This window comes from the organism of the source record quoted next, unplaced genomic scaffold (genome assembly GCF_019419815.1).
Source record: "Pyrus x bretschneideri cultivar Hongxiangsu unplaced genomic scaffold, Pyrus_bretschneideri_v1 Contig35, whole genome shotgun sequence".
Taxonomy (NCBI): domain Eukaryota; kingdom Viridiplantae; phylum Streptophyta; class Magnoliopsida; order Rosales; family Rosaceae; genus Pyrus; species Pyrus x bretschneideri.
In genome coordinates, this window is record NW_025999668.1 from 4506078 (window position 1) to 4767315 (window position 261238).

At 36.6% G+C, this 261238-nt stretch overlaps 18 protein-coding genes, 3 long non-coding RNA genes and 3 pseudogenes across 53 annotated transcripts; 13 read left to right on the forward strand and 11 right to left on the reverse strand.

Moving 5' to 3' along the window:
• Positions 1-4529: 4529 nt before the first annotated feature.
• LOC103938374 (UPF0548 protein At2g17695) lies at positions 4530-6923 on the forward strand. The gene is made up of 5 exons (XM_009348381.3): positions 4530-4844; positions 5923-5983; positions 6081-6257; positions 6344-6542; positions 6681-6923. Exons 2-5 carry the CDS (start codon positions 5925-5927, stop codon positions 6867-6869), a joined length of 624 nt encoding a protein of 207 aa, XP_009346656.2. The 5' UTR covers positions 4530-4844; positions 5923-5924; the 3' UTR covers positions 6870-6923.
• Positions 6924-8491: 1568 nt separating this feature from the next.
• Positions 8492-13100, forward strand: LOC103937855 (protein ROOT PRIMORDIUM DEFECTIVE 1-like). 5 transcript variants are annotated; one of them, XM_048591783.1, is made up of 4 exons: positions 8492-8653; positions 8935-10695; positions 11655-11710; positions 12347-12584. In XM_048591783.1, exon 2 carries the CDS (start codon positions 9251-9253, stop codon positions 10511-10513), a length of 1263 nt encoding a protein of 420 aa, XP_048447740.1. In that variant the 5' UTR covers positions 8492-8653; positions 8935-9250; the 3' UTR covers positions 10514-10695; positions 11655-11710; positions 12347-12584. The 5 variants fall into 5 exon arrangements, with proteins under 5 accessions (XP_048447740.1, XP_048447743.1, XP_048447742.1 ...); XM_048591786.1 differs by lacking the exon at positions 11655-11710 and having other exon boundaries at positions 8935-9063; positions 9161-10695; XM_048591785.1 differs by lacking the exons at positions 11655-11710; positions 12347-12584 and adding an exon at positions 12874-13100.
• On the reverse strand, positions 12581-14897 carry LOC103938373 (probable CoA ligase CCL5). The gene is made up of 3 exons (XM_048591787.1): positions 13180-14897; positions 12972-13077; positions 12581-12881 (listed from the first exon to the last, which is right to left on the reverse strand). The coding sequence occupies exons 1-3, from the start codon at positions 14655-14657 to the stop codon at positions 12753-12755; spliced, it is 1713 nt and encodes a 570-aa protein (XP_048447744.1). The 5' UTR covers positions 14658-14897; the 3' UTR covers positions 12581-12752.
• A 7270-nt stretch (positions 14898-22167) lies between these two features.
• Positions 22168-26821, forward strand: LOC103937854 (malate dehydrogenase [NADP], chloroplastic). Its single transcript, XM_009347825.3, has 14 exons — positions 22168-22444; positions 22543-22639; positions 23140-23226; positions 23769-23853; positions 24494-24675; positions 24780-24850; positions 24953-25043; positions 25148-25222; positions 25306-25407; positions 25494-25616; positions 26000-26068; positions 26152-26220; positions 26342-26395; positions 26485-26821. Exons 1-14 carry the CDS (start codon positions 22281-22283, stop codon positions 26536-26538), a joined length of 1323 nt encoding a protein of 440 aa, XP_009346100.1. The 5' UTR covers positions 22168-22280; the 3' UTR covers positions 26539-26821.
• Positions 26822-26982: 161 nt separating this feature from the next.
• Positions 26983-31707, reverse strand: LOC103938370 (NAC domain-containing protein 78). 3 transcript variants are annotated; one of them, XM_009348377.3, is made up of 6 exons: positions 31296-31707; positions 30871-31148; positions 30553-30777; positions 27999-28586; positions 27764-27917; positions 26983-27624 (listed from the first exon to the last, which is right to left on the reverse strand). In XM_009348377.3, the coding sequence occupies exons 1-6, from the start codon at positions 31459-31461 to the stop codon at positions 27212-27214; spliced, it is 1824 nt and encodes a 607-aa protein (XP_009346652.2). In that variant the 5' UTR covers positions 31462-31707; the 3' UTR covers positions 26983-27211. The 3 variants fall into 3 exon arrangements, with proteins under 3 accessions (XP_009346652.2, XP_009346651.2, XP_009346650.2); XM_009348376.3 differs by having other exon boundaries at positions 27764-27914; positions 30553-30780; positions 31296-31706; XM_009348375.3 differs by having other exon boundaries at positions 30553-30780; positions 31296-31706.
• A 4394-nt stretch (positions 31708-36101) lies between these two features.
• Positions 36102-39176, forward strand: LOC103948748 (zinc finger MYM-type protein 1-like). The gene is made up of 3 exons (XM_048591725.1): positions 36102-36459; positions 36512-37855; positions 39058-39176. Exons 1-3 carry the CDS (start codon positions 36102-36104, stop codon positions 39174-39176), a joined length of 1821 nt encoding a protein of 606 aa, XP_048447682.1.
• Positions 39008-45375, reverse strand: LOC103938368 (NAC domain containing protein 50). Its single transcript, XM_009348370.3, has 4 exons — positions 44885-45375; positions 44345-44628; positions 43041-43991; positions 39008-39901 (listed from the first exon to the last, which is right to left on the reverse strand). Exons 1-4 carry the CDS (start codon positions 45129-45131, stop codon positions 39260-39262), a joined length of 2124 nt encoding a protein of 707 aa, XP_009346645.2. The 5' UTR covers positions 45132-45375; the 3' UTR covers positions 39008-39259.
• A 7863-nt stretch (positions 45376-53238) lies between these two features.
• Positions 53239-62373, reverse strand: LOC103938366 (pyruvate kinase 1, cytosolic-like). The gene is made up of 16 exons (XM_048591657.1): positions 62041-62373; positions 61438-61534; positions 61088-61185; positions 60690-60845; positions 59702-59779; positions 58932-59063; positions 58419-58499; positions 58087-58158; positions 57753-57842; positions 57151-57295; positions 56824-56912; positions 55473-55568; positions 55242-55309; positions 54855-54954; positions 54148-54207; positions 53239-53635 (listed from the first exon to the last, which is right to left on the reverse strand). The coding sequence occupies exons 1-16, from the start codon at positions 62107-62109 to the stop codon at positions 53483-53485; spliced, it is 1584 nt and encodes a 527-aa protein (XP_048447614.1). The 5' UTR covers positions 62110-62373; the 3' UTR covers positions 53239-53482.
• A 7822-nt stretch (positions 62374-70195) lies between these two features.
• Positions 70196-72633, forward strand: LOC125480726. Its single transcript, XM_048591797.1, has 2 exons — positions 70196-70641; positions 72313-72633. Exons 1-2 carry the CDS (start codon positions 70354-70356, stop codon positions 72424-72426), a joined length of 402 nt encoding a protein of 133 aa, XP_048447754.1. The 5' UTR covers positions 70196-70353; the 3' UTR covers positions 72427-72633.
• Positions 72634-76292: 3659 nt separating this feature from the next.
• On the forward strand, positions 76293-87447 carry LOC125480727 (probable peptide/nitrate transporter At3g43790). 17 transcript variants are annotated; one of them, XR_007261001.1, is made up of 15 exons: positions 76293-76647; positions 76751-76799; positions 78803-79392; positions 79514-79618; positions 79848-79888; positions 80009-80643; positions 81669-81735; positions 81878-81946; positions 82085-82145; positions 82295-82409; positions 82524-82639; positions 83158-83203; positions 83989-84120; positions 85640-85685; positions 87378-87447. XR_007261001.1 is itself a non-coding variant. In XM_048591799.1 (7 exons), exons 2-6 carry the CDS (start codon positions 79389-79391, stop codon positions 85683-85685), a joined length of 291 nt encoding a protein of 96 aa, XP_048447756.1. In that variant the 5' UTR covers positions 76293-76647; positions 79183-79388; the 3' UTR covers positions 87378-87447. The 17 variants fall into 17 exon arrangements, 5 of the variants coding, with proteins under 5 accessions (XP_048447756.1, XP_048447755.1, XP_048447758.1 ...); XR_007260999.1 differs by having other exon boundaries at positions 84052-84120; XR_007260998.1 differs by having other exon boundaries at positions 82524-82629.
• Positions 87448-88174: 727 nt separating this feature from the next.
• LOC125480747 lies at positions 88175-89355 on the forward strand. The gene is made up of 2 exons (XR_007261016.1): positions 88175-88239; positions 88915-89355. It is a non-coding gene; the product is annotated as an uncharacterized LOC125480747 (long non-coding RNA).
• Positions 89356-90329: 974 nt separating this feature from the next.
• On the forward strand, positions 90330-103176 carry LOC125480721 (replication factor C subunit 1-like). Of its 5 annotated transcripts, none has more exons than XM_048591767.1 (22): positions 90330-90604; positions 90721-90825; positions 91100-91573; positions 91663-91730; positions 91917-91992; positions 92061-92122; positions 92206-92354; positions 93431-93597; positions 93704-93892; positions 94040-94155; positions 94972-95179; positions 95832-95885; positions 96356-96525; positions 97214-97304; positions 98681-98862; positions 98958-98997; positions 99473-99597; positions 100296-100368; positions 100481-100573; positions 100654-100900; positions 102417-102473; positions 102595-103176. In XM_048591767.1, exons 1-22 carry the CDS (start codon positions 90602-90604, stop codon positions 102738-102740), a joined length of 2895 nt encoding a protein of 964 aa, XP_048447724.1. In that variant the 5' UTR covers positions 90330-90601; the 3' UTR covers positions 102741-103176. The 5 variants fall into 5 exon arrangements, with proteins under 5 accessions (XP_048447724.1, XP_048447727.1, XP_048447728.1 ...); XM_048591768.1 differs by having other exon boundaries at positions 90331-90604; positions 102420-102473; XM_048591770.1 differs by lacking the exons at positions 102417-102473; positions 102595-103176 and adding an exon at positions 101202-102108.
• Positions 103177-105843: 2667 nt separating this feature from the next.
• LOC125480758 lies at positions 105844-109368 on the forward strand. Of its 2 annotated transcripts, none has more exons than XM_048591870.1 (7): positions 105844-106754; positions 107153-107285; positions 107377-107430; positions 107540-107631; positions 108165-108424; positions 108563-108733; positions 108818-109368. In XM_048591870.1, exons 1-7 carry the CDS (start codon positions 106057-106059, stop codon positions 108913-108915), a joined length of 1506 nt encoding a protein of 501 aa, XP_048447827.1. In that variant the 5' UTR covers positions 105844-106056; the 3' UTR covers positions 108916-109368. The 2 variants fall into 2 exon arrangements, with proteins under 2 accessions (XP_048447827.1, XP_048447828.1); XM_048591871.1 differs by having other exon boundaries at positions 105846-106754; positions 108165-108400.
• Positions 109369-109924: 556 nt separating this feature from the next.
• On the reverse strand, positions 109925-120951 carry LOC125480659 (phosphatidylinositol-3-phosphatase myotubularin-1-like). 3 transcript variants are annotated; one of them, XM_048591664.1, is made up of 19 exons: positions 120685-120951; positions 120468-120548; positions 120156-120230; positions 119445-119516; positions 118485-118554; positions 117834-117883; positions 116770-117059; positions 116576-116649; positions 116434-116497; positions 116136-116201; positions 115782-115881; positions 115568-115681; positions 114810-114979; positions 114601-114685; positions 113721-113924; positions 112454-112513; positions 112226-112290; positions 111789-112068; positions 109925-111036 (listed from the first exon to the last, which is right to left on the reverse strand). In XM_048591664.1, exons 1-19 carry the CDS (start codon positions 120793-120795, stop codon positions 110518-110520), a joined length of 2550 nt encoding a protein of 849 aa, XP_048447621.1. In that variant the 5' UTR covers positions 120796-120951; the 3' UTR covers positions 109925-110517. The 3 variants fall into 3 exon arrangements, with proteins under 3 accessions (XP_048447621.1, XP_048447623.1, XP_048447622.1); XM_048591666.1 differs by lacking the exons at positions 120156-120230; positions 120468-120548; positions 120685-120951 and having other exon boundaries at positions 118492-118554; positions 119445-119461; XM_048591665.1 differs by lacking the exons at positions 119445-119516; positions 120156-120230; positions 120468-120548; positions 120685-120951 and adding an exon at positions 118159-118247 and having other exon boundaries at positions 118485-118532.
• A 5862-nt stretch (positions 120952-126813) lies between these two features.
• LOC103941993 (protein PSK SIMULATOR 1-like) lies at positions 126814-130143 on the reverse strand. 3 transcript variants are annotated; one of them, XM_048591744.1, is made up of 3 exons: positions 129961-130143; positions 129256-129328; positions 126814-129153 (listed from the first exon to the last, which is right to left on the reverse strand). In XM_048591744.1, exon 3 carries the CDS (start codon positions 129084-129086, stop codon positions 127269-127271), a length of 1818 nt encoding a protein of 605 aa, XP_048447701.1. In that variant the 5' UTR covers positions 129087-129153; positions 129256-129328; positions 129961-130143; the 3' UTR covers positions 126814-127268. The 3 variants fall into 3 exon arrangements, with proteins under 3 accessions (XP_048447701.1, XP_009350464.1, XP_009350463.1); XM_009352189.3 differs by lacking the exon at positions 129256-129328 and having other exon boundaries at positions 129965-130143; XM_009352188.3 differs by lacking the exon at positions 129256-129328 and having other exon boundaries at positions 129961-130142.
• An 11344-nt stretch (positions 130144-141487) lies between these two features.
• Positions 141488-147246, reverse strand: LOC103941995 (GABA transporter 1). 2 transcript variants are annotated; one of them, XM_009352191.3, is made up of 7 exons: positions 147058-147245; positions 143595-143825; positions 143242-143339; positions 142886-143072; positions 142618-142748; positions 142231-142464; positions 141488-141967 (listed from the first exon to the last, which is right to left on the reverse strand). In XM_009352191.3, the coding sequence occupies exons 1-7, from the start codon at positions 147179-147181 to the stop codon at positions 141587-141589; spliced, it is 1386 nt and encodes a 461-aa protein (XP_009350466.2). In that variant the 5' UTR covers positions 147182-147245; the 3' UTR covers positions 141488-141586. The 2 variants fall into 2 exon arrangements, with proteins under 2 accessions (XP_009350466.2, XP_048447613.1); XM_048591656.1 differs by lacking the exon at positions 143595-143825 and having other exon boundaries at positions 147058-147246.
• Positions 147247-156338: 9092 nt separating this feature from the next.
• LOC125480694 lies at positions 156339-163159 on the reverse strand (annotated as a pseudogene).
• A 1926-nt stretch (positions 163160-165085) lies between these two features.
• Positions 165086-166941, reverse strand: LOC125480651. The gene is made up of 2 exons (XR_007260980.1): positions 166559-166941; positions 165086-166379 (listed from the first exon to the last, which is right to left on the reverse strand). It is a non-coding gene; the product is annotated as an uncharacterized LOC125480651 (long non-coding RNA).
• Positions 166942-168385: 1444 nt separating this feature from the next.
• Positions 168386-173458, forward strand: LOC125480736 (ATP-dependent RNA helicase DBP3-like). Its single transcript, XM_048591837.1, has 7 exons — positions 168386-168722; positions 169273-169917; positions 170175-170263; positions 171027-171126; positions 171903-172154; positions 172761-172927; positions 173044-173458. Exons 1-7 carry the CDS (start codon positions 168561-168563, stop codon positions 173324-173326), a joined length of 1698 nt encoding a protein of 565 aa, XP_048447794.1. The 5' UTR covers positions 168386-168560; the 3' UTR covers positions 173327-173458.
• A 6011-nt stretch (positions 173459-179469) lies between these two features.
• On the forward strand, positions 179470-184033 carry LOC125480746 (glucomannan 4-beta-mannosyltransferase 9-like). Its single transcript, XM_048591854.1, has 9 exons — positions 179470-180234; positions 180468-180566; positions 181232-181484; positions 182040-182150; positions 182239-182375; positions 182695-182808; positions 182942-183141; positions 183264-183458; positions 183620-184033. Exons 1-9 carry the CDS (start codon positions 179953-179955, stop codon positions 183780-183782), a joined length of 1554 nt encoding a protein of 517 aa, XP_048447811.1. The 5' UTR covers positions 179470-179952; the 3' UTR covers positions 183783-184033.
• Positions 184034-186131: 2098 nt separating this feature from the next.
• Positions 186132-188785, reverse strand: LOC125480731. The gene is made up of 5 exons (XM_048591813.1): positions 188215-188785; positions 187670-187791; positions 187542-187582; positions 187307-187405; positions 186132-186694 (listed from the first exon to the last, which is right to left on the reverse strand). Exons 1-5 carry the CDS (start codon positions 188741-188743, stop codon positions 186514-186516), a joined length of 972 nt encoding a protein of 323 aa, XP_048447770.1. The 5' UTR covers positions 188744-188785; the 3' UTR covers positions 186132-186513.
• A 17319-nt stretch (positions 188786-206104) lies between these two features.
• On the forward strand, positions 206105-214945 carry LOC125480695 (annotated as a pseudogene).
• Positions 214946-215599: 654 nt separating this feature from the next.
• On the reverse strand, positions 215600-215719 carry LOC125480765 (annotated as a pseudogene).
• Positions 215720-216451: 732 nt separating this feature from the next.
• Positions 216452-217059, forward strand: LOC125480755. Its single transcript, XR_007261025.1, has 3 exons — positions 216452-216691; positions 216778-216885; positions 216991-217059. It is a non-coding gene; the product is annotated as an uncharacterized LOC125480755 (long non-coding RNA).
• The last annotated feature ends 44179 nt before the right edge of the window (positions 217060-261238 follow it).

The following is a 261238-nucleotide window of genomic DNA, read 5'->3' on the forward strand; positions in this document are numbered from 1 at the left end:
AGCATGTCATAGGTATAGTGGCGATGGGCACTAGGCGTGTACCTGTCGTACCCCAAAATATCTAGTGGATCTATATCAAGTCTCCCTCAAGGAGAAGGGTGGCGAGACTAATTTCCTCAACCAGGCTAGACCAATGGATATACCTGATCCAGTGTGCGACTTATCAGGACAGTTAAACACAACCCACCTAGATGTCTCGAACTTCATTGTGGAAAGGGGGAATGAAGTGTATCGGTCCAACTGAATCATTTATATTTGATGTAATTTTATTATCTGAACTTGTAGTTTTAAAACTCGCATTTCAATAAAAGAGGCATTTAAATTTCTAAGTTGTTTTTAACCGTGATCCCCTTACTCAGAAAGCATGGATAAAAGCTATGGTTATTGTCAAAACATAAGAAATGGCGAAGATATTTGTCTTGCAGACAGCGCAACCACACATACAATACTTTGTGATTTAAAGTATTTCTCAAGCTTGATGCTTACAAGAGTAAAGGTAACAACAATATCAGGTCAATCAGATGGAATTGAAGGCTCAGGGAAAGCCCATATTATGTTACCAAATAGAACAATATTGTCCATACAGAATGCATTGTATGCTACTCGATCTACTCGAAATTTGTTGAGTTTCAAATATATACATTTATATGGATACCACATTGAAACGAAAAGTGCAGAAAATGTGGAGTATCTATGCATTACCTCCAATGATACCCAGAAGTGTATATTGGAGAAGTTGCATGGTTTGTCGAGTGGATTGTATTATACATACATTAGGACAATTGAATCACTCTGTCATGAACCAAAAGTTCATTGATTCAAAAGATTACATGCTTTGGCATGACCATTTGGGTCATCCAGGATCCACCATGATGCATAGGATCATTACCAACTCTAATGGACATCCATTATTCAGTAAAGATATTGCTATCTCAAATGATAACCTTTGCAAGGCTTGTTCTCAAGGGAAGTTGGTAATTAGACCATCACAACTAAAGGTTGATGCTAAATCATCATCATTTTTGCAAAGAGTTCAAGGGGATATTTGTGGACCTATTCAACCATCATATGGACCATTTCGATATTTTATGGTTTTGATTAATACATCTACCCGATGATCACATATTTGTCTCTTATCTACTCAGAATGTAGTTTTTGCGAGACTTCTTACTCAAATAATCAAGTTGCAAGCACAATTCCCAGATTATCCTATTAAGTCAATTCGACTTGATAACGCTAGTGAATTTATGTCTCAAACCTTTGATGATTACTGCATGACATTGGGTATTGATGTTGAACATCCTATTCCTCATGTCTATACTCAAAATGGTTTAGCAGAAGTATTAATCAAGTGGCTTCAATTAATAGCTCGCACTCTGCTTATGAAAACAAAATTGTCAGTTTCTGCATAAGGACATGCCATCCTATATGTTGCATCATTGGTCAATTGAGACCTATAGCCAACCACTAATACTCCTCAGTCAAACATTTCACATTTACGAGTTTTTGGTTGTGCTGTTTATGTGCCTATTACACCGCCACAACGCACTAAAATGGGACCTCAGCGTAGATTGGGAATTTATATGGGTTTTGATTCACCATCTATCATTATATATTTGGAACCCCTGAAGGTGATATGTTTACAGCTCGTTTTGCTGATTGTCACTTTGATGAGACAGTCTTCCCATCATTAGGGGGAGAACAGATCGTTCCAGAATAACAGCAAGAGCTGACATGGGTTGTACCTATCTTGTCTCATTTTGATCCACGTAGCACTCAATGTGAAAATGAAGCGAAAATGATCGTTCATCTTCAAAGTATTGTCAATCAAATGCTATATGCATTTAATGATGTTATGAAAGTGACAAAATCACATATACCAGCTGCAAATGCACTAACAAGAATTGATGTCCTTGTTGGACAAAATAAAGTGGCAGCGAATGATTCATCTAGTGCACGCCTGAAGCGTGGTAGACCCCTAGGTTCAAAAGATTTAGTCCCTCAAAAAAGAAAGACAAGGGCACATCTGAATCCAAATAAAATCATTCAGGAAGAGAAAATGAATGAAAAATCCGCAATTCATGATTCTGTACTTCCACAAAAAAAAAATGTCCTTAATAAGACACATGTCCTTAAAGAGACAGCAGTACATGAAAGCAAAGAATTCTCTATAAATCATGCATATACAAATGAATTGTGGGATCGGAATAAAATAATCATCAATGATATGTTCACATTCGCAGTAGCCACTGAAATCATATTAAGTGATGATATTGAACCCCCGCTCTGTTGATGAATGTAAACAGAGACAAGATTGGCCTAAGTGGAAAGATGCAATTCAAGCAGAATTAAATTCCTTGGAAAGGCGAAGTGTTTTTGGACTAGTAGTCTAAACTCCGCCTGATGTAAATCCCGTGGGTGACAAATGGGTATTCACAAGAAAATGCAATGAGAAAAACGAGATTGCAAGATACAAAGCACGACTCGTTGCACAAGGCTTTTCACAAAGACCTGGAATTGATTATGAGGAGACATATTCTCCTGTAATGGACGCAATTACGTTCCGTTACTTAATAAGTTTAGTAGTTTCAGAATAGTTTGACATGCGACTTATGGATGTCATCACTGCGTATCTATATGGAGAATTAGATACTGACATATACATGAAGGTCTCAGAAGGACTTAAGTTGTCTGAAACAATTAACAAGCCACGACGTATGCTCTCAATCAAATTAAGACGATCATTGTATGGGCTGAAACAATCTGGAAAAATGTGGTATAATCGTCTCGGTGAATATTTGATCAAAGAAGGATATATTAACAATGTCATTTGCCTTGTGTGTTCATTAAGAAATCCAATTCTGGATTTGCTATAGTGGCAATATATGTTGATGATATGAACTTAGTTGGAACTCTTGAAGAGCTCAATAAAACTGCTGAATATCTAAAAAGCGAATTTGAAATGAAAGACCTCGGGAAAACAAAATATTGTCTTGGCCTGCAGATCGAGCATTGTGCTAATGGAATTTTGGTCCACCAATCAACTTACATTAAAAAAATCCTGAAGCAATTTAGCATGAATAAGGCTTATCCACTCAGCACGCTAATGGTCGTTCATTCTTTGGACATTAAGAAAGATCCATTTTGTCCAAAATAAGATGATGAAATGGTCCTTGGTCCAGAAGTACCATATCTGAGTGCAATAGGTGCTTCATTGTACTTAACACAATGTACTAGACCAGATATAGCTTTTTTAGTTAACTTGTTAGCAAGGTATAGCTCTGCTCCAACAATGCGTCATTGGAAAAGAGTCAAAGATGTTTTGCGATACCTTCGTGGGACAACAAACATGGGTCTCTTCTACTCAGGAAAATCTACAAATGACCAAATCCTTGCTGGATATGCAGATGCTGGTTTCCTCTCTGATCCGCATAAAGTCCATATGTGTTCACTAATTGAGATACAACAATCTCATGGCGCTTAACAAAGCAAACATTAGTTGCTACATCTTCAAATCACTCAGAAATACTTACTTTACATGAAACAAGTCGTGAATATTCCTGGTTAAGATCAATGATCCATCATATCCGGAATTCATGTGGTCTACCTTCAAAGACAGACAATCTAACCGTCATCCATGAAGATAATGCAGCCTGTGTTGTCCAAATTAAGGAATGATTCATTAAGGGCGATAAGACTAAACCATGTCGCCAAAGTTTTTCAGTGCACATGAGCTTGAGAAGGCTAAAGTTATTAAAGTCAAACAAATCAGTTCTAATGAAAATTTGGCAGACATGTTCACCAAGTCTCTACCAAAGTGCATGTTTCAGAAGTTAGTGCAGAGTATCGGATTACGTTGACTTACCAATCAGCTAAATTTGAAGAATGCAAAATTAGGGGGAGATAAATATCAAGGGAAGCATCCATGATACATGCTTGTTGTACTGTTTTTCCTTCGACTAGGATTTTTCCCACATAGTTTTTCCTATCAAGGTTTTAACGAGGCAACATAAGCATACTTAACACTATATCAACAATCCAGGTAAAGTTGTACTCTTTTTCCTTCACTATGATTTTTTCCCACTGAGCTTTTCTGAGTAAGGTTTTAATGAGGTAACTGATGTTGATATGTGGGTATCCAAGGGAAAATGTTATAGAATTAGTAGGTGAATGCCCACTCAAAAGAATGCTCAAAGACTTAGTAATAGTGAGTAATAGTGTTTGATACTTTCAAAAGTATCATCGTTGTATTTTGATGGTTGTAGTTACGAGAGTCTCTCTATAAATAGAGCATTTCGTCTGTTATCAAAAACACTGTAAACGAAAGCAAGAGAAATAATATCAGTATCTCTCTCTTTTTTTATCCGCCACCCTTTTTTGTGTTATAATTTCTAAAGTAATAATGTGATATTTTGCACATGCTTCACTCTTGTCCAGGTTGTATATTTATAACAATTATTATTATATAGGGCCTCGGTAACGCCACTGAGAATAAAGATTAGTTTCAAGACACGACCTCTCTTTATACTGCCAATTTTTATGGTGATAGTAAATTTGAGATTGAGCATATATTGGATTGGCCAACGGATCTAACCCGACCAACCCTAAACCGATGCCCATCCAGCCACCAAATTGATTGTGTTGAGATACTTGATCTCTATGCACCCAAACGCAGAGACCAGTGCCCTTCTCAGTTCAAACCCAACGCCATAAACCCCCACACCAGTCCGTCTCGGGCGACTTCAACGGCGTCGAAGCAGTTGCGACGGCGGTGCCACCATCTCTTCTCAATTCCACCTCAGATTTCGACTAATATTTCAGACTTGGACGCAACCGCAACCAAGGTCAGTTTCATCTCCTCCTCCTCATTTTTTATATAATTATTTGGTTATGTATTCAGGCTTCTGATTCAAAATCCTAGCTCCTCATGATTCGTGAACCCTGATTTGGATTACTTCATCTGCTCTTACCTTTGCGTTTCCAAGTTGAGATATGACATTTGGGCTTTTGCCGCCGTTGTCTGAATTGTTTGAAGAATTAAGGCCTGTTTGTTATCGTGAAAATTTTTATCATTTTTCAAAATATTTTTAAAGAACATTTCTTGAAAATAATTTTTTTTAATATTCAAAAACTTGATTAGTTTGCGGGTTAAAAATTTTAAATTTTACGACTTAAACTGAGCAAAGATGAGAGAGAAGAAAAGAAAGTAAGAGATAATTGAAAAAAAGAGAGAATCCAACAAAATAGAGAGAAAGAATAGTGAGAGAAAGAACTGAAAGAATGAAGAGAATGGAAGAGAAACGATAAAGGTAAAAAAAAAAAAAATGAGAGATAGATTTGGAGTGAGAGGGGACGAGGGAGAGAAAAAAAAAGTGAGTTTTAAGTTTAAAAATTCTAAAAGCTCATTTTTTATATTTTTAGAGAATAGATTAGATTTTTGAGCTAATTTTGAGTTCATTTTTTAAAAATAGTCCTACCAAACAAGTTTTTAAGGCCTAAAACTTGAAAATTGTTTTTGAGTTTAAAAAATTGGATTCAAGTAGAATACTAAACATGCCTTGAACTTTTTACAAACCTGAATTTTGGAAAATTAAAGCATTTATAGTTTTGGGTTTATTAGGTTAGCGATGAACATGTTTCCTGCGGTTAGGGGTTGATATGATTTTGGTGGGTGTTGTTCCTTGGAGAATGCTACTTCTATTTGTTGGCCAAGCTTGCTTTTTCTTTACTTCATTTTGCATTTTATATATTTATTTTGTCGAAATAACACAGGCCATTTGTATGTTGAAAACTCTATACGATTAGTTTGCATTCTTTAATTTTCGTTTGCTTGAATTTGATGGGGGGTTTGCTCAAACTCCATGAGCACAAACATTCTTCTGCTCAATGTGTCATTTTTAATACTACGGATGCGTTTGGCAGGCATGGTTTTCTTGAGCTGGGGCAGGCCAACTCCTCAGGAACAAAAAGCTTGCATTGACAGGTAAACAACATTGCTCTTAATATATATTCATTTCTGCTACCGACGAATTGGAAGTTGAAGCCTTATTTATGAATTTGTGCGTAATGCTTATAACCAGGTCAGGTAGCTTTAACTATGACCCTAAATTCAAGGGAGCTACTGCCAAGTCCCTGTCTTCCCTCCAAGAAGATAAAGGCCTCTCAAAAGATGGCTTCTTGTTAAACCATTCTCGCAATTTGGTTGGTTCGGGTCTGGACACTTATGAAAAGGGCAAGACGGCTCTTCAGGACTGGAGGTCAGCCAATGTCGTTTCTAGATTAAAGGAATCTCAGTTGAGAAAGGAAAACGTTATCTTATGACAGAATGTGTGTGGTTTTGCAGGCATTTTGGATTGAATTGGGCATTTGTTGATCCGAAGACGCCAGTTCAAAATGGAGTGAAGTTTTGTGTTTGCGTCAAGGAGTTTCTGCCATGGGTCATGATGCCTCTCCAGGTTGTATATGTGAATGAAAATAAAAGAAGTAAACAGGCCATGGCATCTTTCCGTTTTGGAGGTGGTACCCTTCAAGGTCACCTGCTGGTTAGTTCTTTTTCACTTGGTTCAGTCTTCGTGAATTTAAGATCAAGAGGTGTTTAACTTGGAAAGAGAAGATTATAAATCATAGAGTTATATGAAAATCCAAACTGATTTGTGGTCCACAAATTTTGTGGAACGTAGGCTGGGGAAGAACGCTTCTCAATTGAACTGGATGAGAACAACCAAGTGTGGTATGAAATACTTTCCTTCTCGAAACCAGCTCACCCGTTGTCATTCATTGGATACCCATATGTAATGCTTAGGCAGAAGTACTTTGCTCATCAATCTACGAATGCAATCATGAAACATCTGAATGCTTCAAAATCCTAGTGTATTTATATGCTAATGAAATTCCTTTTATAATAAAAGCCTTCATTGTCGGTCTCTTATCTTCTTCTTATAGTTTAATTGACGGATATCATTATGACTCATCGTATTGACTTTGGTGTATGTTTTTGTTAAATTGATTGATTTAACATGAATTTCACTTCTATTTTCTTGTTAAGCATCGTCTTTGGAACTTTTTTTGTTATTATTAGAGACATTAGATGCGGACTCATTTCAAAATAGTAGGTACCCCTCAATTATCACAGCCAAACCGGTTTTGAATGCTGTTTGGTTGTTACTGCTTTAGTATGCTAATAGAAACATTCTATTTGGTTGAGTTCCTTGGAGTTGGGAGTATTGTCTCCTTGCCTCTGTAACCAAGTTGCTCTACGTCTGTATGGAATGCAACCGTGAGAGATCAGTTTCCCGGAGTCAAAGCTCCTAACAGCATGTCCAGCTTCGGTTTGATCAAGAAGTGGGGGTGCCAAAGCGAGATTAGCACACCCTCGATAATGTATTTGGTAGTGGAAAGTGGAATAGGATCCTCTCCGGATCCTCTTTGTGGGAATCCGGAGAATCAATCAATCGTGTCCATTTATCGCAGTTGGAAATTATTTTAAAATTTTAATTTAAAATTGAATATAACTAGTACCTAACGAAAACTGACTGCACGATGTACGATGAACGGGCACAATTGATTGATCTCCGGATCCCCGCAAAGAGGATCTGGAGAGGATCCTTGCCCGTGGAAAGTCTTGAGCAGAAGCTGAGAAGCAGTAATCCTCACCCACAAACAATATTCGATCATTTGAAAACTTTAGATTGATTATATATGGAATAGCTAGCTGGATGTGATGCATTTGAGATGATTATATGCAAGGAATCGTTTTATTTTTCACTTCTTCTAAGCATACATGGATATTATGAGCATGTCTAGAAATGTTTTTAAAATTATGGAAAACGCTTTTGGTGAAAATGTTTTTGGATTCTAAAACCAGTTATATGCTTCTTTCAGAAAGCACTTCAAGTATTTTTCGAAGATACACTAGCACTTTTACTAAAAGTGCTTTTAATCCATTTTAAAAGCATTTTCAAACACACATGTGGCAACCAACTAAAAACATATATTATTAAATTTATACTATCTTTATTTCAAAAAAACACAAAATGACATGTAATTTAAATAAATTGAAAACTCTTGACGTGTTTACTGGTCAAAGTACTTTGATCAAATCTTAAAAAAGAACATATCTAAACTCTATAACTTGTAAAGAGAAGTGGACTTGGCTACAATGCGTTTATACATTTAGTACAATCACCAATTGACGGTCTTATATGATAAGATGACCTCTAACATAATATCTTACCGTCCGTGGATACTTAACCAGTCCTTAGAAAATCAATGCAGTTAACAAAAGGTAAAAGACAAATACACATGCACGTACTTTTTAATCTTATGTGTTGTGTTTATATAAATTCATATAATTAATCAATTCAACGTTAAAAAATTAAGAATGAACGTAATTAAAAAAAATAAAAATTGTTTGTGGAAATAATTGAAATGACCAAAACACCACGCGAGACGGCGAGAGTCAATTTATTAACCGTTCACAATAACAAGGAAATTTGGGGACGAAAATGAAAGCGGAGGAGAAGTTGGGGTCGAAATAAAAAGAAAACATTTAACCTCTTGTTGTATTTGCGCTGCTGAGGTTGCAGAGCTTCTCTGTAAATACACAAGCGTCGATCTTCCAAGCTCACCAGGACCATGAACGCTCCAATAACGGGTCAGCCTCTCTCTCTCTTGACAGCTCTCGTTGTCTCATAGAATAATACAGGTTTTAGCGACAAAGTGATTAATTAAGGGTGTACTTCTGACAAGTGATAGTGAAGTATTTGCAACATGGCTTATGAATTGCGTCGCCTTTGATTGCTTTAGTTACTTTTTTTTATTTTTATTTTTTTATTTTTTACTTTTCTTTTTGGTTTTGTTTTGTTTTTGTTTAATCTGCATTTCATCAACTTTGATACTCTCTGTCGCTTGTCGCTTGGCACCGATAAATCTCAGCCGATAAATTGCGGAATGGGGAGGTTTAAGGATATAGAAAGAGGAGAAGAAATGCAGCGGGTGCCATTGAAGCATGCTAACAAGTTTTGGGGGGTCATATTGAATCATTGATGCAGTTGAAGGTTTCAGGTTTAATTTGATCATCGGGCAATCGTTTAAGGGGGGATGGTGATTTATAAAATAGATGATGAAAGTTTTAGATTCGGTTGCATTTTGTGCCTTCGAGAATAGCAGGCAGGGGCAGATGTGCAAGCCAACCACAACCCTTGATGAGGGCCGTGTAAATAGGTCATCTTAACCCACCAAATCAGGACCCATGAGACTATTCGAAAGCTCCAAACTCAGCCTCTTCGCGTTCAAAGCTTCTGTATTATGCTCACAAGTGACCCCTTTTGGCCCCTTCAATTCCTTTGTACAAAAAAGATGGCTAAAGCCTGTAATTTCGGCCCGAACACGCTTAGAAGACCGAACAAGGGACTCGAAGCTAGACAAACTCACAACCCACCTCAAGAAGCTCGATATCATCCTAAAGCTCCATGACCTCATGTCCAGTCGGAAGCGCGGACCCTTTGTGTCCGTGCAACTGATGTCTCGATGGAGGAACCTTGTGGGGCTTAATGTAGGTATTGGCGCCTTCGTTCACAAATACCCACATGTTTTTGAGGTGTTTAAACATCCGGTACGACGCAGTTTGTGTTGCAGGATCAGTAAGAAAATGAGGGGTTTAATAGAGGAAGAGGCAATGGCTATGAAACAATGGGAACTCGAAGTTGTTCATCGTGTAAAAAAGTTGTTGATGATGTCTGTGAGTGGCACTCTGCGTGTCCATGCTTTGAGGTTGGTCAGGAGAGAATTTGGATTGCCCGAGGATTTCAGAGAATCTATCCTCGGTAAATATTCAAAGGATTTTAGGTTGATTGATTTAGAGGTTGTAGAACTGATTAGCAGAGATGAGAATTTGGATGTTGCTGAGATTGAGAAATGGCGAGAGAAGGAATTTAAAGAGAAGTGGTTGAGTGAGTTTGAGACAAAGTACGCCTTCCCTATAAATTTCCCAACAGGGTATGAGATCCAGGCAGGATTTAGAGATAAGTTGAAGAATTGGCAAAGGCTTCCTTACGTGAAGCCTTGTGACAGGAAAGAGGTTGTCCGCATTCGTACTTGTGGAGGGATAGAGAGGTATGAGAAACGGGCGGTTGGTATTCTTCACGAGTTCTTGAGTTTGACAGTAGAGAAGATGGTTGAGGTTGAAAGATTATCTCATTTTCGGAGAGATTTTTCTATGGTCGTTAATGTGCGGGAGCTTATCTTGAAGCACCCTGGAATATTTTACATATCAACCAGACGTAATAGTCAAACTGTTTTTCTTAGAGAGGCTTATAGTAAAGGGTGCCTGATTGAGTCCAATCTGATATATGATGTTCGGAGGAAAACTTTAGACCTTGTTTTCCTAGGGTGTCGAAATACTAGACAAATGCCAGCTCCAAAGGAAATTAAGGAGTTCAAAGTAGATGGGGATGGCAAAATGGATGGTGACTGGGTTATTCCAATGTTAGAGAACTTGGACAATGGAAGTTGAAATTGGTAATTCAAGGTTTCACAAATACAATGAGAGTCCTTGAAACTAGTGGAATGGATATGTTGATCATTTGGTGATGATCCATATTTTTAAACACATATCATCTGAAAAATAACTTGAGTTGGATGAAGAATGCTTGCCCTCACAACCCACTCGAGAAGACTGAAGCTGCTGACAATGTGGTAATGACGCTTCCCTCTTAAGAGATCTCTGTTGATATTTATTTTGTCTTAGGTTCATAAACATATATTATTTTTGTGGTCGAAAAAAGGATCTTATACTTGGTCTGATCAATTTTACTCTGTAGTTCCAACGCCGCATCATTGCACCTTCTGAGCTATTGAACAAAACTTGTTTATTCATATACTTAATTTTCTTCTAGTAATAGCTCGCTAACCACCAATATAGCTTTTGGAGGATTATTTATGCCACATTCACTATCCATCTCATAATTTATGTAGTGCTGAAACCAGGATATGTGTGAACATGAAAAATCTCAGATAGTCGTGAACTCTAAGAAAGTCTTAAATACTTGTACATGCCATATTAACCTTTATTTATTTATGCCCGCGAGTTGTATCTTCTTACTTGGGAAATACTGTCCTTTCATTTTACTTTTTGCGTAGATCCATGTGAAATTGTGGTCGTCCAAACTAAGACAGAGAGTGAGGAAAAAGAGGTTCAGTTTGGATTTGAAAGGTGTTATCGTTTTCAAATCTTCTATGGGGATGCACTGTTGCTTCTTCTTAATAGCTATTTTCCTTTTTAAGATCATCAATAACATTCGTAGAAAAAATATATTTCCACACAGGCAGATGTAACCCAAATGCTTAACATATATTCTTTAATAATTGTATTCACCAATTCTAATTATACAAGAGGGTGGTTTTCTGAAAAACTATTATTTTTTGTTACCAAACTAAAACATAACCCAATTGAAGATTGCTTTATCAAAGAGTTCTCTAGTATCTCTCTTATTTGGTGGTTTTCAAAAGAACTTGCAATGTAGTGGCATGGTGTTTACATGGAGCCATGGATGTCTCACTCTGGAGGGGTTTTATTGTTTCTTCTTCCTTCCTTCTAACATTTGGTGATTAACACCGTCCATCTGGTTAAATTGGTTGGAAAAACTGATTCTCAGATAGGTTGGAAAGAGATGATGCAAGAGGACCAAATTGTTATGGTTGATGCTTTTAGGTTTGTCTTGTAAACTCTCTTTGTACTCGTATGCCTTCATAGATGAATTGTTTTATATTAGAAGGTTCTCGTATATACCAAAACTGACTTCTTGCCTTGAACATGACAATGGTTATATCTTAATCTAATATAATTCAGTAAAGTATATGACAGTCAAAATGTTATGGTGCAGATCATACTAGGATGTAGTATTATAGGTCCGAAGTTATTTGGTGGTTATTCAGCTTCTTAGACCTTGAAACTATGCAAGCCTTTGTGTTTGTCATTTCAATTGGGACATTAAAGAGAGAGAACCTCCCTTTTAAATTAGAAGCTAAATGCAAAAATTGTAAGAAATAATAAAAAAGAGAGAATTATAATAATGTTCGATGCTAGGGGTAGGAGCCTAGGAGATAACATCTAATTGGTAGAATGACCTAACAGTCAACAGTGCCTTTGTATCCTTCATAAATGATGCAAGGTAAGTTGTGGTGCTGGAGCAAATGAATCCGGGGGGAAGGGAGTGGGTATTATAGGAGGGTGAGTTGATATTTTGTTATATCTTGTTGAAGTGAGTTTTAAGTACTTGGTGTTTCTTACTTAGTCTTTTTGCCCTGTCTGAATTGTTTACTGCCTTATCTGTCATCTGTTGTACAGGCATAACCCCAGTTTGCTATGATCTAAAAACAACATGACAAGAATGCCTAGTACTGTCGAAAAGATGTCTACTTCCCAAAATATCGGGGCTATAACATTGTGGAGCCAAGGTCTTGGCATTTTCCAAGTTGATATTATTTTGTAACAAAAAGTGCCAACAGATTCAGTGGCTCATTCAGGTCATTAATCTTCAGGAACTCTCATCGAATTGCTTTAGCTCCCATATTTGGGTTATATGGTGAGTGAGCAATGCATGCTAGAGAAACATGGATTGGTTCTTAGAATGGATAACATTGATCTTTATTGAATTTAAAAACCTCAAATGTATGATTCGAACGACAATAATCTATAACTCTTACTTTATACTTTGTAACTCGCTTATCCCGGAATGGCAGATAAAAAGGCATTACAATCTAGAGACTGTTTGCTGTTTGTTTTGTAAGATAACCAGTTCCTTCCTTAAGATTTTACTTGCTGGTGACCGCGGAATGGCAGAGATAAAGTCCACTCTTCTTACTTTTTTGTAGGGAGCCACCTGAAAATTTCGAGTACCAGAAGTTAGAAGACTGTTTCTCAAGATTAGTGGCTACTGAAAAAGGATGCAGAATGAATCTCAAAGACTGACCTGGCCGGCAACAAATTGGATGACTTGGTCTTCAGTGAGTCCATCTGGACTAGCTGCTCTCACCACATATGCCATTGGTATTTGTCCTGCTTCTTCGTCTTCAACACTGCATCATTTTTAGTTGTATTATACACACAGATAAATATAGATATGGATGCAGATATAAGGAGCTTGTTCGCATTTAGAAAGAGGGAGGTAAGCAACGCACGGTATAACGGCTGCATCAAGAATTTGAGGATGACTCAAAAGTATGGCCTCCAATTCCGCCGGAGCAACCTGATATCCATTATGCTTGATGAGCTCCTTTATCCGATCAACGATGAAAAGGAAGCCTTCCTCATTAAAATAGCAAAGATCACCAGTTTTCAGCCAGCCATTTGAGTCAATAGTTGCAAGTGTCGATTCCACATTCCCCAAATACTCTTTCATAATAGTAGGGCTCTTTAGCCACAGCTCTCCTTCCTTATATGGCGGCAAGGCCTCCCTGGTTTCGATATCCACTATCTTAGCAGAAAAACCCGGCAGCAGAACCCCACAAGAGGCGGAGTGAGCCTTTGCCTGCTTGTCTGAAATGAAAATAGTTGCTGCACCACAGCTTTCCGTTAGGCCATAGCCTGGCCTCATCTCAACCCAAGGAAACCGCTCTCTAAACTCATCAATCAATTCTTTGCTCAACGGTGCGGCCCCTGAGCTCACCCTCCTCAGAGACGACAAGTCGCAGGCAGCTTTGCTTGCGTACTTTACTAGTCCAAGAATCACCGGAGGCACGGCTGGTATGTTGCTCACTTTGTGAGTTTTTATAGCATCCAACATGGTGTTGAACTCAAACCTTTGCATCAAAACAGTGGTGGTTCCTGCGCAAAACAATCCAAGGCCGAAGAAAGCGAGCCCGTAGATGTGGAACATAGGAATGAAGCACAAAAACACATCGTCCTGTGCTGATGTTTCGTCCACCGTCCATCTGAGCATTGTGATAATGGCAATGAAATTTGCATGTGTTAGAACTACACCTTTACTTGTCCCAGTAGTCCCTGAGGAGTACAAAATAGCAGCAGTGTCTGACTGAGTCGGACGGGCTTGCATCAACTCGGTTGGAATGGGATCATAACCTTCAATCAACTGTTCAATGGTGAGTGAGTCATCACCACTCAACAGCCTTGATGTTAATATTGTAGGCACCCCAGTTGGGACCAATTTGTGAAGCTCCTCAGGAGATGAAATAGCAAGCTTGGCGCCCGAATCGCGAACTTGCTTGCCGATTTCTGACTCGGTGTTGATCGGATTTGCCGTGGTTAAAATTGCACCAATTGTCAACACTGCCAGGCATATGGTTGGGTACAAAAGTGAGTTAGGTGACAAGAGAAAAACCACATCCCCTTTTCTAACACCAAGTGCCTGGTACAAGCCTGAAGCAAGAGCATGAATTGAATGTCGAAGCTGTTCATAGGTGACTCGTTCGTTGGTGGCCGAGTCAATGAGTGCAACTCTCAACTCGGCCTCATATCGGGGCAGAAACTGCGACAAAACAAATGCGGCCGTGTCGAGGTTATGCTTGGCGGGGATTTTGTAACGGGGACCAAGGTTGAGAAGGGAGTGATATATTCCGGTTTTTGGGTCGAAACCATTTGTAGTACTTCCGGCAATGTGGACTCGATCATCCCCGCCGGAGAACCCTTGGAGAGACATTATGCTTTTGAAACTGATATGTGGCGAATGTGTTACGTTAAAGTTTGGTGCAATATAATGCAAATAAATAGGACTGTATTTAGAGTTATATTATTGTTGATTGAGTATGACATTCGAGGTTTAACATTGTTAAAAACGTCAATGAAAGTTAGATTATCGTTAATTGCTTCAAACATTCATATGTTCTCAGTGGCCGGCAGAACAATTCAACGGAATATTCACTGAATAAATCTATGTTTTGTTTTTTGCCTTTAAACATTCATAGTTTCCATATATCTGCCGTACAGAAAAAAAACATAAAACAAAAGAAATGTATTAAAAGGGTTGATGAATCATAATCCGTGTTGTAAACCCTGAACTACCGGAAGGGAGTTTTGAACTTGGGTGCAGTCGGGAAAGTAGACGCCTCTAGTCATTTTGAACTTGGCTGCGGCGAGAAGGGGAATACGTGGATGTAGCCAATTGAGCTAAGACTAAGTTTGCTCAACAAGATACTGATGATTTGAGTATTTCAAGATTGTGATGTCATTCAACAGCAACCTGGAATGAGGATCCTCTCCGGATCCTCTTTGTGAAGATGCAGGGTATCCTCTAATCGTATTTATTGTATATTATGCGGTCCATTTTTCAGGTAGTATTTATATTCAATTTTAAATTTAAAAAATGATATATGACCGTATGGTGTACGATAAACGGATACGATTGAAGAATTCCCAGAATCCTCACAAAGAGGATCCTAAGAGGATCGTCATTCAGCAGCTTGAATCCATAAGAAAGTTGTTTGAAAATCAAGCTGGCATTGGCATTGTGCAGAGGAATAAGTTTTAAGGTTGCAGCTGGCATTACAAAATTTAAGGAAGATGTTTGTACCATACTTGACCAATCTACCAAGTACCGGTCAACTTCATATCTTCAAGGATCCATTGAGGGGTTCATGTTGAGGTAGCCCTGCTGAGGCACAAGAGTTTCTCTCCAACCAGGAGGCCAATCATAGCATGACACATGTCAACGTCAGCATAAAGCTCATAGAGTCCCACATCAACCACAAACAAAAGTTGGACACCCTCCTCAACTATAAAAGAAGACCATTCCCCTACAATGAAAATCCCTAACGTTATTATTGTACTTAAACTAGTCATTAGAACTCACTAATGATGATTATGCTTGAACCTATGTATTTGTGTAAACCCTTCACTATTAATGAGAACTCCTCTACTCCGTGGACATAGCCAAACTTAAGTGAACCACGTACATCTTGTGTTTGCTTCCCTATATCTATCCCTTTACATATTTATCCCCAATAGTGACCGGAGCAACTGAGCGAAGGTTACAATTTTGATACTTTACATTGTTCCGAAGTCTTCATTGGTTTTTTGCATGATATTAAAAAGTCGTTAATTTTGCATAGTCAAATTATGAATATATGAGTTAAAAGTCAGAGACTTCATCCAATACGCAATCCACCACTCGTTTGTAAGAGTTAATTGACAAACAAAGCGATGGAGGTATGACATTGCAACAAATTCATAAGATAAGATATGACACTGAAATGTTTTAAAGATGAGGTATGAAACTATGGTTGGCCCAACAGTTGAGGTAGTTTTTTGTAATTTACCCAACAAAAAACATCATTAATTGAAAACTTTTTAAATGATATATATACACACCACAAATATAGATTAAGATCAAGATTCTAAAAGACGCTAGGCGCTAGTCAAGTGGCAGGTTGGGGCGTATCGCTTAGGCGGCTAGGCGGGGTCTAGGTAGGCGCCTAGGAGAACTAAGCGGATTTAAGTAAATCCATTATATTTCATTAAAAATAAGTGTCTGTTTATACTTCAAATATATATAATTTCATCATAAACTATAAAATAGAAAGACATATATATTATGAAGTATTGGAACATAATGAAAACATGGAGAACAAGCATATAATGTGTGTTCATTTAAGTATTCAACAAGTCTCTTATAATTGATTAAAAAAATAAAATACAAAATGAAAGTTATCTATTTTCTGTCTAAGTGAGTTGCATCCTAGGCGGGTGCCTAAGCGGTCTAGGCAGGCTCCTTAGCAGGTTTAGGCACCCTTTCTTAGTTTTCAAACACCTAGGCATTAATCGGGCAGTGGTCAGCCACTTTACACCGCCTAACGTCAAGGCGAGGCTTTTTAAAACAATGATTAAGGTTAGGGGACAGACAATTTGACAAAATTTGTGAGGCGTACTCTGTAACTTTTTTCAATGATTTAAATCATTTATACTTCAATTCATTATTCATAAATTATCATTACAAAAAATTGGACCAATGCAGTTTTGCAAAGAAACACTAAAGTGATTATGATTTAATTAAAAAGTCATATAATTTCGACTTTGAGTGAAATTTATAGACATGATCTTTTAGAAAATATTTAAAAGATAAATTGTTTAAATAATTAATACAAGGGTAAATTACATAAAACTAACTCAACTATTGGGTCAGTCACAGTTTCATATCCCATCTTTAAAAAATTTCAATGTCATACCTCTTCTACGAATTTTTTACAATTTCATAGATTCCGTCAGTTTTCTGTCAATTCTTCCGTTAAATAGTGACATGGCTTGAGACAAACTCACTCTCTATTAAAAAAATTAAAAAAAATTAATTAAATATTTAAAAAACTAAAAAAATCTTTTTTTTTTTTTTTGCATATGGGACCTATCCCTACAAACCCATCACCCTACCCCTTATCCCCATCAAAAATTTTCTACGCTCTCGTCTTCCCCCAACCCAAACCCAGATCCAACTCGCGCTAACATCCCCCGACCCTCTCCGGCCACTCATCCCACTCCCCCACTCTTCTCATCTCTCCCCAAAAACAAACAAATTTTGAAAAGGAAAAAAACCCCAGAATATTTTGATTATCGGCAAACCTAGCCAAATTTCTCAGCACACCCTCACTCGAAGCCTACGAGCCTATCTTGGAAAATGTCCAATAGTGAGGAAAAGAAGAGTTTGGGGGTTGAGGTGGGTCAGGATCGAGTCGGGGCTTTTGCTAGCTCTCCATAGAGAGAGAAAGTGAGGAGAGGGAGAGTTTTGGGGTTTGCTTTTTAGGGTTTACAGAGGAAAGAGATGAGAGAGAAAATGTCGGATCGGGTCAGGTTTGAGCCCGTGAGAGGTAGAGATCTGATGGAACGGAGGGATGGAAATGAACAGAGGGAGGGGAAGAGAGGAACGGAGGAAGGGGGAGTCGAAGAAGTGGCGGATGAGAGGTTGGGGTGACCAAAGATGGGTGAGTTGGATGTTTGGGTGAACTGGGAATAAGGGGTGGGTGATGGGTTTGTAAGGGATGGGTCCCACATGCAAAATAAATATTAAATGATTTTTTTTCTAGTTTTAATTAATTTTTTAATAGAATGGGCCTCATCTCAAGCCATGTCACTATTTAACAGAAGAATTGACAGAAAACTGACAGAAGGTATGAAATTGTAAAAATATCATAGATAAGGTATGCCATTGAAATTTTTTAAAGATGGGGTATGAAACTATGACTAACCTAATAGTTGAGGTAGTTTTATGTAATTTACCCTTAATACAAATAGAACCCAGATAGAATCTTATCTGATATATAATATATATGGTTAATCTTGTCCAACTACAAGCGATCGAGCGGATGTAACTTGACAGAGTGGTTCCAACTTTAGGAGGTTTGGAAGAAGGGTAGTCATGTCCGACTCCAGGCAAGGAGCGGGGACAGGCTGATGAAGCGTCTTCCCAATTCCGACAAGGATTGGAAAAAGTAGACATTCGAGGCCTCTAGAACTTGGGAGTTTCCTGCAGGGGAGGATCTCCCCTCTATTCCCAGTATCTTCAGTCCTCGTAAATATTTTTTTTTCCTTTATTTAACATCCAGGACTTCGACCAAAACCTAAAAGCCAATAAGGTCTCATTTAAAGAAAATTAGTAGCTAGGGGCCGAATACTAAAATTTATATAGTTTTTTAGATTATTTACATATCAACCATATGTGGATTCTTCCTATTACTATTATTATTAGCCTTTTGTGAAATGTGTGGAGCCTAAAATAATTCCAAAAATTCTAGAGGCGACACGTGAACGTTTGCTCAAGAAAGACAAGATTGCCCTTATTAAATGGGTAGGCTCCTCAGATACTCACACACACAGCTCAACACCTTTGAAGGTCCATGCAGCTGAATAGGACTGCCCATCTCACCTGCCCTTGGCAAGGAAAAGTCAAAGAGATAAGGATTAATTACCCAAATCCTATCTTTAATACATTACCAATTGAAGATTCACTCCATTCAAGTAAGTAATCCCTATTTAAATCAATTAAGGATTTTTACTCCATTATCTCTCTATATATTATTTCCTATTTAATATCTTGAAAATATTCTCTCTATACACATTGGCCAGCCAATAGGATGCCGCCATGTGTAGGGTAAAAACCCTACACCATGGCCAGCCCTCTCCCCCTATATATATCTCTAACTCTGCCAAATTTCGGTAAGCTTTTGCGACCCTAAAAAGTTCTAAACACTTACTCTTTTTAGATAAACTAACTTAGGCATCGGAGATCTATTGGCCTAACCCCCCATCTCGTGGGCGCGTGAGGCTTAGGTTTTTGATCAAAGATGTTGATTATTTGGCATGTGCATGTTCGTCAAAGAAAGAACGGCAGAGATTTGCATCAACAAAATGCATGGCTTTAGAACATCTAATTTAAAACTTTATGGTGATATCTTGTCTTCATGTAGCGTGGGATGTCGAAAACACAAGCTACACAAGTAGTGGTGGTACTAAAAGACAAACAGATAGAGAGAGACCCCTTTGGGTTTATGCACCCTTTCTCCTTTCTTTTGGGTCCAATTTCTCCGCTTTGTTTACATTCATGAAATTCTGACCACAGACTGAATTAACGATGCAATGCTACTGTAGGAGCCACGTTACGAGTTGATGCCAAAATCTTGGACTTTGGTTGTTGGAATGCTACTGCAAAATTGATGCTCTCTTTTGTGTCATTTTTACTGAATTCCAATTAGAAGGGTAAAACGAAAATTACTAAAGCAAATACTAGTATTCAACTTCTGATTTCCCAAAGAAGCTGAGGTTCTGTTTGTTAATATTTTACAAAGCAATTTTTCGTTTTCAACGATAGAAAAATGTGTTCGGCAGACTAATTTGTGAAATAAACTCAAAAATAAAAAACACAGAAAACAATATTTAGTCTAAGTTTTGTAGAACATCAAATTGATGTTTCCTCTATTTTTTCAAAATAAAAGAAAATAAAAGATATATTATAAAATGAAGTTAGACTTTTAATTAGAAATAAAAGCATATATGCCACCACTATTGTCACCAATGTCGCCACCGCCACCACCACCACCACCACCATATTCTCCATCATCTCACCATGATCGCCACTATAGCCACCATCTTTGACACCACCACCTCCCACCACCATATCCGCTACTGCCATCATCCTCGCCATCATGACCACCACCACCACCTCCATCATCTTACCATCGCCACAACCGACATTAACTCCACTGTCTCACCATGACTGATGCCGCCACCATCACTAAACCCACTAACACCACCAACATATTATCCACTATCATCACCTCTGCCACCATGGTCATCACCGCCTCCGTCGTCTCACTGTTGTGGCCACACCAATGCCACCATCACTACCATCTCGCACCACCATTGCCACCACCACCATCACAACATTCTCCATCCTTCTACCATCACCACGGCCACCACCTACTCCACCATCTTCGACATCATCATCCCTACCTCTCAACCACCATTTTCACAGTCATCCCTTATAACCAATGTTAACACGACCATTCTCTACCACCATCACATTAACCTCCACCAACACCACCTTTACTCCCTTCACCATTGCCCTCTGCCCCGCTATTGTCATCACCTATATCTCACCACTACTAAGTACTAACACATTTCTTGTCACCACTGTTATCACTACTCCAACCTACCAATACCACTCTCGTCTCAACCATTATCCTTACCACCACCGCTACCATTACTGCGAAACACAAATCTATTTTTGTATTTTTTGACATTTGATACTAAACGTTTTTTCAATGTTTTTACTCTAATATCATAATCGGACTAAACTACCAAATGCGTTCTCAAATCACAAAAATGCAAAATCGAATTTGTCGTTCATGTTTTACAAAATAGTTTCTCAAAAATCATTTTGTGAAACGTTTCCACACGAACCCTAGTGATCTGTAACATATTGGTTTCACGCAAAACATGGTGGGTATTAGCAACCTAAACCTCCAGATCATCAAACTTTTGATATCCTTCACCAGTGAAACAAGATGCTAAAGTGGTGGTTTATCTCCCTAGAAGTAGAGGTTGATTAAAGCATGAAAATGTTTGTAAGACCTTAGCGTTTAGCCCAAACTAATCCATATTTCAATCCCAGAACTTCTGCTTCAATCACAGAAGTAATAGCAAACGAAATGGCTCCAGCGATTTTTGCTATTCAATTTGAGTTGAATAATAATAATACCAGCTGCAGATTGTCCTAAGTTGTGAACACAACCATCAAAATTTCATGGAAGTAAGTACACGTGACTCTTTGGCTACATTCGGTATGCATGAAGAGAGTTGGTGAAGGGAGAGAGATTTTTAATTGTGATAAGAATATAACTCAGTATACCAAGTGTAATAATACAACTAGTTGAAAACGTAAAAAAAATTTCAATCAATTCGTATTATGATATTTAACATACTGGACCCTTATTCCCAAAACACTAAAATATTTCTGGTGAATAAAAGTGTTGTCTTTGACTCTTTAACATATTTGGCAAATCCAGGCTTGAGAACTGATTATTAGCATTAATTGACATCTTTTCATGACAAATATGGCAATTGAAAATGCCTACCATATCCCTAAACGCGATATTTCCGAACTACTTTCCCAATATTACCGAACACAAGAAAATTAACTGCATTTTCCTTCCCCTAAGAAAAGACATGAAAAATCATTAACTCATGATTCCTATCCGCATACTAAATGCAACCTTTAAAAAACGACTAGTGTACTTACAAGTATTTAGTACGAACACAATCTGAAGACCATTACAAATATCTAATCGTTAAATGAAAATAGTACTAAATACTTTCTAGTATCACTAACGAAACTCTTTATAGAATTTAAGAAAGGCTGTTTTTTTCGTTAGAAAAGTAAATCTTATCTTGGAGAAGAGACACCAACATATGGGATTCATTCGATTCATATTTTCATCTTGGAAAAAGTAAATCTATCTTTATAGAATTTGATTCTTCTTCTTCTTCTTCTTCTTCTCACATGACATGGCCGCCAAATTACAGAGATGCTCAATCTAAAGTGAAAAGGAACAGTGATTTTGTGTTATGGATGAGGTAGTATTGACAAGTGTCATTTGCATGGCCTTATACTGATATTTCAAAATCCAGCTTTTTCCAACCAACACTCTCTCTCTCTCTCCCTTCCTTCCTCTTCATCTCCCTCCCTCCAAACCAGTCTGTCTCTGTCTTCAAACACACCTTCTCTTTTGCAACTCCTTTTCCTATCTCTCTCTCTCTCTCTCTGTGCCACCACACCATCACCATGGCAGTAACTGAGCTATCAACACCTTCATACACCAAGACCCGCCTTTTTCAGTCTTCCCAGCTCTCATGCTTATCGACCCATCTCCACTCTCACCGCCGTCTCACTTTTAGGCCCCTCCCTCACACTCGAAATTCCAGAATCTGTTGCTCTGTTGCACCCAAGTGAGCTTTAATTTCTTTACATTACCATATCTCCAACATTTTCTTTTCTGTTTTTTGTTTTCTGGTAGTAGTAGTAGTCTTATTACTCGTAATTTCAGACAAGTTCAAGCTCCAGCTGCTCCAGAACAAACCCAAGACCCGAAGAGCAAGGCAGAGTGCTTCGGCGTGTTCTGCCTCACCTATGATCTCATAGCTGTAAGCTTTCTTCTTTTTGCTATCTGGGTGTATACAGATTTTGCTATAGACTTCTGGGGTTTGCACCTTGTCTTAGTAGGCATAACTCTGGAGCTTGAGTAAGTTCTCATATGGTGTCTGTCAATTTTTCTAGTCGAGTTAGTCGCTCTAGTATACTTGGGACCTTCTCTGCCAATTACCAATCAATAAAATTTTCTGTGTTTTGTTTTCTAGTTTTTACATAAGACTCATTTGTTATGCCTTGTAATCTATGTTTTACAATTTCTGTTGCATAAACAGTGAATCAGACAAAAACCGTCGATTTTGGTTTATGTTTTTCTGCTTCTTGTTAATGACTTTCTTCTGAAGATACATGCAGTTTTAAATGATCCAAACTCAATTTTGGTTTTGTAATATGTGTGTAAGAGAGAGAGAGAGAGAGAAAGCATATCTGATTATTGACCTCCAGTTTATCTAATAATTATTTAAGTAGTGTATCTAACAAGGTCCAAAATTCACAGGAAGAAGAGACAAAATCGTGGAAGAAATTAATTAATATTGCAGTCTCAGGTGCAGCTGGGATGATATCTAATCATCTACTCTTTAAAGTAAGTCTTTCTTGCATCCCAAACCTCTTGCACTTTTTCCTTTTCTTTAATGGTGGCTTTGCTTTTTGGAACTTATTGACTACCAATTACCTATTAAACTTGCATTTAATCCCTGTTAATACTTTCGAAACATTATATTTCTGTACCTGTAATTAGAAGTCATATTCCCGTTGGGTCTTGCAAACCATCCCTACATGTTATCTTAGTCTTAGACCACGATCTTTCCGATAACCTGTAATAATCTAAACCATATCAGGTTAAACTGGAAAATAGAGCTTGTAAAGAGTGTAAAACAAGCCCTAGCATGTAGTACTCTCAACTGACAAGAAACTGGATTGTGCTTTCATTTGCTAAGCAGTCCTTTGGTTGTATCTCAATTCCATTACCGACTAGCATGTAGCCTTTACTTGTTATGCTAGTGGGTGTGAGCATTGAAGAGAAAAAAAAGTTCTGTCCCCCTCTAGTTTTTAGAATATAATCGCTTTTTCACTATTGCAGTTAACTTATTTTCAATATTTTCAACATGCTTTCTTATTGTCCAGCTTGCGTCAGGCGAGGTTTTTGGGCCAGACCAACCTATTGCATTGAAACTATTGGGATCTGAAAGGTCCTTGCAAGCTCTTGAAGGTATCTTTCTGACATAGACACAGTAATAGATTTACATAAATGTGCAGTACAACCAGCATTTTTATATCGCCTACGCAAATAATAGTATTAGTAAACATAACTTTGCGACCCCTTGTTGATTTCTGCCCGTAGTAGTTGTTATTCACACAAATCAAGTAATCGCATTGTTGGCTTCCTAAGTATCTGATAAGTAGAAGGATTAAAGTTAAGTTGGTCCGCAAAATCTGAGATCTCCCTGTTTCTGAATACTTCTAAAGACTCTATGTTTAAAAGTGGAACTGAACAATGTCAATTGCGTCTTGTCTCACTTGAGGAAGAAGGTTCAGCATCCAGATATTGTCCTGTCTTTGGACTCAATACACTGCAGATTATATTTTATCACTGCCAGTGCCAGATACAAGGGTACCCCCTAGTTGAGGGGGTGCCAGTGTTTCTGCAGTGAGAAAGCTAATATCTACATTTAGCGATGTTAGAAAGGCAGTCAGCTAGAATTACAGTGGAAGAAAAGTTAATTAGTGAATGATGTATCTATTGGAGTTGCACAAGTTTTGAATTCAGTAAGTTAATGTGTTCACCAAAAGTGAACCCTTCTAAATTATGTATATATACGGCTATTGAAGAGGACAGTTTCTGCGTGCAGGAGTTGCTATGGAATTGGAGGATTCCCTATTTCCGTTGTTGCGGGAGGTGAGCATTGGCATTGATCCATATGAGGTTTTCCAAGATGCAGAATGGGCTCTTTTAATAGGAGCGAAGCCTCGAGGTCCTGGAATGGAAAGAGCAGGCTTGTTGGATCTGAATGGGCAGATTTTCGTCGAGCAGGTTCTGTTAGATTTTATATGATATCACACATGCCTCTTGTGCGTACACAGTAACACAAGTGGCTCAACAGTTTCTCATCATATATGTTTTGTTTCAAAAATCAGGGAAAAGCTCTTAATGCTGTTGCATCACGTAATGTCAAAGTGATAGTAGTTGGAAACCCTTGTAACACAAAGTAAGTAATAGTCTTCCTCGTCTTTTCAATTGTTTGGGATGGAAGGATGCACAGGTAGCGGAGATATGCCCGTCACTGTTACTTATATTCTTCCTGATGTAGTGCACTCATCTGTTTGAAAAATGCTCCAAACATACCTGCAAAGAATTTTCATGCTTTGACACGGCTCGATGAAAATAGAGCAAAATGTCAGGTACATATATACCTCTCAAACATTAGTAAAATAGTTGATAATCGATACTAGGACATGATCAAAAGGAATAATCATTTAACATAGTTGGCTTATGATTCATTCAGCTAGCCCTCAAAGCAGGCGTCTTCTATGATAAAGTGTCAAACATGACCATCTGGGGAAACCACTCAACCACCCAGGTCATTTAATCATTCTTTTGTAAAAGCATGGATGATTTGCGCTAGCTTCTCGTTTTGACAAAGAATTGCGTAATTCTTATCAGGTGCCAGACTTCTTAAATGCTAGAATTAATGGCTTGCCTGTCAAAGAGGTCATCAAGGATCACAAATGGTTAGAGGAAGAGTTTACCGAAAGTATCCAGAAGGTAAGACGGAACATATATATCTATAATTCGACAATGTCTCCAATACCATATCTGCTCCTCATTTTCAAATACTATCCAATTCGCAGAGAGGAGGGGTGCTTATAAAAAAATGGGGAAGATCGTCAGCTGCATCAACTGCCGTGTCAATTGCAGATGCCATGAAGTCTTTGGTTACTCCTACCCCTGAGGGCGATTGGTTTTCATCTGCAGTAAGTTCGTGTTTGTTTGATATGAATGCATGGTATGTAAGCCTGTATATACTGTCCGTCTCCTGTAAGAACCAGACCATCTTGAGAAGCCAAATGATCAGAACTCTACATACTTCATTTCTTTGGAGAAACAGATGACTTTGAAGCCCAAATCTCCGAGAAACAAAAGGAATTAAGTTGAATTTTCTTTCTGTTTCCTTCTATACTTTTGGTTGCCACAGAAAGTCTCTGCATATTATTGCACGCATATAAAATGCCCCAGATCGATGTTAAACTACCCTTGAACATCACAAATGTGAATTTTCAATTATTCTGCGTTGCTTCGATGGCACAAAAGTTCATGATGATTTGATCTTCGTGTCTTGTGTACCATCCCGTGGTAGGTTTACACAAATGGAAATCCCTACGGTATAGCGGAGGATTTAGTGTTCAGCATGCCATGCAGATCTAAAGTAAGTTTACACAAGAGATTTTCCTTTCCGAGTGTTTATGTTTGTGATATAGGCACTTCTAATAAGTTAGTCGCACTCTTCAGGGAGACGGCGACTATGAACTTGTGAAGGACATACAATTTGATGACTATCTTCGCAAGCGAATAACAAAGGTATGCATTGCTGACTGGATACGGAAATTAGTCGTGTACTGTAAATACAGTTGAATGAACTAGTGTCGAATTCATAGTAGATTTGGAGTAATTGTCTCGTTTGACGCCATTAATCTTTCAGAGCGAAGCTGAGTTACTAGCTGAGAAAAGATGCGTCGCTCACCTTACCGGGCAGGTACGTTTTTCATTTTTACACCATTTCTACCTTGTGTTGATACTTGATATCACCGGAGCATCTTAATCTCCATGTTCATTCCTTTCCAGGGTATCGCTGTGTGTGATTTACCGGAGGATACTATGCTTCCTGGAGAGATGTAATCCCCGGCAGACAAATTCCACGTCGCGAGAACTTTTACGAAGAATACCAGACGGAGCAGATGAGGCAAATAATGCAGCATTATTTATGTAGTAAGAGCATGAAGGGAGTAATGTATCAAGTCATTTGTTAAATTTTGAGGTTTTAATAACTTCACTGCCACCGCCTTGAAATCAATTGGCAGTAGAAGTTGTCCAACTACTCATAAACCACATACAAGGCCTCTTTAACTTTCCGACATGAGAACAATTCGCAGTCTCTCAATAAGAAAACATTTTCTCTTCACGATTTCAATGTTTCGAAGTTACAGGAACATGTCCGATATATCTGCTGAATTTTCAGATTGACAGTAAATTAAGCAAAACTGTTGTAAAATCAACCCTACATTATACTTTGTCAATGCTTCAACAAAAACGAAATAGTAACAGAAGAAAAAAATTACAATCAAATAAAAATTCAGTTTTACATTCATTCAGTATATAGTTATTCAAAAAAGAACACGCACGTTACGCAATCTTACGCAAACGGTTTGTATAAATAATTAGTTCAGCAGTCAGTGTACCAATTAACTAAAATATAGTCTGCAAGAGCATACTTCTTCCCCTAATCACAAAGGGAAGAAGCTCACTACAAGATCCTGAGATAGGCTCGAAGACCACCTTTAGTGTAGAAAAATCACCTGGTATAGATATAGCTCCCGATTTTTAAACTCATGGAAAGAAATAGGACCCAGAAAAACATAAACAAAAACCAGCCCCGCATCACCACACATCCCGTCTTTCCAGAGAGTGAGCCACCGACTGGCACCAGATTGCCAGAGTTTCGGTCATTCTGCGACAGCTGAACAGAAAAGACAAGGTTGACAACCCCATCCTTTCCAACAGACCAGTCCATCCTGTTGTCGCTTGAAGTTATGTCTCTAATTCTAATCATGCCAGCAGTGACATGAACCGAACTGGAAGATGCTGCACCAGAGTTTAACCTACGCATTGCCTCTTTACCAGGGAACTCCGAAGCAAATGCAGGTGGAGCAGGTATGCTGCCCAACATCATGTGACTTGCCTTTTTGATGAAGGGGTAGTTACCATCTGCACCACGAAAATCAAGCACAAACCAGAAGGTGAGAAAAAGACGACCAGTGACAGCAACAGAAAGTTACTAATCTAAAGGATAAATTACTAAATGGGGTATGATAACACCTTTGATAGCTGAAATAAGATACTATACCTGACTCAAACTTGAACTCCGCCATTTTCTTTGATGAAGATGCATCATCAGTATCCACTGGTTGTACAAGATGTTCACCTCCCATTGGCTGTGGCTCTGGTTGTACATGTTCGCCTCCCATTGGTTGTGGCTCAGTCTCACCATTCACAAGCTGCTATACAACAGTTTATCAAATGAAAGATGCTACTTAAAATCCAGAAATACAAAAGGAAAATGAAACTTGAGAAGCTTGTACCTTCTGGTCAGCTGGAGCTTCATCAGGAACATAGTTTTCAACCCCCATCATTCCACAAGAATCGAAATCAATATACTGAGAGATGTCATCATTGGCATCAAAGTATGTAAGGTACTCATCAAGCATGTCAAAACCTGCAGTTGACTCGACTGGATTTGAAAGATCATTAGCTTCAAGGAATAGCCCATCACCAATTGGCGTATTCTCCGTAGCATTCAAATACGGTTCATTAAGTGAGTAATTGACAACAGCTGGATTTGCATCATCGCTTGGTTCAAGAAAGCATTCATCCTTGACTGATTTTGCATCAGCCTCGTTGTGCTCTGGCAAGTCAACAAACTTTAGGTCCTCAGGACTTTGTGAGGTCATATATTCATTTTTTACTGGATTTCCAACCGTCTCATGATGCTCTGGGTAGTTAAAGAACATCTGGTCTCCACAGTATTCCGAAGTTTCCCCAGTGCCTATCACAGCCTTTGTATCATCTTCAACAAAGTCCCCAGAATGCTCAACGTAGTGGCTCGTCTCCCCATAATAGAAGTTCGATGGAGGAGGTGCACTTTCAGATGGAATTCCTGTGTCAAGATTCTGGGAAAGAAAGATTTTATAAATAAAAAGTATATATAACTGTACAATATCAAAGCATGACTTAGTAGATCATGTGAAATACTACAAAGGTGAATCAAGACTAAACTGACAGAAAATGGAGGCCCCTGCCATATAATATATTTATATACCTAATCAATCTATATGCTACTATTTATGAAAACCCTACTGTCAACCAAAGATGGTGAACGTCAATTAAACCCTCTTTAAATTAAATAGTTGAGTAATATGTGCATAAATATAGTAATTTAATATAAAAAATTAGATCATATGCAAAGAATGTGTAAAATAGAACGAATAAGATCAAGATGATGAAGATGCCCATGAACAGATGGAAAAAGGTAGCAGAAGTTTTCATTTCTACTTCGCCGTCATATAAAGGTTCAGAAGTAAAGATTAATCATCTTGATATTTTCTATCATGCGTAATGCATTATTCTAGAACACAAAGATCTTTTCAATCTCTCAGCTACAGCATCAACTCAGTTCCTTTAGTTCGAAGATGCTTTTCATGGCACCGACCGGGACCAAGAATACTTTGAAATTCATTACCTAATTCTACGAAGTGGTTCAAATTTCAATTTGTCCCTGTTGAGGATAAGATCTATGAACTAGTTAAGAGTATCAAGTGACAATAACAGACAAAAATTACAGCACGCGTTGAACTTACAATCAAGGGACATCTAATAGGTTGGAGGAGGTATCTTCAACAATTAACAAATATCCAGGTCAGATTGCAACAATACGGGGTTGAGGTAGAGTGACGGAGCATCAGGGAGAGAGGAAGAGGGAGGGATGGGGAGACAACACGTAAATTCCCAAAAAAATGTCCCTCTAAAACACACCATGTGGAACTCTTTGTCAACGAAGATCATCCAGATCCATTTTAAAAGGACACCAAGATTCTACCAACTTTTAGAAAATTGTAGTCCATAAAAAATTATAACACATCAAGGTATGGTGATTATTAAAGTAATATCAATGCAACATTAACTTGTAATACTGCATTTAAAGTTCATTCGATGGAATGTTCTGCCGTGAGTGAACATTCCATGTTTCAGTATTCTAGGTTAGACTGTTACACACATTGATGATGCTCTTTGAATGAATATATAAAATGCAATACATGATTTCACAACTACATAAGCCAAGTTCCACAGAGGAAAACTTTTTGTGACAGAAAAGGCAGGGTATTGCATTCCAGATAAATTTAAGAATGCAACTAAAATTTAAACAAAGTATGTAAGGCTGACAGCTACTGCAGATAGATAAACTCTCACCAAGTTTCAACCTTAATAAAGTTGAAAAAAGAAAAGATGACCAAAATTCTGATAAGAAAAAGAAGTTGGTGAGTGCTAATGACGTAGTTGCTCTGAAGCTTATCCAGAACAACAGAAGAGCAGCATCATAATCAACAATAAGAAAAAATCCTATTTGTGGAACTATAGCAGCCTTATTAGTTATTCTTCTGCATAAGGGGTGAAATCTAAATGTGATACGAACACATAATAAGATACTCTCATATTAGTAACATACTCCCATACTCTATACTGTTTCCTTTGATCTTAATATAATCATTTCTTTACCCAAAAAATTAAAATTAAAATTAATAAAATAAAAAAAAAACACCACTGAACACCTAAAGCAAAGGGGAATAACAACTTCATTTGCCAACATTGGGCTACCTATATATCCAAATCTACAACCAACGACCTTTCAACATAGTCATGTACAGCACAGCCAGATTCAAGTTAAATTCACCTGGCCTAAACTCCAATAACTGGACACAATCAACATATCTACTTTTGACTTATCAAACACATCGACAGGTTTCCCACAACTGCGACAGTTATCTTAATATTTAAGAAATTCTAGCGAAATCTACCCATCCCCATATCAGACAATTCGACTACAGGGCATGAAATGAAAAAACTGAATGAATTAAGAACCTGATCAAGGTCAAATGCTTCAACATAAGCCCCATCGTTGACACCAATTGCTTCAACATGTGGCTCCTCGCTAAGTACCACTACATTAGCAGCCGCCTCCTCACCAGGTACACCAGTCACGTCATCATCGTCCCATTCCTCCTCCATAACCGGTGCGCCATACTTCTCCCCATTCTTCGGTCCCGTGCCACTCTTCTGGAATATCCTACAAAGCACATACGGATCCTTCTGAACCCATCCGCCACAACAAACCCAACAATCAATCCCAATATCATAAAATGCCAACAGAACAATAGCAACGTCAACAAAAATCCAAACCTGTTGAATTCCAGCTTTCTCCAATTCCTCATTGGAAAGGCGATACTCATGCATAACCCAATTGGTTCTAGCACCGGTGGGGGCTCGCCCGCTATGAAAAACCAGCGTCTTCTTCATCCCAACATCCCGGGAATTATGTTTAACCGGACGGTCCTTACCCGTAGTCTTCCAGTACCCTTTTTCAGTAGCCCGATTCGTCCTGGACGAATTCCCATACTTCTTATCCAGAAAACTGAAAAAGTACCACTCCAAGTCCCTAGTCTTCAGCTTCGACTTGCCTAATAAACCGAAAACAATAACCCAACAAAAAAATTCACAAATATAGCTAGAGTCCACCAAATGATACACGTGTATATGTGCATATATATATATATATATATATATATATATATATTTAAAGCATAAAAGGGGTTAAGATTTTTAACCAGGGAGGTCCCAAGGCTCAATCTTGTAGATGTCGACGACCGAGATGGGGTCGAATCGGAAGTTCTTGCCGGAGACCTTGCGCTTCAGATAGTACCAGACTAGTTCTTCATCGGTTGGGTGGAATCGGAACCCAGGAGCGAGTGAATTCTCTTTGCCGCGAGCCATGGATTAATCAAATCCAGGAAGAAAAAGAACAAAAAAAAAAAAATGTTATGTTTTTGTTAGGGTTTCAAAACAGAATGGAATCGAAATAACTGAGAAACGGGAATCGGGAATTGGGAATTAGGGTTAGATTAGGGATTGGATTGAATCGAAATCGGAGAGTTGATCGTTGGGGACGAAGGAGGAGAGTAGAGGAGCCATTGGGTAGGTGTGGGAAAGTGCGACCCGGCGCGTCGTTTTGGTAGATATATAGCGTCGGTAGTCCCGCAGGGAAGTTTTCCGCGAATATATGGAGGTGATTTGTTTTGGGTCACAGGCCGGTCCTTTTATGTCTCTGTTACCGGCATCGCAAGGTAACTGATGTGGCAGGCTGCAGAGGTCCCACGTGGCGTGGGTGTTGATTCGACATGGGGCTGATGTAACTGCATCCGTCAACTTACTTGGGGAACACTGGAACCGGAAACGTCCATTATATAAGATAAATGTATAGGAAATTAAAAACCCCACGTACAAACATTTTTCTTCATTCCACCCTCTAAGACCATCTCCAATTATTAGATTAAACCTCAAATTTTTAGTTTAGAAATAGTTTTTTTACTCCAATTCTTCTGAATTAAAATTTTAACCCCAAATTATTATGAAACACATAAAAGAATTTTTTTTTTAATTACTTTAGCCGTTGGATTTAAATTTAGATCATTAAATTTTTTTTTTTCTACCATTGAATTCCATCAAATTAGATCTTAACCGTTGGACTCAATGAATTTATAAATATAAAACTAAAAAAATATATATGGTGGGCTAGCCCGACTAATCCAGGAGAAATTCTAAGCTAAATTTGATCCATAAATGAGTTTTGAGTCACAATCCAAATTTTTTTTTTTTTTTCCTTTCCAATGGTTGGAGTAGGTCTTAAGGGCTCAATTGTTGATTAAAGCCTAAATAAAATAGATAAATATGTAGAGAAGGTTAAGAGAGGTAAAATGGCTGACCGAAAAATTTGAGTAAAAAGTTCTTAAAAAAAATAAAAATAAAAAATTTGAGTAAAAAAATCGAAAAACTAGAGGGCATGGAAGACTTATAAGGTGCAAATAGAGTTGAAAGTACGATATCGACAGTAAATTATTAAAAACCTGACTAGCGGTGGAAAAGAAATACCCATGTCTTTGGAGGTAAATGGGAGAAATAATCTAGCTATTCAAAAGAAATTTTTTAACTACTTTAATATTCAGAAAGAATATTTCGAACTTTGATGTAAGATGATGGACACTCTGCTTTAGTCAATTTGGTTGCTAGCAAGTGGAGGATTGCCATAATGAATATGGTCTACCTCTTCACCTCTTCCCCTTTTTTCTTTTTCTCATTTAAAGTAATAATATCGTTTGTAAAAAAATAATTTCTCAATAGCATGTAATACATATACTAATTATAAAACAATCTTGAGGATAAATTTACAAATTTGGTATATACCAATTTTAAAATATATGTTGAGTTAGTTTTGTACAATTTTATACATGAGAAATTCATTCAATTAACTCATTTTATGTGTGACGCGTGGGATCAAATTTTCAAATGCATCACACATTATTTGTGATGTTCCACACCTATCGTGTGTGGTCGAGTTTCTATCAATACATATATATACCAGACTCAACCTCTACCTCCATCAGTAAACACAACAAACGCTTCATAAAATAATTAAGAGGATGGTAGGTTGAAGTTAAAATGGAAATTGAGTCCTCTTCGGATCTTAGTATTCAGAGCTTAAGGACTAAAAGATATGAGTCCTTAGTTTGTGTGAAGGACTAAAAGATACGATGTTTGCCGCGAATATATGGAGGAGATTTGTTTTGGGTCACAGACCAGTCACTTTATGTCTCTGTTACCGGCATGGCAAGGTAACTGATGTGGCAGGCTGCAGATGTCCCACGTGGCGTGGGTGTTGAATCGATATCGGGCTGATGTAACTGCATCCGTCAACTTACTTGGGGAACACTGGAACCGGTGACGTACATTATATAAGATAAATGTATAGGAAATTAAAAACCCCACGTATAAACATTTTTGCTTCATTCCACCCATAAAGATCATCTCCAACACTTCAATTAAAACTTAAAAATTTTTGTTCAGAAATAGTTTTTTTACTCCAACTCTTCTGAATTAAAATTTTAGCCACAAATTATTAAAAAATGAATTTAGGTTTTTTTTTTCTCTTAAAAGTAACTTTTTTAAAAGAAAAATTTTTTGTAGACTATCCTAATTTAATTTTATCAACATTTTAACTTAAAAATATTTAGATTCTGACAAATATTGAAAAATCATTAATCGATACCATGAAACTCGTGAAACACTATAAAAGAATATGAAACACATAAAAGATTGTTTGTTTTTAATTACTTTAGCCGTTAGATTTAAATTTGGATCCTTAGATTTTTTTTTTTTTTACCGGTGGATTCCATCAAATTATATTTTAACCGTTGAACTCAATGAATTTATAAATATAAAACTAAAAAAAATATACATATATGGTGGGTTAGCCCCACTAATCCAGAGGGAATTCTAAGTTAAATTTGACTCATAAATGAGTTTTGAGTTTTACTCCAAATATTTTTTTTTTTCCTTTCCAATGGTTGGAGTAGGTCTTAAAGGCTCAATTGTTGATTAAAGCCTAAATAAAATAGATAAATATGTAGAGAAGGTTGAGAGTGGTAAAATGGCTGACCGAAAAATTTGAGTAAAAAGTTCTTCAAAAAAAAAAATGAGTAAAAAAATGGAAAAACTAGAGGGCATGGAAGACTTATAAGGTGTAAATAGAGTTGAAAGTATGATATCGAAAGTAAATTATTAAAAATTTGACTAGGGGTGGAAAAGAAATGGAGGTGGATTGTCTACCCTCTCATTTCCATACTTTTCCCATACCCTCATATTTGTGTGATCACGGTTAAGTCACGTCAACATTTTATATTCATATTACTTTTTGTTTTATTATTTCTATAAAAAAATTAATATAAAATGTTGACGTGAATTAACCGTGACCACACATCACAGGAGGGCAAGCAACGGCGAAGCTACATAGGAGCGAAGGGGGGCGGCCACCCCTCCACTCATCGAAAAACAAAGGCAGGAGTGAAGCTTGAACCCCCCTGGTTCGGCCGGAAACTGGGTTGAAACCCCCTTGCTTTTGAACCAGAAACCTGCGCAGCTCCCTGCGCGCAGGGTTTTTTTTTTTTTAATTTTAAAATCCAGGCCAAAACGATGTCGTTTTGGGCCTGGCAAAAAAAAAAATTTGGTAAACGGCGTCGTTTTGCGGCTAATCAAATAAAATAAATAAAGAAAACAGGGGGACCAATGGTCCCCATCCCCATCCCAACCCCACCCCTGGTCCCCATCCCCATCCTCATCCTCATCCCAACCCCACCCGGTTTCAATTAAACCCCCACCCTTTTCCCATATGACAAATCTCGTCCCCCACATTTACTCCCCTTTTCCCCCACACGACAAAACCCTCCCTATCCTAGATTTCACTTTTCAAAATTGTCCCAAATCCCAAGAACACAAGAAAGCAGCCACCCCTCGTTCTGTTGGTTGGCCACCAAGACCATTGTCCAAAGTCCAGAAGCAACTCACCACGCACGCCACGCTAGACGCTCCAATTAAGGTAAAATTTTAATTTATTTCAAACCCTAATTGATGATTGAATACAAATTTTTGTTTAATTGATGTAGGATTATAGGGTTATACATTATATGGTTATTGATTATAGATTATTCTTATTCATATGATATGAATACTATGATTATTGAATTTTTTTTTTTTTTGAAGTACATAAAACAGGATTGATACATTATATATATAGGAACTTGAATCACACATGGTCTAGCAAGAAAAAAAAAAACAACTGAACATGGTGAAGACTTTTACATCATATTTACATTAACATAATAAACCCCAACTAACCAACTAAAACCCTCATTCAAATGCATTGTTGGTACTGTACATTCGTAGTCTACATACTCTACTCTAGGATAAAAATTGAATTCTTGATTATTCATATGATTGTTGGTACTGATAAATTATTCTTATACAGTTACGTAATGGAACGATACTATAAGAAACAGTGCTTAAATCCTTCTCCAAATATTCCGGATAGTCCTCCTCTTCCTTTAAATATTCCGAGTAGTCCTCCTCCACCTTCAAATATTCCGAGTAATCCTCCTTCGAGTATTTCGGGTAGTGCACAACAAAGTGAGGTTACTGAGTTGGATGAAATATTAGCTAATCTTCCTGCAAACCCTGGACTGAGACGTCAAATGCTTGATTATCCACTCAATTATCGCAAAGCAATTCGTAGATACTACCTCCAAAATGAACCTTGTCAACCTAAATCTCACATCATACCAAGGAAAGCTAGCAACAATCGATGTTTTATCACAGGTTTGTTTGATAATTTTAATTGGTTGGAGTATAGTATAGTAAAAGATGCTGCATTTTGTCATTATTGCTATCTTTTTAAATGTGATTTTGATAAAGCGGGTGGTAGTGGAAGTGATGCCTTCACTTGAAAAGGGTTTATAAATTGGAGGAAAGGACCAGAAAATTTTCGAGTCCATGAGGGAGGTTTTGGAAGTCTTCGTAATAAAGCTATGCAACAAGCTAAAGACTTGATGACACAAAAACAACACGTTGAAACATTTGTGATCAAGCAAACTGATGAAGCTCGCGTTAATTATCACACTTTACTGAGTGGAGCATTTGATTGCACAAGATGGTTGTTGCGACAGGGTTTGGCTTTTTGTGGGCACGATGAATCTTTGAAATCGAGCAATAGGGGTAATTATATAGAGCTTATGCAATTTCTTGCCGATCATAATGAGAAAGTTAGGAAGGTTATTCTTGAGAATGCTCCCAAGATTCTCAAGTATACTTCTTCCGATATTCAAAAGGATCTTGTTCATGTTTGTGCTATTGAAACTATTAATACAATCACTAAAGACATGGAAGGTACATTTTTTTTCTCTTTTGGTTGATGGATTACGTCACGCTTCCATTAAAGAGCAAATGGCGGTGGTATTGCGTTATGTGAACAAAAAAGGAGAAGCAATTGAAAAGTTTTTGGGTGTTCAACATGTCTCTTCTACAACTAATAGCTCACTTGAAGAGGCCATTGAGAGATTGTTTGCTACAACAAATTTGAGTATGTCTAAGTTACGAGAACAAGGCTATGATGGAGCTAGTAATATGACAGGTGAGTTAAATGGTCTTAAAACAAAGATTTGGAACAAATACTCTCAAGCATTTTATATTCATTGTTTTGCACACCAACTCCAACTAACTCTTGTATTCGTGGCAAAGGAAAATGAGGATGTTGCCAATTTCTTCATCAATGCTAGTAGTTTGGTGAATCTTATTGGATCTTCATGCAAGCGTCGTGATGCATTTAGAGAGAAACAACAAGAACAAATTCAGAAAGCTCTTGTTCTTGGTAATCTTGAAACGGGTAAAGGGTTAAATCAAGAAAGTAGTCTCATGTGTCCATGTGATACACTGTGGAACTCGCATTATGGTACTATAGTTAGTATTATTGTTATGTTTGAACCCGTGGTAGAGGTGGTTGAATGGATTAAAAGTGATCGCAACCAAGATACTCTCGGTGAAGCAACTAGGTTATTCAAAGACATAAAAACTTTTGATTTTGCATTTCACCTTTTCTTGATGAGACTTATATTGGGAATTACAAATGAGTTGTCACAAGCATTGCAAAAGAAAGATCAAGATATTGTAAATGCGATGACGTTAGTGGAAGTATGCAAACAAAGACTACAATCCTTGAGAGATGATGACTTTGGGGACTTATTTAATGATGTAGGAAGGTTTTGTGAGGATCATGATATTATCGTTCCTAACATGGAGGATTTGCATTTCGTACCTGGAAAATCAAGGCGTAAAGCTCCAAAAATCACAAACTTCCATTACTATCGTATGGATCTTTATTTTCAAGTCTTTGATATGCAACTAAAGGAATTGAATGATTGCTTCAATAAGGTAAACACCGAGTTGCTTCTTTGTATAGCATGTTTGAGTCCGGTGAATAATTTTGCATCTTTTAACAAAGCAAAAATTGTTCGTTTAGCCCAACTTTATCCTCAAGATTTTGATCGTATGGACCTCATGAATCTTCTAATTCAACTTGACAATTACATTCATGATATGAAAATGCATAGTGAGTTTTCATCATTGAGAGGAATTAATGATCTTGCAAAAGAGTTAGTGAAGACTGGGAGGTGTGAAAGCTATATGTTAGTGTATAAGCTTCTTACATTGGCTTTGGTGTTACCGGTTGCAACCGCTTCGGTGGAGAGAGCTTTTTCTGCTATGAAGATTGTGAAAGCACTATTGCGTAACAAAATGGGAGATCAATGGTTGAGTGATAGTATGCTTGTTTACATTGAGAGATATGTATTTGCTTTTATTGATAATGAGCCTATTATGCAACGTTTTCATGACATGAAACCTCGCCGACAACAATTGTAATTTTTTTGTATTAATTAATTATGAAAGACATTACTATATAAAAAGATTTAGTTGTTGCCATTTTTCTTTAACCTTGCACTCTTTTAAGTTCACCCCTCCCCCTGAGAAATCCTGGCTTCACCACTGAGGGCAAGGAAAGAGTACGGAAATAGGAGGGCAAACAATCCACCTCCAAAAGAAGTACCCATGTTTTTGGAGGTAAACGGGAGAAATAATCTAGCTCTACAAAAGAAATTTTTGAACTACTTTAATGTCCACAAAGAATAATTCAAACTTAGGTGCAGAATGATGGCGCTCTGCTTTAGTCAATTTGGTTGCTAGCAAGTGGAGGATTGCCATAACGAATATGGTCTACCTCTCCAACCCTCCCCCTCTCCCCTCTCCCCTCTTTTTTGTTTAAAGTAATAATATCGTTTGTAAAAAATAATTTCTCAATAGCAAGTAATACATATACTAATTGAAAAAAAAAATTATAAATATACCAAGATAAATTATAAAACAATCTTGAGGATAAATTTACAAATTTGGTACGTACCAATTTTAAAATATATGTTGAGTTAGTTTTGTACAATTTTATACATAATAATTTCTCAAATTCACTCAATTAACTCATTTTATGTGTGACGTTTGGGATCAAATTTTCAAATGCATCACACATTATTTGCGATGTTCCACACCTATCGTGTGTGGTCGAGTTTCTAACATTACATATATATACCAGCCTCAACCTCTACCTCCATCACTAAACACAACAAATGTTTCATAAAATAATTAAGAGGATGGTAGGTTGAAGTTAAAATGGAAATTGAGTTCTCTTCGAATCTTAGTGTTCAGAGCTTATGGACTAAAAAATCCGAATCCTTGGTTTGTGTAAAAGAGAGATCAGAGCCCTTGATTCCCAGTCGAAACCGAGGCAACAGCTCAGTAATCCTCCGGGAATTGTAGTTCCAACTTCCAGCATTCGACAAACCACTGTCTAGGGCTCTAAGCAATTAGCTTGGTTATCTAACAAAGGCAATAAGCTCGAAATTTATGATAATTAGGGTCTAAAACTGCCGATCCATACAGGATACAACATAGTTCAGCTTGCTACCGGTACAAGCAGCTTGCTACACGGGTACAACATCGTTCGATTAACAACAGAGACAGCTCCTCTTCGTCTAACAAAGAAAACATACTCACTGTAGATAGTCCGACAAGGCCCATACGGGGCCGATAACTCATACAACCAACACGGGGGAGTATGTACGACTACGAATCACTAGCCGACTCAGACCTTCCTCTTCAAATCCTCGTTCTCCTTGTTTAGGAGATCAATTCGGGCTTGAAGAATGTTGATCATGGCTTGGGCACTCATCATTTCAAACTTCAAGGTCTCCCTCTCGATTGAGATTTTGTGGATTTCAGTTTGCAGAGTCTCTATGTATTTCAAGCAGCTGGTAGGCACAGATGATTCCATCAAAGCAGCATTAAGTTCAGGAGGAGGTGCCGGGGTGGTATCTTTGGGTTCAAGGGATTCCAACAGCTGATACTCCACCAGTGCAGACAGAAAATTTCTGGTAGTCGTTGTCATCGATGCCTCAGTTGACGCTGTTGTTGTTGTAGACGAGCAAGGGTCATGTGTCATCCCACTTGAAATCTCAGAAGCATTTGAATGGTTAGAATTTGACTCGTTATGCCGCCTTCTTTTATACTGGCGTAGTTGCCCAGGTTGTCGATTAAACAAAGTTAGCAGGGGTTGTGCATCATCTGGACCTGGTGACGGATAGTCATCCAATCTCTCTTCTCTATTAACCACACATGTCATAGGATAATCATCCGTTCTCTCTGTCTTGCACGGTGGTAAAACAGTTTGATTCTCTGTTGGAAGTTCAGGAACAACAACAATAGCCTTGCTGATTGCCTGAGTATCCTGAAATGAGCAACCAAGAAGGGGAAGCAAATATTGGACGTAAGGAAAATTGAAAATACAAAGAAAAATGCAAAGAGCTACAACAGGCAATCTTACGTATCGAATATCATGAACAAAGAACAATACTAATGGGAATATCGCTAACAGGTCAGGTTGGTTGTACACCATATCATGGTATCAACTTTGATTGTTTATGGTAGCATGTCACTGTCTGCTTCTTTTAGTGTATAATAAACATAGCAACAATGATAATAGACATGCGGTTGATATTATGCATTCAAAACGTTGCAACAATGATAATAACCTGCAAATCTAAATCTAAATTTCACTTTGACAAAAAAAAAAAAAAAATCTAAATTTCACAACCATGGATAGTTTCAGCATATGTTTAGAATTAAAACCTAGAGTACGAAAATAAGAAATTGAGGTATTTATAATGATTCATGAGTCAAAGAAATACAGTTACAATCCCCAACACAAGACGATGCTGCAGCCTACGCTAATAAGAGAACAACTTTTTCAGCAATTATATGGTCAGGTAGTTTGGTACCATGAAAGGTGTATGCGTCCTTCATTTCAGTTTTCTTTTTAATCCATGGTTTTAGTATACAGCGAGGTCAAAAAGAAGGTGTCAGTGCCAGAAAGAAGCACTACGAACAAGTAGCTGTTTTAATTTCAAATTTATGTATCTTGGTTTCATTTTAGCTAGAGTTTAAAGAGTGACTGGATTATTCCAAGGATGGGATTTCTATGTATAGCAGATTACAAATATGTGGCAGGCCAACAGACTATGCAATAAACAAAACTCAAAGCACATTTAACCATCATGTGGTAAAGTCTACCTTTTAGTAATTTACTTTCTTTTTAAGCAGTTCTATCTATTAGCTTTATCTAACAACATAACTCTTGTATGTAACAACTATCAATTAATACTAGCAAAACAGCCATACCAATTCCCAAACATAAATTGTTCGTGGTGGATAATGGCGAAACTTTCATTAGAAGACTGAGAACCATGTCACTCGTTCAAATTACTATCTGGATTCTGGAGTTTAATCAAATCCTGATGTTCCTACTCATTAAAAGGGGCTAATACCAACCATTACAATCTGCTTTTAAACTCCAGAAGGATCTATAAATTAACCTGAACAAAGCCTATAGCTCTGCAAATCTCTGTAATTAAAAGAAAAGGAGAGCACAAAGAATGGAAACACTGAAACTTTAGTCATCATGACTTGCCCACTTCAGTTACATAACTTTTCTGTAGAGTTTTGGTATTATCCATATTCCAGGCTTTTATTCAGGTCTAGCCCACCACTAGTTTAACCATTTTTCTTATACACAACACAACCTCTTTACTTGGGGAAAACAGAAAAACATAGAATGGCAAGTCGCAAATATATATATATATATAAAGAGGGTGAGAAAGGGAGAGAGCCAGTTGAACTAGTATAACAGTGACCTAAATAATCATCTACTATTCATAAGTTGACTTTGGTATTAACTAGAATAATTGTTTGACATAACAAGAAAATCTAAGGGATTGCAAAACTTGAATGTTTACTGTTTAACCTTCTTAGGAATGAAGAACGTAAATTGTTGTGCAAAAGCCTCATAATCCCCCACTTTTGCTAAAAGGTCATTAACAAACATATCATGACAACCAACAAAATCCACTTTAGTCACATTTGAACCTAAATCATCGTTCACATTTGGATGCTTCAAGACTTCTCCTTCTCCACCTGGTCTTTCAAACAATTCCAACTTGCTACAGTCTATGTCACTATAATCGTTCCTTATCACCTTAAGCAAGAAATGTTGTCTACTTTCTTCTAAAACCTCATCTCAAACTTAAAAAATTGAACCTTCCAATTGTGCAGATGCTCCTCTACAGACCAAGCAACATCATTGCTCTATACCCCTAACTCTCATAAAATCCAACAAAATAAAAAGGTACTTAGCTTCTTTCTCAAGGTTCCTTATCATGGCTTATCAAAACCTTTGAGAAAAAAGGTACTCCATGTGGGGCTTTTTGTTGAGAATGAGTCCCACACTGATAGAAGGAGGGACCTTGCATGGTCTTATAAGAGGTTGGGCTACTCCCCATATTGCCAATTGGTTTTATGGTGGAACCTCAACTTTCTTCAGCCTTATCACGTGAGCCACTGATCTACTACAAACTTGAAAATGGAAAAAGGTTCTTTATCACATAAGCCATTGATATTGACTATTCCACCGTCTGATATCTATTTCTTGAGGTAATTTATGTATATATCATCCTATGTAACCTCAAGGGACCTCAAGGGACTCCACCACATTCTCTATGTATCCCAAGAGACACCAATTTTAGGCCACAGGCTTATAGAACAGAATAATTCACCATGTCACATCATCTCTGAAGCAGAACTCATTTATAGACGAGAGGAAAAATGTCAAGGTCAAACAGTTTAAAACAGTGCTGGATTATTAGACCGTCCAGTATAGAAAACCCCAAACAACATGGTCTAATGCAAAACCAAGGAAAAAGAAGACTCACCATCCTTCCGAAAGTACCTTGTCAGAATAATTATAATCTCATCCAGCAGTCAATCCAGACCTTCTTCCACGTAGGGAAGCCTCCTTAAAATGTCTTTTAAACATTGATTTCAACAATTATGTAATACTTTTAATTTATAAGCATACGATGATGACACTTATAATATGATAATGCACAGATGATAGAGATACAGAAAGCCATTATCCAAAATATATAAGTCACTATTTTGTGCAGACCTCTTCAAAGAACGAAAGAGTGAGAAAAAAAAAGGTTTGAATTAGAAAATCCCAACCCACCAGAAGATTGAAAAGTTATGTTGGTGATCAGTGAATTCAGCCCACAAAGAAAAACAATGAAACTCACATGTCCAAGAATACAGTATACATGCTTGCCATTGGTGCATATTTGGTACTGGATGTTATACAAGGAAACAATCCTTACTATATTATTTCTCAATATTATTTTCTGATATTAACTAATAACAAAGTGGGGAAAACCATTATTTACATTATGGATGAGCAAATTCAGCCTATACAATAATACAGAACAAAATTTTATGTGAATAGACTTGAGAATAAAGAGAAATAAACTGAAAGCACAAACCTGCTCAATATTATTTTCTGCAGTGGGCGCACTGTGACCATTTCCTGCAGTACCAGTTTCATGACAGTTACCTTCATTAGTAGTTCCATTGTCATCTACTACAATTATAGTGCCATGACCAATTCCTCCAACAACATTTCCTTTGACAGAAATGCCATGACCATTTCCTTTGACAGAAGTGACCTGACCATTTCCTTCGACAGAAGTGACGTGACCACTTCCTTCGGAAGTGACGTGACCACTTCCTTCGACAGAAGTGACGTGACCATATCTTTTGACAGATGTGCCGTGACCATTTCCTTCAGTACCGTGACCAGTTCCTTTGACAGAAGTTCCATGATCAATTCCTTCCATGGAAATTCCATGACCATTTCGTTCGACAGAAGTTCCATGACCATTTTCTCCATTATATGCAGCTTGGCCATTGCCTCCAATATATGCAGCATGCCCATTTCCTCCAATATATGCAGCATGCCCATTTCCTCCGATGTATCCAGCATGCCCATTTCCTCCGATGTATGTAGCATGTCCGTTTCCTTTAATGTATGCAGCATGTCCATTTTGTTCACCACGAGCAGCATGTACCTTTTGCTCGCTATGAGCAGCATAATCATTTTGTTCACTACGAGCAGCATGTACCTTTTGCTCACTACGAGCAGCATAATCATTTTGTTCACTACGAGCAGCATGTACCTTTTGCTCACTACGAGCAGCATGTACCTTTTGCTCACTACGAGCAGCATAATCATTTTGTTCACTACATGCGGCATGACCATTTCCTACCACAAATGCATCACGACTAACTACAGCTACACTCCGGGTCTCTTGTCCAGGAACCAAAGTTAACTTGTCATCATCGTCCCACTCCTCCTCAACAAAAGGCGCATACCGATGCCCGTTTGGTGGACCTATATTGCTTTTGTGAAATACTCGACATAGGACAAATGCATCCTTCAGCCCCCAGAGCAAAAGGGAAACAAAAAAAATACTAAATCAGTCTCCAGATGATTGCAATACCCAATGCTTAAAAAAAAAAAAAAAAAAATTACTAGTTCGATGCTTTAGTAAAATTTAGATAAGGATATCAGTATGTCACATTATCGTAACACACTATAACCAAGTTAAGCAGTTCATTAAAATCAACTATTCAGCTCAAATGCAAAAACTTTCCGCAATCATCAAACCAAAATATAGCATAAGTGCAAAACCAGCATTTCTCTCATTTCCGAGCGATTCAGCTCATTAAACCAAACAATTTCTTATAGCACATAAAAGCATTAACGAAAAACAGGCCAAAACCTCACCTGAATGGCACCGAGCCCAGCCTTCTCGAAAACTTCATCAACAAGTCTGTACTCATGCATAACCCAATTGGTCCTTTTCCCATCTGGAGCTCGGCCGCTATGGAACACCAAGGTTTTCTTCATCCCCACGTTGATATCGTTGTGCTTGACGGCCCGGTCATTTCCGGTGGCCTTCCAGTACCCTTGGTTGGTAGCCCTATTCATCCTTGCCCCATTTCCATACTTCCTATCCAATGCACTGAAAAAATAGTACTCCTGGTCTCTGCTCTTCAAGCTCGACTTGTCTAAAAAAAACCCATTTAAAATTAGACAAAATTACAGCCCCTAATCTAAAAGAAAAATAATCCCAAAAGGGCACAAAAGTATCCAGCGTTGTCTCAGCCGAAAAATCACGCACAAATATATTAAGGCGATTTACCTTATAAAACACGAACATTAAGAAAAAAGAACAATAAAAATACAAAATTTTTCACAAAAATTAAGAAACCCAGCCACGAAAAATGAAGAAAAATCAATAAAATCGGAGATGTGGGTATTTACCAGCGAGGTCCCAGGGTTCGCTCTTGTAGATGTCGACCTCCGAGATCGCGTTAAACTTAAAGGGTTTGCGACAGACCTTGCGCTTGAGGTAGTAAATGACGAGTTCTTCGTCAGTTGGGTGGAACCTGAAGCCGGGAGCGAGGGCAGTCGGCGCAGGTGCCGGCGTCGGCGGGTCTATGGGGGCGGCTACGGCGATGACGGCGGCGGCGGCTGATGGTATTATCTGAAGGTCAGCTTCGCGACCCATGAGTCCGAGAAGCTGAGAGATTGGAGAGATTGGGGGTTTTGATAGGGAGGCTTCTTCTGGAGATTTGGTGGAGGCAAAAGCAAGCGATAGGGGTTTGATTGGTGGTGAAGAAATGATGGGAATGCCTTAGTTTACAAGAAACTGTTTTGTTTTTGGATTTAATTTTTATTGTGATCTGCTGTTGTTGGTGTTGGAGTTGTTCCTTTTATTTGTGTCATGGCTTTTGGCTTTCGGTGGAGTGAGAAAACGAGAGAGAGAAAAATGAAGCCTACTTATACCACAAGTACCGCAGGTTGGAAATATCAAGTAAAATTAAATTTTTTTTTTTTAACAAACGATATTATTTACACACCGTATTAATAATGTGATTCAAATTCACTTTTAATGTTAATCGAATCTAAAACTTCTCATTTACAAATAAAAAGAAATACCACACTAAACTGTACCAAATGGTAAGAGTAAGGATAAGGATAATAGGTTACGGTTAGAATGATTCAATTTTCTCAAGAGTGTAATGAATCAATGATAACAAACAAATTCATATGAGTAGGAGGCTAGTGAGATTTGAAAGAAAAAGAAAGATATTATTGTTTAGAAATCAATGTAATAGTGGAAATTAGCATGTACCAGTATGCGTTATGTTACGTTAATAATAGAGTTTTATGTCATTACAATAAGATAATAATTACAAGTAGTCATTTTAAATTATCATGTGAGATAGTAATTATAGCTAATTTTCACGCATTTATTAGGCCGTATTCTCGAGTCTCCGATACACTGAAGAATTTCTCTGTAAATTCAGAGTCGCAACAAATTTAGCGATAATTCATTTTCATATCTATATGGATGTCTATATATGAAATTTATATGGATGCTAAATAAATATTTGTCTATATTTTTTTTGTCAAACGATAGATTTTGTTACATTAAATGTTAGAATTAACCACCAACGAGGTTCAAACCCATGTCGTCTTACAAGAACTTAACACATTTCCACCACTATGGTAAAATGTCACTCGCTTCTATATATGAAATTTGAATAATATAATTGATTTTAAAATTCTAATAGTAAAAGTTTAAAAAAAATTGCACTGTATTTTAAATTGACAATTTCTATGAGAGAGGATCCTTACCGGATTTTTTTTGTGAGAATTCCAGGGATCCTCTAATCACATATGTTCATCGTACATCGTGCGATCAGTTTTCTTCAGGTAGTTTTTATATTCAATTTTAAATAAAAAAATTTACAATAATTTTGACCGTACAATATACAATAAACGAATATAATTTGAAAATTTTCGGAATCTTCACAAAAAGAATACGATGAGGATCCTCTCTCAATTTCTACATTCACATTTTCCTATATTTTTTTTAAAGGAAGAACCCTATTTTTCTTTGCGGTGTAATTGGGGTCAAAAAGGCTGTGAAACCTTCATAGTAATCTGTGTCAGTTGCATAAAACCTTGTGCACATTTTCAAAATTAAAAAACCATTTTTAAATTTCAAACAATTGGTTCTTAACCATCCATGTAAAATAATTACTTTCCTTAAACGAAATAATTATTACCCAAATTAGGGTAAGGAATCTAAAACTTTAATCCTTATACGGAAATTAATCCAAACTTAGAAAAGGGACAAAAGTTGCTGGATATGCTCTCAAAGATGCATGTATGCTAATTAATTGTCAAATTAATTTACCTATTTCACCAAAAATAAAATTAATTTACATATCCTTTTTTCATATGAAAAATAAAATTATTAAATAGCAAAATCCAAACCACTATGGGGTGACCCAGTGGTTGGAGAAGAATTTCAGGCATGTCCTGGATTCGATTCCTGATGCTGGTGAATCGCACGATAGTGGTTAAGGCAAACTAAAATGTTTTTATAAGTCTTTCCGAACTTCAAAAAGTGTATTGCATTTTAAATTTAAAAAATAAATAAGTAAATAAATAAATAAATAACAGCTAGAAGGAACACCTTCTAATTTTGTCATCACGAATCGTGTAAGAAAAATTTATAGTTTTTTTATTTTTTTAGCGGAAAAAAGAAAGAAGAAAAATAGTTTTAGTAATTAAGTTTGCAAGTGGAGCAGAAAATTAAAAATTGGTACAGAGGAATTTAATTTATAGAAAAAGACAGAGTGAAGCGTACGTTTGTTATGATTTACTTTACCAACAAGGCAAGTAAAAGCTTCACCGACTCTAGTCAATGCAGCCGCACATAAATAGCAACCCTGATTGGGTTTTGGAAATTCCATGTTTTCAACAACAAATTTAAGCAATCAGATTTATTTTTTTATTTTTTTTATAAAAACACTTTCTTTTTCTTCCTTTGATTTTTTTTTTGTTTTTATTTTTAAGCTTTATTTGGGCCTTGGCCTTGCAAAACCACTATGATGCCTTTTATTTTTTTTTAACAAACGATATTATTCGTATTAAAAGAAATGAAAGGGGTTTGGTCTCCAAATGAATTAACAATAATGTGGTTCAAATTCGTCTTTGACGAGAATAGAACCTAAGACCTCTTACTTACAAGTAAAGAAGAATATTATTAGACCGTTGTACTAAGTGTCGATTTTGTTATTATTTATCAAAAAACAATTTCCTTTTTGGAAGGGTATTTTACATTCTTGCTATACCCTTATGAAGAGTATATGTTCGACTGTAGGAGATGACAACTTTACTAATTTGGACAAGCACTTAGGCCATTTCCAACCAACCTGGCCAAAGGGCCATATGGCTCAAAATAGCTCATAATGACACAAAAACCATTTCCAACCGAGGATTAAGCCAAAGGGCTTATGGGGCCCACCGGGCCAAAATACTCAAATCAGGCCAGCGGGCTGGCCATTTTCAACCTGCCCTCCAACATCAGAATGTCAAGCTTGACTTTGTGGCAAGTGCAACAATACCACGCTTTCTTTGTTATTGTGGCAAGTGGCACTTAGAATATGTCCGAAAACCTTATTTTAATATGGTAGTTTAATTTAATACCACGCTTTATTTGTTATTGTGGCAAGTGGCACTTAGAATATGTCCGAAAACCTTATTAAAATAATAAATTATTGAGGGGTTATGTTTGGCCTATGGCCCTTTGCCGCCCTCGGTTGGAGATAGGTTTTTTTGTCAAAGGACTATGTTTAGCCTATGACCATTTGGCCCCCTTGGTTTGAGATAATATAAAATATGGTATGACATTGTTCATTAAAATATAATTTGTTGAAGGGCTATAAGGCTAAACATTGCCCTTTGGCCCTCCTTCGGTTGAAGATGGCCTTAGCTTCTTGTCTTTATGATTAGGATCTTCGTAATGCTGATTGGTCTCTCATAAACTCACAATGCAAATGGCGGATTGTTCTGATATTTAGGGCCTTGAGGGATCGAAAGCTCGAGAAGTCCAATATCCTTGTCGGATAAGACTAGAGGTAGCAAATTAATTTATTGGGTTTTTGATGGGTACCCCCATTAAGGGGTATTTAGTTTGATTTCACCTTAAACCATCATCATCACAACTAACCTCGCATACACATTGTGGTAATATTAAATTAAACGGATCTTAACGGGGATCCATTAACAACTTAATGGGTTGATTTGCCACATCTACATAAGACCATGCTTTGGTTGATAGGCTACAACTGCTTTGTCAAAGAAGTTTCTAAATTTGGAGGTGGAGGGAGATTAGAAGATCTTTCTTAATGATGTTAACATTGCTATTTACAATCCTTAGCATTGTCACACCTTGGTGGACAATATTCAAGAGCTTGCTTGCATATTTAGAATATTTTTTTGTTGGTCATATATATCGGGAAGCCAACTTTGTAGAGAATGAGTTGGCAGGTGTGAGAGTGAGACACTTTTCTTTTAGTAAGCTTAGGTATCGTTTGGTATGCAGACGGGACGGGACGGGACAGGACGGAACGGAACGGAACGGAGCGGGAGCAAAGATGCTCTCGGATGGAAACAAGGAGGAAGAAGGAGACAGAGAGGTTATAATTTTGTGTTCCACGGATGTGGAACGAGTTGTTCCAGGGGATGAGGTGGAACGAAAATTCACCCAAAACTCGTCCCGTGGAACAGCTCGTTCCACCCGTTTTAGGCGCACCAAACGTGGGACGGAATGCCTTGTCCCACTCTGTTCCGTCCCGTCCCACGTACCAAACGGTACCTTAAGTGTTTGCCTACACACTTTATGTGTATAAACACATTTTTGTAGAAAATGAGAAGGAGAGAGGGAGAGAGAGAGAGTGTGTGTGTGTGTGGAGAGTGGGAGGTTTTTGTTTTTTTTTTTTTTAAAATATTGCAGGAATTTTAACATCACTTATATGTGAGGCTTCAATAAAAAACAGTAAAATTTAGACCTGTGAAATTACATTATTGTCCATCATTTTTTTTTTGTGTGTGATAGAAGACTAAGTAGTCTTTTCACCTCTTTTGGTTGACAAAGAGGGTTTCATTAATTAATAGAGATTTGAATGCATACCCTTTCTAATGAGGTTGGCTACCAAAGAGGATTCTCTTTGTAATTTATGTTTTTCTTTTTTTAAAAAAAAAAACTACAAAATAAAATTTGACAATTTGACATAAATGATAAATTCATAAATTTCAATTGTTGAACTGATCAAAATTTAAAGTTAATGAAAAATTGATCATATATGGACAACATATCGACCAAATAATGAAACTTGACCATTTCAGTAGTTGTGATGGTATGCATTTTTCTTTGTGCTTGTAATTTCATTTTTCACATAAAAAGATTTTTTTTTTTTGAACAAACAATATTATCTGGATGAGCTTAACCTCATAATAGACTAGTAATAATGCGATTCAAATTCATCTACATAAAAATATTATAAATACATCATTTGGTGCTAATTTTTTTTAAATTTTTTTGTTCTTTGTTTTCGGGTATAGAAGCGAGGGGGTTTGGATTTGTCAATGTGTACATTGTGTGGGGTTTGCCCCAAACGCAAGTCATCTCTCACCATAATTGAAGGAATTAATATTTGACTTTATCTCTGCTTTTGTTTCGCTGCTTGCAGCTGTGTGTCTTCGGGGCGCTTATTGTTTTGCTATTTCCGCTCCCAGAGCCCTAATCTTTGGAAAAAAATTCCTGGTCCGTCGTCTTAACCGTTTATCGTATATTATACGGTTAATTTTCGTTAGATATTATTTAGATTTAATTTTAAATTTTTAAATGATTTCTAACTGTACGATGAACGGTCACGATCACGAAATGTCTAGGATCCCTAAGAAAATGGTCCAACGAGGATCATTTTCCTTAATCTTTTTGTCTTTAAATTTTTTTTTTTTTTTAAGAAAAACTAATGAAAAATATTTGAAAATTTTTAGTTTTAACAATAAAGACAACATAAAAGGTAAAGTGATTAATACAAGATTAACTTTTTAATATTAAAATATAATTTTTAATTTTAAAATATAATTTTTCGTTAAAATAAAAGGTAATGAGATATTTTTGTTAAAATTTTATTTATTTATTTATTGGAAAGTAATCTATGTCAGTGAGTCAGTCAACGACTTTGACATGTGAAGATAAAAAGCTCATTGTCTTTTTTTATTTTTTTTTTCGAAAAAAGCTCATTGTCTTTGGACTTTGTTAAAAGACAACGTCGTGGGCCCCACCCTCAACTTCATCTGGTCCACATGCAGGCGAGCGTTGGCCGACGTGAACTAAAATCTCACACGCCTTCCGTTTTAGGAAAGGGATGCTTTGTGGACCCCTTCTACCAAGCCTCTTGCACTCCAAACATATAAAAAAGGGTAAATTACATTTTACCCTTCAGGTTTGGATCGATTTCAATTCTTTACATTCTTAAAACATTTCAATTTTATACTTCAAGTACTATTTTCAATATAATACATCTTTTACATTTTTCATCTATTAGTCTGTTAAGAGCTGACGTAGTTGCCACATTTGTGCTACATGGCTAAACATTTAATAAAATATTAAAATAATTATTTAAAGAAAAGTTAAAAAAAAAAAAATTAAAAAAAAAACCCCATATCTCCTTCCCTAGAATCCCCACCCTCCCACCCCGCATCACTCACCCCTTCCCCCATCCCCCATCACCTGCAACCATTTCCCTCCCCATTGCGCCTCCAAAAACATTCCCCGTCCAAACCACCATTGCCCCCTCCCCCGCACGGCTGCCGTGTGGTTTTCTACCATCTTTCCCCACCCTAAATCCAAATTTTTAAAGCCCAACAAGCAAAACCCTTTTGCCTTGGCTTTGGCAGCTGCTGTATCTTCTTTCACTTTTTCTTTTTGCAAACTCAGAGGCATATATGGACTCCTCAAAGCTTTCTGTCCATCCTTACCAGAAAGAAAATGGGAGGGCGGCGGCGGTGTATGATGCCGAGTCCCTGCACTCTTCCTCCCGTCAGGCGCAAACCCACCATCCTCTGCCACAAAACCCAGAAGAGGAAGAGAGAATTGATTAAAAAAAAACCCAAAAGACGAAGAGAGAGAAGATTGAAATTTGAAGTGGGTTTTTGGTTTTTGAAATTGTGAGGTTCTACAATTCCTTGAAACTATTGGATTTTGGGGTGGGTTGGGAGAGGCTTTGGTTTTGGATTGAGATAAAATGGGTGGGTGGGTGGTTGCATCTGTTCGAGTGGTGAGGTGGGGGTGGCTCTTGTCTTTTGGGTTGATGAAATGAATAATGGCAGTGGCTTGGGTAAGATAGAAAGAGAGAAAGGTGGTGTGGTGAAAAATGGTGGTTTGGGGAGCTTGGGAGTGGATAATCGGGATGAGATTCTCGTAGCGGTTGAAGGTCGAGAATTGGGGATTTTGGATCTGGGGATTTTGAGGGGTTTGGGGTTCGAGAGAGAGAGTGGGGAAGACGAACTGGGTTTCGGTTTTTTTTTTTGTTTTTTTTAATTAATTATTTGAAATTTTTTACTAAGTGTTTAGTCACGTGGCATAAATATAGCAGCTGCGTCAGCATAAATATGAACATCTTATTTGCCACGTCATCACTTAAATGTTTATTTAACAGATTTTCTAACGGATGTATGAAATTGAAATAAAATAGTACTTGAGGTATGAAAGTGAAATATTTTAAAGATGTTGTAAGGAATTGAAATCGACCCCAAACCTGAGGGGGTAAAATGTAATTTACCCATAAAAATATAACATAAAATATAGTTGAAATGGGTACACAACAACATTTTGGAGTATCAATAACAATATCATTCTTCGCCTTTCATGATCATTCATTAAAACCGTTAAAACCGCATCAATTTATTCTTCATTCATGATAAATGATGTACTATAGTTTGGCCACTACTTAGCCCATAAAGTATGTAAAAGAAGAGATAAACTCTTGTCATGTAAAAGGGATCCTTCACCCTTACTTTAGAAAGAGTCAACCGTGCCACTTTACTCTTTCAAAGGCAACAAACCTCTTGTACAATATAACCTACATTTACATAGTGAAAACAGAAACTACACCATCCAGCATAGATGTAATGCCAACTCGAGCTGAACCACAATACATCCTTGTATTCTTATGTTTGTGTGATTTACAATCGAATCAAAATTGGTCCAAGATTAACCAAATTTTGTGCATGAACAATATCAAATCTAAGGGTACATGAACATACATTCCTTGGTCACCAAATGACCAAAACATTTCTGTGATGTGAAAATAATGACTTTTAGGAAAATTACAAATCATCTATAAAATAAAGTAATTTGGCGTTTGACAACTATTACAATTGATTTAGTCCCTTAATCAGTTTTATGTGTGAAAAAAATGTTGTGTGGGTGTGTATAGTGAAGGAAATGTTTTTTTCAGTCAACTATTATTCTCTATAAGAAAATACAACGAGATAGTTCTCTGTTTGTTTAGCTATTTTTAGATTACTTGATGGGTGCTCTTTCTTTTCGTCTTAGATGGAAAATTAAATTATTTTATCTGATATTTTTACTCAAATTTTAAATTCATAAAAAAGAGAAAGTAGGTTAAATTTTAACCGGTGGTGCTATTCATACATTAATTTTTACATCTCACATACCCTTGTCAATTTCTGTCATTTAAACTTCATTTTATTCGATCCGACAGCCAAAAATTAAGAAAAGTGTGTGAGAGATAAAAAGAAGTGTGTGAATAAGTTGTTACGACCAACAAAATTAAGACAGAGAGGAGCAAAAACTTACAATAAGGGAAATTATTCCCTTATTAAAAAGTTTAAGGTAATTTAACTACGAAGTTAGAAACTCAATCAAGGGTTTATTACGAGTACCACGTATCTTTTGCTTATTTTCGGGAAAGAGGGCATGGTATAGGCCATGGAGAACTTACAAGTAAAATAAGTTGGCAAATTTTATCAATCTTCAAGCTCGATGATCTTGATCACAGAAGCATCGCCAACTTTCTGGCAAATTACAACACGATCATGTGATTTTACGACACCAGCGACCCTGCCATGATCCAAAGCGATTTTAAGAATCGACTCATTTGTTGCACCTGTAGTTTCAGCCTGCAGGGGAGAAAGGGCAGGGAAGAAAAAGAAACGTCTCAGTCTCAGCCTGATCCGATGGGCAGTGAAGCATGCAAAAGAACATGCATCATGAGATGAACTGAAGTTAATCAACAACTATAACGGACTCATGTCCCTAAAAGCAGGCTAAGCAGCCTCCCCTCCTCTTTTCAAACCATTTTCAGAGAGAAAAAAAGGCATCTTATGTTAACCATTTCGACATCTCCTAGTTAGAATTTCGCTAATATTACTACTCAAGTCTTCTGTGCTGCAAGAACAATGGTATTCCGCTCCAGGTCTTTGAACTATATTCATTAGGGCAGCATAAGATGATAATAAGAAGTTCAGGGTGAACGAGAAACGCAAATCAATCAGTTTTAACGAAAGGAAAGATCTGGGAAACCATGTGATGATTATATGCATTAAGCATTGCTTTCTCCTATATATGCAATCAACAGGATACATCTTACGTACGTAGGACAAAATCAGAAATGACACAGAATAATACTTACTGGATGTCGAGGATCTGCTAGCATGGGAAAAAGGCCTCTAACAATGAGTGATTGCCTTGCCTGCCAAATATTCATCATAATAAAAAGATGGATATTGTGTGCATCAAATTCAGTTGGAGAATGTAAATCACAAAGAAGCAAAAATAAGTCAAATAATACGATTGTCTGCTAATCATTTTTCTCAATTTTAAATCTTCAGTTAGTAAGAGATACATGTTAAAAGTTATAACATCCAACCCAAAACCGATTGGCACTCGGCATAGACTGTAGAGGCTCAAGATATCAAAATGTGTTTTTGCGCGCGCGCGTGTGTTTTGTCATCAAGGCACAGAATTCCCGATGTGGGATTTCTATGAAATGAATGGAGTCAAACATGTGGATCAGTTAATATTTGGTAACGCGGAGCATGTATAGCCATTGGGCCTGACATGCAGATGAATTATATGCTCTGATACCATCATAAAATAGAGCATCCAACTCAAAACCCAGTGGCAACAGGTGGGGAGGCTGAAGATATAATCTACCGCCATGCATGCTTAAGTGGAGGGACAAAGGGAGAAAGACAACATTAAACAAAGTAACTACTCCAGGATTATGTCCCAACTGGATAAAACATTAGTGGGCGCATTCTATAGCATCTAGCAGAAACTTGAAAAAATAAACTTGGTAGTGCATAAAAACCAAAGGTAATCAGTTGGGCAACAAACCTCAAATGCACCAGAAAATCTCCATCGGAGTTGATTTGTCTGGACCCGAGGAATGACAACAGAAAGGACAGGCATTGTTGGTCTGTACTTGGCAATCAGCCTACACTAATGCCCAAGTATCAAAACCGGTATATGCACAAGAGTGAACATGACATTTAAAAAAGATTTGTATCTAACATCGTAAACTATCAAAGAAAAACTTCTATTATTTATATTTCACAATTAAAGTACATCTAACTGAACTTCAATCAGGAAACTAAAATTTTACACGAAACTGAATCCCATTAGCCTTACCCACTTCCTAATGAAATGGTAATCAAAAGGGCCCTAAGAATTTGAGTTTATATATACATATGAGGGTAGAAGAAGGAGATAAGAGAAATTCACCTTGCTGCTCTTCCAGATGAAGTGAAGCAAATAATGAGAGAGGCCTTCACCTTGATGGCTGCACGTACCTAGAAGAAGATAATTTTTTTAATAATTTTTTTCTTTTGTAGCGAAATATATTTTATCCGTCGTACATGCTTCTGTTAGCAACATCTCTTCCGGGAACAGGCAAATGGTACAATAAAAAGAAAGAGAAGAAAAAAAATGGAAAACACCAAAGCAGAAAACTACCGCAGAGGAAGCAATAGATTCCAAGTGAGTCATTGGTTCTCCAACATATTTGACAGTCCTCTTAAAATACAAATCTTGATTGAAAACTTTCTCCGCCTGCAGACAGTAATTTGATAAAAGAAATAAGTGAACTCAGAATTTTGTCTTGTCATTGTACTTTAATTTATAAGAATTTTTAATAAACCATCATACGAAACACGTATTTCTACACTCTACAGCCACTTCGAATGGTTGAAGATCAAATGAGAGGGAGACTACAGAATAGCCATGACCATTTTTAACTTACCAATATTAATTCCACCAAAAAATGTCGATGCAGAATCTTATGTCCTGTTTTATTTCATATTCTTCTTTTGTTTCTTTCCTGTTGCTATTCGGGTTGCGATTACATTCCTATTTGCAGTAGGGCTAGGTTATTACAAACTCGAACGATCGATTAAACAAATCTTTTCCCAAAGCAATCTTCTTCTAAATTCTCCTCGATATATCTCTTTTTCTATCTTATAAATATAAATTCTGGTATTGGTTTTACATCAAATGTACTCCTAGGCATTAGGAGTTGGTAGCATCTATGCTAGAAATCATCAAATTCTAGATCAGAAATGATAAAACCAGAGAACATAAACAATGCTCAGTGTGCTAATATGTCAGTTATGAATCACAGCTTCAGAGAACTGCGAAAACAAAGCTGAAAGAGAGGAGACTGAAAAAATTAAAAATAAAGCAATGACCCAATATAAGAAGACTGGGAGTTTCTTAAATGTACAACAACCTATGGCAAACTCACCCTCAGAAAGGAGAAAACTAATAGGATGAAAAAACCATGCTACTTCAACACTAGTTTTGAAACTACACTTCTGTAAAAGCCTCTACTGTTGTAGGACAATCATAAGAGAAATGAAGAAAAGAAATATATGGGTTCACTCCAGCCTTTGGCATTGCACCAAAGGTGTATTGGAATCACTCCAATAGAGGAATTAGAAAACTTTCGGCACCACAAGAAGGAGATTGCGAGAACTTCTTTAACCGTAAACTTTCAAAGCTCATAAATTAACTCATCCACAGAACCATCGGCACATGAATCATTGAAAAGACTCAAATTAAAACACTATATATTCATGATGCCCAATGCATTCATCATGTGATATGAGATTCCAAATCAAGGATCCTAAAATACATGTGCAAAATGCATTTATTGCATAATTGGAATAAATAATCTGAATCATGTGGTTCTTAGTAATTGAATGGGCTTATTTATTATATTTGAATTTGGTTCCGCCATCATCCCAAAAACACGGGGATGCTACAACTGGAAGATTTCTTTCTTTTTCAGGGAGAGAGAGAGAGTTACCTCAGAGCAAATCTTTCCAACAATGGAGATCGTCTCAACAGGGTACAAACCGCGCAGGGTCTCTGCACCTAGAACAATTGCATCAGTTCCTGCACAAACACAAATGAAAAGTGGGTAAATAAGTGCACATGTTGTACTTGTACATCCTATGATAACATTAACTTATTTAATAAAGCTGAAGCAACAGGAGTATTGCAATACTAATGATATTTACTAACACTAGCAGAGCAAATATTTAAGTGATGACATGAAAGAATAAATGAGATGGTGGAACCCTCCAAAAGTAACATAAAGGAGCATATTTCATGTCAAAAGACAGCAATTTACCGTCCAGTACAGCGTTGGCAACATCAGTTGCTTCAGCACGAGTAGGTCTTAGGTTGTCGGTCATACTGTCCACAACCCGAGTCACCACTGCTGGCTTTCCAGCCATGTTGCACTTGTAAACAGCAGCCTTTTGAAATAAAAATACCTGGAAGATCAATGTAGAGTGTATTACCAGAATATTCAAGCATCATTACAGAAAATATCCTCCAACTAAAAGTATAAAGATACACATCCATCGAAGAATGGAAACACACGCTCGCTAAAAGAATATGTGGTTCCCAATCCTCAGTACTGTAAGTACCCCCAGCATTCTGGTCACCATCAGAGGAAATAGACATTTGATAAGTAACTATTTAATTCTTCCTCCAGAATACTAGTCCACATATACTGGAATGCAAATACAATATGCCACATACAAGACATGGTTCTCAGGTAAGTCCTACAAGCACGGTATATCATGTAGACTGTTTGACAATGACTTTCTCATTACTTGTGTAGCCCTGTGCAGTTTATGTAAAGACATAAAGGAACATGACTACTAAAGTGTTCATAATATTAACAACTACCATAAGATTACTTAGTTCTCAGATGTGAAACATTACCTTCTCTGGTGGGAGATCTATGCCCAGATTTCCACGAGAGAGGATAATACCATCAGCTTCTTGCAAGATTTCATCAAAATGGTGTAATCCCTGCGAAAATAGAGAACACAAACTACTTCACATCCAAGCACAAGTATGATATTTGGAAATCTGGTCAGTCACACACGATCATTTTCCGCCAAGCATATTCCTTACCACCATTACGGCCTAAATACTGAGGGCTTTCCACAAATGTGGAACCCATGTGTCAAGTTCGTAACCATATCCATAACCCAAACCTGACGGTGACAATATTAGTAACTTTGTTTTTGCACTCCTTTTCAAAGAAACTCACCTCAACATTTTCAATTTTTGCAAAAATCTGAGTTTGCTTGAGGTCACCTAACTTTGAAAGAAACTCACGGGCCTGCATAATAGCAAGAACAGCTTATGTTAAAATCGAATAATAATACTTCCTTGAAAAGAAAAGAATAATAATGAAACGGTACTTAGTTTCTCCTCATATTATCAAAAGTAGAAGGAAACATAAATTACGCAGAGACTTAAGCCCTAAATACGAGTTAACCACATCATAAACTAAGGATGAACAGGGAGAAACAAATTTCCTTTATATCTTATTACACAAGACCATAACAGACAGGAAATCCTGTCATGAAGAATCCTTACATGGCGAACATCTTGAGCATGACGAGTATATGATAATGATAGGAAGTCGATGTTGTTACGAACACCCCAAGTGCTTATGACCTGAAAAATTAATAAAATGTTAAAACACATTAACTAAGCAATTCACGTAAGAATAGATCTCCTTTTATAGAAAGTAAAACGACTTTTTTTGTATATAGTTTCCTCAAAGTGATTTTAATGAATTAAAAGTTACCTCATCAACCTAGAAGCAATGTAATTTACAACCTATAGAGAACAAACTAATCTTATCCCAAAGAAGAAGAAGAAGAAAACTGATTGTTTCTTACCATCCAAACAATCCACAAACCCATCTAATAAACGGGTCCATAATTTCCTTCTGAATTTCAATGCTAAAATTAATGATAGCGTGAAAATTTGAAATCCACAAGTTAGTGAATCCATGCAGACAAGAAGCAGACAATTCAATTTTGAGGCTTGTAGGTGGATCTAATTATGTTAGCATCTAGTACTGTGATTTCAACAGAAACTAACCTCCTTATCTTTATCGGTAAGTGTAGGCAGATCAATATGAATCTGAGAGACATGCAAAGTATACAACGGCCCTGCCAAGGTAGCAGAATTCTTTATGAGACAAACCACATCTTCACCATTCACCTCGGTGACCTGCATCGTGAAAGCAAAACGTTACAATAACATGCAAATCATTTCTTTTTCCTGAGAATATTATGTAAAAAGAACGCAGATGGTATCTTCAAGAGACATCTGCCAACCGAACGGATGGAGGCTCATAGCAAATCCAATGGAAGCAATAGACAAAAGATAAGGCCCACGGGACCATACTGCAGGTAGCAAATATAGAGTTCCTAGAGGTTTTATATATATTAGAATTTCAGAACCCAGGTCAGTCATCAAATTGATAACTTCTGATGATCCCCTATAAATATCATATATGTAAACAGTTGTGGGCCTTGAGAGACTACAGGTTCCGCTGCCAAAGATTCTATCAAGTTTATAGCATTCATTTTTAGCTTTATTCTGCTACCAAAGCTTCACCTAATTACAAATGTATGTCTAACTTGTACTATAAATTTAAAAAAAATTTAAAGTTGAATATCAGCATTCCGTATCTCTCAGAATATCTGGTCCCTCTCTTCCTTATATAAACAGGATTTCATAGGAACAAGTAGAAAAGCAATGAATAAAGTGGCTACTTGTTTTAACTTCTAAATATGTGACAAGGAATGCATATCTAACTAGGCAAGTAGTTGAATTACTGAAACTCATCTCTGATATTTCCTTACCTCCAGCCACACAGAAGTAGTTTCACTTCCCGTAAAGAGGTATTGACCAATAAAAATTGTATCTCCCTTCTTCACTGCCTGCAAAGGCCAAATTTAACTCAACTCATTGCAGCAATGCCAATGTAATGTGAGACATGTTGTAAGATAAATATAAAGAACCAAACATGGTTCTACAAGCTTCCAAAAATCAGGATCAGGAAGTCAAAATCAATCTATATGAATTGGTTCCTCCAAGAAATCATTCCTGAAACTAGAAGATGAATTGGTTCCTCCAAACTCTTGTGACGTGATATGATATGATATGGATGGCCCGAACTTTATTTGTCTCTCTGTGTACAATAATTCTATACCAGAAGTAAAGCATCTAAAATACAGCAAAAATTCAAGACTGAAAGAAACAAAAGAATCAACACAAACTTTTTAACTGAATTCTCTCTCTGTCTCTCTCAATAATTCCATAGAATCCATACCAGAACTAAAGCATCTAAAATACAGCAAAATTTCATGAACTAAAAGAAACAAAAAAGTCAGCACAAAGTCCCATATGTTTGAAACGGTTTAGTCATTTCATTTTCGTCAAATACATAGATGCACAGTGTTTTGATAAACATAGAAATCATTGTTATAATCACAAATGGCTAATTTATTCCCTATTTGATTATTTTGCCGAATAATTATACTTAGAATGTGATGCTTGTGTGTGGGTGGGAGTGGGGCTTGGTTCAACTGAAAAACATGGATGCTCATTGGAAAAACAAACAATGCGTCATAAGCCCTGTCCCTCACTGATGTCAGAATAATAAGTCAGTCTCTTTCATGGATAGCTCAGTTTGGTAAGCGCAAAAACAGTTACATAGTCCATATTCACCCAAAGAAATAGATTGGCACAGCAAAGTTCATCGCTGTAGATCCAATAGAACCGAGGATTCTAATATAGCAAGATATATGTCTTTCATAGAGATAAGCCAGAAAATATTCAGAATGACACCTTTGCCAGGCCACTAAAATTTATGGGTAGTAGAATTGAGGTGGCCTCTTTGTCTTGATCAGGTGTCAGGACAACCAAGGTATCTTCCTGGAGAGATATGGGATGCTCACTTTTATTCACTACCTGCAACTCTGGACCCACTGTGTCTAGCATTACCTGGAAAAACAGATAAATACACCAACTTGTAAGCATACATATCCAAAGGTTCACATGAAGGTAACTCAGAAAGTAAGTAAATCGACATGAAGGCTTTGCAAGTTAAGGTGATTTAGTGAAAGGAACACAACAAATTAAATAATGCAGATACAAAAGCACAGTTAAAAGTTCAATTTTAGGATCATTATACAGTTAGATAATTTAGAGACGAAATGCAGAGGTCATAAGAATGGAAAGCTTACTGCACAAAGTTTATTTGTACTCTTGATTGCAACCTTCAGGTTTCCCAACGTCTCTTGGTGAAACTCAGCATCGCCCCATGAAAAATCAAAACGTGCCACTATGTATACATGGGGTGTGTGTGAAGGAAATTATACACTCCAATTAGTAAAATCAATGGTGTATCAAATTAAAAAAAAAGGAATTCAAATTGGAACGTATAAAAAAAACCGCCGAAAAGGACTTTGTCTCAACGGATCGTAATTGGAAGATACTAAAGTATTATAGATAGGGAGCTAGCAAAAACAAGAAGCTGGCAACTCATAATCAGACAGACGAATCATGAAAATCAAACATAGCAGGTGGATAATACCAGACATTCCTGCCTTCAAGCAACCAGAGATTGTCTCAACGGATCGTGAATTTGGACCAAGTGTTCCCACAATCCTTGTCATTGCAGGAAAGAAGGTCTGCAAGTTTAGCATTAATCAAAGGCAGTCGCACATTCAAAGTCCTTCACATCAACACTTCCACAAATTCACCAAATAACCCATAGAAATTCAGAGAAAATATCCTGGTTGGTTGGAAGTAAAGATTTCTCTAATAAGAAATATCACCATCCAGATTCTCACATTTTCTCGGCAACCAAACACATCACAAAATTTAAAATCCAAGAAGGAATGCAGATTCGAGCTACAACCCGCAAACACAGGGAGTTGAACTTAGTTTTAAGTAACAGCCAAACAGGTAATGCTGCAGAAATCCAGGCATTGTGTATTTTCTTTTCAATCCCTTCATTTTCTCGGGAAACAAGCACAATGCAACTTCGTCACTTGCTGAAGAAACAAAAGCAAGCCTCTCCCTCTCTCTCTCTCTCTCTCTCTCTCTCTTTCTCTCTCAATCAGTAACTGAAAATTAACTAACTAACAGCGACTTCAAACAGAAGCAAGAGATTAGAGTAATTGGAAAAACTTACAGAATTGGAAGGCTCGAGAATCGAAGCCATCCTGATTGGCTCTTCCGGAAACAAGTGACTCGAATGCATTTTCGCTGCCGACGAAGAAGAAGACGACGACGACGACGAGCAACAGCGTCTGCGACTGCAACTGCAAATGCTTTTTTGTGGTGTTTGAGTTGAGAAGGCGAGATTTTCTTAGTGGTGTTTCCTACTCTACTTGCTAGTTTATGAGCGAGCATGTGGTTGGTTGGTGATATCGGCAGTTAGACACGTGGACAGTGCGTTAGGGGAAAGATCCCCGGATGCATGTGTGGACCATGTGGTCCATTCGTCAATATGCTTGTACACTACAATGTCTTTGCCGGACTTCTATCGATGTTTATGTCGTGTTAGTTGTGAGACAACCAATTAGCGGAGTAGGAAACTCCCAATCATGATTCATCATAATCTACCGTTATGGATCACGGTGTTCGTTGAAATGAAAGGCGGTTATGAACTACATGCTTTCTATTGAGATTGAATTAAGTGTGAGATTACAAGTTTTTTTATTTTATTTTCTTTGTAGAATTGTTGCAGTGCTATTAGATTAGGAATGTAATTGTGTAAATTCTAGTGTATCTAGGGATATCTTGGAATATTCCTTAGGGTTAGATATTATCCTATTAGAGTTGTAATCTTATGAGGGTAAGAATTTAATCTTCCCTACTACTATAAATAAAGGCACAACGCCGCACCCGCTCTTTCTTTCTAGCCTCCATAATTGTTCAGTGAATTATGCCTACAACACATTATCAACATGCTCTTGACGCTGCGTTAAAGAGATTTTGATCTTCAATCAGGGGAGTATTACATTTTAATCATTCTTTTTATGATTAATTTATTATTTTATTGAATTGATATACATGCTATTGATTCAATTTAATTTTTCTTTGTTGAACGTGATACAATGCATTGGAGATGTAATTCCGGCTTTTCGAGAAGAATCTTCTACAAACTCAAAGGCTCAATTGTTTTATGTCAATCAGGTTCTTTTAAAATAAAGTAAGATATTTGAAACGACCACGAATCATGAAAACATTCTCCATGATGTATGAACCCCTACATTTACATTTACCTTCTGATGTATATATTGTATATGTTTTATATATTTGTCAATATATATATACACACGTTTCATGCATTACACAATTTTTGCTATGTGGAATTTGTGAGTCAAAGCATCGAAATAAATTAGTAGCAATTAGGGTTTTTCAAACCCTAGAGTCGGAAAAAAAAATGGGATTTTTTGCGACTCCATGCCTCGTTGCCACCACACGCTGAGCCACGTTGGCTGGCCTGCAGCCTAGCCCGTTGAGCAGCCGTGACTGGACGATGTCATTTTGATGTCTGGACCGACAATAACAGCCATTTGGGCTTGCTACGCATACACTGACAACCAGGCCCTTTGGTCTGGGTAGGGTTTCCACGGGCCTTATGCCCCTAGCCCATTCCACCAAGCCTGCAACCATGCTGGGCTTGTACTCACCTTGGCCCACTTCCAGAAAGCCTGATGCTTGTTGGGCCTTATCCATACACACATGACCCACCTACAGCAACCCATGTACTTATAGGCTAGCCCCTGTGTCTCGGCTCACTTGCCAGCAGCCTCTGAGCCGCTGGGCTTGCATCGCTCTGGCCCAAAACCAAAGCCAACTCACGCTGGGCTTTTTCCCGCATCAACCCAAGCCAATGCAAGCTGGGTTTGCGTCATTATGCATGTTTTTGGCCTAATTCCAGCACCTTTGAGCTACTGGGCTTATATCCCAACCCACGACCCAAAGGCTTGCAGCCTTTCCGTGGCCCCTAAAGGCCTGTAACTGTGCTGCAAGGCCCTGTCTATGCATTACATCCAGCCTAATTAAGCTGGGATGCATTGTTTTTTCGACCCTATGCCAATTTTTGGCATTCTCGCTTCATAACCATACCCATTTAATTTTTGGGACGTTTTGGTTAACGTTAATTAAGCTATAATTCACTTGTCACTTGACCCACCGCCAATTGAAGCTAATAAGACCCACATGTCATTAGTTTGCTTCCACGATCGACCCCGTATGATCCTGAGCTATTGAATTAATTAAAAATGACCAACAATCCATTAATCTGACAAGACATCCAAAATTATTGGCCTTTTGGACATTAACGAATCAATAATTTATTTTGCTTCTTTGAACCGTTGACATCCTTTTGTAGTCCTGAAGCTCTCACACTTGAGTTCCTGAAGCAACTCAAATCCACTGCACTTCAATCAGTACCTTGTATTATGTGTTCTTGTAGGAACCTCTCTTTTATGAACTAATCATTCATAAACTAAATTGAACCTGTAGTTTCAAATTTAGTGCCTTTAAAACCCAAAGTTTTCTTATAACAATACACCCATGAAAACCCGACGTTTTTCATGAAAATCATATCTTAGGACACGAATGTTCTAACTTTGATACTTATGGATATCTTATTTTCATAGCACCAATCACAATCTTGTACCCTTCATTCAGTGGATTGTTGAACCTTAGATTTCACTAATTTGGACGTTTCTTGACCGAAACCACTTCATATGGGTAAAAGACGTAAATCTTCACTTGACTATCAAGAAGTTGAGAAACCATTGTAGCCAACAATGGCATGGAAGAGCTAAATAAGCCTCCACCATGATCTTCGTTCGAAGACTTATGCCCAAAGCATTACAAATGGAAATACCTCACGGACGAGGATTCCATGGCACTTTGGCTCGCTCTTACAGATTGTCTAATCATGAAATATATTGCCTGAAGCACACCATGATTACGTCAATGAATGAGTACGATTCTGAAGTTCATAAATTCGATCAAATTTTGACTGGAGAATACTTTTCTCACCCTTATTTGTTTCTAACTCACTCTCGAAGTAGCACTGTAGAGAACAAAAGTTTACCAAAATTCTCGGATCCAATTACTACCATACTTGTGAGAGAAAGTTACCCCAACAATTCGTCTGGGAGGTATCGAATAATATAGACCCAGTTCGGCTGGAGTCTACCGAACGGTGAACCCAGTTTTCGACTAGTGATTGGGCAGTTTACTTGCTTTGGCATGACCATTTGGGACATTTATGTTGAACAATGATTCCACAATGCATCTCCTTACCCAAAGTAAAGATGTTGTGCTTACAAGCACATTTTGCCAAGCCTGCTCGTTGGGGGAATTGATTTTCTAAATCATTCATAGCAAAGATATGAAACGACCCTATTTTCACAGTGGATTCAAGGGCATATATGTGGACTAATCCAACCAAAATGTGGACCATATAAATACTTATGGTTTTAGTTGATAAATCGACAAACTAGTCACATGTTTGTCCACACACATTACTGCAAAACCTCCTGGCTGATTTTAAGGGTTCACCACCCTACTTATCCCATAAAGTCTAGAAGACTGGATAATGCCGAAGAGTTTATATCAAAGATGCTTCGATAAATATTGCATTTCTTTTGGGTTTATAATTGGACATCGAATTCCCATGTTCATTCTAAAAACAGCCTCGCAGAGTGATCATAAAACGCAATTTAATTGATCACCCGAACCTTGGTGAAAGCACCAAGCTTTTAGTTTCTGCCTAGGGCTTTGCAATCTTGTACGCATCTATATTGGTCTGCCTTAAGGCCTTTTGCCACCCAACCTATTCAACGTTATAGTTGGTTACTGGGTACGAACCTGACATTTCATACTTATGCATTTGGGTGTGCATTCCATGTGCCAAGTTGCGCCACTGTAACATACCAATATGGGTCCTCAAAAAAAAAAAGATGTGAATCTTTGTCGGTTATGATTCTCCTTCACATTAGCTCCTTAGAGCCCTTGCAAGCGATCTCTTCATCACTCATTTGCTGATTGCATTTCAATGAGACAATCTTTCTGCCGTTAAGGGGAGATAATAACGTCAACGTTCCTGTAGAACGACACAAATTTTCCTGGATGTTGCCCACTATGTCTCATCTTGATCCCCGTATTACACAAGTGTGATAAGCAAGTGCGATGTATTCTAGCTTTCAGAATGATGTTCCAGATGTATTCCTCTTATCTAACTAAAGTAACGAGATCATATACCAGCTGCAAACATGCCTGCAAGGATAGACGTACTTAACGGACGTCGAGTCAACATCCTTGAAAGGTGTGCCACCCCTAAAAGACGGTTTGGTCGCCCCTGTTGGATGACTTGGTACACCAACGGATAGCCAATCAATCTGTCTAGGCCTAAAGCACGATAGATCACTCGGTTCATAGGATTCATTTCTTTAGAAGAGGAAGAAGACGACACATAATAAATTCATACTCGATCGTTGTCTCAAATGATTTCCATCTCATGAGATCAATCTGGATTACTCCCGAGACTTGAAGTTCTTGGTATAGTATACTAGTTTGGATGAGATAATGGAATTGGAATGATATTATCATTGATGATGTTTTGCACTTATATGGTAGCTACCGACAAATAAAAAGTGCGATATTGAACCGTGTTTTGTTGATTAGTGACAACGTAGAACTGATTGGACAATCGAAATCACAATCTAGGTTTAAATTCCTTACCAAAGTGTGTTTGGACCTATCGTTCCTACAGTGCCCAAGATAACCTTGTTGTGTTACAAGTGGGAAATGAAGCGTAATGAGATGAATGAAATAGTGTGATATGATGCACGTCTTACCGTGCAAGGTTTCTCTCAAACGCCCTATGATTGATTGCAGCATTATGAAATGTGGTTAGTATTTCTCCATGGGGATATAGATACGAAGATTTTAAGTTCCCGAAGAACCATGAAACACCCTTTCAACTTGTTTGAGGCATTCACTTATGGATTGAAGCAATCCGGCGGATGTGGTATACCCATCTAAGTGATTATTTGACCAGTCAGGGATATGAAATACGCTGTCTAAGTGATTGTTTGAGGCATTCAACATGAATGCTTTCTAGAGGAGCTTTGCTTCTAGAATCATATTTGGCAAGAGGAAGACGATGAGCCTTGCCAAATTGACATCTTTTACAAATGACTTTGCTTGAAAAAAAATTGAAATATTAGGCAACCCATTTACAAGATTTTTTTGAAACATCACCTTCAATTTTTCCATATTAACATGCCCCAACCTAGCATGCCATAAGGAAGCATTTTCATTGCAACTAACTTTATCAATATATGATGAAGAGGCAGATAAAACAAATGTATCTTTTACCCTCTTATCAGTTTGAACAACATTCACTTTTAAAATTTCTATATTCCGGAGAAATTTCACATATGTTGGTCCAAACAAGACAAAATTACCAGCATCCACAACATTAGGAACTGAAAATAAAATTTTCTTCATCCCTGGAACATGAAAACATTTTTCAATGTGATAGAATCATTACTTCCATCATTGATGATCACATTACCTTCTTTTTCAACTTGGTGCATAGTGTTGTTGGTTGTTACCATTGCTTCATTTCCTTTATGCGGCTGTAAATGGACAAACTTTGACTCATCACCTGTCAAATGATGCCACAACCGGAGTCCACAATCCATTCATCTTTAAAGTTAATAGCCATGGCATCAATCGTTGAAGTTTCTGCTAGAAAACACTTCCCCCAATTTTTTTCATCTGCTAAAAATACGAGAGCTGCCATTTGTTTCAGCCACGTTGCCTTCGTTCATTTTAACTCTACAAATTTTTTGAATATGACCAGGTTTCCACATCGATGACACTTCAAAGGCCTTTTATCTCTTTGATTAAATGACACTTGAGAGGCCTTTAGGTGCAACATGAAATTTCTTGTAATCCCTTTTATCCAACTTAAAATTCTTCTTTTTTTTCGAGTAAAAAGAGCATCTCCGGAGTTTTTCGAAATAGACACTCCAGCCATTTGGCAAGTTAGAGACTCTTGAGAAGACAACAAATTCTCAAACTCTTCTAAGGTGGGTTGTCGATCCCATCCTTGAATTGAAGTCACAAAAGGAGTGTACTCATTTTTTAAGCCATGAATAATGTGCCTCCTTATTTAAGCTTCAAAGACGGGCTCATCCGGATCTAAAAAGGAAATTTCGGAACACAAGTTCTTAATCTTCAAGAAAAATTGAGAAATTGAAAGGTCACCTTGGCTTGAATTTGCCAATTCATTCTCCAGCATCTGTAGCCTCCCAATGTCTTTTTTGTTGAATGATAGTCAAGAATCTCCCAAATGTCATGGCAGACTTGCACTTGATGATATGTTCGAATAATCCATGAGAAACAGATCTTTTCAACACGAACTCGGCTTTCACATAAGTCATTATCCACCATTTCAAGTCATCGGCATCTACATCGTCTTTAGGTTTGGTTCTGTACACTCCTCCAACAACATCCCATAAATCTTCACCAACCAGATACGACTCCATACACGATCTCCATATCTTGTAATTTGATGGATCGAGCAGCTCTATGGCAAGCCCAGTAACCCGACTTGAAGATTCCATCTTATGGAGCAACACTAGCTGATCTTCTTCACCAAGGATTCAAGCAAACAACCAGTTACCACCTTTGTGGCTCTGGTACCATGTGAACAACAACAATAGTGCAATACAATACACTAGCCCAAGATCAACACACAAAGGTGTGAAGAAGAAGCTAGAAAGATGTATAAAAAAACTCCAACTTCTATTTTCTGCACACAAAAAAGATTTGGCACATGGAGGAGGAAAAGCACAACTAGTGTTTTTTCGTTTCTTTCTAAAGACTCCTCGTTTCTCTCTCTCTAAAAGACAATAAAGCCGAACCTAATAAACAATACCCAAAAGGATCATTCTAGACACTGCCAAAACAAAAGACAAAAAATACATGGCTAATTAGTTTCTCCAAAACAGCAAGTTTAATGTTTAACAAGGTTGTCATTTAATAATTTGTTAGCGTTTTAGTCAAATGTGGTGATTGTAATAACCATTGGAGTATAACTTTGCTAATGCACAAAGTTGACATACCATTGTTTGAAATCAAATAGAAAAATTTGTAAATTTTAATTAGCACTTGGTTAAAAATTAGTAAGACCTCATTTTCAATTCTTAGTAAAAATGCAAGGAAATCTTGAAAAAGCATTTAAAGTGCTTCCTGAAAGAAACACATAACTTGTGCTTCTTCCAAAAAGCACTTTAAGTGCTTTTGGACCAAAAAACATTTTTTTTTCTAAAAGCGCTTTCAATAATTTTAAAACCACATCCAAACGAGTCTTAAGTCACACATGTGATTAAAATATTATCTCTCACAAGCAAGTCAGCGCATCCGAAAAAATTATTAGTAATAATAATAATTTATTATGTCTAAAAAATAATAATAAATTTAGAGAGTTGTTATTGGTACTACAAAAATTTTATTTTGCACTTCAAACTTTCTATAATTAGTAAAATAATTGCACTTGTGACGAGTATAGAATGAAATTTTTGAAGTACTAATAATAATTTCCTAAATTTGTTGGCATGCGGGTAATTAATTTCTTTAATTATTGTTGGTATTTAACCATTTTAGGCTTAAATGTCAAAATGGTCCTTGTGTTTATCTTTATCGCCAACTTAGTCCATGTGTTTTCAATTTGGCCAAATTGGTCCCGGTGTTTATATCTGTTAGCTAATTTAAAACAATCTGTTAAAGGACCATTAAAATTGACATGTTCTAGGCACGTGAGTGGACAAAAATGTAATTTTATATACACCTACTAAACATATACAATGCATATCCTTAGAAGTTGTTGCTTCATTCAATTCACTTGAGTACTATGTAATTTAAGACATGTCAATTTTAATTGTTTTTAACGAATTGTTTGAAATTGGTTAACGAATGTAAACACAAAGACCAATTTGACCAAATTAAAAAGACAGAGACTAAATTAATTGAAAGAGTAAAACACAGAGACTATTTTGACATTTAAGCCTTAACATTTTAATTGTGTATATCAAAATTTAATTGTAAGTAGCGTTCCTTTTTCTTATTTATTTATTATATTTTTTGCCGAAACACCGCATTTGCTTTTTTTGGAGGAGGATTTTCTACCTTCTTAATCTCTCTACTCTTCTAAACGGTCATGATTAAGTCATGACAACTTCTTATGTTGATTTTTTTTTATAAAGATAATAAGATAAAAAAATAATGTATAGAAGTAGAGGATGTAAGGGGATGAAAATAAGATGATAAGAGAATCCTCCTCCTCTTTCTCAGCATCTAAAAGGCGGTGTTTTCAACGTCTCATGAACATCGCCACTCTGCTCGTTTCCTCCGCCGTTTACAATCCAAACCCACATTCAGAATCGCCCTTTCCGTCCCAAAAATGGCAGAAAACACAGAGATTGTAATCAAAGAAGACGGCCCAAAAGGACCCAAAAACTTGTTCTCACTCTTCCCCAAGTGCAAGCTTCAATTCCCCTTCCTGAAGCAGGAACCGGAAGGCGTCGTTGTTGCAGATGTGCCAAGGAAAGCAGACGAAGGAACTGAAAGCAACATTCAGAAGCCGGTGGTTGTAAGTTTCCCGAAAGAGAAAGTTGCGGCTCCTCCTCCCGTGGCGGTGGAGTACGAAGAGCCCGTAACGAAGACTTCCAATCCCATTATATTCTGGCAGGCATGCCTTTTTTCACTCTAGTTTATTTTATCTTCTTGATTTTTTACATGATTTTTTGTTATTTAGTTGTATTTGAAATTTGGGTTTTGAGTTATGATTGTATTTGTATGGGAGTTGGTTTCTTACATCCTCTTATCTGAGCATGAATTTTTTGTTGATCAAATTTGAATTTTTGAAGAAAATAATTTATAGGGTCCAAAAACTGACATATCATGTTGTGTGAATCAGTAAAAAATTTTGGATAATCATGATTCATGCTGTATGTTTGAATTTCTGAGTGCCACAAACCTAAATTGAATAGGAAGGGGCCGAGTATAAGAGTAAAACTACACAAAAGGGGTTTGCGATGCTCCCTACAATTCGGTTGTTTGTTTTTACTGTCTGTTTCAAAACAAAATTTTTTAGTAATTATTAACTTGATGATGGTCTGGCTAGTTCTGGTGACTGCAATTAGTTGTTGAGCTCAGTGAATGTATGACATTTTGAAGGAGGGGAACTATGGCAAGGCGAAGAGATCATTTTACAGTGGATTGATTCGAGCTTGTGGTCTTTATCTTGCAAGAGTCCCAAAAGGATTTCAAAAGATTAACGTGGATTTTCTTTTGAAGTTTGGTGATGACACGGCCATCTCCACGTGAACAATGATCATTTTAGAATAGTAGTCATAGCGTCTCAAGCTGATTCCTTTAGTATAGTTGAAAAAGATAAGTAGGGAAAGTTGTCATGGAGATTTAGGTGGGCTGCTGAATATGACGGATTAATTCAGGAGATGTGACATTACACAGATATAAGTTGACCAAATCTATGGCATGGCTAATAGGTGAGGTAACAATATCAGTCATAAACTCTATGGTACTGGATGGAGATATGTTAGCAAGATCTTGAATGATTTGTGTTGATTGTTGAACTAGAATGTTAAACCTAACATTCCAGTGTCTTGTCAAATGTAATTAAATTAGTTCCTGGCCGAATATTTTTCTCATGAGGAACGAATGGACTTGGAACATTAGTTTGTTAAAGATTTGATAATTGTGAGCATCCTCTGAATCTTTACATCTAAAATCTTCCACTAGTTATACTACCGTATCAAATAGAAGCTGTAAGTGCTAGTTTGGGGTTGCTGTGCTTATAGAAAATCCACTTCAAAATTTTGGACTGGGTTAAGTTAAGATGGATAGTTCATTGTTTTGATCAAGAAAGGCATTCATATTTTGTTTTACAAGGAAAGCGCAATTGTATGGTTCAGGATCCCTGCTTCTTCTCTCTCTCTCTCTCTCTCTCTCTCTCTCTCTCTCTCTATATATATATATATATATATCTCTGTGTGTGTATTAATGTATTTGTAATATATTATATATGTCATGAGCATACAATTTAAATGCTCGTCAGACTTGCTTATGGTGCATGGGTAATCTAAGGCAGTGTTGATTTTGTATGTTTAAACATATGACTCCAATCTTGATAGCATGTGAATCTCTGTCTTGAGTTGATGTAACAAAAATTATCCTGGTTGGCACACTAGTTGCAAATTTGTAGTTTACTTCAGATTTTTAATAATATGATTCTAAATAGTTAATTCATTTGGTACGAAGTTGTTGGCTTGCTGTTCATTATTTCTCATGGACCAGCCACACCTAGTTTTCTTAATGATTTTGCTTTGTCTACTCTCAGCTTTCCGCTCTTGGAGGGTATCTGGTTTTGAGGTGGATTTGGGCAAGATGGCAGGAAAGAAGGGATAAAAAGGACGGCTCTTCGGATGACGAACGATCTTCTGCTGATGAATAGGTTATTAATATGTTTACTGCCCTTGAAATATTGCACATCGAAACTGCAAGTTACTTTCTGGATTCCTTCCTACTGTAACAAAAGCAGTACATGGAAACTTGAGTGTGCTTGGTAAAGAAGGTGTTTTCCCCTTCACCTTCCATTCTTGATTTCGTTACTACTTGTAATATTCACGGTAAGTTAGTAAATCCGTTCATCGTTTCCGGATGCGGTTTTATGTTCACATAACTGCTGGATTGCCTTCTGAGTTGAGTTGGAGTGAAAGAACAATGAGAAAGAGACGATGAGCCGATTGAATGCATACAAGACTCCCTATCCTACTTAAAGCACAAGAATGCAAAAATTATAAAAACATTTAAACGTTTGGTAGTGCAAAACAAGTGGACATAGCAACAAAAATAGGAATTTCACGGCATTGGCACACCGCTACCGTGATGTTTCATGATACAAGGATGTAGCGTCACAAATTTTTGTTCACATGATGTACCATTAGAACATGACACTGTTGTGACAGTGAACCCGTATCATGTAAGTTGTTTTTCATAAGTCCCAATTTGGTGGTCCGGTTTTTATCTCTATCATCTGATTGAGTAGTCTGGCTCCTAAGTGTCGGAGGGATATGCCCTGATACAACTCCAAGTATTTTTGTACTACGCAACACCAGCGTTGTAAAGGGCTCTTCCTTTTGTGTCCGATTTCCACCCTTTGTGGTGTTAGCCAATTTTCAGAAATGGTGGACTGTGAAATAAATGAGGGAAAAAATTTGAAGAAAATAAGTGTAAAATTATGTGAATAGGTAGAGCATGTAGGATAGGTATTTATAGATTTTTTTGGTATTTCTACATCTTTTTTTTACAAAAATCTTATTTTGGTTGAAAATGAGAATTAAAAGCATATTTAACAGTTAGCTAACTTTAGCTAGCTGTTATATGCTGGTTTTTTTTTTTTTTTTTTTTTTTTGGTTCAATCTAACAACTTAGTATTATGGTCTAATGGTATTCTCCTTCGCTTGTAGCGTGATAAGTTTTCGTTCACATGATATACTATTGGAACATGACCATGTGATGACAGTGAACCCACATCATGTAAGTTGTTTTTCATAAGTCCCAATTTGGTGGTCCGGTTTTTAGGGTTAGGATATTTAAACTCTTCTTTTCTCATTGATATGGTCGATGTGGCACCCATATCGATCGCGCAGGGTCAAGGAGACCCACCCATCACGTGACAGTACAGTACGAGCCCGCTTTCTAACTTTGATACCATGTAGAATTATCAGAGAGATAGATTAAAGACCCAGTTCCAAAAACACCAATATTGTCTCTAACCTGGTAATTACCACATGCACAATCCGTCAGGTATGGAGTTTTATCACAAAAGGCATCGGCGTTAGTTGGAGTGAGATTAGGATATTTAAACTCTTTTTTTCTTATTAATACAGTCGATGTGAGACATTTTAACAGGAAAGATATGCCTTCATAGAACTCCAAGTATTTTGGTACTATGCAACACCAAAGAGTTTTCGATGACATGCTAGTCCCCTTGACGCTATCTTCGAAGCATTGATGGTCAGCGTTGCAAGGGGCTCTTCCTTTTGTGTCCGATTTCCACCCTTTGAAGTGTTAACCAATTTTCAGAAATGGTGGACTATGAAATGAATGAGGGAACAAATTTGAAGAAATATTTGAAGAAAATAAGTGTAAAATTATGTGAATAGTAGAGCATGTGGGATAGGTATTTATGGATTTTTTTGATATTTCTACATTTTGTTTTTACAAAAATCTTATTTTGGTTGAAAAAGAGAATTAAAAGTATATTTAACGATTAGCTAACTTCAGCTAGCCGTTATATGCATTTTTAGTTTTTTATTTTTTATTCTTAAACATGTTTTTTATTTTTTTATTTTTTATTTATTTTTATTTTTAATTTAACGACTTAGTACTATGGTCTAGTAATATTTCTCTTCACTTGTATGTGAGAGGTCTTAGGTTCGATTCTCGCTAAAGGCGAATTGCTAGCCCATTTTGAGGTTTAGTCCACTCCCCCCACCCTCATTAGTGTAGATAATATCGTTTATTAAAAGGAAAAAAAAAAAAAAACTAACGGCTACCTGACGTTAGCCTGCGTTTCAAACTTGAACCGTTGGATGTACTCCTGTGCCTGACCTCGTGGACAAAAAGATGCGGGTGTATGCTGGGCCCATGAACAGTTTTGGCTCGTTCTTATTTTGAGGCCAAATATGGCAAGCCCAATAGCAGTGGTAGATCCAAGATTTGTACTTATGAAAGTCCTAGTGTTAAATACAAGTTTTTTTTTTTAGATAGGAACAGAGTAAAGCGCAAAATAAAAAATAAAAAAAAAATCAATTTATTCACTTAGTGAACTTGTTGTGCACATGTCAACAGATATTGGAATATGCTGAAACTAATCAGCTTATTCACTTGGTGGGTTTGTTGAGATATGCCTAATATGCATTGCATTACACATTTAGTAGACACAAAAATGATCCATACCAAACATTCAACAGGTCCTCAAAAAGACCAAAATGTGTATGTTTTCTAGACTCGTCCTGGGATCACTTTAGTCCCTAGTTCCATCTGCCCTGCTAGTAAGATTTGCCTACTAGTTTTTATTTTTTATTTTTTTTTATTTATGATTCTATGTAACCCTCCATTGAAAGATGAATTTGAGAGCAAAAGGGGCTAAATTGGGCTATGTGGAGATGGCATAATTATGGGATTAAATGAGAATTTTGATTTAAATGCTCATCAAATTTGTTTATATTTGTTTACTTTTGTTTACCATTTAAATGGGAATAAAATGAGAATTTTGATTTAAATGCCACTCAGTATTACGGTTTGGTGGTATTCCTCTTCACTCGGAAGTGAGAGGTCTTAGGTTCGAATCTCGACGATTTCGATATCAATTAGGTTGCCCATTGTGTGGCTTAACCGAACTCCCTTCATTTTAGTGTAAAAATATCGATGTACTAAAAAAAACAAAAAAGAAAAAAAGATTAAGTATAAATCAAAATTGGAAAAAGAAAAACAAAGTCTGGAAAAAGAATACATAATTGTCCTAATAATGACTAGTTTATCTCCATGGGCTTGAGAAACCTTTCTTTATTCACAGACGCTACGCATCCTAAAAATATGTTATGGTAGTTGGTTTCTATTGTAATTTTTATGAAATATTTTTATTGAGGTATATGCGAGAGACTTAGGGGTGGGCAAGGTTTGATTTGATGTGATTTTGAGTGAAACCAAAATCGAAACTGCAATTTTTTGCGATTTGGTTCGATGCGGTTTTGAGGCTAAAACCGAAATGAAACCAAACCATTTGGTTTAGTTTGGCGTGGTTTCAAATGGTTTCGGTTCAATTTTCAAACCATTTACATACAAAATGATTTTTTTTTTATTTGGGTCCTCCCCTCTCTCACATAAAATATTAGAAAATGCCTAACCAAATCAGATAGAATTTGAGTAAATAACAATGAAACAAACTGATACACTTCTATTATTTATACCAAAATATTTTCAACCAAAAAAATCCATTTTTTGACAAATTCAGGTACCTTAGTCAATATCTTTTACCATTTCAGATTCATCACCCAAAAAAACCAAAATTGAAGCCTTCAATACCTTACCCAGAACCCACCATCGACACCTAAGTAAAGTAATAATTGCCCAAACACTACAATTGAGGACAAAAAACATACATATCTGAATCTGATTTATGAAAATGTTTTGCCACCAGTATTATGAAAAATGTTTTGTCCCCAATGCCAAATGAGATCAAGAGCAACATTGAGCAAGAAACAACTATTTAAATGTATGGAGTGTAACAAACACCTAATTAAAACATTACTTTAGTCTAAAGAAGCTGGCAAAATTGCACTGTAGAAATGAACAGTGTTTTGCACCACATTTCAGTTTATTTACAAGATTGCCATCGCCTCTTCAGTTTCAGATTGAAATTTTCAATTTATTTACGAAATTGCCACCCTTCAGCGTGTACGTGTCGACCATCGTAGAAAGGGTGGGGGATGGAAGCAAACCCGATGTTGTTCCAGAGATCTCTTCGATGACAAGCCCATTTTGCTCCAGAGCTCTTCAACGACAAAGTCGATTCAGCGCCTCACCGTCGCACACCTCGCCTTCCCCTCGCCTTCGCACACCTCGCCTTACCTCGCCGCCGCACTCCTTACCAGAACTCGAATCAATGGTAACGTGCCAATTGGATATATTTTTTGTCGATTTTTATCATTATTCTAGAAATTAGGGTTTGATCTAAATTTGATGTGGGAGGATTTGTGGACGGATTTCAGGGAGAGAGGCGTGGGATGGCAGGGAGGGGAAGGGAGAGGGAGGAGTGAGGTGATGCGAGAATTATACGCACACAAATTAAACCCTCTTTTTGACAATTGTAGTATAGATATAAGTAGGGATCGTTCTGGACCGGGGATTAGGAGGGATTGTTAACCACTTGGATTTGACTTCAAAAACGTAAAAACAAGTTTAAAACACTATACTAAACTCGAAGAATGCAAAACTAAAAGTAAGAAAGATTAAGACTAAAACTTAAACAAAATATGGGGGGGGGGGATTTAGGTTTGGACGAGATTAAACTAAAGTGGATAGATTGCAAAGAAAACAAATTGTAAATACGAAATTGACCGAAATGAATGGATGGGAAAGCTAGCTAAGGGGTTCATCTCCACATATGTTATACTTGCATACAAAACGATGTCTAATTGCTTTTCAATAAACCATGAATTCTCAACGCCCCGGGTTAATTAGGTCCGCTTAAATTAACCGTCAAGTTTTCCTTAAGTTAATGAATTGGATGATTGCATACGACAATCCAAAGCATTCCTCACAAGTTCCCTACATGAATTGCATAATAGAGATACAAGCAAGAATCATTAAGCATCATGAAAACTATAAGTGTTGACGAGGCATTCGTTACTATGATTGCATGAAACTTATGCCAAGAATATGTTTAACACGATTGTTTATAAGCAACCTCCACTACTTGTGAATATAAGTTCATAACTATTACGTGAAACTCACTTATATTCTAGCGTCAAATTCATGCATGAAAATTAAGCGTTCATTCTTAATAAACATACATAAATAGGTTATCAATCAAACAGTTAAACAAATTGAATTCACAACTTATGAAATGTAATTAAAAGTAATCAAATCATATTACAAACATAAACATAGTTTCGAATTACCCCCTAGCTAAAGGGGGTTTAGTTCCTCATAACTTTGAAATCAAAGAAACACCTAAACATTCCAACAACTCAAAACTTTGAATTGTATGAACGTTTAAGCACTCTTTTCTTCCATTTCTCATACGTACAAAACAAAGAGAATTAAAATGGAACTTTGAAATCAAAGAAACACCTAAACATTCCAACAACTCAAAACTTGAATTGTATGAACGTTTAGGCACTCTTCTCTTCCTCGTTGTTGTAGCACAAGGTTTAAGGATAGGTTGGTTGGGGGGATGGAAGTGTTGGGGAATTATGGAAATGGATGAGGATTGGTGGAAATGGAAGATGGTTTTTTTGATTCTAAGGGAGAAAGGAATGTGTTTGTGGTGTGTTGTTGTGTTGTGAATGAGATGATTTGAATGAATGGGAATGCAAGGGTATTTATAGGAGGAGTGGAGGGAACATATGGATGTTTGTTTAAGCATTTGTGTGAAGGAATGATGAAGAATTGCATGTGGAATTAAAGAATGAGTGGTGGTGTAATGATGAAGTGAATGCATGTGGAATTAAAGAGGGAGAATGTGGTGAAATGATGAAGTAGGAAGGTGGAAATGCATGTGAGATGTTGGAAAGGAAATGGGAATATGAGTGCATGTGGGTGAATGATTTGTGGTGCAATGATGAAGAGTGAATAAAGAATGCATGTAGGGTTAGCTAGGAAAGTGGGAATGTGGTTGAATGATTAAAGGGACATGCATGTGGCTTGTTTGATTGCTTGGTGAGATGATGCATGCTTGTAGTTTAGGGTGTTGAATATGGATTTGCATGGCATTTGAATTGATTGTGGGCTTTGGAATTGGAAGGAAATGCATGGCAAAGGGCTTGGTTTAAGAGAGAATGGGCTAGGCCCTTTGTTTTATGTCCAAAGTGAATACAAGGCCTTCAAATTCGTCCAACATTTTGGCTCCAATCATATGCCATCCATTCCAAGCCCAATTTTGCTCCAAAATGCTCCAAAATGCATCTTTTTTCTTCCTTAAGCCCTTAGAACCTGAAAACACACAAAAGAAGCATAAAGGACTAAAATAACTAGAGAAACATAACGTAAATGCACGAGAACAAGCCATTTAAGTCGCATGAATATGCTCCTATCATGAGGCTGCCAAAAAGGGGGTTAGGGTTGATTTTTTATCCCCAAATCAATTGTTGTTGTCGGTGATTGAACGAGCATTGGTTAGAGGGGAACTTTCATTTCCTTTGTTTCTGAACCGGAATGGGGTCGATGGGACCATGCTCTGTTGCACGTTCAGATGAGTGATTTGAGGGATTTGATTTCAGGGATTGGTAATCCCATCCCGTGTTTTCCCCTCATCTCTGTCACACTCAACCTCTCTCTAATCCTTTATGTTTCTCTCTCTTTTAGACTCTTCCTTTCTCTCAATTGTCCATCGCTCTCAACTTTAGTGCTAACCCTAATTTGTTCTTTCATTCCTTAATTTTCTCCATCCGAGCAATGAAAAATCGAACTGGGTTTTCAGATTATTGATGCTTCACGGACAGAAAATGGAGAGAGTTGATTAAGGGAGTTGGTGAGTATGGGCTTGCACATAGGGAAGAACGCAGAAAGAGAGAGAGAGAGAGGGAGAAGGAGGGAACGATTGCACAGAGACAAGGAGAAAGACAGAGAGAGATCGCAGAAAGAGGAGGATGACAAAAATTGAGGAGGAACCCGTGTCTGCAGAGAATGAGTAAGTTCTGAACCAAAGCCTATTTTCTCTAATTTTTGGCTATGCGACAACAAATTTCTGAAGTAGAAGAATCAAGGAACCTTGCATTTAGAATTTAATCCTAATTTTTTTCTCTTTGCAGGACAAAAAACTACCAAGGAAGGAGGAGACTGCCAGGAATGTAAAACCCAGGTAGGAGAAGACAAGCAATGGCGGAGGAACCAAGGCTGTAGATCTTTGATAAAAGGTATAAATCCTTTTCGTTTCTGGTAGTTTACCCTCGCCTAAAAATGTGAAATTTAATATGGTGTTGATGAGTGTGTTTGAAGGCGGAAGAGCTGATCCTGTAATTTGATTGCATTGTCATGCTCGAAATCATTTATCAATTTTATTAAGTAATGTTTATATCTGCACCATCTTCTAACTTTTTTATAAATGTTTTAACCTTGATCTATTGTTTGATGATCGTTTTGTAGCACTGACAATATCATCGCTCTTTCCATTCCTTTATTTTTTGGTGAGTGCTCACTTATTAATATTGTTGTTGCTTTTAGTTTTTAAATTTTATGAAAAATGCAACCTTCAAACCCTGTTGAAGTCGATTTTGTATCTCAAGATTCCAAATTATTGTTTGCAGATTAGGGATTTGCATATTGCTAAAAGAGAGGAAGACATTGGCTATTGTGCTGGATTTGTAGCTGAGTTGATGATTGTCGCTACTTACCTTTTGTATTCTTCACCGTTTTGTTCCTTAACAAGTGTCTTTTTTTGAAGGGGCTTCATAGATGCTTGGCAGAGTCCTGACATCAATTTTTTAGGGAATGGTGGCTGATATTGACTCAGATGAAGCCCCTATTTATATATCCTGATCATTTTTATGTTCTATCTTTTCTGACTTGGATGATATTGATCAAATGAATGAGTTAGAAACTGAAAGTTACATTTGTTCCATCAATATGTTGATCAAATGGATGAGTTAGAAGCTGAAAATTACATTTGTTTCTTGCTACTTTTTATACTGAACAGATTTTGTGTATGTATAGTGCTTTATTTTCAAGGTTATTTCTCTCAACACCATGTGAATGTACAAATAGTTCTTTCCCAATTCAACCAATTTAAAAATTGGGATTTTAATTGATGTTCGTCCATGGTTCCTTACTTTCCAGATATTGAAACATGCATAAATTCACCTGGAAATTATTCATGTCAATGTCCCAAAGGATACAAACATGAAGGCATGGATGAAAAGAGTTGTATCAAAGACAACAAATGGTCAAAAGCCATTCTCCTCATTATTTCATTAGGGATGCATGTTTTTTTTCTCATGTTAATATATTGCATATACAAGCCTAAATTTATTTTATTGGAGCCACTTTTGGATCCAACATTCTCATAAAGTATGTCATTGATGAAAGTTATATTCTGGTGTCTTTTAGTGATCTTCATGTTTTTCGTACAAAATAAGATTGTTAGCTTCTATGGTAAGTATTAACTATCAGGTATTTGTTTTCATATTGCATGAAATTTCCACTTTTTTCATCTTTGAATAGTCTCAAGCACGGTAATAATAGCACTAGAAACTGAGGAAATCCACTTTCTTTGGTCAGGTTGGATTCTCTACTATGACTACCATTTTTATCTCTAAACAAATTTTTAATGGTATGTATGATATAAAAGGGTAGATTTAACTATTTTGGTTTCTTTGTTCTCACACTTTGGTGCCTGGAGTTTTAATTTTTCATAGTTGTGTCTGAGTTGTTTTCCAGTTACAATTCGGGTGCCATTGGCAACTTCTAGAGGACCAAAATTGTTTTCAGGTCAAAATACAGGAACCAAATTGTAACTAGACTAGGAGATTACATTACCAAAGTAGGAAAGTTCGGTCTTGATTCATAGTTTGGCAACATAATATGTATGTGGGATGTTGTTTTGGAACCGCTTGGTAAGTGTTAAATACATCCTATAACATGACTGACTAACAAGCATGGTCGTTCAGATATACATGCAATTGAGATCACTGATTAAATCAGATTTCTTTTAAATGGAAGCAAATCTTGCCTATTAGGTGTTTGTGAAAATTCTCCAGAGAGTTAGAAACAAGGATATGATGCAAATCTGAATGTAGGTTGTTTTGGTATGTGTGTGTACGTATAGGGGTGTTATATTGATATGAAATGACATAGAAAAGGATACACATCATTTGAATATCTCTATGTTCCTAGGTTGTTTTTCCATTTCTTGGTTGCTTCTGTATTTTTGGGATGCACTTATAAATTTTATTTTTCATATGCATGTAGATCCAGCAAAAGCATACACATCAAACCCCTCATTCACACAACAGCCACCAAAGAGACCATTACTGAGGTATTTCTCAATCCATTTAAAAATTTTTTGTTAACTTTTGTTAACTTTTATACAAACTAATTTCTAATATAATTCTCCTTACTGTGTTTGGATACAAACTCTTTTTCCCTCTAATTTTTTGCCATGTCATGTATCCTTGCAGCTCAACCACCTGCAAGTTTTTGAGAAACAAAGAGCCTCATCCACAGGAATCTGTAATTCATAGCAGCAGGTATATCCTAAACCTTTCGTTATCATCTCCTTATTCATGAAAACTTTTTCCTTCTATTTTTTTGTTGATACAGTATATAGTGTCCATTTTCTAACTGGAAGAGAATCATTTCGTATTATTTGGATTTGAGAACACCAGCATACACATGTCCTGGTTTTTTGGCATGCAACTAAAAGTGTGAAACATCAATTTGAGAAGAGTAAGACTAATTTCCTGGCTTTATTTATTTATTTATTTTATTTTAAAACCAAGCCTACATTCTTTAAAGCCACTATTAGTATTTAACTATGATTTGAATTAATTGATCTGTGGGGTGTTTCAATTGATCATCTGCAAATAAATATACAGCTCTTTAGTGGTACCAAAGGGTTGACAGTGGGAGTTCTTAGTCATCCAAATCTATTTCAACGCTGGACGAAGAGTTCAAACATATGTTATTCTCTTATATATTTGTATTTGAATGGTAACAATGTTGTTCTTCTGCTGCAAAAATCATCCTTTTAATCCATTTCAACTTAGGCTCAACTTTACTTTCGTTTCAGCTTCATTTTCATGTTAATCATGTCCTTGGTTGCAGACAGAAGGTGACGATGGGTGCACAATTAGGGGGACAGAGAGAGTTGATTGGGTACAAGATTTGAGGGTAGGGTTGAGGGAATAAGTGTGTTGGCTGTAAAGAGATGGTGGGTTTGAGTTAGTATCTCCCTCTCTATTGCTTCTCTCTTCCTCCATATATGACATCTTCGTTTTGGGGTCAAAATATGTTTGCTTTTACATAGAAATTTGAGTGTTTTATTTATTTATTTGGGTTTTTGTAGCTGATACATATTATGTTTTGTGTTTCTGGGTTTTATCACGTTGCTGATGCATAAACCCATCAGTTCCTCTGTAATTTGTTCCGGTTTTCATTATTCTTTTTCGATTTCTTTTGTCAAAATTGAAATGGAATTTGTTGGCTTGATTTTGTATTAGGTTGCCAGAGGGTTCTGTTTTTAGGGTTCTCTCCGTCCCACTCACTCTCCCTCTCCCTCTCTGTTTCTCTTCTTCAATCAGTCTGACGTAGTTTTGCAATTTAGGGTTCAGTGCATTTACTGGAATATACATACATATAAATGTTTAAATTTGTTCAATTTTTCTATACACAGGCTGGGTTAATTTGATTCTTGACCAATGATTGGTTATTATATTACAATTGTGGGTTCTGTTTTTAGGGCTGGATGAAAAGAAACACCCGTCAGAGCTTTCAACAACTCGAAGGTCAGTGATTTCTTCCTTCTCTCTAATTCTGTTTCTGCTATTTCAATTTGTAGGATTTAATTTAGGGTTTTAAGTTGGAAAATTTAATTAAACATTTTCAGTTGGAGAGCTTGGTGTATTCAACAATTAGGGTTGTTAATTTTGATTGCTGGTCTACTAAATGTTTTAGAACATGTAAACAGGGAGTACATACTTTGTATGCCATGGATAGGGAATGGATACGTAATTAGATCAATTGATGGGTGCCGCTGTTTTGGATATCTACATCCATCAATACCTGGTATTCTGTGTTTTGTTGTAATGGATTGGAATTTCTACTCGAATCATTATTATTATTATTATTATTATTATTATATATTTAGGGGTTGGGTAAATTGATTTTGGAGATTTTGTATATGGTTTGGGTTCTTTGATTTTGTTTAGATAGATGGTGCTTAAGTTTTTTTAGTATATTCCCTGCACATTGGAAAATTTTGGTACTATTTGGGTGTTTTGGTGTTGAAAGCTTAGGGTTTAGGGTTTAGCGTTCAGCATTTAGGGGAATGCAAAGAAGGCATGTCTGCGTTTCTGAACTCTTATGCAAATCTAATTTGAAATCATGAAACACATTTCCTATGTTTCTCAAATCTCAGCAATAGGTTTTAGAATCCTGAAATCTAAGTAAAGTTACATCATTCCTGTTTTCGTATTTTTTTAATTCCTATCATCCTGGCCACGATTAAACGTGAATATGCAAGCCAACCTTGCATACTCAGTGATTAATTTCTGGATGAATTTTTCTTTAGAGGAGGGTTTGTAGATATGAATACTTGAGGGGCAGATGCTCACCATGTCATGTATCCTTGCAGCTCAACCACCTGCAAGTTTTTGAGAAACAAAGAGCCTTATCCACAGGAATCTGTAATTCATAGCAGCAGGTATATCCTAAACCTTTCGTTATCATCTCCTTATTCATGAAAACTTTTTCCTTCTATTTTTTTGTTGATACAGTATATAGTGTCCTTTTTCTAACTTGGAGAGAATCATTTTGTATTATTTGGATTTGAGAACACCAGCATACACATGTCCTGATTTTTTGGCATGCAACTAAAAGTGTGAAACATCAATTTGAGAAGAGTAAGACTAATTTCCTGGCTTTATTTATTTATTTATTTTATTTTAAAACCAAGCCTACATTCTTCAAAGCCACTATTAGTATTTAACTATGATTTGAATTAATTGATCTGTGGGGTGTTTCAATTGATCATCTGCAAATAAATATACAGTTCTTTAGTGGTACCAAAGGGTTGACAGTGGGAGTTCTTAGTCATCCAAATCTATTTCAACGCTGAACAAAGAGTTCAAACATATGTTATTCTCTTATATGTTTGTATTTGAATGGTAACAATGTTATTCTTCAGCTGCAAAAATCATCCTTTTAATCCATTTCAACTTAGGCTCAACTTTACTTTCGTTTCAGCTTCATTTTCATGTTAATCATGTCCTGTTTGTGTGTGTTTTCTGTTGGCATTGGAGGGTGGTGCTTAAACTGAAAGCTCTGGGTTTATTTATTTATTTATTTTATTTTAAAACCAAGCCTACATTCTTTAAAGCCACTATTAGTATTTAACTACGATTTGAATTAATTGATCTGTGAGAGGACTGATTCCAAAATACATCTTAACAGCTTTATCTGGCTGATAATTCAGAACATTATCAAGTCTAAATGATTGGTCGTCAGTTAAACCCTTCTAAGATATACCCTTTGTTTGTTGCACTCTCACAAATTTAATCCGTTCCACCATCACAGTTTTTTAGCTTTTACAGTTTTCCCACGGTTTCTGGAATGCTTTTTTGATCTTAATACTATCTGCTCTGTTGCTTGCTGTTATCAAATTTAAAAAATTGAAACAACGTTATAGTTCTAACCAAAATTTGTGAAGGCCAAGGATGTAACCATCTTTGGTTTCACATTGTTAATTTGAATTATGAAGTTATGAGTGAATAAATTGGGAGTCTGAAATGTGTGTCTGCCACATGGGTTGGGTTGGGTTGGGTTGTATTAGCGACTCTGTGTGAGTGTAGAGGTGGGTGTGGAGGTGGAGGTGGAGGTGGAGGTGGTGGGATGGTGGTTTTGTTTTGCGCCATCCCAAGACCAAGGAGAATGCATGTGAGAAAATGTGATGAGTTTTAAACTCATCACTCACTTATTAGTCAAGTCAACCATTTTTCACTCAACTCTGATCTGCCAATTTGCCAATTGGCATATGGTTTTAATTTGAATAGGTTTAAGGATTAGGTTTGGTTGGATTTCAACCATTACATTTCCTAGATTTGAAATCTGTTTACTATCTCCTTTAATTGTTGTATGTTACCCCATTTAACTCAAATTTAATGATATTTGCTCCTCCAATTTCTCGGATTTCCTAACGGATTTACTTTCTTTGGAAATTTCAGGAACCCTGATTCTGGGAGGAAGAATACACTGCATTGCCATCTTTAGGTATACAATTCTGCACACTGATTACATGTTCAAAAGCCTAATTAGTTATACACCATTTTTTTTTATTACCTTTGCAAAGCTTTTGTACTTAGATTTTAAATATGTGATTAGTTTGTAAAGAATAAACGAGACAACTAATCATGGGTACATACTTCTTTTTCGATTTTATCCTCTGCATTGTTTCTTGAATGAAATTGGATTCATAGATGTAGGGATACAGCAACAACTGAGGTGTGAATAAAAGGTCTAGCCGTAACGATTTTAGGGTTTAGAATTGATTCGAAAATATGAGAAAATGCTGCATTCTCTGTTTTTTTTTTAATTTTTTTTATTTTTTTATTTTGCTGTAGTGATTCCAACTTAGTATATACCCATTTTTATAGTACCATGAATAAAGAATATGCAATTGCTAGGATCTCAATTTGATAATCCGATTATAAATGGATCTATATAAATCAAGGCTAATTCAGTCCAACTTGATATAGTATGACTTAATATAACATATCCTTTGATCTTTATATTACTTATGGTTTTCTGTAGTGGTAGTTTAATTAAAATCGAAAAATATAATAAGAATGAGGTTACTCATTCATTATATTTTAATATTTTCTAGGTTTTAAATTAACTTTGATCTATCCAAATATGATGTTAATCGATTCTGAATCAATAAATAAGATTTGGTGATCCAAATAGGATTCAAAACTGTTAATTCGATTTCAAATATGATGTTACATGTACTGTAGATTGGTCACAGCCTAATAAGAAGACTAATTGGAAGTGATTTAGCCCTTCATTCTCATTTGTTTTGTTCAGTCCAGTGGCAAGAAAAAATAAGGGTGCCTGAAAATCATTTACCTAAGCATATATGTTTAACAGCTTCCTTCACTGTAGATTAATATCCAACGATTCTAACCTATAATATATCGTTCATATACTTTTGGAAGTATGTTATGCTCTATTTGATCCCGAATAAGAAATGACATAGGTTTGTGGCTTCCATTGTTATTAAGTTGTATCCTTTTCTACTTGGGTTCCAAGAAACCATTATAATGAATTAATCAATTTTTTTATTCTAAGGAAGTATGTATTCATCATTGTTTTTTTTTTTGAACAATTTCAATTAATATAACTATGACCATTTGTCTACTATTTTATATCTTCTGTTCTTTTTCCTTTTTGTAGACTCCCATTGCCATGTTGTTCTCTTGCTGCTAACTGATTTAGTTGGGGTATCTTAACAAGATTGTTGTCTTTACGAAGCCTTTTTTGTTTTTTGTTTTTTTTTTTTTTTGTGGTGTTACTTTTTACGGTGGGGATATTCCTTAATTTTTGCTTTAAAGTGAGGAAGATTTAACAACGCATTTTTTTGTTTGTATTGGTGGTGTTACTTTATGAATTTTTAGTTAGGAAGATTTAACAATGCCTTTTTTTGTTTGCTTTACTTTATTATGTCTTGATAAACGCAAGTTCAGCAACAGGTTGCTGAAATGATCACTTATATAGCCTCTACTGCAAAACAATTTCCTAAGAAATGTGTATTACTTTGTCTTCTGGGTGAGCGTTCTCTAATTTAGATTAGACATCGGGACTCGAAGCTTGGTTTGTTTTCTGTGTCTCCTTCACTGTATCTGTTCTGTGGATGAACAGGTAGATGTCAACTCTAGCATTTAATGGTGTTGTGCACTTTGACAGGTATATGTGAATGGCTCACAAAGTTTTTCTGAATCTGTAGATCCAGTGGGCCCTCTTGACACTGTTATATCCAAACCAAAGTTTGGCGAATTTGATATATGTTGGATACAATGGCAGTTCTGCTTCAGCTATCCATGTTACTAGAAGATCAAAAGATCATAAAAGGCAAAAAACAGAAAGAAATGTTAGCTGCTTCGTTTTTTGTCCTAAAAATGCAGAAAAATCCCCTCTTTTAAATTCATTCATAGGAAGGTATGGCTTTCCCCCTTCACTATACTCAACATAGTTATTGCTCCTGAAACTACCTAATTTTCTATTCTTTTTTCTTTTCAAACTGAGACAAAGCTCACCGTGTCTGCTATCCCTTTCCTGTTTGACTCTGGTCTATCTTCCATTTTAGAAAATATTTGTGGTGACTAGATTTAATCTTTCATTTTGCTTTGTTAATTTGTTGTTGCCAATTTTGACCTCAGGCCTTTCTTAAAGAGCGAGACTATACCTACTGGTGAACGTTATGCAGTGAATGTCATTAACCAGATTGGGGTGAGTACTATCATATATAACACTTTTTGCTTTGAGAAAGGTAATGGGTAAGGGAGGTATGGGTTTTTAGGGCCGGTTTCTAGGGAGGTGGTCTGGTGTCAGTGCCTTCACGGGGTGGGGGTGTGTGATATGGGGGAGAGAGGAGAGGGTGTTGGTTCTGAAAAAACAAAGCAACATGTGGATTTCTGTCTTTCTATATCATGCTTATGTTGAAATGTTGGATAGGTAAACGTTCTTTGTTGTTCTGGTTTTACGACTTCATTAATCGTTTAGAAGCGCATCCAACGATGTGAGAGCAGAAGGGGAGCAAGCATGTGAGGTAATTTTTTGTGTTGAATTAAGTGGTTCTGAATTCAGTCGAACATTTGTGTGCAAGTTTGGTTTCTATATCTATCGCAATTCATGCTTGCAGTGATATTATTGTAACATCAAATCCTAAAATGTATTGTGTCAAAAACCAATAAAAGGAATGTAATGTGTAAGTGAGTTTGATTATTCAATTGCAAAATTTTTAATTTTTAGAATGAGAGTTGCAATTAAAATTAACGGAGTGCTGAGCAGAAGTTTAATTAATTCAGTTTTGATAAATGATTGAAGGTTGCTCTATGATTCTTTTGCTGTTTTGATAACGAAAGGGATAGAACGAAAATGAAAGCTTAGAATCTGGTGAATAATATGTTGGCATGTGTGTGTGTTCTCTTCAGGAGGATCGGTTGATGTTTTTAATTGTATAATTTATTTTCATTGGTCTAAATGCACGTCCGATTACTTGCCTTCCCATAGATGGGTTAAGTTGGACATCCAGAAGAATTTGTTTGCATAGGAACTTTTTTGCTTCTTTTCGATGTGATCTGTTTTGTTAAAGGTGATGATAAAGATTTATCAACATTGTTTGTTCGGAGTTAGGTGGAAATTGGGAGGGAGTAAATTGTGATTCTAAACAGGACCATCGTGAGATATTCTTTTAAACTATGATTTATATTCTTTGCTATAGTGCAGAAGACTTAGCTGCTTGAACAAGAATGACTGTTGCAGGGCGTTCTACATGTTTTTGGCTTTCAACATTTTTGCTTCGAGACTTTGCTGCTTGAACAAGAACGAAACACCATCTTAACTGCAAGGCAAAATACGTGTGGACTGGATGTTACTTCCGTTTCTTACTGAAACAGGCGTCTTGCATGTTTTTTGCTTTGCACGTTTGTGCTTGAAAACTTTGATGCTAGAATAAGAACGAAACAGTTTTTATGTTGCCTAACCTATAGGATATATATTTTGCCACATTGACTATAGGGGCAAGATTTGTGTGAACTGTATGTTACTTCTGTTTATTAGGGAACCAAAACGTTCAGTTTCGTCCTGTTCATTATACAATGTCTTTTCATGTCAACTCAGTTGAATGTATATAAAAACGAAGCTGCATATCGTACTGACCTCATTCACTCATCTATCCCTTTTCTTCATTTATGATTGTGTTGAATTTATTAAAGTAAAATGTATCTTATTCATGTAGTTCAAGGTGATGCATTCAAGTCCCGCAGCAACGTGCGGGCACATTTTCAAGTAACATCTAATATGGTTATTCAATTAAAAATTCTTTCTATATTTGTGGTGCGGTTTTCAAAAGCCAAAATCAAAACTACGGTTCAGTTTCAAATCGTTTTCTTACATTGCGGTTTAGTTTCAAACTGAAACCGTTTCAAAACAGCAAAACTAAACCGTTAGGTGTGGTTCGATTTGGTTTGTGTTTTGATTTCAGTTTTCAATTCCAAAGTGCCCACCCCTACAGAGATTTTTTTTTATCATGCGCATATGGTTGTACATTTGGTATACAATTTTTGAAAGCTTGGAATTTTAAGAAATACAATTGTATCCACTGAGATGATTTTATTTTTGTTCAACAGTTCGTGAATAAAAAACCAAATTAAAAAAAAAAAATAATACTGGGGAGACTAAATTTTGTAAATTAAATAGTATGAAAGTTGATGATTTAATAAACATGTTTATTTTTTATTTATGACACATCATTTAGTCATTTTGTTAGCAAAATTTAGTGTACATGAGATTAACTAAAAAACACATTATAAATACTTATATAATTATAAAAAAAGGGTAAATTATATAAAACTACCTTAATTGAACCACAATTTCATACCTCATATTTTAAACATTGAAATGTCGTACCTTAACATATGAATTCGTTGTAATATCAGACCTCCGTTAAATTTTTGGTCAATTTTGACAGTTAAATGTAATACCTCATGAGGTAGTTTTGTGTAAAAAAAGGGGTAAATTTTCTGTCAGACCTCCATTGCTATATCATACCTTTAGTTTTGTGTAATTTACTTAAAAAAAGCAAAAAAAAAAAAAATCAAAGCCAAACATAATTTTGTTTCAATAAATATAGCTGGAAAAGAACAAAGAAGTGATTGAAATCCAGTTAACTTAATTTTCTCAGCAACCAAACAACAGCTTAAAAACCCCAAACACACCCTGAAAAACCCCAAGGCAAACACCTCAGTCGTATTTCTCCTGAAGAGAAGGGTACATACTTTTTCTCTTCAAGTTTTCTTGTGGGTTTGATTTCTGAGATAATTTTGGGTTGCAGAATCATATCGTGTAAGAGGCAGTGATAGTCAGTGTGTCATTGATACTGCATTGTAGCTTTAAGCAAAGCTTCAGACATGGTAACTTCTCAATACCAATTTTCTTATTTTCCATTTTCTAGGGTTTAAAGATTTAACTTCTCATACGCTGATGATTTGATGTCTTGCGTTTGTTTGTTTCATTTGGATGAATCAAGTCCCAGGCCGATATTAGGAAGTGGTTTATGAAGTCCCACGACAAGGGAAACACCAAGAAACCGGCGGCGGCTCCTTCTACACCTAAGATTGAGCTTAAAGAACCAGTAGGTTCATTGCATTTTCCGTTTGTTTCCATGTTCTTTTCTTTAACAACAAGAAAGTATGATCTTTCCACTGCTCCGTTCTGCTGAGAAAATTGTAAGAAAAGGAGGATTGTTTTCGTTATCATTTTATGTATTTTATTCTTGTACTAGGCAAGGAATCTGATCAGAATCTCGGACCAAAACTGAAATGCCACTGACCCCGAGTTGGGAAACTATATTAATCATAATAAGGTTTCCGTTTTGTTCTTTAATTCTGTTATCTGTGCTAAACCAGGTGCAAGGAGGTCAAGAAAGTTCTGGCAGGAGGAAAACTAGCAAGTATTTTCCCATAGATAAACCAAAGGATGAAAATGGAACAACTGAAGTTCCATCCAAAAGAAAGCCTCACAAGGATCCTGATGAATGTGTTAAACCCTCACCTGCAAAAAAAGCTCACAAAGCTGTTGATGACGACGACGACGATTTTGTCTCGCCTAATTCGAAGGAGAAATCAGTTGAACTTGATGCCACACCTAGTAAGAAACTGAAGAGCACATCTGGCATGGGAATCCCACTGCAGGTTACGGCTATTGATGAAGGTGGCAATGATGATAAAAAGAATGCCGAATCACCCCTCAAGCCGGCTGGTAGGGGTCGTGGTGGAAGAGGTGCTTCTGCAGGACCAGCTGGTGGAAGAGGAAGGGGCGCTGGACGAGGCGGATTTATGAATTATGGAGAAAGGAAAGATCCCCCACACAAAGGAGAAAAGGTTTAATGTTTTGGAATATATGGAATTGATTATTAAAATTATTGTATTTTCCTTGATGTTAACTATTAGTCCATGTTTGCATGTCTCAGGAAGTTCCTGAAGGTGCTCCAGATTGTTTAGCTGGCTTGACTTTTGTAATTAGTGGTACACTTGACAGGTATTTATTGTAATATATGTGTGACGTTCACATGCTTGTCAGGGTTGTGTTGGTATTATAGTTTCAAGTTTAATGTTTCTCTGGTAGCATGAAGTTCCTCTTCCTTTTTTTTTCTTGGGTAGATTTCAATAAATATTTGTTTTCCATTCATTCTAATATTGAAGTTTAAATTTTTACTACTTACAGTTTGGAAAGAGAAGAAGCAGAGGATTTGATTAAACGTCATGGCGGTCGTATTACTGGATCTGTCAGCAAGAAAACGGTATGCTCATGTTTCGATCTTGTAATCCCTTGGAGTGCTAGCATTTGATTAACATAGTCTATTTGCAGAACTATCTTTTATGCGATGAAGATATTGAGGGAAGGAAATCCTCTAAAGCCAAAGAACTTGGGTTTGCTGTCTTGAACTGAACTAGATTTTTCATATTTCCTATACTTGCTTTATTTTTATCTGAAAAGTAATTGTATTCTGTAGTACGGCTTTTCTTACCGAGGATGGATTGTTTGATATGATTCGGGCATCTGTCGGTGCTAAATTACCTGTACAACAAGCAAAGAAATCTGTGGATGATGCTGCAGCAGCATCTTTGCCCAATAAAAGCCCTAAGACAGTAACATTGAAGAGTATGTCCCAGTTCATTAAGTAATTTGAGTGTGTTGTTCTAATTGCAGATTTATAATTTGATTTTTGATTTGGCTGGGTTTTCTGTACAATCTAAATGTATGAAAAGGGTCGAGGGTGTCTTATTTCTCAATTATCTTGTCTCCATAGTGTTTGTACATACTCTTGCAGAGCTAGCATATAAGGGCAATAGGGTACTGTTCATTCTTCTGGTGAATAATTTAACCTTTTACTTTTGCACTCTCTTTCTTCTTCTGTTCACAATTTGGGAGCAGATGTGGTCCTTTAGTTTGGTTAATTTGGGTGATTTTGCGGCACTGTACTTCTTTGTTGTCTGAATGCTTTTTGCGAAGGAAAATGAAAAATAACTTTGGAACCTTGTGGCGGCGTGCGATTTTGCGTCCTTTTGGGTGGTTTGGGGAGGAATGACTAGATGAACTCCTGATGATAGAAAAAAAGTTGTACTACACTATTGGATTAATTCATTTATGGCTTCTCTTTGGGACTTTGGGAACTTTAATGATATCTTTGTTAGTTTGTTACAATTGATTGCCCTGCTGTTTTGGACTAATTTTTGTTGCTTTGTTTCGTGTAGTTTATCATGTATTTAACTGGTTTTTAATAATCTTCCTGATGGCTCCTGATCCATCTTGTTCTGTACCACTTTCATCTAGTTCTTCCATTTGAGTGGTTATTATCTGTTCTTTGTCAGACCATGTTCATCATAAGTTAGTAGGAAGTGTTCCAAACTACATATGGTATCAGTATGATTAACTTATATTCTGTTTCATTTTTTTATTGCTCACTGGGACCACGTGTCCAAAGTTTTTGTGTTCTCAGTTTTACTTAGGAATAAAACTTACATTCTTTTTCCCTTCTATTTGTCTCAACTTTCAAAAGTGTTTAAACTTTTGTGCACTCTTTATGACATGGAGGCTAAAAGTAATGTTTTTCTTGTTATATGGATTTTGGATACTTTTTTCTAGCAGGTTAATTAAGCAGTTGCATCTTATTTGAAAAACAAATGTAGTCATCATATTTGAAGTTCTCTTATAAAATTGGCATGTAACCGTTCCAGAAGATTGCACTGGAAGCTCGTTGGCATCAAGTGCATCTAGCAAACAGTTGCAGTCAGATGCCTCCCTTGCTAGGTGTAAGAAGCAAACTACCGAGCATTCTGCTTTTACTTGGACAGAAAAATATAGGCCAAAGGTTCCAAACGACATTATTGGGAATCAGTCACTGGTATGTTGGTCATTGTTTTGCCACCATTGCATCATTGTCTGCATATGCATCTATCTGGGAAGCAAAAGTAAGCTCTGATACAGTTGATGTAATGTCTAATCTGCAGGTAAAGCAGCTTCATGATTGGTTGGCACATTGGAATGAGCAATTTCTTGATACTGGAAATAAGGAAAAAGGAAAAAACCCAACCAATTCTGGTGCAAAAAAGGCTGTACTTTTAAGCGGAACACCTGGTATAGGGAAAACGACGTCTGCAAAGTTAGTCAGTCAAATGCTTGGTTTCCAGGCAATTGAGGTGTCATACTTTAACCAAGAAGCAGAACTATGAGATAATTTAAATATTGCTGAATTATGTTACTGAATGCTATATTCTGTTTTCTCTCATGCTAAATTTGAATTTTGCGGAACTATGAGATAATTTGAATATTGCTGAATTGATTAGGTAAATGCTAGTGACAGTCGTGGGAAAGCTGATTCAAAGATTGAAAGGGGAATTGGTGGAAGCAATGCAAACTTGATTAAAGAGCTTGTCAGCAACAAGGCCCTGAGCATGGATGGGTTGGTTTCTCGCTCTCTCTCTCTCAAAAATAGCTTAATCATGGTATTTCCTCCTAATTGCACTTCATAAAAAAATTGCGTAGCTGCTGATGTGGTACAAGTGGGATTCTTAAGGAGAGGAAAATTGGAAAAGTTAACGACGGAGAGGGTGGTTTGAGCAGAAGGGGTTGTGTGTGTGTGTGTGGGGGGGGGGGGGGGGGGGGGTGGGGGGTGGGCGTGGAGGGGGTTTTTGGGTTGTTGCTACTTGCTAGGAGGGGAGATCGGGGGTAGGGTTGTTTCTGGGAAAGGGAGATTAGGCCGCCGGGGGTGTGGGTGTGCCAGGGAGAAATGGGTGCGAGGAATAGGATTGGAAGTGAAAAATCTGTAGGAGTTCGGGGAAGGGTTGGATGGGGGTTTGGCAGAGAGGGGGGGGGGGTGTCCTGGCTGTGGGTTGGCGGTGGGATTAACCTTGTGTGTTTTTGGTTAAACTTTTTTGTTTTTAGATATGATTGCCATATTTAATTAAAATATTAAACGATAAACTTTTATGTTGCTCGTGTGGGGCTTACATATAAGAAAATCAATAGGTTCCTCACATGCCATGCCTTGGATGGAAAATTTGACAGACTTGATGAGGGGGTAAAGTGGGACCGAAAAGTGCATTTAGGGGGATTGGGTTAAAGCGACTTTCGGGGTTAAGTGGGATTAGAGACATCTTTCAAGGGTGGATACAATAAGTAAGCCTAATCTATATTATCCATTATTTGGGGTGCATTTACGCATAGGATGTGCCTGACAGCATTATTTTCTCTTGTTAATGCTGAGTTAAATTTGCAGATCAAAGCATCCCAAAACTGTGCTGATTATGGATGAGGTTGATGGGATGTCTGCTGGAGATCGGGGTGGAGTTGCTGATCTTATTGCTAGCATAAAGATTTCAAAAATTCCTATTATCTGCATTTGTAATGATCGTTATAGTCAGAAACTGAAAAGTCTTGTGAACTACTGTTTGCTTCTCAACTTTCGCAAACCTACCAAGCAGCAGGTCTCCTCCACCCTCACAAATTGTCTGTACTTCTGTATATTTGAGTATTTGGAAGAATGTTCATATTTTTTCTTCTAGTCACTTGCACATTTACTTATTGGTTCTTAATCATGCCTTCTTGTTGAAGGTTTTTTTTTTTTTTTTTTTTTTTTTTTTTCTTTTTGGCATACATTTGCCGCATTCAGGAATACAAACTGACACATGGGATGTAAATTTGTTTATGCTGCATAACTTAAGCAACATTTTTTTTTCAATAAAGTCGTTGACTAATGTTTTTCAAGAATTCTACAACATACTAAAATAATGTAATCTTATAATGTTTGTTGTGCTGTGATGAAGAATATTAACTGTGATCGTTAAACAAGTGGGTTGACATCATGACGTATTATTTTTATCGACTCCATTTGCAAGATTAAAATTAATTTTCAACTATAAAACTCTGCAATAGTGATTCCATTTGCAAGATTTTGTTTAGATTGTGTTTATACATTGCATGGATAAGGAAATTGCATTTGAGATTTTGTCAAGCGATTTTTATTTTTTTAGAAACTTCAGGCTTTTTGTCACTTATATTTGACATGCCTTCGAAGAATAATGTTTGAATAAGGTTGTTGCCACTTTGCTGTTATTAAATTTTGTTCATGGTTTGTAGATGGCAAAGAGGTTGATGCAAGTTGCAAATGCTGAAGGCCTTCAAGTTAATGAGGTAAGTACTTTATAACTCTGAGTGCATTTTTTCCCATGGTGATGGAAGTACACTATTTGGTGTTTTCATCTACTATAATGCTACAGAAGCTTGGATTCACTAAAATATCACGTGGGACACAACTTCTGCTGTTGTAATGCACTATACTGTAGAATCGTATCATTTTAGTTTTTTCTCTCCCCCCCCTTTCCTCTTTTAATTTGGCCGGTTCTTGATAGTGTAGTTGGTTCTCCATTTTCTCTTTTCTCCCTTATTTTTCTTGTAGTTGTTTTTCTTTTTCCTTGGGATGAGATGTTTTTGGGACCTAACTCAGTTTAGGTATTGATTCTTTTTTGTTTAGTGGTAACCTTCATAATCATTTTTCTACTATGGTTTTACATGTGATCAGGTATCTCGCTTCTCTGGTTTCTGACATGTACCTCAAGATTCTTCTCCCCCCTTGTTGATTAATTTTCTATTCATTGTCTCAGATTGCTCTTGAGGAACTTGCAGAAAAAGTTAATGGAGACATGCGAATGGCAGTTAACCAATTGCAATATATGAGCCTCTCAATGTCAATCATTAAATATGATGATGTACGGCAGCGCTTATCAAGCAGTTCAAAGGATGAAGATATTTCACCATTCACAGCTGTTGACAAGTATGGCAGCAAAGTTCTCTTTTTGACTCTGGTTCTCTGCATCTTGTTGTCTTTTGAATCTCTTATATGCCTGTCTCCTCTTTTTCATATGCATTTTGAATTTTCTAAACTTGGTTTCTTGATTGATATATGCATCACCATTTGAGTTGTTTGAACCATGTTTTGAGCTTCACTGCTTTGTTCTCAATTATATACATAAATATTTTTTCGTTTGCAATCACAAATCAGAACAACTTATTGCGCTGAACCCAATCACTTTTAAAAAAAATTAAACGTTATTTTATGAGAACTGAAGTTTTCCATCTACCATACAAAAAGAATGCAAACGCAATGCATAAGCTTAAATAAGTACAGCCGTCCAATCTGCAAAAATATGATATTTCTGTAAACACAGAAGAGAGCTGATAATGATTGTCCAAAACCTCAATTTATCCCACAAAACTGATACTGTCACCCAAAATCTTACATGATCATCCCACAAAACTCCACTGTCTCGATGCTCAAAACCTTACTTTATCCCATACAATCTTTGACATTTATTTTATGACCAGATACGGTATTTTTGTTTCTCTTATATCAAGAAATATAGGGGCTCTCAGAGTGCCATCCTTCACAAGTTCTGATTGATCCATTAGGGGCCATGAAAAGTAACCAGGTGCACGATGCTGACATGTCTTTTCTGTTGCAGGCTGTTTGGTTTTAATGCTGGAAAGTTGCGAATGGATGAGCGTGTTGACCTGAGCATGAGTGATCCTGACCTAGTCCTTCTTCTAATCCAGGTTCTTCCTTTGCTAGGACACTTGCTTTTTGGCTGGCATATACTGAATAAAAAATGCTATAACAAACAGTGCAAACTTTAGTATGTTTTGTTTCACTATTGAATACTAGGAGGAACAAAAGACTTGCAGTGTTTACTGTCAACATGATGCATAGGTTCATTCGAAAGCTATGACAATAACGTCAGGAATGGAGTTTTTATTGTAAAAATATGACTGCGTGACGCTTGACCTGGTAATGCTTTTCCGTTGGAGATGATATTAATTTTTTTTTTTTTTTTTTTTTGGGGGGGGGGGGGGGGGGGTGTGGTGGTGTGTGGGGAATTGGGAGGGGGGCAGAATTTCGAAGGTACACACTTATCTAGTAGGAGCATAATTTGTGGGAAACACTTTTTTGAAATTTCTTTGATGTTTTATTAATGTATTTCACAAATCTGAATGCAATTTCCGATACAAATAAAGAAATTAACTAAAAAAAAAGGAGATGAGTGATATACACTATACACCTTAAAAATGATTCCAAGACTCACATGCTGAACCGTCCTGACTGGGGGTGGGGGGGCGGGCAGGGTATGGGGAGGGGGACAGAATTTCGAAGGTACACTTACCTAGTAGGAGCATAATTTGTGGGAGACTTTTTTGAAATTTCTTTGATGTTTTATTAACTTATTTCACAAATCCGAACGCAATTTCCGATACAAATAAAGAAATTAACTAAAAAAAAGGAGATGAATGATATACACCATACATCTTAAAAATGATTCCAAGACTCACATGCTGAACTGTCCTGACTGTCTTTACAACCTTTCACATACTGAACTCTTACAAAATTGAACTTGCATCAATATGAAGAATTGTTTTTAACATTTGTATCTTGACTCTGACCAAAAATAGAAGATAAAAGAGAAAAAGGAATATCTGTATCATGAGATGTAATTTTGAATATTTCGTAATTTGGTACAATAACAATGACGTAGAAAGAAAAGATCAAAATTATCAGATTCTCGCACTCATCTCCCTCTATCTCTCTTCCCATGAGGCTTAGCGTGTTCTTACTTCACATCTTCTACAATTTTCAAATCTTGTTAGTTGATTTAAGATCTTAGTGCTGCTTGTTCCGATGCAAATGACAAGAATCAGAATGTTATTCTCCTTATCTTCTTTTATGTAATGATCAATAAATTCTGTTTAATTCTATGTCAGATTCTTGATGGACTTGGATGCAAAGTTGCATTCACTTGAACATTGAATCTACTTATGCTTCTGCACCCATCAAATTTTATAAACTGCACCCTTTAATTCTTTTTTTTTTTTCCTTCTCCAAATGATCAAAGTTTGAATATTCTAATATATTAGTTCTCTTTTTCAATTTCTGGCAGGAAAATTATATCAACTATAGGCCAAGTTCGGCTGTTAAAGATGATAGTGGGATAAAACGTATGAACTTGATTGCCCGTGCCGCTGAGTCTATTGGCAATGGAGATATTTTCAATGTACAGATTAGAAAATATCGGCACTGGCAGCTTTCCCAAAGTGCTTGTCTTTCATCCTCTATAATTCCGTATGTTTCTTCGCATCAGCTCCGGAAGTTGAGATAATTTCTTTGAGTTAATTCATAATTTCTGATTCGTGGTATTATTTTTTATTTATAACCAGTGCTGCATTGTTGCGGGGGCAGAGAGAGACACTTGAGCAGGTAATTTATTTCCTTTTCTTTGCAAGTTTATAAATTTAAAGAGTGTTAACTGGTCCTCTCTTTGGCCTTGAAAATGTGTACATTCTGTGTGCTCCAGCAGTGCACATATTGTTGCAGCCTTCATAAAAATGGTCTATAATGATTTTTTTTTTTTTTTTTGTTGATATTCACATTTTATTTGTACAGCTTTCCTATGATCCCATTACACCCAGAAAGCCACACAGAGGGGTGACATGATATTAGGGATCTTGTTTTATAGACTTGTGCTTGTGTATAGAACTGTTAAGAAGTTTTTATGTCATTGGACCACTGGTTCAACTTAAAATCGCATTGGTAAAAAGAAACTTAATTATCCCATTTCTTTACTTTATAAAATTTGTTTTTGGGTTATATATCTTCTAAGTGTTTTGAAATATTCATGTTATACATGCATCAACGTTTATGCTTACCTTCACAAGTTTACCTTATTGTGCAGGGAGAAAGGAATTTTAATAGATTTGGAGGGTGGCTGGGAAAGAACTCAACATTAGGAAAAAATCTTAGGCTCTTGGAAGATTTGCATGTCCATCTTCTTGCTTCTCGTGAATCTAGTTCGGGGAGGTAGTTTCTGTTCTATGTTTGAATTTTTGGTCACTAACCTAATGCATTTGAGTTTGGTGTCAAGGATTGGATTGGATGGGAGAAGTCACTTGATTCAACTTCGAAATTTTTTCCATGTTGAAGGTAGAAGATGGACTAGTCATGAAGGAAACTTATCCTTGTCAATCCTTCATAAATCCATCTTCTACCTAAACTTGGACAAACCTTGGAAGTTACATCCGTTTCTTCATTCAACAATCAACATACATTGAATCTAGTGACTTCTCCAATCCAATCCCAGACACAAACAAGGCCATAATGCCCAGCGTTATTGACTTATATAAGGACTATACTACCAATGGTGTTTATATGGAACCCTAGAACTTTAGATCCATCTGGAAAGTTGTAAACTTATATTTTCTTGTGCGTGCATGGCCATTGTTTCTTCTGTTTTCAGTCCTACTGACTTGAAAATTTTGGAAATTTCCAATTGTTGAATTATGTTTGATATATTGTATTGGATTCCTGAAATTTTATCATGTAGTTGTGACAAAAAAGAACTAAAAAGTTTGTCATGTCAAGGTTTTATAGTGAATGTGTCCTTTCAAGACCACTATCTCTCCCTCCCGTCCTCTCTCTCTACCACTCTGTTTTTATTTTATTTGTCTTATTTTGTGTCCCTTGGAAGCTTTTTAATTTCTCGTTTGTAAATTGTTTAGGGAAACACTGCGAATTGAATACCTTTCTCTTCTTCTGAAACGATTGACCGTGCCTCTCCGTGAACTGCCTAAGGTTGGAGATAGTCTATTTTAGTATATGAAGATTTATTTTAATTGCAAAGTATGTAAAACAGTTGGATTGATGATCAGTAATAAATCCATCTTGTGTGTTAAAAAAATATCAGGATGAAGCTGTGCAGGAAGTTGTGGAGTTCATGAATACTTACTCCATTAGTCAGGATGACTTTGATACTATTGTGGAGTTATCCAAATTTCAGGTAACCCTTGGTGCAGGCTTGGTTGTTGCTATACTGCTTCAAAATTTTACAGGTTTTCTCATCGATAAGCCATTTATCAGGGGCATCCAAATCCGCTAGATGGCATACTGCCTGCTGTAAAATCAGCTCTGACAAAAGCATACAAAGAAGGAAGCAAAACAAGGATGGTACGAGCTGCAGATTTTGTTACTATTCCTGGAATGAAAAAGGTCCCTAAGAAGAGGATTGCTGTGCTTTTAGAACCATCTGATGATGTCATTGGTGAGAACAATGATGATACTTTTGTTCAGAGTGATGATGAAAATTCGTCAGATACAGAGGACTTGGGTAAGTTTCTGTCATCATTATGCTGCTCCTCTTTAATAGATAATTCATTTTGCTGGACTACTTTAGTTTTAGGATTATTTTCACAACCATAAATGGCCATTTTGCTCTGCAGTGTATCTTGTGAAAAGGTGTTGCCTTAAGATGTTTCTGGAATAGAAAGCTCTATCACTATTAGGGTGTGTTTGTTTACCTTCATTAAGTTTCACTAGACTAGACTACACTAAAACTTAGTGAAATTTTGTGTTTGTTACCGGGAGGGATTAGGTTTAATGAGATTAGCTTTCACTCGCACGGACTAAAGGCCTCTCTAGCCGGCCTTAGTGAGTCTCCTCGAATCCTATGGGATTGCTAAGACCGTGCGCTCTCTCATCCTTATACGCTCAACTCCTCTCTCTCTTGCGTCGGCCGATCGACTCCTATCGCGTTCTCATCCTGCTCGACGACCTCGCCAGACCATCCCACCGACCACTGAAACTCAAGTCGCAGATAATTGTTGATGTTTATGAAATCATAGATTTTGTATTTCACAGATGTGAAAGTCCCCTATTTTTTGTTCTCTTGCCGCTTGATTTCGGTTTTTCTCTTTGGTACTTGCTCTAACTCTCACAAGATTTGCAATTTCTGCTAATGGTGATTGGAATTGTGCTGTTGTCTTGGAATTCGGTTTTTTTTTCTTTTTTAATCAATTTTTCTGTAAATTTGGTGTTATGATTTGTGTAAATTGCTGCTATAGTGTTGTAGGCGTTTAGCAATTTCTGCAATTTTTTTAGCAAAATGGGTATATTTCGGTTTCCAATTTCTGCAATTTCATTTACGATTACTGTTAGCTCGACATTTCTTCACATCATCCAGTTTGCTTCTGTTTTGTATCCAATTCATTATTCGAATATGTTTTTGAGACCAAAATTTGGTTTGCTGATTACCTTTTTGTTTTCCTTCATAATTTAGTCCAGGACATATAGTTTGCTGCTGCACCAAACACTTCACTATTTTTGTCCTGGTTAGTCCAAGCCAAGCCACTCCAGTTTAATCTCAGAAGTTAGTCCAGTCCTAGATAGTCTGTTGCAACAAACGTACCCTTATTCTGTAAAATAAGAATGGTGCATGCTAACATGTTGTACTCCATAAGAAATGGAGGGCATGTTCCATGCTATCTGGGATTCTGAAATCGCAGATTGGAAAGTAAATACAGGGAACGCTTCTAGAAATGTTCTTTCGTGACCTGTTGATATATTATGGCCTGTGAGTGTGCATCTCTGTGGAATATTGAAATATTGTTCTAGGATTTTGCTCTGTTTATTGTCAGGAAACTCGGACGCCACCAGAAATGGTTTGTTTTAGGATTACTGGAATTCTCTATTATATTGCCGGAAGAAACTTACTCGTGAAAAAGGTTAATTATGATATTAGGGTTGTAAATGGAACTAAAGATTATGCGAGCTAGTTTGCTTCTGGATACCATCTGACTTCTTGGTGCTCATTTAGTGATTGTTTTATTTTTTTCACAATTTGTCAGAAGGTTCTGCTGTTGGTGAAAAGCTGCAAAAGGAACTGCAAAGTTTGAACACCAAAGGTAACTGGTAGTATCCTACATGGATGCGACTAAATTCGAAAGCTCATAGGTTGATTTATGTGTTCATTTAGATGTATGTTATTCCAGAATGCATGATTTATGTGTTCCTCATACTATGCAGGAGTGCAAGTACAATTCGATTTGAAGGGTGCACCAAATTCAAGTGCAAAGAAGACACCGGCTGGCAGAGGTAGAGGTGGTTCTGCTGCTGCCAGCGTGAAAAATGGTGGCCGAGGTTCAGGAGCTGGTGCCAAGAGAAAGAGATGAAGGGAGATGAAAGAAGAGATGGAACTTTTCCTTTCTATGGCGTTGGCAGGTTTTATAGGCAGATGTAAATAGATATTTCCTCCGTACATACGTATTTTTGGTAGGTGAGGAATGGTAGGATCTCCGGTTTTAGTTTTAGTTTACAAGGTTGATAGTTGATGCTCGACTCCCGGATTTAGGGCCTCCTTTGACAAGTGTTTTTGAACACTTGAAAGCATTTTTAGATAAAATGTTTTTGGGAGGAAGCACTTCAAGTGTTTTGGGGGAACCCAAAAACATTATCTCTAAAACCGGTTTTAGTCATTTAAAAACACGTTGTCAAACGAGATCTTATAGTTTTGACTGGAGTAGCGTCTTTTAGAAATATGGTAAGACGCAGGCTAGTCAAGTTGACTAGAACAACATAATCCTCATCATGCAAGTTCGAATTGCTCTCTACGTAGTTTAATTTAGATTAGATCAAATTATAATATAGCTGATTGGACTGAGCGAGAGAGGGCCTGGGCAGCAACAATAACTACCCTCCTCGTACAACACGGTGGTTGAGGGCGGAGTGTGGTCATTGTGATGGTCGTCTGCCCTAAATGCTTGTAATACATTTACTGAAACAAATTAAGCAAGAAAACCACCAAAATTTAAGAACAAATTTAATATCACAGAGCCAACAACTTTTATACTTCGCCAGTCAACTGCATAAACACACCTCGTCATTAGGCAATGTACACCAGCAAACCCATATGCTAAGGAATTTTTTTGTTGCAGTTGTTTGAGAATCATAGGTTACACTTGCACCCCAGATAAATAAAACTTCTTTATTTTTTTGTTGTATTTAGGATAATAAATTATATGTTTATGCCATACTTGCACCCCAGGTAAATAAAACTTCTTTATCAATGGATTGTGCCAATGTTTGGTTCAAATTAGGTTATTTTTACTGTCTTGCATGTTAAGGCCCAGAAACTACTAAGATGAGGTTGGATATAAACTAATTATATTCAAACATACCAGTGTGGTCATTCACGAATAGAAAAGTAAAGACGGTATGTAAAAAAATTAAATTGATAAAATAGTACTGAATATCGCAAAACAAGTAAAATATATACAAAAATGAACTTAAAACATCGATAAAACTCTTATCGGATTCAATTCAAGGCCCTTATATTGGGTTTTAAAGATGCTTCCTTGTGAAGGGTACCAACCAAAAAGATCTAACTTATCTTAAGGTTCGTAAATCGATGCTACACCAAGTAGTGTAGTAGAGCAAACTCTAATTGGTCTTAGAGTCTAAAGGAGAGGTTCCTAAGGTCTAATTGGCAGTCGAGCTTGACATTCCAATTTTCATCCCTGACAACTTGTACGACATCTGGTTCGACTCTTTTAGATCTAAGAATCCGAAAACTTTGTTCGTGAGAATCGGCTTCATATGTTCAAACCTAGATGGCTTTTAAAAAAATAATAATAGGTAAAGAAAAAATAGAGAAATTCTAAGGAGTCTCTCTTAAATTGTGATTCTCTATGAACTTTCTGTCACCTTAAAGTCAAAATGACCACATAAGCAATAACGGTAAAAAAAGATAGCAGCAATGTTTTCCAACCGAGAAGCCAAATCTGATGTGGCATGATATGAAATGACATCTCTCTCCCTTGCTGCCAAATTTGACAACAACTTCAAATTTTTTTAATTAATTATTAAATAGCTTGAATGTTAAAATGGTCCCTATGTTTAAGTGAATGGGTCAATTTAGTCTATGTATTCAATTTGGCCAATTTGATCTTTGTCTTATCTCTGTTAGCCAATTAAGGACATTTCCATATAATCTCTGTAAAAAAAATATAAAATATTATAAACTTATATATAAAATTATAATTTATTTGATTTAAAATGAAATAAAATTAAAAAATAAAAGAAAAATTATTCTCCTCCCAACTCTCTAACCTCCTCCCTAACATTATCCCCTCTTTTTTTTTTTTTATATCACAACCTTAATCATTTTTCAGAATTGAAAGTTTTATTTCTTATACGAGTTATTTCTCGTTGATTTGCATTTTTCTGAAAAGAGAAAGAGTAATTATTTCTCATATGATTTTTCTTACAAATTTTTAAAAGAGATTGGAAATGTCATTAATTGGCTAACGAAGACAACCGGGAGGACTATGATAGCCAAATCGAAAACACAGGGACTAAATTGGTCATATGACTATAACACAGGGACAATTGTGACATTTAATCCTTATTAAATACTTTTTATTAATTTTTTATTGGTTTAAAGCCTTGCCCTTTAATTTCTTTTCATTACCAATGCAATGTATAAATATTTTTATACCTTTTAATTCACTTTCTTTTATTACCAATGCAAATAAAATAAATATGAAGTTTTATTTTATGTTAAAAGTTTGACATATTGAATAGAAACAGAATTTTAAAAGATATCAAAATGTCACATAAACTGTCAAATTTAAATTTTATATTTAAAATTTAACATCTTTTTTGAGAATGGTCTTAGTGTTTAATATTAATTTTCGTACCAACAATATAGGGAACTATTATTAACACTCCAAATATCTCATTCTACACTCCTCATAAGTGTAGTTTTCTTACTAATTATAGAAAGTTTGAAGTGCAAAATGAGATTTTTAGAGTGCCAATAACAATTCCCTGAGTATAAACATAGTGAAAAAAACATTAATGTTTGGGTGAAGAAATTTAAAATTATTAAGGAATTTAAAAATGACGAAAATTGAAATGACGAGATTTTATTTTCTAGAATTTGTAAATTTCCTTGTTTGGTTAACCTAAAAGAACAATGGAATTGAATACGGAATTTGTTATTTTTAAACTATCAATCATAGAAATTAAGAAATGACACCTATTTACATGGAATTTGAACTTGGGATTTGGAGGTCCCAAATTCCAAGTTTTTTTTTCCACGCGGAAATTCTAAATTTCTATGTTTATGAATCCAAATAAGAGAATTAGTGCCTGTCAATTTATAAATTCTAACTTTTACCAAAATTCTATATTTATTTCCTTCATCCAAACGTAGTGTAAGAGCTACAGGGTCGCACTTTTGACATTTCTCAACAAAATAAATGTGTAAGTGTAACCAGACGTTTGGCGGAGCTGACGGAACCATTACCAGACTGATTTTTATTTTTCTGTCAAAGAACCGTTACAGACTGATGACAATGCCACAATTTCCCAAGTGACCGAATCCCTAACCCTGTTAACCCTTCCGTTTCCATCTCCAACGTTCCGTCACTTAACCTCAAACGCCGTCGTCTCCGTCTCTCTCATCAATCTCAAACCCTAACGCTAATGGCTTCCTCCGACAACTTCCCGATGATCGACGCCTCCTCTCACCTCCCAGCTCCAACACGCCCCGGCGACGCCATCGACTCCGCCGCCGCTGCCAACAACCGCAATTTCTTCCCTCCACCCTTCCCCGACGACATTGATCGGAGTCCGAACCCGACCCGAAACTCCAACACTAAACGGAGCTCTTACTACAATAAAAGATTCAAATCTTCCTCCGCTAACCCTAACCCTAACCCTACCACCAGCACCACCGAAGCCGAGTCGTCCAGCGGGCCCGAAACGGCATCGCAGCGAGGTGAGTATCGGAAGGACCGCGAGGAGTGGAGCGACACTGCCATCGGGTGCCTTCTAGAAGCTTACACCGAGAAATTCAACCAGCTGAACAGGGGAAACCTGCGGGGGAGGGACTGGGAGGAGGTGGCGGAGATGCTCAGCGAGCGGTGTGGGACCGGCGGTGCCAATAAGTCGGCGTACAAGACGGTAGAGCAGTGTAAGAATAAGATTGACAATTTGAAGAAAAGGTACAAGGTGGAGCTGCAGAGGATTACTAGTAGTGGGATGGGTGCCAGTCACTGGCATTGGTTTAAGAAGCTTGAGGTCATTTTGGGGAGTTCCGTTGCTGCGAAAGGTGGCGGTGGTTCGGACGAGGAGCGCAGCGTGGGCAGAGCCGGTGGTAATGTGGCTAAGCAACTGAAGAGGTATTGTAAATTGTAGTAATAAATATGGTTCAAGTTTTTGGTTGAATCCAAGAAACTTTGCTCTGCTAGGTTTTTAATTTTGGATGAACCATGAGAACGTGAAATATACGAAACTGGTTGAACTTGTTTCTCTAGTTAGTGTTTGCTTCTGTTCATGTCATGAATCGGATATGCTTGTGCCATTGGACTTTTAAAAAGTGCGCCCGCCGGAATAAAGTTATTGGCATTGGTTCCATGTTTCGGTATTGTTACTGGTTGTATATGATGGTGGAACTACTTTATAGGGTTTCTTGCTCATATGAGTAAAAATGACATGTCGCGTGTGCTCGGTTAATGATTATTGGTTTTCTTTTCACAAACAAAACATCTCATGGAGCGGCAGATATTTCTGTTGGCAGATACACGCCAGGCAGCGCTGCTTTTGGAAACAACCTGAAAGCCAAGTCGATGCCAAATCTAAAATGGCGAAGAGTAATGCTTAAAATTAGTGGTGCTGCATTAGCTGGGGACTGCCAGAGTATCGACCCCAAGGTGCGAGTTTTAGCTAATACGCTACTGAGTTTTATAATGTTAGATTATTTGTGCTGAATAAATGAGCTGACCTGCTTCTCTCTGTAATTAGGTAGCAATGCAGATTGCTGGGGAAGTGGCAAGAGCTTGCCACCTTGGAGTGGAGGTATTTCCTGAACGTGTATTTCTTTTTTACCAATGGTTCTGCTTCCGGTACTTTGTAATGTATTGGTTTGTGTCATAACTTAGTGTTTTGTATTCTATCCTTTCTAAAGGTAGCGATTGTTGTCGGAGGCCGTAATGTCTTTTGTGGAGAGACATGGGTGTCTTCTACTGGATTGGATAGGTCTACAGCATACCATATTGGGTAATGTCCAAATTTTTTTTCTTTGTGTGGTCTACTTCTGTTCAATTATAATGCTTGAATATCATCTTCATTATGTTCCAATGGTCAATAAGCAACAACATCAAATTTCTAGTTTTGACAGTGTCGTAACGGTTTAGTTATTACTTTTATTTCCAAATTTTATTCTGTCAACTTGGTCAGTAGTCAAATACAATGTTACATAATCAAAACTAGGTTGGGGTACTTAAAGGGAGCTGCGCTTTTGATTCGAGCGTGTTGTTTAGTGGCCTCTGTGGATCTTTAGGCTTGGTTGTAAAATTGCTGGGTTTGCTAGGTTTCACATATGTGGCTGTCTGTGCAGAAGTTTTGCAGGGGTCGCTAATATCTGTTAGTCTGAATCCTCTGTCTACTTCAGTCCAGAAAAATAAAATCCCTTCTTTGCTTCCATCTTTGCAGTTATATCTCAACTTCTTTTACAAATAAATAAGTCAAAGTACTTATAAAATCTGAATTGGTAAATGCATGCTGTTTCTCTAACGTTGATTTCTCATCAGTATGATGGCAACAGTTATGAATTCTGTAATACTTCAATCAGCTTTAGAGAAGGTGGGTCTTCAGGCACGTGTTCAAACATCATTAACAATCCCAGAGGTTTCTGAGCCATATAACAGGCTTCGAGCCATACGACATCTTGAGAAAGGAAGAGTTGTTATATTTGGTGGTACTGGTGCCGGCACTGGAAATTATCTATTCACAACTGATACTGCAGCAGCCTTGCGAGCATCTGAGAGTAGGAGTCTACCCTGCCCCCTATGTATTTCTTTTGTATTCTACTTATTTTATTTTTCTCTATGCTTTTTTTCCTTTATTTTTCTATTTCATCTATCAACCTATATATATATATATATATATATTAATATAATATTATATAATTATTTTATTCTGGTGTCAGTTAATGCAGAGGCAGTCGTCAAGGGCACAAACTTGAATGGCATATATGACTCTCATCCTGGTAGCAACAGTGCTAGTGTTGATATAATTTGCTATAGGGAGGTTGTTCCTAGCAGTAATACCTCCATGGATGCCATGGCATTAACATATTGCGAAGAGAATCGAATTCCGGGTTGGTCTCATTCTTTCCTAATTGCACATGTTTTAGCAAATGTTAAACCGTCTTTTAACTAAAAATAATGTGCTTTCTCTGTAGTTGTGATTTTCAATCTGCTGGAACCTGGAAATATTTCAAGAGCTCTATGTGGAGAACAAGTTGGCACTTTGATTGATCAGACTGGAAGGATTATTTAATGCATATGGAGCCATTCCTTCCGGTGTTTGGGAAGTACAGTGTAATTTAATACGAAATACTGGTTGTCCACTCGATGGTCCGATAAGTATGTCAGAGTTCCTGTTTCTGTGGTTCCCCTTGTGTTTGCATCGACATGTAATTTCTCTCAGGAAACTTGAGAGTATGTCAGAGAAAGCGATGAAGCAGGTGAGGTATGGCTGTTGGTTTTGTTGTGAATGCAAAATCATGTAGTAAGGAAGCAAGCGGGGTAAGGCCGGTTTAATGTAGATGTGAACGGCTGTGAAGAAAACAAGGAAGCAGGCGTGTAACTGGTAAAGCATTTCTTTAGTTGTAAATGTAAACAGAGTGTATTAATAGCAAGTCTTTTCTAAAATGACTAATGGGATTACAAATGTGATCGCCTGTTTTCAAGCAGTTCTTGACAATCATCACGTGAGTTTACGTTTTGTGTATCTTACTGTTTCATTTTTGTTTGGTACACCAGAGCTGAAAGTTTGAGTAAATATCAGTGGATGGGTGTTGAGTATTGCAAGAGAGATAGGATACGCTTATGCCTCATAGTTCACATTGAATGGCGGAGTTTCGTGTTCTACAGATACCGATGACGTGCAACGCTCACCGGCCGTGCATCAACGATGGTAGGGGGTGTTCATGAGTTGGGGTTCTGATTTAGGATTGTGAAATCAAAATAATGTTAGTGGGTGGAAGATTAAAGGGCTAAAATCAAGGAGGTTTATTTCACTTTAAGAATGTTTAGGTGATCGTACCTCAGTTAAGAGAAGATTAATGCACAGGGTTCTTATCGAAATGCATTCTGCGAGTCGTTGATACAATGTAATCGCGATTTTAAGCGTCACCGGTTTGGCAAATCGCTACTTTCGCACACGAATCGATCGACATGGCACCCGTACACCACATTTACAATTCACACGGGTATGAATATTTGACAAAAAAAGGGGGCTCAATTGAAACAATTACAAAATCATTTAAGTCGGTCCGGATTTTCACTAAAAGTAAAATTTTATTGCATCCGAAGTCCTGGTATACATCATTACTGGCAAAAACAACGTTACAATACATAAATCGGCTCGAAAACTAACCTCATTTAGGAGATAAAATTGCCTCATTTACAATTAACCGTACAAGCACCAACCAAAAATGTAATGAGCCACTTAGTACTACAATGTAGTAGTGTTCATCTTCACTTGAGAGTCCTCACTCCTCAGCTAACTCTACATCCTCTGTACAATATATCTTGAGACCCATATTCATATTATCGGTCCGTCCTTCGTCGTTCCTCTCGTGTTCACTTTAGGGCATCCTACCAAAAATCTTGGAACTATCCTAAAAGAAACTTTGAACTCTATATGGGAATTTCCAACGTTGCAGGAGTAGTGAGGTTGGTCTGATACCTCCAAGAATGCTCCAAGAGAGATTATATTCACATACCCCAAATTACTTCTCTCACACATTTTTAATTTTTTAATATTTTCTACACACCACTAACACTTGATAAAAAATTATTAAAAAATTAAAAAGATATGGAAGAAGTAATTTGGGATGTGTGAATATAATCTCCCATGCTCCAAATTTAGATACTATTATTTCGGCTGGAAATAGCTATCGTAAATAGAAAGTTTATCAAAATCCTCGTAGTTAGCCTTTAGTCCGAGAAATTGGCTACCCAACTGAGCACAACCAGCGTCTGGCCACCGGCAGCCCCCACCTCGCATGCGTAACGGGCATAACGTTTCACATACTCGCCCGACTGGGTTGCTGGAAGCATCATCATCTGCCATAACTGTGATCGAAACAGAGAGGTCTGATTTCTCATCGCGCTGCACGGTGCCATCCGCTTCTCTTTTTAAATAGTAAGGTGACTTGTGCGAAGGTTCAATTTGGCTGCTCTCGATGTCAACGGTGCAATCTCCGCTGTTTGAAAAGTGGACCTTGCATCCCAGTGATTGTACAGCTCGCTTTATGGCCTCACTTTCCTTGGTTGCCCTCCTGGCCATCTGCTTAACTGAGCTGCTAACTTGCTTCTCATTTTGCAGTTCTGCGGTTAATGATTCCATCATGGTGGCGATTTCTTTAGCTTTCCTTTCTGCCATTTCTTTTTCCTGCAAGGAGTATTAGAGCCAGTGTAAAATCTTATTATTCAAGTCGCATAAGCAAAGGTAACATGCCATTTAAGTTTTGGGAAACAAACGATCAGAGATGTACGAAACATAAACCACCATCTTCCACAAACATATTAGGCTTGCCAATAAACAAAAATTTATCAACTATACCAATCTCTCGTTGGCCTTTAAAATGTTTAGATCAACATCATTGACCTGCTTGACACAAGTACTCATTATATTCAGGTTGATTTACCAAATAATTGACCTACAATCCAAGCAATAAAATAATCATGTCATATTGACATGAAGAATGGCAAAAATGCCGAAAAGCCACTCGGGCTCAATTTCACAAACAACAATCTACAGTAAAAAGTTTTGGCTGACATGATGATCAATGGCAACTGACAGATATTATGAATAAAAGATTTAACCACAAATATTTCAAATTGTTTTTGTTTTCATTTCCTAATCCAGATTGTATGCCTTCTTGCTGCAGTTTAGCTAGAATCTTGATCAGTTGGTTTTTCAGTTTTCCTAGAGACCAAAGAGAGCCTTATTCTTGAATTTCTATTACCCAAAAAAATGGGGCAACCTAAACACGACGTAATTATTAAATAGGCCAGATACAACATGGCGCAATTGCAAGCCCTACACAAGATCAAGAACGCTCCCTCTCTTAGAATAAGACTAGAGAAGGGGATTTAGAGGAAAAATTTTAGAAGCCAGAATCCAGAAGTAAGAATTATTACCTTTTGTAGTTCAGAGAACTTAACATCCATTTGCCTAAATTGAGCTTCAACCCCTCCAGTTTGAACCTCTGAGGGACAAGCCCAACGAAGATGGAATTGAGGCCAGAGAGTTGGTGCTAAAGCTGCTGCTGGAGGTAACAGTGGACCATCGTGTTTTAATGGATCATAAAAGTAGTTATAGTGCACATGAGAACTTCCCTGTGAAGCACGTAAATCAGCCAAATATGCCCACATGCATCCACAAGCTTCAGGTACACCACATAGCTGCCTCTCCCTTTCACTGAAATACATAAGCAATCGGGAAAAAGTACTTTTAGTACTTGAATAATAGTTTGCGTCAGAAGTCTCTGGGTCAACTATTCTATCAAATAACTTTTGCACGGTCAACTTGTTTTTCGAGAAGAGACGCAAAACATGCTTTATTTCAAACTTCTTACCTATTACAGAAGAAGTTTCCAAAGCGACACGATAGAACACAGTCCAATAGATCAACCAGAAATGCCTTGTAAAAAAAATAGTAGAAACTTTAATGAGATATTGTTCCCTGACCACAAAGGAAGATTATAAAAACAGATAAAGTTGTTCCATGACACATTCAACTGCATTCGTGAGCAGTTTCATCAACAAAAGAAAAATGAGTGCACTTATGAAAGAAGGATGCATACCGAAGAGAACTCAAAAGAAAAAGGATACATCCGCAGCAATTGTGAAACACAATCAACCCACTGCATCAGAAAAGCATAAGATTAGTGACTATACAGCAGAGAAAAGAAATAAAAAAAAAGTTCTGGTGCAACATGTTCGAAATCTCAGACCATTCCTCAAAATTAAGCACTTGGCGTTGTTTCAAGTGGAAAGGACAAACTTGACAGAAAAATGTAAGTTGACTGAGAGTGAACCGCTGCAGAAATTCAACAGAGAAGTAGTAACATTTCTTTGACAATTTTGGTAATACTTGATTGCTTATTGACAGTAACTCTTACATCTCTCAATTAATAAGCGTGGCTTCTCCTATTTACCCACAAGACAACATGAAATAACAAACAAACGATGCATTTCTAACTAGGAACCTCAAAAACATATAGAATTGCACAGGTTGTACTTTATTGTAACCAATGTTGCATGGGTACTCTGTTTTTTTGGGGTTATTGGGAGTATCAGACTCGGATACCCCTTGATTACGTAAAATCGACTATCTGTTGAATACGGATGTTGAGGACACGAGGTGGATACGGTCAAGGATATGATTGGGGTGTTTTGCAACTTCCTTTTAAAGAGGGGTCAGATTGGCTATTTTTGAAAAGGCCAAACGTCACAAATGATCCTTGTGGTTTATGGTAATTGTTACTTTAAGTGCCATGGTTCAAGTTTTGTCAATTTTTCCGTTATGATTTATTTAAGAAACCAACTTTGGTCAAGTGTTCAATTTTCTTCAATTCGTATAACTTGGCATCCACGTGGGCTTCACGTTCAAGAGCATTATCTTCCTCTATCCAATCTCACTTATAAGTTGGTATATGAAACAACTTTTGTGGGTGCATTAGAGAATTGAAACAAAGATTTTTTGGGTTTACTTGAGTGAAATTATCGTGATTCCAGATGATTGTGGGATTGGACATAAAAATACTAAAATGCCCATATACATGACACACGTGGTTGCCAAGTTACACAAAATGATGAAAATTGAACATTTAACTAAATTGATAATAGAAGTAAATCACATGAGAAAATTTTAGTACACCACAAGGACGATGAAGAAGAAGAAAGCCTGTATAAAACTTGAAGATGAATACTTGATTTTATTGTGTTCCATTTGTGTGAATCAATTGATATTTGGTAATATGATGAATGAGTTCTTTTTTGGCTTAGAAGTATAAGAATAGTGAGTTGAATTTTAATGCACTAATTATGTACCAATATAAAAAGGCACACCTGCAGAAATATGGGAGAATAGTTATTTGAATTCTGTGAATGAGAAGGCGCTTGAGATGCTGACTGGCGACTGGGTGATGATTGGAGATTCGGAGCAGAGTACTGCCTTGTTAATTCAGAAGGCATGTTGCCACTTCCTGCTGGCATGCCAACTCGATCTGCAAATGGGTGACCAAATGCTAGCCAATCTTTCTCAACGAGTGCCTGCATCAAAGCAAATAATTAAAATATTTTATAGTCACTTCAAAATCAAAAAGGAAAATTGTGAGTCAAAAGACAGACAACCGTAAACAACCACATGTTTAAACTAAAACACTTCAAGTCATACTTGTGTCTGACTGAAATCAAGTGATAAAAAAAATCTCTGGGTGTGGTCTGATTGCCTTCTACAAATGGGACCCCCACCTATTCCGTAAGGAATTAACAGAGGCCTAGACAATTAGACACAAGTGTTTTAATACTTTAGGTAGTAGTGTTAAAAAAATGGAAAGGTTGTGTCCATTTTTGAAGTGACCCCAAACCTCAGGGGTGTATTTTGTAATTAGCTCTAAAAAACAGTTGATGATTCGACTTAGAATTCACACTTTAATGTACCACTCTAAATCCCCCTAAACCTCACTAAATACAAAACCATTTGTTGATAAAATAAAAATTAGCAGCTGTTCATGCCTGCAGTGCAATTGACACTCCAGTGTCAAAAGTGCAGAAGGACTACCTCCAGAAGGCCCAGAACAGAAAAAGAAATGCACTCCTTTTAACATAAATGTGTTCCTCTTACAGGTTTTTCCATATTTTTCCAAAATAATGCATATACCCATGAAATCGAAGAAAAACTAGCATCACAAAACAGGGTATCTTTCCAAGTATGTCCAGCAGATACCTGAAACCCAGTTAAAGTACGATAGTATGGATCAAGCAACAAATTGGCAAGTGAAATCAGCTGAGTGGTCCTGTCCCATCCATCACTAAACAAAAGAATTGCAAATTTAGAGGTTAAAACACCAAAAATGGACAGATAAAAAAAGAAAAAAGAAAAATGGAAAAACTGAAACAGCCAGTTTGATAAAGTACAAATATAATAGACCTTACCTACAATGTACAAGCACTGATGCCGACTCCAAAGCAACACGAGCAGCAATCCAAGCAGAACCAGCCAAGACACTTTGAACGTGTATTAACCAACCACTGTCCCCCAAAGTTGACACTGAAGCAGACATACTGCTAAGGTTGCCTCCACCCCACGTCCATCCACCATTTCTCTGTCAATATTAACAAGTAAAAAACATAAATTATCTCCCACGTCAAATAACATTTTTTTATTTATTGATCAAGAAAAAGGCCATAACAAACTTGATCTTTCACCACTATAAATTTTATCTAATAAATTTTTTTCCTCTCAAAAGAAAAATATTCACATTCCCTGTTTCTTAGCAAGCCTTAGGACCCGTTGGAAAAGACACTTTGAGACACATGGGGCCACAGGTCCACAACCTCTGAGTTCTCCAAAAGTACTTCCATTTCACTTTCAGATATAATCCATCTACTTTTAGAATTGACGCCTTCTTTTATATTATAAATAACTCCCATTTGGTATCAACCATACTTATTGCGGAGTTTAAAAACCATAATTAAATAAAGTTTTACATGTAGACCTGATATGAGGTCAGCTCTCAAATCCTTACTCTACCCATCAATACAAGTAACTTTGATCTTTGACCAAAAAAAGAGTAGCTTTGATCAACAAATACAACATACTTCATAGCTATGCTATCAGAATATAAAAACTTAGAGAACCACAATTTAACACAAATAAAAAGCCCAGATATTCATAAGATATCAAAACTAACCAAGAAAGATGACATTCCATCCGAAGAAGCTGCACCATGAGTGTCTAAGTAGTCTCTGAGTCGGGCAAAGCTCTCTCTCATCGCATGTATGTTGTCTATCCCAAAAAAAACTATCTGATACGCCCCCAAAAAATAAATAGTATGTTAAAGTTATATAATTTTGATATTACACACCCACAGATGTATAAATAAAAAATCCATAACTTAGAGATACCTCAGATTGAAGATAATTTGAAGATGACTCAGAGCCACCTCCCATAGCACCATTAGCTAAAGCATTCTTTCGAGGTCTTGCATCAGCTATATATAATTTCCTGGAAGATGTAGAAAAAACCAAACATTTTTACTTAAATCACAAAATATAAACATTCTGAAATGAAACAACATAAAAGAGAATGTGCTCTTTTTTGTTATTATTATTGAAACACATTAATGTTTGTTGCTTTGCAACATTGACCCATTAGCAATAAAAGTCATTAATAAGTAGATGCAACAAGAATAACTGAACGTGAAAAAGTAACACTGAAAAAAGTTCGAGGCAACAAGTTGAAGAAAAATTATCACTTACCTCCGTTTACCTCTTGTACCAGCAAGCTTAGTGCAAAGTGCAGCAACAATCTTTTCATCTGTGTTGCTGCAGACAAGTTAATGCATGCGAATATGCGATCAACACCAATTTCATAAAAATCATGCACAATATAGGATAGTATATAGGTGCTCTAAATTCCAAGAATTAAAAGTAAACTATATATGTATAATATCATTCCTTTACCGGGTTGTCCTACTGACAGATGTCAACCATATCTACTCTCTGTGTGTGCAAAAGGTGATAGGAGATTTCATTTTCAAAAGATAGATAATATTACCTCCTCATATTCATCATGAGACCAACCAAGGGTTGGGATGAGCGTGCAAGAACTGCTCCAGTTTCTGTAAGTTGCCAAGAATGTAAGGACAAAAGGGATGAATAATACAACAAACAGAGCAACAAAAGGACTTTTTGCATACTTGGATCACACCATGTAACTACAGGCAAGCGACCTCTTGCTCGGAAGTTGGAAGCTTGGAGTACTTCTTCATCACTAGCATCGGCAACCATGAAAAAAATTATTAGTTGTGTAGTTCCAAGGAATGAAGTAAGCCTCATTAAACCTGGAAAAACTTAGGGCAGAAGTATGAAATGATGGATCTTAAACTCTTACGTTATGGATTTTGGAACTATCAAGGCAAATGGATAACTCTGGCACATTATATAGCTGGAATTTATACTACTTATTCTCCACAAATCATTAGAAAATGTGAATGAACCATCTTCAATCATATCCATCGATGGTTGTTGGAACCCTTTTCCAAGAAGCCGAAGATACTCATTTAGTAACCGCACCTTTGGGCTGGTGTTAAAAAATTTGGATGGTCCAGACACAAAAGCATAAAGATCCCACAGATTTGCTGGCTTTGTACACCTTACTAATGCATCAAATATTGCACGTCTCTGCAAGTTTTTTGTTTTTAAATACCCATGTTATACAACTGTTCACAACTTCAAATGCAATAAGCAACTAACAATTTACCATGATATTGAAAACCTTTACACACCAGTAAGATTCTTTCAAGGTTATGGGCATAAAGTATAGACACAAGAAAGGCAAGTACATAAATCGCTTAATCTCTCAAGTTTAATTGTTTATGTACTCTATAGATAATACTTTTTTTTCTACACATGTGGTCCAGACATCCAGAAGTGCTGCCCTGACAATGACGCTGCCAATAGCAGTAACCAATTTGGCTTCAGCTGTTACTGGTTGCAGCTTTAGCTGCATTTATTTCCATCACAATATGGGTGAGACTGCCCAACATATAACTCAAATTCTGTCATTTTTTGAAAATTTGAAGCTAAAGCCTCACTTTTCATGACATGCAAAGGACAGTCCATCCCCCCGTACCGACCATCAGTATTCACTTTCAACTGATATGTTAAACGTAGTTTCAGCTATAATAAACTGCAAGCGTTCTTTATTTATGACGACTACTATCAGTTAAACATTCAATCTAATGAAGAGCAGTCAAGGGATATTATGAAGTGCGATTTGACGTAAAAAAGAAAAGTTTGACTTAAATTGATGATATTAGTTTTTGAGAGTGATGTTCAGTTTTGTCACAACATTTGCAAAACCATAGATATAGAAGATACAAAACCTTTAACAGATATAGACTGGAATGGACCACAATGCAAAAGTATCGAGAAGTATTCACAAAAATAATTTACCTGCCTTGTTTTAGGACGAAACCCAAAGACAATGGTCCTCATGTCTTTACCTGCGAAGTATAAATGCATAAAACTATTAGTTCTCTCAAGCGCAGAAGACCTATCACTGGACTAACAAGCTATATTTACTGAAATATATGAGTATCAACGTAAAGGATGCCATGAGCAACTAGCCATACTTGGACCCACCACTCCAGTAGCGACTATGAAATTAAAAAGAGAATTTTTCTTGCACAAAGTATAGACAACTGCACAACTTAACCTTATTAAATAAAACATCTTAATCTCCCAAAAATCAATTAATGAAGAGTCATAATTAACTAACATAATCCCTTCTGTCAAGATGGCCATATGTGGGAAGGTGAATAAGAACTGTTTGAGAAAATCAAAGCAGACCAGGGGGAGAACTTTGGCCTGTATAAAACCGACAACATTTAGAGGCAGTGAGCCAAATAACAATGTCATTGCAACGAACACCAATACTATAGTGGTCTTGAGGATTTCTATATTGTTTAACAAACATATCTAACATAGAAACCACACCTCTTTTCATAACACAATCTTCAAATGATACTGAATCTCACATGATAACCAATTAAACAACAAAAGAATTAATAAAAATTTACATAAGTACTTCATATTAAATCGTACCAATGACCTGAAGAAGTCGTCTTGATGGACTCTTTTCAGATTGACGAGGGGTTGACTGATTCTTTACGACCTACAAAGTCAAAGAAATACAATGAACTGGCTATGTCCACATCCCAAAGAGAAACACTACACTACAGGTGAAAACTATATTGAAAAATAAATAATTGACAGAGTCTGATCACTGACAGACATGTATGAACTGTCTTAAAGCTCTGTCATCTCACAAAATACGGCAACAAGTGAATTTATTCTCTCAAAACAAAAATGTGACAAGGAGTGCAGAGATAGATGGTGCAAAAGAATGTCAAAATGGGCAGATCACTGGCGTATTGGTGGTAGATCACCTGAGAAGTGGAACAAAGAATTGGGAAAGCATGAAGGACAACACCTGATGGAGTTGGAAAGAACTTGGATGGGGAGAGCTTTGATATTAAAAATGTAATCAAATATTTCGTATTGACACATGGCATGTTTACTTACTTGGAATGGGGTAAGTCATGAATTGAAGAAGGGAAAGAAGGAATGTGTATGGGATTGACTAGTCCCCCTAGTTAATATTATTCCTGATTTTTCTGATATTTGATAACAGATTTTAATGAGGAACCCACACTTTTTTTTTATTCCATATGAGTTAGTAAACACAGGGAAGTCAGAAATTAGAATAATTCCAATACCCATGTTTTAGTAAACGCAAGAAAGTCAAGACCGGGAAAGATTTTCCATGTAAGTAAACATGCCCACGATTCTTTTTAATAAAAAAATATTAACACAGTTAAAAATATGTGACCAGGCATCTCATAAGCTTTCCTCAATTAATTTCATCTCTAAATCTTTCAAAGATGCAAGACTCTTAGAAAGGTTATAGATACAAATGTATTGGAGATTGGAGCACCACAGACAAGTTTATCACAAGACTTGTTTGTCTACAATAAAAATGTATAAATGGAGATTAGAACTTACAATTTTGGTGAACTTCTCAATTGTTGCCAAAGGTATCGTGCCAAGAGCAATAACATTTCTTGTTCCCTCACTCTAAAAACAAAAGTAAGAATATCAAATTAGCTATTTTGGGTATACATGGGAACAACATATACACCAACAACATCATTATATTGCAGACGATTATATATATATATATATATATATATATATTTATGTACTATATCTTTTACATTCCTCATAACTGCAAACAACTTATGCGCTAACAATTTCACTAGCAGTAACAGAAACAAGTACAAAACCTAACAAATGCAATGGCTACTACAAGACTTTTTTCTTTATCCTTTTATTAATAAATCTTGAAGGTTTCTGTCTCCCTTTTTTTGTTTTTCAATTTTTCCATCACCTTCTTCCTTCTCATCATATGCACCAATTGCACAGATACTCACTCAGGTGATTGGCCCAAGGGGTAAATTCCAGACCTTAAATATAACAGCATCTGCACGCACATATCTAATTTCTGCTCCCCCAATCTCATCTGTTTCAAACTAACTCTTCTAACAGAACTCACTCTAGATTGCCGCATTACTAACATGAACGTCATTGTTACCAAAATTACTCCTCTTGAAACATGAATTTCACTCGGGGCATGCATTAAACAAACAGAACGAAACTTCAGAATGAAATGCACTTGAAAATAGCACATATTCACATATCACATGAACCACTTACCAGGAATAAAAGACGAAAATTGGTCACTATCAAGGTCCCTGCCTCATCCGTATTAACAAGAACAACTCCATACCCCTAAAAGTAAATTTCGAATATCAGAAAACTTCACCGGCATCCCATTAATTAATAAAGAAAACACCAAATTACATCCATCTTTGTTGGTACTTGTAATTAATGACATAGGAATCCTCCACAGCTATACTTAATTAATCGAGAATTCGGAAATACAAGAAGAAAAGAATTATATTGTAATTAAACTATTAGTATAAGAAAATTCACTATTTCAGCTTATTATTCAATAATCCAATGTACCTCAACTTGGACTTGCTCGGCTTCAAGCAAGCACTCCAATTTTACATGCGAAACGGACTGCGAAATGGACCGCGAAACAGGCTGTAAAACAAAATTAGAAAACAAAATGTGGGAATTGAAGATTACGAACAAAATTCAAAGTGAAGGAGGAACAAAATTTGAATAAAAATTGAAAATTCATGGAGAAAGATCCCTAGAAGTGGAGAGAGAAGAGGACCTCAATGGTCCAGTCGAGGGCGTCCCAGAGGCCAGTGGCCTCCATTTTCTGGGACTCGGAAGAGTCCCTGAGAGGCGTTGATCGACCTGAACGGTGCTTCGGTGCTGCCATGCCGCGAAGGACGCCGTTTGTCCGACTTTCGACAAGATAATGGAAGAGAGAGAGAGAGAGAGAGAGAGAGAGACGTGAGGTTTCTCGTCGTTTTATTGGTTGTTTGTTGTTGGCGGTGAATGAATCGGCGGAGGGAGGGAGGGAGGGGAGAGGGCTTTACCACCAGCCTTTCAAAGAAGTAACGGTTCGCACGCGATGTATTTTTTCAAAATATTATTATTTTATTATTATTTGCGTGTACGAACCACCCTTCACACACTCTCGCCTTTTGGGTTGGTAAATGAATTTTAATTTTACTAAAACGGTAGAGCCCAAAAAAAGTAACAGAGCATACGAGGGGAGCAAATGAAGGCCTTGAAAACTTTATCGTTCAACAGCAAGGGATATTTTTAGGTGAGAAAAGTATTGGCAGGAGAGCAACTTTCATCAAACTGCTAAATTATGATAATGATGGTATTTTGTATCATGCAAGTCCTTTTTATAGATAAAGTTTGCAATAAAAGTTGCAAATCAACAAAAGTTTGCAACAAAACTTACTCTAACGTAAGACTCCTGAAATCATAATTAGGGCATGTAAAATTAAAGATTATTCGACAAATATGGTAAACACCACAGGTACTCTCCTAGGGTATCTAATTCGTAAGCTCTAATACCATTTTGTCACACCTCGACCTGCAAATAAGAACTATTCACGAGTTAGAGTGTGAGTCATAACTTAACTATAAAAATAAATTTTACAGCCAAGATATGGTGAAAAAATAAAATTAAATATCATATATCATATAACAAAATCTTACATTCAATTTATCGAATACGCAGCGGAATAACAATAGTGCACAAATTAATTCACAACAAAAACTACCAATTAAATAATAATTAAATCGTAACAATTCTTTCAAATGCATGAAATACATGCAAATAAGATGGATGAATGCACTCACTCCCTTCTAATCCCGCTAATACTAAGGCATCCAAGCTTGCACGTCTCATACCATGCTTATACCATTTGGCTTTGAATACCTTAGAATATGAGTTGACTCTCGTTCATTCCTTAAGATCAATTTTCAAAATTTATTTCTCCATTTCCACTTTATTTATATAGGCACTTTCCCCGATGCCCAATTGTATATTCAAACCCTTCCCCCTACGCTTGACATATACAAGATTTCATTATTATATGTTCAAGGCATTCTCAAAGTCCTTGAATATCTCCATAACTCAAACACTTTACACAACTCAACATCTCAACTCTTTTTCTTACTTTGCAATGCATATATATATGTGCACGTGTGCATGTGCGTGTGTCATGTTCACATAGATATTAATAATCACATTTTCTTTAACAAGCTTGCAAGCTTCAACATAAATTAAATTGAGTACTATAATCATAAATCAACAACAAAGTAATATCTTTAACAACAACATAAATGATAAACAATATGTTACCATTTCCTCCTTTTTTATTGTATCCAATTTCATTTCCTCCCCTCTTGTTCTCTTTCTTCCTTTGCCACTTCCCCTTGCTCTTCGGAGATGTTGGCCTTCACGTTGGACGAGAAGGCTAGCTCAACCGAACATCAACTGTTCGAACTAGCGTACAAGTCAGCACATATTTTGGATTCTTGTGGTCTTTGGATATGTCATAGAAGAGATGGTAAGGAACAACTGTTTTGAAGGAAGTGTCTCTGTTTGATCTAAGGAAGTTGGAGTTTTGAAGATCTAAACATAACTGCAGGGTTTTCTGCGGATTTTCAAGCCTGTGATAGCATTTCAAGGATCTGGAATGAATGGACTGTTGGATCTTTCTGGGATTTGGATATGTTATGGTAGAGAGGAATAGGAACAACTCTTATGAAGAAATATTTCGATCTGTGCTACGAAAATAGGGTTTTGGTACTCATAACATGACTGTCCAGTTTTTAGCAGAATTGGAGACTAGGTTGGTATTTGAAACATATGGGACAATCTCACCATTGCAATTTCATGAAATTTGGATATGTCATGATAGAGAGACAGACAAACAACTTTCATGAAGGAAGTACTTTGATATAAGATACAGATGATGGTTTTTTGATCTGTTAAATAGGTTGGACGAATTTCTAGTTTTCATATATCTTTCTTTTGATAGATGAAAATGATGGTGAGTTTTGGAGAGATTTGTTGGGTGAGCTCTCATGCATTTTTTGGGATTTGTCTCTCACTTATTGTACAACATTCTTAGGGAAAGTAAAGGGAGATTTTCGATGGGCGGTGTCTCTGGACTCCCAACTGGATTGGGCAAGTTTTGAGCTATGTCGTATGGTTTGGTGGGCTCTATAGGGGGCTCGTAACGACAAGCTCTGGAACTATAAATGCAACTGACCTGATTTGATTATCGTCAGAGCACTGAGTTGGTGGCAGGTTTTAGAGGAGGCTTCTACCACAACCCCAATTATCCGTGCACCACTCCCTACCTCAATGTGGAAACATCCCCCCTTTGGTTGCCTCAAAATCAACATTGATGGCGCTTAAAGGGAGGCCCATCGTAAGGGTGGAATCGAGGTAATCATCTAGGATGATACATGGGACTTTATAGCGGCTCTTTCCAGGACCTTCGAGTTTGTCTCTTCACCCATTCACATCGAAGCCTTTGCGGTTCGTGAAGGGCTCTTATTGGCTAAGCATAAGGGTTTCCAAAATTTTCTCCTTGAAACTGGTTCTCTCCAAATCTCCAAAGCTTTGAATTCGACTTCACCGGATATGTCTTTCAATGGACACATCATTGAGGAATCAAAAGCTCTGCTCGCTGAGGTCACTGGAGCTAGTGTTGCCCACGCTTGACGCCAACACAACGGGGTTGCTCACCGCCTTGCTCGCGACATTGTCTTCATCATATGATTGCTCTTGGTTCGAGGAACCTCCCGATATCATCATTGATGTCTTGTACTTCGAGAGTTGTAATTAGGGGCTACTGGTTTTCCTGCTTTTGGTTTGGCCTATGTTATTTTGCTTTGGTTTTCCTGGTCTCTGTAATGATCCCAAGGAGTTTTTCTCCTTTTGCAATATATATCGCGGCTTTCAAAAACAAAAAACAAAAATATGAAAGGGAGAATGACATTTTGTTGGAGTTGTTTCTTTTATTTCTTCTTCCTCTCTCTTCTCTCCATGTCCATTCCGTTGGTTCTAACTCCTTCCTTTATAGGGATTTAATGACATCTTCCATCGCATCTAGTTTTAGGAGAAAGCTCCCAAGTGTGCCATTAGAAAGAAACCAAGTATTGTGTGAATCATTACCATGAAATGTGTTCCAATAACAAGGCAACAAGTGTTGTCCTAATCATTAAGAATGATAAGTGTTCAAGTGACAAAGCAACATGTGTTGTTCTAATCATTAACAATGATATGTGCTTCAACGGAAAAGCAACAAGTGTTAAGTTAATCATGAACAAATGAATAACATGCAAGATGGATGCAAGCATCAAAGGCCACGTAAAAGTTTCTCTCAAGTTATGCTTGATAGACTTGCATTGGAGTGAGAATATTGCCCAAATGATTAAGATTCCTTTATATTGATGAGTAAGCACTTCTTATACCACAAAAAGTGCCTCATGCATGCTAATATACGCACGCACGTAGTCATAGACCTCCCACCTCTTCATTTTAGAGTGGTGAATAGTCACCAATCATTAACTCCTAATGATTACAAACTTGCCAAACTCACCCTTGTTTGGTAAAAATATCAAGCCAATCCCATATAATCACACTTCTCCAATTCAAACTAAAAACATCTCTTATTACATAAAAACATGAAATAATACTAGCTAGTTTTTGAAATAATTTTGTAGTAAAATGAACTTACGATGAGACTAGTTTACATATCGAAAGTACAGATTCTTGCACATACACATACACATTTATAATCTTTTTTTATTTTTAAATACGGGGTATTACATTTCTCTTATTTTCATATTTAAGAGGAGGTCAATCATCCATGTGACTAACCAAAACAAAATTTGATGATTGATTTTTGGCTAAACTCCCCTTCTTTTTAACCTCTGAATTCTTTTAAATTCATTACTAAAGAAAGTAATTTTCACTTGTAAAAATATATACAGTTAACAGTGACACACTCACTTTTCCATTCCCCCTTAACCAAAAATATATAAAATTATAAATAAACAAGCAAAATTACTTTCTTATGCACAACATTCCTCAACATTCCTCTTTGTAGAGACCTAATTAAACAGAAGAAAGAAAAAAAAATGCAGGTTTGGGGGAGCTACAAATTTCTTCTAAGACCATCTCCAACTCTTATGTTAAAACATAAAATTTGGGCAAATTTAACTCAGAATTTAGGTTTTAAACTAGCTCAATCATTTTTCAATGGTTGGGTCTAAAATAAGTTTTGGGTTAAAACCTAAAATTTGTGCAAATTTAAAATATTAAATACAAGAAATCCAATTGCTGAGATCAGATATGTTCAAATCTAACGGTAACAAAAAATATAATGCCCCAAAATTAAATGCAATGGCTTAACAATTAAAAAAAAATATTCAAATCAAAATTCACCCAAAAATTCTATAAATACATGTTTCATGTGGTCGGTTTAGTGAATATTCAACTCTTCTTGGAATCTAAATATTTTTAGGTTAAAATGTTTATAAAAATAAATTAGGATAATATACATAAATTTTATTTTGAAGAAAATTACCCAAAAAAAAAAACTTAGCTTAATTTATTCTTTAATAATTTCAGGCTAAAATTTAAACCAGAACCATTGTAGCAACAAAACTTTCCTGGGTTAAAACTTAAAATTTAAGTTTTAATGCAAAAGTTGGAGATGGTCTGCAACCCAGAAAACAACTAACAAAATCTTATTATGATACAACTTATACCCAATATAATACTGGGCATAATGATATCATATGATCATATATCACAATATTAATGTTACAAAAATTTCAGTGTAATAATGGAAAATGGCAAAGTGAAGAGAAAAATATTAATACATGAGAGGCGGGAGAGAAATTTTTCTGTTTGAATGATGGAATAAGGGCACTTTTGCTTATATAATTTATGATGTCAGGGTATACTTGATATTAAATACATATACTTTCTTTAAAAAAAAAAAGTGTGTATATAAATGTAGTCGTAGCTTAACAATGAATAACTTGAATCAGGGCATCAACCCCAGTGGGCCTTCGTCAGGTCGATCCCCGGGTAGGGTTCAGAACCGATCGCACGCAGTTAGGGTTTAGAACCAATCGCACAACAGCCCATCCTAACATGGAAGCCTAAATGGGGAGAATTTGGAACCAATCGCACAACAGCCCACCTTTAATTGGCATTAAAACCAGAACTAGTAGTTTGTTAGCTCTTTCTATTTCAAGGCTCACAGATGAATCCCGCGGCGGCCTCACCAATATCACGGTAAAGGCCGCACAATGCGCGGGAGGAAGAGCAGAGCAACCCACTGTTTGGTGTAGGGATTGCAGATGTAGTAGTTAGCTGGAAATTCCGTGTATTTGCAGCAACAAACTAAGTGATCAGACGTCCCTACCACATGCGGTCTAAGGTCACCGTCTTCAAAACAAGGGATGAGACTCAAAAGAAAAATCACTTTTCTCAAAGACTGGGTCACTGGACGTCGAATACACCCAGGTGGCTCTTGAAAAATTACGTTCAAGCTGGAAGATTTACTGATGGCCATGAGCTTTACGAGTCGAGCACACCAATGAAAAGACCACAATTGTCTCACTAGTTACAAGGCATGTTCTCTTTACAAGTCCATGTCTGCAGCCGGTAACTAAGCCTGCAAATCTTTTTGAAACCTAATTTGCAGACACACGCATAGCTGCTAGTAAGATTTAACACTAACCTTCCCAAACTGCCAGAACCCACTTGTAAAACATGATACATACTAAACCACTTGTCGAAACACCTTCAGAAATCTGACGGAAACAAGGTAAAGCTTACGGAAAACGTGAGGACCTGGTAACACACTAGGCTAATGGTCGAAAAAGGATTCGAGACAATCGATAAATCGAAGAGATACATAGTTTATATGCCCTTGACCTCACGATCACAATACATTCGCTAAAAAGGAACACAGAGAAAACCTTTTACACTAGATTTACAAACATTATTAAAAAAAAAAAAAACGTATAGCTGATAAATATGCACCGTACGCAGCTTAATTAAATAGGGCAAACCAGGCTGTGTGAAGAAAAGAATAGAGGAGCCATATTCCACTGGCCAGAAATCTCACCAAAAGAAAGAATGTTTGCAAGCCCGGGCTCTACCTTTTATCTTACCAAGGATGACTTCTAATACAATCTATATTGAAAGTAGCGGCTGTCTCTCCAGGACCAAGCAATGATCAATCTGTCCAACAGCATCTCGGAATCTCATTCACTAGCCATGTAAAAGCATTTGCTTAACGTGGTTAGTCGTGGAATCAAGATTTTGGTAGTTTCCACGATCTGAAAATTATACTACCCATCCACATCCAAAAATTCATCATACATTCTACTGCTTGCACTCTCTAATAGAGCTTTTGCATCGACTTCTCTGCCAAATCTCCAGACATAATTCAACCCGACAAGCAGCTCTGTAATTGTTGCTTCGATCTTTTGCTGATTTGCAAAGTAAAGGGTTTGTACCAGAAGCACATGTGTCCTGGAAACCAAGCTTTGCTGTTCAAAGCTCCTCTCGGATTGCCATCTAATCATATTGTGAGCAAGAGGCGCCAGCCACTCTAATATTCCTGCCATTGCCTCATTCCACTCTCCTGCAAGAACTGTATCATAAACTGATGAACTCAAGCTCTTACTGTAAGGCTTTAACCTGGCCCGCAATGTAGCTCTGACGTTTGCAGGCAACATATTGTACAGGTCATCTCTTGCATCAAGACCAATCAAGTGAGGAGATGCAACTAACTTCTCAATAACGATAATAACATTTGCATAGTGCAGTGCTAAGGCAGCAGCACCAAGGGTTTCGGGTGGAGCATCCAACAACCTGCCCTTGGAACTGAAGATTGATGGACCAGGATGAATTTTGTTGCCAGAGGATAGAACGTTGCCACTGGTATCTCTGGCAACATTGAGAATTGATGAACGAACACCATCTGAATTCAAGTAGCAATTGGCGACAGGTGAACTGTTTGCAGTTATCATACATCCTTTGAAAGGTCCAACTTGAGTCAACCTATTCGACTTTGTATGCGGTTTCTTCTCATGATTAGGGAGTGAATGATCATAAAACTTCCACAACTTCCTAACGGCTCGATTTGTTGCAGCAATTGGGCCTGATTTTGTTGTTGACCTCCCAAGAGGGCCCGAGTAAAAGTTGACATCTCTATTCTTTCCTGAAATAGGACCGGACTTTGCAATCGAGCCACCAAGTGGACCAGAAAAGAAATTGTTGGTTTTCTTTGTTTCCGGTGTTGGCCCTGATATATTACTAGACCTCCCAAGGGGCCCTGAAGCAAATCTTGGAAGACCATTCTCAGATGGACGCGCTGAAGATTGCATTAGTACAGAAACTGAATTGCTACGATTAATGTGATCAGAATTAATAATTCCAGAATCTTTGGTATCACCAGCGTCTGCCATTTGTTGAATTCCAAAGACATGCTTGATCCTACTGAACATCGTGAAGAGTGCTCTTGCCAAAAGGATGACTAGGTAATCATAAGTCCTGTTCCACAGAGAGACGTCTTTCAAATTCTTCACTTCCTGCCGCTTCCACACCACCTTCTTCTGAAACTCAAGTAAATTTAACCCATCTAAATCATCGGATCCTTTCATTCTCCTCAAAGTTTGTTCAAGCTCTGTAAGCACTTCCATTTCTTCATACAAATTTGCATTTGCTGAGATGAACTTCTCCATCTTCTTAGCTTTCCTTTCCATCCGCTTGAAAGAAAATTCCCATCCATAAGGGTCAACACCATGATTTATCCAATCAGTAAACGCATTCTCGAAACTCTTCAAAGCAGGATCGGTACAATTCTTCGCAAGCCTAGCCACAGATTTTGCCACATGGACCATATTCTCAATCAATTCAGCGCATATTAACCCTACAATGAAATCGTCATCCTCTGACACAAGCTTTTTTATGCCCACTGAATTTGTGATTTCTTCACTAAGCCTAGCAACCTGTTTATCGCTCAGAAACTGCCATAGATGGACCAGCTTAGACATCAAGCTTGCAACTTCAAAGGCCAAAACTCCAATCACTGCATTCTCAGAAGCAGCCTCATGCTTCTTTTTAGTCTTCCACAGAGTTCGAAACCATGATTCTGCAACCATTCTTCCACCCAGAAAACGATTTTGATATATGATCCCTAAGCCGAACCCAGAATCATGTTTCTTGACCCTGTATAAAATAACAAAACTACGATCAACTACATAAACTAATAAAATACATATACTGCACTTCATAACATAAACTTGAATAAACAACCGAACAACTTCCTACCAATTTTAATTTGCTTTTGCTCAAGGGTTTCAATTTTTCGAAAGCAACAAAACACTAGGATTTCAATAATTCCCTACATCCAAGATTCAGAACAAGTCAAATGAAAAAAAGAAAGGAGGAGATAAAACTACTCCACTCAGCAAAACCGGTTCGATCAGTATTCATTATATTAAAATCTGCTTAGCTGATGCATGAATGGCAAACCCAAAGACTCTCTCAACTACTAATCTCAGCATTATTCACATAAATTTCTACTAATCTCAGAATTATTCACATAAAAATTATATAAAAAACCAAAACAAAATAAATATTTTAGCAAAAAATTCAGAAGAATATACCCTAACACAACCTGCAAATCACAGAAAACCTAAAACCCAATACACCAATCAGTACAAAATTTCAAGATCCATTTATCAAAAACCCACAAAATTTCATTGCAATAATAACAAGATTATTATTACTATTTCTACTTGCATAAATATAAAATTCAAACTAAAAAATTAAAGCCAAATTTGCTGATTTATGTATAACAGTCTTTTATATAGTTCTGCAAATCCACACTCACTACAAAGTAAATTAAAACAATTGCGTCTTCCAAATTCTGTGCTCAAAATTTCAAATAAATTAAAACAAGAAAAACAAAAGTATGATCATATGCACCAAAATAAAATTAAACAAAATAAGTATACATGTAATAAAACTCACCGACCAAATGAAGACGAACGACTAACCAACGAATCTTTTAATCCAAAAATTAAAAATTACATCTGAGAGAGGATGAGAGGAAGTTGGAGAGAGAAAGAGAGGAAGTGGCAGGGAAGCTGCAGTGGGAAGAAGTTGAGCCACACCCCACATGGATGATGGAATGAAGAGAAGCAGAAAATGTAGGAAGACCCAAAACGAGTGATATTTAAGATACATTACTAATTTTCTACCTAATTTGCATTTCCTACCCCTCTATTCTCAATTGTTTAGACCTACCTACCCATAATTTCTCGTATCCCATTAAATTTGTCCCTTATCTTTTGTAAAATATACTTTGAGCCGAAAGTATTTCATAATTTATTCATTCTATTCTTTTCAATCTTTATTATAGGTCGTGTTTAGTTATCCTCGAATGCAAATGTGGAATTGACAAACCAATTCTCATTCCAGTGGAGATTATTTCTTCCTTGATTCCCAAGTATCAACAACAATAACAATGAAACTTTGTTCTACTAAGTAGAGTCGGCTATATGAATTCTATAACTATACTCAATTTTGCACCAAGTGGTCAGTTAGTTCCAAATACTCTATGTCATTTCTTAAAATCTCTTTCCAGTCTTCCTTGATCTTTTTCTACCCCTCTACCTTGAGCCTCTATCTCATGCGATTTCTCTAACCGGAGCCTCTGTAAGTATTCAGTTCATATGTTCAAATAGAGTGGCTCCAATTGAATATAAGATGAGAGAAAATCGATTAAAATGGTTTGGATATATGAATTAAAGACCTATAGATGCAATACTCGATGTCAATTATCTTGACTTTTCTAATTTATCCATGACATAATTTCAAACTTTCATCCAACGATCCTAATCGTTGTGAAGTTAAAAGGTGTTACAAAAATATTCTAGAGAGCAAAATTATGGAACTAATGTTATAGTTTTACTATATGGATATTTTCTCTCTAGCAGTATCTTGGTGAGATGACTTGAGAGTGAAGGCTTAGTGGTTGACGTACGACTGACTTTATGGGGTTCGATACTTTAAACTTCAAGAAGTGATGTTACACGTACCAATTAGATTGAGGTCACATAATATTAAGGGCTAGTCTAAGGGGTGTAGCATGGGAAATGATTAAGTTAGTGGCATGGGTAGTTGGCCATGGAACTCGTCATGTGAGGCCAGTCTATGAATTTTAAGTCAATTTCTTCAGAATACACGTGAAAATAGTTTTTATTTTTTATTTTTTTTTATTTTGTTTTATTAGCACACTCACATCACATATTATTGAATACGCCCACTTGCTTTTTGTTGTGAAGGTTGCACAGATTTGTGCCTTCACCATCTGTGATGGCTTGCAAATTTGCAAGCTTTGGAGATCCTTTCCTCAAATCCTCAAGGAGCAAAGGAGAAGCAAAGAAGCAAGCATCCAAGGAGAGAAGATTAAACATGAAGAAGCATCCAAGGAGCTTGGAGTGAACTTGAAGGCCCTCCATTTGAGTGATAACCTTGTAAACACAAGGACGAGCTTCAGGGGTTTGAAAGCTCAATCTCTCTTCTCTTTAATTGGTAAAGACTTTTGATTCACAACACTATGCCTTGAATATCATGGGAATAAGAATCATTTTTGAGTTCATGCCATCTTTAATAGTTAATTTTATACATGCTATGCTCAAATGTTCTTAGTTAGACATACTTTTTCCTCCATGACATGCATGTCCTATGTAATTCTTAAAAAACGAATGCTAAAACTCCCCTTTATAACAAAAAATGATTTGCAAGCCGTTGATTGTCCTAGAGATTAGGACCTTCCTACTAAGTTCAAGGTTATCTTTTCTCTCCTTATTATAGAATATCGTTTGTAAAAATGAAAGATTAAAATGGCGTATCAAAATGAATTTTTTTTGTTGAATATCAAAATTAAGAGAATTATTTTTTATTTATTAGTTTATGGGGTTATGCACTGAGCTAGGCAAGAAAGAACAATTTACCCCCAAAAGAAGAAGAAGAAAAAGGAAGCCAGTAAAACACAAACCATAAATACAAGGAAGACCAAGGACTGAAATGCAAAACCCTGAAAATGAGAGATCCACCACAATCATTAATGGCGACCACGCGGAAACAATTCATTTTACCTTCTTACCCCAAGCCTTTATGGCATATCTGGACCACAATGTTTGAAAGAATAAATATACATTTCTTAAATCTCTCTCAATTTTTTTTTCATTTCTTGTTTAAACGGTTACGACAAAACATGGTAATATTACATTTTGAAATTTTTATTTAAAAAAAAAAGACAAAATAAGTTTGAGAGGAAAAAAGAGAAAAAAAATAATAATAGGAGAAGAGAAAATCAAAGTCCATGTCGAAGGGGAGAGCTACATGCAAATCAAAGCAAAGTGCAAAGTCCAAATGCGTCAAAGACTCAAAAGTATACACATGGATGATCGATCCGAACAAGGGTGGTCCGGAATCAAGAAAGTCGACGTCATTGTGGAGCATAGCTCGAGGTTTTCTCAGCACACCAACTTTCACTAATCAGTAGTTCCCCTACCTGGTGTTATCTTCTTATCTAAAAGCCTAATTAACCTCCACCTTTCTTTTTTGTTTGTATTTTTTAACAAAAATGATTGTCAATTTTGGTCTTTATTTTATAGGAAAACTAATGAAAAATTTTTGAAAACTTCGAGTTTTAACGATAATGATAAAATAAAAGATAAAGTGAATAGCACCAGGATTGACTTTTTAGTGTAAAAATATGGTTTTTCGTTAAAGTGAACAGTACCGCGGGTTTTTCGTTAAAACTCCCTTTTTTATTAACAAAAATGTTATTTTCACCGTCTATTTGTACTATCTTTCTAATAGAAATGAGACTCACATGTGTTGGTGGGTCTTACCTTTATTAGAACAGCACTACTCTTTTTTTAATACATTCAATAATACCACTAAACTATAGTAAGCGGTATTCATGTTGGTCACCTTTGTTTGACTGTTAGTGTGTAAACACAAGTTAATTAGAGCAACTCCAGCGTTGGAGCCCTCCCCCCTGGCAATACACTATTCAATCCACCTAATGAACAGTAATTGCCCTTAATGAACAGTAAGTAGCCCTGGCAATAGATTTTGCATCTCCACCGTTACACTTCTATAGCCCTGGCAATAGGCAATAAAATATTAGTATTTTTTTTATTTATAAAATTAATACAAAATAATTTTAAATGTAATATCGGATAAGATTTTTAATCGTTGTCGGTGCGCCACGTGTCATTATCCTAAGTATTATTAAATAATACAAAATAAATAATTATAAATATGGATTTCTGATAAGATTATTAACCAATCACGTCGCGCCACGTGTCATAATCGGTTCACAATCTTTGAGGATAGATTTCCATCAGATTTTAAACGAATGACGGCATGCCACGTGTCATAATCTGTTAACAATCTTGGATGATAGATTTCCATCAGATTTTTAACGAATGACGGCATGCCACGTGGCATTATGCAGAACCTAATCCTTTCTGAATCCTCTATATAATCCACCTTCCATCTTCACAAATCTCACACCAAAATTCTCAAGATCTCTATCATTATTCATAATTTCTGCTTCCTTATTCACAAAAATCAGTTTCAATATTCATAGTTTCTGTTTCTTTCTTTCAATGTCTTCTTCTTCTTCGTCAAGGATGATGTGGGAATTGAATCAGGAAGAGGAAGACTTGTTTAACCAATCAGAATCAATGTTCAATCAGCAGCGGGTAAGAAATGAGAGGGAAGAAGATGAGGAGCGTCAAATGAGAGATGACGACGTAAGAAGGGGCAGAGCCTCACATTCCCGTCGAGTCATCCAAGCTGCGGCTCAGATCTGCAGGCCCAGGCGTTCCGGAAACATTGATAGAAGCAGGCAACGACGAGGTATGGAACTCTTGGATGATTATTTTGTTCCTAATAGTGCATTCCCTGATACGTACTTTAGACGTCGTTTTAGAATGGAACGACATTTGTTCAACAAAATCATGATTGCTGTTTGCAACCATGATTCTTATTTTGTGCAAAAAAAAGATGCTTTTGGTGCTATGGGTCTACTGCCGGAGCAAAAAATTACTGCTGCCTTGCGGATGCTTGCATATGGAGCATCTGCAGACCAAGTGGATGAGATAACGAGGATGGGGCAATCAACCATTCTTGAGTCCCTGATGAGGTTTTGCGGAGCAATCGAATCTATCTACACCGCTGAGTACCTCCGCAAACCCACACACATGGACTTGGAGCGGCTGTTGAAGAAGGCGGAGATGCGTGGCTTTCCTGGGATGATTGGAAGCATTGATTGTATGCACTGGACGTGGAAAAACTGTCCAAGTGCATGGCAAGGTGCTTACGGGGACAGAAAAGGGGCAAAAAGTATCATTCTGGAGGCGGTGGCATCTTTTGATACATGGATTTGGCACGCCTTTTTCGGGGTCCCGGGAGCTCAAAATGACATCAACGTCCTTGCCCAATCCCCAGTGTTCAACGATGTCCTGCAAGGAAAGGCACCAAAAGTTACATATGAGGTCAACGGACGTATGTACGACGGGCCATACTACCTAGCTGACGGCATCTACCCGCGCTGGTCAACATTTGTCAAAACAGTGCCACGTCCGCGGAGTGCGAAGGAAAAACACTTTGCAAGCTGTCAAGAGGGGTGCAGGAAGGATGTGGAGCGTTGTTTTGGTATCCTCCAAGCTCGCTGGGCGATCGTCAGGGGTGCGGCCAGATTGTTTGATGTAGAGTCGCTTCGATCCATCATGATGACGTGCATCATTCTTCACAACATGATTGTGGAAGATGAGTACGATTATGAAGCTGTTGATGAATATGAGCCAGACCCGATGAACAATTCAAGAACACGTATATATTGTGCTCATGACGCCACCGATGACCCCGTGCAACATGAGCCATTACAAAGGGATGGACGTTACAATGAAAGACTCATTCAACGATATACTGCATTTCAAATGCCAGACATGCACAATGCCCGACAAATTGACTTGATAGAGCACCAGTGGGAGGGGCGTTTCAAACGGGTCGAACCCGACGCTTGTTCAGGGAGGGGCGTTTCGGGCACTTCTTCTGCATCATCTTCATGAACATGATCGGGTGTAGAGTGTAGAGGGGTGCTGTTCATGTGCACTTCTGGACCAACTGGCACAACTCTAAATTTAGGACAATCTTTGACAATATTCCAACATTCCCACCGGTTGAATGATTTATTTTTGCCTTTGGTTTTGGCAGCATACCAAGCTTGTGCTTGAAGTTCCTACACAATAAAAATAAGTAACAAATAAATAATACAAATAAATAATTATAATGAAAATAAGTAACTAGCAAATATATACATATATATATATATAAGTAACAAAGATAATGAAAATAAGTAACAAAGCAAATAAGAAGGCTTCAAGTTTAGTAAATAATGAAAATAATTAACAAATATATATATATATATACATTAATTTTAATGAAAATAAGTAACAAATAAATAATAAAAACAACATAATTATAATGTAACAAATAAGTAACAATAACATAATTATAATGTAACAAACAACATAATTATAATGTAACAAATAAGTAACAATAAATAATAAATTTTGTACGTAACAAATAAAGAATACAAACAATAAATAATAATATCTTGTTACCATATCCGAGTAATTTTCCCCACTTCGAATATTATTACTAGCTTGTGCCAAAGCGTCTCTCCACGTACTAAACGATTGGCTAAGTAATTTCCAACGACTGGACATCGATTCTTTGGTTCTTTTCCCACCAATTTTCTCAAGATAATTGGTATGAATAAGACTCCACATTTCTCTTAACTGCATCTCATTACCCGTAAGCGAACTATGAGTAACTTCAACCCAGCTAGTACACAACGCAACATCTTCAATAAGCGACCAATTCGTACCTGCACCAGTGGTCATTTTGTTGAAAAAAAATTGATTCAAACTTTGAGACAAAGAAAGGAATGTGATTGAAAGTGGTTGAGAAAATATGAAATTGTTGTGAAGGTAGATGATAATGAGAAGGTATTTATAGAAAAGTAAAAACAATTTTTTTTACAATTTTTTTCAGATTTTTTTTTGAATTTTTTTGAATTTTTTACATTTTTTTTTGAATTTTTATTCAATTAATTAATCTCTGCCGTTGGATATAAAAAAATTTGAATTCCAACGCTCCAGATTGTGCCACGTGTCACAACGGTAACTTTTCAGATTTTTAAAACTATTTTTTCATTTATTTTTTAATTTTTAAAGCATTTTAATATCCACCGTTGATCTCAGATCGAACGGTGGATATTAAATCTGACAGTTTGAAAATTTTTTACCGTTGAGATCTAACGGTCCACATTAAGTGACCGTTACGATCTAACGTACCGTGGGAAGCCACGTGGCTTCCCAACGGTAACAGACAAACCTTTTTTTTTTTCTGATTAATGTGTCAGGACGCGCCCCCACGCGCGGGTGGGGTGCACGCGCCTGACACAAAAAAAATAAAATAATACGCTGACGCCACCCTGGCGTCAGCATGACGTCACTCCCACCCCGGGCTCAAGGCCTGTCGATTCCTCACGGGCCTGGCCCTCGGGCCTCCCCCGTCCCCCGGCCTGCGTCACGCTGGACGCCTTCCACCGGCCCTCGGGCCTTTGTTCTGGAGCCGGTCCCCCGAGCAAATTGCAACGGTGGGATAGCTCTTAGGGAAAGTTGTCCTTATGACTTTTTAATTGATTTGTGACTGGCCAATGTGTATTATATGCTAAACTAATGATGGTATCGTCTTAGTGTTTGTGCTAAGGGAACCCAAAGGAGACCAATGATAGGCATAGCCGAACGACTGTTTTGTTCAATTTGATAAATTAGGTCATATGTACTTATAATAATATATAGGTTAATGATTTCACACACTTTCGATTTCGGGAAATTTGCCACCTTCCCAATTTTTTTTTATAACTTTTTCATTTTTTAGGTGTGAAATGACTTAACTAATCGGATTGCATTCAAACTCTTTATCATTATAATTTGAATTGCTCAAGATCATTTGAAGAAGAACTCGAGCTCATCTCATTACACTATTGTAGAAACAGAATAACACTCAAAACAAGAGAGATGGCTCAGAATTACTAGAGATCAATTCAAGAAACCGTTGCACGAATAATATGGCAGAAACCCTCACCCTATGGAGGAGAATTTCTGAATTTGCTTTCCCCATTTTTCTTTCTACTATAAATCAAGGGAGGTAGGAAGAGAAAAATGAGAACAAAAATCCATTATTTAATTTAAATACTATATATTAATTATGTGATGTGGTGTATTTTTTGCGTGTTGCAGAAACAACAAGTTGTGGTGTATGTATTATTTTATTCCCTTAAAGGATCCTCACCGGATCCTCTTTGTGAGGATCCCGGAAATCCTCCAATCACATACATTCATTGTACATCGTGCGGTTAGTTTTTGTCAGGTATTGTTTATGTTCAATTTTAAATAAAAAAATATATACAATAATTTTTTACCACACGATTATAATGAACGGATGTGATTGAAGAATCCCTATGATTCTTACAAAGAGGATCTGGTGAGGATCCTCCTGGCTTGTTATTATCATCAGTTGTAATTATTTTTTTCACTATCAAAATTTCTCTTAGAAGGAAAGTGAGATAGGATAGAGAAAGACATAATCAAATGAGAAGAAGAAACAATAGAGAATAAAAGAGAAGAAAAGAGAACATTATTTGAACAAAAAAAAAAGGAAAGAGTGGAGAGAAGGCGAAGAGGACTAAGTCGAAAGCGAAGATAGACGCTCTTTGTGCCAAGAGCTTCATGTTAATTCGATGATGTGGGACCCACATGTGTTCACATCATTGGATTAACATACTTTTTAATTGAACTTAAGGATAAGGACCAATAGTATATGTTTTGTTAAATTCAAAGAACCGAAGGGTTCAGAGGGCCGAAAGGTCGAAAATAGCTTGAAAACTCACTGAGGGTTAGGCCAAAGGGCTCATGGACCCCATGGGACAAAAAAGGGCCAAAGGGCCAACCGGCTGGCCCAACTCAGCTAACCCTGGGTCGGGCCAAAAATTTAAATGCAACGGTTAGCTGACGTTAGTTAGTCGTTATATTTGATTTTTTTTTTCCTATAACTTCCTAAGCCAATAAACACATTAAATAACATTAAACAACATAAACAAAAACATTTAACAACATGAAACTTAAACAACATTTTTAAAAACATTTAACAACATAAAACTTGAACGCCTACTCTATGCTTCTTTTGGCCCAAAGATGTGCAACAAGATCCTGTTGTCGGTACTTGTTTGTGGCATGGGAACGTATCATCCTATAGTGCCTCATGTAGTCATTTAAAGATATATTACCAATTCTTGGATTCAAAGGCAAATTAGGCCCATCATATATTTTTGCACGAGCCCTTCTTGACCTATTTAGATCCTCTTGGTCATCATCAAACTCTCCATCAATATATTCATCTCGCTTATCCTTCACAATCATGCCAATATAACGCATCCTAAACCCTAAACCCTAAGGCCATCTCCAACCGAGGGCATGCGTTATATTCGCATGATTATGGAGGATGAGCAAGATGGGTATATTGATGGAGAGTTTGATGACAACCAAGAGGATCCAAATAGGTTAAGAAGGGCTTGTGAAAAAATATATGATGTGCTTAATTTGCCTTTGAATCCAAGAACTAGTAGTACCTCTATAAATGAGTACATGAGGTGCTATAGAATGATACGTTCCCATGCCGCAAACAAGTATCTACAATAGGATCTTGTTGCACATCTTTGGGCTAAAAGAAGCATGGAGTAGGTGTAACATGCCACATCGCCTAGGGGAGTGGATCCTGTAAGCCTTATATGTATATTCCCAACTCTACCTAGCACGAGACTTTTTGGGAGCTCACTAGTTTCGGGTGCCATAGGAACTTCGAAGTTAAGCGAGTTCGCGTGAGAGCAATCCCAGGATGGGTGACCCACTAGGAAGTTCTCGTGTGAGTTCCCAGAAACAAAACCATGAGGGTGTGGTAGGGGCCCAAAGCGGACAATATTGTGTTACGGTGGAGTTGAACCCGGGATATGGTGGGGTCCCGGGCCGAGATGTGACAGTAAACGTTTAAGTTTTATGTTGTTAAATGTTTTTAAAAATGTTGTTAAATATTTTTTTTTATGTTGGTTAATGTTATTTAATGTTGTTTCATGTTACTTAATTTAATTTGATTTTGTATAATAGCTTAGGAAGCTATAGGAAAAAAAATAGAATTAAAAAAAATAAATGAAACAAATTTTGTAAAATAGAAGTTATAGGAAAAAAAAAATATGAAACAAATTTTGTAAAATAGAAGCTATAGGATAAAAATGAAATTTTAAAAAAATATGAAACAAATTTTGTAAAATAGAAGTTACAGGAAAAAAATATAGAATTTAAAAAAAATATGAAACAAATTTTGTAAAATAGAAGTTATAGAAAAAAAAGAAGTTATTAGAAAAAAATTTTGTAAATAAAAAATAAAACTGTAAAAAAATAAAAAATAAAAAAATGACTAGCTGATGTCAGCTAGCCGTTGCATTTAAAAATTTGGCCTAGCATTCCTGTTGGATATAACCGACAGCAATGTTCACATTTTTGGCCAGCCCGGGGCTGACTGGATTGGGCCAACCTTTTGGCCCCTTGGCCCTTTCAGATTCCGTGTGGCTCACAAGCCCTCTGGCTTAGCCCTCGGTTGGAGATAGTTTTCAGGTCTTTTTCTATCTTTTGGACCATTCGGTTGGGCCAAAGGGCTCGTTTTAGCCCTCTGGCCCTCCAAGAAATTAATATTTTAATGAACAGTATAGGACCATATTTGCCTCCATCTCTAATTGAGGGCCAAAATGTCATAAGGCTCGTTTTAGTCATGTCACAAAAAACCGTCTCCAACCGATGGCCAAAGGGTCATAGGGCCAAACATAATTTATTATTTAAAAACTACAACTTAAATTCAAATCCAATGACTAAGTGACGTCAGGCGCTATAGAATGATACGTTCTCGTGTCACAACCTAGAACATGATCTTGTTGCACATCTTTGGGCTAAAAATAGCATGGAGTAGGCGTTTAAGTTTTATGTTGTATAATTTTTATGTTGGTTAATGTTATTTAATGTTGTTTCATATTGTTTAATGTTGTTTCATGTTACTTAATTTAATTTAATGTTGTATAATGGCTTATGAAGTTATAGGAAAAAAATAGAATTTAAAAAATATATGAAACAAATTTTGTAAAATAGAAGTTATAGGAAAAAAAAAATATAATTTAGAAAAAATATAAAACAAATTTTGTAAAATAGAAGTTATAGGAAAAAAAAATTGTGTAAAAAAAAAAAATAATAAAACTGTAAAATAAATAAAAAAATAAAAAATAATGGCTAGCTGACGTTAGCTAGCCTTTGCATTTGAAATTTGGCCTAGAATTCATGTCGGATATAACCGACAGGAATATATTTAAATATATATATATGTATTCTTGTCGGTTATATTCGATAGAAATGCTAGAATTTCTGGCCTAGCCTAGGGCTGGCTGGATTAGGCCAGCCAGTTGGCCCTTTGGCCCTTTTAAATTTTGTGGGGCCCATGAGCCCTCTAGCCTAGCCCTTGGTTGGAGACGGTTTTCGGGCTATTTTCGGCCCTTTGGCCCTATGGACCCTTCAGTTGGAGATGACCTAATATTTTAATGAATAGTACATGGCCATATTTGTCTTCATCTCCAACCGATGGCCAAAGGGTCATATGACTCATTTTAGCCTTGTCACAAAAAACCGTCTCCAACCGAGGGACAAAAAGTCATAGGATCAAACATAATTTATTATTTAAAAATTACAACTTAAATTCAAATCCAAGGGCATCATTTTTAAATTTCATAAATCAAGGCATAATTTAAAATTTTAAATGATGTAGGAATCGCTTAGGAAAAAAAAAGGAATTTTTAAATTTCATAAACAAAAATTTGGCCAAAAAAAAAACATTTGAATCGAATGGTAACTAGCCGTTGAATTTTAAATTTTGGCAACCTTTCTTGTAGGTTATATCCGACAGGATTAATCAAAATTTTGGCCCAGCCTAGGGCTGGCTGGATTGGGCCAGTCAGTTGGCCCATTGGCTTTTTCAGATTTGTGGGGCCCACTAGCCCTCTGGCGTAGCCCTCGGTTGGAGACGGTTTTTGGGTAATTTTTAGCCCTTTGGCCCTCTAGACCCTTTGATTGGAGATGGCCTTGCACTATTTATTAAAATATTAATTTCTTGGAGGGCCAAAGGGCTAAAACGAGCCTTCTGGTGCTTCTTCGGTTGGAGATGGCCTAAATTAACGGATTTTTAGTTTAGGAATGAAATTTAAACTAAGGTGGGAGTTTAGAGACCAAATCTATCTATATTTTACTCTTTTATTTTGTGTAATGCTTTGAAGACATAAAACCGACAGATTTGCTGAAACACTCACTAATACTGGTAATTAAGATCCCACAATAGTAATAGGACCCTACCATTTCTCCGAATTTACACTTAAAGATATTCAATACATATTGTTTTCTCCATAATAACGTTACATGTTAGCAAATAACCGATACGTTTTGGCATCAAGAACAATTTGCCTAACAGATGCTACAGCCCCTACCCCGACTAACAAGAAGGACACTCCTGCTATCGATGTGTTAACCCAAAATATAAGACTTTGTTTGGAAGGCTTGAAAGTTACATTGTAGAAAATCATTGGCAAAATGAAATCTAGAGGAATGCATCCAAATGCCCCAAACAATGCCATGATATCTCCAAAGAAAGGTAGCATTGCAGCAAATGTTGTTGCTACTATAACGGACAGTGACCGGAGAATCAATCTCGGCACAACGTTACGGACTGAGAATTGATCCTTTTTTGGGTCTGCAAATTTCTTCTCAAACACTTCATTTGTTGGTTGCAAGTAAACCTGTAGTTTAGTAGCGTCAACAAACAAAATTAAACAAAAGTGTGTTGAAAGAGAAAATGAGCGTGCATAAATCATTTTATTTTTGAATTTGTTTCAAGTGCGTGGATCAAATGCTTGGGTGCATTAAGAAGCCCTAAGTCTTTAGTCTCAAGATGCATATATGTTAGTGCCTTAAAAAGCCCTTTTGCAACGTTTTTCTGCTTCAAACGAAGGTTTGTAACTGTCGCCAATGATATCATTTTTTGTAATTTTATCCGTCTTACCACTGTGACAGCTGAGACTTGCAAGAGGGTGAAGACATTGGTCATTAGCAAGAACCAGGTAGGCAATAAAGGCTTGCCATCACCCATGAAATTTGAAAGAACTGTTCCCATGGCTTGATTTCCAAAAGCCCAGTACCCAGATATTGCCACACTGAAATATGTTGTCACTATAACACTATAGCAAACACATAGACCTTTAAACATCTTTCCTTTTACTGGAGGTGCTAAAGTTGCCTGCACATATAGACCATATCGTGTCAGTGGGTATTAAAAATTCGAGATACTGAAAGAACATTACTTACTAAATATAGGAGACCATTTATAAGCTTTCTTCGATCAAGAAACTAGATTATTTGATAAGAAAAAGCTGGAAAGTGGGTAAGATACCTGTATTTCAGGAATTATTCCACTTGCATATGTAGTAGCTATGATTGAAATGGCATTAAAGATACCAAAACTGCGGTCTTTTGCGCTTCCTTTCACGGTATACTCCCTTCTAGGAGCATTATCGGAATGTCCTAGAAAAAATTTGATATATGTGGGTTAGGCCAGGTTCGATACGGCAACGTATTCTCCCGCCTTGCTTTGAAATTCAAATCTCTCTCTCTCTCTCTCTCTCTCTTCTTGTTAGAGTAGTTTAAATTGTCTGTCTTACCAATGTATATGGAGCCAGCAGTGGCACAAGTGCTGAATGCCAGGCAAAGGATAAGAGAGACAAGATTAATATGCCTTAAGGAGTGGAAGGATGGCATTTGAGCTAAAACCAGTGGAACGGTTCCGAAAATAATTATAAATTGGTGTAGCTTCATTGTCCCATCTGGGTAGGAGAGCAAGTAAATGAACTGAAAAATTAACACAAGAAGACTGTATGAGGAAAGTAATCGATGCCTATTTAGTAGCAAATATATAGTGTGGTTAGCCTCGTATTAAGATAGTAATTGAAAAATGATCAGTTCAGATTATGGAAAATCTTGTGGAGCTGATCTAAACGAGTGTGTGGTTAGCGCTTACCTTAAGGCTCTGCCCTCCAAGTAAAGTGCAAGCAATAACTGCACCATAGCAAATCCAAAACTGCAAGGGACCAACAAAATATTTGCCCCATCCAGGACCTGCAAACTCATGCATGCATGATACATTTTAGTTTAAAGATTGAGTAGTAACGTGTAATCATATGAGACCCATAACGGATGACCTAGATATGCAATTTCTTATGAACAGTAAGCATTAATTTTCTAATAATTAATTATGATACGTTGATTCAATCGAGTGTCCGTCAAATCAATGATACGTTGATATTTACGATAAATTTAGCGAATTATGACCACTTTATTTGTAATACATGGGTAATGAGATTAACTACGGACCTAAAATGTCTCGGGCCATGTCTCGAAAGCGAAGCTGGCGATGTCCGAGCTTTTCTTGGTGCTCCAGAACCAAGGATAGAAGATTGTAGGAATAGAAAGTGACCAAAGCAGCCAAGGCGAGGCATATGAGTCCCCCAACCCAGCCTAGCAAGGCCAGCGCAAAGGGAAGAGTTAGAATCACTGGAGCTACTATCGACGTCGTCAAGTGGTACCCACAATGCAACCATGATCCTACCACAAACACAAAAAACATTTAGATAAATAGAAGCAATCCTACCACAAACACAAAGAACATTTAGATAAATAGAAGAAAATATATCTTGTAAATCTTAAACATTGAGATATATTTTGATAGCCTCTTTGACGCACTAAGGAGGACTAGCGTCCGGTTCGTTTCCTAGCACTAGTAAATCATATGATGGTAGTTAAAGGAGGTTGAAATGCGTCTTCTCAATCATAAAAAAGATGAACTTTCGCCACTAGCTGGTCTTTTTTTTTCTTCCTCTTTCTTAAAGTAGGATTAACGTTGAATCTTATTTGTAAGTAGTGTAGTATAGATGGCTTGACCAAATATCCCTACTCAAGTTTTTCTCATTAAACAACTGAGTTATAGTTAAGAGTTAGTTAAGGTTGATTGAATATTTGATCGAAACTTATCAAAACTTTCTAATTTTGGTATCATATAAGCAAATCTCCAAATTGAAGCCAATAAGTCGAAGTGTTTTATATTTTTGGCCCTTACAATTAGGGGTGGTTCGGTATCCCATACCGAACCGAAAACCATATACCAAATACCGAACTGAAAAAGTTCGGGATGGGATTTCAGTAACCAAAACCGATCCGAAATTTTGCCTTTCCTGAATTTCGGTATTCCCGAATGTTTTTCAGTTTTTCGGTACGGTTCGGGACGCAGCCAACACTAGCAATCTCCAGTGGCTTTTTCACAAGCCTCGTCCTGAGAGATCTTAATACCATTCTCCTCTGCTACCTCCACCATTCTTAGAAAGCAACGACCACGGCGGCGACTCCGAATCCACCTAGCTCCCAACCCCACACCCACTCCTCTCCACAATCACATCTTCTCATGCCATTTCTGCACAAATCCTTCAGAACCCACATGCAAAAATCCAATATTTTTCTTTGAGCATGGCAGCAGCTCCGAGTCCACCTCGCTCCCAACCCCACACGGCCACACCCACTCCTCTCCACAATCACATCTTCTTATGCCATTTCTTCACAAATCCTTTAGAACCCACATGCAAAAATTCAATCTTTTTCTCTCGAGCTTCAGTGATCATCAAATGGAATTATTTGTTGTGGGTTATGAATCGTGCCTGCGCAACGCTGATGATTCATAACCCAGAGACGAGAGAGCTTCAGAGAGGATAGAGAGACAAATGGGTTGAGGCTAGAGACGAGAGAGCTTCTTCCTATCTCTGCTCCCCAACACGAAGACTGCTTCTCTCTCTCTGCCTCAAGAATCAAGATTCAAAACCAAAACAAAAGCTTTGTGCTTTTAGTTTCCAAAAAAGCTTTGTGCTTTTCTCCCAAACCGACAAGGCATCACCATCACATGCCTTTTCCATATTATTTTATTTCTGTGCCTTTGCTAGTGGAACCGAAGGGCCTTGCTTTTTATTTTATTTTTTCATTGTTCTTTGCAGATGTAGCGCTGGAAAGTAGGAACCAAAAGCAAAAGAAGATTTCGGGACTTCAGGAATACCGAAAAAATGAAATCTGAAAACCAATCTCATGTCGAATATTTTGGTATTTTTTGATACGGGATTACTAAAATTCGGGATAGTTTCGGTTTGAGATTTTTGGGTTCAATTTGGGGTTTTTTCGGTATAGTTTGGGATTTTCGGGAATTTTTTCTAGTCTTACTTATAATTCATGATTCCTAGATAAAAATTCATCTACATATAAACGTCCAATAAAAGCCCAAATTTAAAATATACAGCCACATTGGAACACTATTGACTTACTAATACAATTTATTTACACCTATGCAACTTTTCCAAATCCCTAAATTTATGCCAAATTAAAAGTTGTAAAAAAAAGTGAAATAAAATATATAAACTGTTGTATTGTATTAATTGTATCCATATCATACCAAAAATGCACCTTTTTGTGATATACATATATACATATATATATATATATATTTTTTTTTTTTTTTGCATTAATTGGGAAGTAAATTAATTTGTTCCAATTATTAAAAAAAATTATACTAAATCCATATTATATATTTTGAATCAAATAACACTTCTCTAACTTGTAGGTAAATTATTTTTCATGCAATGTTACATATATTAGGCACGTTTTATTGTTGTATAAGTATAGGTATGGCATAATATTTTTCAATATAATACATAAAATTATATTTCTTCTTGTTATGGGTAAATTATTCTCCATGTATTAGTGAGAAAAAGATAATATATTACACATGGGGTATAATTTTTTGTAGGTAAATTGTTGGAAATTAATTTGTAGGTAGGTAAATTAATTTGTTCCAGAAAACCTAGATTATATATTTTGAATCAAATAACATTTTTGTATACATGGTAGGTAAATTATTTTTCATGTATTATACATATATTAGCCTATTAGGGATGTTTTTTTGGTAAAAATATATAAAGTAATATGTATATGATTGTTTGTAGGTAAAAAGATAAAATCAAAAGCATGATCCAATTCCTAAATTTATGCAATATTTTGTTGTTGGTATACAATATTTTGAATCATTGGAAATGAACATTTCAAATAGTAGGTAGGTAAATTAATATGGTCTAATTATATAAATACACACACACACACACACACACACACACACACATATATATATATATATATATATATATATATATTTATACACATTTTGAATCAAATAATATTTTTGTGCATGGTAGGTAAATTACTTTTTTTTAAATGTATTATTACATATAGTAGGTTTTTTTTTTTTTTTTTTTTTTTTTTGTGAAAAAATATATATGAACTCATAATGCAAGATACATAGAATTAAGCCAACAATTCTCATATTGATATTAATATGCAATGAATTTTTTTATCATTAATGTCTTATTTATTTTATTTTTCTTTTGCAAACTCATTAACTCTCCTTATAATGTGCATAGAATTAATTGTGCACATCAAATATGCAATAGGGGTATTTTAGGCATATTAAAAAATGTAAAATGTGTAAAGTAATATATAATTAATGAATTCACTTAAGTGGATCTTAGTCACTAGCTTTTTTAGTAAAAAAATTATATCGGGTTTTTTATGGAAAAAATTAAATTTGAGGGGTTAAAGTCATATTTTCAGAAAAAAAAAAAAGAAAAAAAAAAAAGAAAAGAAGAACCCCACAAAAATATCAAAAACTTGCAAGCAATCTAATTATTTTAAAGAAGGGCATGGAAACTTCTGACCTAAACCGAACATATACGTACTGAGTGCTTATTACCTTGAGATTTGAGGACGAAGAGAGCTCCAGCATCAAGCACTTTTGCCGGAGGGCTTCTGGCAGCACCGTTTTCGTTATCACGTCCGGCGGATACTTCCATCAAGTTTGGAGCCACAGTTCCCATCTCTCTCTTCCTTTCCTCCCTCTCTCTCTCTCTGGAGTCTGTATGCAGTGAGATAGTAGAATATGTGGTAATAAGAAGAGCGAAGACTAACTATTTATAGTAGTATAATGCCAATTAACAATCATACTCAGCGCTCCGTTCCGCGGGTTTAGTTGAAAACTGTTTTGGACTACTCAAGAGAACGGTCTACCAACGGCACCAGGCCGGCAGGTTTATTAGGCCCATTAATTTTTGACATGATTCAATAATCCGATACGATACAAAATTAATAGGTGTTTAGGTTGACATGATAACGAATCGGGTAACCTGATAAACACCTATTAAGATAACGGGTTGGTTCTGTTAGGAATTTAATAATTTAAATTTTAGTATTATTAATATTTAAAATATTAAATATTCAAGTGAATGAAAATTAAAATAAAATACAAAATGGTCATGGAAAGGTTTGACCGGTAGATTTTCAAGGATTGTGTATGTCCTTTTAATTTTATTTTATTATGAAAATGGTCTTGAAAAGTTTTGACCTGCAGATTTTCTCAACAGGTTATGTATGTTTAGGAAAAGTAGATGCAACTTTTGGAACTTTTGGAAACAAATGCACCTTTGCTCAAAGGTTGCATCTTTTTCTTTGGAAAAGCAGACAAATTGTTTCGGTGGCAGATTTCCAAAGGTTGCATCCCTTCTGCCTTGGAAACAGACGCATCTTTTGTGCAGACGGAGCCATTGTCCTTTGGGAGTAGACGCATCCTTCGAAAATGGGGCATGTCAATGCCTATAAATAGACAACCAAGTCAAGCATTTTAGATATAATTTTGCATCTAGAAATCATATAGAAATTAGAGTAGTTTAGTGTTCAATAAAGAGAGAGTTTTAAACACTTTTGGTTCGCTGTTCTTTGTGGATTGGAGTGCTACTTCTGCGAAGAGAAAGATCGTTGTATCCTGGGAGACATTTGCCAATGCAAACCTTGAGGCACCACTGAGGGGCAATCTTGTCTTAAGGCTATAGAATCAAATTCTAGCCTCGATCTCTTAAGGTTCTTCTATTCCTTGTTTTTCTTGCATTTATAGAGATTCTATTGTGTGTTATTTAATAGTTTATAATAAAATATATAACAATTTTCCATAGTTTTTTTTTTTTTTTTTTTTTAACAACAACTTAAGACAAGATCTAGGTTTATTTGCTACATGTTGATTACAATAGTGCTGCATATATATTTTAATTGACTATTCAAAGACATATATATTGTGTTGTGCATTTGCATTGTAGTACTGATTGGTATTTGCATTTTATATATGAAGCATGATTTATGATTCATGATTATGATAGTAATTTCAGTGTATGCTCATAAATTGATTATATTTTATTAGCCAAGTTTAATTAAATAATCTTGTGGGTTACGGTATTAAGAAATTAACGTCTAGTTGTTTCCTAAATACTTTGTTGTTTTACTTTAATTACAATATATTTATTTGTGTGATCTTCCTCTCTTAAGGGAAAATGGATGATACTAGTAATTCTTCTAGTAAATTGGGCAGCACATCAGTTGCGAGTGTTGTGCCCGTGGTGATCCCATCTTCCACCAATCATGGTGAGAAGCCTGAGAAGTTCAGTGGGACAAACTTCAAGAGGTGGCAACAGAAAATGTTATTTTACCTCACCACTTTGAACTTGGCAAAGTTTCTGACAGAAGATGCGCCTGTGTCTGGAACTACCGTAGAAGAAGTTGCTGCAGTAGATGCATGGAACCATTCTGATTTTCTTTGCAAGAATTACATTCTCAATGCATTAGATAATGCACTATACAATGTGTATAGTCCAATTAAAAGTGCAAAAGCCTTATGGAACTCTCTCAACAAGAAATATAAGACTGAAGATGTTGGCATGAAGAAATTTGTGGTCAGTCGATTTCTTGACTACAAGATGACAGACTCCAAGAAGGTTATCAATCAAGTCCAAGAGCTACAACTTATTCTTCATGAAATACATGCTGAAGGGATGTCGCTAAGTGAGACTTTTCAAGTGGCTGCAGTAATTGAAAAATTACCTCCTGCTTGGAAAGATTTCAAAAATTATCTCAAGCATAAGCGCAAAGAGATGGGACTTGAGGATTTAATCGTAAGATTAAGGATTGAGGAGGATAATCGTTGCTCTAAAAAGAAGTCTAACAGTCAACTTATGCAAGCCAAGGCACACATTGTGAAGGGTGGGCCAAAGAATAACAAAAAGAGGAAGCACTCTGGTGAAAGTTCAAGCCAAGGGAATTTTAAGAAGTTCAAAGGCAAGTGTTTTGTTTGCAACAAGACAGGACATCGTGCTAGAGAATGTCGAAACCGCAAAGGTCAAGACAATTCCAAAAAGAAGAGTAATGAAGTACACATAACCGAGGAAGAGAGGCTGTCCAAAGAGATCTCTGACATAAATCTTGCGGCTGTGGTATCTGAAGTCAACATGGTGGGAAACACTAAGGAATGGTGGGTTGACACTGGGGCTACTCGCCACATATGCTCTGATAGAAAAATGTTTACCATCTATCAAGAAGTTACTCATGGAGAGCAACTGTTTATGGGGAATTCTTCTACATCCAAGGTTCAGGGCCTAGGAAAGGTAATTCTAAAGATGACTTCTAGAAAGGAACTCACTCTTAACGATGTGCTTCATGTGCCTAATATCAGAAAGAACTTAGTCTCCGGACCATTATTGAGCAAAAATGGTTTCTGTTTGGTTTTTTAGTCTGATAAGTTTGTACTAACAAAGAGTGGAATGTATGTTGGGAAGGGATATCTTAGTGATGGTCTTTTCAAAATGAATGTAATGATTGTTGTACCCAAAATTATCAATAAAGTTAATTCTTTTGCTTATATTGTGGAATCACCAAATATATGGCATGGGAGGTTAGGACATGTGAATTATGATACTATCCATAGGCTAATTAACATGAACTTGTTACCCAAGTTTCATATTGATATAAGTCATAAATGTGAAACTTGTGTGGAAGCAAAGTCAACTAAAACACTTTTTCACTTTGTTGAAAGAAGTACGGATCCTCTAGAATTAATTCATAGTGATATTTGTGATCTAAAGTTTGTGCAAACTAGAGGAGGCAAGAAATATTTTATTATTTTCATAGATGATTGCACAAGGTACTGCTATGTGTATTTGCTAAGAAGCAAAGATGAAGCCTTAGAAGCATTCACAAATTATAAGAATAAAGTTGAGAATCAACTTAGCAAAAAGATAAAGGTTATAAGAAGCGATAGGAGAGGTGAATATGTTGCACCCTTTCTGAATTTTGTACTCAGCATGGGATTATTCACCAAACTACTGCTCCTTATTCACCTCAACAAAACGGAGTTACTAAACGCAAAATCGTACATTGAAAGAAATGATGAATGCTATGTTGATAAGTTCTGGGGCAAACCAGAATTTGTGGGGAGAAGCATTGCTTTCTGCAAACCACATTCTCAATAAATTACTTCACAAGAAGTTAGATAAGACACCTTATGAATTATGGAAAAGCACAAAGCCTTCTTATAAATTTCTCAAAGTTTGGGGGTGTCTAGCTAAGGCAATGGTCCCTGATCCTAAGAAGATTAAAATAGGACCTAAAACCATTGATTGTGTTTTCATTGGTTATGCCATAAATAATAGTGCATATCGGTTTCTTGTACATAAATCGGATAATCCCGAAATACATGTTAATACAATAATTGAATCAAGGAATACTACATTCTTTGAAAATGCATTTCCATGGAAAATTGCACAAGAACAAAGTTCTTTGAAAAGAACTTATGATCATAAAGAAAGTAATGATAATTCTGTTGACCGAGAACATGTACAAGAAATTGAACCAAGACGTAGTAAGAGGGCTAAGATATCAACGTCTTTTGGACCTGATTTTCTTACTTATTAGAAAATGAGCCTCAAACATATAAGGAAGCTATATCCTCTCCAGAAGCTTCACTTTGGAAATAGGCTATTAATGCTGAAATTGAATCCATCATGCAAAATCATACATGGGAATTGGTGGATCTTCCTCCTGGAAATAAACCTTTAGGTTATAAATGGATTTTCAAAAGGAAGATGAAAGCAGATGGATTTATTGACAAGTACAAGGCAAGACATGTCGCCAAAGGTTATAAGCCAAGAGAAGGCTTAGACTATTTTGATACATATTCGCCAGTCACGAGGATAACATCCATCCGTATGTTGATTGCTATTGCAGCAATTCATAATCTTGAGATTCATCAAATGGATGTCAAGACTACTTGTCTAAGAGGTGATTTGGACGAGGAAATTTATATGGAACAACCTGAAGGTTTCATAGTGCATGGCCAAGAAAGAAAGGTATGTAGACTTGTTAAATCACTTTATGGTTTAAAACAAGCACCTAAGCAATGGCACCATAAGTTTGACACTACAATGTTGTCAAATGGATTTAAAATAAATGAGTGTGACAAATGTTTTTACACTAAAAGCACACAAGAGGGATATGTCATTGTGTGTCTATATGTCGATGATATGCTAATTATTGGTAGTAATCCTGAGATTATTAAATCTACCAAAAGAATGTTGGCTAGTAAGTTTGATATGAAAGATATGGGAGTTGCAGATGTTATACTAGGAATCAAGATTTCTAGAATGTCTGAAGGACTAATTTTATCTGAATCACATTATATTGAGAAAATACTTACAAAATTTAGTAATTATGTAAGTAGTCCTGCAAAAACACCATATGATGTCAATTTGCATTTATCAAAGAATATTGGTCAATGTATATCTCAAAGTGAATATGCACGAATAATTGGTAGTCTAATGTACATTACAAATTGTACACATCCGGACATTGCATATTCAGTTAATAGATTGAGTAGATATACGAGTAATCCTATAAAGGATCATTGGAAGGCAATTGCAAGGGTTCTTGGTTATTTGAAATTTACGCAGAACTATGGATTTCACTTCACAAGATATCCAGCAATACTTGAAGGCTATTGTGATGTTAACTGGATATCTGATACACAAAACTCAAAGTCCATGAGTGGATATGTTTTTATTTTGGGAAGTGGAGCCATTTCATGGAAATCCTCTAAACAAACATGTATAGCTAGATCCACTATGGAATCTGAGTTCATTGCTTTAGACAAAGCAGGGAAAGAAGCTAAATGGCTTCGTAATTTCTTAGAGGATATCCCCAATTGGCTGAAACCGATGGCCGCCATATGTATACACTGTGATAGCCAATCAACGATTGGAAGGGCGTAAAATCATATGTATAACGGTAAGTCCCTGCACATACGTCGTAGACATAATACTGTTAGGCAACTTCTCTCAAGTAGTATAATTACCATTGATTACATAAGGTCAAAAGAAAATATAGCGGATCCGTTTACTAAAGGTTTGACTAGAGAGCAAGTTTATAAATCATCAAGGGGAGTGGGTTTAAAGCCTATGTGTTAAGAATCGCCATAATGGCAACCCAACCTAGCTGACTGGAGATCCCAAGATATAGGTTCAAAGGGACAACCGAATTGTGGATGATTCAGTGGAAGCACTGCGGAGATAATCTCCTACCCATGTCCTATGATGAAACAATGTTATCTGCAGTATGTTTAGGATAAACTTTGCTTTTAATGATTCCTATACTTGGAAATAACAAGTGGGGTATTGTGCAAGATACTCTTAATGGGATATCACCTGCATGAGTGTGAAAGTGGCCGTTTCTATGAGAATTATAAGGCTAAATTCTCTAAAGCACTCAGGATTACTGGGAATTATTCAGGGCCAAAATGAACACAACCGTAGAATCATATGTGTTCAGAGGAATACCGTGTGAATATTATTGTCTTGGTTTACATCAACGGCTGAGCAGTTCAAGACATCGCGTTCACTGATTAGCTAGTAAATCCGATAATATTTCACTAAGGAAGGTTCAAAGTCAAAAGTTACCTCTCCCCATACGGTATTTGTCCAATTAAACTCTCTCTAAGTGTCTGCATCTTCATTTACATTAAATTTTACTAATTTTCATTCATGTGGGGATTGTTAGGAATTTAATAATTTAAATATTAGTATTATTAATATTTAAAATATTAAATATTCAAGTGAATGAAAATTAAAATAAAATACAAAATGGTCATGAAAAGGTTTGACTGGTAGATTTTCAAGGATTGTGTATGTCCTTTTAATTTTATATTATTATGAAAATGGTCATCGAAAGTTTTGACCTGCAGCTTTTCTCAAGAGGTTATGTATGTTTAGGAAAAGCAGATGCAACTTTTGGAGCTTGGAAATAGATGCACCTTTGCTCAAAGGTTTCATCTTTTTCTTTGGAAAAGCAGACAAATTGTTTTGGTAGCAGATTTCCAAAGGTTGCATCCCTTTTGCCTTGGAAACAGATGCATCTTTTGTGCAGACGAAACCTTTTTCCTTTGGGAGCAGACGCATCCTTCGAAAATGGGGCATGTCAATGCCTATAAATAGACTACCAAGTCAAGCATTTTAGATATAATTTTGCATCCAGAAATCATATAGAAATTAGAGTAGTTTAGTGTTCAATAAAGAGAGAGTTTTAAACACTTTTGGTTCACTGTTCTTTGTGGATTGGAGTGCTACTTCCACGAAGAGAAAGATCGTTGTATCCTGGGAGACATTTGCCAACGCAAACCTTGAGGCACCACTGAGGGGCAATCTTGTCTTAAGGCTATAAAATCAAATTCTAGCCTCGATCTCTTATGGTTCTTCTATTCCTTGTTTTTCTTGCATTTATAGAGATTCGATTGTGTGTTATTTAATAGTTTATAATAAAATATATAGCAGTTTCCATAGTTTTTTTTTTTTTTATTTTTTATTTTTTTAACAACAGGTTCGAGTATACACGTGAGTAACACGATACTCGATAAGAAAAAAATTAATTTTATAATTTTATAACCCTAAAAAAAATACTATAATAATTATATATATTAATTTAATACTTTTATACCCCTAAAAACTATAATAATTATATATATTAAATTAAATTTAAAAAATTGGTGACCATTGGATCGGCTGAGATTTAATCTCAACCGTCCATTGTGCATTAGGTTGGAGGCTATCATTCTTTTTTTTTTTCTCATTCATTCTGATGGTGACCATTGCATTGGTGACCATTGGATCGGTAATGTGAGGTATGTGCAATCATACTAAGTGCTCCGTTTGGCGGGTTTAGTTGAAAACTGATTTGGACTACTCAAGAGAATAGTTTTATGCCTTTATTCAGAATCATTTTCAAGTTGTTCCTATGTTTTTTCAATCAGATGAAGGTGGTGAATATATGAGTCTTGCGTTTAAGAGGTTTCTGGAATCAAAAGGTGTTGTGCATTTGGTTTCCTATCCATATACTCCCCAGCAAAATGGAACTGCAGAAGGGAAGCATAGACATATTTTAGAAACTGCAGTAACCATGTTGTCCACAACTCATTTACCACAAAATTTTTGGTTCCATGCATGTGCTCATGCTGCTTTTCTTATCAACAGAATGCCTTGTAAGTCATTAGAATTGCAGTCTCCATTTTTTAAGCTATTTGGTATTTGGGACATCCGTTTACCCCTATCTTAGACCATATAATTCATTAAAGTTAGATGCTAAGACATATGAATGTGTATTTTTGGGATACTCACTCGGATGCAAAGGGGTCATTTGTTATCATAGAGCTCTGAAAAAATTGTTGATATCCAGACATGTGATTCACGATGAACAAACCTTTACTTTTCATCACAGTGAGATTAAGTTTCAGTCTTCAAAAGATACTGGGAACAGATTTGGTACACATCCAATCCTTGTTCCTTATGTTCTTCCTTCTATAAATAGTGACAACAGTTTATCACAATTTGGAACAAGGTTTCAGTTAGTTCATACAGTGGATCAAATGAGTTCTCATGATGCTGTTATGCTAGATCAGTCAGTTCCAGTGGCTTCAAATTCATCACAGGCTCCTCGGGCTTGGAATTCAAAATTTACAACTTATTTGCCAACTTTGGGATTTCAAGTTTCAGAATCATATTCAAATCTGTTCATACCATTTTGCATGTTGGAGATCATCTGCTATTTTGACAGAGATGGAGACGGCTCAAAATTAAGTTTGGGAGTCGGATATGTGGTTTTTGCATAGTGGCAAAGACAGAGATGGTGCTGCGATGCAAGAGTATAAAGAAAAATGGAAGGTTTTGAATGCCATGGAGAAGGGTTTAGCAGCTGCGATGTGAGATTAGAAAGAAAAATGGAATGTCTTGAATGCCGAGAAGAAATGGGGGAGAAAGAGAATAGCAGAGAGATCCATAAATGAAAGGAGATATTACACAGACGTAGGTTTTGCCATCAGCGACAAAATAGGAAAATCAATATTTGGGCCATTTTAATTGGACTGATTTAGTGTTGGGCTTTGTCTTAACCATTAAATAAAGTTAATATATGGTTTTTTTGTTAACATTCAAAGTTTTCAAGCCATTTTCATTAGTTTTCCTTTAATAATATTGCTTTTTCAACTTTATTAGTTTATATTCCTGGGTCAAATTTCAACTTTACTAGTTTATTTTGAGATTGTGAATCATGAAATTATTCCAATTGATGTTATTTTAGGACAGTATGACAACGCTTTTGTTTTTGAAATCTAAAAATTGAAAACAAAATAGTTATACAATGTATAACATTATCTCATTTGAATAGTGTCCTCTAGCTTTGAGTGACAAGGAATTTATCATGAATTAATCAACCGGCTTGCAAGTAATTAAAATTTTCATGGAAGAATTTGTTCAAGCTATAACTAACTTAATTATTTGAATCTTTAGGTTGCAGGCTAACTTTTGCAGCCTCTGTTGGTTATTAACTTTTAAGTACCTCCTAATTAAACTCAGATTCGTATTGTTCATAGAGAAATGTCTTATCAACAGTAAGTATTAATACACAATGTAGAAATCATGGGGAAAAGTAAAGAAAAAAAAAAAGCTTAACAGTTCAAGACGCTGTTTTGGAATTTGCAACAAGATCTTGGGTAGTCCTACATTATAATTTATATGTTGGAACTATGTACGTGTTAGAATCAAGAATGATCTGTCAGATCAAAGATATTGCCCCCAACAGCCTAATGTTGAAAAATGTTGAGGCAATGGTTGTGTTTCCCTAGAAAAGTAAGTTGTACTTGGAGGGCTTGAACACAACATTGTAGAACACCATTGGTAAAATGAAGTCTTGAGGAATGCATCCAAATGCTCCAATCAAAGCGTTGATGTCGCCAAAGAATGGAAACATAGTTGCAACAATTGTGACTATGTCCACAAATAGGGATTGATAAACCAACGTCAGCACAACATTGCGAATTGCGTTCAAGTACTTCATTTGTTGGTTGCAAGTAAACCTGCAGAACCGATAAAGTTTTGCGTCAACTAGTTCATTTTTTTGGTGATGCAAAGCGGAGTAGAAGACGTACCACACTTGTTGAGATTTAAGTTGCTTACTAGCTTAGAATCAACATTGCGGATGACTATCCTGCAAGTGTAATTGAAGAGAATGGTGAAATCGAAGAACAATGATGAATTTACTAATTTTAGTAATAGCTGTTAGAGTTTAAGTTGTAACGGTTAGTTTTCTTTCTATTCTTAGTAAATAGCACAGTTGTTGCTCTTATCCATTTGAGTTATATTGTGCATTTCGATCCTTTCTCAAGTGGAATGATCATAGCCTCCGATGGCTTGCATGGCTAAAGATGTGTCTTTGGTCCTTGAAATGTAGGATCTGAGCAATTGACCAAGTTAGGGTTACAACCTTGTATTCCCTCTCTTCGATTTCAATCCAAAATTATTAGAACTCCTCTCTCTATGTGTTCATCTCTCACAATCATTTTCTGTATCAAAGTTTTGATCTTTATTGTTAATAAACCTATCAACTACATGCCTGATACCATGTTGAAATGGTATCAACTATAGCTCTGTGGTTTGATACCGAATAAGGGGCGTGAACTATGAGTGAAATTCTTCTTTCAAAAACCTAGAAAAGTTAAAGGCAACACCATTTTTTTTGTTGAAATTTCCTACTTGAATAGTCTAAGAGATAGTAGGATCTAGTTAATCCAATGGAGATTTACGAACTCCATAATTTAATGGCAACAACTATGATTTCTGGGCAGTCAAGATGGAAACCATCCTCATACCACACAATCCATGGGATGTGATTGAACTTGGGGTCTAGGAACAGACAAATCCCAAAGAAGAAATCTTAGATGATGATGAAAGTGGGTTGGAGCATGCTCCAGTGGAGCCTCTAACAGGCTCAAAGGAAGACAAGATCAAGAATGCCAAGGCATTGAGTCTCATCTAAGGAGCAATCTCAGATGAGCTTTTCCCATGCATCAGAAATGAGAAAACAACAAAAGGACCTGTGAAAATTTGAGAAGAGATTTCAGAGGTGACAAAAAGGTAAGAGATGTTAAACTTCATGCTATAAGAGCTGAGTTTGAATATTTAAGAATGTTTGATGGTGAAACTCCAGATGACTACTGGGCTAGGTACTTTAAGATAGTGAATAACCTAAAATCTCTAGGTGAAGATGTTCCTAAAAAAAGGGTTGTGTAGAAACTATTGATGAGTCTAAGTAGGAGATACAAGTCTATAGTATCCATCATAGAGGAAACTAGAAACCTTGACAACATTAGAGTTGAGGAAGTGCTAGCTTCAATCAAAGTTCATGACAAAAGGGAGGAGACCTACATGATGAAAGGGAAAAATTTAATAGCACTGAGAGAGCCTTTAGTACCCTTAAGGTTGGCAGCACAAGCAACATTGCAAAGACATACAAAGGGTCTTAAAATAAACAAAACAACAAATGGGGACAGAACAAGAAAAGGAAAAACTAGTCTCAAAACTCAAATTGAAACAACCAAGGAAATAGGAATCGGAACAAGAAGTTTTCTACACAAAACAGACATCCAAGTAGCAGTCAAAATGGGGTGAAACCTCAGTGTCAAGTGTGTGAGAAATACCACTTTGGTGTATGCAGATACAAAGGAAAACCTAGGTGTACTAAGTGCAACAGATTTAGGCATCTAGTTAAGGATTATGATGGCAGCAAGCAAGTGGCAAATTATGTCAAGGAAAAGAGCTTGTCATAGGTACAATGTTCTATGCATCCCATTCAGCCTCAATAGCACAAGATTCATCTGTGTGGTTTGTTGAAAGTACCTACAACAACCATATGTCCTCTCAAGAATCTCTACTTATCAATCTTGATAAAACTGTGACATGCAAAGTTAAAATGGGGACAAATGAAATACTGATAGTTGAAACAAAGCATGGAAATAGGTACATCAATGAAGTTTTGCTTGTTCTTGGGTTAGATGAGAATCTGTTGAGCGTAGGACAAATGATAGAACATGGTATCCATGTTCTATTTGGAGGTAACATGGCTGTGATTTTTTATGACAACATTCTTAAGAATGTTGTGGCAAGAGTTGTGATGACAAGAAACAAATGTTTTCCTTCGGCCTTGGAATCCATAAACCATGTGGCTAGAAAAGTTGCAATTAAAGATGATTCGTAGAAGTGGCATAGAAGGTTGAGACACCTGAATTTTGAAAGTATGAAACTGATGCAAAAAGGCATACTTGAATTTCAAGACAAGAAAGAAGTATGTGAGAGTTGCATCACAAAGAAGCAACATAGAGTACTTTGGCAAAGAAGTAGCATAGAGGGCAAGCCAACCACTAGAACTGGTGCACACAGATATGTGTGGACTAATGCAAAATGAATTTGTGGGAGGAAACAGATATTTCATCACATTCAATGATGATTTCTCAAGAATGTGCTAGGTTTACTTTCTCAGGAACAAGTCTGATGTCTTCAATGTATTCAAGCAATTAAAGGCATTTGTGGAACTACAAAGTATTTTCAAGTTAAAAAAGCTCAAAAGTGATAAAGGGAAAGAATATACCTCACTTGAGTTTCAAGATTTTTGCATAGACATGGGAATGGAAAGACAACTAACTATTGCATACTCTCTTCAACAAAATAGAGTTGCTAAGAGGTAAAATATACCTATTTGTGAAATGGGAAGATCCATGATGCTAGAAACAAAAATTCTAATCAAGTTTTGGGCAGAAGCAGTGAGTACTACAGTGTATATCCAGAACAGGTGTCACACAACTACCTTGATGGAGAAAACACCTTTTGAAGCTTTCACAAGAAGAAAACTTGGTATAAAACACCTAATAGTGTTTAGGTGCATATGCTATGCATTTATTGCATCTTAGTTGAGGCGGAAATTTGATGAGAAGTCCAGAAAGGGGATCTTTATGGGTTATGGCAGCTGTGAAAAGGGCTATAAAGTCTAAGATTTGCTGTTTAACAAGATTGTTCTATTTAAGAGTGTGGTGTTCACTAAAGATCAAATATGGAATTGGGAGAACAAGAAAATTCCATTTCAAGACCTCTCAATATAGAAACTAAAATTGCAAAATGTGAAACTCAAGAAGGATCATAAGAAGTAACTCACTTTGATGTTGCTCAAGACACTCAAGCAGGCTCAAGTCATTCTAGCCCATCAGTGACTGATCCAGGAACTCTAAGTAAAAAATCAGCCCTAAGCTCAACTTCTATGAAGTTAAAGAGTTTGGAAGATATATATGCAAGGTGCCACATGTGTGTAATTAAACCTGCTAACTATCATAAAGCTGCAAAAGACAAGGCTTGGCAAGATGTAATGAATGCTAAGATTGAAATGATTGAGAAGAATGTTACATGGGAACTAGTAGAGAAACTTGCAAACAAGCCTGCTATTGAAGTTAAATGGCTGTTCAAAACCAAGTTGAACTTAGATGAAACTGCTTAAAAGCACAAAGCTAGGCTTGTGGCAAAAAGGTATACACATAAACCTGGCATTGATTATAATAAAACCTTTGCCCCAATGGCAAGGTTGGATATACTTAGGACCCTCATTGCACTTACAGCACAAAAGGGTTGGAAGTTGCTGCAACTTGATGTGAAATCAGTTTTTTATTTTTTTATTTTTTATTTTTTTTATTTTTAATGGGGTGCTTGAGGAAGAGGTCTACACTGAAGAGCCTGAAGGTTTTGAAGGAATGCAAGACACAAAGTCTATAAGCTAAAGAATGCCTTATATGGTCTAAAGCAAGCTCCCAGAGCTTGGTCCAGTGAAATTGACACCTATTTCATTAGTTGCAACTTCAAGAGAACTCCTAGTGAAGCCACTTTATACACCAGAACTAATGAAAAAGGAAAAATTATAATTGTCTCAATCTATGTTGATGATAATTTCTATACAAGCAATAGTGATATGTTACTCTATGAATTTAAGAAGGAAATAATGCAGAGATATGAGATATCAGACTTAGGACTACTTCACCATTTCTTGGGAATGAGAGTACTACAATCTGAAAAAGGGGTGTTTATTTACCAAAGCAAGTATGAAAAGTCTCTACTTGTCAAGTTTGGACTTGAAGATTGCAAGCCTGTGTCAATTCCCTTACCCACTGGAGAAAAACTGAAAAAGGTTGATGGAAGTGAGCTAGCTGATGAAGCTTTATACAGAAGGATAGTTGACAGTCTACTGTATTTGACAGCAATAAGGCCAGATATAATGTTTGCTACAAGTTTGCTATCTAGGTTTATGAATGGTTCCACAAAGAAACATATGGGAGTAGGAAAAAGAGTTCTGAGATACATTCAAGGAACTCTCAACTATGGCATTGAATTTGTAAGAAACAAAGATGCAATTCTAATTGGATTATGTAACTCATATTGGGCAAGAAGTGAAGATGATAGTATGAGTACTTCAGGATATGAATTTAGCTTTAGAAGCGAAGTGTTCTCATGGGCCTATGTGAATGCATTATCAACTGCTGAAGCTGAGTATGTCTCAGCAGCATAAGCCACAGCTCAAGCTATTTGGCTGAGGTTTGTTCTTGATAACTTTTGGAAGATGCAACCTGATGCAACTCTATTGTTTTGTGACAACATGTCTGTAATATCTATGGCAAATAACCATGTGTTCCATCAAAGGGCAAGACACATCAACATGAAATACCACTTCATCAGGGAAGCATTGTAGGAATGAGCAATTAATGTGAAATATTGCAAAAGTGAAGAACAACTTGCGGACAATTTTACAAAAGCCTTGCCAAAAGAAAGATTTAATTATCTAAGATTAAAGCTTAGAGTGAAGCCAATAAGCAGCTTAGGACAGGCTGTTGAGATTTAAGTTGCATACTAGCTTGGAATCAACATTGCAGATGACTATCCTGCAAGTATAATTGAAGAGAATGGTGAAATCGAAGAATAATGATGAACTTACTAATTTTAGTAATAGCCGTTAAAGTTTAAGTTGTAACATCTAGTTTTCTTTCTATTTTTAGTAAATAGCACATCTGTTGCTCGTATCCATTTGAGTTGCACTGTGCCTTTCGATCCTCTCCCAAGTGGAAGGATCATAACCTCTGATGGCCTGAATGGCTGGAGATGTGTCATTGCTCCCTAAAATGTAGGATATGAGTAATTGACCAAGTTAGGGTTATAACCTTGTAATCCCTCTTTTTTATTTAAATCCGGAATTATTAGAACTTTTCTCTCTCTGTGTGTTCATCTCTCACAATCATTTTCTGTATCAAAGTTTTGATCTCTATTGTTAATAAACCTATCAACTACATGCCTGATACCATTTCAACAACACTAATAGCTGATACTTGCAAGGTTGAGAGCCATGTGTTAATTTAGTTACTTGTTTTCGTTCGATTTATTCAATTTGATGACAAAAAATTGAGCAGAATTCTTCACTTAGCCTGGTTGGCAAACGCCCAATATCCCGAGATACCAATGCTGAAAAATGTCGACAGTACGACATCATAGTATACAAAAATAAGATCAAAACCTAACAATAAATTCGAAATATAGGATTCTGTTGTCTTTTTTTCCTTTTTCTTTCTCAAGTAATAAGGCTAATGGAAAATCTGTATTTCAGGAATAATGCCATTTCCATAAGCTGCAGCAATGATTGCAATAGCGTTGAAGGATCCAAAAACACGATTCTTTCTGCTTCTGCTTCAAGAATAATCTCCTTCCTAGGAGTATTCATGGAATTTCCTGTGAGCACGGGAGTTAATTAATGGGGCTAATCACAAAACACAAATTCCTAATTAGGTAAAGAAATTATTTTGTGATGTCTTACAGATGTATATAGAACCAGAAGTGGCACAGATGCTATAGGCAAAGACAAAGGACCAAGGACACAAGGTTTCTATGCCTTAAGGAGCGGAAAGATGGAATTTGTGCCAACACCAACATCAGGACACCAAAATTAATACCAAATTGGTAGAGTTGCATAGCTTCTGGTCTTGAACTAGGAAGCAAAGATATATACTTGCAGAAGAAGAAACTAAAAGAAATCAAACTTGATAATATTTCAGCTTTATAATACATTGTTCTACTAGAAGCTCACAAAATAAAAGTTCAAAAAGCATGTGGGTTATTGAAAATGTCGACGGAAATATAAAACTGAGCACCTTAAGGCTCTGCCCTCCCAGAAGAGTGCAAGCTATAACTGCACCATAGCACAAGCCAAACTGAATTGGACTAACAAAATATCGTCCCTATCCTCATCCTATAAAACTAGACGATGCATGCTCATATCATTTTTTTATCAAATAATTTTGCCTCAAATCAAATTTGAATTTGGGAGGAACCTCAAGTTGTCAAAAAGCAGCTTTTGAGTATACTCACCAAAATATCTTTGGCCATGTCGCGGAATCGAAGCTTGGCGTGGTGCCCTAGAACCAAGGACAGAAGGTTGTAGGAGTAAAATGTTACAATAGCTGATATGGTGAGGCATAAGGCCCCAGCAAACCAACCTATTAAGGACATTGCATAAGGCCGGTTTGGTGGGCTGGATGAGATTAAGTTTTGGAGATATGATTTGATTGGCAGAGACATGTAAGACATGACTTGTAACTCATGTATAAGAATAAATTAGATAATCTCTATTGTAGATTTATAACTCATCATGTCTAATTATGTTCATCTCACATTTTGACATAACAAATAAAAGACTACTCAAATTCATTTTAATTGTCACAACTTTTCTCAGTCAGCCCACTAAATAGGCCCTAAAAGTGCAAGAGCTAAAGTTGAAGTTATCAGATGATATCCACAATGCAACCATGACCCCATGTACATATTATCATTAGTTAAACTCTTCAATCGAAAACTAGACTAAAAGTGTCATTTAGTACTACGATCTAGTGATATTCTTTTTTACTTGTAAGTGAGAGGTCTTAGGTTCGATTCTAGCGAAAGACAAATTTAAACCACATTTTGCTAGCCTATTGTGAGGCTAAACCCACCCCATCTCTTTAGTATAAATAATATCGTTTGTTCAAAAAAAGAAAAAACACCAGACTAAAACTCATTGATCTTGATTCTTGACACACATTGAATTTCATTTTTGAAAAGATGATATTCTAAACTAATCAATTTAGGGGAAAGATCATTCGAACTTCGATGCAACGTGGACAGTACTGCCCTTGCTGACTGGCAAAGATGAAGGAACAAATCATCCATGTGATGGGACTTTCACATGGGAATATACACTTCTTGGCCAAGAGACGTCACTTTAGGAAATATTTGCACTCCTCTAAAAATATTGTGAAAAAAGTTTCTCTTGATCTACCCATACATATAAAAATAATTAATTGTTGTAAACTTTCTTAGTTTAAGTGTGATTGTGTAAATCTTAGATTAGATTTGATTTTAATTATCATTTCCTATTACAACTTGTATTCCTTGGGGATGAAGGAATTTTTTCTCTCTTTTTACTACGGTAAATAAAGGCACTATGTAGGAGGGATAATACACACATTCCCCCCACAATTCTACAAACACATGTATCTCAATTTCTCTTCTCCTTGCCACTGGTTCCTTTAACCTTGTCAGATAAAATAGGTTACAATATTAACCACATTTTAACCTCCATTTTTTTTTATACATAGTTTTCAAAATGAATCGCGAGATTTTAAATTTTATAACTCGCATCCTGAATGTTTATGCTTATATTGGGAAGAAAAATTGTCATATCCCGGCCCGGGCCCCACCACAACCCGAGTCCGACTCCACCATAGCACGATATTGTCCGCTGTGGGCTTACCATTCCCTCACGGTTTTGTTTTTGGGAACTCACGAGCAACTTTCCAGTGGGTCATCCATCATGTTATTGCTCTAACCCCCTTCTCGCTTAACTTCGGAGTTCCTACTGAACCCGAAACCAGTGAGCTCCCACAAGGCCTCGTGCTAGGTAGCGATGAGAATATACATATAAGGATCACACCCCTGGGCGATGTGGGATGTCACAAAAATAATCAAATTGTTTTCAAAGCACAAAATGGGCAAAATTGATAGGATTAAATAATAATATTTTGTTTAATGATTCTCAAAAATAATTAAAAAATTTAAGTACTGGGTATTTAAACGGTACTCTACGTGTCATAATATAAGTGTAGAAAATGATATATTTTTTTTATCCCTTCACTTATTTTATAAACACTGGCTTAAATATTGAGCACTTAGAAAAATTTCTCCAATGATTACCGAATTATTCATTTAGGCTGCAGACGGTATAATTGATAGAAATTTTGATATTTTAGTGTATATTACTATAAACAAAATTTTGAGGCCCATTTTGAATACAACCTCAAATCTTGGGGGTAGGATTTAGTTAGAGAAATAATAACAACACACTATTTTTTTTTTAACACACTTATATTAATTTTGTTACTATTTTCGTTCTATTTATTCAATCTAACAACAAATAATAATAAAAAATGTGCCTAATTATCATTTATATATATATATATATATATATATATATATATATATTGTAAAAGGATATTTTATTAAACACCAACAACAAACATACAGCACATAAAGGTCCAAAGACTACATATCAACAAACAAAAGTAGGCCTAAAACACTAGAAAACAAAAAATGAGCCCAAAAACAGTTAGGCCCAAACTTAACATCAAGTCTTCCAAAGCAAAAGCTTCCACACCTTTCCATAGCTTTCTCCACCCTTCCAGTGCCAGCCAATCCATCCGATTCCATCTCTGCCGCCGAGCACTGCTTTAACAGACGCCACATCCAAACCCAAATTGCTACCTGAGCACAATCATAAACTAGAGATAGCTGGCAACTAAGCAAGAGAAGCGAACTATCAGTTTGAAGCTCGTGAAAATCATGAACGACACTAACGAAACCGACAGATAACAAAGAGAAAGTGGTGGTGTTGGAAACACCTAAGCTGGTGGATACACTGGAACTCTACGCACTATCTCAGTAGGATGTGTGGCCAAAGATTGGAGCAAGGAAGAGCCAGGAAGAGTAATACCCACGAGGATAAAGCAATAGAATAGATCGAAGTAGAGATTTGGAAGAAAAAGCAGTGGAATCAAGGAAAACAAAAGAGAAAGAACGCAAGAAGGAAACAACAACCGACCCTAACCGAAGCTAGGGCCAGCGCCACAGGATTTTCTTTGGTTTGAACGCCTTACACAGGAATTGAGAATAACTCTCAGTTTGAGAGGAAAGCTCTCTCATGGAGAGAAAAGTTTTCCAAGCTATTATCATTTTTAGGGTTGGTTCGGTATGGGATACTGAACCGAAACTCTTATTCCAATTCCCAAACCAAAGTTTTCGGGACTCCCAATTTCAAGACCAATCTCAAATCCAATTTTTGAGAATCCCAAAATAATTTAGGGCTCATGTGTCAAAACAATCGTAACAACATATAAACTTCGTTTACAGCTAAATAGTGTAGCTAAAGTAGCAAATACACACACGAATTCAGAGAAAGTCTCGGCAAAACATTATGCTATTACAACATTCATCGAAAAATAAAGAAAACTATCCTCCCCCAGAATCTCCAAGGCAAGAAACCAAACTCATTGGCCTAAATTCTCTCATGCCTATAAAGAAAGAGAGGGTACTGTAAGAAACATAGAATTCAAATATGGATTGGATGGTATCTTGCTAATAAAACAAATCTAATCCACCATGTTTTATGTAGGCTTCGTGGCTAAAAATTCCAAAAACTAATACTGTGAACTGATAAAAAAAATGAATTTATTTAAACTTGCCTTGCTAGCAATGTTGTTGGAAACACAAATTGTACCTGTTGTTGGAAATAAACGAATTATAGAATAACCATATGATTAAAAACCCCAAATTTCAAACGAAATTGAAAACCCCCAAATCCAAAACTCTAGAATTCAAATGCCCAAATAAAAACGAATTGAAGCCACAAACAGACTTTACCACATCAAGATTACCAGATGAAGACAAGAATATTACCTTAATGAAGAGAGAAGTAAAAGGAAGCAGAGGTGGCTGTATTGATTATCGAATGCAGAGGAAGTTGTTAAATGCAAAAAGAAAATGGAAGACTGGTCTGGAAGTAGTGTGAAGGTAAGGGAGAGAGAGTGAAAGAGTGGAGGTCGAGAGAGAGAGATTTATTGGTTTGAACTGAAAGGAGTACAGGAATAGGGAGGTAAGGAAGTGAAGGTGAGGTGAGGTCAAAGAGTTTGGCTGAGAGGTCATAGTGAAGGTGAAGGTGAGATTAGGTTTCATTTTGAATGAACGGTTGAGGCTAATTATCAACCAATCCAACGGTGTATAATATCTAAAACTATATATATTTTAACTTAGGTTCGGTTTGAGATTACTGAAAAAATCAGATTGTGAGACCGATTTCTGTATCGACAAGGTCATAATTGGTACCAAAATTTTTAGGATTTTCAATTTAGAATTTTTTTGGTTCAGTTTCGGAATTTTTTCGTTGCAGTTCGAAATTTTCGGTATTTTTTTTCATCCCTAATATTCATTTTCGTTGTTAATCCAAAAAGTAATGTACGTATCTGCCAGGTCTGGAGCCCTTGTTCCGTCGCATGCGAAGTTTCAATAGAATTTTCAAATGACCAAACTACCCTTAAACCCGAAACTGTTAACCGAAGTCCCACGAAAGGCACAAACTACAAACCGACGCGACCTCTCAGAGCAACTCCACCCCTATCCACTTTGCGCCAGCACCCAGCCTATTTATCCACTTAATTGAACAATAACAGACTCAATGAACAGTAATAGGCCAAAGCATCTCCACCCCAAAAAAAAATGTGCTGGCACCTAGTCTAAAAATGCGCTGGCACAAACGATCTCCACCCCTACAAAATGTGCTGGCACCCAGTCCATTTAAAATATTAAATAATTTTTTTATAAAATAATAAAAAAAAAATAGTTTTAATTTCGGATAGGATTTTTAACCATTCTCGTCACGCCACGTGTCATTATCCGAACGTACTATTTTTTGAATAGATTTCCGCTAAGATTTTCAACCAATCCCGACAACCCACGTGGCATCTTTTCCATGTACATCGTTGAACGATTTCGTAATTTTACTCCACATTTCTCGCTTATCCATCTCATTACCCGTAATCGGGTCATGAGTAGTGCGAACCCAACATTCACACAACGTAACATCTTCACTGAGCTTCCACGAAGTCATTTTTTTCTCTCAAAGTGTACAAAATATTCAAATGTAGAAAGTGTAGAAAATATTGAAATGTGGTGTAAGGTGGAAGATGAGGGTTAGGTATTTATAGAAAAAAAATTAATTTTTTAAAATTTTTCTGTATTTTTTTAAAAAATTTTGACATTTTTTAATTAATTTTTAATAAATTTTAATGTTGTAATTAATCGGGACCGTTGGATTTGAAAAATAATCAAATCCAACAGCCAACACGATGCCACGTGGCCAACGGTCAAATTTCTGACCGTTGGGCCTTTTTTTTTTTTTTTTTAAATTTTTGGTGAAATAAACGTGGACCGTTGATCTGTGATCGGACGGTCCAATTTAAAATTTAAATTTAAATTTTTTTTACCGTTGGATTTCCAACGGCTAGTTTTCCAACGGCCTAAAAAACTAGCCGTTGGAAATCCAACGGCTCTGAGGAGGCCACGTATCCTTCACCCCGGACGACTGCAAGTGGACTGGCACGCGGGCCCCAGCGCCTGCACAGCCTGTCGGCTACGCGCCCCGGGCACCGCGTGTGTTGCACGCGCCAGAAACATACCGGCTCATGGGTCTGTCCATTTTGGGCTGGGCTGTTGACTGGCACGGGCTGGGTGCCAGTCAATTGCACGGGCTGGAGCAGATTCACTTGGTGCCAGTCCATTTTCTTCACTTGGTGCCAGTCCAAAGGGCATGGGCTGGAGTTGCTCTCAGGGTATCAGTTGAAGTGGAAGGAAGAGCGAGCAACCCCTCTCTCTCTGAGTCTCTCTGAATCTCTGCAAATCCGGAATGGCGAAAGGTGACGATGCAGTGAGGAAGAAGCAGAACAAGGTCAAAAGAAAGAAGCTCCACAACAAGAACGACCGTTCTTCCTCTGCAATCTCTGCACGCGTAGCCTCCATTATTGCTGCCAAGAAGCGCCGCCATTCCGGAAAACGCAGCAAATGTCAGGTACTTCCTCCAACACAACTCTTGGGTCCCTTAGCTTTGATTGTATTTAATTATACAAAATAAGGAAAAGAGAAATTGATAATATGTTAATTAGAGTGCATTTTTGCTCACCTGCTCACCAGAGGTCTTAAAGTGCATTTTTGCTCACCTGCTCACCAGAGGTCTCAATGATCACATTGTTGTTAGATGAGTTTGATTTAATTTATTTAGTACACGAGTCTCAAAATTTAAAATCATCTAACGGCAATCAATGAGGCGACGAGCATTACCACAAGTTATGGGTGGTGACCAAAATTCTTTTATCAACTTCCTCCAACAGAACTTTTCAGTTTCTCATGTTGTTTACTGTGCATTGGATGATGTGGAAAATTAAATTATGGGGTATTTGTTCTGTCAATTGGGTTTTGTGGTTATTTCATTAAGGATTCTTTCTGCAAAATAATTTATAATTTATAAATGTATTGTAAAGTTTCCATGGAAGCATTTAGATTTGAATACTGGTCAGGTCCCCGAGTATTTAAGCAGAGTCTTATTTATCTTGACATTGCAGGGTATGTGCTTTAGCCTTCCCACCCTTGATGATCCCTTCAACGATAGGTATGGTGCAAAGGATTTTGAGAAGAAAGTAACCAAGAAATCCATGCTTCCCAATAAGCGTGAGAAGGCGTTTTTGAATGAAAAAAGTGAAGAAACTCTCGATATTGAAATGGTGGATAGTCCAGCGCAGAAGAAGGAGATGGTAACAATTTTGAAGGATGAGGTAAAGAAATCACTGACGTCTATTAATACCACGGCTGATAGAAGCCGAATGGATCCTGGAGAGACAAAGACTCAGCTGGATGGGAATGGGAGCATCTACGGGCATCAGGAAAAGGTCTGTGAAAACTTAGATTGTCCATCTAAGTATCTTATTCAGTGCTTGAATGCAATAGAAAATTCACTTCGCTGTGATGGTACCTACAACAACGAGGAGGGCAAGCCCTTGTTTGTGAGTACTTGGGGAGTTGAGTTTTGGAAGTGTTATTCAGCTGGGAAGGATATACTCGAGACAAGCGGAACCTCTTCTACAATGGAGCAAATTGCATGGATGGTTTCCTGCGCTGCTGATTCAGTTTCTAGAAAGGATGAAGAAGGTTTATCAGTCACCAGCCCATATCTTTTGTTCCTTGTTCCATCCCAGGAGAAAGCCACAAAGGTTTGTATGATATATTTGTTTAGCAATCATTGGTTGAAAATTTTAAAGCTCATTTGAGTGGCCAACCACTCTAAGGCTCAATCTAGATCGCATAAAAGACACACATAAATAAGGCCCATTAGACTGTTAATTCAAGCATGATGTATTTTTCTCTGACTCCATATCCATGGAATCACATATACCCTCTTCAGAGTTACATTTGTCCTTGTTAAGTGATTAATGTGGTTGTTTGACATTTTTTGTTTAATGGTGATCAGGTACGTTTAGTATGCAAACCTTTGAAGGCTCTTGGAATACATACAGTGAGTATACATCCTGGTGCTTCCTTAGATTACCAGATTGAAGGGTAAATATTGACTCTGATATTTTAAAATTGGTGCCTGGGATAATGCCATTTTGGCGCATTTGACGCAAAATTTATTAAAGTTGCTTTCTGCAATTCTTCTCATGGGCATTCTTGATTTACCATGTCCATATTAATTAGTGATTCTCATGCAACCTTAACGTTTGATGTTTTTTCTTGTTTTAAAGATTTTCATACTAGTATATGTCGTACAAAAGCTCTGTGGCATGCTTGTTCTGACCAGTGATACAACATGGCCATTTACACAACATGATTCTGATTTTCAAACTTGTGGGAAAACAAAAGGTCTATGATGTATGGCTTTGCTATTTTAAGCATGAACCGTGAATGATGTAAAAAGGAAACAAATGGAGTTCTTTTGGCATAGTGTGTCTGTTTTCATTCTTATCAAGTCATAAGTATGCTTAGTTCTCTGGTGTGTGTGTGTGTGTGTGTGTGTGTGTGTGTTTGTGTTCGTGTATTTGTGTGGGCTTGCAGATGTGTGTGCATTGTGCATGTGTGCATGTACGCCTGTATGAGTGGGTGCACATTTGTCGTGCAACTGCTCTGCTGTGCTTGTATGCACATGTGCAATTGTGTCGTTGTATATAACGCTATGTATGCAGAACTATAAATTCAAGGAACTATAAAATCAAGCTTTAAGTTGTTGGTTGTGTGCCTTCCTTGTAAATGCTGGATCTACTTAGCCTTTCATATACAGTTTATCCTTGTTATGGTTTCTGATTAACTGTGGTTTTGTGAATAGTCTGAAAAGCTCAGAACCTGAGATTATGATTTCAACACCTGAGAGACTTTTGGAGCTTCTTTCCTTGAATGCCATTGATCTATCTGGGGTTTCGTTGCTGGTATTGTGTTCCTTAACTTGTTCATTCATTATGCAGTACCATGTGTGCATTTGTTAATCTTACATTCTCTTTTCTTACCCCTTAATCTCGAATTACTGTTTAGCCTGTTTGTAATTGAATTTTAATAATCAGTGGTAATGACTTACTGTTGGTTACACTATCACTGTTACTTCCATACATTGGATTCCTATCGGATTCTTTGTCATGGTTTTTATAAGTTTTAGTGTGTGGACACTAATGTTGTGTTTGGAGTTTGGACGAAGGATTACCAAGTACCAAGGATTTTGGCTATTAATAATAAATGAACTACAAAAGATTAAAAACATGTTTGAAATGACGATGCAATGCACTGAGAGGAATTTGTAAGTAACTGCTTGAAATGAGGGATTTGAAAATCCTTTGTTTAGTGGCTTTGTAATGCTCACGAAGTGCCTTTTCAATCCCTCTACTTAATGTTTTGCAAACCATTTCAAACTAATTTAGCCTAAATCCCTTGGTACTTGGAAATCCCTTATCTAAACACACCATAAATTCATAATTTATCGCCTTAGCGCACAGGAGACCTGTAGCCGATGCTTTTCTTAGACCTCTGTGAAACATAGGCTAGTATTTTTAACCATAAGAGGGATGAGAGCTAACAGTTCAGTATGTTTCCAGTATGTTTCATTAGTCTATCAAGTGTCCTTACTGATGAGTTATTATCTTATTATCTTTTTCATTTTACCTTATTTTCATAAAGAAAAAAGTTTGAATGGTTTCCTTTGTCACTTGAACAGGTCGTTGATGGACTGGAATCTTTCTATAGCGAAGGTTGCTTTGATAAAATAAATTCCATTCGCCAATCTTTTAGTGGAAAAACCCATACAGTTGTTTTCAACGATTGCCTTAGATATGCCTGCGTACGAGTGGTGCAAAATCTTCTGACAGGATCAGTTCATAGATTATCTCTAAACAGTTCTCTCACCAGTCAAAGTGCATGCATCATTCAGTCTGTAAACATGTGTCTTTTGAAAGAAAAACTGCCTAAGGTAAGTAGACAACTTTTACAAACACCTACGTTCCATGCGAGATGTTTAAAAGCTAACCATAATTCTAGAAAGAATACTGTTTCTTAAATGTTTCAATTTTCCACTATAACTGTTGGTTTTTTTAATATTTTAAAATCATATTGAGATAAAAATTAAAAAAAAAAAAAAATATGATTGACTGGATGGTAACTTTTCAGAGGTAGTCTGGAGGTACGCTGAAATCCTCAACACGTAATGTGTATCTTTACCTAAAGAATTGGATGTTAGAGATGGTTAGAGGACTTAGGGTTGTTTGTTGAAGAGCATCAGGATGCTGTTGGAATTCTTTTAGATGTGCAAAGTCTAACATTCCTTGATGTAGTGAGACCTGAGAAGGATTTCGTAGAGATAACTCTCTCTTGAATTTTTAACCTGCAAAGTAGAAAAAGATTACAAGCGTAATTACACGAGTAATATGAAGGAATATGGCAAAATGCTGCTCTGTTATAGTGGAGAAAGCTTGATCATGTAGTTATTTATTTATTCATTCAAATTAGCTCTGTATTGTTGGGGAATACGTCCTTGAAATAGAGTTCAGTTCTACCTACCTGTCAATTACTTTTGCAGGCTATCGGAATTCTTGATCACGCTTATCGTGGTCGGCACCAGCCTCAGGCTTCAAAGGTACTGTATATAGTAGGGAAAGATGAAAAGCATCGTAAACTAGCTACTGCGCTAAAGTTCAAGGGTTATTCCATCTCATCTGACTCGGTTCTTTCAGAAGTTGGGAACAGGTTGATGTTCATACTTCTTTTTTTTATTCCTTTTTTCAATCCTGTAAACTAAACTGCTGAAGCTCATACTTTGTTTTGTGAGGATGACTCGTTGTTTGTCTTTCTCGTCTGTTCAGTGTGGAATCCAAGGGCAGGACGAGGCCTATAGTCTTCATGATTCACATAGACCAAATTGGTGCAACCGACTTCAGTGAATATGAATTTGTAGTTCTACCCGATTTGATTCTCTCAATTGACAGTTACGTTCAGATCCTCATGAAAATGGCTCGGTACTCTGTCAATGGCGTATTGCATAGCTTTTTTTCCAGAGAAGACGCAAAGCTCGCTGCACCGTTAATTAAGATCCTTGAACAATGTGGGCAGGCAGTGCCTGAAGCCCTAAGAAAAATGTCTTCATAGCAATGACATTTGGATTTGTTTCGCCCATTTTTAATTCACCAATTTTGCCAAATGTTGTCATTGATAATTGATTTCTTCTTGCAAGTCTTGTAATACGTTTTAATCCTTGTAGTTGATTGAAAAGACTACTTGTCGCAACTTCGCTTTATCCACTAATCATTTGGAATTTATTTTTTCACCAATTAGCTCGTAGTTCAGTAAAAAAAATTTTAATAACATTGAAAGATGTCTTAAATTCGAATTTCTAGTAGAAGAAAAAAAAAGTACTTTTATTTTCTCACCAATATGCTTTGCTATCGGCTTTATGCGCAGTTCAGTTGCCCAAGTGTGGAGCCGTTCTATCAAAACGATTTTTAATTGATTTGAATAATGTCAAAATGTTTCAAAGTGTTTAGTACTTATTTTGATTAAAAAAATATTTTAAAAGATTCTAAATTTTTATAGTTATTTACTAAAATTATATGTTTTGGTGTGGAATGGATTGAATCATTGACTTTGATACAGCCCATAATTAAACTAATTAAGACAGGTTTGAGAGTAGTCTAGTAGCAACTCCATTTTGTATTCAGATAATATGAATTTGAATGGAAATGAAACATTACAAATGCAATGGACAAAAGAGTAGAGTTCAATTTTCTGTGGGTTAACAACATTTTACACGCTTCAAGTTTGTGTCATTTTCAAAATAAGCCATGAAATTTCAGTTTTCTCATGCTGCACTCCAAAATATTAAAATTGATTTAATTTGTGCCTTTGATCTGATTGATTGCATGATAATTCATTAAATTAATAACATGGTGAGATTGAGATATGAGCTAAGGTGTAAGCTACATTTGCTCTATATTGACAAGAAAAAGAACTCATCAATTTAATGGATGATTAGATATTGATAGATAGACTTTCAAAATATTAGGGTGCAGTGTGAGAAAATTGGAACCTCATAACCCATTTTGAAAATCATCCCAAACCTAAAGGGTAGTTAGCCCAATTTTGGTGTACAAGGACATTGATACCTTGTATACCCTATCATCCATTTTTTTCTTCAAACAAACGATAACATTAGTAGGTTAAATTGTTAGTTATTAAGGAAATGAAAGATTGGTAGGGATTGCACTCATACGAAGGTGTATAAACATAATTACTTTTCGTCAATGTAATAAAGTGTCATTCTCACCCCTATCATCCCTTTGTTAGTGAATTCATATTCATCTATATTTTTCGTTTTATATATTTGCATTGTACTTATTAACATTAGTTGGTAATCAAATTACTGTTATCAATAAAATCATACATCCGGTTTTGTGACCAACACTAAATACAAAGGTTTATCAGTAGAAGAAGAGTAGGATGTCTAAATTCATGACAACATAAGAATTTAATGAACTTCGATCTATCCATGTCAATTAATTGTATTACATCATTGGCATGGTATCCCATCTTTCTGTGTCTTTATTTTCCATATGACAAATCCAAAATTTTGCTAGTCTCAATTTCGGTCAAAAATCCCAATCCGTGTATCAGTTCTCTCACCCCATTTTCCCAATCTCAATTTCATTAGCCAAAAATGCCTCTCTCTCTCTCTCTCTCTCTCTCTCTCTCTCTCTCTCTCCATTTTTTCCCTCTCAAATCAGCAGAAAAATTGAAGGAAATAAATGTAGCCCGTAACAGAAATTTTAAAAAAAAAATATATGGAGTTGAAAAGCGTTTTTGGGTTTATTCGTTTAGGGTTTACTGGTTTAGGAATAAGGTGAACTGAAAAAATAGGAAAATGAGGAAGAAGATCCAAAGAGGTGAATTAATGGATGGAAGGAAGAGTTCCAAATAATCCAAAGTGATAAAATTATGGGATTATTCATTACTCTTTGAATTTCAAAACGTGGACATAATTTGAATCTAATGGAGGTCATGATTATTCATGGATTTATGAGATTCCAGGTTTACGAATATGATAATACGAAGAACAAAAGCGGGAAAGTCGCGGAAGAGAATAGATACAGTGCAAAGGTGTCATACAATAATTCTAACGTGGATTGATGCAAACTTCTAATTAAATTAATCTAATAGTTAAGATTTAACTAAATGCCTGTAAAAACACGAATGCTAAATACATGTAAATGCATAAATGGTAAATGTAAAGATCAGGATCTCATATGCTATTTTGAGTTGGACGCCTTAACCACATACACTTCCTTTTAAACTTTAGTTCCAAGGTTTGACTGAAATAATATCATCAGTTTCCGCTCAATATTAATCTAATTAAGGAAGTTGTCAAACTCTTGCCCCACCTTGATGGTCCAAAACTTAGGCACCCATATCTTTTGTGACTACTGTTACCGACAAAAATTCATGACTGTCAGTATAACTAGATATTAAAATAATTAGTGATATAAATTTTTCATGTTAAAAAGTAGTTTTTTTTTTTTTTTTTTTTTTTTTTTTTGGATTTGCACCAATTTTTATCCAAAGATTTTTATCGAACAGGTCGATGTTGAACCGTTTGGTTTAGATCACAAAACACTTGAGCTTCGGCCATGCAAATCAAACGGGTCGATGTTGAAGCATATATATATCTCATATATACATGCTCTTTACGCAAAGGGATTCTCATTTTGTATTTTTAAATGAAAATTACGTGCGGGACTCACTTCATATCGAACTTAAACAATTTGAATGTCTATTTTGTCAAACTCGATTCTTAGATTATCCTTGTAAAAACTCAATTCATTGTTTCTTATATAAATAACAAAGTATTCGTTAATTTCTTTGAATCCAATTAGATGTCTTAGATATTTCCGATTTGGCTAATATTTTGCAAAGATTATCTATGAGGTGCAACTCAAAAAAAAAAAAAAAAAAAAAGGGGTTCGGATCATTAAAGTTCGATAGATATGGTGTGAACCCCACAATTAATCTCTATTTTTATAAAAAAAAAAAAAAAAAAGAACCCCTTAAAGGCTTTCTACATATGTAAGTGATTTGTGCTACGAAAGTCAACATTATATTAAATTAATAAGGTTCGGATCATTAAAGTGCAATATGGTGTGAACCCCACAATTAATCTCTATTTTTATAAAAAAAAAGAACCCCTTAAAGGCTTTCTACATATGTAAGTGATTTGTGCTACGAAAGTCAGCATTATATTAAATTAATAACTTTCTTTATACAAAAACGATAATAAACAAGTTTCTTGTATCAATCGTTCGGGTAGTGATGTATAACCTCTTGGAAAAGACTATGATGAGTCTGTAACCCTCGTTTGTCTTCGAACAACCACTTTTTGATTAAAATCAAGTAATTAATATCATTATCAAATCCTATTAGGTGTTCCATCGCAGAATTAGAAGACATTATGATATAAGTATCATTTAAGTGTCATAATTAAGCTGCCGACATGCATGGAAGGCTGCCTAAATGCCACGTCCCTACTTAGATCTATATCCTGCGTATGCTTTCTAATTATATTGTCAACGGCCAAGCTATAGAGACCAAAATTTTAGACTATTTTTGTAAATTACATAATATAAGAGTTAATAATTGGACTTTTTAAATCATTAAAAAAAGGAGGATGATTCTCTCATCTCTTAATCTCTCATCTCTTTCCTCCTCGTCTATTTGAACGGTTATAGTTAAATCACGTCAAAATTATGTGTTAATTTTTAATAGCCAAAAGAAGACACAAAGCTATCTGTGAGAGGGGGAGAGGGAAGGAAATGGAAGCGGAGAGAATCGTATTTCTTTAAAAAAAAAAAAAAAAAAACTCAACCATCCACCGTCACATCATGTGATCTATAAAAAATAGTCTAAAAATTTAGTCTTCCTAACATTTTCCTATTCTCAATATATCAATGTGTTTGTCATTTTTTATGCTTTCAATTAATAAATATTTTTCAACCAAAAAAATTATTATTATGAAATATTGTGGATGTTTTATCATTTTCTTATTGTACTTTTTGAAGGGGCTTAGTGCCATGTGACATAAGAAATTCTTTGTTAATGGTGCACCTCCACAGTCTGATTGATATATTACGACCCCACAGTTGGGTTGTCGATTCTTCCATGCATGTGTATGAGTGGCCAGTAAGATCACCGTCCCATGCACAAAAGTAAACAAGATTACCAATAATCATCTTACCGATCTTATTGATGAATTTACTCTTGCGCATTAATGTTAGTAACTTCGAAGGTATAAAATTAACAGATGCTCGGCAGTTTCAAAGAGTATGGTACTAACACAATTGATCAGGACCATTTCGAAAGCCAAAGGGGCCGAGGCAACGAACTCTTATGTCATTGCTCAAGGATTAATTTTTAATTTTTGTTTTTTTTAAAAGGGTTTTCACGCGACGAACAGTGCAAACTATTCGTCTCCCAAAAGCGCTGAGGTGATGAACTCTTATGTTGCACAAAATTGACTTTTATAGTGCAAAATATGGCACTAAAATCTTATGTTACCACGAAATTGTTGTTATCTTATGTGACGAAATGAACATTTTGTCGCGCAAGTATTTGTTTTCATGATGAAATAAAAGATATGATACCATATATATAGGAATAGAGTTATTGTCACATAGAGGACCTGCGCGTTGTGATAAGAGGATGATCCTTCCCAATCATTTCCTTCCAGGCCTTAAACTTTCACCTGTAATCTAGAAACAGCCAAAGAGATCTGAATGCATGCGGGCTTAATTAGAGCATATTGACGGATCCTTTAGCTTACAATGTGTACACGTACTCGCCTGCACATATGGATTATGTATGGTCTGATTACTTGAAGTCACGTAAATCTAAATAAAAAGGAAATATCTTCACTCACCACTTCTTGGTGGCGGCGACGATTAACACCTAATAGATGTGTAGTAAATAAATTAAATCATACTCATCTAGTAACAATCAATATATATGTTGATAATGTTCGTCTCTACTATTTAAGAGTAGTGAGCAAAAATACATCCAAATAAAAATTGCACAATATGCAACTTCAAGGTGCACTTTCTTATCCACATAGCACAAATATCACAATCGAAATCCATCATTTTATAAGCCATCGTTTGTAAACCATCTATGCAAGGAATCAATCGATCCAATAGAGATCAATCATCCAGTTGCCCATATGCATCCAATAACTATAAGTTTCATTATGAGGTTTAACTAAAACTTCGTTAATGACTCTGTTACTGAGTGCATGTTTTGTTAAATTCACAGACATCAAATAGCAGGTTTTTACCCACTTAGTACTACAATTCAGTGGCATTCCTCTTCATTTGTAAATAAGAAGTCTAATAATCGAATTTCATAGATAACAAGTTCATAACCAATTTATTTTCTATCCCCTTAGTATTAATATATTGTTGTTAAAAAAAATAAAAATAAAAAAGACTTTTAATTCAAGAACTCACTGTAAACTAAAATAAAAGTTGAATAACTAATTCTAAATTTTATTCTCAAATCATTTGGAATACCATTAAGCATAATGGTACCATAAACACAAAGATAGAACCCACCGAGGTATATTCTATGCTTTAGTTAAATTTAGTAATTGGGGAAGTTCACTTTAAAAGGATGTAAACATGTATGAGAAGTTAATGTCATGACTTCACATGGTTTCAAAGTTCAACAAAGAAAGGTTTCAAATATTTTACAGAGAATTGATACTCTAAAAAAGTCATCATGAACGGTTAAAGGTACAATTTCTCGTTTATATTTCGATAATGAAGAGTGTATATTAACATTTTTAGAGTGCGAATAACATCTCTCCTATAACTATATGTTAGTCAAATTATCAATTTGAACGCAATCATATTGGTGTAGAGTTTTGTTTGAACAAATGATTCAATTTAATTTAAACTTTTGAAGAAATAATTTAGCTGGTCTGGAGGAGTCCATCCCAATGATTCATGAATTTAGAACCCGATTAATTGAGGCTTAATTCAAGTACAGCCAACGTTTCACCTTCCAAGAAAATGATATCTAAACTAGCAAATTACAGTTAATGAAAATTTAAAGCTATGAAGAAAATATAGTAGAACCAAAAGGAATTTTATAAAGGCTTCAATGACAAATTTATGTTAATAACAACTCTATTTTTCTTCTAACATATTGTAAATTGTAATATAAACGCTGCCGGAGTATAACATGCACATTGTTTCCGGTCCACTGTCCTCATCATTTTGACCTGTCTCCTATTTTTCTCTATATATACATACACTTCATCAGGCTCAGAAGCTAACCCTTCTCTGGATTCAACCACTGGTGAAGAGAAAGAGTGGCCTTAAAATTACAATTTTAAGAGTCTCTCTTTCTCTCTCGTCAGAAGCAAGAAAATCCAGATTTCTCTGCGTTGCTTTTGTAACCTTTTTTTTTTTGGTGATTTTTGAGTGAAGTCTCCAATTTTTCCTTTGTGATCATAAAACCCAACTCCCTGTAAATTCCATCCAGCTCTCGAGCATTTGGTTGAAGTAACTCACAAGAAAAAATCAGTACCCACCAATACAACCAAAAGCTAGACAGAAACAAGAAACTTGTTCTTTTCGCAAAGCCAGCAGGGACCTTATAAGCACTTCTAGTCCCAAACCCAAAATAAACACTTATTGTCCCAGCCAACTCAGTTTCATTGCTTTCTCTTGACAATGGAGGTATTGCAAGGAGGGCAAATAGGGTTGGTTTTGCAGCAAGCAAAGGCACCGCTAATCGTGCCGTTGCTGAAGCTGTTGGTGGTTTTGTGCTTGGGGATGTCTGTGATGCTTTTTGTGGAGAAGGTATACATGGGCATTGTCATAACATTGATTAAGCTGTTTAGGAGAAAGCCTGAGAAGAAGTGGAAATGGGAAGCTGTTAAGGATGATGTTGAGCTTGGCAACTCGGCCTATCCTATGGTTCTAGTGCAAATTCCCATGTACAATGAAAAAGAGGTACTCTTTTGTTTGTTCTTTTTTGGTAGCTTAGATTTGGTTTTGGAGTTATTGTCCAGTGATATTCTTTTTTATTTGTAAGTGAGAGCTCTTACGTTTGAATCTTGTGGATGGTGAGTTTGATACCAATTTATTTCCCCACCTATAAATGTATGGTTGTATATAAAAGAACGAAGAAAGTTCATCAGCTATCAATTGGAGTTTTTAGTGTAACATTGTGGTACTTAATGCAGGTTTATCAGCTATCAATTGGAGCTGCATGTGGGCTTTCCTGGCCATCTGATAGGGTCATCATCCAAGTTCTTGATGATTCAACAGATCCAGCCATCAAGGTTCTTTCTTCTAACTGATTTATTAAAATTGATGATGAGTTTTTCTTTACATTTTCAAAGTTGATAGACTGATATGTTATGGTTGGTGGAGTGCAAATATAGATTGGCATCGAGACAAAAGTTCATTTAATCGATTCCTAAGATTGATAGTACAACAACATAATATATAACAGATAAGGCTGTCTAAGAGAATTTTTATATCTGAACTCGAGAGTTGATACTGACATCACAAAGAAAAATCACCCTTATCTACTTACAATGTGGTATCTCATTCATATTTTATAAGGAAAAGACGGAATAGCTTTTTAAAAGTCTCAATGTCACAAATACCTTAACTTTAGCACATTTTATGAGTTTTTACGTGCATTTTGCTCAACGTGTTTTAATCTTTTGATTCATTTAAATATAAAAATTTCTTCAATCAACTTTCCCCCAGAAAATTAATAATTTGGGTGTAGACTAAGAATAAAAAATCATCTGGGTCAAAACATGAGAGCGAAACTCAGCCATGCCACTAATTAATATCCCCTTCTGCAAGTATTTCCCTTCTGGGAAAGTCCAATGCAGCAATTTCCCCATCAAAACCTAAAACAAAAAACCAAAACTTGCCCAATTAAATCGACAAACATTTCAAAGTGTGATGGGTTTTGACCTAAAAACAACAGGATTTGGTGGAGCTAGAAGTGAAAAGATGGACAAGTAAAGGAATAAACATAAAGTACGAGATCAGGGACAACAGAAATGGTTACAAAGCAGGGGCTCTGAAAGAAGGAATGAAGCACAGTTATGTCAAACAGTGTGACTTTGTCGCCATCTTTGATGCTGACTTCCAACCTGACCCTGATTTTCTCTGGCGCACCATTCCATTTCTCATCCATAACCCTGATGTTGCTCTTGTCCAAACCCGTTGGAAATTCGGTAATTATTATTATTTCTTCTTAATTACCATTATTGTTTTATTATTATTATTATTATTATTATTATTATTATTATTCCTATTCTACTTACTTAAACTTGTTTAATTAGTGCGAGCCATACTTTAAGTGGAATGTGAGTTGATTGCTTCTTAAACGTATTAATTAGTTTGGGTTCCTTAAATATATAAACCTAGATAGAGCTTAAAAATATGATAAGACCGTGGCGTAGCCAAGTTGACTATAATAGTGTGCTACACTCTCTGGATCCATGTTCGAATAAGAAGAGAAGTATTAGTACATATTTGTTAGCATAACATCATAAAGGTTTTTCTACTTTGAAGCTTAAGAAACTCAATCCACGATTAGTTGAGCACTTGAGAATTTGAGGGATTTTAAAAAATTCTGTGGATGTGTGATTGAGTTTGTTTAGATTCTGTCATAAAATATCTATTTACCTTTTGACGAAGAGGATAGCTCTTTACCATCTAATATAAAATAGAGTTGTAAAAACACACAAGGGTAAAGGTGTGATGATGATTTCTTGGTGGTGTTGCAGTAAATTCTGATGAGTGCTTGATGACAAGAATGCAAGAGATGTCATTAGATTACCATTTCACGGTGGAGCAAGAAGTGGGGTCTGCAACTCATGCCTTCTTTGGTTTCAATGGTAAAGCGCGCACTTCTTAAAAATTGACGGAAATATAAAAAGGTTTTCAGTTTCCCCAATTGACGACATGGGAGAATGTGTGATGCAGGCACGGCTGGCGTGTGGAGAATTGCAGCGCTCAATGAGGCCGGAGGATGGAAGGACCGCACAACTGTGGAGGATATGGATTTAGCTGTCCGAGCGAGTCTAAGAGGGTGGAAATTCATATATCTTTCTGACCTTAAGGTAATCAAATTTGCCAAACGATAACAGTCTTGTCAAAATATCGAGAAATCTTAGCTACCTACGTTTACAAGATGCTGGATTTAATTATGCCTTAAGAAAGACAATTTCCATGATAATCATCTCCTGCTATTGAGGTTTCGAAAATTACCTTGCAAATGAAAAACTGTACCGTTTTTGTAGAAATCCGGTCACAGAAAATCCCTTCTTTACTTACTAACCTTCTGAGTAGAGAGTACCTTGCAGACAATTTTCCGTTGGTCTTTGCCTGTTCAGTGATATTTCACTTTTGATCCAATATTAATAATTATGTACATTTCAGGTGAAAAATGAATTGCCAAGTACTTTCAAAGCCTACCGTTATCAACAGCACCGATGGTCTTGTGGCCCTGCTAATCTCTTCCGAAAGATGGCGATGGAGATTGTAAGAAACAAGGTAAATTAAACATCACCGGCCGGAAACACATTTCTATTTTGTTTCTGCCTAAATTTAAAACCAAGTCACAAGGGCCGAAGTACTATATCTTTTTATTTCTCCATACTCACTGCTACTTTATAATATTATGCAGAAGGTGTCCCCAATGAAGAAGTTTCATGTCATCTACAGCTTTTTCTTTGTGCGCAAAATTGTAGCACATGTTGTCACCTTTGTCTTCTACTGTATCATTTTACCTGCAACGGTTTTTGTTCCTGAAGTTCAAGTTCCCATTTGGGGTGCTGTTTACATTCCGTCCACCATTACTCTCCTCAATGCTGTTGGAACTCCAAGGTCTTTCTTGTTTCAAACTATGACAAACTAAAGCCTATCTCTGCATTAACAGATAATGCAATAGATGTTTTCGTGCAAAGTTAACTATTGATTACTAATACTTTCAAAGGTCATATTTACAGATCACTCCACCTATTAATTTTCTGGATCCTCTTCGAGAATGTCATGTCTCTGCACCGGACCAAGGCAACACTTATAGGTCTGTTTGAAGCAGGGAGAGTAAACGAATGGGTCGTCACTGAGAAACTGGGGGATGCTCTAAAAACAAAATCAGGTGCAAAAGCTTCGAGGAAACCTCGAATAAGGATTGGAGAAAGGTATATGATTCTTTGCCTTTCGTTTCACTTGTTAATCCATATGTCCATAATTCCTTTCATAGAAAACATCATCGGGTAATTCCTTACGTAAAATGCTACATCTGTTTTGAAAGCGAGGATATGAAGTTTACGTTTTCTGTTCTTATGATTACCAATAACAGACTGCATATGGTTGAACTCATTGTTGGATTCTACCTCTTTCTCTGCGGGTGCTACGATCTTTCATTTGGAAAGAACGGCTACTTCATCTACCTGTTCATCCAATCCATGGCATTTTTCATTGCGGGGGTTGGTTACGTTGGCACCTTTGTCCCCAACCCATAGCCATACGCATTGCCCGAATTGTTTCAAGACTTCGTTTATCAACGTCCCTTCTGGCATTGTCGTCGGAGAGATCGAAGATACACGGTGTGGTTTGATGCTGTTTATAGGCTGGTCATTCTTTTATTAAGTTATTTCTTTGTGGACAGTGTAGGAAAATACGAGGATGAGAGCGCAGGGAGAGTACGTTGTGAGTGTATTGGAAGAGCATTATATACTGTAAACAAGCAGCAATAACATATGGATTTTGTCACGAGAATTATGTAATTGGAAGGGCTACTGATTTGTAATAACAAATTATATGGGATTTTGCTTGGGAATAATGAAGGTGGTATCATTTATCAAAATTAAATTCCTATCTTTTTACAGCAGCTAGTACTACAATTTAATTATATTTTTCTTCACTTATAAGTAAGAGGTCTTAAGTTTTGATAAATTAGTAAGAATACAGTGCAGCTGATTAGTAAGAGTATATGCTATTTGATATATGTAATATTTATTCCAAATAAATACATAATTTCCTTTAATATAGAATAATTTTGCTCACCACCCTCAACCTCAAGTGATGGTGATGGTCACTATCCTATTTATCACCATTAGATGAGTTTAAGTTTCAAGATTTGTGTAGTGAATAGACACAAGTATCAAAATGTTAACTTGTCCAACGATAATAAGTAGGGTAGTGAGTATTACGACCACTTAATGATGATAAGCAAAAATATAGCTTTACTAAGTGTAGAGAAAATACTAGAAATGACCCATCAACTAAAAATCCATGACCATTGATTCCTTAACTCCTCAAAACATGCAACTATAATTCTGTTCATTAAATCTGTTAAAACTTCCGTCAAAATGAGTCACATGTCACGCACATGAGGCTGAATCAAGAGACAAATATGAGAAGCTAAATAAATAAAAAAAATTGTAGAAATTGTCCCTCAACTTTAACCCAATTGTAGAAATGATTATTCAAACATGACTCATTTTGACAGAAGTCCTGATACAGTTGACGAAAAAGATCATAACTGACATTTTAAGGAGTTAAGGGATCAATAGTCATGAATTTTAATTGAATGACCATTGCTCTAATTAAGGTAAAGTTGAGAGACTATTATTACAATTTCCTCTTAATTGTACAATCTTGATCGAAACAGAATAGAACAACACATGGATGATGGATGCGAAGATGAAAACTAACATTCCGGCTCTCAAGTCACATCAGCTTGGTCCTCAATTGCATATTACTGACTTATCTTCCAAACAACTTAAGCATACCAAACTTACGGAAAATGTGAGGCAAGAATAAAATGTTGAACATGGTTCGCATGAAGAAGAAAATGTTAAACATGGTCCACACGAAGACTTACTCTGTTAATAATTGCATCTCGAGTTTAAACCCTCAACTTTTTCTTTAATCTAACTTTAGAGTAATATAACTTGTAATAAAAAACATCATGACTTGAAATAGATTAATGTATCTGTTTTAATATTAGTGGATTTATAGATCAATACTGTAAAATAAATTAAATAAAGATGACTGAAGCATAATGTATATTGGAAGTGATCCACAAATAAGAGAAAAACATGAAGAAGAAATACAGTAAAATCTCTATGAATGAATACTATGGGGACTAAAAAAAATTATTATCAATTTATCGAACATTCATTTATCAAGGTATTACTGTAGAATCCACAAAGTGAGGGAAAAGATGAGTGAACTTTCTGTGCATCTTAAAATCTGCTTATATATATTTCCAAATTTTTTTGGTCAAAAAATTACACATTTCCAGTTAGTTACAATCAGAACAGCAATTTCTCACCCTGCAATATTTGTACTAGGGAACACATCTCAGACTCATTTCCGTCTGCCTAAACTTCTACCTTTCCCCTTAACCGAAAAATAAAAACTTCTACCTTTCCCCTTAACAGAAAAATAAAAACTTCTACTTTTCCTCCTACAAGATGTAACAAATTAGAAATCTAAAACAACCAGGAGAAAATGTTTCACTGGTGGGACGATGATCATGTTCAACACCTCCTGTATAAATCTAAAGTTTTGTAGCCCGGTTAACCGCCTATGAAACTCCAAAGTTAAAAGAAATTTGGGAATTCAGCATATGCTACAATGAAGTTGGAAGTATATGAAGTGAAATAGGAACCCAGCACAAGTACAGCATGTAGCGCCATCATATAAAAACACCGAGGATAGCGCCAGAAACCCGTTGCACTTAAAGAAGTATCTCCACCTGGCCATGTTAAATTGAAAAAAAAAATCCATATCCTGAACAGTCTGAGAAAAAGAACATTGTTCCGACTTGTAGAATGTGTGAACCAACCAGAACATCAGGAAACTAAAGTATAAAGTCAATGTGTGTATGAATTTAAAACAGAAATCATAAACCTACAAAACTGAACCAGCCAGATTAGTAAATGCAGTTGAACTCCAATAGCTGGCCTGGAATAAACATTTATTCAAATCATTATCCCTAAGAAGCTGGCATTGCTAGTTGACTCCTCGTCATCAGCCAGCAGTTGCCGGACTAGCCTACCTTTTCCTTCAGCCTAGCTCTAAACCTATCATTACTTGAATCAAGGTCATTGTAGCACTACCAAACTTGAGACATGTTCGTCATCAGTGAGACTCTTCCCTCACTCCCAATGCAAGCTCTTCTACGACAATGTGACTTATTTAATCTAAAAGGAAATTGTGTTTTATATAAACCATATCCAACTTCTACATGCTTAGTTTCTGCAAACTCTGTTCTGAGAAAGACTCCAAGATGTCATAGTGACCATATCCGTGAAAGAGCACATTGATTGGTTTCTCCTCTTCTTTCTGATACTCTTCACCATATTTTGCTATGTTAACCAAACCAGACGAGCTTCTATCTACCATGAAGACTGATATCGGTGTCCTGAGCAATAAAAGTTGTGTCAGATATGAATATTAGGCAGGAAGCTATATCCAAGAGTACCTGATAGTTAGTTTCCGCCTTAGAAATGAATCAAGAAAGAAAAAAGGGATTGACACCATATAGTATGCAACCAAACCAACCAAACTTGAACTCTAAACCAAGAAAAGAAAATGCATGTTGCAGCCCATTTGCAAGAAATACACCAATGTAGAATCTGGGAAAAGAAGATGGATAAAGACTAATTAAAGAATATGAAAACACCATGAGAAGAGAAACTATGGGGCCGTTTGATAATAATTTCATTTTTAATTTAACATTTTCCCTTTCACCTTTTTACTGAAAAAGTTTCCAAACTAAATTTTCCATAATGGTAAAGATTGTCCAGCACAAGGACAACGCGACCTATTTATTGAGACCATGCATATGCATATAAGGAGATTCAAACAAAAACCCAAAACATACCATTGATATAAATTAAAGAAAGTCAACCATATACAAATTGAAAACTAAACCAGACGCCAGAGAAGCGCAACACAATCACCAACAATGTAGCCATACTTTTGTAAGAATATCATGGTTAAAAGGTAAAATAAAACACAGTACAAAACTCACTTTAACACATGAGAAGCCATTAGCAACTCAGGTTCACCACCCCAAACATAAGGTTGTTGAAGTCTCTTCACATACGCATCAAAATCACCTTCAATGAACCTAAACATACATAACATAGAATACAACGTACCCCGATTATTTCTCTAACACAAAAACAAAAAGAATCAGTGCAACCTAAAAAAGATTGGCAAAATCCACAATTAAAAAAAAAAAAAAAAAAATTAGAAAAGCTTACCACTCTGTTTCCTTCCGCCTCTTTAAAAGCTCGTCGACAACCTACACCAATCATAATCACTTCCAATAAGACCATGAAACATAAACAATTTGGCAAAAGATTCAATGCCTAAAAATGAATGCAGTTACCTGAGCTCTTAATTCATCAGCAAGATCTCTCTGACGATTCTCATCAGGAGCTTCCTCCCCATTTCTCAAGCAAGCCACGTGGGCTATGGCCCTGAATAGGCATCGGCCATCAGCTAGAACCCCTGTTATTTTCTCAAACAGTATCAATTTAAAGGTTCCGAGTATTGTGACGAAAAATTGAACAAGTTTCCGTCAAACAAACAAATGCAGAAAAAGTAGAAACTTGTGTATGTACCCACAAAGATACACAAAATTTCACTAAACAACGCATCAGCAAAAGCACCCAAAAGCTACCAAAAGGAAAAGTTAAGAAATTAGGGCATTCAGTGAACCAATTAAACAATTCACAACCAAAAAGTTCACCACATAACATTTCTCAATAAACTAATCTTGGTGGACATCCAAATACCCAAAAAACACCTTTTTTTGTCAGTTATTTCAAAAACAAAAATTAATACTTGATACAGAAAACTTAACAACTAACTGAAACCATGTCAATAATTTGATCAAACCGATCTTAGTTAACATTATATACAAAATATGACCTGTGACTCTGTAATCCGCGGCGGAGCTATCAATAATGTTCTCAGGAGAAGCCGAGCTTTTCGAATCACAGTCCGTCTTCGAATTGTAAACGTCATTGTTTTCACCGGGAGCCAAGTCCACAGCCCAATTGGTCGGGGCCAGGCAGTTGCGGACACCAAAGAGTAGCCAAGCGGAATCGGGGCGGTGAAGCCAACGAGCGGGACGTGCATCCCACGCGGCATTCCATGAACCCTCTCGTTCGTAGTGGATGGCCGGCCTGCAGAGATTTCGAGATCTGCTATTGCCGGAAGAGGGAAGCAAGCCGTGCCATATAGATGCCGCACCGGCGCCGCAATCCGAGCCGAGCTGGCTCGAATGGTATCGTCGGTTCTCAAACCCGCAAGAGAAGTTAGCGATTTGTTGATGAATCGGGCGACTGTGGGTTTGGAGGAGGAGGCGGGTTTTGTGAGCCGCCGCCGAGCCGTGGGTAAAGGCTGAGAGGGAACTGACGATCCAAGTCTTGCGGCGCGCGCAGAGAAATCCGAGCATCACCGGAGACTTGTGAAGAAGAGGAGAAGGGGTGTTGATATTTGATAAGCCGCCAAGGGTGATGGAGCTTAAGCTATACACCCATTCAAGCTGGAAATTTGGAGAAGTAGCGTACACCTGTCAGAAGAAATGATTTTGGTTGGTGGCTGCCGCCATGGTTAAATGTGATGATGATGAGATTGTCTTCTGAGGTTTTTGCGAGTGTGAAAGCGAAACATTTTAGGGAAGCCAGGCCGCCGGGCTTTTCACGAGGAAAATGTGATTTTTTTTAATATTTATTTTATTATTTTATTTATTTTGGGTTTTTGTCTCTGAAGTTTGTGATATTTATTTTTGTACGTAAATATGGCATATGCCTTCGAGAGATTCCAGAATTTTCCTTTTTATGGTGTTTTTCATTTTTCTTGATTGTTTATATGATATGACATGTGTGTGAGCAAATATTACATTAAGAAAATAGCACTTTGATTTTTGATGGTAAATTCTAATAGAATTAAATCTTTTAAATTTCAATATCAAAAAAACTTGACTTTATCGTACTTGGAAACGCTACATAGATAGTGGTCGGTTGTTGAGAAGAGGTATAGTTTGCTGTATCAGATCCAGTGAGAATATTAAATTTTGGACGATTATTGGTCAAATTGTGAGCCTCTTCTAAAACCTTTTCTTCAACAACTTTCGTCAACTACGCTTACATCGTATGTCGTTGATTTTTGCTATAGTGGGAATTGGAATATAGAATATTTGATCCATTGTCAATATTCTTGTGAATAGTACTGGTGGCTTGTCAGGCAAATGTATATAAGGACCAACTAGTGATGGTAACTTTACTAGGAAGTCTGCCTATGTGTTGGATTTAGGCATTAATATGAACACCAAGTGGCAATGGAGGTTTATCTGGGAGTTGCATCTCCCTCCTAAAGTGCTCTCTTTTATTTGGCTTTTATTGCTAGACAAATTATTGGCCAATGAACAACGAGTTAGAAGGGGGTTGGCTACGAATCCTTCTCTTAGATAAAATGACGATCAACCTCTACATGCTTAGTTCTATCATGTTGTACTGAATTATCAGCTATTTCTCTTGCTGACTTGTAATCACAAAACAACTTCATGGTATCCTTCGGCTTAAACCCAAGTTCCTAAAGAAGTTTTCGTAGCCAAAGGATTTCACAGATTCCTTGAGCCATACCTCTACATTCGGCCTCAGCTAAAGACTGTGACACCACCTTCTGCTTTTTACTTTGCCATGTCACCAAACTCCCTCCAACGAAGGTAAAATACCCAGAAATAGATCATCTATCAATTACATCTCTTGCCCAATTTGCATCAGTAAACCCTTTAATCCTCAAATGCTTGTTTTTTCTATACAAGACTCATTTTCCAGTTGCCGACTTCAAGTATGCCAAGATATGCATAACAACAACCATATGATCCACATTCGGTGAATGCATAAACTGACTCACAACACTCACAGGATAGGCAATATCAGGACGAGTATGAACCAAATAAATCAGTCTTCTTATAAGTCTCTGATATCTACCTTTATCAACCGATTTCTGCTTCAGATCCAAACACAAATGATGCTTCTCAACAATAGGAATCTCTACCGGCTTACACGCCAACATACCTGTTTCTTTTAGTAAATCTAGTACATACTTACGTTGAGACAAGAAGATACATTTAGACGAGAAAGCAACTTCAACTCCTAGAAAATACTTCAAATCCCTTAAGTCCTTCATCTCGAACTTGACCACGAGATTTCTTTGTAACTTGGACATCTCGTCAACATCATCTCCTGTTATAATCATGTCATCTACATAAATAATCAAGGCTGTTACTTTATTCTGTCTACGCTTCACAAATAAAGTATGATCAAAATGACTCTGACAATATCCTTTCTTTCTCATGACTTGAGTAAATCTACCAAACCATGCATGAGGCGATTGCTTAGGTCCATAGAGTGACTTACGCAACCGACAAACTCCGGTGTTCCCACCATTGCTATATCCAGGAGGAAAAACCATATACACTTCTTCCTCCAAATTTCCATGGAGAAACGCATTCTTCACATCAAACTGTTTTAATGGCCAGCCCATGTTTGCAACTAAAAAGATAAGAACATGTACCGTATTCTTCTTGGCAACCGGGGAAAACGTTTCCTAGTAATCCATTCCATATGTTTGGGTATACCCCTTAGCCACCAACCTTGCTTTGTATCTGTCTACTGTTCCATCAACTTTATATTTAACTATAAATACCCAACAGCATCCCACTGTCTTCTTTCCTGCGAGTAGCATCATCACCTCCCAAGTATTATTTTTCTGCAATGCCAACATTCCTCATCCATTGCTTTAGCCCACTTTGGATCTTTTAGAGCTTCCTCCACTCGAGTTGGTACCTGGATAAACTCCATATTACTCACCAAAGTCTGACGCTCTGGTGCAAGCTTATTGCATGATACATAGTTGGCTATCAGATACTTCACCTTTCCTTTAGGAGAAAACCTATCAGGAGGCACACCTTGATTTTGTCTTGGTGGCAATTTATAAGTACTCAAATCATTACGTGGAATATTTTTATACTTCCGTACCTTCAACTTTAGATCACCAGGGGGAGAACATTGTTGGTAATCTGAGTTGGTTGGATCTAGGGGGAGATGTGACAGCACCAACAGTTCCAGGTTCTACACGTTGTTCGACCACCATATCTCTTCCTAGATCCAACCAACTCAGATTACCAACAGTGTTCTCCACCTGGTGATTGAAGTTAAAGGTACGAAAGTATAGAAATATTCCGTTTCAGAGAAGGTCACATCCATGGTTACATACATGTGCCGAGTCTCAAGATGATAACACTTATACCCTTTTTGGTGAGACAAGAAACCCAAAAAGACACACCGTAGTGCACACGAATCTAATTTACTACGATGTATTTTCTGAATATGAAAATAAGCCACACAACCAAACACTTGAGGAGTGAGAGTATTACTTGACACCACTAGAGCATGTTGAGTGAGGATTTGAAGAGGTGTTTGAAAACCAACCTCTCGAGAAAGCATATGATTAATGACATACACGACATAAGTAACAACTTCATGCCAAAAACGCAGAGGAACCGAGGCTTCAAGAAGTAAGGCACGGGCTGTCTCCAAAATGTGGCGATTTTTACGCTCCGCAACCCCATTTTGTTGTGGGGTATGCAGACAAGTGGTTTCATGGAGAATTCCTTGACCACGGAGAAACTCCTACAACTCAAAATTAATGTATTAGCCTCCATTATCAGAACGTAGAACTTTAATATTTGAAGAATACTATGTCTGAATCATCTTAGCAAAGGACCGAAATATGGCACTAACATCACCTTTATTTTTCAACACATAAAGCCATGTCATACGAGTGCAATCATCAACAAATCTAAAAAACAATCGAAGTCCAAAAGAAGTAACAACTGGAAAAGACCCCTAAACATCGGAATGCACAAGGTTAAACGGAAAAAGTCTTTTATTCATACTAGGAGGAAACGAATCACGATGGCTTTTAGCAAGAATACATATTTCACAATGTAAGTCTGATTCATTTATTCCACTAAATAAACTAGGCAACATACGCCTTAAATAGTCAAAAGATGCATGGCCTAATTAACAATGCAATAACCATACTTCTTGTAAATTACTATCATGGAGCATTCGGACTGCATGAGCTCTTCCAGGAATGACATCATCCACATAGTACAAATCCCTCTCTCTTAGTGCCACGCCCAATTATGTCCTTGGTTTGAATATCCTGAAGTAGACAAAAAGAAAGATAGATTAGAACAACATAATCTAATTGTTCAGTAATCTGTGGTATTGAAAGTAAATGATGTGATAAAGATGGAACAAGTAACTATCGGTGCAACGGGAGAAAGGCCGTGAGATACACTGTATTAGCACCAACAACAAGTGCACAGATGCCATTAGCAATCATAATATATTCCCTATGTGATGTTGTGATATATTGAAACTCATTCTTATCGTATGTCATATGATCCATTGCACCAGAGTCTAGAATACAACCTGTATGATGCTCAGTATTGGAGGCCAAAGGAACATGCCCTACAGTACCTGCAGTGGAGGACAAATCACCATGGGTAAAATGAGTCAACAAAGTTTGGCTAGGGTCATTGGAGGTAGTCTCGGCCTCTTTAGCTTTCGGTGAAGCAGTGGCCAGAGAGGCACAACTTCCAACAACAAGTAAACATTAGTGCAACTTGTATGATGCTCAGTATCGGAGGCCAAAAGAACATGCCCTACAGTACCTGCAGTGGAGGACGAATCACCATGGGTAGAACGAGTCAACAAAGTTTGGCTAGGATCATTGGAGGTAGTCTCAGCCTTCTTAGCTTTTGGTGAAGCAGTGGCCAAGGAGGCACGGCCTCCATTATTTCCCCTACTCCCACACTTCTTTACACGTAGCTTTTTCTTTAATTTTGGAAACCAATTAGGCACCCCATGCTTGGCAAAACATGTATCCTCAATATGACGAGTTTGTCCATAGAAAGTACATTTCAAATCATCTTTATTTTCTCGGGTAAAAGGACTAGAATTTAAAGATTGATTAGAAGGATTACTAAGACGAAGGGCAGTAGCGGGCTGATAGACCATGGCCAAGAACGGTAGTTCTCCTTAGTTGTTACTCCCACCCATCATAATGGCATGTCTTTGAGCTTCATGCCAAACAATAGAAAACATTTTCTCAACAGATGGTAAGGGCTGAGTACGTAGAATGTCACTACATACGATATCAAAGATATCATCCAAACCCGCCAAAACAAAAACATACACACAATCAATTTGAATCTCTTCTCGAAGGGTCTTGAGATCCACAACACACTCCATCTTAACTGGTCTCATTTGATCTAACTCATGCCAAACGGACTTGAGATCAGCGTAATACACACCAACCGACTAGCCCTCTTGATGGAGTCTGAAAGACTGAACCTTTAATTCATAAATTTGAGAAATATCTGAACCATCATAATAGGTCTGATCCACCTCTTCCCAAACTTCTGTAGCAGTATGTAGGTGAATAAAAAATCCCATGATAGCAGGTTCCATGGAATTGATCAACCACCCTTTTACGATTGCATTCCCTATTTCCCACGTCTCATACTCAACATTATCCTCAACAGGTTCCTTAATACTCCTTGTCACAAAGCCCTTCCTACCGCGTCTAGCGATGTGCATCTCCAAAACTTTGGAACAAAAAGGGTAATTTGATCCATTCAGCTTCACGGTGTTTGGTATAACAGACGCATCATTCTAAATAACAACATGATTCAATACTGGATTATTGGTTGGTGTACGAGAACTACCCTCCAATTTCAAAACCGCGCTATCTTCCAAAGAGGCCATTCTATCTTACGATGTACAATTCTTGATGCAGCAGTCTACACGATTCTAGATGTAGCAGTCCATGCGGCACAACAATATCACACATGGTGCATCCTGACTTATTGCTGCAAGAACGTAGAAATATGTCGAGACCACACACAGCAGAAAAGCACAGCAATACTCCTACTCACATGGCACTATCACACACACACACACACACACACACATAGCATGACGTTCTGCAAGAGAATTGTAGAAAAAAGCAGTAGGCCGTGAATAGCAGTGGAAAAATATTCTAGGGTTACGACAACCTAGGCTCAGATGCCAAATAGAATTTTACGGGGTAATTTTTCATTGTATTACTTCCTTGAAATATATACATATACAATCCTTGTTCTATAAGGAAATACTAATCAATAAAGGACACAACAATAATTCCTTCCTAATAAAGGATTGCTAGTATTTACAATATATTTACACACTTATTTTAATAACTCAAGTTTACAAATGTGAGGGCCATTAAAATTCACCTATAAGCCTCATAATATCTTGAAGCCCTAGTTGTCCTTTTCCTTTGTAAACCAAATAGGTCACTTAGGAAACAACCAAAACCTAAAGTTGGGCTAATCAAATCCAAAACGAGATCACGTTTTAACTAGAGCAGTGCGCCTAATTATTAGAGAAAGAGCATTTCCCTTCCAAGCTTATACAGGAAAATGAGAGAGAAACAGAGAAGAGCTTTGCTAAGGATGGAGTCATTTATGGAACTTGATGTAGGAAGAAGAAACTTTGTGCAACTTGCTCAACCTAGGCTTCACGAGGCTTCTAGCCTTCTGCAGCGTTATACCAAAAGAGAACCTTCTGCAACCATGGAAAGAGGAGAAAAAGACTTAGCAAAACAGGAAAAAAAGAAAGAAACCAAAGGATTCCTTAGTTGGAACTTGGAGAAATCCCTGCACCTAAATTAAAGAGTTTAGTATGTTAAAGAAGAAAGAAGATGAGTGGACGAGCTAGGCCAAAAACATCAAGCAGAACAAGCTTCCTCTAAGTATGGAAACCGTAGTTCTTAAAGTGATAAGCTTTCCTTTCATTTGAACGTTCCCATAAGTTTTCCTAGCCCCTGCAAAACTACCAAAACACTAGAAACTCTAGATTAACCATCTTTAACCATGCAAGCAAGCACAAATTCTCTCTCACACTGAACTAGTGAACTTTTAGCTTCGACCCCACGGTTCACTCAGGCAAGGTAGTATTTATTGTAATTATTCAATCACTGCTAAATTGGAGTCATTCACTCTTTCAAAGTATTTCAGGATTTGGTGTCGGAAATGAACCAAGGGAAATGAGTGTCTCCATTGAGGCCAAAATCCCACTCAATCAAAAAGGTCCCCAACACGAATTTAAACCCTCTCCCTTCCCCTTAACATGGATTAGTTTAGAATATCGCTTTGTAATATATAAGGATAATGGTTGTGTTCCCTCTGTGTGGGAACCTACTTTGTCCCACCATATATGATTAACGTATCTTCTTCGTACAAACATTATAATATGAACGTTCATGCTCTTTATCATTATCTAAAAATCCTGCATGCAAAAAAAAAAAAAAAATCTTTTTTTAATACATTAAGTACATTCCCTAAATCAACCACCAAATTCAATAATTTTTTTTTTTTTTTGCAAATACGGTCTTTAGATGCTACTTGTTACTAAAATCGTCGATTAGTTTGACACATATAGAGATCCTTTACATCTCCAAATTGAATGATTTTTTTTTTTGCAGATATGGTCTTTAGATGATTAAGGGCTAGTTTGGCATTGTTGTGCTTTAAAAAAAAACTGCTTCTTTTGTGTTGTGAGAATAAACAACTGTAAAATAAAGTTGAGTGTTTCGTAAATTTTTTTTGTAAAAGTGCTTTTAACAAAAAAAAAAGTGTTTGAGTGCTTGGTAAACTTTTATATAAATTGTTGTGAATATGTTAAATTACTAAAAAAGATATGGTATTTAATGTAATATAATAATTGTCAAAGACAATAATGTAGGAGCAAATGTTATAATTTTGTAAAAGATGTAGGGGTATACTTGCCAGTTGAAAATTTCATTATATTTTTAAAAAGCATGGTAAAACCCTACTTCTGTTTTTCTATTCTTTTCTGCTGTCATTGACCGTGGTTAAAAAAAAAAAAACACTTTTTTTTGTTTTACCAAACACATTTGATTTTCCAAATTTTTTAATAAGCTGCTTTAACAGCAGCACAATCCCAAACCAGCTTAAAAAGAGAATGAACGATTCAATTATGATGTTTGTACAATAAAGATATGATCATAAGTGGGAATAAAATAGACTCCCACATAAAAGAAAAACAAGCATTGTCCATAAAATATTAGTACCTTAGATTTTTTTCTTTTGTTTTTAGCATTGGAAATAAAGAAAGATCCTGGGTACAAATTGGGGAGGTTCATTATATTAGTAAGATTAATATCGATATAGGACTCGTTTGGATGTACTTTTAAAATGCTTAAATACGTTTTTAGAGAAAATGATTTTTGGTTTCAAAAGCACTTAAAGTAATTTCTGCAAAAAACACCAATTATGTGCTTTTTCATAATTTTCTTGCATTTTTACTAAAAATTAGTTCAAAAATATTTAGTCATTTCAAAAACACATCCAAACAAGTACTTAATTATTTATTTATTTTTTATGGGAGAAGTGGTATTATAATTTAATAGACAAGAAGGAGAACTCAAAATTAAGCGTACAAGCTCAAATTTTTTTTTTTTAACACACCAATACATAACATTAAAGAGTGAGAAAAATAAATTAATAATGAATTCGTTACAAGAACTCGAACTTAAATTAAAACGAAATTCAATCTTATAAAAGAAACGTACCAATAATGTGATGAAATGACAAAAGAGGAGGACGAAAGATGAATATACCATCTACAACAATTAGGCATTCCACGTGTGTGCTTCTCCTACCACATCTGAGCAGCCATGCATGTTCTCCTTATTCGATACCTAATCTTTACGTTTGCACAAGATTTTTCAAACACACTGCCAGATAGTTGCTTATTCATCAAAACTTCCTTACGAGTTTGAATGGGTTCTAGATATTCCACATGGCACACATTAAACTCTCGTATTTAGTTAGCATAGTTAGCAAATGTTGCTCTCTCTCTCTCTCTCTCTCTCTCTCTCTCTCTCTCTCTCTCTCTCCACTTCCAGAGGATAAAGGTAGTATACACCAGCTCGATTATGGCAATCAATCATCATCCGTCTCAAGGCAACCAGTTGCCTTTATTAGAAGTTGGGGGAACATGTTCCTATACGGATTTTCTTTGTGAGGATTCTGAAGATCATTTCATTGTGTTCGTTTATTTATCACCATGTGTTCAGAAATTATTTGGATTTTTTTATTTAAAATTGAACACAAACAGTACTTGACGAAAACTTGTCACACGATGTATGATAAACAGACACGATGAAATGATGGATCCGAAGAGGGTTCTCATTCGAAGTTGGGGAGGGTGTTTTTTAATTTTATTTTTGTGGAAGTGAAGAGTATTTTTTGATACAACGATATTTACAATAGAGAACGTAGAGATAATATCGTATTTGTTATTTACGAAATTAAGGCTTAAAACTTTTCACTTATAAACGAAGAAAAATATTACTAAATTCTAGACAAGATAAAAACTATGAGAAATTTTTTATTATGACCGGAATACCCCGGGGGGGAGCGGTACACCATGTATTTTTATATAAGTAGTGAGAAATTTTATTTTTTAAGTTATTAACTTTTTAACACGCATATCCCATCATTTGTATAATGACACGTGGTTTACCATTCCATATACCAGTTACATGGAAAAAATCTCTCATAAACTATGGAGAGTTGGAGAAGAATTAATATTAAAATGGCGGTGTTGCGAAGGGCTTAGGTAAGTTAGGTTGTGGGAAAAGGATCCTCGCTGGATCCTGGGGATCCTAAGGATCCGGTAATCGTGACTATTCATCGTACATTGTATGGTCATAAATTATTTTAAAATTTAAAATTAAATATAAATTTTACCTAACGAAAACTGACCACACGATGTATGATGAACGATCACCATCACGGAATCCTTAGGATCCCCAAGAAAAAGATCCAGCAAGGATTCTTTTCCGTTGTTGTGGCCTTTTTAGCCAATAGACGCACGTTTTGTATTACAGTACTACTCCCTTTATGTACCTACATAATGAGATGTGTTCTAAAGTTTAGAAATATTAAGGAGATTTTTTTTTCAAAGTGAGATTTTTTATGAACTCTCTAGCATCTCATATTTTTGACAAAATAATATATAATATTAACATAAAAGTTATGCAAAAAATAATAATAATAAGATAACGAATAGTCCATAAATAATTCCATTTTTTAAAAAAAATCTCCTTACAAATCTCTCCCTGATTTTAGTAGACGAGCCTCTGCCTTTGAGCGTGGGGGTACCATTCCATATCACAGTCACATGGGTACGACATCTAAAAAATATTAACTAACAATTGTAACCCGGCAGAGCTACTCATAAAGAAGTGGATTGTCAAACTTTTTGTAAGACAACTAAAGGTCGTTTAGAGCTCCACTTTGTCCCATCAAACTTGCCACTTTTTTATTGGTATTATTTTTATTTGTAAGTGAACAGTTTTAGATTCGATTTTTACAAGAGGTGAATTTGAACTACATTATTGTTAGTCCATTGTGATGCTCACTCTTACTCCTTAGTGTAGATAATATCGTTTGTTAAAAAAAATAGTATTTACAAAAAAAATTATTGTGTCAAAGGTTCGATTCTTGCCAAAAAACAAATTTAAACCACCTTATTAGCCCATTGTGAGGCTAAGCCCACCCATTCCTCCTTAGTGTAGCTAATATTGTCTATTCGCAAAAAAAAAAAAAATTATTGTGTCAAGTTTAATATGTGTCGTTTTTAAGATCTTTAATTATTCAGAGATCATTCTTATACAATTTCGTCCCAACTGAAAAGCGTTTCCTTATCTAATTACAACAAAGAAAAATAAACTGACAGAATGTGGCTAAAAAATGAATGAAATTTTCACGGTAAAAATCAAGCAAATGGCTAAATGATTTTCAATATGGAAGAAATTTTGTAAGGATGATTATGATTGTGAAGTGGACCCAAACGCTTGGTTAACGATGTATATATTTAAGTTACTAACTAGTTAGTACTTGAGCACGAGTGTAAATTACGAGAAACAAGAACAGTTGGGACTGGGCCATGAGCTTACAAGCCGTAGAAGTACTTCAGCCCATTGCAATTCAACATTCATTTCTTTAGGCCCAATTATAAACTGTCGGATGTTTTCTTTTTAAGTGGATAACTTGAAATTTTTTACATTGCAGTAAAGGCCTCACATCATCTCCTACAGTCTCTACAAATGCTCTTTATTGTTTTTCTAATACATACGATTTTACTTACATTAAGAGGCAGGGAAGGGGACAAAGCTTCCAAATAATTTGGTTCGGGTCGTTTTTTATAAGAATCGAACTTAAGATCTTTTGCTTATAAGTAAAGAAGAATACCACTAGACCATATTACTAAATGAAGAAGTTGAGGTTCCATCATAAAACTAAGAGGTATTTGTTGATTTGCCTTCCGAACTTGGATCGAACTGCCAATTTCTCCATAAACTTTAATTTTAGCTGATTACACCCTTGAACTTTTATAATTAGCCAATTTCCACTTGAACTTTCAATTTATCCGCTTACCCCCCTAAACTTTTATAAATAGCCAATTCTTCTCCTGGCGTTAAATTCTAAAAACTTTCATTCAATTTTTCATCCATCCAAATTTCCATCATTTTTTCCCTTATACAGTTGTCATGTGTTGTTTCCGTAATAAAAATGGATGGAAAATTGGATGAAATTTTTTAAAATCTAGCTCCAGGAGGGAATTGGCTATTTATAAAAGTTTAGGGGGGAAATTGGTAGCTTCAAACAAGTTCAGAGGGCAAATCGACAAATATGCCTAAAACTAATTAGCAATATGACGAGTAGCTTAATTACTTATAAGCACACGTAAGATCTCTTATTTCTCCGATTTGGGATTGATACTTTCAACACTAAGTGACTCTTTATTGTTTTTCTTATTCATTGATACATTTACATTATGCGTGTGGGGGAATAAATTGATTACAAACTCGTCATTTACGAGATTCAAACCTAAAACCTCTCACTCACAAGTGAAGAGGAAAACAATTAGAACGTAGTATTCAGAGCATCTTTAACCATACTCTCTATTTCTTAGTTAAATTTCAGCTAAAAAGACTATAAAGTTATTACTTTGGGAGATCCCCAAAAAATTCGGATAATACTTGTGTACTTACTTTTCGATTTGGCCCACGCAAAAAATGACGCATGCTCCTTGTTTTTAAAGTCTAAGAAAACTTAAATAACATATCCGTTATTTTTTAAAAATAATTAAATATGTGTTATAATATTATTGGATAAAATCAAAATGTGAGTAATACTCGCGAGTAGTCAAGTATTATAAAAAAAAATTGTACTCTAATTATCTTATCTAGTTTAAGAAATCATAATGATTGAGGATTAATATAATAGTGTTTTTATTTAAAATATTATTATAATATTGATAATTAATGCTATTTTTCACTAATTTACAAAGTTGCATAAAAATACATGACATTATCTATGTTTCACCACTCTACAAAAGTCACATGTGAACACACCTCACTTTGATAAGTACTTGATAAATTATCCGTTATTGCTCGCGGATCGGGCCAACCCGAGCCTGGCTCCTAGGACCTTTTATGTTTTTTTTTTTTAATTATTTATTATTTATAATATAATTCTTACTGCACAGTACTCGGTCAGATTAGTCGTGATCATTTAATTAGGGAATTCTTATTAGCATTTTAAAAATTTTATTTTACACTCCAAACTTTATATAATCAGAAAGAAAAATACACTTATAAGGAGTGTAGAATGAGGTTTTTGGAGTGCTAATAACAGTTTCCTTTAATTAACTTCAAAAGATGCACTAATATTGTCTCAACTAACCACCAAGTCGAATACCTTAGGTTAGAGGAGGACCGATGTGTAAGGTTTTATCTTAAAAGACCTCAATGAGATTAGTAGTGACCATTTAATTTTAAACAAACATACTTGTTGTACTCCTTTGATGTGAGATTTTAAACATCATTCCTTTGGCTTATAACATGCCAAATACACCAACAATCTCCACCAAGGTGACATGGTCCCTCCAACCCTTACCTTTAAAAACTAGGATAAATCACAAACGAACACATGTATTTGTTGCCCGGAAAACCCACCATTTGGTAAAACTCGAAGGTCAGCAATCCGACCGTGCATCCACCATGAATATCAAAGTTCAATAAAAAAGGTGACCCAAATCTCTCTCCTTTTTTTTTTAATAAAAAGATGGACAACTGGTAACAAGCTACTGTTATCCATTCATTCCGGACCCAAAGAGACTAAAAAAATTTTCACCCTGCCCGAGACCACAGTTAAGCAAACATATCCGAGCTTTGTGCAACTTGTTCTTCATACATCTCCAAGCTCGGTCTTGGCAAAAGCATGGCAGCTCCTTAATGAACTTTTCATCTTTGCAGCACAAAACACTCGAGAAAGATGGTTTGAAATGACGTGACAATGAATGTAATGCATGATCATCCCTTTGTTGAGAGGTATTTTCTTTTGATTTGAGACTCGAAATTTCATATGCCAAGTTTCTCTTCAAAATATTTGAGAACTTTGAATGTGCTGAATAATTTGAAAAATACAATTGAAAGCTAAAATAAACTTTTTCCACAGATGTTATCTACACAAGCGATATTAAAATACAATCTAAAGCCGAAATAAACTCTATCCACGTATATTATTTATACAAGCGATATTGTGGGCTTGTAAAGTCGATTCGAGGATCTCAAGTGCTGGAGTAAATGGTTGCTTTCATTTTTGTTACTGTAACATGAAGCTAAGCATAATATGTGGTTCAAGTTTGAGTTCCGCATCGAAAACGTAGGTTTACTCCAAATCTAATAAGGGGAATCTATTCAATCGGAAGATAGCTCTTCATGTGTTAAATGACATTACATCTCTTTATACAAAGTGACGTGCATCAAACACTTTGTACTTCTCTTTATTCAATATTGAATATAGTAAAATATTACTAGCCGAGGTTTTAATAGTTTCGAATCCTCCACCCTCTTCTTAATAATAATAAATTTAAAAAGAAAAAGTTATCTCCATCAATGGACTCTTTGAATAATTTGTTGAGTTAAAATTTGGAGAGAAATTACAATAACTTAATTCCAACTAGACTCATTTAAAAGAACAGCTTGTATCTATGTGCAACTTGAATTTCTTCAAGTAGATCTGGGGTCCGTCTTCACAAATAGTGGCAGCCATGATTCCTCAGCTCTTCACATGTGGCACCAATGAGAAATGCAAATGAAATAATGTGCATTTTAAATAAAAAAAAAAAACTAAAGCTGATTTATTCAATCGAACCTTTACAGATTGAAGAAATCAAAATAGTATCTCTACCAAAAGATGTATACGCAGCAGCTATGAGCTAAGTTCAACATAGGTGAAGGTCTAAAGCAATTTTGCTCAAAATTTTCTGAAAACAGTTGTAGCTCATGAAATTTTTTTCGAGCTAGGGTTTTTGAAATCTGTGGAAGAAGGGACCAAGTGAGCTGAGAGCTAACCTCTCATTCTAAACCTGAGACGGCTCACACAGAGCACACATCTCACAATAATAGGACACGAAGACAAGGTCGCATAGTAATTTAAAAATGCATGTGCACATACATGATTTGAACGAAATTTTTAGTTGTGACGGGAACACGGATGACACATCATGTGTTTTTATGCAAGTGGTGAAAATTTTTAATTTTTAAGTTATTAACCTTTTAACACACATAACTCACAATTTATATAGGAACACATTATATATCACCTCGTGTGACGGTCACACTAAAAAATCTCTCCAGCTTAAAATGCAGATGCATGAACAAATCTGCCAAAACTAGAGAGGCTTGTTGTTGTAATTTGGCAAAGCAAGCAATAGCTTGATCTCCACAAAATGACAATGCAAAATGAGAATGAAATGAAAGCTTTGCATTCTAAATACTTCCTGCAGATTTGTAGTTACAAAAAAATTTACGGTCCTTATTATATACCAATAAAAGGAAAAACAAAACTTATGGCCTTTATTTTTGTTAGGAGTTATTAGGATGAGAAGCAAAGCCCGTTTTATTTATGCCTAAACAAATAATTAAATACAAAGGGAAATGCACTAATCTGATGTTTTACTTTTACCGTTTTAAATTAATCCCAAAAGTAATAAGCTCACATTTACTTGATTTATTTAAAAAGATTGTTTCTGAACACACTTTTCCATAAGTTGGAAGACAAGCACAAAAGATGTTACTTGCTAGGCATACCAATTTATTCATACACCCTAAATGTAAAGGCAGTTCACCACTACTTTTTGTAATGCCCTTCAAACCAGTAAATATTCTTTTACCCAAATATAAATATCCCAATTTTATGTTGACAAGAACAAATTAGTTCGATTGAAATAGAAGACTGGACAAACAAATGTAAATATTTTGTTTAGAAATTTATAATTGATCTAAGTCTTTCATGTAAATGATAATTGCCGATCATGGCCACTGAATTTTGCAAACATAATTATAATAGTATATATTGCGACACCTATAGCAGTCTTCCGTGGTGATTTTTAACAAAACGGTCACTAAAATCAGGGAGGGACTAGATGGCCGCTAGGTGGTCTAGGTGGTGCTAGGCAGCATGCTAGGCGGTTTCAAGTTTTTTTTTAATTAACTAATTAAGTTAAAGTGCATAACGCGCAACCTATTGACACACATCTCTCTGAACTCATTCTTTCTCTACAATGAATCGTGATGGATGAGATGAGAGTTGAGACCCACTTAACACTATTAAATTATTCTTTTCCCTTATAAACAATGCAAGGCTTTTGAATTGCTAATTTGCTTACTGAATTAGAATCAGGTGGCTTTTCAATTAGAATCAGTTGTTTCAGTTGTAAAAGCTGTTCTTATATATATAATTTGTTAATTTGCTTACTGAGCTTATTGGCTTTTGAATTGTATATTTGCTTACTGAGCTTATTTGCTTTTATTGCATTTTATCTTTATTTTATTCTTAACACAAGTATAGTTTTTTAGTGTAAATAGACACTTATTTATATGATACAATGATAAATTTACTTAAATCCGCAATCCACCACCCGACTAACATCTGACGTCTTTTGGAACTATTATAATACTTAATACTAATATCATCTTTATCATTTTTGACACAAAACAAAACTAATGAAAGTCACACGCTATACCTACTACAATACCATTCTTGTAGATTTGTTAATACAATAGTAGATATAGACAACATACACCCTTTAAAAATGGTAATTTCTTTTATTAGATAGAAAATATATGCATTTGAGAGTTTCGATTTATACTATCTGAAAAAAACATACAAGACAATCATTACCTTGTTTTTAGAAGGATATTGTTTCTATGTACATGAGTAATTTCATACCACTAAATCATACGAGGCAAAGATAATACAAAAATATATTCGGACATGACATAACCACCATAGAATGAGCATATAAAAAATTTATACCAACATCTAATTAAATGGGTCAATGTAACAATGTGACAAGCTTTTATTTGTTCATAACGTCTCTCCTTAGTTTTATTTAATTTTAGTAGGCAATGTATGATTGATGGTTTAAGCTGAAATTTGGAAAACAAGCCTTTGGATCCCTTTATGTTAATTGTTTTATTTTGGGAGGGTGAGCTTAGCCCCACAATATGATATCAATAATGTGATTTACATTTGCCTTAGACGAGAATCAAACCTAAGACATCTTTTACTTACAAGTGAAGAGGAATACCACTAGATGACATGTCCAGTAGTACTATTGACAACACAAAAGTAAAAATTCAATATTTTTTCAATTGACCAAAAAAAATGGTAATACCGCTTGGGCATCAGTTTACATTGAACTTTACCACATTGTCATTCAAGGCAACGTACTAAATTGAAGAAACAAACTACGAAAAGCAGTTTCTGAGCCTTTGTTGACTCATAAACCTCACCAGTGCCCACTTTGTAAACACCTGAAGTGCCCTTACTAATTTTCATCTCTCTCTCTCTCTCTCTCTCTCTCTCTCTCTCTCTCTCTCTCTCACACACACACACACACACACACACATCTCCTGTGTTACCGAGGAAACTGACTACATTTTCCGACATTGACTGACCCGCAAGTCACCCGGCTCCGACACTCGGCCGGCCTGGCGGCGAGCTAAGCTGCCTGCAGTGAACCATTTAACCTTTTTTGTAAGCCTTTCACTTGATGCATGCATTGCATATATTAGTTGTCAAATTTCATTTCATATCACGAAGATTTTCTCAAGATATGATCATTTGCTGCCATTTAAACCACAATTAAATAAGCCAATTTACACAGATTCAGAAGATATGTAATTCCTCAGTTACTCTGCATTTTCCTGCCTTAATTCGGTTTCTATGTCATTCATGCTTTCCATGTTTTCCATGACACAAAACATGGCTGGCCGTACCTGTTGTGGAATATCTGGTTTGCATGATTTCGATCATTAATCACAGAGATGCTGCTCTGCATTTTCCACTCTCTCGAGGAAAGATTTTCTGTTTAATGTGTGTATTTATGTTCTGCACTGCATGTTAGCTGCGAGGGATTTGCATTTGAGCGTTTTCGCACAGGGTGTTTCAGGCAATGGGGATGAGCTGAGAAATCGGACACTTTCATTTTCCCACAAAACTTATCTGCTAGAGTGTTATAGAGAGGAAAAGAGATTAATGAAACAAAGAAGTGGAAAGAGAGAGTGTGTAAATTGAAGGGACTGAAGGATGAAGTTTGGAGGGGGGTTCATTCCCCAGGATGACGATCTACGATTCATGGATCCATGGATACCTGTGACTCCAGATAAGCTGATTCGGCAAAAGCCTTGTCCAATACCAGTTCACCCCCGCAGGAACCTCCTGCAAGGAGCACACTGGCAGCAACAACTGAACGGAGTTTCAAGGGAGCATGTACCGGTCGGTGCCAGCTACAATGGCATGAATCAAGCTGTTAGCCCAAATGGACAGCTACTCAGAAATGGAGGGCTGTGTAGTTCTGATGGAAGTCTGGCTGATAAAAATCAGATGATCAATCACTTTGCGGGCTCCTACAATGCAGGGTCATTCACACAGTTGCTCCGTGGTGACAGCTCGTGTTGGAACAACAATACAATGATGCAACTGCTGCACGATAAGGCAGCTTACATTCCCTCTGCAAACATGAATCTGAGCAGAAGTGTTGACATAGCAGCGAACACACCTCTGATTCCTAAGTTGCATCCTCAGTTGGGAAACCAAGAAAACAACACGAGAAGTTACTTGCTCACCAACCAAAATTGCAGGTCTTTGGTTATGGATTTTCCTTCCCAAGTTGACGACAGTCGGCAAGATTCCAACTCACTCCATTGGTTATTTGGCAACCAAAATCATCGCTCAAGTCCAAGCTCAAACCTGTTGAGTAATGGTGACAGTTCATCCCAGATAAGTCAACGTATGTACTTCAACGTGGTTCTGATATTTATTCTGCTCTAATTTGATTTCATTGATAGAAAGTTTAGAAATGACCTGGTTAAATTCGAAGGAATGATCGATATGGACTATTTTTTTTTTATGATGTCCGTCTTCTAATCTAGTCTAAAATAGGCAAAAATGCGGACTATAAGAAGAAGCTAAAAACTTTGAACAAGAAAAACGAAGAAATTAATACTGAAAAATAATAAACTTGACCGAGAAACTGCTTTTCTTTACAGATGGTTTCCAACCAAGCTATGATCTAAACTCCTTGCCAAGTACAGAAGTCGACACTGCCTCAGGTGTTATCAGCCAACTCCAATTCACAACAGATGAGGCCAATAATTTGGAGAACAACCAGCTTTCTGCAATGCTGAAGTCCTTGACGGACAAATGTGATAGGAAGGAAAAAGGCAAGCAGGTCATTTTTATAGAAGATGAAGCAACTCAAACAAATGGTGACGAACTCCTGCAGAACATTGTGGAGCCATCATCTGCAGCCATTTCTAAACCGTACAACAAAAACAAAGAGTCTGATAGTGGTGGTGACAGAGGGATTGATCTGAATAAGACACCCCAGCAGAAACCACCAAAGTGAAGAAAACACAGGCCAAAGGTAATCATTGAAGGCAATCCCAAAAGGACGCCAAAGCCTGCAACTCCAAAGAATATAACGTCTAAGGAGACCAAACCAGCAAAGAGGAAGTTTGAAAGAAAGAACGTCCAAAAGGAATCGCCAAGTCAACTGGCAGACATAACACGGGAGACAGCAGACGCTAATGCTGGAAAAGGTGCACAATCATGCAGAAGAGTGCTGCATTTTGATTTGGAAAGGACCATGGTTGAAAACCTATGCAGAGCAATTGGTCAGCAAGAGGAGATGCAACAAGAGAACAAGAGGACGTTTGATTTGAATTTTGACTATCGAGGGACACATATGGGAACTGACGCGAACCAGGTGAATGCAAAGCCAGCTGACCGAAGTGGACTGCTGAACGAATTATTGGTAGATAAGCAGATACCAGGTACTCTGAGTAACCCTATCCATTCCATGAGTCTTATGCCAAATAACTTTACATTTCTGCCAGAAAGGCAAGTATCTGCAGCCCTACCTGCTACAACAAAAGACATGCATCTGAAAAATTCGCATGTCATGAGGAGACATGTAGAGAATGCGGATTCTGATTTATGCCAGAAAAGATGCAGAGATGAACCCACTCATATGCAGCAACATAGTCAAGCTGGAGGAATAGGCCAAGATGTCATTCGAGCAAACATTAACCATGAAAACCTTCAGAAAACTTAAGAGCTTGCCAACCAGGGTGATTCTTTACTAAAACTTCTCTCCCTTCCAAGTGAAGGAAGGGGATCCAAGAGGGAATTTTTTCAAACTGCTGAGCACACTCGTCTTTCTACCAACGATCCACCAAGTTCACTGTCATTCCAAGAGATACTTCAATTGGATGAAATTCAGAAAATCAGTGGTATTCTCAGCAAAGATTTTTCAGGAAGCCATAAGAAAAAGAAAATTGAGAATAGATACTTGAGCATTAATAATATGCCTAATAAGGTTACAGCGGTTGAGGAGTGTCTGAGAAAAGTTGAAAGACCAGAGGAAAATAATGTCAATTCAAATGGATTTGCATCGAAGAACCATAAAATACTGAGTTCTTACATTGAAAATAACAAAATTATGGACAGGGAGAACAAAGAGATCAGCAAGTTAACAGGTGACAGGTACACTCACTCCATCACTTCTGGGAATGGTTTTCTACATCTGCAGATCTCATCCAAATCAAATTCATGCCAAGGTTCCACAAAAGTTCTTAGCTTTTCCACCCATTCAATAAGTGAAACATGTAACTCGCAAGCCTCATCACTTCCCAGAAAATCCTTTCAGATAGCAAACAAGCAGGTATCTCATGATAATACGTCAGCAAAGAAGCAGACTGAAGGAACTACTCTATCAAAAGTTTCATCAGGAACAGATAAAGTCCATCAAGAGAAGGATTCTGCATACGATCACAAGCAACCTTCTGCAAAAGCAATTAGTACTTTCCACCTTAAGAAACCTCTCAATGATGTATCATCACAATAACTACTTTCAACTCACTCCAACGATGACATACTCTTGATTTTGATGCAGGGTATCCTATAAGAACACGATTTATTATACCAATAGATGACATCATACATCAATTTAATGGTCTGAACCTCAATGGAAGCTGCAGCGAAATTCTAGAGCAGGAGAAAACTGCACTTGTTCCTTTCAAAGGAGATGGTGTAATTGTCCCCTTTCAAGGTATTATGAAGAAACGTAAGCCACGACCAAGAGTAGAGCTTGACCCCAGAAACACATAGGATATGGAATCTGTTGATGGGCAAGGAGGGAAGTGAAGGCGATGAAGGAACTGATAAAAAGGAGAAGTATTGGGAAGAGGAAAGAAATGTTTTCCAAGGACGAGTTGACTCATTCATTGCGCTCATGCACCTTGTTCAAGGTAAAATACACTTTCATAACAATCTGCAGCACAACATGCATTTCCAGTTCAGACACAAAAATGCAAATTATTCAACTTGAAGTCAATACAAAAGACGTAAACTCAACCATGAAAACTCAGACATGACTACATATAAAACATGTAAAAACAGGACAGTACTATTTTTCATTGTGAAAGACTGCATATTAGTAGCTTTCTCAATTAGACAACAGGGGTAAGAATTACTTTTTGCTTCTCATTTATACGGTATGTAGCAGAAAAACATAAATTCATTATAATTTTCTCCAATTAGTGGATACGTAGTTATTAGATATCATGCACATCAACCATTGATAAAAAAAAATTATAATGAACAGGAGACAGACGTTTTTCAAAATGGAAAGGATCAGTTGTTGACTCGGTGATTGGAGTTTACCTTACCCAGAACGTCTCAGACCATCTATCAAGGTATGTTAAGAATTTTGGCATGAAGAATGATAGCCCAAAATGATTGTCTTACAGTGAACAATTTTTCTTTTGTTCTTTGTCTTTTGTAGCTCTGCCTTCATGTCATTGGCAGCACGGTTCCCGCTTCGGTCAAGCAATCACCAAGCTCCACACAAGGTTCGGATAAACATCTTGGTTAACGAACCAGAAGTTTGCAGGACCAGTCCAGATGATGCTACCAAATGGCATAATGATACATCAAGTAAACCAATCTACCGCCAGACTTCTATGACACTCCATGAATTGGCAGAAAATCAGAGGGACATTGAGAACTCATGGACAGAAAGGAACTTAGATGAGGAACATCGACAATGTTTTGAGGAAGAATTTGTATCGTCTCAAGATTCTATTGAATCCTCAGTCACTCAAGGAGCTGTAGGAATCAGATCGTACCCAATGTCCAACTCAGAAACAGAAGATCCTATCACTGGATGCCGACCCAACAAGGTTCCAATTTCCATTTCAACGTATCAACAGATGGAGACGACGACCATGTTTCAGGACTTTTACCGTCAAGTAAATGGAATCTCACTATTAGATGATGGATCCAAGAACGGGCACATGGAGTATTCACAGATAAAGACACTATCAGACAAAATCAATCATCTCACTGGCACTTCTTTCACAAATCCAATCAATCTTGACAATGAAAATATGCAAGTACCAGTTGTTCCTTCCAACAACAATCAACTGCACATGTACCCAGATTCTGGAGAACCAGAGCCATGGAGATTTGGAACTTTCAATGAGGAGAGCATATCCTCTTGGCCTTCGACTGCTTCCAGATTCGATATTGAGCAAGACAAGTGCAAGAACTTGAGAAATGAACAACTGTTAGGAAGTGTTGTTAATTCCTCTATGCAACATGCAACAGAGTAGTCTGTGGAGTTCTCAAGACATGCCATCAATGGACCTGTATGCATGGTTCAGACAGCACTCAACAGACCTGAATAATAGTTCTGAAAAAAGGCCAAGCACTGGACATCATTGTTCCAACTACAGTAATCAGCGTGAGGGGAACCTAACCTTCCCATTAGAAAACACGTCAGTCAGAGAGCCTGGAGAACATACTGAACCACTTATGGGAAATAAGAGTGGTAGCATAAAGCATGTCAATAATGTCAGTGAGCTCAGCAAAAAATCTATCAATGACGCTGATGGTAAGCATATACTCATGGAAAATCAATCAGTTGATTCAAATTTACAGGAGCAACTGTTTTCTCATGGTCAGTCACATAATGAGACAAGTACACATACTTCAAAAAGAAGAAAAGGAAAGGCGGACAGCGAGAAAAAGAATGCAGTTGACTGGAACATCTTGAGAAAGCAGGCGCAGGCCAATGGTAGGAAAAAGGAAAGAAATAAAGACACAATGGACTCACTGGATTACGAAGCACTCAAAAATACTAATGTCAAAGAAATTTCTGAGGCAATCAAGGAACGAGGGATGAACATCATGCTAGCAGAACGGATCCAGGTACTCTACTATTAGTATTCAGTCCAAGACTTCATGCTTGTTCATTGCATCATTAATTTTCTCCAGATAACATCACTTGATAGGTTAAGACTATCCCTCGCGATAACACTGGTTGCACAATGTTTGTAGGAATTCCTAAACCGACTGGTTAAAGAACATGGAAGCATCGATCTGGAATGGTTAAGAGATGTTCCCCCTGATAAAGCGAAGTAAGTCATTCCACAATTCATTATCTTGTAGAACGTTACAGCTACCCCCTTTATGCCATTAACAAGGCCATTATTCATCAGGTTTTGTATACAGTTATCACTAATGATTTTCCTGCAGGGATTATCTATTAAGCATACGAGGCTTGGGCTTGAAAAGTGTGGAGTGTGTCCGGCTTTTAACACTTCACCACCTTGCTTTCCCGGTAACAATTATGCGACTACTAAATACTAATTATGTTACAAGAGCCTGGGGATATCTTAAAATCAATGAAATTATATGTTCTTTGCTCAATATAGGTTGATACTAATGTTGGAAGGGTAGCAGTAAGACTGGGATGGGTCCCCCTCCAACCATTACCTGAATCACTCCAGTTACACCTCCTAGAAATGTAAGAAATGATAGTTTGGTAAATGAATGCTTACTTTTCCAGTACTGGAAAATGCTAACCGTATTCCCTCTAGGTACCCAATGCTGGAATCAATTCAAAAGTATCTATGGCCAAGATTATGCAAAATTGATCAACGAACCCTGTAAGCTCATAGCTTCATAAACTTTTCATATAAATTTGAGAGCACTACTTTCAAGTGCAAAAGTTCATGTAATTTTATTTATATTTGTCGACTTATGCTTTTACTGATTAATTGACTATTGAACCATAGTTATGAGCTGCACTACCAGATGATTACATTTGGAAAGGTATGCATGCTGTTTCACCAGTTAGAAATATTATCTGTGATCAAACAAAAATAAATTAAGTACCTCATATTTTGATCGTTATGCAGGTTTTCTGCACAAAGAGTAAACCAAATTGCAATGCATGTCCAATGAGAGGAGAATGCAGACACTTTGCAAGTGCTTTTGCAAGGTTTGAACAATAATCTCTGATAATTTACATATATGTTGATGCCACTGTGCAGGAAAAAAAAAATACATTGTAGCAAGTCATCAGAATCTCCAGATATCTCGAGACATGGGATTCAGGGTCAATTACGTAATAATCAGAAATTTATAAGGAACTAAGAATCGTAGATAGTTTCATGGAGAATCTATAGTTGTATAACTCTACGTTTCACTATTCACGTGGAACAATTAGGAGATTGTATTGAGCAAATTGATACCAACCATGTTTGGTGCAGTGCAAGGCTTGCCCTGCCAGGTCCAGAAGAAAAGAGCGTTGTGAATTCAAGTGTTCCAATTGCAGCCGGGATAAACCCTACAATAGCTGTCACTCCCATGTCACTGCCTCCACCTGAAATCAACTCACTCCAGATAGCAGGTGTTGAGATTAACAAGTGTGAACCAATCATTGAAGAACCAGCATCCCCAGAACAAGAGTTCACTGAGCTATCACAAAGTGACATCGAGGACTTGTTCTACGAGGATCCAGATGAGATTCCTACCATCAAACTCAACATGGAACAGTTAACATCGACATTACAAAACTATATGCAAGAGAAGATGGAGCTTCAAGAAGGTGACATGTCCAAGGCCTTAGTTTCCTTGACTTCGGAAGCTGCTTCTATCCCTACACCCAAGCTAAAGAATGTCAGTCGACTAAGAACAGAGCACCAAGTGTAAGTACATTTCATCCCATAGTCACAAACCCACATATTCCTTGCAAAACACTGAACACAAACTGAAATATAGTAGGGCCAAAGTCCACAGCATGTTCAATCTAGGAAAACAAACTTAGTGTCGAAATTTTGAATTCGCCACCGTCAGAATTCTTGCAGGAATTTTAACAACTCTCTGCCTGGAGCCATACGTTCTGAGTTTTGGCACACATACCTATACAAGCATGTGTATACAGGCATAACTGTAAATCCTCTGACACCCTTATACATTCTGTGCTGGTATAATGCAGGTATGAACTACCAGATTCGCATCCACTCTTAAAAGGGGTAGGTTAAAATTATATATATTATATCTACAATACATGAAGCGTTCTAATTCTCAATTAATCACCATTCAACTTTACAGATGGACAGACGGGAACCAGATGATCCAAGCCCTTACCTTCTTGCTATATGGACACCAGGTAAGCTCCAGACATAAAAGAACTGAGATACATTGTTGAGGATCTTGAGATCTATTCAAATTTAATGCATTTGATTCGGTAAGCCAAGTTAGAACTTGGGATACGGATGCATGGATGGCCTAGAGCTAGCTAAATTTGACATCAGATGAATGAAGTCGAAATATTGTACATCTTACTAAGTGATACATTTATTTTATTTATATCAGGTGAGACTGCAAATTCAATTCAACCACCAGAAAGCAGGTGTGGCTCCCAAGACCAACACAAATTGTGCAATGAGAAGACATGTTTTTCATGTAATAGTATAAGAGAAGAAAATTCACAAACAGTCAGAGGGACGATTTTGGTGAGAAAAATTGATTGTTGTAATAAGTCAAAGACAATAAACTAGATGCATTTGTTTACCAAAATTTAATTTAACTTGTTGCAGATACCTTGTAGAACAGCAATGAGAGGGAGCTTTCCACTCAACGGCACATATTTTCAAGTTAATGAGGTGAGTCTTATTGAAACTAATCTCCTTGAAGTTTATCTACAGAGCAGTCTGGACAAAATTAATAGTGGTCCAGAATCCTGTACTCCACTTCTGTAAGCCAGAATGTTAGAGCCATTACTTCCAGATTTATAAACAAAGTTCTATCACGATACAGATGTTCGCAGATCATGAGTCTAGTCACAACCCAATAGATGTTCCAAGGGGGTGGATATGGAATTTGCCAAGACGGACCGTATACTTTGGAACTTCTGTATCGACAATATTCAGAGGTAAGTGATATTAAGATACCAGCGTTGCGATTTTCACATCCCATTTAGAGATGTATACTTACAACGAAAATAATTATGTCCACCAGGTCTATCAACAGAGGGAATTCAATACTGCTTTTGGAGAGGTATGTGATACTAACTTCAGTTCTTCATAATACTTTGCGATACCTATCATGAGTTATCTTCTCAGGACTAGTTATATAACAAAGGTATACTTACCATGGTTTAAGAAAAAGAAAATGTAAATGATAAACTTTGAACTAATTTGTAATTTTTGATGCAAAAGACAAATCATTGATAGTGCAATTATATGTAATTAGCCAGAGGGGTCATTAAGATATTTGACTGATGATTTCTCGAGTCCTGAGTGTCTTCAAAAGAAGGGGAAATAAGAGGGAAAGAAATCTGACGAAATTGTGGTGCGACTGTTGAAAACATTGTATTAAAAACCGGTGTATGTAATTTAGCTGTACAAAGTGACAAACAAGTTTACTTATTGACTGATTGATTTATATGCAGGATATGTGTGTGTGAGAGGATTTGAAAGAAAAACAAGAGCACCACGACCCTTAATGCCCATATTGCATTTTTCTGCAAGTAAGTTGACCAGGACAAAAAATGAAGGGAAGAAACAGCATTGATCATGGTGCAAAGAAGATTTTCATCACACGACTGACTGTGAGAAGAACAATGACTAACAAATTCTATTGCATTCAATTATTTTTCCTCTAGATGAGCGTTGACTATATGACAGGCAGGCAGCTGATAGCAAAGTATCATGCACAATATGTGAGATCTCATGATCAGTTGATTGTAGCCTGTATGTGCATTAGTATTTTTCAATAAATGCCCAAAAAAGAGCAATCCTTCCGAAAAATGTCGCATTGTCACTATCCAAAAGAAGAAGATTTCTTCGGCAGTCAATAAACAAAAAGAAAAATTACATGTATGGATGCGTGAATACAGAATATACATTAGATGAAGTGATACAAAGCGGAAAAGGCAAAAGACTGAGGTAAACGAATTATCACAAGTACAGCCGGCCTATACTTAAACAAGAATGCCGTGTCGTCCAGCGGAGCCTAGAAGAAGGTGACATGGCCAGACAGCTGACTCCTTTTCAATAGAAAGGAATAGCCAAACCAAACCAACTGGTAGGTCAATCTCAGAAATCTTATCCGCCAGCAAACCGGAGACGCAATGCAGAATTCAGAAACATATTTTAATCCCTAATGCCAGTCATTTCCACATTCTTCTTCTTAAGTCTTTTCCCACTATATGGGGTCGGTTGTGGGGGGATGCAACATGAGGACTTCCCAAGAGGTCACCAATTCTAGTACTACTCTCACCCAAAACTCGCTTAACTTTGGAGTTCAGATGCGATCCGGTGCATGTGAGTTGGTATGATCTCATCTTAAGGATTCAACGTAAGATAGGAGTGCCGGTCGACTACCTGACGCCCTCCTCCTCCTCTTTTATCTGGGCTTGGAACCGGCAATGTAAGATAAACTTACACAGATGGAGTTCCAGTCATTTCCACATTGCAGAAGAAAGTGTACTCTCAGTCGAAATATTCGACATGCTAACAATCTTTTGCTTGTATTTTAAATCCTAGATATCTGAGGTCGTCAAGGGTATGAACAAAGTTACAGGTCATATTCAAATCATACAGAAACTCGACTGTTAAAAAGATCTGAAAACATTTAGAACAATTTCTACACAAAAGAAACATGATTAAAGAATTTAATCAAATATTACACTGCTCAAGAAGGCTTCGATTCATTTAACAACCAACGTTTTAAATGAAGTTAGCTGCAACTATACTAATATTTCGAAGATAGGCAGCCACAACGTTGTAAATGACATTTACCTACAATTGTAGAATGATGATGATGAAGAAATCCTCTCAAGCTTCTATTACTACATTATTTTAAAGCTGATACCACTCACAGTACTTCCGTTGAGCTAATATACCTCAAATAAAAACCTGCCTCCAAGACATTAACTTAAAATGGCATCAAGAATAATAAATGCAATTACTTTAGTCTAAAGTAGGAGGGGAAATCGCACTATTCATATGAACAGTGTTTTGGACCACATTTCAGTTTATTTACGAAGCTGCCACTGTCTCTCTCTGCTGCTGATCTTGATGCCGCGTGTTGATGATCGTGGAAAGGCAGGGTGCGATCGTCACTTTACCATTCTTTTCCTCCCCTCTTTCTCCCTCAGATCCCATTCTCTTCATCATTCTCTTTCTCTCTCCCTCAGTTTCAATCTGCTCACCTAAAATCCCCAGATCGAACATCATCCATCTCAAATAAAAAAACCTTCCCCCTTTAAAACCTATAGAATCAGCACTAATGGAATAATCATGGATTTTTGTTTAGGTAATTTGATTTTTTCCTCTTCTGTAATTTGTTTTTGTTAGTTTATTGTTCCTGAATTTTAATTTTTCTGTTTTCTGACTTGGAAGAGTCGACCTTCAGGTGATAAAATCATGATGTGACCATCACATCTCAAAACGATGAAATCGCACAGGGCTTTGTTGATTTCTGTCAACTCCGACCACGACCAGTGTCGGGTCAGCTATCGACTACCCTCTCTTCATCTTCTTTTTCTTCTTCTGCTTCTCCATGCGCATTCCAGTTTGACTGTTTGTGTTTTGGATGCATCTTGATTTCCTTAGTATGTTTAGACGGTTCGGATGCGCCTAATAAACTAACCTAATTTGCCTCGCGCGTTTAGTCATCTCCTTCCTTCGTCTATAACCTCACGCAGAGACAGAGTTCCCCCAAAACCCTAAACGCCCAAAGGTAATTTTGTTTAATTTTTCAATTAGTTTTAATTATCTGGCGAATCCCTAGCATAAATTCATTCTTTTTCTACTCTAAATGCGTATATTTTTTTGTTTTAATTTTTTGCAGTAGATCACAAAGCTACGGAGCTGAAATTGCAAACGTTATCCATGGCTCGCTTCAAAAATGTAAGCTTGAAATTTTTAGGTTCTGTTTGGTTGTTGAGAAAACTGAATCAAAGAGGGTTTCTTTTTTTGTTAATTTTCTCGAAAACGTAGTTGATTGTTGTGTTTCTGAAAATTTGAAAACAGAAGAAGAAGGTGTTTGTGAAGTCGGTTTCGACGAAATGATGTTTGATATGGTTAAACATATATATTCAAGATTTTGATCTCTGTGTGATTTGGCAATACTACTTTTCACCTAATATTCCTCTCTCTCTCTCTCTCTCTCATGAAGTTGCTAATTGCATTAAAAAAAAGGTTCCCAGTTAATCAAGTATAGCCGGAAAGGGAAGCCAAAACTTTGTCCATTCAAAATTTCTACTATGAGTAATTTCCTTTACATTAGGATATTGGATTCATTTCATACTAATAAGTTTTTTATCTTCCATCTTCTTCCAGCTGCGTATCTCCACGATCATTACTAGATATCTTAACCGCTTGAATGGCTTCATTTTTCGTATCTTTAACAGGATGAAACCACACTAATCTGGTTTAGGGATTTAGGGTTTTTGAGTTAGTTTTTGTGAAGGTCATTTTTTGATTTTAGGCACACTATAATCGATTACGGGTTTTGGGATCCTAAACACTTTGAAATGGTTTCCAGAAAAGACATATTTCTAAAGGCGAGTAGTGACACTGTAAATTTCCTCAACCAATCTTCACTGGAATTTTCTCCGTCATCCTATATATTGCAGCATTAACACATTTGATAACAAATTTTCAGTTTCTGGCCACTTAAGATGGCAGGAAAATGGACACAATAAATTATCCATGGTCTTTATCATAGCTGAAAATTGGAAAGTGCCTGAAATTATTAGACCATCTCCAATGGTCGGGCTAAATGCTAAATATTTTAGCCCGGAAAATTTAGCTTTTAGCCCAGAAACAACTTTTCTACTCCAACCATTTCGGCCTAAAATTTTAGCCCGGGATTATTAAAGAATGAACTTAGGCTATTTTTTTTCTTAAATTAAATTTTTTTAAAAAAATAAATACGTAGATTGTCGTAAATTAATTTTATAAACATTTGAATCTAAAAAAATTTAAATTCCGATAAATATTGAAAAATCACTAAATTTTACATCAAAGTGGGGAATAATAAGACATAAATTATTGGATAATTAATAAGACATAAATTATAATTCACAAACCACAATTAATAAACTTAATTAATAAAGCACATAATTCATACACTACATAAACTTAACAATCATATCCACCATCTTCACTTGGTGATGGACTTCGTTGAAACGTTGGGATATAGGGTTCAGAAGATTCATCATCTTGAAACATACTCCTTGAGGCAGACTTTCGCATAATTTCCTTTTGCTTACCACGTAAGAACTTCTTCCTCTCTGGAGTGTATTTGCTGAGGTCCTTCATCATGAATTCAATTTCAAACCTATTTTCCTCCCTATCCGAGATTTCCTTCATTTGCAAACGCATTCGGGCCGCTTCTTCTTGGCGAGCGCTATGAGTTTCGTTCAATTTTGCCATTCCGGTATCAAAGTGTCCACTCATCAGATCTTGGGACTTCCCTTTTCTCTTTGCTTCCTTTTGCTTATCTCTTCCTGGGGGCCTTGCAAAAGAAGGAGATGGGGTCATTTCATCGACACCTTCATCAACACCTTCATCTCCGGCATTTGTTTGTGCAGCTTCACGTTGAAATAATCTTCCCCATTGTTGGTCCGCATCGGTTCCCCACCTCGGACAATCTTTGAGGATGTTCCAAGCATGTTGCAACTTAAAAACTTGATTTTTTGGTGTTACTCTTGTCTTGTAAATTTCCATTGCTTTGTCACCCTATGCAAAAAATACATAAAAATAATTAGTTGCAACATAATATTATGTACATGACAAATAAAATATCAAGAACAAAACTCACAATTTCTATGGCGCTCCTCCCACTAGCCATGCCAACCACGGCTCTCTCCAAGCTTCCCTTCCATAAAGTGCATGCTTTGTTGATAGTCTTCCACCGATCATAAACACCACCACCATCCCGCCTGCTACCATTGCAGTTTTCTTGAAATTTTGCAATGATTTTATCCCACAAAACCTTTTTATTTTGATTAGTGCCAACTGCACCATCTTCGCTAACAGAAACCCATGCCAAGCACAGAGCAACATCTTCCTCACAAGTCCAATTACGACCTCTAATATGCTCTCTTGCCATGTTGAACAATTTGGAAATGGAAAGAAATGGTAGAAAGATAAATTGGAAGAATTGTAAGAGAAATTTGAGTTTTGTGTGGATGTTTGAACAAATACATAGGTATTTATAGAGTTTTTGAGTGAATTTTGAATTAAATAATTTTTTTTAATTATTTTAACCATTAGATTTAAATTTGGGCCGTTAGATCTTTTTTTTACCGTTAGATTTGATTATATTTGATCTCAGCCGTTGGATTCAATGTATTTTAAAATAACATATTTTAAAAAATCAAATTTGAATCTGGACCGTTGGATCAACCAACGGTCCTTGAAACGCAACCGTTGGATTGAAAAACTAGCTGTTGGAGTTCATCTGGGTGGCCGACAACCCGCTGACAGCGGGGCCCACCCTGTCGGAGACGGAATGCAAGCGCTCCGCGTGGGGCGCGTTCGCGAGTGAGCGGGCCGAGACTGGCCTTTGGGCCAGCGAGTCCAGTCGCGCAGGGGGGGAAATCTGGGGGGTATTTGGCCCAACTTTAATATTTGGCATTTAGCCGAAAGTTTTAGCATGGGTTGGAGATGGTTTGGGGGGGAAATTTGGGGGGAAATTTGGCATTTAGCCCATTGTTGGAGATGGTCTTAGTTATTAAACTCTTCCTTTTTGTTTGAAATGCAGGTGGTGTTGGACAAATGGGATAAAAGAAATGGTTGTTGACTGGAAAGTTATCTGAAAATAATGGAAAGAAAATTTTCTACATCGTTATTCTTTAATTGTATGATAATGTTTTCAATGTTTTAGATTACATTGATATGTATTATTTTAAAGAATATATAAAGATTAGTTTATAGGTGTATGCACTTAATATTGGATATATGGTATTTTTCAGGTTATTTGACATACAATTGCATATAATCTCAATTTTCTCTTGCAGATTTTATCTGAGCTTCGGAATCGTTGAAAAATTTGTCTAAATAATAAATTAATTGAAATGGTTATTAGTAATGAATGAGGTGTTTACTGTGTTTTTTTGGTGTGTACAGAGCATTTTTTGGTGTGTACAGAGCCAATGGTATGTTGCTAACGAGGGCAAAAACAAGATGCAGTTTGCTGCATATAGAAAACGGAGGTTAGTTTGATTCCAACTCCTTTTTTCAGTTTATTTGAATAGAAAATTGGTAAGTTCGAGTCCAATTTGATTATTTCTTGCTTTTCTGCTGCCTGTCTGCTCTCCCCCTTTCTTGCTGCCGTCCATTGTTGTAAAAAAAAAAAAAAAAAAAAAAAAAAAAAAACCATTTGCCAAACCCACCAAAGCCACAAGAAAAGACAAGTAGAATTTTATATTCTCTGCCCACTTTTATTCATGATTGCTGTTGGCTTCCACTTTTTAGAAAGGAAAAGTCCCGCTCTTCTTGGACAGTACCATCTTTCTCAAAACATCGATTCGGAAAGACATCTGACATAATTTATTTTGAGTCTAAATTATTAAATTAGGAGAGCTAAGAAGATATTAATAACTCTGATTTTCTCTTTTGGCTACCACCTTGCTCTCCATTTCTCTTTTTCCTCCTGCTCTGCTACTTTTTCAGTGTTACAACCTCTATGCAAAAAACACATTGTATGTGTTTTGCATGTTTTTGTTCATGCTTCTATTCTTTGTTGTCATTGTGGTGACTCTGAATGTAATTCTCAGTTATCTAATCCTCTACAATACATGATACATCTTATTTTTGTTCATTGACAGATGACGCCACATGCTTGAGATTTTTATGCCATCACTCTGTTGGTTCTTTTGTGATTGTTATTATTTGTGTTAAAATGTGTATGCTGTGCGTGCACAGATTAGAGCAGAGATCTATGATTTAAATTCAAAATAATCCTCACATCAAACTTAGTTAAGTTCAATGTTGTTTTTTGAAACTTTGTATGCTGTTACCAATAACGTTAAGTTTAAATCATTTTATCATAACATTATGTATTTAAATTTAACTAATAATGTTAAGTAATAAAACGACGTAACAAAACAACATTCATTGAGACACCCCAAAAACAAGAATCTTCATTAACGTTATTAATAAACCAATCAATATTTCATAATTTTTTGCATGTAAGTGTACTAATATCGATCCAAAGCCGCATGGCCTACCTGTGTGGTCAAATCTTTTGATATAACAATCACTCGACGTTTTCAATGTACATAGCATTAATCTTTAGTACATTAATTCAAATAAAATTGTGGCTCAAGGGAACAGTTAATGATCCACATGGCATCAAAGTATCTTACTCAATTGTATATTACACATGTGTATTGCATTATGTGTGTGCGAATACTTTTTTTCACCGTCAATCTATATTAGTTTTGAATTCTGAGTTGATTTAACTAACATGTTTCTTTTTATTTCAGATTAATTTGGTTCTCGCTAAATATATCAAAGATCATAAGACTAGAACCAATGGTTTCCAAAAAAGGTTGGTTCTTGAATATTTTCATTTATGCTTTTTCAGTTCTTTGAATGGACTTCTTATAATCCAAAATGAGCTATTGAACAACTCTTTTGCTACATTGTGTTTGCAAATCAATATTTAGGCTAATAATTGAAGGATGATTCTTTTTTGTTGAAAAATGTAATCTGGATTCTTAAACTGTGGCGGTTAATGTGGTTTTTAGGTGAATTTTTCGGGTGGGGGAGAAGGGGTGGGGGGGGGGGCTTTAAATTGTTATTCTCAATTGGTATATAAATATGTGCAAATCATGGATATCATGGAAGAATTCAAATGTTTTTTCTGCATTAGGTTGGAGAGCATGATCGTTTTCTGTTTACACATCACAAAGTTTGTTTTGAGTACTTCTCACGCCATTGAGGCACAAATGTTCTTCCTGCATTAGTTAATGTTTTTTATATCAAAATTTAATAAATTCAATTTTCCTTTGTATCCAAATATGTATTAAAGTAATTGTGATTGAAGTTTGTTTATGTCTGCTTTCCAAGATTTATTTTTTGTTTACATGTCGTACTCCGTTTATGAATGGTTTTTGGTTAACTGAAAGAATGCTTTTCATTCTTGGTTTTCAGGACTTTATCTACCGTTTACAAGTCAACCCCATAATACCAAAGTATAAGAGAAGCAAAGATTTGAGGTGATTTTTGCTCTAACTTATTTAGATTTTATATTCTGGGTTAATTATCAGCCGGATTCTGTTGCTAGATTTAGAATTGTAATTTGGTACCACTGCTGCCACCTGCCGCTTCAGTTTTCACATCCAAATGCCACAAAATGCTAATTTTAAATTCTAGGTTATGGGTAAGCATTATTATTTGGAGGCACAAATTATTTTCAGCTGCTAAACCAAGTTCTAAATCTTTTTTTGTGTAGTTTACATTAGGCTATCCAAGCCCTATTTTAAATGTATGATTGGTTTGCGTGAAATGAATGAAAAAGAGAGTCAGAATACCCTATGAGATGACTGATTCCAGAAACCATTTTAAATAAAACATATCAAAAGTGCTGAACGGAGAGCTAAAAGATTATTTGGATGGAAAACAGATTTCACTTTGTTTTCTTTACTCAAAGTGCTTTTATTTAATCCGGTTCTGTTTCGGTTGCGTAGTTCGTGGTTCGCAGCGACTAAGAATTGTTTCCTAAGAAATCTATTGAGCTAAGTTCTTTTGGTGGGAAATTAGGGTTGCTGATGTTAGCAATGGATTGAGTCTTTCTGTTTGGTATGATTATATCTCTGAACAAGCATTAATAAATAGAACGATTTTGATCAATAATTTTATTCGGTCAAGATTCAAACTCCCATTGTAGAGCAAACTATAACTCAAACTCCCATTACAGAACAAACTAGAAGTCAAACTCCCATTCCAGATCAAACTATGAGTCACACCCCCATTTCAGAGCAAACTGGGAACAAGGAGAAGCAATAGGGCATGGCTATTTCCGTGGCATCGGTCGTTTTGAGATTCTGGTGTAATTAGGTTTGAACATTCTGCTCCTCTGCTTCTTGATTTATCTATATCTCGAATTTCTCTCAATTGCTAATGGATTTATCTTCTTGGGAAATTTCAGAAAGTCGGGTCGTGTGAGGAAGAAGCTGGTTTGTTGCCATTTTTAGGTATATAATTATGTGCCCTGATAGCATATTCAAAGCCTATTTAGTTATATGGGTTTTTTTATTTATCTTTCTAAAGCTTTTGTGCCTGGATTTTAAATATGTGATTGATAATTACGTAGCACGATAATTGTCAAGCATTTGATCGTTATTCATGAATACAAAATCTTCATTCACAAATCACAAGTATATGATGAGCTATTTAGAAATTCAGCATTTCCGTCATCTAATTCAATAGCATTGGGGATACTATGCTAGAATTCTATTACAGCTCCAGTTAAGAGATGTGAAGCATGAAGAATATCTCTTTAGGAAGTGTTAGCTAATCCGGTTAATTGGTCAACGAAATTAGCCATTTTTGTCATCTAGATTGGATAAGCTAGGAAGAATGTTAGAATGATTGGTCATATTCGTTAGCCCTACGTTTTTTTATTGCATAATGATGGAATTGACACGTCATTTAGTTATAGTAATTGATGTAATAAGTACGTATCAACTGCCGCATTCACTCATCTATTCTTCTCTTCATTTAGGTAAAATGTATCTTATTCGTGCAGTTCAAGGTGATGCATTCAAGTCCCGCAGCAACGCGCGGGCACATTTTCTAGTCTATACTAAGATCGAAAACACAATGAAACACTATTCGTAAGCACAGTGTTCCGTTTTTACCCCCACTTGGTCTCTTCTATTTCATTTATGCCATTGATCCCTTTTGACATCTGGGATCGCGCTCAGAGACTCACTGTGGCTCTCTTCGTTTCTGCTCTTCTGCAATTAAATTTACTCTCATCCCTAGAATCCAAAACTCCTCTCCATGCCCACTGTTTCCTTTTCATCCTGGCCTCTACTGCAATCATGCCGCTTTCCCTGCTTCCGACATCGTCCTTTTTAATGGGTAAGCTCTGAAACCTTTGTAGAACTCATGCATGTTGTGTTGATTTCAAATTTTCACTATCAATCACTCTCAATATTCCACAAAACAACATTTTCTGTTCGCATATATGAGTAATTAATTTGATTTGGTTTCTGGTCAGAGTTGCATTTATATTCTTCATTTTCTTGAGGAATTTAGTGTCTAATTTGAAAAATTCAGGAAGAATATTTGATTTTGTGTAGAACCCATCTACTAAAATGTCTAGATTTCTTGATGGACTTGAGGAAAAAGATGGTAATTTGGTTTATCCATCCCTCCAAAATTTGATACTATGTATTGTAATGAGATTTTGTGTCTAATTTGAAATAAACAAAAGGATTTTTAGTTGAATTTGAATATCTGCATGTTTGATTTTGGTATTGTATAAATAGGATTTTTAATTTCAGTATTGAGTAGGACTTTGATTGATTGTGCATTATGGGAGGAAATGTAGATTGAAAGTGTCTGCTTACCATGTAAAAATCGCGTTAACTTTTTAACATTTGAAGTACAGTCCTTTAGGAAAACACCGTATTTATGAGAATGACAATAAATTAAAACATGCAAGTCTATCAATACCAACAGGCTTGCAGATATATTTTAGGGGTTGTTTGTTTGCCTTCACTAGCTGTCTTTGGACTAGATTGAACTAATAGTTAGTCCAGTTTGATGTTTGTTATCATGCGGGACTAGTCTTAATGAGACTAGCCCGGACTCACCTACACTAAAGGCTTCACTAAGAGGTCTTAGTGAGACCCCCCAAAAATCACAAGATTGCTAGTCCCGTCTCCCTCTTCTGCAAGCAGCGTCGCTCAAACCCGTATGAGCAGTATTAGCCCTCCATCGTCCCGAAAACCCAGCGCCTTTTTGGCATCTAGGTCAGTGATTTGGTGTCTTTTTCCATCTGGGTCGACCCGAACGACGGCAAAAAACGGGTCTCATGGTGATCCAAATTCTTCCGCCGACAACAAGATTGAAAACTTTAGCATTGGTGCAATGACTCTGAGTGATTTTTCTTGACCAACTGTGATTTGCCCAAAAAATACAGGAACCAAATTTGAAGAAAAAAGAAAAAAAAAAAAAGAGCGATGGGAGAGGGGACATTATACATAAAGAAACAATAAACTTCTTCTGCAAGATTGTATTTTCATTTCACATTGATCAATTACACAGATGTCAATATATATAGCCTTTGGATTTTTACTTTTGTACCCTTAATTACCTTAACTAATCCTTTAACCATTCTAACAAACCACAGTTATTAACTAAACTAACCACATTTAGTTTTTACCAAACTATTTTACAGTAACAAAAATGGATGACTTGTCATCCTCCTTAATACACCCCCTCAAGCAAGAAGAGGAATCATAGTTGATTCCAATTGGAAGCTTGGAACATAAATAGCTGAATCGGTTTTTAGACAATGACTTGGTGTGAAGATCAGCTAATTGGTCTTCACTGCAAACAAATTGCACTTTAATAAGTTTGGCCAGAACCAATTCTCTAATGTAGTGATAGTCTATCTCAACATGCTTAGTTCAAGCATGAAAAATAGGATTAGATGCTAACGAGATTGCTGAGATGTTATCACACCATATTATAGGCAGTTTAGAAAGAGGGAAATGAAGATCACTACCCAAGTGAGTTTTGTAGCCGTGTGAGCTAAAGACCGATATTCAGCTCTTGTAGAGGAACGAGCAACAATACTTTGTTTCTTAGCACTCCAGCTGATGAGGTTTGGACCAAGAAACACATAATCGCCATTAGTTGATCGCCTATCAAACGTGCAGCCAGCCCAATCAACATCTGAGTAGGCTGAGAGATCAACAGGACCCTTGGTAAACCATAGACCATGAGAAATATATCCGTTTAGGAATCGGAGAACTCTTTTGGCTGCTTGAAGATGTTGTTCCCTCGGAGCATGCATGAATTGACAAATCTGATTTACAACAAAGGCAAGATCCGGTCGAGTCCAAGTGAGATATTGGAGTCCTCCAACAATAGATCGATATTCAGTAGGATTGGATAGAATGGGCCCACTGTGATCTAGTTTCTTGGAACCAAGGGGTGTGCAGCAAGGTTTTGCACCTTCCATATTTGTTTTCTTGAGAAGGTCAAGTAAATATTTGGTCTGATGAAGAAAGATCCCTTTGGTAGATCGATGTACTTCCAAGCTCAAGAAGTAATGTAAAGGACCAAGATCCTTCACTAGAAATCGATCACTAAGCTGTTGAATGAACTATTGGCAGAGATGTGAGTTAGGTCCAGTGACTAGAATGTCATCCACATAAACAAGAACAATAACCAACTAAGGACCATGTAGCACAAACAAAGAGGCATATGAGGAAGATTGTTTGAACCCAAGTGTATGCAGAGCCTGAAACAGTTTATCAAACCAAGCTCGAGGAGCTTGTTTAAGACCATACAAAGATTTTCGTAACTTGCACACATGACTGGGAGAAAGAGGATCAACAAAACCTGGGGGTTGTTGCATATAAACATCCTCCTTTAAATCACCATGAAGAAAGGCATTGCTAATGTCTAATTGATTTAAAAACCAATTGTATTGAACAACAAGAGTAAAAAGGATCCGAATTGTAACCGGTTTAGCAACTGGACTCAAAGTTTCTTGAAAATCAATCCCTTCTTGCTGATGGAAGCCCTTTGCCACTAGTCGGGCTTTGTACCGATCAACAGTGCCATCAGGCTTTTTCTTAACACGAAATACCCACTTGCAACCTACTACATTTTGAGAATGATGAGAAGGAACCAAAGACCAAGTTCCTGTAGTTAATAATGCATTGTATTCATCCTGCATGGCAGCTCTCCAATGAGCATGCTTGGATGCTTACAAATAGGTGTTGGGAACAAATTCAAGATCAACTGGGAGTGGATGCTTGGTTGCTGCATAAGCTTTAGGCTTGTAAATCCATGCCTTAGATCTTGTAACCATAGGATGTGTATTTCCAGAAATGCGAAGATGACTTGTCTCAGTTGTTGGCAAAACAGATCTTTCTGAATTAGAGACAGAAGTACTTAGAGTTATAGATGAACTCTGACTAGTAGTGATAGGTGGAAAGGTGCATTGTAGAGTTAGAGAGACATCACCAATGGGAGAAGGTTGAGTATACTTGCTAAAGTAAAGATCCATAGAAGGGGAAGGTACTGAAGAAACACTGCCGGAATTAAACTGGTGAAGCTGCAGTGACTGAAACGGGTAAGTGCCTTCATTAAAAACCACATGTCTTGATATATAGACTCGGTTGGCAATAGGGTCAAAACACCTATAGCCTTTGTGTTGAAGACTATATCCCAAAAATACATAACTTTTGCTCTTAGCATCCAATTTGCTATGAACATAAGGTTTAAGCTATGGGAAGCATTGGCAACCAAATACTTTGAGTATGGAATAATCCGGATGCCGATTGAAAAGAATTTCCCAGGGGGACTTAGTAATGCCAGAGATTGGAAGACGATTAATAAGGTATATAGCAGTGGAGAAGGCTTCAACCCAAAAAACATGAGGGACATTAGAAGCAACAAGCAAAGTTCGAGCTGTCTCAACAAGATGCCTGTACTTTCTCTCAGCACAGCCATTTTGTTCAGGAGTATATGGACAGCTAAATTGATGTAGTATACCATGTGCACTGAGAAATGATGCAAATGAATGACCAGCGAACTCACCCCCTGAATATGAACGCAACACTTTGATTTTATTACCAAGTAAAATTTCTACATAGTTTTTGAAGATAACAAATGTAGAAAATACATCAGATTTGGACTTCAAAGGAAAAAACCAGCTATATTTGCTAAAATCATCAACAAGGAGCAAGTAATACTTGAAACCACTGCTTGATGGAACAGATGCAGGTCCCCATAAGTCACAGTGCAAAAGTTGAAGACCTTGAGTTGTGGAAGAAACCATTCCCAAGGGAAGCTTGTGGTTCTTAGCTAATGCACAATCTGGATAGAAAAATTCACCAGTAGACAGGCCTTGCACTGCAAGATTATTAGTAGATATGACCTTGCGAAATATAGATGAAGAAGGATGACCCAAACGCCTATGCCACACTTTGACATGAGCTTTAATACTAAGGAAAGCAAAATGTAAAGTGGTAGGAGAATGATTGGAACTTTGGAGTGGATAGAATTCATCTTTAACTGGTCCTTGCAAAAGCATCATCCCTGAAATACGATCCTTGATAATGGATCCATAAGGGTCAAGCGTCAATGAACAATCATTATCCTTAAGAAATTGATAAGTAGACAAGAGATTATGTTTCATCTGAGGAACATGTAGAACATTTCGTAGCTTAAAGGAAGTATGATGAACGTGCAGAGATGATGAACCAACATTATGAATGGACAAACCTTTACCATCGCCAATATACACTTTGTCCTCTCCAGTGTAAGGAGTGAGAAAAGAGATATTAGCAACATCATTGGTGATGTCGGAGGTGGCGCCAGAATCAATTAACCAAGACTGAGATGGTTTGGCAGAGTGATGCACACACATTGCAGCAAGTTTGGCCGAGGAATACGACCACAGATGTCCGAATTCATACGATCGTAACAGTCAATCACCTTATGACTAGTAGAACCACAGATTTGACACGATGCTTTGAAGGTGGAGGAACCTGAAGTATTACGAGAGCCTTGATAGTTTTTATTGCCACGATTGTTAGTGAAGCTGCCACGATGATTGAGAAAAGTGTGATTACCCCAATTTGAGAAGAAGTGACCCCGAGGAGGCTTGCCACGATTTGAGTTGTATCGAGATGCAGAGTGAAGAGGTTGAGACTGAGCAGCAAAGGCAGATGGAGTAGGAAAGAGAGGAGGTTGAGACTGCACCGAGAAAGCTTGATACGGTTCAGTGGCAGAGCCTGAGATGACATTTTTCTGTCGAGCCATAGAAAGCTCCTTAATGAGTAAGAGGCTGTGGAGTTCATCAAGAGACGTAGAGGACAGGCGAAGCATGATGAAGTCAATGAAGGACTTAAATTCATCAGGTAAACCATGTAGGGTGGCAGTAATGAGATCACGATCGGAGACTGAAGCACCGGCAACGTGTAAGGAATCTGCAATTTCCTTAATTTGTTGAAGATAGACAGAGATGGAATTGGATCCTTTCTGAATCAATTGAAGTCGCGATCTCAATTGATGAATGTTAGCCTCTGAAACTCCATCAAAACGCTGTTCAAGCTTCACCCAAAGCTTTCAAAAGGATGAAACCCCAACTGTGAACGGGATGATTTCTTCAGAAAGTGTGGAGTTTAACTAGATCAAAAGATTTTGATCTTTTTCATACCATTCCTAAAAAACAGGTTTCATCAAACGATCAGGCAAGAAAGGCGGTGGACAAATGCCAGTGCCATCAATGACGCCAATAAGCTTGTAGCGCCTGAAGATATGAGCAAACAGTGCACGCCATGAGAGATAGTTGGAGCTTTTCAACTTAATTGGTACCATGCTTCCAATGTTGTGAATCGTAAGAGAAGTGTACGAATTCACAGAAGGAGAAAAGAAATTAGGGTTTTGAATCGGAGAAGACGATCCAGTCAGTGGCGATTCAGATTGAGAAGCCATGACACAATCAAGAAACAGAATCGAAGAATCGAAGAAGAAGAAGTGAAGAATCAAAGGGAAGAAAGCAAGAATCGATCAAGAAACGATCGATCGAGCGGAAGGTGGGAGCGGTGCTGCTAAGCGAAATGGCGAGATACCATAAATATAGCCTTTGGCTTTTTACATTTGTCAATATATATAGCCTTTGGCTTTTTACATTTGTACCCTTAATTACCTTAACTAATCATTTAACCATTCTAACAAACCACAGTTATTAACTAAACTAACTACATTTAGTTTTTACCAAATTATTTTACAGTAACAGAAATGGATGACTTGTCATCCTCCCTAATAATACAGAGGTGAAACGAGAGAAACAAAAGGAAGGGGAGGGAGACATTGGTAACAAAAAAAAAAGGGCAAAAATGGGGAGAAAAGGGAAATGGGAGGGAGAGGCGGAGGGACAAAAATGGGGAAAAAAGGAAAGGGGCAAAAACAAAATTTTGAAATACCCATTAAAACCCATGAAGGTTTAAGCACAAAATCTAAAATAAAATTGATAAAAGATAGATTGTGAATTGAAGAGCCAAGATTGATGACAATTGGGAGTTACCCGCGAGAGAGAAGGCTTTGCGAGATGGACTGCTGCTTTGTTTTTTTATAGTGGAATGTAAGTTTGCATAAGTGGGTTTATGAACGAGATCTTTCCAAAATGAAGAAGAGGATTCTAGAAATAAAAAGAAAAAGAAAAAGTAATAATAAAAATTAATTGATATACAGTAAATTAATATAAAATAATATAATATTGTAGTCTTGTTTCTTAGTCCAACGCTGCACCAAACATTTCACTAAATCAGTCTGGCTTAGTCTAGTCTAAGCTAGTCTAGCTTAGTCCCTAAAGCTAGTCCAGTTCGAGATAGTCTGGTGCAACAAACGCACCCTTATGGTTTTCTTTTATGTCGAGAAAATTGGGATTCCTTTTAAAATACTTTATTGATCATATGGTTAAGGAGTACTTACTGGAACCACAGCAAAGCTACCAGCTTTGTTTTCTTTATTAGTCACTAGAAGAATAGTGGAAGCGGATGAATTTATGAGGGCTGGCTTATAGATGGATGGCTTCCTAATCTGTATGACTACCATGTTCACCGTTACTATTTAGGTTCGTCCAAAACTTGCTCAAAGAGCAGACTGTCAGTGATTTGAGCTGGTTGTAAATAGTATCATCTCTTTGTAAATAACACTTTAAAATCATCTCTCTTAGTGTAAACATGCTATATGTAAAATAATATCACCCTAAACGGTCTTAAAACCAACAAAATCGCGTGGGGGCTCAATTGTTAGTGTAATCTAAATGTAGTCCACAGCATATACTTCATATAGTACTACTATGGACTGAAACTACATAAATCGACCCCACAAAATAGAATATCGCACTTACACACAGATCAACAATATGTAACCCACATAAACAACGACGCCAGATCGAGAGTGTGTTTGTATTAGAGGTTCAATTTCCACATTGCGTGAATTTAAAGGATAATTGTCGAAACACATTCAACAATAGATATCCAAATAGTGTGATAAGTCAATTAAAATGCCATCAACATGTTGATCATGAGTCAATATTAGGAAAAAAGGAATGTAAATAATATGAATCCTTTTTTAAGTAGGTTTGTATTAAAGCTTTTGTTTCCTTGTGGAACTTAGATTGTACATGTATATATTTCAGAATAAGTAATACAAGAAAACATTCCGTAAAAGTTCTATTTGGTATCAAGAGCGCCGAAACCCTAGTTTTTTTGTTTTTTCCGCTGTGCTTGGGTGACTGTTTTTCTGCAAATTTTCTGCAGAAAACAGTGGTACCGTGTGTGTAATCTTGCTGCGTGTGCAGCAGTGCAGTGTGGTTTTCTGCAGTGTTTTTTCTGCAATTTTTCTGCAGCAAACAGTGTTGCTGTGTGTGTGGTATTGCTGCGTGCAGTGTGGTTTTCTGCAGTGTTTTTTCTGCAATTTTTCTGCAGCAAACAGTGTTGCTGTGTGTGTGGTATTGCTGCGATCTCTGCTGTGTTTTTTTCTGCAATTTTTCTGCAAAAAAAAGTGTGGGCCGTGAGGGTGTTTTTTGGTGATTTGGTGAGCAACTTCTCTGCACAGTTTTTTGTCTGTGTGGTGTGGTTGCGTGTACGTAGTATTGTGTTGATTTGGTGATTTGGTGAGCAACACCGAATGGACTCAGGAGGCAGTGGCGTGATGCGGTTAGAGGGCAGTAACTCTGGTCAGAATTTGTTGACTCGTACTCAGGGTGCCTTGTCGTCCGACACAGGTACCATGGGACATGTTCTCTTAGCCTCCGAGAAACAGCACCATACAGGTTGGATTCTGGACTCTGGGGCAACGGATCATATGACATGATAAAAATATGTTTCAATACATGACTACATCTCACAGGAAAAATATATCAACTGCCAATGGTACTTTGGCACCCGTGTGTGGTGCCGGCACTGTGCATCTCACCCCGTCACTTCCCTTACATCATTGCTTGCTTGTTCCGTCTTTATCCCATCACCTATTATCCATACCACAGGTTACTGAACAATTAGATTGTGTTGTTCTAATGTATCCGTCTTTTTGTCTACTCCAGGATATTCAGACCAAGGAGATAATTGGGCGTGGCACTAAGAGAGAGGGGTTGTACTACGTGGACGACGTCGTTTCTGGAAGAGCAAATGCAGTTCGCGCGTCCCGGTCTAGTAATTTACAAGCAGTATGGTTGTTGCATCGTCGGTTAGGCCATGCATCTTTTGGGTATTTAAGGCATATGTTACCTAGTTTATTTAGTGGAATAAATGAATCAGACTTACATTGTGAAGTATGTATTCTTGCTAAAAGCCATCGTGCTTCTTTTCCGCCTAGTATGCATAAAAGAGCTTTACCGTTTGAACTTGTGCACTCTGATGTTTGGGGACCATCTCCGGTTGTTACTTCTTCTGGGATTAAGTGGTTTGTTACGTTTGTTGATGATTGCACTCGTATGACGTGGCTATATGTGTTAAAAAATAAGAGTGATGTTGGAATGGTATTTCGGAATTTTTCTCAAATGCTTCGGACCCAATACTTCTCTGTGATTAAAGTTCTTCGTTTTGATAATGGTGGTGAATATATTAATAGTGAGTTGTCAGAGTTTCTTGGTGATCAAGGCATTCTCCATGAAACAACCTGCCCCTATACTCCACAGCAAAATGGGGTGGCTGAACGGAAAAATCGCCATATCTTAGAAACGGCACGTGCACTACTTCTGGGTGCTTCTGTTCCTAAGTTTTTTTGGCCTGAAGCTGTTACTTATGCCATCTACGTGATCAATCGTATGCCCTCTCGGGTGGTTAATTTTCAAACTCCGTTTCAAGTCCTCACTCAACATGTTCCTGTGGTGTCTTCTCATACTCTCCAACCTCGGGTCTTTGGGTGTGTGGCGTACGTGCATATTCAGAAAATTCATCGCACTAAGTTGGATCCGTGTGCACTTCGCTGTGTGTTTGTTGGTTTCTCCTCTCACTAAAAAGGATATAAATGTTATCACCCTGCGACTCGTCATATGTATGTTACCATGGATGTGACCTTCTCTGAATCAGAGTATTTTTATGCCCCCGTATCTTCATCTTCAGATCACCAGGGGGAGAGCTCTAGTGATGATCTGAAGTGGTTGGACTTGGAAGGAATCCCTGTGGTTGATGCTGTGCATAATGGGGCAGTGATTATACATGCCGAGAATGATAAATCTGCAATTGTTGCCGAGAGCAGCATGCAGTCACGACCGGTTCCAGAAGAGAGTGATCCCGAGAGTGATAAATCTCCAACAGTTGTCGAGAGCAGCCTGCAGACTGTTGCCGAGAACAACATGCAGTCAGGACAGGTTGTTGACGAGCCTACTAATGTACCCCCCTCTCTCTCTAGCTCCACAGTGCTGCCCAATGAATCTTCTCTGGATATACCTGAGGTAAGTATTGTGGATGATTATGTAACTAATACGAGTAATGATGTAAATACATATAAGCTGCCACCGAGACAAAATCGGGGTGTGCCACCTAACAGGTTTTCTCCGGAAGGCAAAGTGAAGTATCCAATAGCCAACTATGTCTCATGCAATGGTCTTGCACCAGAGCGCAAGACTTTGGTGGACAATATGGAGGCTACTCGAGTACCAACCCGTGTGGAGGAGGCTCTAAAGGATCAAAAATGGGCAAATGCAATGGATGAAGAAATGTTGGCACTACAGAAGAATAATACCTGGGAGGTGACGTCTTTACCAGAGGGAAAAAAAACAGTTGGCTGTCGCTGGGTGTTCACTATCAAATACAAAGCCAATGGATCAATCGACAGGTACAAAGCAAGGTTGGTAGCTAAAGGATACACCCAAACATATGGTGTAGATTATCAAGAAACGTTCTCTCCGGTTGCCAAGATGAATACGGTACGAGTTCTGATATCTTTAGCTGCTAATATGAACTGGCCATTAAAACAGTTTGATGTGAAAAATGCCTTTCTTCATGGGAACTTGGAGGAAGAAGTATATATGGATTTTCCTCCTGGGTACAGTGCTGGTAGAAGTACCGGAGTATGTCGGTTGCGTAAGTCTCTTTATGGGCTTAAGCAATCGCCTCGTGCATGGTTTGATAGGTTTACTCAAGTTATGAAAAAGATTGGGTATTACCAAAGTCATTCTGATCATACATTGTTTGTCAAACGGAGACAGGAAAAAGTGACGGCCTTAATCATCTATGTAGATGACATGATTATTACTGGGGATGATTGTGATGAGATTTCAAGGCTGCAAAGAAATCTTGCGGCTGAGTTTGAAATGAAGAACCTAGGGGATTTGAAGTATTTTCTTGGAGTCGAAGTTGCTCGATCTTCGAAAGGTATTTTCTTGTCACAATGTAAGTATGTTTTGGATTTGTTAAAAGAAACTGGTATGCTGGGATGTAAGCCAGTTGATACTCCTATTGTTGAAAAACATCATTTATGTTTGGATCCGAATCAGAAATCGGTTGATAAGGGGAGATATCAGAGACTTGTAGGGAGACTAATTTATTTGGCTCATACACGACCAGATATTGCCTATGCAGTAAGTGTAGTAAGTCAATTTATGCATTCACCGAGTGAAGATCATATGGCTGCTGTTATGCGTATCTTAGCTTATTTAAAGTCTGCACCTGGAAAAGGAGTTCTCTATCGGAAGCATGGACATTTGAGGATTGAGGGGTTCACGGATGCTGATTGGGCAGGAAGTGTAGGTGACAGACGGTCGACTTCGGGATATTTTACTTTTGTAGGAGGCAATTTAGTCACATGGAGAAGTAAAAAACAGAAGGTAGTGTCAAGATCCTCAGCTGAGGCCGAGTTTCGAGGGATGGCTCACGGCATTTGTGAGCTTCTCTGGCTTCGAAAACTTCTTGAGGGGCTTGGGTTCAAGCCAAAGGAGACCATGAGATTATACTGTGATAATAAGTCAGCGAGAGATATAGCTGATAATCCGGTACAGCATGATAGAACAAAACATGTGGAAGTTGATCGACATTTTATTAAAGAGAAACTTGAAAGGAAGATTGTATCGATCCCGTTTGTGAGTTCAGATGAACAACTTGCAGATGTTCTAACTCATGCAATATGTAGTCGAGAGTTTGATGACTCACTTGTCAAGTTGGGCATGTGTGATATCTATGCACCAACTTGAGGGGGAGTGTTGATCATGAGTCAATATTAGGAAAAAAGGAATGTAAATAATATGAATCCTTTTTTAAGTAGGTTTGTATTAAAGCTTTTGTTTCTTTGTGGAACTTAGATTGTACATGTATATATTTCAGAATAAGTAATACAAGAAAACATTCCGTAAAAGTTCTATTCAACAAACTTTCTATGATAATTAAAGATCTAACTTTGAAAAAGCAATATGCAATCTGATGCGAAGCTGAAAAATCAATGAAAGAAAAGATAGGTGAGCCAACCTTCTCCAACACATGCAAACACGGTTTCGTTTTTATTTATTTTTATTTTTTATTTTTTTTGGGTTTTTTTTTTTAATTTTTTGTGTGTTAATATCACGCATAACAAAAAATAGATTAGATACTACCATCCACATTAAGAATATTGGTTTTCGCATTTGACAGTTTGAGTAAGGGTTTTTCATTTTCAATGACTTAAAGGTACTGTTAGGGCCTAAAATATTATTTTGGGCCGAGAGTACTTAGAGTCACTCTCGGCCCAGTGGCATTTATTTAGGATTTTGTTAATGGGCCATTCAGTCAAGGACAACTGAATCCTATTACGAAGAGGTTTGGTTTGGATAAGGGTGAGTTAGTCGAAACTTAGTGCAACAAGGAGTCTTAAGGCTAAGGATGCTGAGAATTAGGGGATGGATCTGGTTTCTTAAAGAGCTTGGTTTAAAGTCCTATTGGAGTTAGGATTGGTCGAGATCTAATCAGATTGGATTGAGGAGTTCAAATTCGAGTATTATTTTAGCTTGATCATGAGGGGGTTTGCTACTATAAATAGAGAAGGGAGTGCATCATTCAAGGCTTTCCAATTCAACATACAAATTGCCCTGCGCAAAACTTCTCAACAACCCTGAGATTTTCTCCTATCCCTCTTTCTTCCCACCAACACAACTTCAGTTTGGATAAACAGTACTGTAAAGGCAACTAGCCACATCTTCAATTTGGATAAACAGCACTGGAACTGTAGAATTCGCCGATCAAGGAACACCTTCAGTTTGGATAGGCAGCACTACTTCGAGGTCGACTGCTTATTTATCCAAGTCTAGGTCAACAGGGATTTTCCAATCCTTGTTGGGAGAGGTCATCTTATCAGCCTTTTAGTGAAGTGAGGTGTTACAATTCATTAGGTTCGGCACATTGAAGGCCGAGTTTTGTTTATGATTGGATATTCACAAGTATCTTTTAGAGTTCGGCATTTCGACGGCCGAACCACATTTACCATCAAGACATATATCTCTTCAAGCTTTAGAACCCGAAGATCAAGACTGTTGGAAATGTGCCCTAAAACCAATCATATGATGATACTTTACGGACATTTCAAACTAATGTAGTTCATTTCAAACTAATGTAGTTTAAATGTAAAGGGCAAAGATTATTGTTTGAGCCGTCTCATATAAATGTTATATGCTTAAACGATAAGTCCAAGGAATATGTGATTGGAAGAATGCGATCTAAAGAAGTTAGATTCATGAGACCATTCTTTCGTTGACACATCCTAAACGTTCCTGATCATAGGATTGTCAATTGGGCATTGACAGTCCGTTAAGATCAGTACGTGCTATGTCTTCTCTCAGGGAGAGTGACTAGTCTCGAGTCATTGGTGTGTGTGACATCAAGACAAGTACGTAGGTGCTCAATAGAGAATGAGTTCACTGAATACGATCAACGAAGAGTTCTCATATTCATGTCACATGAGAACTCATGGTTAGGATAATGCAAATTAGTCTTTTGACCTGAGGCATCACAGTTGTCTTGTGGTTAGGTCCTTAATCTTTGATTATGTCAAAGTCACTCTATCAGGGTGTCCACGACATCGTTGGGGTTAAGCTACTTAGCCATGGAGGCAAGTGAATGCGCAACAAGGGATCTCTAACCTTCAAACTGTTTGAGGGAGAATACTCTATGATATGATTTAGAATCTCTGGCCAGAGTATGAATGAGATGTTGGAATGCGTTCCAGATCACATTCAAGGTAATCATATAAGTACAAGATTCACATTGGATAGTAGACATGAATAAACTATCAAACCAAACAATGTGGTCAAGAGTATTGTATTAGAGAAAGACTGTATTGCATTTGTAATCCTAAAATGAATAGGTTCTCCACCTCTTCTGATTAGCTTGGGTAACCATGATATGCTGCTAGGTGTCACTCATGGTTTGTGGAAGCCCTAAAAGTGTATTATCACTAACGGGAGAATTGAAAGTAAGTTTCAATTCACAATCGATTTGAAAGAGTTTGAATCGCCCACTGCCTCGCTAAAAGGAACCTAATGGATCGTACACCGTGTAAGGTAGAGTTTGAAGATTCAACGGAGATGAGTAAGAATAATTAAATGGTTTAATTATTTATGGCAAGGATTAATTAATATGTTAATTAATCAAACGAATAAGTTCGTTAAAGACCTTGGGTTAGTTTTGGGCCGCAAGGCCCAATGGGATTTGAATGTCAAGCCCATTAACTCAAGTTGTATGACAACTTGAATAAAACAAAGGGCTTGAAAGCCCAATAAACCTATAGGCTAGCCATGTGTAAAAGAATAGGGCTTTTGGTCCATTAGGTCACTTATTTGAAGGGACTATATAAAGGACTTTATAGCCTAAAATTTACTAAGGGTGATTTTTGGGGGAAAGGATGAGAACACAAGCTCTCCTTTCTCTCTAAAATTTCGGCCAATCTAGAGGGGAATAGCTAGCAATCTTACTTCCTCTAGGTCACTCATTTCTTCTACAATATACCTTGGTGTGGAGACTTAGAGGTTCTCAATTTTGGGAACTTGGAGAAACCTTTTCATCCATCCAAATCCATGGATCTAAGATGCAAGGAATGAAGGCCCTCTCTTTGGGTGATTAGCCTTTGCTTATGCAAAGAGGAATCTACAAAGGTATTGAATTCTCAACTCACTTTGTTTTTGAGTTGAGTCTTGGTTCACCTATCTACTAGGCTTTGAATTTCATGGGTAAATGTTTTGTTTTAAGTGCATACAAGCATGATTCCGCCTTTAAATTGTTAATTGCATGCTATTGATGTTGCTTAAATGAACATGTTTTTCACAAATCTTCCTTCAAGTGGTATCAGAGCCTAAGTCTAGTAGTTGGTGAATCCTTTTGGGTTTTGTAGTTCATAGTTTATGATTTGAATGTTGTAATTGTTACAAGCTTTATTCTTGCTTCTTTGAATGTAAATTTTGTTAGAAAATTTGTCATCTCAAATGTTGTAGATGTAGTTCATATGAGCATGAAATTGGAGCTAAAATTTGGTGCCATGTTTTTGGGGAAATTCGGCCAAATCCAAAGGGTGGAATTTTGGGTTCTTGTTTGACTTGTTAAAAGTGTTTTAAAGTGACTTTTGGAACCCCTATGTACCCTAGTATGGTTGCATGTTATTTCCCTTAAGTTTGAGTGGTTTTGGTATGTTTTTGGGTGAAGAATGTTCATGGAGCTCTTATGGGTTTTCATGAATGTTCTTCATTGTTCTTGATATGTTCTTGCCAAGAACAAAAGGTTTGGTGTTTTGATTCAAAGTTTTGATTTATTTCATAAAGTTTTTGTTTTGAAATATTTCTTATGTTTAAATATATTAGATATTTATTTTGAAAAATTAAAGAAATTATAGTGGGTTTGGTGTGTAATGATTTATTCCATTACACACACCCCACTTACAAAACTTTGAAATTTTTTTTAAAACTTTGCTTCAATGGCCGGCCACCCTACTCAATTAGGGTCCTTGTGGGGCTTTCATGCAATTATATAAAGTTTTGATACTTTTGTGTATTTGCATTTTGACCCAAAAGTTTACGTTTTTACGTAAAGGTCCAAAATCACTAAAAAGACAAATTGTTTTGCTCCTTTAATGAAGTTTTATTTTTTGTGGAAAATTTTGGGTTCTAGTTGTAATTACATGAAGTAGTGGACTTTTGTGTTTTTACAAAGTGACCCCAAAAGTTTAAGTTTTTGCAAAATAGCCCAAAAGTTGAGGTTAATTGCACTATGGCCCAAACAAGTTGAGGTTATAGCATTTTGGCCCAAATTAGGTAGAGAACAAAATTGTTTTGTTTCTTTAAATGAGAATTGGATTTTCATTTCATTTAGCTCCATTTAAATCAATTCTATGGATACAAAAACCAAATGAAAATGTTGCATTCAAGTTTAATTAGTTAAAGCGTTAATTAATTAAAGAAAGGGTGATTATGAGCCTTAGCCTACGATAATTGAGCTATGTGAAAGGCCGTTTCAAATTTGTTTGAACCATGGGAATGTGTAGATTAAATTTTGGTTGTAATTTGATATGATCAATTGTTGTAAAAGAGCATAAGCTCTTCTTTACTTTAAAGTAATTTGATTTGATCAATTGTTGTAAAAGAGCATAAGCTCTTATTTACTTTGAAGTACTCATTTCTTGTTTTATTCGATATGCATGAAATTGGAGTAGTTGGGTCCAACGCCCAATAAGACAACACGCCTTAATGTGATTAAACGCGTAACTAAAATCAATCACCATCCCTAGACCGAGATTCAACACTAGGCTCGTGTTGAATCGAATCAAAGGTTCATAGTCATCCTAAGGCCCTAAGGCAACTATATAGTCCATCAATGAATGCAAACCTTATGTTAGTAGTATCATATACTCTTGCTTTAAAAACCGTTTTAAAAGCTTAGTGGGAGTATTATATACAACTAAATCAATCAAATGGACCAATAGTTGTAATAGGACCAAAATGTTTTAATTGGATTAAAATGTATGTTTATATGTGATGAGACCTAAAACCCTCAACAAATCAATATTAAGTTGATAAGCGAGAGATGCTTTGAATATCTCTTCGTGGCCTTCCACCGTGGTAGGCTCCAATCGTTTGTGACTTGTACACCGGCTTCACCCTATAATGGGGGAGTACAAAGTGCATGCTTACATTCAGGAGGAGTCTATACGCATATGATGAGGTGAGTGTAGACAACGAGTATGGCCAACATGATATAATTCTGAGGTTGTGCTTGAACCTCTACATAAACTAAGCATGGTGGGAATAACTTAACTAAGTGCAATGGTGCCAACATGATATAATTCTGAGGCATTCATTCTCTAGAGGCCAAACTAGATGGGTAATTACAAACGTTGTAAATGAGTAAAGCGTTATTCTCTCATCATTATTTTTGCTAACCAACATCGTATAATCGTGAGGTGGGCTTGGTAATGGTGAGCCTCCCATACCCTACTAAGAGTTTCCTCCAAAACTCTTGAATTCCGATGAGGGATATGGAATTTGCCAAAAATAGTGGGTGGTGCTATTTGATTTAAAGACCCGAATCAAATGGCTTAAAATCAATCAATTTATATTCGTTATGTATTAGTTTACCAATATATTTGCAAACGCTATCCAAAACTTGACAAAGAAAAGCCGAACGCTTTAATTTCCGGACTTAGTTCTACAATCCCATAGATTGTCTTTAATGGCCTTGATAGGAGCATATTTATGCGCCTTAGTTAGCTAGTTCTTATGCATTTTTGTTATGTTTTCTTCGTTAAAGTAGTCTTTTAAGCTACTTTCATGTGTTTTCAGGTTTAAAGGACATATTACATGAAATGATGCAATTTGGAGCTTTTGGAGCAAAACTGAGCTGGAATGTGGTGTATGCAAATGGAGCACGAGGAATGGACGTGATTGAAGGTCAAAGGAGTTCAAGAAATGAAGAAATGAAAGTGAAGAGCAAAGAAGTCGGAATTGGCAACCAAAGTTTCTAAAGTTGGAAGTTTCTATTATTGGAGGTTTCCATTGTCGTGAGTTTCTATTCTTGGCTTTGGGCTTTTAGAGCACCTAAACCCTAATACTCCTTCAATCCGTGCAACTTAAACCATTCATTCCATTCTCCCTAATTCATTTCATTCACCTTTCATTCCATAAACATTTCAGCCGCACCTCTTTCATATGCCCAAAAATAAACCCTAAGCCGTGAACCCCCCTCTCCTCCATTCTACAAATATTAATCAGCCACCACCTACCATATTTTATTCCCCATTTCATTCTTCAAACCCGTGGGATCATTCTAACCCTAATATTCTATTCCCTAATCCGTAGCACCCATTCATGCCATTTTATTATCTATTCCATCACCCTAATATACCATTATACCTTCCCACTAAACCGTGCATCCACCATCCCATTATTCATCCCTTTCGTGCATTCTACCATAACCCTAATACAATAATCCCACCATTCCATTTCAGCCATGGCCCCCCCCCCCCCATTTACCATCCATTCAACCCTAATTCCACTAACCCTAAATACAATATTCATGCCATTTTCTTATTGAGCCACCATATCATTTCTTTATTATCCCCAATCCGTGCACTACCAAAAACAACCTACAATTAATCATCCACCATCCCATTTTTAATTCTTATTCCTAAACCATTATCTCCCATTTCATCTCCATCAATCCGTGCACTTCCACCTATATATACCTATCACTCACTCATGTTTTGGAGGGGGAATCCGCACCATAAGCTAATTCCCATTATTGTCGTGCTTTCCTGCATTTCCTCCATTTCCATTCCATTCCACACTTCCATCCCCCCAACCAACCTATCCTTAAACCTTGTGCTACAACAACGAGGAAGAAAAGAGTGCCTAAACGTTCATACAATTCAAGTTTGAGTTGTTGGAATGTTTAGGTGTTTCTTTGATTTCAAAGTTTCATTTTAATTCTCTTTGTTTTGTACGTATAAGGAATGGAAGAGAAGAGTGCTTAAACGTTCATACAATTCAAGTTTTGAGTTGTTGGAATGTTTAGGTGTTTCTTTGATTTCAAAGTTATGAGGAACTAAACCCCCTTTAGCTAGGGGGTGATTCGAAACTATGTTTATATTTGCAATATGAATTGATTAACTTTCGTTGGAATTTCATAAGTTGTGGATTCAATTTGTTTAACCGTTTGATTGATAACTTATTTATGAATGTTTATTAAGAATGCGCGCTTAATTTTCATGCATAAATATGACGCTAGAATATAAGTGAATTTCACCTAATCGTTATGAACTTATATTCACAAGTAGTGGAGGTTGCTTATAAACAATCGCGTTAAATGAATTCTTGGCACGAGTTTCATGCTCATCATAGTAACGAATGCCTCGTCAACACTTATAGTTTTCATAATGCTTAATGATCTTTGATTGTATCTTTATTGTGCTGTTCACGTAAAGGACTTTTGGAGAATGTTGTGAATTGCGTTGCGCAAACCCATCCAATTCATTAACTTAAAGAAAACTTGACGGTTAATTTAAGCGGACCTAATTAATCCGGAGTGTTGAGTTTCATAATTTATCGAAAGACCAACTGAGAATCAATCTTGTATGCAAGTATAACATGTGTGGAGAAGAACCCCTTAGCTAGCCTTCATTCCATTCATTCCATCACAAATTCATATTTACATTCCGCTTAGTTTATTAACTTGTTTTGTTATTTCAATTTTCGTCAAATCAAAACTTTCCCCCCCCCCCTTTTACTTTCTTGTTCTTTAGTGCTTAGAATCTGTTTAGTTTATGTTTTAAAGTATTTTGAATCAAGCCATAATCTTAAATTCGTCCAAAATTAGTTTTGAGTCTTTTGGTTTGTCTTAATGTTTTAAATTTTAGTTTTGCATTCTTTGAGTCTAGTTTAGTGTTTTATATTGTTTTTACGTTCTTAAGTCAATTTAGAAGGTTTTAGCAAGCCCTCCTAATCCCCGGTCTAGAACGATCCCTCACTTATCCATTCTACTACAACTGTCAAACGAGGGTTTAATTTGAGTGTCAAGTAATTCTCGCATCAGGCTTGTAGATGTAACTAAGTAGTCTCATCCTCACAATCTTCCTATTGATAATGTATCATTGGAAGAATATGTTAGATAAGTCTAACATGAGAAGGACAACACTTTTAATGTCATAATTCTTCAAATACAAATTGTTGTATGAAGAAATAAGAGTTGCTTTGAACAACCCTTAATCAACACAAACTTTAGTGCTTGTCTCTTTGTTACACGAACAAGGAACTTGAGAAGTAAGCACAAGGGCATGGACACTTTATGTGCCATGATTCTTCACTTACAAATTGTTGTATGAAGAAATGAGAGTTGCCTTGAACAACTCTTGAGAGTTTGTTGTTATGTTTAGAACATAATGGTTGGTTGACAAAAATAGTCCATTTATATGGACTTATGATGATTTTGAATCATTGAGTGTTGGAGTGTTAAACCACTTAACGAGACGGAAACTAGGCAAGGACTTCACCTTTGTGTCCCTATCCTAATGGTTCACTAAGTTTATTGTAAACTATATAGTGAACAATAACCGCACGCTCTCCAAATCGTTTGATGTGTATAACACATTTGAAATAAGTTTCAAGAGAGATAGTGGGAGTTTAGGGACCATGACTATTGTAGTCAAAAGGGAAGTCAAATGAAGAAGGCAAAATAACTCCAAGGGAACAAACGTTCTTTGTGAAAGGATGGACATTGGAAGGGGTATTTGCAAAGAAATGTCTTGCAAGTGTCAAGAACACACCTTTCGAAGGTGTTGTAAAATGTTCTTGAAAAGTTCACAACAGTTGGTTCTTCTACTTGAATGCATGATTCTGTATTAGTAACTATGTTTTACAATTGATGTAAAAGTGTGCTAATAAAAAGTAGAAGATTAATGAGAGAAGAGAAAATACTTCACATTCCAAACGTGAATCGAATATAGATCTCTGCGAAAGCGGATTGTACTTACTTCCTCATATGAACTACCAAAGAAATTGGAAAATACTAAAGATTGTCTTTACATTCCAATTTTAAGGAACTTAAATCCGTCACTATAGTAAAGATGGATAAATGTTTTGTTTGACAAAAACATTGTTCTTTATTAATCAATAATTAGATTATTGTAATTGGTTGTCTCTATAGTAGAGATGATGTGGTAGTTTAACTGTTTAGAATACGATGATGCTTAAAACCCAAAAGGTTGCAGGGTAGTGACTAATTCCAACTGAGTTGTGATACCTCTAAAACATAAGTTACGAGTTGGTCATAGATGGATGCTTTTGATCGTTAGATCCGGATCCAATACCTTCTTGTTAAAAATTGTATAGAGGCGAAATGTTCGAATCTTTATTCTTTTGGAAAGAAGAAAGAATCACAAAGTTGTTGAGGTTAATTCACTTAGATGTTAGTGGCACTTGTCCACAACATAATACTACTCATGTTGTATGACATTCACCGAAGATCACTCTCGGTTGGACTATAGTTTATTTTGAATAAACACAAGTCCGAATACTTTGCAAAAGGTTTCAAAGAATTCAAGAAATGTAAGTAGATGAGTAAGACGTCTAAAGTATTTACCTCCTTAGATTTGATCCAAGGAAAAAGTAACACTTTAGATTAATTTCCTTGAAAAATATCAAGGAAAGTAGCATCGTAAGATAATGAATTTCTCCATTAGGAGAAGAATGAACATAAATAAGATTTAGTTCGTTGGACATTATCAATTACCCATATATATATGATATATACTTCTAAGACATGTTAGTTGTAAGAAGATCCATCCATCATGGATCTTAGCAAGCTAGTGGGAGCTATAAGCGTCTTATGAGAAAAAAAAACAATTGTTTGATTTCTCATAAAGATGTAAATGAATCTTTTGTTTACTAGGTTTACAAAAGATTAGTGGGAGTTGATCATATTCCTAAATTTGAATATATATACATGATATATATTAATTTTGAAAATGAAAGGAATTCTTCATCGTTAAAGTTATGACTTTAAACATTCTATAATGATAGAATGTATATGGGAGACATAGTCTATATACATGGGATGGAAATCTATAATGATAGATTTCAAGATATAATTGGATTATATCAATCCCTAAAATAGACAAGAGATGCTAGGAAGTTTCTCATATGATGATAAACTTCAATTAGAATGACAATTCTAGTGAGACTAGGAAGTTGTTCTTCTCAAAGGGAATGTACCCTTTGACTCCCAAAGAAATAATGCGTAAATAGAATCCTTTATGCATACGCAGAAAGGTGATTTATGTATTTCATATTGTATGAAAACATTGATATAAGTTGTACCTAGAACGGTACAAGATGATATCAGTGCAAGCCCAGGATCAGAACCATGGCAACTGTCAAGTGAATCCTTAGGTATTTAAGAAATACTAAGGATGGATTCCTCAAGAATGAGGAAGAATTAGAGTAACGTAATGGAAGCGTAAATGAAATAGATTATGAATCTAATCCATCATAGAATATCTCTTCATTATGAATGAAGTGATAATGAGATATCTCTTTATTATGACTAAAGAGATATTTGGGTGGAAACGTTAAAAGTAATGACTTTAATGTGTTCTATCATGTATGCAAAATATATTGCCATATAGAAGCTTACAACATTGTTGTTTGGATGGGAAAGTTCATTCATGAACTCTTCATTCGGTTCCAACCAGAAAGTGTATGACACTAATGGGGCGATAGCTCAAGCCAGGGAATCAAGGTCTCATCAAGGTCCGAACTCAAATGAGAGACTGAACCACATGATTGAGAATCATGTATAATGGTGACGTCGTTATTCTCAAGGTTGCTTCTATGGATAACATATAGATATCCATTGTTTAGGCCTACTACTCAGCCATTTATGAAATGAATTACAGAAGAGGTATCATCAATGATGACTAAGCTGATTGGCTCTAGTGCAAGTGGGAGATTGTTGGAAATGTGCCCTAAAACCAATCATATGATGATACTTTACGGACATTTCAAACTAATGTAGTTCATTTTAAATTAATGTAGTTTAAATGTAAAGGGCAAAGATTATTGTTTGAGCCGTCTCATATAAATGTTATATGCTTAAACGATAGGTCCAAGGAATATGTGATTGGAAGAATGCGATCTAAAGAAGTTAGATTCATGAGACCATTCTTTCGTTGACACATCCTAAACGTTCCTGATCATAGGATTGTCAATTGGGCATTGACAGTCCGTTAAGATCAGTACGTGCTATGTCTTCTCTCAGGGAGAGTGACTAGTCTCGAGTCATTGGTGTGTGTGACATCAAGACAAGTACGTAGGTGCTCAATAGAGAATGAGTTCACTGAACACAATCAACGAAGAGTTCTCATATTCATGTCACATGAGAACTCATGGTTGGGATAATGCAAATTAGTCTTTTGACCTGAGGCATCACAGTTGTCTTGTGGTTAGGTCCTTAATCTTTGATTATGTCAAAGTCACTCTATCAGGGTGTCCACGGCATCGTTGGGGTTAAGCTACTTAGCCATGGAGGCAAGTGAATGCGCAACAAGGGATCTCTAACCTTCAAACTGTTTGAGGGAGAATACTCTATGATATGATTTAGAATCTCTGGCCAGAGTATGAATGAGATGTTGGAATGCGTTCCAGATCACATTCAAGGTAATCATATAAGTACAAGATTCACATTGGATAGTAGACATGAATAAACTATCAAACCAAACAATGTGGTCAAGAGTATTGTATTAGAGAAAGACCGTATTGCATTTGTAATCCTAAACTGAATAGGTTCTCCACCTCTTCTGATTAGCTTGGGTAACCATGATATGCTGCTAGGTGTCACTCATGGTTTGTGGAAGCCCTAAAAGTGTATTATCACTAACGGGAGAATTGAAAGTAAGTTTCAATTCACAATTGATTTGAAAGAGTTTGAATCGCCCACTGCCTCGCTAAAAGGAACCTAATGGATCGTACACCGTGTAAGGTAGAGTTTGAAGATTCAACGGAGATGAGTAAGAATAATTAAATGGTTTAATTATTTATGGCAAGGATTAATTAATATGTTAATTAATCAAACGAATAAGTTCGTTAAAGACCTCGGGTTAGTTTTGGGCCGCAAGGCCCAATGGGATTTGAATGTCAAGCCTATTAACTCAAGTTGTATGACAACTTGAATAAAACAAAGGGCTTGAAAGCCCAATAAACCTATAGGCTAGCCATGTGTAAAAGAATAGGGCTTTTGGTCCATTAGGTCACTTATTTGAAGGGACTATATAAAGGACTTTATAGCCTAAAATTTACTAAGGGTGATTTTTGGGGGAAAGGATGAGAACACAAGCTCTCCTTTCTCTCTAAAATTTCGGCCAATCTAGAGGGGAATAGCTAGCAATCTTACTTCCTCTAGGTCACTCATTTCTTCTACAATATACCTTGGTGTGGAGACTTAGAGGTTCTCAATTTTGGGAACTTGGAGAAACCTTTTCATCCATCCAAATCCATGGATCTAAGATGCAAGGAATGAAGGCCCTCTCTTTGGGTGATTAGCCTTTGCTTATGCAAAGAGGAATCTACAAAGGTATTGAATTCTCAACTCACTTTGTTTTTGAGTTGAGTCTTGGTTCACCTATCTACTAGGCTTTGAATTTCATGGGTAAATGTTTTGTTTTAAGTGCATACAAGCATGATTCCGCCTTTAAATTGTTAATTGCATGCTATTGATGTTGCTTAAATGAACATGTTTTCACAAATCTTCCTTCAAAGACATGTTCCTTCCTCGATCGCAGTCGCAAGATCGAGAAGTTAGCAGCACGCCTAATGCAATATCAACACATTCTACTCCCCGGCCGAGTTCGGCTGATGAGTTGGCATGCCCCACACATAACTGAAAGACGTAGTTAGCTTATTAGTTACTCGACCTGCGCACCACGTAGGTTCATTAATTTTTAGGGTCAACAGGTACTTATATTCCCAAAACCAAAAATTGGAATCTATGTTTGTGGGGTCGTCCCACTCAAATTCTTCAGGTTCTTCATGTGTTTCTCAATATCCACGAAGTTGGAGTGGCTTTCTGCTTGAGCGTCCGCTTGGTTCTTTTGCAATTTGTCGGCAGAAGCTTTGATTTTTATCAAGGTTTCCTAAATTTGATCCATGAATGGCATGTGTTTGTTGACAGGATCTTTACTGTTCTCAGGTGCGACTATCATTTCCTGTGGTTCATTACTCGCTCTAGATGTGGACGCGTTAGGCTACGGATTATCCACTTTTGGAATAACGGATGCATCGGAATGTGGTTTGTCTCCACCAACGGGGTTAACATTAGCATTAATTGAGCTTTCTTCAACATACATGCTTGTAGTAGAGTGATCTGGTCAAGCAGAAAAAGAGTTTACTCTCAATGAAAGAATCAATTGTTGGAATCAAATTGGCAATTATAGACTTCTTTGCCATAAAACATCGCTCATCTTCATCTTGGTCCAGTCAACATCAGACACACTTGCTGGTTTATTCTTAACACCTTAAGTAAGGTACTGTTTGGTACGCAAACGGGACGGAATGGAACAAAGGTTTCGTGTTATGTTTGGTACACACATGATGGAATAGGACGGTTGTTCCGTTTTGTTTTTGGTAAGCGCATGACGGAATATAACCAAAAGATTAAATGACTAATTTACCCTTGTTTCGTCTTTTATTTGGTACAAAGTTTATATGTGTGACGAGACGAGATAGTTTTTTTTTTTTTTTTTTTTTTTTTTTTTTTTTAACTTGGTCATATTTGAACACATATATGCTTATCTATGATATATTTTTTACACTAGCACATGACTGAAGATATGTTATGCCATGAATTCCATCTTGTTGACGTTAGGGTCATGGATAATTGCTTGAAGGTTACTAAGAATGTTGAACCATTTGATCTTTAAGTGAATAAACAATTCAAGGGGACTTGGATCCAAATTATATGCTTTTAATCCAGATCATTCGAAATCAAATGCAAGCACAAATAACAAAACCCCAATATGGTATCAGAAATAAATAGCAATGGAAGCATCTCTTTAACTTGGGTTACTTAAGCTTATAAACTCTAAAATTGATGGGTTCAAGAAACAAATCCCGTAGTTAGTAGATGAAAATCTAAAACAAAAATCCTTCCAAAATGAAACCTGACACCAAGTGCACATCAAGCTCTCTATTTCTTCTATTCCTTCTCTGCCATTGTTGCCTTCTTGAGCCTAGCACCAATTGGCATGTATTCATTCTCTCCACACAAAGTTTGTCATATGCCTTGAATGATTTCAACTCATTGGTAACCTTCACAAGCTCAACTGTGGGCTTCTCACGTGCAATTGGAAGGCTACGAAAAAAGATTGAGATCAAACCTAGAGATGCAGCGGCTACGGGAGAAGATCAAGATCAAACCTGGAGATGCAGCTGCTAGAAGGCTACGGGAAAAAGGCATCGGCAAAGAAGATGGAACGAAGATGATAGAATTTTACGGTTTGTTTTATAATTTGGATGGTGTAAATATTGAAAAAGATAAGGGGCATATTTGTCTTAAAATGTTATAATTTTGTGTTCCACGGGGTTGGACTGAGTCGTTCCAGGGAGAGGTGGAAAGAAAATTCAGCCAAAACTCGTTCTATGGGACAGCACGTCCCACTACCTTTGGTGCACTAAACGTAGGATGAGCGCGTTCCGTTCCATCCCACGTACCAAACGGTACCTAAAGCATGTCCTCCATTCTTTATTTTCATGTAACCCAATTAAAGCGGGCCGCATATCAGCCAAATCAAGCTTTGATACAACTTGTTGTGAATATCGCATTTAAGAATGAGAAAAAAAAAACTCTAGAAATCGAAAACAAAATAAACTAAGATAAATCACACTAAGAATTAACGTGATTCACTTATATATACCTATGTTCACGGGGCAGCAATAACAATCTTTCACTATATCAATAATGAGTACAACAAATAATATTGCCAAGCTTCTAGGACTAAGACTTGATGAAAAACCACAAAGAATAAGAAAAAGATATACATTTTTTTATCTCTTTTATTTTCTCTCTCACACATTTTACATTTCTCTCACTCAACAATATCGCATTTAAGAATGAGAAAAAAAAAAAACTCTAGAAATCGAAAACAAAATAAACTAAGATAAATCACACCAAGAATTAACGTGATTCACTTATATGTACCTATGTTCACGGGGTAGCAATAACAATCTTTCACTATATCAATAATGAGTACAACAAATAATCTTGCCAAGCTTCTAGGACTAAGACTTGATGAAAAACCACAAAGAATAAGAAAAAGATATACATTTTTTATCTCTTTTATTTTCTCTCTCACACATTTTGCCTTTCTCTCACTTGAACTGTCATGCCCCAATCCTGACATACGTCTAGGATCGACACGTGACGTCACCAATTTCATGTATATCTAACATACCCCGTCTCCGGGATATGTGCAAAGCACAACTCACGATCCAACTGCGTAGTAATTTTTCGTATACTTTATGGCTGCATTTAACCTCGTTGTTAGATTGCCTACGTACCCTAAATAGGGATCAAGCCATTCGTAGTTCGTCATTCCCTACACTCGAACATTCATCACATAAACCACTATGTCCCAACGTAGTACCACGATTCAAGCATGCAACATCTCAAGGAAAATTCAACGAAGCACAATAATATTCTCTAGTCATCTTGCCATTCACACACACATATACTTTCCAACAACATCAAGTTCCGACCGAAGCCTACATCTCTGAAGAATGGGATTTCAGACCACTCAACGAAATCAAACAACATCAAGTTCTAGACCACTCAACGAAACCAAAATACCAAATGCGATTATGGACCACTCAATGGAATCCAAACCAAGATACAATTCCGGACCACTCAACAGAATCGCAGAGTAGAAGGGATTTCGGACCTTTCAAAGGAATCCGAGTGGATACAATACCAGACCACTCAACAGAATCGTGGAGACAATGCATATCGAACCACTAATGAAATCCAAACTGGATACGATTCTGGACCACTCAACGAAATTGCGGATCACGAGGGATTCTGGACCACTTAACGGAATCCAGACGGAGTAAGGAATCGGACTACTCAACGGAACCCCAGTGGAAATCCAGTTCCAAATCACTTAACGGAACCGAGCAGAAGTCCAAGAAATATTGCAACGCTCAAAGAACAAGACATGATACAAGTACTCAAAATACAAAAGCTCAATGAAACAAGAAATGGAACAAAGCACAAGGTACACAATTAGAATGGCTCAACGAAACGAGAAATGAAATAATGTTACGATATGTGAAACAAGTCTCGAAGTAACAAACCCCATGACAATGGGTTCATGGTCCACTTTTAGCCCTCACATTTCATCATATCAGGCCAAACATGCCACACTCCACAACAAGTTCAATACACATGTCAATCACATAAAATAAACAAGCATATCATAATGTGATGCCATCAGTACGTAAATTGAGGTGCATGTCAATCGAGGAAGACACGTCATCATGCTGAGCCCAATAAGCTCTATGGAATCTCAACAACACTCTAAGCTCAGCAACACACTAGAAGAACTCGGGCTAATTGACTAAAAAGTCAATTGTCGATCAAGATCGAGGGTAGGGTCCATAACCCTAGAAATTTAAACCGGAAGATCCGCCTATCAGATTTTTGATCCGTAACTTTCCAAGAATCTCACTACTCTTCTAAAACAATGTACTAAAATTTCATCACGATCCATCGGTTGGATCTCCACCAATCATTAAGATTAAGTGGCAGTCAACGTTTGATTTTACAAACATAGAAATCCAATTCGAAAAGATTTGTACGTCTGATTCCTGATCCGTCAGTTTCTAATGTCCTCAAATATTATGTACTATAACGTATTAAAGTTGGGTGACAATCAAACAGTCAGATAGTCAAATCATAAAATGATCAAGTGGTGTAATATTTAATACTAGGTTCAAACTATTGAACCACATCAAACAGATACTAAAACTAAAATCAGAACACCGAATTTAACTTAAAAAGGCTGCATTGGCCCACTAGCAACACACCGCCGCTGGTGGCGTTTTTCGACAAATGGAAACCCTAAATTTTGACCAACTCTAAAATTCACCAAATTTTGCAGAAATGTACAACTCAACGAGAGAAACATTTTTCATACCTGGGCCGAAGCCTAGTTTAATCGGGAAAGGGCTAGAAAATCTCTCGAAGCGTCGGAAACCCCGAAAAGGGGTGAGCCTCGATCCATCGAATTCTAAGTTCCGCCGCCCCCAAACTTGTTTGGGGTTTGTTCCTGGACTCAAGAGACACCTGAGGGTGGTGGTGGTTGATGGAGAATGTTTCAGGAATGGTGGATTGAAGGTTAGGGTTTCACGGCACCCGTACGTATGTCCTTCGTGAAATCACAACAAAAACTTGTCGATTTTGGCTTTAATTAGATACTAGGATGACGTGAAGGTGTTTGGGGGGTGATGGGAGGTTGAAGAAAGCCATAAAAATCAACGAAAAACCTGTTGGAACAGTCCTAGGAATCCGGGTCAGTGTTCGGGTCGTCGGGTTTGTAAACGGGTCAAAGGGATCCGGTGCTCCTCTCTCCCTCTCCTTTCTTCCCTTTCTCTGCTTTCTGATTGGGTAGTTCCACACCTCATTTCTCTTATTTTCTTTCCATCTCAGCCACACACATGACTTTATCTCGGCTGTTCCTGATCCAATAAATCTTGAGCCTTCCAGATAAATAATTAAAGGACCATTTTGTCCTCAACTTCAATTGTTTATAACTCATTCGTTATAACTCCAAATTACAATCAGTTTGCGCTCACGCATTCGTATTGACACGTACTATCCAAAAATGTAAAGAAATCTAGAAAATTATGAAGGGATCAAATACATCCTTGAAAATCCGCTTAATTCATTAAGGGCATTTTCGTCCCTTTACTTATCAAAAAATTTGTACGCGGCAAATATATAAGCGTTGAAACTACAAATACGAATACAAAATATAGAATACATAATTTTAAATAGTGAAATCCGTGGACGGGATTTCACATCCTTCCCCCCTTAAAAAAATTCATCCTCAAAATTTCCATTGTCATCCCCACCTACTCAACATTGCAATCGAACTCCTAGAGTGGTATACAACTTATTGTTTTGATCCAATTCAAAAGTAGTACAATAGCCCTTTATATAGACATAATAAAGGTCTTCTTCAATAAATCCTAATTGAAATCTAGTTATGAATCATTCTTCAATTCAGAAATTAACTCCAATTGGGTAACAAACTTCAATTGGGTAAACAATTCCAATTGGGAAAGCAACTCCAATTGGGTAACCGACTCTAATTGAGAAAACCACTCCAATTGAGAAATAACTTCAATTGAAAAAAAAACAAGTTAATCCTCTAACACTCTATTCCTAATTGCCTTTAGGACAAATCATTATGGGCTGGAAAAACCCAACATACTTGAATGAAGATGAGCTAACGGAATACTTGGCGTAAAAATGAGCATAATGACATTCTAAGATTCATACAACTGAGCTCACTTACTGAAATAAGGCTTTGTTATTATATATACTTGAACGATGAATTTTGTACTATAGCTTTACGTGAATATGATTAATTGATCCACCATCCGTATTTATTTTGAATACAAAAATCAAGAAATTGTTGGAACTTGTGAGGGACAATTGTCCCACATCAGCCATATATCTTCACATCATCACCTTTATAAGTGAGTCCACTCACTTATCATTTTAAAAGAATTGGAACAAAGTCGTAGACCTTGGGCCTAGGAGTTGGGTTGGATTTGGGTGTATGGGCTTAAATAGACAAATCACACAAGTATGACTTTTAAATTTATATTTTTACGTTTTAGGTTTTTCCGAAAAGATAAGACTAGGTTTTTCTGAAGGGATAAGATTGTTTACTGCAAAACAGTTACAACCCTTTTGAAGGGAAGCCATTATAAATATGGTTGTAGGATTAGAAACGAATAATTCAATTCCAACGTTCTTTTATTTTTCACAAAGAAACACAAATCATTTTGCAAAGAATTCAAGTTCGAGTGTAGGAATTTGAGTTAGATAGTTGTATCCTGCAAGATAGACGTCCAAAAACTACTGCACAGGTGTGAGGGCATATTTTTATCTTAGGAGATTGCTTATGCAAGCCTCTGTCTCTCTCGAAAACATGTCAATGATATTTGTTGTGATTTTATTTACAACTACATTTATTATTCATTTGTGATTTAAATATATAGTGATTTCTGTATACACTCTGTAATTATGTATATTTTATATAATCCGTATCTGATTGGTTCTAACAGAAATGTGTGGGAGCAGTAAGGGTAGTTGTGACGACCCGTCCCTAATTTTATGTTTTTACAAATTTCAAAGCATTATTTTACGAAAATGCCCCATAGATGAGGGTATTGACTTTTGTTGACTTACATTTGGTGAGACATATGACTTATTCTTTTAGCGTATTTGCGTAGTATCCGGTGATACGAACGGATAGACGAAAGAGGAAGTGAATTCGGAGCTACGGTTGAAGTTTTACGGACTTACAAATTTGAAAACTACGTTTCTAAGGATTTCCATTTATTATTATATATTTTCATAAGTATTATTATATGAGTTTGATGTTATTTTGTGAAAGAAAAAAATATATATTTATATATATTTAGAAACTGCCGAATGGCAGGAAGAGAAAGGAAGGAGAGTTTCAGGAGGAAAAATGAGGGAAGATGGTGGCGAATCAGGAGAGGAGAGAGGAAGAAGGATGGCCAATCGGGGGGTAGAACAAGAAGAGAAAGGAGAAGGGTGAGGAGCACCCAAATCGGACCCGTGCATCACACACTCGACCCAGTTTCAAACCGATGAAATTCCAGCTAACTTCCACCATTTTTCAGGAGATTTTCACCTATCCATCACTTGCAAACTACTTCCACAACCTCCCTTCTTCCAATTCTATCGAAAAACAAAGGAATTTGATTGTAGTTTGGTGAACAAACACCCGTGGTTGCTGTGGGGAACTTTGCTCGAAATCCACCAATTGTGAAACTTTTTCCTCCAATTATCACTACCAAAACACTCCCCTAGAACCCAGGAACAAAGCCTAAGCAGTGGTGGAGGCGTCAGAGCAAGTTTGGAGGTCGAATCAAATTACACCCAATTCTAGGGTTTCGGCAGTTCGTGGGTAATTTCAAGTGTTTTCTGGCCAAATTAGACTTGGCCACAGGTATAAAGTTTACTCTTCTCATTAAGACCTACAATTATGTAAAATTTGGTAATTTTTGGAAATAGTTGGATTTTCCGGCGAGTCGGGGCAGCCGACCGCCACCCACGGCCGCGGGTGGCCAAGGGGCCGTCGATGTCATTCTTAGGCTAAATTAGATGCATTGAGTTCAGTCTTGGTAATTGTATGAGATAGGTTGACGGTTGTAACCTAAATTCTCTACGTTACGTTATTTGGTAAAAGTGTGAATCGACTATCTGACCGTTAGATCGTCACCAAACTTTAAAACGTTGTAGTACGTAATATTTGAGGACCACAGAAACTTACGGATCAGGAATCCGACGCACGGATCTTCCCGAATTGGATTTGTAAATTCATAAAATAAAATGTTGACCGCCACTTGGTTTTAGCAATTGGCGGAGATCTGACCGTTGGATCGTAATGAAACATTAGGACGTTGTTCTAGGAACATAATGTGGATCCTTGCATGTAATGGATTAGAAATCCGTGATGCAGATCTTTCGGACTGAATTACGTAGGGATGTGTTTTATGTAAATTATGTATTCTATCAGTAAGAACTCTGAGACGTGATTTGATAATTGTTCCAGGCGACGTTGGTTCGTGATGCCTCGATATTAGTGCTAGGGAGTCGTAGCACGAACCTCAGGTGAGTGGGTCTTTTCCTTTCTATCGTATATATACACATGATTGATAATTCCACGAACGTTTTAAGTTGACTTATGCATATTACCTACATATAATTACTGTGAATGCTTTGAAGTACTACTGTGAACTACGAAAGGCTTGATCCCTATTTAGGGTACGTAGGCAGTCTAACGAGACGTTAGATGTAGCCATACAATAAATGAGACTAAATAATTGAGACAATAGCCTTGTTTGGGGAATTGAACAATGTGAGGGACATTGGTGGAAAATGTGAGATTTAACCTTATGTTTTGGTGGTTAAATGTTGGTCATAAATTAATGTGTGAAGAATCAATAAATTGAAGTAAGGAAACGTAAGTAATGATAGTTAATTAAACTAGCGTCTAGTTGGGCTTATCACCGATAATTATTCCCGAACATAATAGTTCAGGAGTACGGCGTTACAGCTTATGCATTTTATGCCATATTATGTATATGTATATACTTGAAAATGCTATGACATGGTTGAGTATTAGATGGCATCATGTTATATCCATATGTATATTACCTGCACATTATATTTGTGAACGCTTTGAAGTGCAAAGGTGAACACAGGACACCCAGGTAAGTTCAGGTGAGTTTATGGTTATGGCATGACTACATGTATGTTTTAGGCAACTCCGACCTTGTCGTACATGTTGCAATAATAGGCAACTCCGACACTGTCGTACAGGTTGCCCATGAGTGTATATGTTATAATAGATGTAGTTAAGCTCATAAACTTGCACCCTGGTATTAGTGCTCCCGCTCGTGGCTAGGGCACAGTCCTTCACGTAAAGTTCACCTCCCACACCTTACGCTCACCTTGGATCCAAGGTAGGTGCACATTCCTATCGTACAGACCACAATAGGTGGTTCCGACTCGTAGGTGACCCACGATTATTCGCACAGTCTTCACGTGATCGTAGCACTTGAGCGTACTTATTTACACCTAGTCCTGTCGTACAGACCACTAGAGGTGGTTCTGACTCGTGTGCAGAGATATGTGATACGCTATGGGTTTAGCTGTATAGGCCATAAGAGGTGGATCCAACTGACATATTACTTGGATATTGGATGAGCTATAGGTTCAGTTGTATAGGTCACAATAGGTGAATCCGGCTGACATATTACTTTCATGGAATTATTTCACCTGGTTTACGTATTTCATTATGTTGAGATGTTGGGAATGGCATACATGTGGATTTTGCTATTCCGAGTATAGTTTTGATGTTGATATGTATTCTATTTTCTGAGAAATTATTCAAGTTTTACGGTGAAAGGTTATTACTTTTGTTAAGTGTAATGGTTTTGAAGAGCTTGTTTTCGCCCACTCACATTTTAGGTTTTGTGCCCTCCAGATTTTAGTAGCAAAATTTCCGTATTGACGAGGATTCGTGGCACTTCTCAGTACAGGTGGCTTCTTATGATGGTATAATCATTATTTCTATTTTGTTGTACTTTACTTATTTTCTGTATCATGTGTGAATGAGTCCATAACCGCTCATTGCACACTCGTTTAGTGAGGCACTTTTAGGTTTTAAATTATTCATAGTTTATGCATTATCACACTTTATGGCTTCGTCACCTTTCAGGTGTCGCCCAGCACAGCTTGATTGGGAGTTCTAGTGGACATTACAGGTCGGGATGTGTCAATAGTGTTAGGGGCATATGTACATTCTTACAGGACCTGTAGAGGCAAAGGATTGGTAGCCATGGTGAAGTTATCCTCCTTTCAAAGTTTTTTATAGCAACTGATACGATAGTTTTCATTCCTAACTGATATTCTATGAGTGTTGAGTATCCCAAATCCATGATAAATGCTAAGAGAAAAACTTGGGTGGGATGACATGCATGGTATTCAACAAATAATTGATACGTGTATATAGTTTCTGGGTGAAAATAGTGTGTTCAGAATTGAACCTCACAACGCATGTTATAGTTAAATAGATAAAACCACTAGATCTTTTCAACAATGGTAGTGCTCTAATCGTTAGATCCTAGAATTTAAATGCTTAAACAAGGATTGGAAATGAGTTAGAATTAGGCTATGTCTAGTACTCGATTCCCTTCTAAGGTAATATAAAATAAATAATGATAAACAAGAATTGGAACCTAGAATTTAAATGCTTAAACAAGGACTGGAAACAAATTCCTTTACACTATGTTTGGTGAAGAAATTTAAGATTACTAAGGAATTTTAAAATGACGAAAATTAATTTTCTAGAATTTGTGAATTTTCTTGTTTGGTTAACTTAAAAGAACAATGGAATTGAATATAGAATTTGTTATTTTTAACCCCTGATCATAGAAATTGAGAAATGACACCTATTTACATGGAATTTAAATTTGGGAATTTGAGGTCCCAAATTCCAAGTTTTTTTTTTTTTCACGTGGAAATTCTAAATTTCTATGCTTATGAATTCAAACAAATGAATTGATACATATCAATTTGTAAATTCTGACCTTTATTCAAATTCCAAGTTTATTTCTCTCGTTCAAACATAATGTTAGTTTATGGTTCAATGATTACACGTTTGATGTTAATATTACATACATTTTACTCCAAGCCAAAAAGAACTAAAACTTCCGAGCTCCCTCGACCTAAACCTCCTCCTCTCTCTTACCCCACAACTTCAACGTCGTTCTTCAAACTAACGTGACATATCAATCAACATACTCTTAAATAGTGAGTTGATTTTTTCCACAATAGTTGAGATTTTTTTTATTAGTTCAACTTTTACACCCCATCACAATCCTCATCCTCCGGGTGCTAAACAAGATTCCAAAGTGGAAATTTCATTATTCTAGTTGCGAACAATCAACTCTTGTTTACCCCAAAAAACTTAACTATATGAATTTTCTTCTATTTTAAGTTCCACATCAATTAGTACCCTACCATTTAGAAAATGAGGATTCTTGCTTCTTCTAAACCATTTCATTTTTTTGACTTTTAATGAATGTCTCACTCCATGATTTCAACATTGTCCTTCCGATTAATGTGACACATCAATTAACATTCTCTTAAATAGCTAGTTGATTTTTCCAAAATTGTTGAGATTTGATTAGTTCAACTTTTACACCCCATCACAATTCTCATCCTTCGGACGCTAGTTGATTTTTCCAAAATTAATGAGATTTGATTAGTTCAACTTTTAAACCCCATCACAATCCTCATCCTCTACATGCCAAGCAGGATTCCAAGGAAAACGATTCGCTTAGGCATAGACATCGTTACTCTCATCCTCCTTGCTTATGGGTCCAATATGGAACTCAATCAGTGAAAAGCTGACTGTGCCGTATGCGCTTAGGCAAGTGGCTCTATTATTTGCCTTGTACTAGTTAGCAAGAAATTGAGCTATTTATTTGGAAAATGAAGGAAGGAATTGACTGATTTATTTCTTATTGACATGCAAACTTTTTGGGGTGAATGGTGATGGTTGCACCACGTCTACATTCCACTTCACTTGGACATCTCTTTATTGAAAGGGAGGCTTTCAACTAGGGACAAAGTCAGAAATTTCTTCTAGTGGGGGCAACCGAAAATAACTAAAAAAACTTATTATAGTATGGTTATACACAATATGATATTAATGATGGTTTCAAATGATGATGTATCAAAAATTTAATGTTACAAAGATTTCAATATAGTAGTGGCTCTATCATAATTCTAATGTTACAAAAATTTCAATGTAGTAGTGGAAAGTGGCAAAGTGATGAGAAAAATATAAGTACATGCTAGGCAGGAGAGGATTTTTTTGGTTTGAATGACAAAACAAGAGCACTATTGCTTATATAATATTTGATATGAAGTATAAGTAGAATGAATGTATGTTGGATATTAGATACGTATATCTTCTTTAAAGATAATCCGTGTATATTATATAACTGTAGTCTGCAACTAAACAAACGAATTACTTGAATGGAGGCATATGCCCCCAGTGAGCCTTCATTGGCTCCGTCCATGCCTTCAACCATTCGGTAACAAAGACGGGAGCGAAACCTCATGGGAAGCTGGAGAGGAACTACGATCTTGACTCTGAAAAAATTTCAGTAGTTTCCATCCTTTTTTTCTCTTTTGATTATAAAAGATGTTCCTAGTCTACATTAAAAAAAAACAAAAAAATATAGTGGATTAAAGGAAAAAATCTCTTAACTCCTAGAAGAATTCAACGGTTGCCAATATTTCTAGTAGTTTATTTATTTCCTCGTATAGATCACTGTGTAGCCAACATTTTCTTATTTGATTTTGGTGGAGGTATGGATTAAACTTGAAATATTTCTAGTAGTTTATTTATTTCCTCGTATAGATCACTGTGTAGCCAACATTTTCGTATTTGATTTTGGTGGAGATATGGATTAAACTTGAAATGTATTTCAACACTCTGAAAGAGATGTTAATAACTCAATTAGTACCCTACCATTTAAAAAATGAGAATTCTTGGTTTTTCTAAGCCATTACATTTTTCTTTTGCTTTTAATGAATGTCACTCTCCATGATTTCAACGTCGTTCTTCAAATTAACTTGACACATTAGTTGATTTTTCTAAAATTGTTGAGATTTGATTAGTTCAACTTAAATAGTTAGTTGATTTTTCCAAATTGTTGAAATTTCATGTGTTCAACTTTTATACTCCAATCAACATCCTTATCCTTCAAGACGCCAAATGGAATTCCAAAACAACATCAACATCC

Excerpts from the sequence above, each read along its gene's own strand:
- LOC125480746 (XM_048591854.1), top strand. The coding sequence starts at position 179,953 with ATGGAGGTATTGCAAGGAGGGCAAATAGGGTTGGTTTTGCAGCAAGCA. Across the intron at positions 182,809-182,941 it reads TGGAGATTGTAAGAAACAAG|AAGGTGTCCCCAATGAAGAA; the intron begins GTAAATTAAACA and ends AATATTATGCAG. Across the intron at positions 183,142-183,263 it reads AATGCTGTTGGAACTCCAAG|ATCACTCCACCTATTAATTT; the intron begins GTCTTTCTTGTT and ends TCATATTTACAG.
- LOC103938370 (XM_009348375.3), bottom strand. The coding sequence starts at position 31,461 with ATGGCTCGCGGCAAAGAGAATTCACTCGCTCCTGGGTTCCGATTCCAC. Across the intron at positions 31,149-31,295 it reads TGAGCCTTGGGACCTCCCTG|GCAAGTCGAAGCTGAAGACT; the intron begins GTTAAAAATCTT and ends TCGGTTTATTAG. Across the intron at positions 27,625-27,763 it reads GGAGTTCAAGTTTGAGTCAG|ATGGTAACTACCCCTTCATC; the intron begins GTATAGTATCTT and ends TTCGTGGTGCAG.
- LOC125480758 (XM_048591870.1), top strand. The coding sequence starts at position 106,057 with ATGGCTTCCTCCGACAACTTCCCGATGATCGACGCCTCCTCTCACCTC. Across the intron at positions 107,431-107,539 it reads CTTGCCACCTTGGAGTGGAG|GTAGCGATTGTTGTCGGAGG; the intron begins GTATTTCCTGAA and ends TCCTTTCTAAAG. Across the intron at positions 108,734-108,817 it reads CGAAGAGAATCGAATTCCGG|TTGTGATTTTCAATCTGCTG; the intron begins GTTGGTCTCATT and ends CTTTCTCTGTAG.
- LOC125480727 (XM_048591799.1), top strand. Across the intron at positions 81,736-81,877 it reads CCAAAGAGACCATTACTGAG|CTCAACCACCTGCAAGTTTT; the intron begins GTATTTCTCAAT and ends GTATCCTTGCAG. Across the intron at positions 81,947-85,639 it reads TCTGTAATTCATAGCAGCAG|GAACCCTGATTCTGGGAGGA; the intron begins GTATATCCTAAA and ends TGGAAATTTCAG.
- LOC103938374 (XM_009348381.3), top strand. The coding sequence starts at position 5,925 with ATGGTTTTCTTGAGCTGGGGCAGGCCAACTCCTCAGGAACAAAAAGCT. Across the intron at positions 6,258-6,343 it reads ACGGCTCTTCAGGACTGGAG|GCATTTTGGATTGAATTGGG; the intron begins GTCAGCCAATGT and ends GTGGTTTTGCAG. Across the intron at positions 6,543-6,680 it reads CCCTTCAAGGTCACCTGCTG|GCTGGGGAAGAACGCTTCTC; the intron begins GTTAGTTCTTTT and ends TGTGGAACGTAG.
- LOC125480721 (XM_048591767.1), top strand. Across the intron at positions 91,574-91,662 it reads CCCCACACAAAGGAGAAAAG|GAAGTTCCTGAAGGTGCTCC; the intron begins GTTTAATGTTTT and ends TGCATGTCTCAG. Across the intron at positions 95,886-96,355 it reads AAGGCCTTCAAGTTAATGAG|ATTGCTCTTGAGGAACTTGC; the intron begins GTAAGTACTTTA and ends TCATTGTCTCAG.
- LOC103941995 (XM_009352191.3), bottom strand. The coding sequence starts at position 147,181 with ATGGGAACTGTGGCTCCAAACTTGATGGAAGTATCCGCCGGACGTGAT. Across the intron at positions 143,826-147,057 it reads CTTCGTCCTCAAATCTCAAG|GATCATGGTTGCATTGTGGG; the intron begins GTAATAAGCACT and ends TGTTTGTGGTAG. Across the intron at positions 141,968-142,230 it reads AAGTCTCAGCTGTCACAGTG|GTTTACTTGCAACCAACAAA; the intron begins GTAAGACGGATA and ends ACTAAACTACAG.
- LOC103937854 (XM_009347825.3), top strand. The coding sequence starts at position 22,281 with ATGGCAGTAACTGAGCTATCAACACCTTCATACACCAAGACCCGCCTT. Across the intron at positions 23,854-24,493 it reads GTCCTTGCAAGCTCTTGAAG|GAGTTGCTATGGAATTGGAG; the intron begins GTATCTTTCTGA and ends TTCTGCGTGCAG. Across the intron at positions 25,223-25,305 it reads GAAACCACTCAACCACCCAG|GTGCCAGACTTCTTAAATGC; the intron begins GTCATTTAATCA and ends AATTCTTATCAG.
- LOC103938373 (XM_048591787.1), bottom strand. The coding sequence starts at position 14,657 with ATGTCTCTCCAAGGGTTCTCCGGCGGGGATGATCGAGTCCACATTGCC. Across the intron at positions 13,078-13,179 it reads CTTGATGCAGCCGTTATACC|TGTTGAAGACGAAGAAGCAG; the intron begins GTGCGTTGCTTA and ends AAAATGATGCAG. Across the intron at positions 12,882-12,971 it reads TCCAATTTGTTGCCGGCCAG|GTGGCTCCCTACAAAAAAGT; the intron begins GTCAGTCTTTGA and ends CGAAATTTTCAG.
- LOC103938366 (XM_048591657.1), bottom strand. The coding sequence starts at position 62,109 with ATGCATTCGAGTCACTTGTTTCCGGAAGAGCCAATCAGGATGGCTTCG. Across the intron at positions 61,186-61,437 it reads CTTGAAGGCAGGAATGTCTG|TGGCACGTTTTGATTTTTCA; the intron begins GTATTATCCACC and ends ATGTATACATAG. Across the intron at positions 55,569-56,823 it reads TTGGAAAGATTTGCTCTGAG|GCGGAGAAAGTTTTCAATCA; the intron begins GTAACTCTCTCT and ends TACTGTCTGCAG.
- LOC103948748 (XM_048591725.1), top strand. The coding sequence starts at position 36,102 with ATGCAACAAGCTAAAGACTTGATGACACAAAAACAACACGTTGAAACA. Across the intron at positions 36,460-36,511 it reads AATCACTAAAGACATGGAAG|AGCAAATGGCGGTGGTATTG; the intron begins GTACATTTTTTT and ends CTTCCATTAAAG. Across the intron at positions 37,856-39,057 it reads GATTGTGAAAGCACTATTGC|GATACAACATAGTTCAGCTT; the intron begins GTAACAAAATGG and ends CGATCCATACAG.
- LOC125480659 (XM_048591664.1), bottom strand. The coding sequence starts at position 120,795 with ATGGCAGCACCGAAGCACCGTTCAGGTCGATCAACGCCTCTCAGGGAC. Across the intron at positions 120,231-120,467 it reads CCGAGCAAGTCCAAGTTGAG|GGGTATGGAGTTGTTCTTGT; the intron begins GTACATTGGATT and ends ATTTACTTTTAG. Across the intron at positions 118,555-119,444 it reads TTGAGAAGTTCACCAAAATT|GTCGTAAAGAATCAGTCAAC; the intron begins GTAAGTTCTAAT and ends TTGACTTTGTAG.
- LOC125480731 (XM_048591813.1), bottom strand. The coding sequence starts at position 188,743 with ATGCTCGGATTTCTCTGCGCGCGCCGCAAGACTTGGATCGTCAGTTCC. Across the intron at positions 187,583-187,669 it reads CTGATGAATTAAGAGCTCAG|GTTGTCGACGAGCTTTTAAA; the intron begins GTAACTGCATTC and ends TGATTGGTGTAG. Across the intron at positions 186,695-187,306 it reads ATGGCTTCTCATGTGTTAAA|GACACCGATATCAGTCTTCA; the intron begins GTGAGTTTTGTA and ends TTTATTGCTCAG.
- LOC103941993 (XM_009352189.3), bottom strand. The coding sequence starts at position 129,086 with ATGGTTGCAGAATCATGGTTTCGAACTCTGTGGAAGACTAAAAAGAAG.
- LOC125480736 (XM_048591837.1), top strand. The coding sequence starts at position 168,561 with ATGGCGAAAGGTGACGATGCAGTGAGGAAGAAGCAGAACAAGGTCAAA. Across the intron at positions 168,723-169,272 it reads GAAAACGCAGCAAATGTCAG|GGTATGTGCTTTAGCCTTCC; the intron begins GTACTTCCTCCA and ends TTGACATTGCAG. Across the intron at positions 170,264-171,026 it reads TTAGATTACCAGATTGAAGG|TCTGAAAAGCTCAGAACCTG; the intron begins GTAAATATTGAC and ends TTTTGTGAATAG.
- LOC103938368 (XM_009348370.3), bottom strand. The coding sequence starts at position 45,131 with ATGGGTCGCGAAGCTGACCTTCAGATAATACCATCAGCCGCCGCCGCC. Across the intron at positions 44,629-44,884 it reads CGAACCCTGGGACCTCGCTG|ACAAGTCGAGCTTGAAGAGC; the intron begins GTAAATACCCAC and ends GGTTTTTTTTAG. Across the intron at positions 43,992-44,344 it reads CTGGGCTCGGTGCCATTCAG|GATGCATTTGTCCTATGTCG; the intron begins GTGAGGTTTTGG and ends TGGGGGCTGAAG.
- LOC125480726 (XM_048591797.1), top strand. The coding sequence starts at position 70,354 with ATGGCAGAAAACACAGAGATTGTAATCAAAGAAGACGGCCCAAAAGGA. Across the intron at positions 70,642-72,312 it reads ATCCCATTATATTCTGGCAG|CTTTCCGCTCTTGGAGGGTA; the intron begins GCATGCCTTTTT and ends GTCTACTCTCAG.
- LOC103937855 (XM_048591785.1), top strand. The coding sequence starts at position 9,251 with ATGAGACTATTCGAAAGCTCCAAACTCAGCCTCTTCGCGTTCAAAGCT.